Below are 247,726 nucleotides of genomic sequence, written 5' to 3'. Positions count from 1 at the left end.
ATATTTGTTGATATATAGAAAAGCTATATTTTTTGTTGGATTATTACAATCCATAACCGGGCTAGAATTGGGTTTTATTATTATCCTCGTCTATAAAAACTTTGTAATTTTTAAAATAGCCATGGAGTAGTCTTTGTGTCTCTGAACAACTGGTTATCAATATATAGTTTATCGACGACGAGAGCTAATCGTTTCCCTTTGAATCTATTTTCCTTGAAAATTGGATACAGAACTTTACGCTGTTCTGCAATTTCCTTCGGAAACTTGTCATTCATGCCAATTTGGGTCCCAGCAAGTCTTTTACCCAGGCTTTTAACCATTATTTTATCTTTACCTCTGCCCTCTCTGTCCGAAGCGGTGTACACGTTCGAGTTGGATTTTGTCGATAGCTTCGCATGGAATCTGAAGCACTGTAAGGAGGAACTGTCTAACTACAGATTCAGGAACTCTTGGAACTCTTCTTTCTCTTGGATACCTGTAAGTACCAGATTCTCTCTCATGAATCTAGTCAAGTAAGGCTTCTCTCAGAATGGTGTTTTCCTTTTTAAGTTTATTAACTTTGGTTTCAATCTTATTGACTGTCCCTTTTAGCTGGTTTGTGTCTTTCTCCAATGTCGCAGCTTTTTCATCACTCATCTCGAGGCTTGCCTTCAACTCTTTTATATCCTTACTGACTAATTCAATTATACCCAGTTTGTCATTTATTGATTTTAACAGATTGATTTCGATCTTTACCATTCCCGGTGGTATTAAATCGTCTGTGTCTGTAGAAGATTCACGTTTTTGTTTTGAAATAGGTTCCCCTCTCTTACTCCGTCATGTTTGGGTGTTGCTTTTTTTCTAGTTTCTCTAGTCTTATGATTTGTTTTGTGATCCAGATTGAAGGTTATCACCCACCAGATTTTGTAGTTCTAATATTTTGTCTAAATTACCAATATTGAATATTACATTTTTATCTTGAAGTGCTCTACATAACTACATTCAGTCCACCATCTTCCTGCACTGTTTAAAAAAAAAATGGTGGCCCACACTGACATTATTTTACCAGTCTGGCTCTCTCTCTGACACACACACCAAGACCAGAGCTTTAATTTAACTATGAACACATATACAGCAACAACCTGGAGAACAGCTACAGGGGAGAGGAGGTGAAGGAGTTAATTGTAAGCTGGGGATGATTAGGTGACTGTAATGGTATGAGGGCCAGATTGGAAAAGTATCCAGGACACCAGGGTTAACACCCCTACAATAAGTGCCATGGGATCTTCAGTGACCTCAGAGAGTCAGGACACCCCATCTGAAAGACAGCACCCTACACAGGGAATAGTCCCCAATCACAACCCTGGGGTATTGCAATATTTCTTTAGACCAGAAGAAAGGGTGCCTCCTGCTGGCCCGCCAACACCACTTCCAGCAGCATCTGGTCTCCCATCCAGGGACTGACTAGGACAAACCCTGCTCAGCTTCAGAAGCAAGCCAGCAGTGGGATACATGGCTGTGACTGGGTATTGTGTAATAAGCAACCATAATATGAACTCTGATTTAAAAGTATGTAATTGTCGACATGACCACCCACACATACCAGTTGATGTTGTACTCCTCGTTCTGACAAAAGTAAAGAATAATACAATCAACAACTTCTGATATGGGTAGAAAACAGTGGGGGTTGCATGCAACAGACTGTATTCTTCTCCTCAGTATATTCATGTTCATTTGTATTTGTATTTATTATGGATCCCCATTAGCTGCTTCCAAAGCAGCAGCTACTCTTCCTGGGGTCCAGCAAAATTAAAGCAGTTTATACAATTAAAAAACATTACAATACATTCACAGATGTCATAACACACTGTGTTCCCTCAGGCCCCTACTCCACCACTACCACAGTACTAAATCCATGTGTATGTATAGTGCGCGTGTGTGTGCGCGTGTGTGTGCGTGTGTGTGTGTGTGTGTGTGTGTGTGTGTATGCATGTGTCTGTGCCAATGTTTGTGTTGCTTCACAGTTCCCACTGTTCCATAAGGTGTTTTTTTAATCTGTTTTTTAAATCTAATTTTACTGCTTGCGTCAGTTACTTGATGTGGAATAGAGTTCCATGTAGTCATGGCTCTATGTAGTACTGTGTGCGTCCTATAGTCTGTTCTGGACTTGGGGACTGTGAAGAGATCTCTTGTGGCATGTCTTGTGGGGTATGCATGGGTGTCCGAGCTGTGTGCCAGTAGTTTAGACAGACAGCTCGGTGCATTCAACATGTCAATACCTCTCATAAATAAAAGTAGTGATGAAATCAATATCTCCTCCACTTTCAGCAAGGAGAGATTGACATGCATATTATTAATATTAGCTCTCTGTGTACATCCAAAGGCCAGCCGTACTGCCCTATTCTGAGCCAATTGCAAATCCTTTTTGTGGCACCTGACCACACAACTGAAAAGTAGTCAAGGTGCGACAAAACTAGGGCCTGTAGGACCTACCTTGTTGATAGTGTTGTTAAGAAGGCAGAGCTTCGCTTTATTATAGACAGACTTCTCCCCATCTTAGCTACTACTGCATTAATATGTTTTGACCATGACAGTTTACAATCTAGTGTTACTCCAAGCAGTTTAGTCATCTCAAGTTGCTCAATTTCCACATTATTTATTACAAGATTTAGTTGAGGTTTAGGGTTTAGTGAGTGTTTTGTTCAAAATACAATGATTTTAGTTTTAGAAATATTTAGGGCTGACTTATTCCTTGCCACCCACTCTGAAACTAACTGCAGCTCTTTGTTGAGTGTTGCAGTCATTTCAGTCGCTGTAGTAGCTGACGTGTATAATGTTGAGAAACTCTGGCTTTACACGAAGTCAGTGGCATGTCGTTAAAAAAGCAAGGAGCCTAAACAGCTACCAAAGGGGAATTCCTGATACTAACTGGATTATATTTGATCGGCTTCCATTAAAGAACACCCTCTGTGTTCTGCCATAACACATACGTTTTTCCAGCGGCAGACTATGATCAATAATGTCAAAAGCTGCACTGAAGTCTAACAAGACAGCCCCACAATCATTTTATTATCAATTTCTCTCAGCCAATCATTAGTAATTTGTGTAAGTGCTGTGCTTGTTGAGTGTCCTTCCCTATAAGCATGCTGAAATTCTGTTGTCAATTTCTTTACTGTAAAATAGGATTGTATCTGGTCAAACACATTTTTTCCCAGAAGTTTACTAAGGGTTGGTAACAGGCTGATTGGTCGGCTATTTGAGCCAGTACAGGGGGCTTTACTGTTCTTGGGTAGAGGAATGACTTTAGCTTCCCTCCTTGCCTGAAGGCACACGCTCTCTAGTAGGCTTACATTGAAGATGTGGCAAATGGGAGTGGCAATATCGTCTGCTATTATCCTCAGTATTTCTCCATCTAGATTGTCAGACCCTGGTGGCTTGTCATTTTTGATAGACAACAATAAAATGTTCATCTCTTCCACACTTACTTTACGGAATTCCAAAGTACAATTCCTGTCTTTCATAATTTGGTCCGATATACTTGGATGTGTAGCGTCAGTGTTTTGTTGCTGGCATATTATCCCTAAGTTTGCTTATCTTGCCAATGAAAAAGTCATTATAGTAGTTTGCAATATCAGTGGGCTTTGTGATGAATGAGCCATCTGTAACGTTCGTCGAGGATGAGGAATCATCGGACCAAAGCGCAGCGTGGTAAGTGTTCATGTTAATTTATTAAAAACAGAACACTAAACAAAAATAACAAAGAGAATGAAACGAAACGAAACAGTCCTGTCTGGTACAGACAGAAAGACAGAAAACAACTACCCACAAATACAGGTGGGAAAATCAGAGACAACGATAGACAGCTGCCTCTGATTGAGAACCACACCCGGCCAAACACACAGGAATACAAGTCATAGAAAACGGAACATAGAATGCCCACCCAAATCACACCCTGACCAAACCAAAATAGAGACATAAAAAGCTCTCTACGGTCAGGGCGTGACAAACAATATAACATTTTACCTGCACTTGTATGCCAGTGATACTATTGTGTATGCTATTGCCCCCAAGGTTGACTAGGCTCTATCTGAACTACAGTCTGCTTTTATTGTATTACAGAATACAATGAAATTAGTATTGAATGCAGGTAAAACTAAGTACATGTTATTTTGTAATACAATAAAAGCAGACTGTAGTTCAGATAGAGCCTAGTTAACCATGGGGGCAATAGCATACACAACAGTATCATCGGCATACAAGCGCATAAATATAAGCGCATAAAAATAACTGATTTAAGCACATGTACTTTGGATGGTGTCCATATTGATCGTGTCCCTGCTTCAAAATATCTGGGCATCTGTATATATGAAAATCTGTCTTTTAAAAAGCATATTGAGGAGTTAAGAAGCTGAGAATAATAATGGGCTTCTTCTATAGAAATATCGGCTACATGTGTCCTGCATAACTTCATAAGGATGGACACGAGGACCAGGAGGGGATCTGCAGCTTGCCGCCATGTGACAGAGGAGAAGTCTGTTGCTCTGCAGGATGTTTCAAGGATGGGGTCCAACAACGCAGCAAGAGAGGCATTCCGTGTGCGGGAGATCTTCACCTCCTACTTCTTTGAAGAGGGTGCTGTTCACTGGCAACACCATAGACTGCACTATGCACAACCAAAGGAGCCATCCACATTACAATAATATTATTCTTCAATTTAGTTAGCTGTGTCAACTGCAGTTATTCAATTCCCAGTTTCTCCCCTTTGATTTTTCTACTTCTCAGGTGAGGGTAATGTTTAGGTAAGGGTGGGATGTCTGTGCAAAAACAAAACAGGCTATTTTAAGTCACCCATATTGAAAAAATGTAGAACAATTAGACACCCTAAAACCCACACCTACACACTCATGTATCAATCTGATTTGTCACGCCTGCTCCCGCTCCCCCTCTCTGGCGCTCGAGGGCACCAGGCGGCCCATCATTATGCACACCTGTCACCATCGTTACGCGCATCAGCGCTTCATGGGACTCACCTGGACTCTATTACCTTATTGATTGCCTCCCCTATATCTGTCACTTCCTCAGTTTCTTCCCCGTGTCTGCATTAATGTCGTTTTGTTCCCCCTGTCCAGGCGCTGTCCTTGTTTTGTTTCATGTCCGTTATTTATTAAATATTCACACCCTGTACTTGCTTCTCGTCTCCCAGCGTCTGTCCTCACATGATTGATAGATTGTGTTGTGCAGTAAGCAGGCTCAGGTGTATAACTGTGGCTCCTCTACACCTTCAAAGAATAGGCAAGAGGGCCAACCATGGAGAATAGTAAGACACTTAATTATTTCTATAACTACGCTATATTGTTTGTCCTAGTGTGCATGTTTTTTAGTATAAAGTACTCTGCAGCCACTTAGTGTGGCCACCGGGTGAGGCCACACACACAGATTCCTGTTGAACACTGTCTCTTTAACTACCTTATTTTCTCAATAACAATCTCTCTCCTTCACTTCATCCCTCTCTCCCCTTCTCCCTAAATCCTCTAGGTTATATCAGCTGTGTCGGTGAACCCCTCCCGCATCGGAACTGGCTATATAGAGGGCACAGCATGATCAGAGGTGAGAGGTCACTTGGTCGGGTCAACAGGAAGTACTATTAAAGAGATGCTTTACATTGAAATTCAGATAGAGATGTACAGTAGTAGTCCCAGAGTTAATGATCCATGGTCAGTTTCACCTCCTGATGATTATGATGACTGACTGTGTTAGAATTTAAAAAAACACAAGGCTTAAACATGCTCTCATCTGTCTCTCGTCTGCACGTATGTTTTGATGTGAGAGAGGATGCCAACCCCCAGTCCAGTCATCGCCACCTCACCTGCTCTTAAAATAACTTTTGGGCTGACTGGGAGCCCAAGGCTGGTTAGGAGACACCACTAGAGACACTATTATGTAATTGTGATGAACTGAAAGAATATTAGGGTAACACTGTAAATCATTAATCATATGCTGTCTTCCCTGCTCTTCTGTTCTTACCTCTTTCCCTTTCTGTCTTTTACACCTCTCTTACTACCTCTTTCTTCCTGTTTTTATAATGCACACCAGATGTGCATTGAAGTACAGATTGAACTTGTATTTATAATATTAAAATTATAATATGTATAATGCATGTATTATGTATTTATAACACTTGGATAATGAACTTATTTCAATAAAGCGTCTCACATTCTCTACTGCTTGAAATTAAGTCTCTCATTTGATGAAATACTACACTTATCCTGTGTTTATCAGATCAATGCAGATGAAGGAAATTAGATATTGAGATGAACCGGTTTTAGAGTATTTACATGATGCATAGGAAGTGTAGTGTACTGTTTAAAAAAAATACTATATATGCTGCAAAAAATGTGGCAATGAAGTTCATGTCCTGAATACAAAGCGTTATGTTTGGAGCAAACACAACACATCACTGAGTACCACTCTTCAAATGTTCAAGCATGGTGGTGGTTGCATGCGTATACTTGTCATCGGCAAGGACTAGGTGTAACGCGTACGCTAATAATCAGGACGCAAGTATAGGGAGTGAATTTAATAAATAAACGAACATGGAACAAAACAAGAGTAGTGTACAGACATGAAACATATAAACAGAAACAATAACACCTGGGGAACAAAACCAAAGGGAGTGACAGATATATAGGGGAGGTAATCAGGAAGGTGATGGAGTTCAGGTGAGTCTCATGAGCGCAGGTGGCGTAACGATGATGGCAGGTGTGCACAACCAAATTATTGAATAATGAATCATTCCTGAAGGCACCGTATTTAGTTATTAAGAGATCTCTCAATAATCATTCTCATGATAGCATATTGGTTGGTAGTAGTCAGTGACAAATATTAAAGCTAGGCTGGATGGGAGACCAAATTAATAGCTGTAGATAGATCAACTTTCCAGTAGGAAGTTGTGATGGATTTTTTTTGTTTTGTTGTGCTTTTCAAATAACCAATTTCTGTGTTCATGCAAGTGACTGATTGAACGCCTGGGAGACCCACGACCCTGAGATTATGAGTCTCATGCCCCAATCTCATTCTTATCATTGTTGGTGATTATAACATGTATTCTCTCTCTTCCCTGTGATTGGTTATTAGAAAAGCACAAACAGAAACATTTCCATCACAAAATACTGCCCAGACCAATTTTTTCTGATTGTGGATATAATGTTGAAGATCTGACATTGTTTCATAGTTACAAATTCGACATAATCCTGTGGTTAAAATTTCACATTCAAAACAACAGTTGATATTTTTCAAATCCAATGTATTTTCCATGTAGATTCCATGTCACAATACATTGACAAATTACGTTGAAACAACGTTGATTCAACCAGTTTGTGCCCAGTGGGTTGTAAGTCCATAAAACCATTAACACATTGATCACAATGCGGCCTTAAGGGATACTTCAGGATTTTGGCAATGAATCCCTTTATCTACTTCCCCAGAGTCAGATGAACTCGTGGATAACATTTTTATGTCTCTTGTCCAGAATGAAGGAAGTTAGATGCAGTTTCGCCAGCCAATGCTAACTAGCGTTAGCATAATTCATGGCAGTCTATGGGTATCTGCTAGCATTCTAGCAGATATCCATAGACTTCCAGTCATTGAACTAATGCTAGTTAGCAATTGCGCCAGCGCTAGTTAGCCACTTCCTTCAAACCACACGCAGAGACATAGAAATTATTTCCACGACCATGAGTTCATCTGACTCTGGGGAAGTAGATACAGGGCCTCATTGCCAAAATCCCAAAGTATTCCTTTAAAAGCTGTTCATGGCTCCTACCCAAGGCGAACACAACTCAACCCAGAGTTGTAAAGGTACATCTATCACAGATGCAGATTAAAGACCAACTGTAGCAGGGAGAGCTGGAACTGAGATAAAGTTTTGGATCGGGTTTCAGCCTGTGGCACTTTCTAACCGAGGCCCCCATCCAGTACCTGTTAGGACAGGCTCCATCAGTCATGATTTGGCGTTTCAGTCTAGTGATGTGGATTGGTTATGCCTGAAACTAGAAAACATTTATCTACACCACACCAAAGGAACTGTGGGAGAAACCACCAACACTTTCTTGGTCTTTGCCGTCTTGATCTTTTCATTACACTTTTAAATATTTTCATGATTAATTGGAGCTCATAAGTTAAACTTGTGTTGTGAGGCAAGCTGGCATTTGAACATAAAACCCTGGGAGAGTATTTAAGTGTTTAGCCTTGGTCTCAATAATTCAACATCAAAAGACAATAAAGCCAAAGCAAAGACCTTATCCTTTACAAAAGCTGTCAGTGAGTACATCCAAGAGCCATTACACATAACAAGGCAGATCTTTGAATGAACTGGTTATGTAAAGAGAGCTTTATAAATACATTTCATTAATTGACTGAGTTGGACCCGTGTGTGTTTCCCACCACAGGGCTTCGGGGCAGGAAAATTCAAGTCTCTGTTCGAGTGCATTGAGATGCCAGGGGCAACCTCGCCATTTCTAACTAATATTACAACATGATTGTATGGCTACACCAATGAAGCTGAGTTAATACAGTGGCAAGGAAAAGTATGTGAACCCTTTGGAAATACCTGTATTTCTGCATAAATTGGTCATAACACTTGATCTGATCTTCATCTAGGTCACAACAATTGACAAACAGCCTGCTTAAACTAATAACACACAAACAATTATACATTTTCATGTCTTCACTGAACACACCGTGTAAACATTCACAGTGCAGGTTGGAAAAAGTATGTGAACCCTTGGATTTATTAACTGGTTGAACCTCCTTTGGCAGCAATAACCTCAGCCAAACGTTTTCTGTAGTTGCAGATCAGACCTGCACAACGGTCAGGAGGAATTTTGGACCATTCCTCTTTACAAAACTGCTTCAGTTCAGCAATATTCTTGGGATGTCTGGTGTAAACTCCTCTCTTGAGGTCATGCCACAGCATCTCAATCGAGTTGAGGTCAGGACTCTGACTGGGCCACTACAGAAGGCGTATTTTCTTCTGTTGAAGCCATTCTGTTGTTGATTTACTTCTGTGTTTTGGGTCGTTGTTCTGTTGCATCACCCATCTGCTGTTGAGCTTCAATTGGCGGGCAGATAGTCTTACATTCTCCTGCAAAATGTCTTGATAAAACTTAGGGATTCATTTTTCCGTCGATGATAGCAAGCTGTCCAGGCCCTGAGGCAGCAAAGCAGCCCTAAATCATGATGCTCCCTTCCACCATACTTTACAGTTGGGATGAGGTTTGATGTTGGTGTGCTGTGCCTTTTTTTCTACACACATAGTGTTGTGTGTTCCTTCCAAACAACTCAACTGTAGTTTCATCTGTCCTGGAACATCCAGGTGCACATTTGCGGACTTCAGACTTGCAGCAATGTCTTTTTTGGACAGCATGGCTTCTTCAGTGGTGTCCTCCTATGAACACCATTCTTGTTTAGTGTTTTACGTATCATAGACTCGTCAACAGAGATGTTAGCATGTTCCAGAGATTTCTGTAAGGCTTTAGCTGATTTTTCTTAACCTCATTGAGCATTCTGCGCTGTGCTCTTGCAGTCATCTTTGCAGGACGGCCACTCCTAGGGAGAGTAGCAACAGTGCTGAACTTTATCCATTTATGTACAATTTATCTTACCGTGGACTGATGAACATCAAGGCTTTTAGAGATACTTTTGTAACCCTTTCCAGCTTTATGCAAGTCAACAATTCTTAATCTTAGGTCTTCTGAGATCTCTTTTGTTCGAGGCATGGTTCACATCAGGCAGTCCTTCTTTTTGTGAGTGTTTTTTATAGGGCAAGGCAGCTCTAACCAACATCTCCAATCTCGTCTCATTGATTGGACTCCAGGTTAGCTGGCTCCTGACTCCAATTATCTTTTGGAGAAGTTATTAGCCTACTTTTTCCAACCTATACTGAGAATGTTTAAATGATGTATTCAATATAGACAAGACAAATACAATAATTTGTGTGTTATTAGTTTAAGCACACTGTTTGTCTATTGTTGTGACTTAGATGAAGATTGGATCAAATTTGCTGATCAATTTATACAGAAATCCAGGTAATTCCAAAGGGTTCACATACTTTTCTTGCCACTGTATGTTCTACTGCATGTTCTTAGCTTTGCTAAGAGATTTGGCACCTATTTTGAGAAATGTATGGGACAAGTTGTTGAAAGCAATTAAAAAGCAATCTGTGATATTTCTTCATTGTATAATCATTGTGATAACATGCACCAGCTTTCCATCTTTGACCTTTGTAAGGTAAGAACCATAATTCAAAGTTTGGTATTTTTGTCAATTACATAATTGCCAGTGCCAACATGATACTTCTGATAGAAATTATGTATGACTGGAAATGGAATGACCAAGTCTTACAATGAGATTTGTCAGATAAATACTTCATTTTGAAGATGAAGATCATAAAATTGAGACCATAATCAGCACCAGAGGTTTTATTTCAAAATAATTTATTTGCATATAATTGGAATGAAGCCATGTTGATACATCTGTGATGGCACTTAGTTTCATATAGATATCGTTTCTATACAGAAACCATGCATTCTTTTTCAGGACCTGGACAAAAATGGATAAATATATTAGTAAATAAATATATTAGTGACATATCACCATATTGAAATGTTCTATTATATATAAAATACAACACTTTATTTCATTTCTGTTTTTTTCTTTCTCTTTTTGTACACAAAGTATCCAAAATATACTGACAGATCCCTTCAATTTCTATCGGGATTGTGCTCTATTAGAAAAAAGGCAGTTTCAGCTCATTATGCGTTAAAAAACAAAACAATGAACACAAACAAAAAACGACCCTAAAGGGGATAATAAAATCGGCCCAAACATTTCAGAGATGTTTGATTATTTTAAGTTTTATATTTCCTTGTTCTGGTCGTTGGCGTAGTTATAGTGCCTTGATTTACCTTGCTTTCAGTTTTTACTGAAAAATATTGGTTGGTTGTGGATTCCAGTGCTGGTTGGTTGTGATTTAGTCATTTCAGCTAAGGCTAGGGAACTGTAGCCTGGAATCCAGACAGGTTTTGCAATGTTTCACCTTTGTTTCAAGGGAAACAATGGTGAGTGCAGTGTTCAGTCTGGTTTAACCAGGCTATATAGGACTGTTCTCTACACAAATATATATAACAGAAACACAACCTGGAGTATTAGCAAGAGAAGCTGTCTCCAAAAACATTACAAACGAGGTATCGATATATATGGGGCTGTAATCCATGATTTTCCACTGTTTGACTGCATACGATTTCATTTTCAGATTTCTCTTGTTAGGTAAAACACATTTAATTGGGTTTAAGTTTGATGGAGGAGGAATAAAAGGCACAGGTTGAATGCATTCAAAACTGTGTTTCTTTGGTAAAATAACAAGAGCTTTAATGTATTAGGTCATTTGCTGATCTTATATCATAATAAACTTCAACCCATTGACAGGAAGTAGTGAATGCACATCCCACAACTAACTCCTTTGAAAAGTGAATCCAGAAGGCACAATTGGAGTAAATAGCATAGACAGACTTATCTCAATTACAAATTCAGAGTGTTACTAGATCAGACAAGGTTGTTTAAGTGCTTCCAGCTCTTTCGAAAATAGTCTGGGGATCAATAGGTTTATTCAATTAAATACTAAGGCTCCATGTTTACTGTCTGTCTTAATGCAGTCTCCTTTCACATTTTCACTAAGCAATAAAATATATTGGGGGATATAACTACACACATTTCAAGACTTTTCTTTCTTCCAGGGTTTTTAATCTTCTAGGATGTTTCACCAGGCTTCCATTTAAGTTAACTTAAGTTCATAAAAGGCCACAGCTTTGTTAAGTCAATGTTTGGTACACTGTGAAAAAAAAATATATACGCTGATTCAACGTACAATTGTAAGGATACCAGCAGCGATAGGATTGTGAGTTTTCTCCACAAAATTCCACAAATTTTTTGTTGGGAGTTTGCTCAATGCAATTTTGGTTGAGCAAACTCACAATCCTATTGAAGCTGGTTGCCTTATAATTGTACGTTGAATCAATATATTTTTTTACAAGGTAGTGAATAATGTATGTTTCCAAAGTTGAATGAATTATGAATTATCATGACTTTCCTCCAGTTACATAGTAATTATGTACAGTGCATTCGGAAAGTATTCAGACCCCTCATGCCCCTTGTACTATAATAAGCTCTGATACTCATACTATATGTATCCTGTGTCTGCATCTGGGTCTTAGCCTGAGCCCTGGTAATACAAACTGGCCACAGACAAACAGAAAATGCAGGTATAAATACACAGGAGATAATGGGGACAGACGGGAGACACCAGGTGGTGGGGGGTGGGGGGAGACAAGCACAAGACAGGTGAAACAGATCAGGGTGTGACACCTCGAGTCTTCTTGGGTATGACGCTACAAGCTTGGCACACCTGTATTTGGGGAGTTTCTCCCGTTCTTCTCTGCAGATCCTCTCAAGCTCTGTCAAGTTGGATTGGGAGCATCACTGCACAGCTATTTTCAGGTCTCTTCAGAGATATTCGATCGACATTCAGAGACTTGACCCGAAGCCATTCCTGCATTGTCTTGGCTGTGTGCTTAGGGTCATTGTCCTGTTGGAAGGTGAACCTTCGCAAGTCTGAGGTCCTTAGTGCTCTGGAGCAGGTTTTCATCAAGGATCTCTCTGTACTTTGCTCCGACTACTGAGTAGTCTCCCAGTCCCTGCCGCTGAAAAACATCCCACAGCATGATGCTGCCACCACCATGCTTCACCGTAGGGATGGTGCAAGGATTCCTCCAGACGTGACGCCTGGCATTCAGAACAAAGAGTTCAATCTTGATTTGATCAGACCAGAGAAACTTGTTTCTCATGGTCTGAGAATCCTTTAGGTGCCTTTTGGCAAAGTCCAAGCGGGTTGTTGTGCCTTTTATTGAGGAGTGGCTTCCGTCTGGCCACTCTACCATAAAGGCCTGATTGGTGGAGTGCTGCAGGAACTCTGGAGCTCTGTCAGAGTGACCATCGGGTTCTTAGTCACCTCCCTGACCAAGGCCCTTCTCCCCCGATTGCCCAGTTTGGCCAGGAGGCCAGCATTAGGAAGAGCCTTGGTTGTCCTAAACTTCTTCCATTTAAGAATGATGGAGGACTCTGTGGTCTTAGAGGCCTTCAATGCTGCAGACCTTTTTTGGTATCCTTCCCCAGATCTGTGCCTCGACACAGTCCTGTATTGGAGCTCTACAGACAATCCCTTCGACTTCATGGCTTGGTTTTTTGCTCTGACATGCACTGTCAACTGTGGGACCTTATATAGACAGGTGTGTGCCTTTCCAAATCATGTCGAATCAATTGAATTTACCACAGGTGGACTCCATTCAAGTTGTAGAAACATCTCAAGGATGATCAATGGAAACAGGATGCACCTGAGCTCAATTTCGAGTATTTTAATATTTTTATTTAACCTTTATTTAACTAGGCAAGTCAGTTAAGAACTAATTCTAATTTTACAATGACAGCCTACACCGGCCAAACCCGGACGACGCTGGGCCAATTGTGCTCCCCCCTATGAGACTCCCAATCACGGCCGGTTGTGATACAGCCTGAATTCGAACCAGGGTGTCTGTTGTGACTCATCAAGCACAGATGCAGTGCCTTAGACCGCTGTGCCACTCAGGAGCCCCCAGTCTCATAGCAAAGGGTCTGAATACTTACGTAAATTAGGTATTTCTGTTTTATTTTTTATATATTTGCAAAAATTTCTAAACACCTGTGTTCACTTTGTCATTATGGGGTATTGTGTGTAGATTGATGAGGAACAATTGTTATTTAATCCATTTTAGAATAAGGCTGTAACGTAACAAAATGTGGAAAAAGTCTGAATACTTTCCGAATGCACTGTATATACTATTTTGCTGTAATGTTCCAAGATAAGAGCACCCTTACTGAGCTTTAGCTGCTGGTATTTGGGAAATGGAAGGGAGAGAATATCCTTGCAGGTCGACATTGATTGGGTCGTGTACTAGGACATGTGATTAAAGGTCAGGGGTGAAGAGCAGGAGACATGGCGGATGTCCTTCCTGAGCCGAGCAAAGTTTCACTCACACTGTGTGATTTTCTGGAGGCCTACCAGGGTTCAAATAGTATTTGAAATTGTTCACATACTTGGAGCATTTGCATATTTTAGCCTGACTGGAGAACATGCCAGATGGGTGGGGTTTGCACTTTTGGGGTGATTACATTGGTCCCATTGAGCCAGGCAAGCTTAATCAAGCAAAGCTACAGTATTTGAAAGATGGCAAATACAGTTTGAACCCAGGTCTGTCTGGTGGACCCCTCCCTCCTTCACTGGCCACCAAATCAGCACTCAGATCAAACATAATAAGTAACCACTGGCAACATGAGAAATGACATGAGCAAAACTAAAATAGCTCGTAATAATAACACATTTCAGTGAATCTGGTTCAAAATTACAGACTACATTTTTTTACCGAAACACAAAGCAAACAAAATGTGATGGAAGCAGCTGCCATTATTGAATTAACCAACACATGTCCCCATGCTAGCCTCTAGTGACCTCTCAGGATGCACACTTCTTGTAAGGCCGGCTAAGAAAATAACTGTTTTCCCCCAATGGGGCAGGTTGCCCAGAGAGAAGCTTCTAGGCTCTTTTCTGTAGCTCTGAGTACCTTTGCGATACCCACGCCACTGGAACACATTTCTGAATCTGATTTGAGGCAGGCTGGAAAGAGCAAGAAACCTCCAACTGAGCATCTATGGGAGTAATGAGGGAAAATCAAGTATTACTGAGTAGTACCTCATAATATAATCGATTAAGTACTTAACCACTCAAGGAATTAGATATCCAATTTGTCCATGTGATTTCTACTGAGAGAAATAGTAGGGGAGTTTCGTAGTGTGAATCGAGGCTCAAGTCCTGAGCAGTGAGAATTCCTAGCGGTCACTAAGGCAAACTGGGAACTTGTAATATCATGTCGGTATTGAATTCTTCGTGTAATTTACAAAACAAAACAACAACAAGGCAGAAGAGAATAAAACAAATTTCCCCTTTGTGACATACTTAAATTCAACAATGAATATGAGCAATTTCAGGTCTCTACTTGACTTGTGTTTTCATTGATTTGATGGTCAAAAGAAACAAATGTTCAACATAATCACAATCTAACTCATTTTGATCTCTGTTGACAGATATAACTCAGCACTGACTGGGGGATTCTGGGAAGTGTAGTTTGAATGCAGGTATTTCATGTGGAATTATTTGGAAGACTTGAGAAAGATGGCCGCCGATGACGTGTTTGTCCATTCCGGCTCCTAGGTACGTAGCAGCGTGAGTTTGGGGATGCACCTTTCGAGTTAGTTAGTTATCACACACCGGACTCCTCCTCTGATCCTGGAGGGAGAGAAACAGACAATAGGTTTACTTACCTCTCTAACACAGAGAGAGACACTCACATGACACACAGGATGACAGGAAGAATAACACAAATGGGCCTCTTTCTAAATGATCTTTCCTCGATTAATCACATCTTCTCTCCTTGCCTTCTTTCACAAAATGTAATTAAATTAAACTTCCCTCCAATTCGGCTGATTCGCGGTGAGGAGACGCAAAGAATCGCGGAAAGGTGAAGTGACATTGAGCCATAGAATATACTAGCACATTCAAGTTAGAATACGGGAGCAGCTGTTCACATCACATGTAGCTATAATATAAGGACTGATTGAACACCCACCCTGATTGTTGTGTAATGTTTGGCAGTATAAACAAAAGTCTGTGTTGCGGTCGTGCGCTGGGCTGTGGTGACCGTGGTGGCGCCTGCTGCATGGGGGCGGGGGTCTGTCCATAGGGCCCCCCAGCCCTGGCCCCAGCAACTGCGGCTCAGAGTGGGCCTGCTGCACCCGCTTTTGCCACACTACATGGTGGGGCCCTCCACAGCAGGCCCAGTCCTCTAGGCCCCCCATACCCCCAGAGTCCAGAATGAAAGGCACAGGCATGGGCAGGTCAGGCGGGGGGCAGCAGTAGCTGGGGCCCTGGCCGTAGTGAATGTGGATGCTACAGTCGTCCTGCAGTTCCAGGCTCTGGTGGAAGAGCACCGAGGGGCCGTCGAGGACACAGCCGCCGAGCCGGTCTGCCCTCCGGTGGGGGTGGCCTCCATGGCCGTGGTCCTGGTGGCAGCAGGGGGCTGGGGCTGCTAAGGGTGCTGGTGCTACCAGGACAGGAGGAGGGCCTGACGGGGGGCTGAGGCTAAGCTCATGGTCCTGACCCTCTATCCTGTGGCCGTGGGCCTCCCTACTGTCTGTGTGTTCTGCCTTAGGGCACTGACAGGGGCTGTGCTTCAGAGGGCACACTGGGAAGTCCTTGTCCAGAGCCGGGGGAGAACCAGTACCAGAGCCAATAGCAACAGCAGCCCCCTGCTCCTCGTCTGACCCCCTGCCTGGCCCCTGTCCCTGGGCGTGCTCCCGCCCCCCGTCCTCTCCGTAGTGGTGGTGTCTGTGGCGGTGGTAGTGGACGTGGCTAAACACAGCCTGTGGCTGCTCCTCAGGGCTCCCTCGTCCTCTGTCTCTGTTCATCACTGAGTCCAGGGACCTTGGTCTCTGGGCCCCTGCCTCCATGCTGTCCCTGCGGCCTGTCCGTCCCAAACCCGGCCCGTAGTACACAAACGGATCATAGTCACTGCTTAGGGAGCTGCGGAACGTGGACCAGCTACCGTACACACCCTGCAGGGACACGTCGGTACAGTTGAGCACCGAGTCACTGGATGAACCGTGACAGGGGCCAGAGCTGGAGTCACTGGCCGGCCCGTCTGCCAGGTAGCCACTGCGATCTGTCCGGTAGCTCCCCCCAGAGCAGCTGCCTCCCTCGCCCCCCCGGCTATGGGCCCCCCCTTCGGAGGCGCGGGGAGCAAAGGAGGGGATGTGGTGGAGCCTGGAACTGGAGTTGCTGCGCTGGGCGGGGCAGCCGGAGCGGTAGGCGTGGCAGGAGCGGTGGGACCCGGGGCCGTAGTGGGACCCCAGAGGGTGACCTGCCGTCCTACAGCTGCTCCCGGCCTTGTGAGGCCTCCCGGGGCCCTCTGTAGGGTGGATGTATCCACAGCCAGAGCCAAGAGGCCAGCTAGGGAGGAAGCGGAGGGTCTGGGGGTCCAGGGGTGGGGAGCTGCTGTAGTGGCCCAGGGAGGGGTAGGGGCCGGAGGGGCCACGGGGGTAGTGAGGCCTCATGGAGAAGGGGATGGGATGCTGGGGGAAGGCGTGGGGGTAGGGGTGGGTGTGCAGGAAACCCTGGCTGTGCTCGGGGGTCTGCTGCAGTCTGCTCCTCTGGGGCTGACGTGACAGCTCTGTACCTGTGGAGCATAGGAACACACACAGTAAAACAGACTACACACACACAGTTTGTAAAACTGGATTTTTTTGTGGAAAAATGTACTTGTGCTCAAGAGTGGGTAAAGTAGTCTTGTGCTTCCCCCATTCTAAGGCCTGTTGTAGGCGTCCCCTAGTGGTCATGCGATGTCATTACCCATGATGTTGTGCATGCAGAGAGGACAGGTGCGGTGCTGCAGCAACCAGGGGTCCACACACTCCTTATGGAACTCATGAGCACACGAGATGATCCTCAGGTCCTGTCCATCCAGGAACTCCTCCAGACAGATGGCACAGACGGGGCTGGAGTTGGAGCTGCTATTAGACCCCCAGCCCCCACGGTGGCGCTGTGAGCCCCCGCAGCCCTGAGAGCTGTACATTCGCGTCTCCAGACGACTGATGGCTCGCATGGTCTGCTGATGGACTGAGTCCTGTGGTCATAGAGGAAGAGGCCATGTGGGACGGAGGTTAGAGAACTGGACTTCAGAACTGACTGAGATGTCTCAAAGTTCACATTTTGTTCCTCTCTGAGGGTTTTCTGGTGTATGTTCGAGCTGTATATACAGTGGACACTTTCTTTTGTGTTTGGTCGACAGTTAGAGTACAAAACCTGGTTGCATAAAACATCTTAAGTTAATTTCCCCCTTATCTTTTTGCTTAAAGTTTCCCTAACTTTAAGTCAGTTGCACAAAACATATTAAGGTGAATTTTCCCTTTAAATTAAGTGAAAAAGTTAAGGGTGTCCATGCGGTCCCTTAAGTGCTTCATTCAGTATGGATAGCAATGTAAACAGTATTTGTGCAATGCAGTGTCTTAGACCGCTGGGCCACTCGGGAGGCTCTAGTCCTATTCTTTAACTTTGATTCTTGGGTGAGATGGAGAGGTGAATCCAACATGTTGCTTTCCTTAGCCCTGGTTTCAAAAGGAAAACATCCTGTCTTAGACCGCTGGGCCACTCGGGAGGCTCTAGTCCTATTCTTTAACTTTGATTCTTGGGTGAGATGGAGAGGTGAATCCAACATGTTGCTTTCCTCAGCCCTGGTTTCAAAAGGAAAACATCCACCAGCTAGCTACTTAGTTAAACAATGTAAGATGCACAATCCATGGCTACAAAGCTGTTGGCTAGCTATCTAGCTAGCTACTCTAGGTTCACTTGACGTGATAGAAAGTAATAGTTGAGAAAAAAGTAAATAACATAAACGTGTTTATCTTCTGAATCAATTTGATTCACCTGTCTTGAATGTAGAAATTCTATTTTGAGATCTCCCAAAATAAATGCATCTCTTTGATGAGATGTTCAGTCAGTGAATCAGGTCGTCTCCATAGTCACCAGAGACTCTTTCTGCCATATGTTCCTTCAAACTACTGTAAAACCCTTAAATGATGCCCTTACCTAAGGAAAGGTTTGAGGGGCTCTCTGCAACACGCTTAAACAATTTCCTTAGGTAAGGGAAAATGATGCATTAAGGGAAACAGTAAGATGTTTTATGCAACCGGGCCCAGACCTAAACCACTTTAAGATTGCTGTATTTTGCAGAGATAAAGGCTTCAGTATTGAGACTTGTGAAAAGTCTATGTGTTGTTGACTGACTCACCCAGGTTCTGTTGGACTTGCATCGGTACCGGAAGGCAAAGATCAAAACGATGGCCAGAATAGCCAGGACTATAGTGAGCAAGATACCAACATCATAGTGGGGCTGGAAAGAGAGAGAAAGAGTGAGATGTTATTACTATTTCATAGTAGAGATTGGGAGACATGCATTTAGAGCGGCCCTTTGAGGGAATGTAACTAACAACTTCCATTATGTGTCTCTTGATATGCATATATATAATAATAATAATAAATACAATACAAATATATGGCTATATAATAAATAGAAAACATGTATAAAAACATATATCATGTATTTATTATATAATAATAATAATAATATGTGATATTCGGCATGTGTGTATTCTGTTCCTTACCCATTTTGGGTCCTCTTTTTTGATGTCGATGCGGACTCTTGCCTCCTCGTTCTTGTTAACCAGTCCCATCAGCTCTTCAGCATCCTCAGCCTTCACCAGCACCACCGGAAGCGGCAGGGAGTCAGAGTCATGCAGCTACACGTGTGTGTTGGCGGAAGACACACAATGGATAGAGGAGGGGAAGACAGAAAATGAATCATTGATAAATCAGTAACACTAAAACCATTTTGTCTCTCTCGGTCAGGTCAGGCTACGCTACTTTATTGTCCTCTGCTCTCTCAGACGGTCTCCACCATTCCTCACCTCGAGAGCAGCGTCGTTGTCGTCGGTGACATCGAAGATGACAGCCTGAGCACCTCTCTCCAGTGCCAGGCGAGCCTGAGGGAGACGACACAGGAGAGATGACTGTTAACATAACATGTTGTTATAAAGAGGAGAAAGAACAAGAGAGAGCGAGGAGGAAGAGAGAGAAAGGAGAGAAGGTAAAGTGAAAAGCTCACAATTGGATCTCACAACAGAGTGCAAAACAAATCTCCCCTGTATTTCGAAGCAGTGTAGTAATCTTCTACTGTACATGGTTTGCATAGTCAAGACTACATGGCAGTCATACCCCACTGTCTCCAAATGCCAAACAAAGCCAAAGTACAGCCCTTCTTCCTTACACAATCCCGACCTGGCTGGCTCTAGACAACCCACTACACACAGTATTATTGAATGGGAAAAGACTGCAGCCTGCACAGCACAAGCACTATTCTTAATGGAGTACACCTTGCTAGCAACACTGCTTGACAGTGACACACACAATAACATTGTTAAGCCCGGACAGGACAGGAGATGGAGGAGTGAGAGAGATAAGAATCAATGAGAGTTGGAGGGAGAGAGGGATGGACAGAGAACACATGAGAAAGGTGCAGGTGCCTGCAGCAGGGCACGTGGAGGGGGGGGGGGGTAGAGAGAGAGCAATGAGAGGGCAGAGAGGGGCTGTGTTGTGGTAACGTGGGCTGAGGGAGGACTGTAATGCCATCTCCGGTTTCAGACCAAAACATGGCAGCAGAGCAGCAGGGCTGGGGAACCTGGGAGTAGAGAGTAGACTACTGCCCACTAAGCACAAACTGGTTGAGTTGTTGTTTCAACGTAAGCATGTGGCATGGAATCTACGTGGAAAATACATTGGATTTGTAATCACTGTTGTTTTGAGGGTGAGATTTCAACCGCAGGATTATGTCATCGTTGTAACCAATTTTCAACATAGGCAAACCTTGTATCAAATATGTTACATGTGTACCTTTGAACAATGTCAGATCTTCAACGTTATATTCACTATCAGAAGAAAAAATCTGGACAGCACCTCCTACTGGAGAGTTGATGTACAACTATTAATTTAGTCTCCCATCAAGGGTTTTAACCAGACCCAACCCAGATTTTATATTTGTCACTGACTACTCCCGATGTGCTATCGTGAGAATAATTATTGAGAGATCTAAATATATTCACTATTGCCATCGAAGTCAATCCAAAGGGTAGATTTAACAGAGAAAATGAAATGTAACCATACTTTAAAAATCATATTTCATCGATGATAGTATTTAGGCCTATATAGCATTTTCAAAGTCATCAACAGCTATTGTTTCAATTCAACCCACGGTTCAACTAAAAACAGACAATACATTCAAGGACTAGGGTTTCAAGCTTTGGTTGATTTCAAATTTAATCTTCAAGTTAATCAATAATATTTTGGATTCACGTCTCCATCTCAACCAAAAATCTAATTTAAAGAATAGGACTAAATCCAATCAAACTTTATTTAAAGTGCATTTAAAGTTTGATTAGATTAGATTTAGTCTTATTCTTTAAGTTTAGATTTTTGGTTGAGATGGAGACGTGAATCCAACATCTCAGTTATGAATTTGTAGACAAACTGGATATTAAATTGTGTTTGGCTGTCAACGCAACCAAATATCAACATTTGAAGGAGATCTTCTGCTTAGCTAGTTCCATCTGTGTATCTGTTGAGACACTGATTTAGTCTGGCTTTAATTCCAGTTTTTCTACAAATTAGTAATTAGTCATTACTAATTAAAGTCAGCTGCACCAACGTGTTGGAGGAAACACTGTTCGACTGACAACTGAAGTCAGCCTGCAGGCACCCAGCCTGCCACAAGGAGTCACTAGAGCACGATGAGCCACCCCACCCTATGGAAATCCCCATCATGGCTGGTTGTGACACAGTCTGGGATTGAACACAGGTCTGTAGTGACACCTCAAGCACTGCAATGTAGTGCCTTAGACAGCTGCGCCACTCGGAAGGCCCTAGTCTTATTCTTTAACTTTGATTGTTGGGTGAGATAGAGAGGTGAATCCAACATATCAATTATTATTTTGTAGACAAACTTCAATTAAAGCCTGACTAAGTCAGCACAACAGATACACTACCGGTCAAAAGTTTTTCAAGGGTTTTTCTTTATTTTTACTATTTTCTACATTGTAGAATAATAGTGAAGATATCAAAACTATTAAATAACACATATGGAATCATGTAGTAACCAAAGAAGTGTTAAACAAATCAAAATATATATTATTTTTGAGATTCTTCAAATAGCCACCCTTTGCCTTGATGACAGCTTTGCACAATCTTGGCATTCTCTCAACCAGCATCATGAGTAAGTCACCTGGAATGCATTTCAATTAACAGGTGTGCCTTCTTAAAAGTTCAATTGTGGAATTTCTTTCCTTCTTAATGCATTTGAGCCAATCAGTTGTGTTGTGACAAGGTAAGGGGGTATACAGAAGATAGCACTATTTGGTAAAAGACCAAGTCCATATTACGGCAAGCACAGCTCAAATAAGCAAAGAGAAACGATAGTCCATCATTACTTTAAGACATGAAGGACAGTCAATAAGGACAATTTCAAGAACTATGAAAGTTTCTTCAAGTGCAGTCGCAAAAACCATCAAGAGCTATGATGAAACTGGCTCTCATGAGGACCGCCACAGGAATGGAAGACCCAGAGTTACCTCTGCTGCAGAGAATAAGGTCATTAGAGATACCAGCCTCAGAAATTGCAGCCCAAATAAATGCTTCACAGAGTTCAAGTAACAGACACATCTCAACATCAACTGTTCAGAGGAGACTACGTGAATCAGGCCTTCATGGTCGAATTGCCACAAAGAAACCACTACTAAAGGACACCAATAAGAAGAAGAGACTTGCTTGGGCCAAGAAACACGAGCATGGGCATAGTGGAAATTTGTCCTTTGGTCTGGAGTCCAAATTGGAGATTTTTGGTGTCTTTTTGAGACGCGGTGTGGGTGAAAGGATGATCTCTGCATGTGTATTTCCATGTGTATGGAGGAGGAGGTGTTATGGTGTGGGGGTGCTTTGCTGGTGACACTGTCTGTGATTTATTTAGAATTCAAGGCACTGTCGTAACGTTGTATTGATTAATGTGACGACTGCTGCTCATCGAATGATTAACGGTTTATAATTAGGTGATTAAATTAATCGGGTAATTATTAACTCATTAACCTGGGGCACCATGGGAAAATTTTGGCTTTATTGAGTTTTAATTTCCCTAATTAACTCAAAGAATATCAGAATATCAATTTTACAACAGTCGCTAATTAACTTTTACCGCCTCAGAAGCCCGGATCCGGGATCACCCCCCACCCCCCCCACACTGATTAGCATCGCTAGCATAGCGTCACAATTAAATAGTAGCATCTAAATATCATTAAATCACAAGTCCAAGACACCAAATGAAAGATACAGATCTTGTGAATAAAGCCACCATTTCAGATTTTTAAAATGTTTTACAGGGAAGACAAAATATGTAAATCTATTAGCTAACCCCGTTAGCAAAAGACACCACTTTTCTAACTCCATCAGTTTCTTACTCCATCAGGTGCTATCACCAATTCGGCCAAATAAAGATATTGATAGCCACTAACCAAGAAAAAACCTCATCAGATGACAGTCTGATAACATATTTATTGTATAGCATAGGTTTTGTTAGAAAAATGTGCATATTTCAGGTATAAATCATAGTTTGCAATTGCAGCCACCATCACAAATCTCCCCAAAGCGACTAGAATTACTACAGAGAGCAACATGTATGACCAATTTACTCATCATAAAACATTTCTTAAAAATACACAGCTCACAGCATTGGAAAGACACAGATCTTGTGAATTCAGACAATATTTCAGATTTTCAAAGTGTCTTACAGCGAAAACACAATAAATCGTTATATTAGCATACCACATTTGCAAACGTTACCCGAGCATCGATTCAAGGCAAAATGGGCTATAGCGTTATCATCACCAAAATACATTAATTTTTTCACTAACCTTCTCAGAATTCTTCCGATGACACTCCTGTAACATCATATTACACAATCCATATAGAGTTTGATCGAAAATGTGCATATTTAGCGGCACAAATCGTGCTTACACAATGGAAATAGTGTCCAACTACTCAAGCAATCTGCCCGGCGCCATTTTGAAAATACAACTATTTTTATCGAAAACTATTCATAAACTTGACTAAAAAAATACAGGTTGGACATGAAATGAAAGATGCATTAGTTATTAATGCAACCGCTGAGTTAGATTTTTAAAATTAACGTTACTAGACATACAGTGTGCGTTACAGCCAGACTAGTGCCGCAATAATGGCGTCACTAATCGCCATTATTGAGTTTACATTTTTCCACATAAAAACGGAATAACATCATAAATAGCTCTTACTTTTCGACGAGCTTCCATCAGAATCTTGGCCAAGTGGTCCTTTGTCCAAAAGAATCGTTGCTTGGTTGTAAAACGTTGCATTCAACTTCTGATATAGCAGCTAACAATAGCTAACAATAGCTATTTTGCCCCAACGTGTCCAAATCCTCAAGACGCAATACTGAGGAAATTCCGAAAAATAGCAATATACTCGCATAATCTGATATAACTCGGTTTAAAATAGCTTCGTTATGATGTTTCTAACACCTATATCGAATTAAATTACAGACGGATACATCTAACGTTGATAACTGAGCGTTTGAAAATGGCATCCTGAGGTCCCTTTCTGCGTAATGGTCAGCGTCGAAAAGAAGGCTACCCTCACTCCTTGGCCTTTTATAACCTCTGAGAGCTACGTAGCAAGCCCATTCCACTTCTCATTGGTTACTGACATCCAGGGGAAGGCGGGTGCAGTTCATGTCGTTCCATAGGATACACACAGACCTTTAAAACTGATCTGAGACCAGAGCTTCGCTCTCAGACATTCGCAGTACCTGTCATGGATTTCGCTGTAGAAAGAGTTCTGGGTCACCCACAGACATAATTCCAACGGTTTATGAAACTAGAGAGTGTTTTCTATCCAATATAATTAATAATATGCATATTGTACGAGCAAGAATTGAGTACGAGGCAGTTTAATTTGGCAACACCCAGAAAAAATAAATGCTAACTGCTCCCCCTATTGACAAAAGGTTAATCAACTTCCTCTACAGTCTCATTCTGAACGCGCGTAATTCAGGAATCTGCACAAACCCGAGTCTCACTAAATAAGTCCGTACCACACCAATTGAGTTGATTATTTATTTACTAACAAGCTAAAATGACAATATAAGATATACATACACAAACACACAGTCTAGGCTATTGATTAGAACTTAGTACAATGAAACAGGTCCCTAACGGACCAACACAATATGACACGTGTTACACAAAATGGGAATTTCAAAAGAGAGAGAAAGAGAGAGTGCATGAGAGAAAAGCACAAATGGGTACATTTGTCAACTATGCTTATTTTAACCCTAACCTTGCCCTGAACTGCCGCTCTTATGGGTCAGAATATAATGATGTAATTACGTGTTGAAGGTCTCCGATGGGGTGTCTCTTCGTGGACTCTTCGTTCCGACTTCTCTGATGACAGTACGTCTTCGGTTACCGGGTGTAACTCTCTGTTTGTCCTCACGATGTCAGTGTCCTTTCTCTTAGTGGTCTGTTTCCTCGCCCTTGCTCTGAACAGGGGTCTTCGGAGGAGGGCTAATCAGCCCTGTGGATGGTTCCAGCGTGGGAATGAAAGCAGTGTAGACACACGATTCCTTGGAGAGTGGTAACCGGGTGGTCCTGCTTGACTTCACCCTCTTAGACACAGCTACTCATCTGTAGCATAGATTGTAAAAAGGTTCCTTTGTCTTCTTCAACCTCGTGTTGCTTTTGGGTTTTCAACTAACACGAACCTTGGCTGCAGCTCGTGGTCACTTAGTCTGCTATGTTAATTCTTAACTCACATGTTTTATATCCTCGGGTCAGAAATGGGCGTTTCCGCCTTTAGGGCAAGTTCTCTAGGGGTAACTAGTTACGAGGCAAGGTCTGGGTTTTACTCAGATCCAATTTAGACAACTAACTTCACATTTCATCTTTACGAAAACATTCTCTTTGATCTGGACATTTTCCACACAATGTACAGTATGCAAACCTCAAGTACATAGTGTGAAAACTCTTCAAGTTACAATGTTTTCATTACAACGTCGTCATTTCACTTCTAATAACATAACAAAAACAACATAAATTTTCATATTCCATCTATCATCATATTCCATCTATCATTTTGGCTGACGAAACATATTGTCCCCAAGTCCATTTATTGCATGTTACTGTTCAGAGGTAGATTCTCCATAGGCCCATCATACATTCCATCCCTCCATACTGAGAGGACAAAAGGGATTTTGTCTGCTGCCTTAAGATTTACAATGGGCGGGAGGTGTCATAAATAAAAAACACCTCCATACCACTCAATTTCTCCCCCACTGGTGAGTGTGAGAGATATCTCTGTAGGATTATGGTCCACAGTAACCTGACCAGAACTGGCCAGTCATGACATCCCCCTCTGGTGGGTTAAACTTGGAAGGATTCTGCATGTTGCAACCCATCATAAGAATGACGATCGGATCTCCTGGTTTGTGGATCATCGTAGCAGTCCCCCCTGGTGTTTTACCCTGGTAGGATTTCTGAAAGCTGCAGATCACCACCAGAATGGAAATGGGAGGCCCGGCGGTGGCTCTGTGTTCCGGCCCGTTGTCTGGTTGTCCCGGCGTGTAGATCTAGGCAGTAACTTGGGCAGACGTTAATAACTTAATAACGCACAACACTCAGGCAATACATCATTACATTTCTTCCCCAAATGAGCGGCGTTGTGGCTCTAACTGGTGGTTGTATGGGGAACTTGTTTATGGCTCTATCACTTCCTAAGTGTCAAAGAAAAGTAAAAAGAAATGAATAAAAACATAAACAAAAGATATTTCAAATATATCTAACACACCGCAATCATCTAATTTGGACTATGTTCTATATATGTATGTCCAAGGTCTTGGCTAAATGACTCTATCATGGCATTGTCTCTAATGTCATATCTAGGACGATCCTACTTGAAGGTGGGTAGTTAAGGCACTTGGAAAAATGGCACCCTGAAGGTCAAAGCTTATATTGGGGACATTACAGGGCTGACCTAGCGAATTCGGGAGAGGAGGCTGGGGATGCTGTGGATGGACCCCCTGATGGGGTTTCAGGATCTATTGACAAATTTCAGAAAATCGGGATCGCTTCCGTCTCACGGATGATCCTAGTATAAGACCTCATTTGGTCTCCATTGCACGTGTGAGCCTGTGTACGTAGTAGGTACACACGCCAAGGGAAATAAGACTAAGAATCATGGTAACAGTCAGGATACTGTCCGACACCATCCAAGACAGACCAATCTTTTGGCTTGTAGTGAGTCAGGTCAACTAAAAGTGCATCATCCAGTATGCTAAAATCAACAGTCATTGGTCCCTCGTACTGGATTTGGTTTTGAATGGCTTGTGGTAACTCAAGGAAACACGTAGCAAAAGCGTCAGGGGTTTCAATCTCTGTGTCTATCCTGCCGTCGGGAAGTTGGTATAGAGCGAGGTCGTCTATGTGGATAATCACCCCCTCTGGTACCTTAACGAAAACAGTCTGGTTGGGGAGGTTCAATTGGGTGGTTGAGTCATGGCATTCGTAAGTCATAGTGGAGGATGCGAACGGTGTGTTAACCAACCATCGATTCCCTACCACCTCCACTTGTTTTCCTGATAAACTACGACTGGGGGAGTGTACATTTTCACGTGGGTACTGTCGTGCCAAAATCCTACATTTAGAACCATTTTCAATCCATAGATATTCTCCAGTTCAACCTACAGCAGCGTCTGTAAAAATCCCACTTCATTACGATCAATATCAACATGTATTGGGATTGCCGACCCCAGACTATAGGCCAAATGTGACTGTAACGGCCTTATCGTGGTTGTAGTAGCTGAGGTCAATATGTCGTGCACCATTTAGAGGGGCACTAGATATGAGGGGATTCTATTCATGGCCAAGTGGTCCATAGAAGAGCTAACTTCACAGAGAAAATCCCCCAATAACAATCGAACCAATTGGACATGGGCATAGTCATGGTTCATGACCTCTACTAGCTTTCCTACAGACAGGAGGGTTTTGTTCAGGAAATATTCAGGAACTACACACATGTACGCACATACACAAGTGTAAAGCTATCAGCTAGCTGGCAATTAGGCGGCCAGCCAGTGTGTAGCTTATCCCTGCCTCGGTGTCACTAACGCTAGCATACATCTCTAACGGTAAACAAGCCAGGAAACGTAATAGTAGCTAAAATTCCCTTGAAACCCAGTCAAAAGCCACATAACTATTTAACCAAACCCGACTGGACCTCTCTGCGTAAAATAAAAGTATACAGCAAAAATGTAACTACCTGGCATAGTGTGGATGTATAGTAGCTATAGCTACACCCTTGTAAACTTAGCGAGCTGGCTAAATAGCTCAGCCAACATGAGCTATGATCCAACTTTACCTTGCCAGTCATTATCACGCTAGCCATCTAGCCAGCCATCCAGCCAGCCAGCCAGTCGATCATATGTGTAATTTTGTTGTTTTCTCATGTGCTAACAGTTCACTGGCCACTGTATCCAAGTTAAAAAGACAGTTCCTCGTGGTGTAGTAGACGTGAACAAGTCAGGAAGTTCTTTCCTCGTTCTTTCCTCGTGCCATCTTCACAGAGTCAAATGTGCGCTCACCATTCTTGGTTTCGATCCACAAAGTCACTGGGTAGCGAAGGCCGTATGCCAAGCTAGCCTGACGCAGAAGTCTCTTCAGTGGGGAGAAAGCCATCCTCCTCTTGTGTAGTGTGGGAGAAAGATCCGGAAAGATCATGATTCTGGCATCTCCGTACTTGAGCTCTCCCTTTGCCCGAGCAGCAGAGAGGATGCGAACAGTGTCCTGGTACCGTAGAAATGTAATGACAAATGCCCTGGGTGCAACCTGACCAGGCAGCCGCCTCCGTAGGGTGCGATGGGCCCTCTCGATCTCCAGTGGGTGCGCGGGAGGGGGTAGATCCAGAATTTTGGGAATCCATTCCTGTAGAAAGGAGATCGCGTCTCTTCCCTCCACGGCCTCCAGGAAACCTTGAAGTCTCAAATTCGAGCGCCTTTGGAAATGTCCAACTTCTTGTATTTTTGGTCCACTTCCTCGTAGACGTCCAGGATGGCAGCCTGGTGGTCAGCATGGTCTTTTTCTAACTTTGTCACTCGTGCCTTTGTGACTTTCTGGTCTTCGTGGAGTTTATCGACCAGTACATACATTTTGCTGAGGCGTTCAGAAAGTGTCTCTTGGATTTTTGTTATACCCTTGTCCATCTCCATTCTGAACCATGCTGGTGCTTCTTCCGAGCTAGCATCCGCCGAGGCCGGAGAAGGGCTGTCAGAGAGGGGCATTTTTCCAAGCTTCGTCTGAGGCTTTGACATATTGGGCATCTTTTGCTTTGGCGATAAAACATCTATTGTAACTTCCAACTCACTATTAACGCACAGGTAAACCGTGTCAAAATGCCTCAAAATTGTTTGAAAGTTTGAGGACGCTACGCAGACGCGTGTTGTTAGAGCTTCGCCATTGTCGGAAGTCTTATGCAGACTTTTTAACAGCATTGATCACTTGCACTATGTACTTTTAATGTAATCTCAACTGCAATCCAGGTCATTTGGTTGTGCTATTAGATGAAGCACTGTCACGTTCGTCATGAGGAGTAGACCAAGATGCAGCATGGTATGTTTCCATCCTTTATTTTGGAATAGAAAACTTCAAAGAACAAAAACAACAAAACTAACAAACGAAAGGTGAAGCTAGAATAATGCTCACAGGCAACTATACATAGACAAGATCCCACAAAGCACAATGGGAAAATGGCTACCTAAATATGATCCCCAATCAGAGACAACGATAAACAGCTGCCTCTGATTGGGAACCATACTAGGCCAACATAGAAATATAATTCACCTAGATAACCCACCCTTAATCACACCCCGACCTAACCAACATAGAGAATAAAAGCTCTCTATGGTCAGGGCGTGACAAGCACAGTGATAACACATTAAGTTGTTGTATAAATACAAAATATGTAATATTGTATCCCCATTTTAACTTTGTTCTGGTTATAAATGGTTGAAGTGCAGTGATAACACATTCAGATGACAACTAAACCCCCAAATCTGACATTGTTTTAATGTTGGAATTTGGTTACGCTTTTAGATGGTTGAAAGCATCAACTTCTGGCTGTCTTTTTGAGTGGGTGAATAAAGGGTGAAATCTCATTGATCAATGTCTCAACCAAATATTATATTACCCACATTTTCATGTTGAAATGACGTGGCGTGTCCAGTGGGTGGAAACCGGAGGACAGGACATACACTACGGCACAACTGACCCAGCACCTCCTGTATCTTAGAGCCTAACCGATATCTTTTTTGGGGTCCGATACCGATTCCGATTTTTTGTGGGTCAAAACTTTCCGATACCGATATATCTGCCAATATACTGTTTTACAGTGGGGAAATTAAAAGGTGTAATTTTTTCCCAAACAGAATTCTCATAAATTGGGGCGGCAGGTAACCTAGTGGTTAAGTGTTGGACCAGTAACCGAAAGGTCGCTGGTTTGAATTCCCAAGCCGACTTGGTGAAAAGTCTGTCTATGTTCCCTTGAGCAAGGCAATTAACCTTAACCGCTCTGGATAAGAGTGTCTGCTAAATGAATCAACTGTAAAATTGCCATCCAAAAGAGCAATTGTCCAATAACTATGCTTCAAATGTTGATTTCATACATCGTGACAATAATGACATCATGAGAATGGCCACAAGTGTTCAGACAAGCATGAGATTCCCTTTTTTCATCCTATTTATTATCGGCCAATACCGATATAGCGTTAAAAGGCCAATATTGGCCGATAATATTGGTGAACCGATATTTCGGTCGGGCTCTACTGTATCTATCCCTAGCATTTTCCCTTTCTAAAGAGCTTATATGGGCCCTGTCCTGAAAGGTTCTGTGAGGTTTGCGTTATGTTATGTTTACATGCAAATTCTCCAATGTTGGGAAAATATAGCTTCCTGAATATGAATAAGGTGGTGTACTCTACAATAACCAAAGGCATTTTAAGAGTGTCCCTAAATAAATAAGTTAGATCAACCTTTTCATCAATGTCTCAACACATGCTGTGAAGAGGGTGGCGTTCCTGGTTGACTGACTGAATGGCTGCCAATGTCTTTAATGAAGTGGAGCCGCAAGCTGAAACAACTGATCATCCAGGTCAAACACAACACTAAACAATGTCTAGCAGGTTAACATCAGCCCCAGGTGGCAGGGAGCCAAGAGGTAAACACACACACACACGCACACACACACCACAAATCCAGGTGAAGACATCACTCAGCTAAACCATTTATCACAAGTTAATGAAAAAAACACTTAGAGGAACGGCTCCATTGAACTCCGATCACTTTTTAACACTTCAAAAAACCAAAAGGGAAAGTTAATACACGACTAGAAAAAAAGTTAATACATGACTAGAAACACACTCATTTCATTTGACTGTATACACAAACTGTCAAGAGCTAGAGGTGCACCCCTCCTTCCCCTGTTTCCTGAGTGGGTATTGTGAGATGTAAAAGCTGTTGAGTACTGTACAGATGCCGCATCTAAACTTGATCATCCTGTTGTTGCATGGATTTTCCTGCACAGCCGGATATGCAAACTTGAAGCGTATTCAAGGTTTTAAAAGGCTTCTAAAGTTTGTAATTTGTCATTTCAGACTTGATTTGCCCTAACAAAACATTTATCAACCCTTACAAAAAATGTCCATTAATTATAATCCACATAATATTTCACATTTCCTGTTCCTGCAGGACTATTTTTCTGCTGTGAGAAACTAGGTCAAATTATGATATGGCATCTGTCTGTGTGTGTGCGTGCGTGTATTATGAGTGTCGGTGTGGGAAAGTGGGGCATACTGCATATTCTAATGGTCCAGTATTCCTCTACCTCGAGCCACTCAGATGACTAGGGTTGGGATCAAAGTTCACAGTGTCAATGGTCATAAGAAGGTCAGATAGAAAATGAACATGTACATGTATCCCTTTGTTGTAGCGTCCAATGCTCGTCTACTGGCCCAAGTCAACAACCTCCAACCCATAATTTCATTAGGGCTGTAATTGTAGAACGCAGCATGAGACTAAATGGGGCGCAGCAACATGAGTAAGAAGAAGCAGAGCTTCAACATGTGGGAATCTGCTTTACCTGGAGTTCAAGAGTTCTCTACCCAGCATGAAGCACACATGTCTTCTAATCGAGGTAGTAAATAGAGAAAAAACTATACTTGTGGTATGGTACTGAGGACAAACACACACACACAAGCGCACACACACACACAAGCGCACACACACACACACACACACACACACACACACACACACACACACACACACACACACACACACACACACACACACACACACACACACACACACACACACACACACACACACACACACACAGGGACACAGACACACACACACTCTCTCCCTACTAAATACTATTACATGACCTCGACCACAGAGCTGCAAGACTACTCCACTAAAGAACCGCAGTAGCCATTTCAGGAATACATCATAATATTATATTATGTCATTATAGTATCACAATGTGGACCGGTGGCAGTGGTCAAATGCTGGCTAATAATCCCATAGGTTTCTGTGAAGCCACAAAGCCGGAAAGGAAACAAACTCAAATAACAGAAAGAAGTCATGCTATGACATGATTAATTGGAATTATATTAAACATTTTTTATTTTTTTATTTTTTACAATCCCTTTAACAAATGAAAACTAAATGCAGACTTAAACAAGGCAATGAGAGCCAAAATGTATGTGGAAACATTCCTGTTTTGTTATGGTCGGAGGAACAGTACTGTAACAGCCAGCTTTGTGGTTAGCAAACATCCATCCTAGTGATACAACAACATGATAGGACAGATTTGATCGGTAGATAGAAAGCACCTCCACTTGGCGTTTGAGCCAAAAACAAACTCTCCACTTGTGCCATCATGACAGATTTAACTTCATAAAAATGTCATCAATTAAAGTCTGACAAAACCAGAGCTAGCTGTGTCAAAGGTATGATAAACGTATTAATACTGTACTATTCCCACAGAGTACAATTTACATTTTGAGTAGACTTGGGCGGTATACCGTATATACCCTATACCAGGGTATTTGGAAATAGCCACGGGATGGTTTTTCAATACTGCCAATACCGTTTTAACTATTTATTTGACGTTTATCAATACATTTTAATATTTGTAGCTACTTTTTAAGTACACTGAACAAAAATATCAATGCAACATGCAACAATTTAAATTATTTTACTGAGTTACAGTTTACATAGGAAAATCAGTCAATTTAAATAAATAAATGAGGCCCTAATCTATGGATTTCACATGACTGGGAATATAGATATGCATCTGTTGGTCACAGATACCTTAAAAAAAGGTAGGTGCGTGGATCAGAAAACCAGTCAGTATCTGATGTGACCATCATTTGCTTCATGCACCACGACACATCTCCTTCGCATAGAGTTGACCAGGCTGTTGATTGTTGCCTGTGGAATGTTGTCCCATTCCCCTGTAATGGTTGTGCGAAGTTGCTGGATATTGGCGGGAACTGGAACAAGTTGTACACATCAATCCAGAGCATACCGAAATTGCTCTGGTGAGCATGCAGACCATGGAAGATCCTTGCGACATGGGGCCGTGCATTATCATGCTGAAATATGAGGTATTGGCGGCGGATGAATGGCACGACAATGGCCTCAGGATATCGTCACAGTATCTCTGTGCATTCAAATTGCCATCAATAAAATGCAATTGTGTTTGTTGTCTGTAGCTTATGCCTGCCCATACCATAACCCCACCACCACCATGGGGCACTCTGTTCACAACGTTGACATCAGAAAACAGTTGAAACTGTGATTCATCCGTGAAGAGCACACTTCTCCAGCATGCCAGTCGGTTACAACGCCAAACTGGTCAAGGTCAAGACCCTTGTGAGAACAACAACCACGTAGATGAGCTTCCCTGAGACAGTTTATGAAATGATGTGCAGAAATTCGTCAGTTGTGCAAACTCAGTTTCATCAGCTGTCCGAGTGACTGGTCTCCGACAATCCCGCAGGTGAAGAAGCCAGATGTGGACGTCCTGGTCTGGCGTGGTCTGAGGTTGTGAAGCTGGTTGTATGTACTGACAAATTCTATAAAATGTCATTGGAGGCGGCTTATGGTAGAGAAATTAACATTCAGATCTCTGGTAAAAGCTTTGGTGGACATTCCTGCAGTCAGCATGTCAATTGCACGCTCCCTCAGATATTGAGACATCTGTGGCATTGTGTTGTGTGACAAAACTGCACATTTTAGAGTGGCTTTTATTTGTCCCCAGCTCAAGGTGCAGCTATGTAATGATCATGCTGTTTAATAATCAGCTTCTTGGTATGCCATACCTGTCAGGTGTATGGATTATCTTGGCAAAGGAGAAATGCTCACTAACAGGGATATAAACCAATTTGTGCACAACATTTGAGAGAAATAAGCTTTTTGTGCATATGGAACATTTCTGGGATCTTTTATTTCAGGTCATGAAACATGGGACCAATTTACATGTTGCGTTTATATTTGTGTTTCGTTTAAATATCTGCACTCAACTTATGCAATAAGTTAGGAGATAAAGCAGATCGCTTTCTTAATTTCACCTGTCACATTATTTTACATTATGAAGCCTACAGTAGTTCCCCAGAACAGTTGAGGCAGTCACAGAGTCCATCTGTGTATTGACAGGGGTAGCGTTTTATATTCAAAGTCAACAATGTTTTTTGCTTCAATAGCGTGATCAGGGACGTGCAACTATAGTTTTTCTCCACAGAAAATACATTAGTGCCACACATTTGGCATAAATCAGCTTCATTTTATTCAGATGACAACAGAAGTGCAATGCTATTTGGCTGGCAGCCACATAAGTAAATGAGTTTACAATGAAAAAGTATTTTTTGCAAAAACTGTGCATTGCCATCAATGTTTATCATAGAAAGAATGTAGCCAGCTACATTTATTAATGTTTTGTTTAAAGTTAATCTCGCATTTTACCGGAGAAAAGTAGGCTGGCTTCACCGACTGAGAAAGTACCACAGAAAAGCAGCTACACATCCGTCAAAGCTCTATCTAGTGATAGAATGCCCATTTGTGAATTCTCATCCGAGTGGAAAAGTGCAACTGAAGCACAAAATTACTCTGATGCCAAAAATAGATGCCCAATGGGCTTTTTTGCATTTTTTTTTGGTGCCCCCTTGTGTACTAAAGCCAGTAATAACGTAAATCTCGGGCTGAGAGAAGGACTGTATTACGATATGAAAATCTGGATACCACCCAACCCTAATCCAGAGCAACCTACAGGGGCAGCAGGTAGCCTACTGGTTAGAGCATTGGGCCAGTAACCGAAAGGTTGCTGGATCGAATCCCAGAGCTGACAAGGTAAATAAAAAATGTATCTGTTGTTTTGCCCCTGAACAAGGCACTGTTCCCCGGTAGGCTGTCACTGTAAATAAGAGTTTGTTCTTATCTGACGTTCCTACTGTAGTTAAATAAAGGTTACAAATTAAACTAAGTTAGGTAAAAAAAAAAACACATACTGTGCCTTCAGAAAGTATTCACACCCCTTGACTTTTTCCACAGTTTGCTGTGTTACAAAAGTGGGAATAAAATGGATTTAATTGCATTTTTTTTTGTCAACAATCTACACAAAATATACTCTGTAAAGTTAAAGTGGAAGAAAATTATAACATCAATATATCTTGATTAGAAAAGTATTCAACCCCCTGAGTCAATACATGATAGAATCACTTTAGCAGCGATTACAGCTGTGAGTCTTTCTGGGTAAGTCTCTAAGAGCTTTGCACACCTGGATTGTACAATATCTGTACATTATTCAAAAAACTCTGTGAAGTTGGTTGTTGATCATTGCTAGGTAGCCATTGTCAAGTCCTGACATTGATTTTCAAGACAATTTAATTTAGAACTGCAACTAGGCCACTCAGAAACCTTCAATGTCATCTTGGTAAGCTACTCCAGTGTATATTGGCCTGGTGTTTTAGATAAGTGTCCTGCTGAAAGGTAAATTTGTCTACCAGTGTCTGGTGGAAAGCAGACTGAACCAGGTTCTCCTCTAGGATTTTGCCTGTGCTTAGCTCTATTCAGTTTATTTTTATCCTAAAAAACTTCCTAGTCCTTGCTGATGACAAGCATACCCATACCATGATGCAGCCACCACCATGCTTGAAAATATGAAGAATGGTACTCAGTGATGTGTTGTGTTGGATTTGCCCCAAACATAACGCTTTGTATTCAGGACAATTTTTTTTAAATTTGACACATACTGTGTGTAACGGCAGTCTAAGTCGTCCTCCACATCGGACGAGGAGAGGCGAGAAGGATCGGAGGACAAATTTGCAGAGTGGTAAGTTTCCATGGTAATTTAATAGACACGAAAACAATATGCGATACAAAACAACAAACGAACATACCGTAACAGTCCCGTGTGGCGAAACACTAACACAGGAACAAACACCCACAAACCACACCCCGGCTGCCTAAGTATGATTCTCAATCAGGGACAACGATTGACAGCTGCCTCTGATTGAGAATCATACCAGGCCGAACACAAAATACCAACATAGAAAAACACACATAGACAACCCACCCCAACTCACGCCCTGACCATACTAAATAAATACAAAACAAGGGAAAAGGTCAGGAACGTGACACTGTGAAGTGTTACTTTAGTGCGTTATTGCAAACAGGATACAGGATTTGTATTCGGTACAGTCCTCTTTTCTGTCATTTATGTTAGTATTATGAAGTAACTACAATGTTGTTGATCTATCCTCAGTTATATCCTATCATAGCCATTCAACTCTGTAACTGTTTTAAAACACCATTGGCCTCATGATGAAATCCCAGAGCGGTTTCCTTCCTCTCTGGCAACTGAGTTAGGAAGGGCGCCTGTATCTTTGTAGTGACTGGGCATATTGATACACCAATCCAAAGTGTAATTAATAACTGCACCATGCTCAAAGGGATATTCTGTCACACCCTGATCTGTTTCACCTGTGATTGTCTCCACCCTCCTCCTTGTGATTGTCTCCACCCCCCTCCAGGTGTCGCCCATCTTCCCCATTATCCCCTGCCGCCCGATACTGTTGCCCCACCTCTGGTTTACTGACCCCTGCCTGCCTTGACCGGTCTATCGCCTGCCCCTGTTGGAATATTAAACTATTGTCTATTCGACTTGGTCTGCATCTGGGTCTTACCTTCATACCTGATATATTCAATGTTTTATTTTTTAAATATACCCATCTACCAATAGGTGCCCTTCTTTGCGAACCATTGGAAAACCTCCCTGGTCTTTGTGGTTGAATCTGTGCTTGAAATTCACTGCTCGACTGAGGGATCATACAGATAATTATATGTGTGGGGTACAGAGATAGGTTAGTCATTTAAAAAGTATATTAAAAACTATTATTGCACATAGAGTCCATGCAGCATACACTACATGACCAAAAGTATGTGGAAACCTGCTTGTCAAACATCTCATTCCAAAATCATGGGCATTAATATAAAGTTGGTCCACCCTTTGCTACTATAACAGCCTGCATTCTTCTGGGAAGGCTTTCCACTAGATGTTGGAACATTGCAGCGGGGACTTGTTTCCATTCAGCCACAAGAGTATTATTGAGGTCGGGCACTGATGTTGGGCGATTAGGCCTGGCTCGCAGTCAGCTTTCCAATTCATCCCAAAGATGTTCGATGGGGTTGAGGTCGGGGCTCTGTGCAGGACAGTCAAGTTCATCCACACCGATCTCAACAAACCATTTCTGTACGGACCTTGCTTTGTGCACGGGGGCATTGTCAGGCTGAAACAGGAAAGGACCTTCCATAAACTGTTGGGAGCACAGAATCGTCTAGAATGTCATTGTATGCTGTAGAATTAACATTTCCCTTCACTGGAACTTAGGGGCCTAGCCCAAACTGGCAAGAGTGTGCAAAGCTGTCATCAAGGCAAAGGGTGGCTACTTTGAAGTATCTCAAATATAAAATATATTTAGATTTGTTTAACACTTTTTGGGTTACTACATGATTCCATATGTGTTATTTCATAGTTTTGACATCTTCACTATTATTATACAATGTATAAAATAGTACAAATAAAGAAAAACCCTGGAATGAGTAGGTGTGTCCAAACTTTTGACTGGTACTGTATATACTGTATATACAGAATTTACATGAGCTCTCTGCCTAGGCTGCCACTACTGTAGGTGCCATGAAAATTATAGAACCGTGTGTGAGTGTGTGTGTGTCTGTGTCTGTGTGCGTGCGTGTGCGCGTGCGTGTGTGTCGGGCCTTCTCTGTTGGAGTCACTCTGTGTTCTCAATGAATAAACCTCTGATGTTTTCATTTCACACAATTACACACACAGTTACACACGCGCGCACACGCACGCACGCACACAGTTACACAGACAACAGACAGACTATCTGAAGTTTTCCATCGCCTGACAAGATCACTCTGCTTGTTAATTTGTTACACTGAAGTGATTGCTTTTATATGGCGTGTACGTGTGTGTGTGTGTGTGTGTGTTTATGGCACATAGGCCCAAGCCAACTTAATTTCATCCTGTGGCATAGTCCCTTCATCTGCAGCCAGGAGAGGGTAGAGAATGAAGACAAACACACACACACACACACACACACACACACACACACACACACACACACACACACACACACACACACACACACAGCCAGACTGAATCCCACCATATAAAGCAGCGTAGCTCTAAAATGCATTGACATGTAAGATTACAGGATTGGTTTACATCTGCATGAATAGGCAATAGGCAAAGACAGCAGGGAACTCCGCGTGTAAGATCCATCTCACAGTTTGTCCAATTTTCTTAAAATAACGGCTAATAAATTATAACATTCGAAACAAACCGACTTGACAGTACAGTAGTATTATTTTGCTAACCATAATACACTTGCCATGACAACAGAGGGTTTGAGGGAAACTAGAAAAAGAGAAGGAAGAGAGAGAGGAAGAGAGAGAGAAAGAGAGAGACGCTGAAAGCATTCAAATGGGTAATGACAGGGTCCAGTGAGTAGTGAGCTGGGTCTACAGGCCTACAGGTCTGAGTTAGCAGGGTGGAAGTCTCCCTCTCTCTGTCTTCTGTCAGACAGACCAGAGACCAGGTAGGCAGGCAGGCATCTGAAGTGAAACAGTGAAAGTGAAGAGTATAGGCTACACCAGCATTATAAACATGTGGCAGGTGGTTGTTTGGTTTAGAACATTGAAGGAAGTTAACTTCTTCTGGCTGCAAGCCCGACGTCGGTACACTTATGACAACAGCCAGCTCAAGTGCAGGGCGCGAAATTCAAAATATATATTTTTAAAATATTTAACTTTCACACATTAACAAGTCCAATACAGCATATGAAAGGTACACATCTTGTGAATCCAGCCAACATGTCCGATTTTTAAAATGTTTTACAGCGAAAACAGCACGTATATTTATGTTAGCTCACCACCAAATACAAAAAAGGACAGACATTTTTCACAGCACAGGTAGCATGCACAAAGCCAACCTAACTAACCAAGAACCAACCAAACTAACCAAGAAACAACTTCATCAGATGACAGTCTTATAACATGTTATACAATAAATCTATGTTTTGTTCGAAAAATGTGCATATTTCAGGTATAAATCATAGTTTACATTGCAGCTACAATCAGAAATTGCACCGAAAGCAGCCATAATAATTACAGACACCAACGTCAAATACCTAATTACTCATCATAAAACATTTCTGAAAAATACATAGTGTACAGCAAATGAAAGACAGGCATCTTGTGATTCCAGCCAATATTTCCGATTTATTAAGTGTTTTACAGCGAAAACAGAATATAGCGTTATATTAGCTTACCACAATAGCCAGAAACACTTGGGCGCCGACGACTAGTTCACATCTACGACAGATATATGAAATAGCATCATAAAATGTTTCTTACTTTTGCTGATCTTCCATCAGAATGTTGGACAAGGTGTCCTTTGTCCAGAACAATCGTTGTTTGGATTTAGAACGGCAACTTTCCCTCTTGATTTAGCAAGCACACTTGCCAAGTGGCACGGATCTCTCCATCGTCAACAAAGTCAGAGAACGGAACACGGCAACGGAACGGAAAACTCCCGAAAAAATTTCAATAATCTGATTAAACTATATTGAAAAAACATACTTTACGATGATATGGTCACATGTATCAAATAAAATCAAAGCCGGAGATAGTAGTCGCCTATAACGATAGCTAAACAGAAGGCAATCCCACTGTCCACCTCGCGCTCTCGAGAGTACCGGAAATGAGGGACACGTCATACAAAGAGCTTGTATTCCACTTCAGACCAAGATAAACACTAAATTTCTTCTCTCACAGCCTCTTGACATCCAGGGGAAGGTCTATGAAGTGCACGTATACTCTTACGTATCATGCCCATTTATAGGCAGGAAGAAGAACAGAGCCTCGATTTCAGACTTTCCACTTCCTGGTCAGGAAGTTTGTGCCAAATGAGTTCTGTTTGACTCACAGATATAATTCAAACGGTTTTAGAAACTAGAGAGTGTTTTCTATCCAATAGTAATAATAATATGCATATTGTACGAGGCCGTTTGAAATGGGCACCTTTTATCTGGCTACTCAATACTCCCCCTGCAGCCCAAACAGGTTAAAGGTACAATATGTAAGAATTTTTCATTAAAATAACTCTAAATGGTCATAATAAAGTGGCAAGGATCAGAGAGTGTAATGTTATGAAGATTAGATAACTTCAAACCCCAGTGTTGCACCTGTAGCAGCAGCTGAAATATCACTGGGTTCGATTTGCTGGCAAATCTGGCCTGCGCGCTCTGAGAGGGATGCAATACGTAAGAGGCGTGACCATTTATCTCTCTGAGGACACCAACACAAATCAAGTAAACATGGTGGACCTAATGCGAAAGTATTTGCTACCTAGGAGGGATATGCTTTCAACAGCAGACTGACAGCAAAATATCCGCAAAAAAAAGTTGGATGAAAGTTGTGGAAAGACCAGGGTGATCGGACGGAGTGGATAGCAGCTTATTCGGGGATTGAAGGACCGTAATGCCTTCATCTGCAGCCATTTCCCAGGAGAGGTTAAAGTGGAGACAATAACACACACACACACACACACACAGGCAGGCAGACTGAACCCCACCATATAAATCCCACCATATAAAGCAGCGTTGCTCCAAAATGCATTGACTGGTTTAAATTAGCATGAAAGCAATAGGAAAACACTGCAGGTACCTCTGCGTGTAAGATCCATCTGACAGTGTCCAATATTCTTAAAATATCGGCTAATAAATTATAACAGAAACAATGTTATTATGTGTGTATAAAACCGATATGGCAGTACAGTAGAATTATTTTGCTAATCATAATTTGAAGGACCATAATGCACTCAGCTTGTAAACTAAACTCAAAACTTGGCTAACGTTAGCTCTGCTTGAAATCATACTTTCTATCTATCTCACTTGTCATCTAATGTTAATTGTACTATGTTCCAGGAAAGTCATATTTTGATGACTCATTGTAGAAAGATCACAGAGGAAGCTAGCTAACTACCTAACTGAGCTAGCTAGCTACTTTGCACAAGGTGAATTCGCTATTCAGAATCTGTCAATATGATTACAAATCACATCTTCATAGTTCCATTTCGATCCATGCAATGTAGCTAGCTAATTACCAACTGGTTATGTAGGCGTTCATTAGTAAGCATATCAATTGTGACCATCACATTTCATTGTATTTCAATCTTTCGTCTGGAAATGGCAAACCCTGAAATTACTCGTCACAGTCAAGGGATAAGATGTGCTTCGTAACATTCATTACAAGGAAGATATTGACTTCATCTATGATTCAATTAATATTTCACCAAATATGTTTTATCTAATTTCAGTCCAGAAGACCAAGGAAGTGGAGTCTGCTGAGGGGAGGACGGCTCATAATAATGGCTGGAACGGAGCAATGGAATGGCATCAAACACATGGAAACCATGGGTGTTTCTCAAAATGCATACTACCTTGCTCCGAGCTCACAAATTGGAGATTGGAAGGGTCGGAGTCCAGATCAAAGTATGCAAAATGGAGCACGAAGGACACTTTTCTAATCCGTACTTCATTTGTACATATTTTGAAGCATGCATCGATGCAAGCTTCAATGGAAATTATGTAAAGAAGTATGACGTAATCACGTAAAAATGTTGCTACATTTCTTGAAATCAATGGTGGCTATTATTTGAGCTGAAACGAGAGAAAATACACCCTGACATCAAAATGAAATGTTGTCAATTCATATCTCATATGTTGCCTGACTACAATATTATTTCTTGACACGTTAATAAATACAGGCTGTGTTAAATTTGGTATGTTTACCTGCATGTGTACAGTAGATCACAAGCCCATAATAAGTCAATAGGGCTAACTGGCTATCTACTAATACTGTTAGCTAGCCAGATAGCCACGAAGAATTGTTAGCTAGCTACCCACGAATAATTGACATCTATCTTGTATTATATTAGTTTTAGGTCATTTTTGCCTGTTAAACTATCTGGTTGGCTACATTATTACGATTCACATATACCTAGCTGATAGTTATGAAGTAAAACGGTTGCTTTGTGTATACTGTTGACTAACCCCATTTTGTACAAATTTGACTAACCCCATTCCGTACACATTTGCGCATTCAAACGATGCTGCAATGAAAACTAATGGGACTGTAGCGACTGTGTCAAAATCTGGGGTGTGAACTATGTTTCTATTCAAGCATTGATTGACATGGTTTTCGGCCCGATAGTATTGGAGAAAAGTTGAAAAAACGGACCCCTCCGACACTGTATGTTAAATTGTGACGCGTCATGACGTAACGTACAGCACGCATAATGCAACTCATTCTGTCATACAGCCTCTCTCCACCAGGTGTAGCGCTTCTCTCGCAGTTTAAAAATAAGAAAGGGACAGGGACAGGGTAAGGGGGGATACCTAGTCAATTGTACAACTGAATGCATTCATTTTTTGCGTTATCACTGCAAGCCATCATGACTCTCAAAAGCCACGACAGCCGCTGTTTACTTCTGAAGATTACTTTAGCGCCGCCCTAAAAACCAGATTCAAATCGACACAAACCTTCAAATACGTATGTAATGACACATTATCCCTATCACGCAGTAGGTTTTGCTTCCCCACCCATCATTTTTAAAAAGGCCCGACGGAGCTCATTGCCTTCTTTAATCATGCAGAGACAGGCAGCATGAAGGTCTCATCACATTGATTTTACTGGAAAGGGGAGAAATTGTGTTTTACAATGGTATTCATATTACAGTTGACCTGGAAGTATTATGTTTTTGGGCGTTAAAATAAGGTAAATTGTACGTTACAGCGCGAAATACAGAAGTGCGTTAGCTTACAGGATCTTGTTTCGTCTCTAGTGACATTGTTGTCCTGGCTGGAAGACGGTTCAGTGAATGGATAAGTCCAAAGTAAGTCAATAGGGCTAACTGGGTAGCTACCCATGAAAAATGTAAATCTACCTTACATAACACTAGTTTGAGGTCATTTTTGCCTGTTTAACTAGCTGGCTAGCTGGAATATTACAAATCACATAATTAGCTGATATTTTTGGAGTAAAATGTTTGCTTTGTGTATATCTTGGAAGAAGATTCAGTGACTGGGGAGGTAAAGCGTGAGGTAATACAGTAGGGGGTGCTTCTCAAATGTATTGTTTTATGCAGTCTCCACACTCTCGTCCTCACAAGAACGTACCCAAGAGAACGTGGTTGGAGAATGCACTTGGATGAGAGTGTGGAGCACGGCATATTGAGAAACACCCCGTGTGTTTGATGTATTTTTTTATTATTATTTTTTTTTTAAATATAATTTTCTCCCCTTTTCTCCCCAATTGTTCGTGGTATCCAATCGCTAGTAATTACTATCTTGTCTCATCGCTACAACTCCCGTACGGGCTCGGGAGAGACGAAGGTCGAAAGCCACGCGTCCTCCGAAGCACAACCCAACCAAGCCGCACTGCTTCTTAACACAGCGCACCTCCAACCCGGAAGCCAGCCGCACCAATGTGTCGGAGGAAACACTGTGCACCTGGCCCCCTTGGTTAGCGCGCACTGCGCCCGGCCCGCCACAGGAGTCGCTGGAGCGCGATGAGACAAGGACATCCCTACCGGCCAAACCCTCCCTAACCCGGACGACGCTATGCCAATTGTGCGTCGCCCCACGGACCTCCCGGTCGCGGCCGGCTGCGGTGTTTGATGTATTTGATACAATTCCACTCATTCTGCTCCAGCCATTACCACGAGCCCATCCTCCCCAACCTCCTGTGGACAAAGGGTATAGGCATTCAAGAATAAAGAACTGTATGTACATCTCAGACCTCCAAAGAGATATTTTGGGGGAGCAAGGTACATCTGATCAGGGGATGCGAAGAAGAAGCCAAATAACCTAACCTATGTAAAAGACAGGAGAACTAGACACTGCCACATTGTACAACATAAATGTCACTCAGATGATAGGATGGCAAGACTGTAATGTTACTGCTACCACAGGAAATATCTAAATGGTTGGATACTAGGATGTTGAGTTGTGGGTGGTGGGGTTTGATGATCCATTGTTGTGTCTCTGTATACATTTGAATTAGGGTCGATTTCAAGTTTTCATAACAATCGGAAATCGGTAATTTTGGACGCCGATTTTGCCAATCTTTAAAAATGTATTTTTTTTAATTTTTTACACCTTTATTTAACTAGGCAAGTCAGTTAAGAACACATTCTTATTTTCAATGACGGCCTAGGAACGGTGGGTTAACTGCCTTGTTCAGGGGCAGAACGACAGATTTTTACCTTGTCAGCTCAGGGATTCAATCTTGCAACCTTACGGTTAACTAGTCCAACGCTCTAACCACCTGCCTCACGAGGAGCCCGCCTGTTACGCGAATGCAGTAAGAAGCCAAGGTAAGTTGCTAGCTAGCATTAAACTTATCTTATAAAAAACAATCAATCAATCAATTATAATCACTAGTTATGATATGACACATGGTTGATGATATTACTAGTTTATCTAGCGTGTCCTGCGTTGCATATAATCGATGCAGTGCGCATTCGCGAAAAAGGACTGTCGTTGCTCCAACGTGTACCTAACCATAAACATCAATGCCTTTCTTAAAATCAATACACAGAAGTATATATTTTTAAACCTGCAAATTTAGCTAAAAGAAATCCAGGTTAGCAGGCAATATTAACCAGGTGAAATTGTGTCACTTCTCTTGCGTTCATTGCACACAGAGTCAGAGTATATGCAACAGTTTGGGCCGCCTGGCTCATTGCAAACTAATTTGCCAGAACTTTACATAATTATAACATAACATTGAAGGTTGTGCAATGTAACAGGAATATTTAGACTTATGGATGCCACCCGTTAGATAAAATACGTAACGGTTCCGTATTTCACTGAAAGAATAAACATTTTGTTTTTGAGATGATAGTTTCCGGATTCGACCATATTAATGACCTAAGGCTCGTATTTCTGTGTGTTATTATGTTATAATTAAGTCTATGATTTGATAGAGCAGTCTGAGCGATGGTAGGCACCAGCAGGCTCGTAAGCATTCATTCAGACATCACTTTCGTGCGTTTTGCCAGCAGCTCTTCGCAATGCTTCAAGCATTGCGCTGTTTATGATTTCAAGCCTATCAACTCCCGAGATTAGGCTGGTATAACCGATGTGAAATGGCTAGCTAGTTAGCGGGGTGCGCGCTAATAGCGTTTCAAACATCACTCGGTCTGAGACTTGGAGTAGTTGTTCCCCTTGCTCTGCATGGGTAATGCTGCTTCGAGGGTGGCTGTTGTCGATGTGTTCCTGGTTCGAGCCCAGGTAGCAGCGAGGAGAGGGATGGAAGCTATACTGTTACACTGGCAATACTAAAGTGCCTATAAGGACATCCAATAGTCAAAGGTATATGAAATACAAATCGTATAGAGAGAAATAGTTCTATAATTCCTATAATAACTACAACCTAAAACTTCTTACCTGGGAATATTGAAGACTCATGTTAAAAGGAATCACCAGCTTTCATATGTTCTCATGTTCTGAGCAAGGAACTTAAACGTTAGCTTTCTTACATGGCACATATTGTACTTTTACTTTCTTCTCCAACACTTTGTTTTTGCATTATTTAAACCAAATTTAACATGTTTCATTATTTATTTGAGGCTAAATTGATTTTATTTATGTATTATATTAAGTTAAAATAAGTGTTCATTCAGTATTGTTGTAATTGTCATTATTACAAATACATCAAAAAAAAATCGGCCGATTAATCGGTATCGGCTTTTTTGGTCCCCCAATAATCGGTATCGGCGTTGAAAAATCATAATCGGTCGACCTCTAATTTGAATATATTTACAACGTTTTTTTATGCAATACAGGCCTATATGTATAGTAATGAAGTGAACGCTTGTAATTTGCTAAATAGTTTTCATTGCTAAAGTATGAACATTTCTGCTATTAGCTGGTTTCACGTAATATAATATATTTCCATATTTATTTAATGTGTCAAATGCAAGTTGACGTTTGTGCTTTAGTTTAGCCAACATCTGTGTCATGTCAAAATGCACTTCTTGAACCAATGACAGAAACAGCTGATCGAGGCATGGGACAGCCCAGGCTTCTGCAATTGAAATGAGTTTTGACCAAAGCTATAAACTATCTTTGGTTTACTAGCTAATGTGCGTGAGCTGTTGTAAATTTACATTATTGAACTTGTAACGGTCGTCCTCCTCCTCTTCGGAAGAAGAGGAGGAGTAGGGATTGGACAAAAGTGCAGCGTTGTTATATGACATACTGAAGTTTATTAAAGTAAGACGAAACACGAAACACTTTAACAGACTACAAAACAAATAAACGATGTAGACAGACCTGACTTGAGAACTTACAAACTACGAAGAACGCACGAACAGGAACAGACTACATAAACGAAACGACAAACGAAACAGTCCCGTGTGGTGCACATACACAGACACGGAAGACAACCACCCACAAACAAACAGTGTGAACAGCCTACCTTTATATGGTTCTCAATCAGAGGAAACGTCAAACACCTGTCCCTGATTGAGAACCATATAAGGCTAATTACAAACGACCTAAACATAGAAACACATAACATAGAATGCCCACCCCAACTCACGCCCTGACCAACTAAACACATACAAAAACAAGAGAAAACAGGTCAGGAACGTGACAGAACTAAGCATTTAGTTGTGTACTGCAGTGGACGAGGAGCTTGTTGCTTGCGCTATTGTTTACATGACTATATAACTCCATAGCAAAAAATATTCTACTGTAGAAATACATGTTTTTTTTGTCACTGCTATCAATTTGCTCCACGAGAGTCCAAACATTTTCTTTCGTGAACATCAATGGTGAGTTCAATTGTGAGCAGGCACTTCGTCGGACAGGCCGTCAGTCTAGCACGCTCGTAGAGCATGGGGCACGAGATAAATTATGTTCAAGTGCAGGCATACAATTACTCTCACTGCCACTGGCGTCAACGTTGTGCCCAAAACTCTAACACTACAAATTCTACATTTAATAGGCATAACTTCTATAATTAATTCATTCCTGAATTAAATCTTAAGTAGACTCTGTGTATTTGAATTGCAATCCTCATGGTAGTAACAAATTGCAATAACTTTACACTTCGGACTAGAATGAATCTCTCACCTGCTGACGTAATAAGTGTGTGTGTGCACATGTGTGAGTCTCTGTCTGTATTGTGTGTGTGTATGTGTGCGCGAGTGTGTGTGAGTATATACATGCGTACTGTGTGTGTGAGTATAGTGTGTGTGTGTTGCTGTGTGTGAGCACAGGGTGCTTGATGCTTGCCGCTGGCTGTAGGCAGCCGAGCTGGTTGGAGGAGGAAAGGGCGTCGCACCACTTGGTATCCATTACTCACAGGGCTGCTTTGATGTGGGGCTGGGGGGGGAGTGGCATGTCAGGGCAGGTAGATGCTACGCTCTCAGGAGTGCCCCGACTAGCCAAAGGGGATGGGACTGAATCATAGACTGAACCACCTCTTTCAACTCTCTCCTATTCCTACTCCCTAAAACCCCTTCCTCTCTACCCCCGACACACACGCATACCCCCTTCAAACCTCGTTACCCCTCCTCTACCTTCTCTCACCCCCCTCCAACCCCACCAACTAGGGCTGGGAATTGCCAGGGATCTCACAATACTATATTATCACAGAACTTAGGTGCCGATATGATATGTATTGCGATTCTCACGACTCTATATGTATTGCGATTCGATACTGCAATTTTATTTTAATATTCCAAACATATTGTTCGCTATGTCTGCTGCAGAGAGACAAGAGAGAGCATGAGAAAACGAGTTTTGGTTCACTATTTCAAAAGAAGATGTGGATGAACAAGCTATAGGATGAAAAATACCGGAGTTTTGGTGCAGATACCAGCCGACTAGCCCTATCTAACACTACCTACAGTAGCAAAAATAATACAAAATAATAATACTTTTAAAAAAAACATACAAATCGATACTTGGAGTCAAATATCGATATAATATAGTCCAAAAATAATATTTCGATATGTAACTGTATCGATATCCCTCCCCATCACTACCCCCAACCAGGTAGGTGGTCATTGTAAATAATAATTTGTTCTTCTTTCAGCTAGGGGGCAGAATTTTTATGTTTGGAAAAATAACGTTCCCAAGGTAAACGGACTATTTCTCAGATCCAGATGCTAGAATATGCATATAATTGACAGATTAGGATAGAAAACACTCTAAAGTTTCCAAAACTGTCAAAATATTGTCTGTGAGTATAACAGAACTGATTTTGCAGGCAAAAACCTGAGGAAATCCAACCCGGAAGTGCCTTTTATTTGGAAAAATCCCTGTTCCGTTGCCTGCCCCTCCTCCATTTAAAGGGGTATCAACCAGATTCCTTTTCCAATGGCTTCCTCAGGCTGTGACCAGGCTTTAGACATACTTTCAAGCTTTTATTTTGAAAAAATGAGCGAGATGATGTAGCTCGACATTTTCTTTCTCTGTAGTATTGAATAGGTTACCGTCCGGTTGAAATATTATCGATTATGTATGTTAAACACAACCTGAGGATTGATTATAAAAAACGTTTGACATGTTTCTACAAACATTACGGATACTTTTTGGAATTTTCGTCTGCCTTTCAGGACCGGAACGAGCCTGTGGTTTTCTGAACATAACGCGCAAACCAAATGGCGGTTTTTGGTTATAAAACTAATCTTTATCGAACAAAAATAACATTTACTGTGTAACTGGGAGTCTCGTGAGCGCAAACATCCGAAGATTATCAAAGGTAAGCGATTAATTTTATTGCATTTCTGACTTTCGTGACCAAGCTAATTTGAGGCTAGCTGTTCTTACTGTTCTATCTAGTGATTGATAAACTCACAAACGCTTGGATTGCTTTCGCTGTAAAGCATATTTTCAAAATCTGACACGATAGGTGGATTAACAACAAGCTAAACTGTGTTTTGGTATATTTCAAGCTGTGTTTTGGTATATTTGCTTTCGTCGTAAAGCCTTTTTGAAATCTGACACATTGGCAGGATTCACAACAAGTGTAGCTTTAATTTGGTGTATTGCATGTGTGATTTCATGAAGGTAACATTTTTATAGTAATTTATTTGAATTTGGAGCTCTGCATTTTCACTGGATGTTGGCCATGCGGGACGCTAGCGTCCCACATATCCCTGAGAGGTTAATTAACTGAGGAACCACACCTGTGTGGAAGCATTTACTTTTAATATACTTTGAATCCTTCATTTACTAAAGTGTTTCCTTTATTTTGGCAGTTTACTGTAAGTACGTACGTACATATGTATTTATGTATGTAGGTATGTATGCATGTATGGATAGTTATGCCTCTGCTCTCTGCTCTAGTGTTCTACCTACGTGGTCAATGGGAGCATTTCACTCTCTCTCTCTTTCCCTCCCTTTCTCACTACTTATTTGTCCTTCTTTCTTTGATCCCTTCCTCTCTCCCTCTTTCTTTGATCCTTCCCTCTCCTTGGCTGCCTGCCGTTTCTCCCTCTCCTCTCAACACTACAGTCTTTGGCTGTGCTATGGCTGTACAGTGATACAGATTTGAAATGCAAAACACAAGGTGATAGAGAAAGACCATTGTCATCTGATAGTGTATCACTTGTTAAACACATCCCAGATACAGACATTAAATGGCTTGGAAGTGGTATGGCTGGGGGGAGAAGGGGGAGGCTGGAGCTCCAGAATCTCCCATTAGTGTTCAATTGGGTTGAGATCTGGTGACTGACACACACACACACCCTTTAGACCCCCTATGCTCCTTTGAGACCCCTTTTTCAAATACACTGAAATCTCTTCTTCTAGCCATGGTAGCCAAAATAATGGGCAACTGGGCATTTTTATACATTGCCCAAAACATGATGGGATGTTAATAGCTTAATTAACTCAGGAACCACACCTGTGTGGAAGAACCTGATTTCAATATACTTGTATCCCTAATTTACTAAAGCGTTTCCTTTATTTTGGCAGTTACCTGTACGTACACTATGTATGTATGTATGTATGTATGTATGTATGTATGTATGTATGTATGTATGTATGTATGTATGTATGTATGTATGTATGTATGTATGTATGTATGTATGTATGGATGGGAGGTTACTGCTCTAATCTAGCGTTACAGCCCTGGGGTCAATGGGATCATTTCACTCTCTCCCTCTCCCTCCCTCTTTTCCACTCATTCTCTTTCCTTCTGTCTCTGATCCCTTCCTCTCTCTCCCTCTTTGATCCTTCCCTCTCCTTGGCTGCCTGCCGTTTCTCTCTCTCCCTTCAACACTACAGTCTTTGGCTGTGCTATGGCTGTACAGTGACATAGATTTGAAATGCAAAACACAAGGTGACAGAGAAAGGCCATTGTCATCTGATAGCTTATCACTTGTTAAACACATCCCAGATACAGACAGCCATGTGACCTTTCACACGACAGACCACACCAGACACTGACACTGACTGTACCACCTCAGCACAAGCATTAGGCTAATGTACATTCTCCAATAGTGTTCTTATTTTTAGTGCTATTTTTCTACTATACAACTATTACTACAACACGTAATATGCCCAAAGTATTTTGAAAGAAAACAAATCCTGTCTGAATCCTACTTTGGTGTGAGGCTGTGAGTGTCAGTTTAGGGAGAGTAGCCATGCTCCTGATACCTCTCTCTGTTGACTGTTCTAATCTGAGTTGGAACACAAACATGTAACCTCTCTTCATCCTTCCATCTCTCCCATACCTCCTACACAGAGAGATCAGTCTTTTCTCTCTCCTCTCCTTCATACAGGCCGTCCTGTTCCAAACTACTTTCAAATCTCTGCTGTGAAGAAACATAAAATCCCACAGAAGACTTATAAACCCTCTTTATTATTTGAATTGCACTCAATCAAGAGGCTCAGCTGCCAGGACCAGCCTTCGGTTCTCTTTGAGGGGTGAAATACATTTAATTCCAGACACTAGTCTGCTACATTCCTATCAAGCTGATGAAAGGAAAAACAGTGTTTTATTCTCCATGCTGAGAGATGAATCCTTCCTGTGCCCTGATTCTCTGGGAAGTGTACACATTGGATTGGTTTAAGCATGGATTAGACTTGAGGGAGTTTCCACCATATATATCATATCTGTTCTTTCCTTTTCACTCCATAAAGGGAAGTGAACAAGTGCACACTTAGGCCCGAAGGGTAGAGAATTTGGATGAGGTGTAGACAGTGTGCCTCCACCTCAGTCCAAGGCCTGTCGATGAGGCCATGCTGCTGTCTCTCTCCCACCAACCCGATACCCCCTAGCCAGCTATCCTCATCCCCTTCCCTCCCTCTGCCACTACTAGAGCGCCATTCCTGCCCTTTCAAGAGGCAGATAATGTTCTTGTTTTCATAGAGCATCCTGCTATTTAATCATAGCTGTTGGTGAGAGCCTGACTGCCACCTCTCGTCCCCCCTCCACCCCTACCTGTCTCCCTCCCCCCTCCGTCCTAGTGAGAGCCACCCCTCCCTTCTTCTTAGTAAGAGCCTGCCCCCCCTCCTATAATTCACCAATCCCCGATACCCCCTACCCAGCTATCCTCATCCCCTTCCCTCCCTCTGCCACTACTCCTACAGTCCAACACTAACCCCCCTAACCTCTTCCCTACCCTGTAGCTACCCTCATCCCCCTCCCTCTCTCCGTTCCTGTTCTGAGCCCTCCATCTCATTCAACATCTTTTGTAAGCCGCCAGGAATTCACTCTTGGAACAGGCTGTGCTGTGAGCCGTGTCTTTCTGCAGAGCAAACACACATAAAAACCTACACGCCAATGGCAGACAGCCCCAGCAGTGACACTCACACACCCACACGCTCGATATACGAGGCAAGTGAAGAGGGGCAGAGAGGCTGGAAAGCTGTAAAACACCTACGAGGCCATAAGCTTCATGCTATTGTACGAGGGTTAGTAGATAAGTGGAATAACGCCCAACAAATCAACATTAGCGGGGCCAAACAGCATGGAGTTTCACCAACTTCCAGTATTCTACCACTACATTAAAAAAAGCTTCTCTGTGACATCACAGGGTAGGATTAAAAGATTTTCAAAACCAGCAACGAGTCATATCATATTATTTTTATAATTCAATTAAAGGAGCCCCCCACCCTTCCTGAAATTGGGTAATGCATAATCAGTTTTCTTGTCATGTCAGTCATTGCATACCTTATTTAAAACTTGTCAGAAATGTCCAGATCAACTAGCCCACGTCAGCTAACGTTTTTTAGCTAGGTTTTTTAGCTCAGATTTTGTTGTAATGTTTAAGTCATTCACATATCACATGAATACATATTAGACATGGCAAAATGTATAGAATTGCAAGAAAAGTAGCTTTAAAACCGCAAAATGTTCTCTGCACCCAGTGACAAAAGGTGTATAATTGCAGGAAAAAAGCTTTAAACCTGCACATTTTTCTCTCCACCAACAAGAGGGGTGTGAACAGTTTCTGTCATGAACAGTGCTTGTGCCCATAGAAATAGACGTGACGCACAGGGGGGCCGCGGGATGTTCCCCCAATGTGGAAGGGGGGGCCTGACAAAGTTTGAAAACTTTGGTGACCTAAAGGGTGACCTAGAGCAAGGAGACAAGCAGCAGAGCAGATCCAGAATTCTTTCTGAATCACAGAGCAGGGATAACAGCATAGATTGCATTAAGACCTGACTGTTAGTTTGCTCTAACCTCTTAGAGATGCTGCTGAGTGTTTGTTGTTGAGGGGAAGCATTTTAGGGTGACGCAGCTTTTTACTCTACTTTCCACTAGGCGTCCAGTGCTCAACGTGCCCCTGCCCAGGCCTGAGGCTTAATGAAAGAGAGGGAAAGCGAGAGGGAGTGAAATTGAAGGGATAGGAGCACAGGGAAACGGAGGGAAATGTATTTTTTTATGGGAATGTTTCTCTTAATCACATAAAGGCAGCTTAAAAACCTCCATCTGTTTACACAGAGCAGTTCAAAAGAGGCTCCACATGCCTCTGCACACACCCTGCATCTCTCCCTCCCGTGGCCATATAAAAACAACATTCAATGAGAGAGAATCAGGCCGGGCCCTAGAGAGGGATGGAGGAAGAGAAGGGAGAGAGTGACGAGAGGGAGGGAGAACTGAAGGAGAGAAGGAGGGAGGGAGAGAAGGAGGAAGACAAGGAAGGAGGGATAGAGGAGAAGAGGGAGGGAGTGAAGAAAGAAGGGGGAATTGTGGGTGAGAGAGAGAGAGTGAAGGAGGGAGGGAACTAAATAAAAGCGGATAATTGAAAAACACTGGTGGCCTGGGCTGGGCCTGGCTCTCCGACGCGACCTTGGGCAATCTCTCGCCCCTCTGTTTCTGTGTTGTCTGTGTTGTTTGTGTGCGACTGTTACTCTTGCGTGACTGTTACTCTTCCACCACAAAGCTTTGTGTTTGCCTTTTGCAAACGATTGAGGAATGTGTGCTGTAAGGGGGACAGTTTTTATGTTGAGTCCTGAGAGGAGAGGAGCTCAGACAGAGCAGAGCAGAAAGCTTCAGGAACAGAGCCCAGCAGCCTAGCAGATTTTAATGGGAAAGATGTTTCATGTGGTCAACAAAGATCTATGGAGCAAATGCTTTCCCCATTTTCTATGAGACATTCAGACATAAATACACCTGGGGGAAAACAGGGTGGGCAGAGGGATCAAACATGCAGTAGAAGTTAATACTTTGTGGTTAAAACAACAATATTACAGAGCAGTTACGGAAACCGACCTGTGATAAACCGGGTCCCTTTCGTAACACTATTCAATCAAAGTCTGAATCCAAACCCAGAGAACAAACAAGTGTGTAGTTTCGTCTTGTGTTCCATCCGAGGGTCTCTTTCCGAGTCCCAACCTGTCTGTTCCTCTCTCCAATCCAGAGGCCCTAACCCCCTTTATTCACCCTCAGAGGTACTGACTGTACCCCCAGTCCATTGGATAACACCCCCCTTTTTCTCTCAGGCAGGACAAGACCAGGCCTGATCCACACTAGAGACCTGAAAATCTTCAATCTTCAAACAGCATTGGGGGTCAAAGGGCTAATACTGAGTAGTAGTAATAATAATAATAATACAGTGCTTTGCCTTGCACTATAATTAATCTGTGGGATCCAGTCATTTAACATCTTTAACTGAGACGTTTACAGTTAATCTGAAAAAGAGGAGATATGATCATATTTATGATTGAGCTTATGTGTGTAACATCAGATAACACAATGTTCCAGTGTTTGATAGGGCAATGAGAGGATCTGATTGAATGAAGCTAGTTCTCTAGTTCTAGTTTTGGGTTGAATAGTGGGAACCGGGTTACCGAGATTTCCCGCTCAAACCCACTCCCTTTTCCCGGTATAAATAACTGCGAGAAACCAGTCAATTATAACAAATTATTTCGATGAACAGCATGATGTGAAATGGAACTGTTAAATTCTTCGCAATCTGGCTTCTCTATGGGCCACGGCCTACTCTCTGCTATTTGCACGATCAATCATCAACGCTTAGCATGCGGACAGATAGCACATCTCAGTATGGAGCACAGTTCACAATGCATGTATCAGCTCATCATGGTAACTTTCTTTATTGTGAAAGGTAGGACTACATTTATTGCAGAATAGCCTATGCTCAGTAATATAAGGACTAAATGCACGTCCAATTTACACATCTTCATCTGGCTTGCGGGGGTCAATTTATTTTTTGATTGTAAAGATGCATTTTTTAAATTGCAGCTGCAGAGTTTTAAAACAGCCTATCACTCGAATATCGCTGTTTTACATCAGTGCATACATTAGCACTCTCTCACTCTTTCTCTCTCTCCATAAATTCCAATCAAATTGCATCGAAAATAGATAGGCCTAATCCTGTTCAAGATTGAGATATACAGTGCATTCGGAAAGTATTCAGACCCCTTGACTTTTTCCACATTTTGTAACGTTACAGCCTAATTATAAAATTGATCAAATTGTTTTTCCCCCCAACATCAATCAACACACAATACTCCATAATGACAAAGCAAAAACAGGTTTATAGAATATCAGAAATATCACATTTACATATGTTTTCAGACCCTTTACTCAGTACTTTGTTGAAGCATCTTTGGCAGCGATTACAGTTTTGAGTCTTCTTGGGTATGACGCTACAAGCTTGGCACACCTGTATTTGGGGAGTTTCTTCCATTCGTCGCTGCAGATCCTCTCAAGCTCTGTCACGTTGGATGGGAAGCGTTGCTGCACAGCTATTTTCAGGTCTCTCCAGAGATGGTCGATCGGCTTCAAGTCCGGGCTCTGGCTGGGCCACTCAAGGACATTCAGAGACTTTTCCCGAAGCCACTCCTGCGTTGTCTTGGCTGTGTACTTAGGGTTGTTGTCCTGTTGGAAGGTGAACATTCGCCCCAGTCTGAGGTTCTGAGCGCTCTGGAGCAGGTTTTCATTAAGGATCTCTCTGTACTTTTCTCCGTTCATCTTTCCTCCGTTCATCTTTCCGTCGATACTGATTAGTCTCCCAGTCCCTGCAGCTGTAAAACAACACCACAGCATCTTGCTGCCACAGCCATGCTTCACCGTAGGGATGGTGCCAGGTTTCCTCCAGACGTGGCGCTTGGAATTCAGGCCAAAGAGTTCAATCTTGGTTTCATCAGACTAGAGAATCTTGTTTCTCATGTTCTGAGAGTCCTTTAGGTGCCTTTTGGCTCCAAGCGGGCTGTCATGTGCCTTTTAATGAGAAGTAGCTTCCGTCTGAGCACTACCATAAAGGCCTGATTGGTGGAGTGCTGCAGAGATGGTTATCCCCCTGGAAGGTTCTCCCATCTCCACAGACAAACTTTGGAGCTCTTTCAGAGTGACCATCGGGTTCATGGTCACCTCCCAGACCAAGGCCCTTCTCCCCCTATTGGTCGAGCGGCCAGCTCTAGAAAGAGTCTTGGTGCTTCCAAACTTCTTCCATTTAAGAATGATGGAGGACACTGTTCTTGGGGACCTTCAATGCTGCAGAAATGTTTTGGTACCCATCCCTGTCACATCTGCTCTTGCTACACCCTCTGGTGTTCGTCTGGTGTCTTCTTGACCTGCAGTTCTCCCCCTGTACTCTCTCTCTCTCCCTCTCTGTTTGATTGTGTGGTTGGAGACAGGTGTGCTGGAGTCAGAGCAGATCCCTATCAGCTGCAACTCGTTCCATAAATCAAAACCTCTACAAATACTAATTCCTGCCACTTCCACTCTGCCAGATCGTAATCTCTGCTCAGTCAGCTATTATCCTAGCCTTTTGTTCATTATCAAGATCCTGTAGCTCTGCTGTGCTTGTTTCCCTGCCTACACTGTTTTGTCCTCTCATTGCAGTTACCTCTCTGGCTCCTGTCTCCTGTACCACATCTCACCACCCAACCACCTTGCTCTGGATTTCACTCACCACTAACACCTTGGATTCCCCTCAGGACCGGTTTACCCTGTTCAACTCCGTCAACTCCAATCTCACTCTACACTTCGGGGTTTTCTGCAACTCATCTGAGCTACCCCGGTTCTGCACTCCATATCTCTCTGTGTACAATAAACATTTTGGTTCATTCATCCCTGCTTCCGCATCTGAGTCCGCTTTTGGGTTCCCCTGTCTTCGCTCCGCGTAACAATCCCCAGATCTATGCCTAGACACAATCCTGTCTTGCAGCTCTACGGATCATTTCTTCAACCTCATGGCTTGGTTTTTGCTCTGACATGCCCTGTCAACTGTGGGGCCTTGTATAGACAGGTGTGTGCCTTTCCAAATCATGTCAAATCGAATTAATTTACCACAGGTCCACTCCAATGAAGTTGTAGAAACATCTCAAGGATGATCAATGGAAACAGGACGCACCTGGGCTCAATTTCGAGTCTCATAGAAAAGGGTCTGAATACTTATGTAAATAAGGTATTTCTGTTTTTAAAATTTTTATAAATTGGCTAACTTAAAAAAGAAAAGAAAAAAACGATTTTCCCTTTATCATTATTATGTATTATGTGTAGATTGAGGATTTTTAAAAATGTAATCCATTTTAGAATAAGGCTGTGAAATAACAAAATGTGGAAAAAGTCATTCAAGGGTTTTTCTTTATTTTTTTTTACTATTTTTAACATTGTAGAATAATAGTGAAGACATCAAAACTATGAAATAACACATATGGAATCATGTAGTAACCAAAAAAAGGAGCCACCCTTTGCCTTGATGATAGCTTTGTACACGCTTGGCATTCTCTCAACTAGCTTCACAACAGTCTTGAAAGAGTTCCCATATATGCTGAGCACTTGTTGGCTGCTTTTCCTACACTCTGCGGTTCAACTCATCCCCAAACACCTCAACTGGGTGGGGTGATTGTGGAGGCCAGGTCATCTGATGCAGCACTCCATCACTCTCCTTCTTGGTCAAATAGTCCTTACACATCCTGGAGGTGTGTTTTGGGTCATTGTCCTGTTGAAAAACAAATGATTGTCCCACTAAGCGCAAACCAGATGGCGTATCGCTGCAGAATGCAGTAGTAGCCATGCTGGTTAAGTGTACCTTGAGTTATAAATAAATCACTGAAAGTGTCACCAGCAATACACCCCCACACCTCCTCCTCCATGCTTCACGGTGGGAACCACACATGCGGAGATCATCCTTTCACCTACTCTGTGTCTCACAAAGACCCGGCGGTTGGAACCAAAAATCTAAAATTTTAGGACTAATTTTACTGTGGATATAGATGCTTTTGTACCTGTTTTCTCCAGCATCTTCACAAGGGCCTTTGCTGTTGTTCTGGGATTGATTTGCACTTTTCGCACCAAAGTATGTTCATCTCTAGAACGTGTCTCCTTCCTGAACGGTATGACGGCTGCGGGGTCCCATGGTGTTTATACTTGTGTACTATTGTTTGTACAGACGAACGTGGTACCTTCAGGCGTTTGGAAATTGCTCCCAAGGATGAACCAGACTTGTGGAGGTCTAGAAAAAGAAAATCTGACGTCTTGGCTGATTTCTTTTGATTTTCCCATGATGTCAAGCAAACAGTTTGAAGGTAGGCCTTCAAATACATCCACAGGTACACCTCCAATTGACACAAATTATGTCAATTAGCCAATCAGAAGCTTCAAAAGCCATGACATAATTTTCTGGAATTTTCCAAGCTGTTTAAAAGCACAATCAACTTGGTGTGTGTAAACTTCTGACCCACTGGAACTGTGATACAGTGAATTATAAGTGAAATAATCTGTCTGTAAACAATTGTTAAAAAAATTACTTGTGTCATGCACAAAGTAGATGTCTTAACCAACTTGCCAAAACTATAGCTTGTTAACAAGAAATGTGTGGAGTGGTTGAAAAATGAGTTTTAATGACTCCAACCTAAGTGTATGTAAACTTCCGACTTCAACTGTATATATATATACATATATATATATATATATAGTGCTCAGTCTAGCCATGGTGTATGACTTTTGACAGTAAACTGTCTTCAGCAACCTCACCTTGTTAGCTGAGTTTGCCTGTTCCTCACCCTGTTTTATTCATCCTACACAGCTGTTCCTGTTTCAGTTAATGATTGTATTTCAACCTACATATTGAATTGATGATCATTAGCACCTGTTTGGTATAATTGTTTAATCACACACCTGACTATATGCCTACAAAATCCATGACTTTGTGTATGTTTACCTTCAAGAATTGATGCTGTTTTGAAGGCAAAGGGTTGTCACACCAAATATGGATTTGATTTAGATTTCTTAGGTTTCTTCTGTTCACTAACTTTGCATTTAGTTAATTGATAAATATAATCTATTAACATGTCTATTTTTGAAAGCCTTCTTACTTTACAGCATTTTTTCACACTTGCCTAAAACTTTTGCACAATATATATATATAGCCTACTAATTATACAAATGTAAAATAGGCCCTATAATATTTCTAAATGAAAATCAAATTCGCAAGCTTATAATTGTAACTTTGTAGGCTGCATGTCCTGCACCAGTATCACATGTTCTCTACCAGCTTTATGGTTTGAATTAGGTCCGTAATTCCACTCTATATAATACAGTATATTTCAATACAGTACAGTCATACAGTCTACACTCAAAAAGAGCTTGTTTAATTTATTTACCTAAGAGAGCATAACTACATCTATGGGCTTTTATGTTTTTCTGTCGTGTGTAATGTGTGGTAGTCTATATCATAGGCTATGTATTGGATAACGGCATAGTTATTTAGGATTTTTGGGGCATGTGATCATAAAATGGCTTTAATGTAGGGCTCATAAAGTCTTTAAGCTATGGCTCATCAGGCTCAGGTAGCATCAGGCTTGAATTTTAATGCCGATCAAAGCTCTAATCAAATGCAGACATACAGTATTTATATGCTTTATATGCTTTAGAATGACGCTTCCAGTTTTTGACGGGAAATACTGGGTTACCCGGGAGAAAAGTGATTTATTCTCAAGATGGAACATTTGAAATATTTCACCCTATTCTAGTTGTATTTTTACAGAATTGTAGTACTACTCTCAGTATCACTGATAGCAAGCACTGTGTTTCCTACTGACAAGAAAATGGAATCCTCTCATGTTTGATAATGAACCACAAACTGGATCAACAGCACATGAAATGTGCTTGCATGGAAGCTCCTCCACGACTCACCAACTCCAACCCAACCCAATGAGTCTAACCCAGCGTTTCCCAAACTCGGTCCAGGAGCAAGCAGATACAATAAACACGCGAGTGCACGTGGAGCCATTCACGCACACACACATGCACACTGACACGCACGAATAGTGCACGCACACACACATGCGCACACGCAGAAGCACATACACACAGAAAGACACCAAACACCCACAGACTGCTGCTGCTATTCTGGGCTGCACCTCCCGCCCCGTGGCCTTGTAGCCTTCCCACAGTTTGCATATAAAAGTTGTGCGGTGGTGCTGTCAACAAACCCAAATCTGACTGCAGACCAACAGAGCTCCATGCAATTCAGCCACCATAATTACGACAACAATAATAATGTTCTGAAAGAAGAGCAGAAGGACTGTGTGCGCCAAGAGATCTCAGCTCGCCTCTCATGTGGTGTCACAGCAGAGCCAGGACAGATGCCATGGAGAGGGAAGAGAGAGAGAGAGAGAGAGTGAGGAGATGAGAGGGAGGGAGAAAGGGAGAGGATGAGAGGAGAAAGACAAAGTGAGAGAGAAACAAGCTGCCACTCATTTATAGCCAAGAAGAGGGAAAAAGAGAGAACGGGCAATCAAACATAGATCCTTAAAAGCAGACATCTCTTCCTAAGCCTTATGTTCCTAAGAGATCTGAGGGCAAGTTTTGATTTGCCTCATCTTCACATTTGAGCCTGTATTTAGAAAAACACCAGCCAACGGCAGCAGGAGCAGGACAGGATCAGGCCCGGGATTGATTTTATTAGGATCCCCATTAGCTGATGCAATGACGTCAGCTAGTCTTCCTGAGGTTCGAAACATAACGAAAAATACATTACAGGCAAAAAGTCTTTACAATTTACATGTGATAATATTGTATATTTACATTTAAAACTATGTTCAAATAATATTTAAAATCTTTCCAATACTTCTCAATGTCTGGAGCCACAGGTGGGGAAGGGTTTGCACTTTTGGGATGTTTCTATTGGTTACATTGCCACAGGCAAGCTCAACCAAGCACAGATACATGATTTGAAATTATTTCAAATAGTATGTGAACCCAGGTGTGGACAGGACAGATCCCCATAAAGAGAGTACCTGTACGGACCTAACTTTAACTGATGAGCGATCTGGGGGGTTCTGTAGTAAATATGCCCTGTGACAGCCAGAGGGAGAATTATGTAATGTGCACAACTTTAGGGTGGAACATTTCCCATCACTTTGAAGTGGCAGAATGAGTGAGAGAGAGAGACAGACACAGAGAAAGAGAGGGAGAGAGATAGCTAGGTAAAGTAAAAGAGAGGCAGAAAGGGAGGGAGGCCTGAGGAAAAGTGTTGGCAGGAGTCCAGGTTATTAATGTGTCAGTGACAGGTCATAAAAGATCAGAATGGAAAGAGAACCAGAGTGTGAAAAAGGGTGTATGTGTGATTTCTCTCTCTCTATCTCTCTCTTTCTTTGTGTGTGTGTGTGTGTGTACAAGAGAGAGCTGGAGAGAGCAAGAAAGAGGGAGAAAGAGAGACAGACACTCAGAGAGAGAAAAAGGGAGAGTGAGAGAGAGAACCCAGAGCTTCTAATCAGTCAGTCTGTTCATAAAAGGCAGAGATCAGTAGAGTAGCAGTACAAGGCTAGCCTTATTAATTACAGTGTACCGTCCGACTGCAGACTGGAACACACGCGCCCGAGGCAGTCATACACACCAACACATGAATGTTCACACTGACATACAGTACATGCACACACACACCACTGCAAGGGAAGTTGTTTGAACTGAACTGAAACGACCAAAACCATCTGGTTGGATCATATTATATAATATGATCATATCAATGATACACAAAAAACCTACATAGACACCACAATTATGCTAGATAATATAGTAAGTACCCTAGTAATGAAACATTACCTTCTACATTATCTGTCTAAGGTCATCACAGAACTAGCAAATGAAAAACTTTCACCATCCATTTTTTTCACCATCCAAACGAGGCTCTCAAAGAACTTTCTATCATCACTGGTAGCACATGTCTAGGATTGATGACTGCCTGTGGAAGTAGCCTCTCAGCTGATCTCTAGTGAATGAAGTGAATGGCAACAATGCTGCTCCTGAAGGTGACATATGGTTAGCTGTGACCTCTAACCCCTGGGTTAGGGGCTAACCATGGTTTGACCATTAGGGGTGGGGAGAGGGGCTCAGAGAAGCTAGGGCCACCCCAGATAGAGCCTACAGGGGTGGGGGGTCAGAAAAGTTATGACCACACCAGAGCCTACAGCCAAAGGCATTCATGGGGGATTGGAGAAGGGGGGGACTCAGGCTCAATCCGGACACACCAACACCACTGGCTTGCGTGCTTAGCGGTCATCTCCTGTCTGACCCCTTACTGACTCCGCTTGGTATGATCCATCAATTAAGTCTGATGTGATCCACGCAGGGCCAGACTGATTACCAGGATGTGTACTCAGAGCATGCGTTAACCAGCTGGCAAGTGTCTACACTTACATTTTCAACCTGTCCCTGACCCAGCCTATAATACCCACATGTTTCAAGCAGACCACCATAGTCCCTGTGCCCAAGAATGCCAAGGTAACCTGTCTAAATGACTAGCACTCACATCTGTAGCCATGAAATGGGTTGAATGGCTGGTCATGCCTCACATCAACAGCATCATCCAAAACACAGTGGACCCACTCCAATTTGCATAATGCCCCAACAGATCCACAGATGAGAAAATCTATATTGCACTGCCCTCTCCCACTTGGACAAAAGGAACACAATGTGAGAATGCTGTTCATTGACTACAGCTCAGCGTTCAACACCATAGTTCCCTCCAAGCTCATCACTAAGGTAAAACACCTCCCTCTGCAACTAGATCCTGGACTTCCTGACGGGCTGCTCCCAGGTGATGAGGGTAGGCAACAACACATCCGCCATGCTAACCCCCAAAACAGGGGCCCCTCAGGGGTGCGTGCTTAGTCCCCTCCTGTACTCCCTGTTCACCCACGACTGCTTGGCAAAGCATGACTCAAAAAGTCATGAAGAGTGCATGACAACACCTCTTCTCCCTCAGGAGGCTGAAAAGATTTGTCATGGGCCCTCAGATCCTCAAAATCTTCCACAGCTGCACCATTGCGAGCATCTTGACTGGCTGCATTACCGCTTGGTATGGCAACTGCTTGGCATCCGACCGAAAAGGCACTACAGAGGGTAGTGCGTACGGCCCAGTACATCAATGGTGCCGAGCTCCCTGCCATCCAGGACCTCTATACCAGGCGGTGTCAGGATGGCCCTAAAAATCCAGCCACCCAAGTCACAGATGAACCAACAGGACCCTGAACAGTGTGTACCCCCAAGTAATAAGACTGCTAAATAGTTAGGTAAAGAGTTAACCAAATATCTGCATTGACCCTTTTTGCACTAACTTTTTTGACTCATCACATATGCTGCTGCTACTGTTGACTATCTGTCACTTTATTCCTAGTATATGTACATATCTGCCTCAACTACCTCGTACCCCTGCACATAGACTCAGCACTGGTACCCTTGTATATAGCCAAGTTATCATTACTCATTGACTCAGCACTGGTACCCTTGTATATAGCCAAGTTATCATTACTCATTGACTCAGTACTGATACCCTTGTATATAGCTAAATCATTACTCATTGTGTACGTATTATTACCTTCATTATTACATGTTTACTTTTCTATTATTTCTCTATTTTCTTTCTCTCTGCATTGTTGGGAAGGGCCCTTAAGTAAGCATTTCACTGTTAGTCCTCACCTGTTGTTTACGAAGCATATGACAAATATAATTTGATTTGACCTGCCCCACCCCAAAGCACAACCTTAGCATGTGGTAAGCTCACACCAGCCCCAAACACAGTTAACCCCCCCCTTAGACACACCCACAGCCGTCGGTCTGCTCCCCACCCCCTCCCAGTTTACAGTCACTTGCCTCCTATAACCCTCTCCACCCCCCACCCAGCACACAAGAACAGTCCTAATTTCATCTGTCAAACTCAGATAATAAAAGACTGGCGGCGGCTCCAGCTCCCAAACCTAAATGACTCAGAAAGGCAGGCATTCCATCCCACTTGTTTTGAAGTGAGTGTAGTGTGTGTGGGACAAAAGGGAGGAATGCACTTCTTCCATTGAGGAGGGAACCTGAAGTATTCCAGCGCTATTGTTCTGCCTCCTACAATAGCAGAGTACAGAAAGGTGTTCTGGGATAAAAGGCTTCTCCTTTACCTTACTAATCTCCATGTTACATAGTCACTCACTCAGTCCCTGGAGTGGCTAAAGTACTGTACAGTAAGGGAAACTTTGGTACTTTTTAGATACAAGAACATGAAAAACGGTTCGGTATTCACATTTTTGTTGCTCTCGGTACTGGTGTCAAAATGTGTCTCACGTAGTATACTGGTTGAGAGGACCAAGTCCCATTATCGCGTGAGTGCACCGTGCCTTTTGCCTGCTCCACTTACTCATTGCTAGAGCACTGGGAGTCTGGTCTGCAACATGTTAGTTCCCCCACTCATTCTGCACAGAAGTTAACACACTTCAATAATGCAAAACGGCATGTAGAAATGTTAATTACTGTTCACAAAAAACAATGTCCATACAGTGTCCATACACATAACACACACACACACACACGGATGCAGGCATGCACGCACACACACGCGAACACACACACATGAGCGCGAACAGACACACACACACACCTTCCCTCTCGCCCACAGTTATTTATTCCTAGGTTGTATGGACTCTCCCTGTGCCCAGGAGGTGAACTCTTTCTGGGACGATCCCCTCTCTCTTCCCTCCTAGGTTTCTGTTTACACTCCTCTCTCCTAGCATTTCACATCCACACAACAGCAAAAACCTCAGTGAGCCATTTGCCACTAGGCAAATACACATACAGTATGAAGTGACAAGTTGAAGCCTCCTCTTCAAGGTGAAAGAGTCACTGCTCATTTCTATTATTCCAGGTTGTATCCCATTTAAAAAGAAAAGAACAACACCAACTTTTTTGTTGAAAATGTCTAATTAAAGAAAGAAATTAGAGGCCAGGCAGAGAGAGAACTTTGCTTCTTTATTTTCATGGAGCTGGGGTTGGCTGACTGGCTGTGTGCTCTGTGTTTATTCGCCACTTGATGCAGCCTGAGAGCTGAGGACAGAGCAGTAGATCCAACATATCGATGGAGGGAGGGTGAATGGAGGCTAACAAGCTATTGGGATGCAGAGATTAAAGCAGATTTACTCTCTCGTCTCTGGGTGAGCCACAGAGGACCTCTGTATTTCAAAACAAATATATATGGTGCAGAAGTCATTCTTATAGAGACTTTAGCAGTTTGCATAATGTGTGAATATGAAATACACAAAAAATTGACCGTTCAAATCTAGAATCAGTGACTAAGGGTACTGTACGTGTAGTAGAGCCTAAGTTTATGTATTTATTTATATAATTTAGGCTAGTAGTAGGGCCTCAGTGACATCACCCACCACCGCTCTGTCCCCCCTCTAGTAGTATCCGTTGGACCAATCCCACGGGAATGCACTCCCCAGTCTCCGTGGCGACAACAGAAGACTTATCGCCTGGCGCGCCTGGCCTTGGACTTTTAAACACAGCAGATGCTTCACGGTTAGCCTACGACAACTGGCTCCTTTTTCTCAGTGACAAGGAGCTAGCCTAAAGCAGTGACTGAAATGTTGTCTGTGTGTCTGTCTGTTAGAAATAGGTTTGAATAGTATTTTTAATAGTTTCATACTGTGCTTGATTGAGCTTGCTGTTGCAATGGGCCCCAAAGAGCCCCAAAAGTGGAAACCGCGCCCATGTGGCACTCCAGGCAGACTAAAGCAAATGCTCAAGGATTTGAAAGATTTGAAATAGTATTTGAATTCAGGACTGCCGTCTGTTTGTCAGAGCAGAAGAGCCCCTCTTTCTGTATCGCTGATGTCATCTATTCTCTATCTATTCTAGATTGCCCCATCACCCACATCGGTTATTCTATGGTCATCACAGATCTCACACTCGAAAGCTCAGTCCCAAAAACATTCAGTGGAGAGAATCAAAACAAGAGATGCCAGCCGGTTTGATTGCTGTAGGAAAAATGACATAGAGGCTACAGTAGGTAGGTGGAACACTAGGACGAGACTATGCAACAAGTAAGTGGGTGCCGCAAAGTACAACTAACCTGATTTAAACCTAGGCACAGCTTCAGCAACGTATGGTACATCGACAATATGAAATGTAGCTAGTCCATTCCTCGTGGAAATTTAGTACACTGCAAAAAACTGAAAGTGTAGAGTAGTGAAGTGTATTCCAACTGCAGCAGTGAAACGGAAGATCATAGTATTGTAGTGAAGTTTAACCTTTCCATAGAATAGCGCTTGTCAGAGTGTGGAGATCAGAGGTCGGAGTGGAGGTCAGCCCTGACAGAAAAGACGAAGACAGAACCACCACTAGAGAAAGAAAGAGACTGACCTCAGTCACAACACTGAAAGCCACGGCTCGGGGCCCAGGCTAACTCTACTTTGTTCCTTCCTCCACATTGTTTGAATACTTTTTTATTTCTGGCACTGTGGAGTCAGAGAGCTTGCTCTGGAGGAGACTGCTGCTGATGTTGGCAGGGTGTGTGTGTGTGTGTGTGTGTGTGTGTGTGTGTGTGTGTGTGTGTGTGTGTGTGTGTGTGTGTGTGTGTGTGTGTGTGTGTGTGTGTGTGTGTGTGTGTGTGTGTGTGTGTGCTGTGTGAGGTTTGTGTGTATGCGTGTGTGTGTTTGTGTGTGTGGTTTGTGTGTGTGTGTGTGGTGAGTGTGTGGAGTGTGTGCGGTACGTGTGTGTTTGCGGTATGTGTATGGTATGTGGGTGGTATGTATGTGTGTGCGGTATGTCTCTGGTATGTGTGCGTTTGTGTGTGTGTGTGTGTGTATGCTGGTGGTGAAGGGCAGGGAGGGGAGGCCACTACAAAGGTTCCCATTGTTTTCCTTCATCAAAAGCCCTGTGAGCGTCGCCCGCACGTCCCTCATAATATCATCCCATAAACGTAATGGACCGGGAACGATGGAGGCCACTGCATGGATCGGGAAAATACCTCCATTTGGTAAATCCCACCACAACTCTATCCTCCTGATTCCTGCTTACAAGCAAAAATGAAAGCAGGAAGCACCAGTGACTCGGTCTATAAAAAAGTGGTCAGATGAAGCAGATCATCTACAGGACTGTTTTGCTATCACAGACTGGAACATGTTCCGGGATTCTTCCGATGGCATTGAGGAGTACACCACATCAGTCACTGGCTTTATCAATAAGTGCATCGAGGACGTCGTCCCCACAGTGACTGTACGTACATACCCCAACCAGAAGCCATGGATTACAGGCAACATTCGCACTGAGCTAAAGGGTAGAGCTGCCGCTTTCAAGGTGCGTGACTCTAACCCGGAAGCTTACAAGAAATCCTGCTATACCCTGCGACAAACCATCAAACAGGCAAAGCGTCAATACAGGGCTAAGATTGAATCATACTACACCGGCTCCGAACATCATCTTATGTGGCAGGGCTTGCAAACTATTACAGACTGCAAACGGAAGCACAGCCGCGAGCTGCCCAGTGACACGAGCCTACCAGACGAGCTAAATCACTTCTATGCTCGCTTCGAGGCAAGCAACACTGAGGCATGCATGAGAGCATCATCTGTTCCGGATGACTGTGTAATCACGCTCTCCGTGAGTAAGACCTTTAAACAGGTCAACATACACAAGGCTGCGGGGCCAGACGGATTACCAGGACGTGTGCTCCGGGCATGTGCTGACTAACTGGCAGGTGTCTTCACTGACATTTTCAACATGTCCCTGATTGAGTCTGTAATACCAACATGCTTCAAGCAGACCACCATAGTCCCTGTGCCCAAGAACACAAAGGCAACCTGCCTAAATGACTACAGACCCGTAGCACTCACGTCCGTAGCCATGCAGTGCGTTGAAAGGCTGGTAATGGCTCACATCAACACCATTATCCCAGAAACCCTAGACCCACTCCAATTTGCATACCGCCCAAACAGATACATAGATGATGCAATCTCTATTGCACTCCACACTGCCTGGTACGGCAGGCAGTGACGCTCATCCTCCGACAGCAAGGCACTACAGAGGGTAGTGCGTATGGCCCAGTACATCACTGGGGCTAAGCTGCCTGCCATCCAGGACCTCTACACCAGGCGGTGTCAGAGGAAGGCCCTAGAAGACCCCATCCACCCCAGTCATAGACTGTTCATTTTTAGGTTGCAGAGAGGTTCTGAGAACGTTTTACTATGATTCCCTCAAAGTTTTTCTGGGAGGTTTTATTAACGTTCTGAGAACAGAAATTATAGGTTATTTGAAGGTCATAAAATAACATTCTGAGAACATGTTTAAATAAGACTTTTAATAACACTGCTACAGTAGCTTAGTTTGGGTAAACTGTTTTGAACTATAAGCACAGAGGACACATGGAAATTAATTTGCTTAGGTATTAATAATGCAAACACATATTTTTTATGGTGGCACTGCATCAGTGAGATTCAAACCTATAATCCTCTGTGCTTAGAAATAGTCTACTGTGCCAGCAGGATGGAACTAGCATGCAATGTTTTTTTTACGCATACAAAGCTGTTCATTTTAGTCTATTCAAACAGACCCCAATTCAAAGGAAACAAGCACTCATTAAAAGGACATTTCTAAAATGTGCAACTTTATATTCATCATCTCCAGCACCACCCCAACATCAACATATGTGAAGATTGCCTACTACTTGCCTACTACTTGGTTGATGATGTTACTGGAAACACTTATCTTCCTCTATCTTTTTGCTACAAAACATAGAAACGAGCAATTTTCACATATACCATATATACAAAAGTATGGGGACACGCCTTCACGTTTGTAGATTCGGCTATTTCAGCCACACCCGTTGCAGACAGGTGTACACAATCTAGCACACAGCCATGTAATCTCTATAGACAAGCATTGGCAGTAGAATGGCCTTACTGAAGAGCTCAGTGACATTCAAAGTCGCACCGCCATAGGATGCCACCTTTCGAACAAGTTCGTCAAATTTCTGCCCTGCAAGAGCTGCCCCGGTCAACTGTAAGTGTTGTTATTGTGAAGTGGAAACGTCTAGGAGCAACAACGGCTCAGCCGTGAAGCGGTAGGCCACACAAGCACACAGAACGGGACTGTCGAGTGCTGAAGCTTGTAAAAAAAAAAATCGTCTGTTTTCGGTTGCAGCACTCACTACTGAGTTCCAAACTGCCTCTGGAAGCAAAGTCAGCATCGTTCGTCGGGAGCTTCATGAAATGGGTTTTCATGGCCGAGCAGCCGCACACAAACCTAAGATTACAATGCGCAATGCCAAGCGTTGGCTGGAGAGGTGTAAAGCTCACCGCTATTGGACTCTGGAGCAGTGGAAACGCGTTCTCTGGAGTGAGGAATCATGATTCACCATCTGGCAGTCCAAAGCATGCCAGGAGAACACTACCTGCCCGAATGCATAGTGCCAAATGTAAAGTTTGGTGGAGGAGGTATAATGGTCTGGGGCTGTTTTTCATAGTTCGGGCTAGGCCCCTTAGTTCCAGTGAAGGGATATCATAACGCTACAGCATACAATGACATTCTAGATGATTCTGTGCTTCCAACTTTGTGGAAACAGCTTGGGGAAGGCCTTTTCCTGTTTCAGCATGACAATGCCCCTGTGCACAAAGTGAGGTCCATAAAGAAATGGTTTGTTGAGATTGGTGTGGAAGAACTTGACTGGCCTGCATAGAGCCCTGACCTCAACCCCATCGAACACCTTTGGGATGAATTGGAACGCCGACTGTGAGCCAGGTCTAATCACCCAACATCAGTGCCAGACCGTAGTAATGCTCTTGTGGCTGAATGGAATGTTCCAACATCTAGTCTAGTGGAAAGCCTTTCCAGAAAAGTGGAGGCTGTTATAGCACCAAAGGGGGACCAACTCCCTATTAATGTCCATGATTTTGGAATGAGAGGTTCGACGAGCAGGTGTCCACATACTTCAGGTAATGTAATGTATGATGATGTTGGGGTGGTAATGCAGATCAATATGTTTTTTGTTCTTTTAAATGTCCCTTTAAAAGTTCTTCGGGATAGGGGGCAGTATTTTCACGTCCGGATGAAAAGCGTGCCCCAAGTAAACTGCCTGTTACTCAGGCCCAGAAGCTAGGATATGCATATGCATGGTAGTATTGAATAGAAAACACTCTAAAGTTTCTAAAACTGTTAAAACAATGTCTGTGAGTATAACAGAACTGATTTGGCGAGAACTGATTTGGCGAAACCTCGAGCACAATCCATCCAGGGCAAAAAAAGTTTGAGGTCATTGTGTTTTCCAATGCTTTTCTATGGGAAACCTGATTTATTAGGGCCCAGATTGCAGTTCCTATGGCTTCCACTAGATGTCAACAGTCTTTAGAAGTTGTTCAATGTTTTTCTTTTGAGAATTTAAGAAGTAGTCCTATTCTTTCTATGTGTCAATCAGAAGGTCTCTAGTCTTTTGGTGCGCGGAAACAAGAGTGCGCTCTGTGTTGTTTTTCTTTGGTATTGGAAACTGTTTATCCCGTCTTAAATTGTATAGATTATTTACATTTTAGGGTTCCTGAGGTTGGATTAGAAATGTTTGAAATGTTTGGCCCAAGTTACGTAACTTATTAGATACTTTGTAGTCATGTTGGGCGAGTTGGAACCGGTGTATTTCTGAATCAAACGCGCCTAATAAATGGACATTTTGGGGATATAAAGAAGGAATTTATCGAACAAAACGACCATTCATTGTGTCACTGAGACATTTGGGATTGCATAAAGATGAAGATCTTCAAAGGTAAGGCATCGTTATTTCTGACTTTTGTGTCGCACCTGCCATGTTGAAAAAAGATTTTCATGTATGCGGGGCACTGTCCTCAGATAATCGCATGGTGTGCTTTCGCCGTAAAGCCTTTTTGAAATCTGACACAGCGGCTGGATTAACAAGAAGTTAACCTTTATTTTGATGTATTACACTTATATTTTCGTGAATGTTGAATATTTATATTTCTGTAGTTTGAATTTGGCGCTCTGCGATTTCACCGGATGTTGTCAAATCTATTGGAGCGGGATTGGAGCGTTAAGGGATGGCCAGCACACCTGAACACACTTAACAAGATAGAGTATAGAGAGAGATTTATTGACGCTGAGAACAGAATGTACACTGAACAAAAATATAAACGCAAACGCAACAATTACAGTTCATATAAGGAAATCAGTCAATTGAAATAAATTCATTAGGCCCTAATCTATGGATTTCAAATGACTGTCAATACAGAATTGCATTCGTCGGTCACAGATACCTTAAAAAAAAGGTAGGTGCGTGGATCACCATTTGCCTCATGCAGCGAGACCTCCTTCGCATATAGTTGATCAGGCTGTTGATTGTGGCCTGTGGAATGTTGTCCCACTCCTCTTCAATGGCTGTGAGAAGTTGCTTGATATTGGCAGGAACAAGAACACGCTGTCGTACACGTCGATCCAGAGCATCCCAAACAAGCTCAATGGGTGACATGTCTGGTGAGCATGCAAGAACTGGGACATTTTCAGCTTCCAGGAATTATCATGCTGAAACATTGAGGTGATAGCGGCGGATGAATGTCACGACAATGGGCCTCAGGATTTTGTCACAGTATCTCTGTGCATTCAAATTGCCATCGATAAAATGGAATTGTGTTCGTTGTCCGTAGCTTATGCCTGTCCATACCATAGCCCCACCGCCACTATGGGGCACAATGTTCACAACGTTGACGTCAGCAAACCGCTCGCCCACACGACGCCATACATGCTGTCTGCCATCTGCCCGGTGCCGCTGAAACCGGGATTCATCTGTGAAGAGCACACTTCTCCATCGAAGGTGAGCATTTGCCCACTGAGCTCGGATACGACGCCGAACTGCAATCAGGTCAAGACCCTGGTGAGGACGACGAGCACGCAGATGAGCTACCCTGAGACAGTTTCTGACAGTTTGTGCAGAAATTATTTTGTTGTGCAAACCTACAGTTTCATCAGCTGTCCGGGTGGCTGGTCTCAGACTATCCCTCAGGTGTAGAAGCCAGATGTGGAGGTCCTGGGCTGGAGTGGTTACATGTGGTCTGTGGTTGTGAGGCCTGTTGGACGTACTACCAAATTCTCTAAAATGACTTTGGAGGTCGGCTTATGGTAGAGAAATTAACATTCAATTCTCTGGCAACAGCTCTGGTGGACATTTCTGCATTCAGCTTGTCAATTGCACGCTCCCTCAAAACTTGAGTGGCTTTTTATTGTCCCGGCACCAGGTGCACTTGTACAATGATCATGCTGTTTGGTTGACTTGTTGTGCTTAGTAGTTATAGTTGTGCTAGCAAGATAGCTAGCTAGCAGTTCTCAGCTGTTAGCAGTTTCTTACTGGTGATAAAAACAGATGATTGCCATAATTCTTCTGAGTCATTACTGAATTATTTAATGTAACAAATCAAACATTAAAATACAGTTATATAAGGTAAAGTAAAAATCCAAACCAATCTGTGAATGAATACCAGTATATTTTTTACGGTTTACCACCCAGCCCTAACACACGCATACACACGCACACTCACACAAACGCACATTGGGAGAGCAGAAAAGACACCTGAAAGAAAGCCACAGAGACAGAGAGGAGGTTATATATGAATGTTGCAGTTGCCACAGAGAAAGAATGATGGTGATAGGCATTGCCTAGGGTGAAAACTAACGGCTTGAACAGTTCATATCAAACAGCTCCAGGTAAAAGCAGGGAGGGGGCATTAAGGTGGGTTGTCAGTCAGTGTTTAGTGCTTCACTATCCAGTCACTATCAGACAGACTAGTCAGCTAATTAGAGTAGAGTAGATGAATGAACCATAAACTATATTAGTCTGCCTCAAAGAAGTGCCCCCCAGTTTGATATATCGGTTGACATGCCAGGAAAAGGAAAGGAGAAGAAGAGGGGCCACTCTTTACCTTGACCCCTCACTTTCAAAGACATAAAAAGTGAAAAACAGATAGCAAAAAGGCTGACGTGGTTTCCATCTATTCATATAATATGAAAAGCTCATTTGCATGAAAAGCTCTCAAACAAGTTACAAATCTCGGTGGTCAAAAATGTTGTTCTATATTCTTTGTTTTGCAATGCTTCAAAGGAACTGAACGTGCTTAAATGGATTCTGCCCAGAGCTGCAGGGGCCCCGGCGCAGCCAATGGATCAGAGGGACAGAGAGACAGGAATCTGGGGGAGAGCTGAGAGGGAGGCCAGGTGCTGCTCTGGCCTGGGTGCCCCAGAAACAGGGATGGGAAATAGGCCTGGGATGGAAAATGGGAAGGGCTGCCAGTGTGGGTCCACTCACTGTGGGAACACATCTCTGGGTCCAGGGAGAGAGAGATTGAAGACACACAGCATTAAGCTATGCGGCATGTCCTGATATAATCAAATGTGGGTAGTCCCAGACTCAACACTTTTGAGCTGAGTACTGAATATTATTTTATTGTCACTTACAGATCTAGACTAATGGAACTGATTCAGACAGCCACAAAAGACAGACAGCGTTTTGTATTTAAACCCTCAAAGCTTCAGATCGGCCCCTTTCCAGATGTTCTCAAGAGCTTTCTGCTCTTGATTCTTCTCCCCTGAGAAATAAACATTTGACTTCTTTGCTACTGAACGAAAACAGGCCAAGAAGCAAAGCAGGCCACACGTTTCCACTCCAACCCCCGCTCAGAAACCACCAGGCAGGCAGGAACAGCCTGGGGTCAGTGTCACCCTCTGTGTGTATGTGTGTCTGTGTGTGCATTCGGTCTTCAACGAGGTCTGGAGGACCGCACTGACATTGTTTTATATTTCCATGCCATCAAAATATGCAAAAAAATGATCCTCTATCGATCATTTTTGGAATCTTTAATGCTGCCTGACTGTCTAGTGATTATTAGCGAGCTGGAAAGTCTAGAAACGATATGAATGTAGGCCCTTTATTCTACACAGTTTAGATTTGGTTTTAGTCATTTTAAAATGTATTGAGTTCGTTCACCCCCCCCACACCGTATGTTTGACACGACTGGTTTAGACTTTCGGAATATTATCACAGTTTGTCCTATCCAGCCCCACTGTGAGCTAGTTATATTCATTACAAACGGAACTTCCGTCGAATGTTTAGACCACGGCCTACTGGCTGTTTTGTGATATTTGCTGGGAATTCTTTTCAGCCGGAGTTTAGCATTGTTCAGGGGGTAGTTTGAGACTGAGCAGGTGGGTCCTTGCATAGCAGTTCATTCTGGGTAAAAAAGCAGGGCTTTTGCCTATGTCAGTGTCACCCATTTGATGTGGTGAAAAGCTGTGGGGAAATCCTGAACCAGACATTTGCATGAAGAGAACGGTTTACAAATGCAAATGGGGAGAAATCTGCATTTGAGGCTAACATGGATATGAATCTGTGTCAGCAACACCGGCATAGATAGTCTTTAACTATGGGTGTGCAGTTCCAGGAAATTGAGATTGATGGGACACCTAACTCATGCCCCACAGTTCTACAGTAGGCTTACGTACCTCCTACATTCTGGATACATAACGGAAAAAGACAGGGGCAGCCAGACCAGCTGCACAGCCAAATAGCATGTATGCTCTGTGGCTTAAAGTAAAGTATCTCTTTCTCAAAAGGAAGAGATGTTTACTACAGCAGAGCGCCATCCTTAAGAGATAAAGCCTGATCGTAATGAAACATTTGGCATTCTCTCAGCTCAGCACTCGACTTCAAAAGCTCTGCTCAAAATTAATTGTGAAATCCAAGCCACTGAAGAAAAAAAAAGCTTATAGAGGTCATTTGGGGGAAAAGTCACCACAAATCAGGAATCTAGCACATCCCCAGGGTGCACAGTGTCTGTTGCCAGGGATAGGAACCCTCTAGAAAAAAAACAAAATAAAAAAAGACTACAATGAAACCTTATCCCCCAAGGTTTGTAGCTGCTTCACTTTGTTTGCTTAAAGGTCTATTCTGAACGGTGTGTGATGGTGGTGGGTGCAACATGAAGCCTAGCTCTGTGGCCAACCGACCAACGTCCTGTCTGTGTATCTATCTATCTATAGATCTGCCTGCCGGCCAGGCTGCTATAGCAAGGCTGCACTGTAAACAAATGACATCCGACTGGAACATGGGCTATGGCTGCTGGGAGACAGACTACACAAATGTGGGCTAACAAGCAGGCTAATGTATATTATCTATCTATAACATTTCATTTAGATTGTAGGAAAGCATCTTCATGTAAACAAACTGATCATTCTACACAACTACACAGGCAGATGTTGGCTAACACATACTTGTATTCCTGTTTGTTTAGCCAACATATACCTGTCCAAATAAAATTTTATAGATAGATAGATATTATCTATACCTATTGATCGCAGATGTAAACCTAAAACCCCATTAATTCAGCCATGAAGAAGAGAAGTGCTTAGCACCAAACCCCCCCATGTCTTTAAATTCATAACATACCAACATGCAGCAATTTTTTCTTGTCTTTTTTGAGCATAGATTGTGGACTTCAGGAAACAGCAGAGGGAGCACCCCCCTATCCACATCAATGGTACCACAGTGGAGAAGGTGAAAAGCTTCAAGTTTCTCAGTGTACACATCACTGACTATCTGAAATGGTCCACTCACACAGACAGTGTGGTGAAGTAGGTGCAAAGGCGCCTCTTCAACCTCAGGAGGCTGAAGAAATTTGTCTTGGCCCCTAAGAACCTCACAAACTTTTACAGATGAACAAATGAGAGCATCCTGTCGGGCTGTATCACCGCCTGGTACGGCAACTGCACCGCTCGCAACCGTAGGGATCTCTGCCCGACGCGTCTCCTAGAGATGAACGTACTTTGGTGCGAAAAGTGCAAATCAATCCCAGAACAACAGCAAAGGACCTTGTGAAGATGCTGGAGGAAATAGGTACAACAGTATCCATATCCACAGTAAAAAGAGTCCTATATCGACATAACCTGAAAGATTGCTTAGCAAGGAAGAAGCCACTGCTCCAAAACCGCCATTCAAAAGCCAGACTACGGTTTGCAACTGCACATGGGGACAAAGATCGTACTTTTTGGAGAAATGTCCTCTGGTCTGATGAAACAAAAATAGAACTGTTTGGCCATAATGACCATCATTATGTTTGGAGGAAAAAGGGGGAAGCTTGCAAGCCGAAGAACACCATCCCAACTGTGAAGCACGGGGGTGACCAGCATCATGTTGTGGGGGTGCTTTGCCTCAGGAGGGACTGGGGCACATCACAAAATTGATGGCATCATGAGGAAAGAATATTATGTGGATATGTTGAAGCAACATCTCAAGACATCAGTCAGAAAGTTAAAGCTTGGTCGCAAATGGGTCTTCCAAATGAACATTGACCCCAAGCATACATCCAAAGTTCTGGCAAAATGGCTTAAGGACAACAAAGTCAAGGTATTGGAGTGGCCATCATAAAGCCCTGACCTCAATCCTATAGAAAATGTGTGGGCAGAACTGAAAAAGCATGTGCGAGCAATGAGGCCTACAAACCTGACTCAGTTACACCAGCTCTGTCAGGAGGAATGGGCCAAAATTCACCCAACTTATTGTTGGCTACCCGAAACGTTTGACCCAAGTTAAACAATTTAAAGGCAATGCTACCAAATACTAATTGAGTGTATGTAAACTTCTGACCCCTGGGAATGTGATGAAAGAAATAAAAGCTGAAATAATGGCTAGGGTGGGCATTCTAGTTTCTTTATTTCTATGTTTTCTATTTCTTTGTGTTTGGCCGGGTGTGGTTCTCAATCAGAGGCAGCTGTCTATCGTTGTTTCTGATTGAGAACCATACTTAGGTATCCCTTTTTTCCACCTGTCTTTGTGGGAAGTTGACTTTGTTTAGGGCACAATGCCTTTGAGCTTCACGGTTGGTTTTTGTAGTGTTTATTGTTTTGTTCGGTGTCATTTTGATTAAAATAAAATAAAACGTACGCTCACCACGCTGCACCTTGGTCATCTCCTTTCAACAGCCGTGACAAATAAATCATTCTCTACGATTATTCTGACATTTCACATTCTTAAAATAAAGTGGTGATCCTAACTGACCTAAGACAGGGAATTTATACTAGGATTGAATGTCAGGAATTGTGAAAAACTGAGTTTAACCTTTTGTCAATAGGGGGAGCAGTTAGCATTTATTTTTTCTGGGTGTTGCCAAATTAAACTGCCTCGTACTCAATTCTTGCTCGTACAATATGCATATTATTAATTCTATTGGATAGAAAACACTCTCTAGTTTCATAAACCGTTGGAATTATGTCTGTGGGTGACCCAGAACTCTTTCTACAGCGAAATCCATGACAGGTACTGCGAATGTCTGAGAGCGAAGCTCTGGTCTCAGATCAGTTTTAAAGGTCTGTGTGTATCCTATGGAACGACATGAACTGCACCCGCCTTCCCCTGGATGTCAGTAACCAATGAGAAGTGGAATGGGCTTTATACGTAGCTCTCAGAGGTTATAAAAGGCCAAGGAGTGAGGGTAGCCTTCCTTTCGACGCTGACCATTACGCAGAAAGGGACCTCAGGATGCCATTTTCAAACGCTCAGTAATCAACGTTAGATGTATCCGTCTGTAATTTAATTCGATATAGGTGTTAGAAGCATCATAACGAAGCTATTTTAAACCGAGTTATATCAGATTATGCGAGTATATTGCGAGGAATTTCCTCAGTATTGCGTCTTGAGGATTTGGACACGTTGGGGCAAAATAGCTATTGTTAGCTATTGTTAGCTGCTATATCAGAAGTTGAATGCAACGTTTTACAACCAAGCAACGATTCTTTTGGACAAAGGACCACTTGGCCAAGATTCTGATGGAAGCTCGTCGAAAAGTAAGAGCTATTTATGATGTTATTCCGTTTTTATGTGGAAAAATGTAAACTCAATAATGGCGATTAGTGACGCCATTATTGCGGCACTAGTCTGGCTGTAACGCACACTGTATGTCTAGTAACGTTAATTTTAAAAATCTAACTCAGCGGTTGCATTAATAACTAATGCATCTTTCATTTCATGTCCAACCTGTATTTTTTTAGTCAAGTTTATGAATAGTTTTCGATAAAAATAGTTGTATTTTCAAAATGGCGCCGGGCAGATTGCTTGAGTAGTTGAACACTATTTCCATTGTGTAAGCACGATTTGTGCCGCTAAATATGCACATTTTCGATCAAACTCTATATGGATTGTGTAATATGATGTTACAGGAGTGTCATCGGAAGAATTCTGAGAAGGTTAGTGAAAAAATTAATGTATTTTGGTGATGATAACGCTATAGCTAATTTTGCCTTGAATCAATGGTCGGGTAACGTTTGCAAATGTGGTATGCTAATATAACGATTTATTGTGTTTTCGCTGTAAGACACTTTGAAAATCTGAAATATTGTCTGAATTCACAAGATCTGTGTCTATCCATTGCTGTGAGCTGTGTATTTTTAAGAAATGTTTTATGATGAGTAAATTGGTAATACACGTTGCTCTATGTAGTAATTCTAGTCGCTTTGGGGAGATTTGTGATGGTGGCTGCAATTGCAAACTATGATTTATACCTGAAATATGCACATTTTTCTAACAAAACCTATGCTATACAATAAATATGTTATCAGACTGTCATCTGATGAGGTTTTTTCTTGGTTAGTGGCTATCAATATCTTTATTTGGCCGAATTGGTGATAGCACCTGATGGAGTAAGAAACTGATGGAGTTAGAAAAGTGGTGTCTTTTGCTAACGTGGTTAGCTAATAGATTTACATATTTTGTCTTCCCTGTAAAACATTTTAAAAATCTGAAATGGTGGCTTTATTCACAAGATCTGTATCTTTCATTTGGTGTCTTGGACTTGTGATTTAATGATATTTAGATGCTACTATTTAATTGTGACGCTATGCTAGCGATGCTAATCAGTGTGGGGGGGGTGGGGGGTGATCCCGGATCCGGGTTTCTGAGGCAGTAAAAGTTAAATGTATTCGGCTAAGGTGTTTGTAAACTTCCGACTTCAACTCTACATAGACATGGAATAACTGGTCACTTGAATAATGGAACACCAGTCACTGTAATAACGTTTACATACTGCTTTACTCATTTCATATGTATATACTGTATACTATTCTACTGTATTTTAGTCAGTGCCACTCCAGCATTGCTCGTCTTAATATTTATATATTTCTTAATTCCATTCTCTTACTTTTAGATATGTGTGTATTGTTAGATACTACTGCACTGTTGGAGCAAGGAACACAAGCATGTGACCAATACAATTTGATTTGATAACCGCTAGCTTGCTAGTAACTGCTAGCTTGCTAGTAACACATGTAACATGTAACAACAATAGCAACATGGGTAATTAGCGTTATCTGTGTCTATGGCCGTATTTGTATCTGTCCTGGAGAGACGTGGAGCAGCAGGTGTCCTGGCTCAGCACCTGGCCTTACTATCCTGGCCCAGGATCCTGGGTACGACCAGTGACAGCTGTGGCCTCAGTGACTCACATCCAGCGCCAGGAAGCATGGGGCTCTCTGCCACATCCCCCACACCCCCCACACCCCTACCACATCACATCCCTTTACGCTGAGAGATCACAGCCATGGCAGCATAACTTCCTCACAATCACATTCAATGCCAGCCAACATTCTACATTCTACTAACTCAAGACTGGATCCTTAAAGCACCGTGGATCTAAGAGTGGACAGTGCGCCAGAAAAAAAGGCAGGGGAAAAGGTTTAGCACTCCGGCTCTCCTCCATTCAAATGGATAAGGTAATCTTTAACAAGGACAACTGCCTGGTTCCAACCAAGATATGCACAGTAAACAAACAGAAAGAAATAATAAACAACCATTGTATGCTACACAGTAGAGAACATTTCAATGTTGTATGGCACAGAGTTACAGTAGGTTACAGAGCCCCAAGGAATTTTTGGGGAGGGTAGATAGTGATGGGGGAAAGAATCTATGCAGTTACATATCGCGATTTTGTACAAAATGTTTTTTTGCCATCCTATAGCTTGTTCTCCATCTTCATTTTAAATAGTAAGCCAACGTATTCAGCACTTTTATTTCTATGACGATCAAAACAAATTTTCTCATGCTCTCTCATCTCTCTGTAGCAGAGCAAAATGTTTGGAACATCAAATCGGAATAAAATCGCAGTATCGAATCGCAATACATACAGAGTTGTGAAAATTGCATTACATATCATATCGGCACCTAAGTATTGTGATAATATCGTATTGTGAGGTCACAGGCAATTTCCAGCCCGAACAGATACAGTATGATCCGGCAAAGAAAGCCGTTCACTTGGACAAGATACTTCTTCAACTGCTCAACTGTATCATTGCCACCACTCAAACCTCCCATAGCACTTCAAAGGTATGCATGGGTAAAATGGTCTTACCTTGTCGAGCAGGGGCAGACACTGAGGCACCTTGCGCTCCGGGCTTTCCAGCTTGACGATGCTGATGAAGTCAGACTCCTGGCGCTCATCTTCACTGGTGTTGCACAGGGACAGAGGGTGAGACTGGAGAGGAGAGAGAACGAACAAGGATTTAGAACCAAACCAGACATTTAACCAAACCAGAGGGACAGACGGGGAAACAAATCGACTGTGATCTTACCAAGTTGCACATTACAATATGTAACGCAATAGTGGCTCCAAACTCTGTGGTTTCATCACGTCAGTCAGCTTTGCTTTGCTTTGCTGTGACCACCATACATATAGTAGCATAGGCCTATTGATGTATCTTTAAAACATTAGAGTACATTAAGATATCAACAGAGCAAGAGAAGATTAGAATAAGGTGTGCTCATTTAACACAAATCCAGCTCCATGAGTGTGTACTGAATCTACTGCTAGCTGTCCATACTGATGGTGTATGGTTGATATACTGTATGCATTGAACTTCCTAGACAAGTGGGATTAAATGTCATGAATTGTGAAAAACTGTGTTGAAATGTATTTGGCTAAGGTGTGTGTAAACTTCCGACTTCAACTGTATACATACATGTGATAAAGGAAATGCTTTAGTAAATGAGGGATACAAAGAATATTGAAAGCAGGTGCTTCCACTAGAGGTCGACCGATTAATCGGAATGGCCAATTAATTGGGGCCGATTTCAAGTTTTCATAACAATCGGTAATCGGCATTTTTGGACACCGATAATGGCCGATTTACATTGCACTCCACGAGGAGACTGGTTGACTACCTGTAATGCGAGTGCAGCAAGGAGCCAAGGTAAGGTGCTAGCTAGCATTAAACTTATCTTATAATAAACAACCAATCTTAACATAATCACTAGTTAACTACACATGGTTGATGATATTACTAGTTTATCTAGCTTGTATCTAGCAATAATTTAGTTATTATTGCCTGCTAACATGAATTTCTTTTAACTAGGGAAATTGTGTCACTTCTCTCGCGTTCTGTGCAAGAGAGTCGGGTATATGCAGCAGTTTGGGCTGCCTGGCTCATTGCGAACTGTGTGAAGACCATTTCTTCCTAACAAAGACAGCCAACTTCGCCAAACGGGGGATGATTTAACAAAAGCGCATTTGTGAAAAAAGCACAATCATTGCACGAATGTACCTAACCATAAACATCAATGCCTTTCTTAAAATCAATACACAGAAGTATATTTTTTTTAACCTGCATATTTAGTTAAAAGACATTCATGTTAGCAGGCAATATTAAACTAGGGAAATTGTGTCACTTCTCTTGCGGTCATTGCACCCAGAGTCAGGGTATATGCAACAGTTTGGGCCGCCTGGCTCGTTGCGAACTAATTTGCCAGAATTTTACGTAATTATGACATAACATTGAAGGTTGTGCAATGTAACAGCAATATTTAGACTTGTGGATGCCACCTATTAGATGAAATACGGAACGGTTCCGTATTTCACTGAAAGAATAAACGTTTTGTTTTCGAAATGATAGTTTCCGGATTTGACCATATTAATGACCTAAGGCTCGTATTTCTGTGTGTTATTATATTATAATTAAGTCTATGATTTGATAGAGCAGTCTGACTGAGCGGTGGTAGGCAGCAGCAGGCTCGTAAGCATTCATTCAAACAGCACTTTACTGCGTTTGCCAGCAGCTCTTCGCAATGTTTCAAGCATTGCGCTGTTTATGACTTCAGCCTATCAACTCCAGAGATTAGGCTGGCAATACTAAAGTACCTATTAGAACATCCAATAGTCAAAGGTATATGAAATATAAATGGTATACAGAGAAATAGTCCTATAATAACTACAACCTAAAACGTCTTACCTGGGAACATTGAAGACTCATGAGAAAAGGAACCACCAGCTTTCATATGTTTTCATGTTCTGAGCAAGGAACTTAAACGTTAGCTTTTTTACATGGTACATATTGCACTTTAACTTTCTTCTCCAACACTTTGTTTTTGCATTATTTAAACCAAATTGAACATGTTTCATTATTTATTTGAGACTACATTTATTTTATTTATGTATTATAATAAGTTAAAATAAAAGTGTTCATTGTTCATTCAGTATTGTTGTAATTGTCATTATTACAAATATATATATATATAAATCAGCTGATTAATCAGTATCGGCTTTTTTTCGTCCTCCAAAAATCGGTATCGGCGTTGAAAAATCATAATCGGTCGACCTCTAGCTTCTACACAGGTGTGGCTCCTGAGTTAATTAAGCAATTTACATCCCATCATGCTTAGGGTCAAGTATAGAAATGGCTGGTATTATTTTGGCTAACATGGCTAGAAGAAGAGATCTCCATGACTTTGAAAGAGGGGTCTCAAAGGAGCATAGGGGGTTTAAAAACTGTGTGTGTGTCAGTCACCAGATCTCAACCCAATTGAACACTTATGGGAGATTCTGGAGCGGCACCTGAGACAGCATTTTCCACCAACATCAACAAAACACCAAATTATAGAATTTCTCGAGGAAGAATGGTGTTGCATCCCTCCAATTGGATTCCAGATTGTAGAATCTATGCCAAGGCGCATCGAAGCTGTTCTGGCAGCTCGTGGTGGCCCAACGCCCTATTAAGACACTTTGGTGTTGTTTCCTTTATTTTGGCAGTTACCTGTATCTATATAACTGAATAGTGACACAACGAAAATAAAGCTTTTCTTTCAAATAAATCAAATCAAAAAGACAACACCTCTGTCACACTTAGAGAATAAAATATCAAATCTTCATGTTACTGCCTAAGAATACCCCTTAAGCCATGGCATATTCAATATATACCCCATCCCCAGCCCTTATTGCATAAATAGAAGAGAACATTCGTAACACAATCAACTCCATAGATAAATGGCGAGAGAGAGGGAGATGTTCAGTTTAGCCCATCCCCTCATCACATTAATTTAAAGCTAGGAGGGAAACAGGAGCTAGTCTCTGGCTGGAACATTTGATCCCATCTGAAAGGGAGGGGATAGATAGCTGCTGAAAAGCTGTATTTAAGAGCTCAAGGAGATAGCAGCCAAGTTAGTGACACAAACTGCTGGAGTCAGTCGCACACCACGACACACACGACAACCTGGCCGGGATAGACTAGGCATCATTGATAGGCAACACATCTACACAACACTACACACCATGACCCTCAATCAGGGTATCGATGCATGAGAGAAACCAAGAAGATAGGCAATGCCTCCTACAGCACAACACTACACATGGGTGACTTGCATCGAAACCCAACGATGAATTGCATTGAATTCAGCATGTTGAGTAAAATTACATTTGAACATACTCAACCGGCTGTTACCGCTGTTGGTCTTTTTGTTGGTAGGAATGAGAGACAATATAGCCACAGGAAAGTAGAATTAAATCACCTAATCAAAGTGCTGGCATGCGCAGACCATGTAAACACGTGCAGGAGCTCGGCAGGTATGCATGTGTGGCGTGCATGTATTTTCATCTTGTGTGCATGCTTCAGGTGATAGAAATCTTAACGCACTACCAGCGCTTTGAAAAGTTGATGTAATTATACTTTCCTGTGGATATATTGTGTCGCATTCCTATCTGCAAAGGGACCAACCGCATGGGCAACAGACAAAGTAAGTTTGTAACATATTCTACATTCTGGCTTTTAGAGGTCATGAGAGGAAACTTTCCTCATTCAAACGCTCATTTCTGCACGACGTAGAATTCAATCCAATTCAACATTGGGTTTCCAGGAAAATGGGTGACCAGTGCGTTTGTCATTCCGAGAGGAAAATGCCTTCGTGTGACATTAACAACAAGGGCAGAGATGTATGGCTGTCTGTCAGTGTAAATCACTCAGCCAGACCCTGCCAGCACCCACTCTCTCCCCCACCCCACCCCATCCGCTGGTTCCTTCATGTGGCTGTGGGCTCACTGGGCTGAGGTCATGGGACCATGGGACTCCCCCTGATCTGATCTCACCCTGGCCCCAACGAAAATCCCCAAATTAAAAAGACCCAGGGGTGACATCAACAGCTGGCACGGACCCTGAGAAGGGATAAGGGGCCTGACGTCATGAGTCACGCACGGCTATAGCGTGTCAGAGGAAAGGAGAGAGGGAGGGAGGGAAAGAGAGGAGAAAGTGAGAGGGAGTGAGAACAAGAATGAGAATAAGAGAAGAGAGAGGGAGAAAAACATCCAAAGTCAACCACCTCACGCATGGGTGGAGCCCTAGTTTATGACCACTATACACGTGCAACAACTGATTGATATACAACTATGGACATCAGAGCATTGGCAACGTAACTAAAACTACAACACCATTGATCATTACAGAGTGACTTGTACACTAGCGAGCCAAGAAGTCTGTCTGCACCAGATCAGGGTTAGACTAATCTAAACAACGGATCTGTCACAAACGGCAACCTATTAAGTAGTACACTACTTTTGATCAGGGGTCTGGTCAAAAATAGTGCACCATATAGGGGACGCAGCTAACATCTGGCCTTCAGATGCAGATGCAGCTGGGTCGTCCCCAAAACACAACAATAACAGAAGCTAAATCAGAGAGAACATTGTAAACTGGATGTGAACTATGTATTTACAGAGACGGACAGGGGGAGATGTTATTGTAAACAGAGGACAGTGTGAAGTCACAGCTACAGCTGGAGACACATACTGTACACACACACGCACACACCCATATGCCGGGCCAAATCTGCCCCCTAAAATACCTTGCTCGACATGCTCTAGCTGTGTGTCTCCCATACGACAGATGGACAGAGGTTGCTACTGTAATGAAGGACCAGTCTGAGTAGCGAGGAGGAAGCTTGAATGCCTGTCCTGTCCTGTCCCTGCCTTGCCCTGAGACATGGCGTTATTCCTATGGCGCCATAGGATTCTACAACCCATAGGAATCTCTAGTCTAGAGCCATGTCTGAGGGCAAGGCCCAGCCTTGCCACGCTAGACTACATTATGGAGCCTGGCAGCTGCTTTCCCTATCCACGTTTACTAGGCCCAAATTAGAGACCCACAGCGGAACTTGGTCCTTTAACAAAGAAAAAGGAAGTAAAAAATAAAAAGATAATGACAACTACTACTCCGCCATCACCACACCCTGACATAGGTTTAGAGGAAACGCCTGGAAATAATATCCTTATTCAGGGTTTTAGCTTTTAATCAGGTTTCACTATCTCTTTTTATTGTATAGCCTATACCAATAGTCCCCAACCTTTTCTTAGTCAAGATCACTTTCTGAGTCAAAATGTAAGTCGAGATCTGCCGCTCAGTAATAGATAACATGTTTTGTTTTACTGGACTGATGGCCTGCATCTGAAGGTATGTCTGAGGGGAGGGAGGGAGCAGCAGAGCGCCTCTCACTGAAAAAAGGGGACACAGTCTTCCAGCTGATGGTGAAACTTAAGTCGCACCAATGCATGTTGTTACTCCTATGACCAGAGAAAGTGAAATATTCCTTGATATTAAAAAACACACAAGCCGCAAAAAATACCTATGCAAGCTTATTGAAACACTATGCTATACTCATTAATTGCAGCTGCAGTGCTGGTTGGTTGTAGAGTGAGTGGAAGTAGCAAACGAGCATTTTATGACTTAAAAAACTGTTGAACAAAGTGTTGATAGTGCTGAATAACAACTTAAACATGAACTTACTAATAAAACAGCAGCTATTCGTTGAGTCTCTAGTCATGGTTTTAAATGTTTTGAAATCTCACATTATCAACTTTGCTGTGCGCTCGAGGCTTCTTTTTACAGTCTACGATCACGATCGACCGGTTGGTGACCACTGGCCTATACCATACGATCATGTTACACACTTGTATATGTTCACATGCAACACAACACCTAGCGTTGTGGAATTACTGATATAAAACTACTGATATCAAAATCTGTCAATAATGGGAGGAGAAAATATTTAACTTTCCTTGTACTGTATCCAATACTTGCTAACTTTGCAAATTCAGTATCTAATCTTCGCCCCCATTGAACATTCTACACTGAACAAAAATAGAAACGCAAAATGTTTATTATTTTTAATTCACCTTTATTTAACCAGGTAGGCCAGTTGAGAACAAGTTCTCATTTACAACTGGTAACCTGGCCAAGATAAAGCAAAGCAGTGCGACAAAAACAACAACACAGAGTTACACATAAACAAACATACAGTCAATAACACAATATAAAAATCTATGTACAGTGTGTGCAAATGTAGAAGAGTATGGAGGTAAGGCAATAAATAGGCCATAGAGGAGAAATAATTACAATTTGGTATTAACACTGGAGTGATAGATGTGCAGATGATGATGTGCAAGTACAGATACTGGGGTGCAAAAGAGCAAGAGGATAAGTATCAATATGGGGATGAGGTTGTAGGGTGTGCTATTTACAGATTGGCTGTGTACAGGTACAGTGATCGGTAAGCTGCTCTGACAGCTGATGCTTAAAGTTAGAGAGGGAGATATAAGACTCCAGCTTCAGTGATTTTTGCAATTCGTTCCAGTCATTGGCAGCAGAGAACTGGAAGGAAAGGCGGCCAAAGGAAGTGTTGGCTTTGGGGATGACCGAAGAAATATACCTGCTGGAGCGCGTGCTACGGGTGGGTGTTGCTATGGTGACCAGTGAGCTGAGATAAGGCGGGGCTTTACCTATAGACTTGTAGATGACCTGGAGCCAGTGGATTTGGCGGGGTAGGGGTAGCCAGGTGGAAAGCTTGGCCAGCCGTAGAAAAATGCTTATTGAAATTATCGATTATCATAGATTTATCAGTGGTGACAGTGTTTCCTAGCCTCCTAGTGCAGTGGGCAGCTGGGAGGAGGTGCTCTTATTCTCCATGGACTTTACAGTGTCCCAAAACTTTTTGGAATTAGTGCTACAGGGTGCAAATTTCTGTTTGAAAAAGCTAGCCTTAGCTTTCCTAACTGACTGAGTATTTTGGTTCCTTCCCTGAAAAGTAGCATATGTAAAGTGTTGGTCCCATGTTTCATGAGCTGAAATAAAAGATACCAGAAATGTTCCATATGTCACCCATTGAGCATGTTTGGAATGCTCTGGATTGACATGTACGACAGCGTGTTCCAGTTCCCGCCAAAGTCCAGCAACTTCGCACAGCCATTGAAGAGGAGTGGGACAACACTCCACAGGCCACAATAAACAGCCTGATCAACTCTATGCAAAGATCTGTCGCACTGCATGAGGCAAATGGTGGTCACAGCTAGAGGTCGATTAATTAGGGCCGATTTCAAGTTTTCATAACAATCGGAAATCGGCAATTTATTTTTTACACCTTTATTTAACTTGGCAAGTCAGTTAAGAACACATTCTTATTTTCAATGACGGCCTAGGAACGGTGGGTTAACTGCCTTGTTCAGGGGCAGAACGACAGATTTTTACCTTGTCAGCTCAGGGATTCAATCTTGCAACCTTACGGTTAACTAGTCCAACGCTCTAACCACCTGCCTCACGAGGAGCCCGCCTGTTACGCGAATGCAGTAAGAAGCCAAGGTAAGTTGCTAGCTAGCATTAAACTTATCTTATAAAAAACAATCAATCAATCATAATCACTAGTTATAACTACACATGGTTGATGATATTACTAGTTTATCTAGCGTGTCCTGCGTTGCATAAAATCGATGCAGTGCGCATTCGCGAAAAAGGACTGTCGTTGCTCCAACGTGTACCTAACCATAAACATCAATGCCTTTCTTAAAATCAATACACAGAAGTATATATTTTTAAACCTGCAAATTTAGCTAAAAGAAATCCAGGTTAGCAGGCAATATTAACCAGGTGAAATTGTGTCACTTCTCTTGCGTTCATTGCACGCAGAGTCAGAGTATATGCAACAGTTTGGGCAGCCTGGCTCATTGCAAACTAATTTGCCAGAATTGTATGTAATTATGACATAACATTGAAGGTTGTGCAAAGTAAAAGGAATATTTAGACTTATGGATGCCACCCATTAGATAAAATACGGAAATGTTCCATATTTCACTGAAAGAATAAAAGTTTTGTTTTCTAAATTATAGTTTCCGGATTCGACCATATTAATGACCTAAGGATGGTATTTCTGTGTGTTATTATGTTATAATTAAGTCTATGATTTGATAGAGCAGTCTGAGCGATGGTAGGCACCAGCAGGCTCGTAAGCATTCATTCAAACAGCACTTTCGTGCGTTTTGCCAGCAGCTCTTCGCAATGCTTCAAGCATTGCGCTGTTTATGACTTCAAGCCTATCAACTCCCGAGATTAGGCTGGTGTAACTGATGTGAAATGGCTAGCTAGTTAGCGGAGTGCGCGCTAATAGCGTTTCAAACGTCACTCGCTCTGAGACTTGGAGTAGTTGTTCCCCTTGCTCTGCATGGGTAACGCTGCTTCGAGGGTGGCTGTTGTCGATGTGTTCCTGGTTCGAGCCCAGGTAGCGGCGAGGAGAGGGATGGAAGCTATACTGTTACACTGGCAATACTAAAGTGCCTATAAGAACATCCAATAGTCAAAGGTATATGAAATACAAATCGTATAGAGAGAAATAGTCCTATAATTCCTCTAATAACTACAACCTAAAACTTCTTACCTGGGAATATTGAAGACTCATGTTAAAAGGAACCACCAGCTTTCATATGTTCTCATGTTCTGAGCAAGGAACTTAAACGTTAGCTTTCTTACATGGCACATATTGCACTTTTACTTTCTTCTCCAACACTTTGTTTTTGCATTATTTAAACCAAATTGAACTTGTTTCATTATTTATTTGAGGCTAAATTGATAATATTGATGTATTATATTAAGTTAAAATAAATGTTCATTCATTATTGTTGTAATTGTCATTATTACAAATAAATGTAAAAAAATCGGCTGATTAATCGGTATCGTCTTTTTTTGGTCCTCCAATAATCGGTATCGGCGTTGAAAAATCATAATCGTTTGACCTCTAGTCACAGCAGATGCTGGCTAGTTTTCTATTCCACGCCCTTACAGATACCTTAATGATTATCTGTATTCCCAGTCATGCGAAATCCATAGATTAAGACCTACTGAATATATTTACATTTACTGATTTCCTTATTTGAACTGTACCTCAGTAAAATCTTTGAAATTGTTGTACGTTGCGTTTGTAACGCTCGTCTTCCTCCTCGTCTGAAGAGGAGCAAGGATCGGACCAAAACGCAGCGTGGGTTGAATACATAATAATTTTAATAATAATAACGAAGACGAAAAAACACTTAAACAAACTACAAAATAATAAACGACGTTAACAGACCTGAACTTGAGAACACATAAAACATAAACGCACGAACAGGAACAAACGAACGAACGAAACGAAACAGTACCGTGTGGTGAACAAACACAGACACAGCAACAATCACCCACAAACAAACAGTGTGAACAGCCTACCTAAATATGGTTCTCAATCAGAGGAAACGTAAAACACCTGCCCCTGATTGAGAACCATATCAGGCTAATTGAACATGAACCCAACATAGAAACACATAACATAGAATGCCCACCCAGCTCACGTCCTGACCAACTAAACAAAGACAAAACAAAGGAAATAAGGTCAGGAACGTGACAGCGTTTATATTTTTGTTCAGTATAAAATGCTGTTGTTTGTGACAGTGTCTATGTTTTGCATTGCTTACAAGAATATGCATTATCTTCTTTTTTAGATACGCCCACACTTCACTTACAATCAACCGAATGTGAACATTGTCCAGATGCCACTATTTGTACCTTTGTCCGGTTAGCAGCAGTCTGGCGCTGGGCTATAAACAGCATCAAACATAGACACAGACAGACACACTGAAATGTCTTCATTTGGTTTTGTACGGGCCTGAGAAAAAGGGGGCCTGGGAACCAAAATCACTGAGTCTCCATTTCAAAGGGACTAGAAACCGCAGGGCGCACACACATTTCCTTGCTCTGTTAACAATGGTCACTCCTCCTCCTCCTCTTCTCTGTCTACTCCTTTTCTCCTCCATCTATATCTGTTTAAAAAGCTGGGGGAGAGAGATCTCATCCTCCTTCTTCTCTCCACTCCTTTGTAGCCACGATTAAAGACATTCCTATCCAGCTCAATCAAAGTCTGACTGTCTCAAAATACTCCAAGGCAAGAATCTAACAGCCTCAAAAACAAACAGACCATCAGAAAAAATGTGAAAATAAATAGTAGCTGTGGTGAGAAGTCAATAATTTCTTTCCCCCTCTTTGCCCTGTGGGTCTTCTTTTTTCATGTGCCAATAAGCGGCAGCTCTGCGACAGAAGCGTTCTACTTGGTCATCTGCTGCCAGGCAGGAAGGAGCTGAGCCTAGCCACTTATGTTAGGGTGAGTTAGAGGAGAGAAGAGAGGGGGAAACAAAATAAGACATCTTGGGGAAATTTTAAGAGAGTGGGGACCGTTAAAGAGGGGGAACCAGGCAGGAAGGAGTTGAGCCAGCTACTTATTTCAGGGTGAGACAGGAGAGAAGGGGAACCAAAAAGAGACAAAAAGTAGGGGCATTAGAGAAGAGAGTATGGCAGAACCAAAAAGTCAAAAAATGCAACTAAGAGTTAGAAGAGAGAAAGAGCTTGCACCTCTCATCGACAGCCTCTACACTTCAATTTCCATCCATTGACTCAACAAAGCTCAGGGCTTTTAAAGGCCGATCCGCCTACACGATTGATGAAATACCACACAATAATATTAAAAGTCAGAAGTAAAATCAATCAATTCAGTTGAAGATCAAATAAATATCTCAACGTGTCTATTCTATCATGTAAATGTAGGGTGTGGGTGAGGAGGGGTGAGATAGGGGAGGAGAAGGGAGTAAGGCTTTTCAAAAGAGTTCAACCCGAGGCCAGTTAAGCCTGCCAAGCTAGTGTACGTCAACAAATAATTATATTAACCCAGGCCCCAGCTAACACACACACATACTCTCATCCTCCTCCTCTCCCTCCAGCACCACCAAAATATGAAAATATGTGGTTGCCTACCTGGTCTCCGTTCTGACCCTCAGATTTCCAGTAGAGCGTGTGTGTGTGTGTGTGTGTGTGTGTGTGTGTGTGTGTGTGTGTGTGTGTGTGTGTGTGTGTGTGTGTGTGTGTGCGCACGATGTGTACAAAACAATAGGAACACCTGCTCTTTCCATGACATAGACTGACCAGGTGAAAGCTATGATCCCTTATTGATGTCACCTGTTAAATCCAATTCAATCAGTGTAGAAGTACCTTTGAAGAGGTTATGGTAGTAAGTGCCAGGCGCACCGGTTTGTGTGTATCAAGAACTGTAATGCTGCTGGGTTTTTCATGCTCAACAGTTTCACGTGTGTATAAAGAATGGTCCACCACCCAAAGGACATCCAGCCAACTCGACGCAACTGTGGGAAAAATTGGAGTGAAAATGGGCAAGCATCCCTGTGGAATGCTTTTGACACCTTGTAGAGTCAATGCCCTGACGAATTGAGGTTGTTCTAAGGGGAAAAGGTGGGTGCAACTCAATATTAGGAAGATGTTCCTAATGTTTTGTACACTCAGTGTATGTGTGTTTGGTGTGTGTGTCTGTGCGCATGCATGTGTCTGTGTGTGTGTCAGCCGGTCAGCTGAATGCCTGTGCTGCTGCTTCACAGCTGGCCTCCAGCATCAGAGAGAAACTCCGACTCTGTGAGCCTGATCCAAACTGCTCTGGCTAGCTCAGCCAGGTCGCTCAAGATCCAATTTGAAAGCCCACGTCCGTCCAGGTACCCAGGACATCGGGAGATGCATTCAAAACCATCCATTAGGTGCAACTGTGAGTGCTATTACCATCAAGTAGGCTTGGGTTTTGATAGGGCATTGTGGACGGAGATGGCGGATTGGCGTAAACCGCAAGCTCCAGCTCCGAGGGTCACGTGTTCAAGCCCAGTGAGGCACTCGTTTTTTTTTCAATTTAGTTTTAACCCTATCATAAAAGTTAACTCTTAACTTAACCATTCATAATGAATGACTAAACTTAATGAGCAGCAGCTGCAGCAGGAAGACCAACCCAGGGTGTCCAAAACATCTCGAAATGTGATGTGGAGCAACTTCGAAATTTGACCTTTTGACAAACGTGGACAAATATCAGAATCTGAAGTCAAATTTGTCAAACCATGAGATTTTTTTTGCCTGGCTGGCTGGCTGCAAGGGCAGACTGGGAATCACTCCACTCTACCATCAAACAGACACCTGGCCCAACACACACACACACACACACACACACACACACACACACACACACACACACACACACACACACACACACACACACACACACACACACACACACACACACACACACACACACACACACACACACACACACACAAAGACCGGAGACTGGATTAAAGGGTCAGGATCTTCCAAAAGGACTGGAGAAAGTGGAAGGAGAGGAAAGCAGAGTCAAGAAGAGAGGAGTAACGTTGGGGAGTTTCAGCAGAGGGTCTGTGGTTTAGCCAGTCTAGAGTCTCTCCCCACCCCCGAGCCTGGTTCTCAGGACCAACATGTCTGTCTCATGTTCTCCAGATCAGGGAGTCAGTACGAGTCTGAGGTAATTAGACACGTTCAAACAGCAACACTTCCTCTGAATCACGTGAACTTCCTGTCCCCATCAGAGATTTGTGTGAACAACAGACGGACGGTTCCTGGGGAAAAGCTGAGTTAGCCTGCTGCACACCCGCCCGCTTGTTTGATACAGATACTGTCATTATCCTGGGTATTAGAGATTGAGAGTGAGTGTGTGTGTGTGTATATGGATGTCTGTGATTGTGCGAGGGAGTGTGTCTTATGTTTGTGTGTGTGTTTGTGTTTTCCGCTTGTCTATGCAAGTGTGTGTGTGAGACAAGAAACAGTGTGTGCGTGTGTGAGCATGTGTGTGTTTCCCTCTAGATGCCCAACTTAGGGAAGGTTGAGAAGTAACCCAACAACGTGCTGTGTGGAGGAGTGAAGGAGTGCAGCTCAACCTCAGGGTTAGGGCAGGGGGACACAAAGGGGTGGGGAACGACCCCTTTCCAAGGGACCAATAATCGCCCAGGACAGCCCCCCCCCACACACACACCTGGGAAAACTCAATCCCAATTCTCAATTCCACTATTATGGATTATAAGACTATAACTCCAAATATTTTATTAAATTAAAACAATTATATTTCATGATCCATAACCAGCCCCTGCCTGGTAATAAACGATTGCTGTAACCTTGCCTCCAACCAAAACATTCTCCCTGGGTTTGCAATGCAGTGCACACAGTACGATGGTTCAGTCCAATCATATACTGAACAAAAATATAAACGTAATATGTAAAGTCCCCTGCTTCATTAGCTGAAATAAAATATCCCAGAAATGTTCCATACGCACAAAAAGCTTATTTTGCACAAATTCTGTTCACAGACTTGTTTACATCCTTTCCCAAGATAATCCATCCACCTGAAAGGTGGTGTGGCATATCAAGAAGGTAATTAAACAGCATGATCTTTACACAGGTGCACCTTGTGCTGGGGACAATAAAAGGCCACAGATGTCTCAAGTTTTGAGGGAGTGATCAATTGGCATGCTGACTGCAGGAATGTCCACCAGAGCTGTTGCCAAATAATTTAATGTTAATTTTTCTACCATAAGCCGCCTTCAATGTTATTTTAGAGAATTTGGCAGTATCTCCAACCGGCCTCACAATGTAAGAAGGGCTCTATAAATACATTTGATTTGATTTGATCTTTGATGGCCACTGGCACGCTGGAGAAGTGTGCTCTTCACGGATGAATCCCGGTTTCAACTGTCCCGGGCAGATGGCAGACAGCCTGTATGGCGTCATGTGGGCGAGCGGTTTGTTGATGTCAACGTTGTGAACATTGTGCCCCATGGTGGCGGTGGGGTTATGGTACGGACAGGCATAAGCTACGGACAATGAACACAATTGCATTTTATTGATGGCAATTTGAATGAAGAGATCCTGAGGCTCATTGTCGTGCCATTAATCCGCCGCCATCACCTCATGTTTCAGCATGATAATGCAAGGCCCCATGTCACCAGGATCTGTACACAATTCCTTGAAGCTGAACATTTCTTAGTTCTTCCATGGCCTGCATACTCACCAGACATGTCACTCATTGAGCATGTTTGGGATGCTATGGATCAACGTGTACAACAGCGTGTTCCAGTTTCCCCCAATATCCAGCAACTTCACACAGCCATTGAAGAGAAGTGGGACAACATTCCACAGGCCACAATCAACAGTCTGATCAACTCTATTTGAAGGAGATGTGTCGCGCTGCATGAGGCAAATGGTGGTCACACCAGATACTGACTGGTTTTCTGATCCACGCCCCTACCTATCTTTTTTTAAGGTATTGTATCTGTGACCAAAAAGATGCATATTTGTTTTCCCAATCATATGAAAACCATAGATTAGGGCCTAATGCATTTATTTAAATTCATTTCATTTCATTACAGTACAACGGTTTGATTTGTTTGATCTTAGCACTTTTTTTTCTTTTTCTTTTTTCTTAGCTAGCTACATAGCCGTCTTTGTATCAAAGATAATTGTGTAGTTTAGATTATTAGCGAATTATCGAATCTTCTAACGTTGTCAACACTGCTAGCTAGCCAGCTAGCCAACTTCTACCGAAACATTAGAACGGAACGATTTGATTAGTGTAGTGTTAGCTAGCTACATAGTTGTCTTTGCTGTCTTTGTATCTAAGATAATTGTGTAGTTTAGAGTAATTATCTAGCCAGTTATCGAGGTTACCTAGCCAGCTCCACTTTCAAACAAAGTCAGCTAGCCAGCTATTTTCACCGTCCTAACGTTGTCAACACTGCTAGCTAGCCAGCTAGCCAACTTCTACCGAAACATTAGAACGGAACGATTTGATAAGTGTAGTGTTAGCTAGCTACATAGTTGTCTTTGCTGTCTTTGTATCTAAGATAATTGTGTAGTTTAGAGTAATTATCTAGCCAGTTATCGAGGTTACCTAGCCAGTTATCGAGGCTACCTAGCCAGCAACACTTTCAAACAAAGTCAACAACGCAGCCACTGCTAGCTAGCCTACTTCACCAGCCAGCAGTACTGTATCATTTTTAATCATTTTAGTCAATAAGATTTTTGCAACGTAAGCTTAACTTTCTGAACATTCGAGACGTGTAGTCCACTTGTCATTCCAATCTCCTTTGCATTAGCGTAGCCTCTTCTGTAGCCTGTCAACTATGTGTCTGTCTATCCCTGTTCTCTCCTCTCTGCACAGACCATACAAACGCTTCACACCGCGTGGCCGCTGCCACTCTAACCTGGTGGTCCCAGCGCGCACGACCCACGTGGAGTTCCAGGTCTCCGGCAGCCTCTGGAACTGCCGATCTGCGGCCAACAAGGCAGAGTTCATCCCAGCCTATGCTTCCCTCCAGTCCCTCGACTTCTTGGCACTGACGGAAACATGGATTACCACAGATAACACTGCTACTCCTACTGCTCTCTCCTCGTCTGCCCACGTGTTCTCGCACACCCCGAGAGCTTCTGGTCAGCGGGGTGGTGGCACTGGGATCCTCATCTCTCCCAAGTGGACATTCTCTCTTTCTCCCCTGACCCATCTGTCTATCGCCTCCTTTGAATTCCATGCTGTCACAGTTACCAGCCCTTTCAAGCTTAACATCCTTATCATTTATCGCCCTCCAGGTTCCCTTGGAGAGTTCATCAATGAGCTTGATGCCTTGATAAGTTCCTTTCCTGAGGATGGCTCACCTCTCATAGTTCTGGGTGACTTTAACCTCCCCACGTCTACCTTTGACTCATTCCTCTCTGCCTCCTTCTTTCCACTCCTCTCCTCTTTTGACCTCACCCTCTCACCTTCCCCCCCTACTCACAAGGCAGGCAATACGCTTGACCTCATCTTTACTAGATGCTGTTCTTCCACTAATCTCATTGCAACTCCCCTCCAAGTCTCCGACCACTACCTTGTATCCTTTTCCCTCTCGCTCTCATCCAACACTTCCCACTCTGCCCCTACTCGGATGGTATCGCGCCGTCCCAACCTTCGCTCTCTCTCCCCCGCTACTCTCTCCTCTTCCATCCTATCATCTCTTCCCTCTGCTCAAACCTTCTCCAACCTATCTCCTGATTCTGCCTCCTCAACCCTCCTCTCCTCCCTTTCTGCATCCTTTGACTCTCTATGTCCCCTATCCTCCAGGCCGGCTCGGTCCTCCCCTCCTGCTCCGTGGCTCGACGACTCATTGCGAGCTCACAGAACAGGGCTCCGGGCAGCCGAGCGGAAATGGAGGAGAACTCGCCTCCCTGCGGACCTGGCATCCTTTCACTCCCTCCTCTCTACATTTTCCTCTTCTGTCTCTGCTGCTAAAGCCACTTTCTACCACTCTAAATTCCAAGCATCTGCCTCTAACCCTAGGAAGCTCTTTGCCACCTTCTCCTCCCTCCTGAATCCTCCCCCCCCCCCCCCTCCTCCCTCTCTGCGGATGACTTCGTCAACCATTTTGAAAAGAAGGTCGACGACATCCGATCCTCGTTTGCTAAGTCAAACGACACCGCTGGTTCTGCTCACACTGCCCTACCCTGTGCTTTGACCTCTTTCTCCCCTCTCTCCCCAGATGAAATCTCGCGTCTTGTGACGGCCGGCCGCCCAACAACCTGCCCGCTTGACCCTATCCCCTCCTCTCTTCTCCAGACCATTTCCGGAGACCTTCTCCCTTACCTCACCTCGCTCATCAACTCATCCTTGACCGCTGGCTACGTCCCTTCCGTCTTCAAGAGAGCGAGAGTTGCACCCCTTCTGAAAAAACCTACACTCGATCCCTCCGATGTCAACAACTACAGACCAGTATCCCTTCTTTCTTTTCTCTCCAAAACTCTTGAACGTGCCGTCCTTGGCCAGCTCTCCTGCTATCTCTCTCAGAATGACCTTCTTGATCCAAATCAGTCAGGTTTCAAGACTAGTCATTCAACTGAGACTGCTCTTCTCTGTGTCACGGAGGCGCTCCGCACTGCTAAAGCTAACTCTCTCTCCTCTGCTCTCATCCTTCTAGACCTATCGGCTGCCTTTGATACTGTGAACCATCAGATCCTCCTCTCCACCCTCTCCGAGTTGGGCATCTCCGGCGCGGCCCACGCTTGGATTGCGTCCTACCTGACAGGTCGCTCCTACCAGGTGGCGTGGCGAGAATCTGTCTCCGCACCACGTGCTCTCACCACTGGTGTCCCCCAGGGCTCTGTTCTAGGCCCTCTTCTATTCTCGCTATACACCAAGTCACTTGGCTCTGTCATATCCTCACATGGTCTCTCCTACCATTGCTATGCAGACGACACACAATTAATCTTCTCCTTTCCCCCTTCTGATAACCAGGTGGCGAATCGCATCTCTGCATGTCTGGCAGACATATCAGTGTGGATGACGGATCACCACCTCAAGCTGAACCTCGGCAAGACGGAGCTGCTCTTCCTCCCGGGGAAGGACTGCCCGTTCCATGATCTTGCCATCACGGTTGACAACTCCATTGTGTCCTCCTCCCAGAGCGCTAAGAACCTTGGCGTGATCCTGGACAACACCCTGTCGTTCTCAACTAACATCAAGGCGGTGGCCCGTTCCTGTAGGTTCATGCTCTACAACATTCGCAGAGTACGACCCTGCCTCACACAGGAAGCGGCGCAGGTCCTAATCCAGGCACTTGTCATCTCCCGTCTGGATTACTGCAACTCGCTGTTGGCTGGGCTCCCTGCCTGTGCCATTAAACCCCTACAACTCATCCAGAACGCCGCAGCCCGTCTGGTGTTCAACCTTCCCAAGTTCTCTCACGTCACCCCGCTCCTCCGCTCTCTCCACTGGCTTCCAGTTGAAGCTCGCATCCGCTACAAGACCATGGTGCTTGCCTACGGAGCTGTGAGGGGAACGGCACCTCCGTACCTTCAGGCTCTGATCAGGCCCTACACCCAAACAAGGGCACTGCGTTCATCCACCTCTGGCCTGCTCGCCTCCCTACCTCTGAGGAAGTACAGTTCCCGCTCAGCCCAGTCAAAACTGTTCGCTGCTCTGGCACCCCAATGGTGGAACAAACTCCCTCACGACGCCAGGTCAGCGGAGTCAATCACCACCTTCCGGAGACACCTGAAACCCCACCTCTTTAAGGAATACCTAGGATAGGATAAAGTAATCCTTCTAACCCCCCCCCCCCCCCTTAAAAGATTTAGATGCACTATTGTAAAGTGGTTGTTCCACTGGATATCATAAGGTGTATGCACCAATTTGTAAGTCGCTCTGGAAAAGAGCGTCTGCTAAATGACTTAAATGTAATGTAAATGTAAATTGACTGATTTCCTTATATGACCTGCAAAATCTCAGAAATTGTTGCATGTTGTGTTTATATTTTTGTTCAGTGCAGATAGATTACAGACTGAGACCAGGGACTCCTGATTGAGGAAAACTTTACTTTTCTTTTTCTGAGTTCTACAGAAGCATCTGGAAAGTTGGTATTGACTTTCAACTCACAGCCCCTTTTCTCTCCTTCCAAATACTTCAGGAAAAGGAAGCATTACCGCTTCAGCCCTGTCAAAACAAGAGGCCTGGCTGGCCTGCGTACATATGTGTCAGATTTCCCCCTGGCTTTATTGACACTGTCAGTCCCAGATCCAGTAACGCTCACCACAGAGAAGGACTCGGGGGAAAACAGATCCCATAATGAGGACAAAATAATTATCCCCGGCCAGCCAGCCAGCCCAGACCCAAATCTGGGAGGGTGCTTTCTTAAAGTATGAGCTCTACCAATCCTGACCCGAATCATGACTCCTTTCACAATGAGCGACGGCCGGCCCGTCAGACTGTCTCTCCTCACTTAGAAGGGGATTAGCATTAGAGGAAGAAGGAGGGTCAAGGAATGAAAGCAAACACAGGGAACTTGAAGGTTAATTATCATTAGTGATGGGAGAAAAAATCTATTCAGGCACATATCACAATATTATTTGCACTATATTATATTGATACTTGACCTCAAGTATTGATTTGTAAAAAATAAATGAAAATGTTTTATTGTTATTGTTTTTGCTAGGTAGCGTTATCTAGTGCTAGTCGGCTGTACCTGAGCCAAAACTCCGGTATTTTTCATTCTCCATCTTCTTTTTAAATAGTGAGTCAACATGTTCTCAGCACTTTTATTCCCATGACAAATCTAAACAAATTTTCTCATGTTCTCTTTTGTCTGTCTGCAGCAGACATATAGTGTGCAATATATTTGGAACATAACATTTGAATAAAATTGCAGTATCGAATTGCAATACATATAGAATCGTGATAATTACAATACATATCGTATTGGCACCTAAGTATCGTGATAATATTGTATTGTGAGGTCTCTGGCAATTCCCACCCCAATTCCCTGGCAATTGACAGACTGAGTGGCAAAGGTTAGGTCACCAATAATGAGTGTGATGTTCTGAGACAATTGTCTCTTATTGAAATTAAAACACACATAGCCCTACTACCTGTGGCTTGCATCTGTGTGCACGGTGTGTGTATTTCACACATGACGGAGTGACACTACAGCCTCTTTAAGGCCTAAGCACCCCAGCCAGCAATGAGCACGCTTGAATAAATGGGGTGTCAGACAGTGCAGTTACACAGAGTTGCCAGCAGGGTGTGCAGTGTTACATCCAGCCTCACAGCACTAAAAGGGAGAAAAGCATTACCACTGACCTTAGGTGCCACTGACCTGCCTGAGTCCCCAGCTAAAAGTGTGACACAACACACACACACGGACACCATACACACACACACACTCACTACACACACACACCTACCTACCTCTGTCTGTCTGTCCCCTAGCTCCAACATTAATACTTCATTCTTTCCTCAGATCTCTCATCTATGATGTGTGTCAATCAATCAGCCTTGAGATACAAATAGCAGGAAGTGATAGAGTTGAAAGGTCACAAGGATTTACCGTATTGTACAATTTGAGTACAATAAGAGCATTCTGAGAGGATTTCATACTGTGCCTTCGGAAAGTATTCAGACACATTCCTTGAATTTTTTCACATTTTGTTACATTATGGCCTTATTCTAAAATGTATTAAATAGTTTTTTTCCCTCATTAATCTACACACAATACCCAATAATGACAAAGCAAAAACATTTTATTTTTTACATTTTTTTAAGTACATAAGTATTCAGACCATTTACTCAATACTTTGTTGAAGCACCTTTGGCAACGATTACAGTATCGAGTCTTCTTGGGTATGATGCTACAAGCTTGGCACACCTGTATTTCTCCCATTCTTCTCTGCAGATCCTCTCAAGCTGTCAGGTTGGATTGGGAGCGTTGCTGCACAGCTATTTTAAAGGTCTCTCCAGAGATGTTAGATTGGGTTCAAGTCCGGGCTCTGGCTAGGCCACTCATGGACATTCAGAGACTTGTCCTGAATGTCTGTTGTCTTGGTTGTGTGCTTAGGATCATTGTCCTGTTGGAAGGTGAACCTTCACCCCAGTCTGAGGTCCTGTGCACTCTGGAGCAAGATTTCATCAAGGATCTCTATGTATTTTGCTCCATTCATCTTTGCCTCAATCCTGACTAGTCTCCCAGTCCCTGCCGCTGAAAAACATCCCCATAGCATGATGTTGCCACCACCATGCTTCACCGTAGGGATGGTGCCATGTTTCCTCCAGACGTGACACTTGGCATTCAGGCCAAAATAGTTAATTCATTGTTACATCAGACCAGAGAATCTTGTTTTTCATTGTCTGAGAGTCTTTAGGTGCCTTTTGACAAACTCCAAGCGGGCTGTCGTGTGCCTTTTACTGAGGAGTGGCTTACGTCTGGCCACTCTACCATAAAGGCCTGATTGGTGTAGTGCTGCAGAGATGGTTGTCCTTCTGGAAGGTTCTCCTATCTCCACAGAGGAACTCTGGAACTCTGTCAGATTTACCATCGGGTTCTTGGTCACCTCTCTGACCAATTAGTAATTTTTGTACCCATTCCCAGATCTGTGCATCGACACAATCCTGTCTTGGATCTCTACGGACAATTCCTTCGACCTCATGGCTTGATTTTTGCTCCGACATGCACTGTCAACTGTGGGGCTTTATATAGACAGGTGTCCTTTTCCAAATCCTGAATCATGAATTTACCACAGGTGGACTCCAATCAAGTTGTAGAAACAGCTCAAGGATGATTAATAGAAACAGGATGCACCTGAGCTCAATTTCGTCTCTCACAGCAAAGGGTCTGAATACTTATGTAAATAAGATATTTATGTTTTTTAATACATTTGAAAACATTTCTAAAAACTGTTTTCGCTTTGTCATTATGGGGTATTGTGTGTAGATTGCTGAGAAAAAAAAATATTTCATCCATTTTAGAATACGGCTGTAACGTAACAAAATGTGGAAAAAGTCAAGGGGTCTGAATACTTTCAGAATGCACTGTATGAGACACACACACACACTGCTTCTTCTAACAATGAAGTAAAAGATGAATGACACAGCAAAATGGCAATGTTCCATTTCTATAGGCTCTTTGTGTCCAGTGTCACAATGCTTTCAATACAAGCCACAAGTGGGTCAGTAACATGCGTATCGCCATGGAGATGGCTTGGAGACAGTGACCTTTGCCCTCCCCTCCTTAGTTCTTCACAGGTTTAGTATCTCTGCCACACACACACAGACTAGAACACACACACACTCTAGAACACACTGGACTAGAACCCACTATCGCCACTCTATCACCCCCAGGCCCACACTATCCATGTCAAACTTCTAGGTCAGGGATCATCAAATAAATTCAGCCACAGGCCAATTTGTTTCTTGAGCGGATGGTCACAGGGCGGGAACATAATTACAAATAATTTGTAGACTGCAAATTGACCGCAAGTAACCCAAACAGATATAACATCGGACTAAAACATAATTTCAAACGTTGCTTACATTTGTATACAATCACATACATCTCTCTATTATGTGTGGGAATACTTTGGAACAGATTTCCAAAATTTAAATTACTTGTTTATACAGTTTTCTATGTCCAACAATGAAAAAAATATATATATTTTTTTATTCTCAAAAAACTTCATGAAATCACCCGCGGGCCAAAATTGTTCAAGGGCCGCCTGTTGGGGAACTATGCACCTATACGCTAGTAGTAGCTGTGACAGTCAATCACTGTCAGTAGTATAGCAGCAGTAGTAGTTGTAGATATAAACTACCGTTCAAAAGTTTGGGGTCACTTAGAAATGTCCTTGTTTTTGAAAGTAAAGCAATATTTTTGTCCATTAAAATAAAATAAAAATTATCAGAAATACAGTGTAGACATTGTTAATGTTGTAAATTACTAATGTAGCTGGAAACGGCTGATTTTTAATGGAATATCTACATAGGCGTACAGAGGCCCATTATCAGCAACCATCACTCCTGTGTTCCAATGGCACGTTGTGTTAGCTAATCCAAGTTTATCATTTTAAATGGCTAATTGATCATTAGAAAACCCTTTTGCAATTATGTTAGCACAGCTGCAAACTGTTGTCCTGATTAAAGAAGCAATAAAACTGGCCTTCTTTAGACTAGTTGAGTATCTGGAGCATCAGCATTTGTGGGTTCGATTACAGTCTCAAAATGGCCAGAAACAAAGACCTTTCTTCTGAAACTCGTCAGTCTATTATTGTTCTGAGAAATCAAAGCTAGTCCATGCGAGAAATTGTCAAGAAACGGAAGATCTCGTACAACGCTGTGTACTACTCCCTTCACAGAACAGCGCAAACCATCTCTAACCAGAATAGAAAGAATAGTGGGAGACCCCGGTGCACAACTGAGCAAGATGACAAGTACATTAGTGTCTAGTTTGAGAAACAGACGCCTTACAAGTCCTCAACTGGCAGCTTCATTAAATAGTACCCGCAAAACGCCAGTCTCAACTAGAGGTCAACCGATTAATCGGAATGGCCGATTAATTAGGGCCGATTTCAAGTTTTCATAACAATCAGAAATCGGTAATTTTGGACGCCGATTTTTTTTCTTTCTTTTTTTACACCTTTATTTAACTAGGCAAGTCAGTTAAGAACACATTCTTATTTTCAATGACGGCCTAGGAACGGTGGGTTAACTGCCTTGTTCAGGAGCAGAACGACAGATTTTTACCTTGTCAGCTCAGGGATTCAATCTTGCAACCTTACAGTTAACTAGTCCAACGCTGTCACGTTCCTGACCTGTTTTCTGTTGTTTTGTATGTGTTTAGTTGGTCAGGACGTGAGCTGGGTGGGAATTCTATGTTGTGTGTCTAGTTTGTCTGTTTCTATGTCCAGCCTAATATGGTTCTCAATCAGAGGCAGATGGTAATCGTTGTCCCTGATTGAGAATCATATATAGGAGGCTTGTTTTGTGTTGGGATTTTGTGGGTGTTTGTTTCCTGTCTCTGTGATTGTCTGCACCAGATAGGTCTGTGTCAGTTTTTGCACATTTGTTATTTTGTATTGTTGTTTGTAGTGTTTTACTGTTTCTTTATTAAACATGTTTAACACTAGCCGCGCTGCACTTTGGTCCTCTCCTTCACCCCTGGAAGAAAACCGTTACAGAAACACCCACCAAACCCGGACCAAGCAGCGTGGCAACGGGCAGCAGCAACAGCAGCAGCAGTACAAGGAGGAATGGACATGGGAGGAGATTCTGGACGGAGAAGGACCCTGGGCAGAGCCAGAGGAGTGTCGCCGTCCCAAAGCGGAGCTGGAGGCATCAAAAGCGGAGAGGCGGCATTATGAGGCGCTTGCAAGGCAGAGTGGCTGGAAACCCGAGAGGCTCACCCAAAAATTTCTTGGGGGGGGGCTAAAGGGGAGTGTGGCGAAGCCGGGTTGGATACCTGAGCCAACTCCCCGGGCTTACCGTGGAGTGAGAGGGCGTCGTACTGGTCAGACACCGTGTTATGCGGTAAAGCGCACGGTGTCCCCAGTACGCGTGCTTAGCCCAGTGCGGGCTATTCCACCTTGCCGCACTGGGAGGGCTAGGTTGGGCATCGAGCCGGATGTCATGAAGCCGGCCCAACGTATCTGGCCTCCAGTACGTCTCCTCGGGCCGGCGTACATGGCACCAGCCTTACAGGTGGTGTCCCCGGTTCGCCTGCATAGCCCAGTGCGGGTTATTCCACCTCGCCGCACTGGCAGGGCTACGGGGACCATTCAACCTGGTAGGGTTGGAGAGGCTCGGTGCTCAAGAGCGCGTGTCCTCCTTCACGGTCTGGTATATCCGGCGCCACCTTCCCGCCCCAGACCAGTACCACCAGTGCCTACACCACGCACCAGGCTTCCAGTGCATCTCCAGAGCCCTGTTCCTCCTCCCCGCACTCGCCCTGAGGTGCGTGCCCTCAGCCCGGTACCTCCAGTTCCGGCACCACGCATCAGGCCTATAGTGCGTCTCAGCCGGCCAGAGTCTGCCGTCTGCCCAGCGGTGCCTGAACTGCCCGTCTGCCCAGCGGCGCCTGAACTGCCCGTCTGCCCAACGCCGTCTGAACTGTCCGTCTGCCCAGCGGTGCCTGAACTGCCCGTCTGCCCAGCGGCGCCTGAACTGCCCGTCTGCCCAACGCCGTCTGAACTGTCCGTCTGCCCAGCGGCGCCTGAACTGCCCGTCTGGCTGGCGAGAGAGACGCCAGCCAGTCAGGAGCTGCCAGAGACGCCAGCCAGTCAGGAGCTGCCAGAGACGCCAGCCAGTCAGGAGCTGCCAGAGACGCCAGCCAGTCAGGAGCTGCCAGAGCTGCCCTACAGTCATGAGCTGCCCTACAGTCATGAGCTGCCCTACAGTCATGAGCTGCCCTACAGTCATGAGCTGCCCTCCAGTCCGGAGCGGTCACCCAGTCCGGAGCTGCCATTCAGTCCGGAGCTGCCATTCAGTCCGGAGCTGCCATTCAGTCCGGAGCTGCCACTCAGTCCGGAGCTGCCATTCAGTCCGGAGCTGCCACTCAGTCCGGAGCTGCCACTCAGTCCGGAGCTGCCACTCAGTCCGGAGCTGCCACTCAGTCCGGAGCTGCCACTCAGTCCGGAGCTGCCACTCAGTCCGGAGCTGCCATTAGTCCGGAGTTGCCCCTCTGTCCTGAGCTACCTCTCTGTCCTGAGCTACCTCTCTGTCCTGAGCTACCTCTCTGTCCTGAGCTACCTCTCTGTCCTGAGCTACCTCTCTGTCCTGAGCTACCTCCTAAATCATGTGGGGGCCTTGGGGAGGATTCTTAGGCCAAGGTCGTGGGCGAGGGTCGCCACTCAAAGGACGGTAAGGAGGGGGACAAAGACAGTGGTGGAGTGGTGTCCTCGTCCTGCGCCGGAGCCGCCACCGCGGACAGATGCCCACCCAGACCCTCCCCTTGAGTTTTAGGGGTGCGCCCGGAGTTCGCACCTTGAGGGGGGGGTTCTGTCACGTTCCTGACCTGTTTTCTGTTGTTTTGTATGTGTTTAGTTGGTCAGGACGTGAGCTGGGTGGGAATTCTATGTTGTGTGTCTAGTTTGTCTGTTTCTATGTCCAGCCAAATATGGTTCTCAATCAGAGGCAGATGGTAATCGTTGTCCCTGATTGAGAATCATATATAGGAGGCTTGTTTTGTGTTGGGATTTTGTGGGTGTTTGTTTCCTGTCTCTGTGATTGTCTTCACCAGATAGGTCTGTGTCGGTTTTTGCACATTTGTTATTTTGTATTGTTGTTTGTAGTGTTTTACTGTTTCTTTATTAAACATGTTTAACACTAGCCGCGCTGCACTTTGGTCCTCTCCTTCACCCCTGGAAGAAAACCGTTACAAACGCTCTAACCACCTGCCTCACGAGGAGCCCGCCTGTTACGCGAATGCAGTAAGAAGCCAAGGTAAGTTGCTAGCTAGCATTAAACTTATCTTATAAAAAACAATCAATCAATCAATCATAATCACTAGTTATAACTACACATGGTTGATGATATTACTAGTTTATCTAGCGTGTCCTGCGTTGCATATAATCGATGCAGTGCGCATTTGCGAAAAAGGACTGTCGTTGCTCCAACGTGTACCTAACCATAAACATCAATGCCTTTCTTAAAATCAATACACAGAAGTATATATTTTTAAACCTGCATATTTAGCTAAAAGAAATCCAGGTTAGCAGGCAATAATAACCAGGTGAAATTGTGTCACTTCTCTTGCATTCATTGCACGCAGAGTCAGGGTATATGCAAAAGTTTGGGCCGCCTGGCTCATTGCGAACTAATTTGCCAGAATTTTACGTAATTATAACACAACATTGAAGGTTGTGCAATATAACAGGAATATTTAGACTTATGGATGCCACCCGTTAGATAAAATACGTAACGGTTCCGTATTTCACTGAAAGAATAAACGTTTTGTTTTTGAGATGATAGTTTCCGGATTCGACCAAATTAATGACCTACGGCTCGTATTTCTGTGTGTTATTATGTTATAATTAAGTCTATGATTTGATAGAGCAGTCTGACTGAGCGATGGTAGAAACCAGCGGGCTCGTAAGCATTCATTCAAACAGCACTTTCGTGCATTTTGCCAGCAGCTCTTCACAACGCTTCAAGCATTGTTTATGACTTCAAGCCTGTCAACTCCCGAGATTAGGCTGGTGTAACCGATGTGAAATGGCTAGCTAGTTAGCGGGCTGCGCGCTAATAGCATTTCAAACGTCACTCGCTCTGAGACTTGGAGTAGTTGTTCCCCTTGCTCTGCATGGGTAACGCTGCTTCGAGGGTGGCTGTTGTCGATGTGTTCCTGGTTCGAGCCCAGGTAGCGGCGAGGAGAGGGATGGAAGCTATACTATTACAATGGCAATACTAAAGTGCCTATAAAAACATCCAATAGTCAAAGGTACAGTGGGGAGAACAAGTATTTCATACACTGCCGATTTTGCAGGTTTTCCTACTTACAAAGCATGTAGATCTGTAATTTTTATCATAGGTACAGTTCAACTGTGAGAGACGGAATCTAAAACAAAAATCCAGAAAATCACATTGTATGATTTTTAAGTAATTAATTAGCATTTTATTGCATGACATAAGTATTTGATACATCAGAAAAGCAGAACTTAATATTTGGTACAGAAACCTTTGTTTGCAATTACAGAGACCATACATTTCCTGTAATTCTTGACCAGGTTTGCACACACTGCAGCAGGGATTTTGGACCACTCCTCCATACAGACCATCTCCAGATCCTTCAGGTTTCGGGGCTGTCGCTGGGCAATACGGACTTTCAGCTCCCTCCAAAGATTTTCTATTGGGTTCAGGTCTGGAGACTGGCTAGGCCACTCCAGGACCTTGAGATGCTTCTTACAGAGCCACTCCTTAGTTGCCCTGGCTGTGTGTTTCGGGTTGTTGTCATGCTGGAAGACCCAGCCACGACCCATCTTCAATGCACTTACTGAGGGAAGGAGGTTGTTGGCCAAGATCTTGCGATACATGGCCCCATCCATCCTCCCCTCAATACGGAGCAGTCGTCTTGTCCCCTTTGCAGAAAGCATCCACAAAGAACGATGTTTCCACCTCCATGCTTCACGGTTGGGATGGTGTTCTTGGGGTTGTACTCATCCTTCTTCATCCTCCAAACACGGCGAGTGGAGTTTAGACCAAAAAGCTCTATTTTTGTCTCATCAGACCACATGACCTTCTCCCATTCCTCCTCTGGATCATCCAGATGGTCATTGGCAAACTTCAGACGGGCCTGGACATGCGCTGACTTGAGCAGGGGGATCTTGCGTGCGCTGCAGGATTTTAATCCATGACGGCGTAGTGTGTTGCTAATGGTTGTCTTTGAGACTGTGGTCCCAGCTCTCTTCAGGTCATTGACCAGGTCCTGCCGTGTAGTTCTGGGCTGATCCCTCACCTTCCTCATGATCATTGATGCCCCACGAGGTGAGATCTTGCATGGAGCCCCAGACCGAGGGGGATTGACCGTCATCTTGAACTTCTTCCATTTTCTAATAATTGCGCCAACAGTTGTTGCCTTCTCACCAAGCTGCTTGCCTATTGTCCTGTAGCCCATCCCAGCCTTGTGCAGGTCTACAATTTTATCCCTGATGTCCTTACACAGTTCTCTGGTCTTGGCCATTGTGGAGAGGTTGGAGTCTGTTTGATTGAGTGTGTGGACAGGTGTCTTTTATACAGGTAACGAGTTCAAACAGGTGCAGTTAATACAGGTAATGAGTGGAGAACAGGAGGGCTTCTTAAAGAAAAACTAACAGGTCTGTTAGAGCCGGAATTCTTACTGGTTGGTAGGTGATCAAATACTTATGTCATGCAATAAAATGCAAATTAATTACTTAAAAATCATACAATGTGATTTTCAGGATTTTTGTTTTAGATTCCGTCTCTCACAGTTGAAGTGTACCTATGATAAAAATTACAGACCTCTACATGCTTTGTAAGTAGGAAAACCTGCAAAATCGGCAGTGTATCAAATACTTGTTCTCCCCACTGTATATGAAATACAAATCGTATAGAGAGAAATAGTCCTATAATTCTTATAATAACTACAACCTAAAACTTCTTACCTGGGAATATTGAAGACTCATGTTAAAAGAAACCACCAGCTTTCATATGTTCTCATGTTCTGAGCAAGGAACTTAAATGTTAGCTTTCTTACATGGCACATATTGCACTTTTACTTTCTTCTCCAACACTTTGTTTTTGCATTATTTAAACCAAATTGAACATGTTTCATTATTTATTTGAGGCTAAATTGATTTTGTTGATGTATTATATTAAGTGAAAATAAGTGTTCATTCAGTATTGTTGTAATTGTCATTATTACAAATACATTTTTAAAAAATCGGCCGATTAATTTTTTGGTCCTCCAATAATCGGTATCGGTATCGGCGTTGAAAAATCATAATCGGTCGACCTCTAGTCTCAACATCAACTGTGAAGAGGCGACTCCGGGAAGCTGGTCTTTTACGGCAGAGTTGCAAAGAAAAAGCCATATCTCAGACTGGCTAATAAAAAGAAAAGATTAAGATGGGCAAAATAACACAGACACTGGACAGAGAAAATCTGAGCATCCTGGAAATCGCCTCTTCACTGTTGACGTGTAACGGTTTCTCTCCTCCTCTTCATCTGAAGAGGAGGAGTAGGGATCAGACCAAAATGCAGCGTGTTGTGAAGACATGATGAATATTTATTAAAGCAAAGACGAACACGAAAAAACACTTGGAAAATTACAAAACGACGTAGACAGACCTGAACATGTGAACTTACATAAACATGAAGAACGCACGAACAGGAACAGACTAACCAAACGAACGAAAACGAAACAGTCCCGTGTGGTGCGACAGACACAGACACAGGAACAATCACCCACAAACAAACAGTGAGAACAGCCTACCTTAATATGGTTCTCAATCAGAGGAAACGTCAAACACCTGCCTCTAATTGAGAACCATATAAGCAACACATTTAACCCAACATAGAAACACATAACATAGAATGCCCACCCCAACTCACGCCCTGACCAACTAAACACATACAAAAACAAGGAAAACAGGTCAGGAACGTGACAGAACCCCCCCCCCCTCAAGGTGCGAACTCCGGGCGCACCACCTAAAGTCTAGGGGAGGGTCTGGGTGGGCATCTGTCCACGGTGGCGGCTCCGGCTCCGGACGTGGTCCCCACCCCACCATAGTCAAACCCCGCTTCCGTAGCCTCCTCCAAATGGCCACCCTCCAAATTAACCCCACTGGATTAAGGGGCAGCACCGGACTAAGGGGCAACACCGGAATGAGGGGCAGCTCCGGACTGAGGGGCAGCTCCGGACTGAGGGGCAGCTCCGGACTGAGGGGCAGCTCCAGACTGAGGGGCAGCTCCGGACTGAGGGGCTGCTCCGGACTGAGGGGCTGCTCATGGCTGGCTGACGGCTCTGGCTGCTCATGGCTGGCTGGCAGCTCTGGCTGCTCATGGCTGGCTGGCGGCTCTGGCTGCTCATGGCTGGCTGGCGGCTCTGGCTGCTCATGGCTGGCTGGCGGCTCTGGCTGCTCCTGTCTGGCGGAAGGCTCTGGCTGCTCCTGTCTGGCGGAAGGCTCTAGCGGCTCCTGTCTGGCGGAAGGCTCTAGCGGCTCCTGTCTGGCGGAAGGCTCTAGCGGCTCCTGTCTGGCGGAAGGCTCTAGCGGCTCCTGTCTGGCGGACGGCTCTAGCGGCTCCTGTCTGGCAGACGGCTCTGAAGGCTCAGGACAGACGGGCGGCTTTGAAGGCTCAGTACAGACGGGCGGCTTTGAAGGCTCAGGACAGACGGGCAGTTCAGGCGGCGCTTGGCAGACGGACAGGTCAGACAGCGTTGGGCAGACGGGCTGGGCAGACGGCAGACTCTGGCCGGCTGAGGCGCACTGTAGGCCTGGTGCGTGGTGCCAGAAGTGGAGGTACCGGGCTAAGGACACGCACCTTCAGGCTAGTGCGGGGAGCAGCAACAGGACGCACAGGACTCTGGAGGCGCACAGGAGGCTTGGTGCATGGTACCGGAACTGGAGGTACTGGGCTGGAGACACGCACCACAGGGCTAGTGCGTGGAGGAGGAACAGGGCTCTGGAGACGCACAGGAGGCTTGGTGTGTGGTGCCGGAACTGGTGGTACCGGGCTGAAGACACGCACCATAGGGCTAGTGCGTGGAGGAGGAACAGGGCTCTGGAGACGCACAGGAAGCCTGGTGCGTGGTGTAGGCACTGGTGGTACTGGGCTGGGGCGGGGAGGTGGCGCCGGATATACCGGACCATGCAGGCGTACTGGCTCCCTTGAGCACTGAGCCTGCCCAACCTTACCTGGTTGTATGCTCCCCGTAGCCCGACCAGTGCGGGGAGGTGGAATAACCCGCACTGGTCTATGTAGGCGAACCGGGGACACCATGCGTAAGGCTGGTGCCATGTATGCCGGCCCGAGGAGACGCACTGGAGGCCAGATGCGTTGGGCCGGCTTCATGACATCCGGCTCAATACTCAATCTAGCCCTGCCAGTGCGGGGAGGTGGAATAACCCGCACCGGGCTATGCACACGTACAGGAGACACCGTGCGCTCTACCGCATAACACGGTGTCTGCCCGTACTCTCGCTCTCCACGGTAAGATCGGGAAGTTGGCGCAGGTCTCCTACCTGACTTCGCCACACTACCCTTTAGCCCCCTCCCAAGACATTTTTGGGCTTGACTAACAGGCTTCCTACCGCGTCGTCGTGCTGCCTCCATTCGCCGGTATCCCTCCTCACACTGCGCCAGAGAATCCCAGGCGGGCTTTGGCACTCTCCTTGGGTCGATCGCCCACCTGTCGATCTCCTCCCACGTAGTGTAGCCCAGATCCTTCTCCTGCTTCCGGGCTAGCTCCTCAAAACGCTGCCTCTCTGCTTTCGCTGCCTCCAGCTCAGCTTTAGGTCGGCAATATTCTCCTGGCTGTGCCCATGGACCTTTACCGTCCAATATTTCCTCCCATGTCCAGAAATCCTGCGATCGCTTTTGCTTTCTCCCACGCCGCTTGGTCCTTGGTTGGTGGGTGATTCTGTAATGGTTTCTCTCCTCCTCTTCGTCTGAAGAGGAGTAGTAGGGATCAGACCAAAATGCAGCGTGTTGTGAAGACATGATGAATATTTATTAAAGCAAAGACGAACACGAAAAAACACTTGGAAAATTACAAAACAACAAAACGACGTAGACAGACCTGAACATGTGAACTTACATAAACACGAAGAACACACGAACAAGAACAGACTAACCAAACGAACGAAAATGAAACAGTCCCGTGTGGTGCGACAGACACAGACACAGGAACAATCACCCACAAACAAACAGTGAGAACAGCCTACCTTAATATGGTTCTCAATCAGAGGAAACGTCAAACACCTGCCTCTAATTGAGAACCATATCAGGCAACACATTTAACCCAACATAGAAACACATAACATAGAATGCCCACCCCAACTCACGCCCTGACTAAACACATACAAAAACAAGGAAAACAGGTCAGGAACGTGACATGACGTTGAGACTGGTGTTTGGTGTCGTGTGGGTGAGTGATTTGCTGATGTCAATGTTGTGAACAGAGTGCCCCATGGTGGCGGTGGGGTTATGGTATGGGCAGGCATAAGCTACGGACAACAAACACAACTGCATTTCATCGATGTCAATTTGAATGCACTGAGATACCGTGACGAGATCCTGAGGCTTATTGTCGTGCCATTCATCCGCCGCCATCACCTCATGTTTCAGCATGATAATGCACTGCCCCATGTCGCAAAGATCTGTATACAATTCCTGGAAGCTGAAAATGTCTTCCATGGCCTGCATACTCACCAGACATGTCACCCGTGTACGACAGTTTGTTCCAGTTCCCCCCAATAAGCAACTTCGCACAGCAATTGAAGAGGAGTGGGACAACATTCCACAGGCCACAATCAACAGCCTGATCAACTCTACTCGAAGGAGATGTGTCGCGCTGCATGAAGCAAATGGTGATCACATCAGATACTGACTGGTTTTCTGATCCACGCCCCTACCTTTTTTTTAAGGTATCTGTGACCAACAGATGCATATCTGCATTCCTAGTTATGTGAAATCCATAGATTCGGGCCTAATTCATTTATTTCAATTGACTGATTTCCTTATATGAACTGTAACTCAGTAAAATCATTGAAATTGTTGCATGTTACGTTTATATTTTTGTTCAGTGTAATATAGTAGTAGACAGGGTCCTCCAAAGTGAGATTACTGGGGGATATAGGGAATAAGCAAGCCTTCTCTACATCATATGATTCGTCTAACAAACGCAAGTTGGAAGAAAGTGGAGGGAGAGAATTAGCCTAGGAGGAGGCATGGCGAGGGAGAGAGGCATATGGAATACTTTGCTGGGATGGGTGGATCTGAGGACCGTGCCGGGCCGAGCCGAGCCGTCGTCTGTAACCAGCCTTGCCTTTGGACCTGCTCTCTCTCTCTCTTCTGTTCATCTCCAGCTCTGTGCCACCTCCTCCTCCTCCTCCTCTCCTCTAAAAAAGCCCTAACCACCCGGCCACATCGCATCAGACAGACGCCCATGTGCCAAAGCACCACTATGAGCTGTAGTGTACTGCACCAGTCACCACTTTCTAGGCTGGAAGCTGGAGAGGGACCATACATACACTAATGTTTCTTATTCTTTTTAATATCAGGGACCGACAAGCTGTGTTCTTTCCTCCTTGGGGGGACATGGATACTGCGACATTTTGTGAATTAAGCCCTTTTTTCTACTTACCGAGAGTCAGATGAACTCATGATACCTTTTTTACTTCTCTGTGTGCAGTTTGAAGGTAGTTGAAGCTAGTTGATGGAGCCATTGCTAACTAAAGTTAGCGCAATGACTAGAAGTCTACAGGATCAACTAGCATGCTATACTAGCATATCCCTTTAAACTAACACTGTAGAACTGACTAAATTAGTGCCAGTTAACCATCTCAGGGCCCGGTGTCGGTCAACGGGGGAAGTGGAGAAGCACTGCCATACATTATGCCCTTATGGGAAATCCATAGGAATTAAATCACTTTTTGACAGCAGCTGTTTAATTTAAATAAAACCTTCCATACATGTTTGCCCATGGAAGAAGTGGTCAGAAAGTGACTTTTTGGACCTGAATTCCAAAACATTCAGGAGATAGAGATGCTCAAAGTTGACCCTTTTTGCATACCCCACCATACCATGAAACATACCAGTGTCTTCATCACTGTAAAATATAAACGGTTGAGTGAAAACTCCCATTTTTTCATATTTGCATATGTCGTAGCATACAGTATGTGCCCGCCTTCGGTTGAGACACAACATGCTCTTGAATATAGGGTGGGTGTCAATTCAATCATAGAAATAGAGTTCATAGAATGGACATATCCTTTCAGACCACAGCAATTTAACTGGTCCACAGCAATTTAACTGGTACACAGCAATTTAACTGGTACACCATTGAAATGTAAATGAATGTAAATTACAATTTTTACTTCTAATTACTACCACAAAGATGGCCGCTGGTCCACCCACCATCGAATGTCAACATAAATGGTCATGAATATTCTAGTATCTATATTTCTAAGATTTCAATAGGTTTTCTATAGTATAATTTAAAACAACAGATATTCCCATTCAAGGCAACATTCTCGGATGTGTCGACCTCCAACCATCTTTGTGGTACCATTTGAAATTAAACATTTCTATTTTATTCCAATTATAGTACATTTATCAGCCAAAACATGACACCCACCCTCTATTCAAGAGCATGTTGTGTCTCATCCGATGGCGGGCACAACACAAAAACCTCAGATGATGTAAAATAGGGTCTAAGTTATAACAATTAATATACAAATATGAAGAAAAAAAATTAGATCATTGACATTTAATGTAAAAAATTATAATATATATATTTTTTTTATTCATAATTGTAAAACAGTTTGGCAACCCTGCTTTGTAAGCTTTAAAATTATATCAATCTCAATTGTTTTCTTTTCTGTATTGGTATGGTGGGGTATGCAAAATAGGTCAACCTTGAGCACCTTAATCTCTTGAATGTTTTGGCATTAATGTCCAAAAAGTCCCTGTCTGAGCACTTCTACAATGAGCAAATATGTATGGAAGGCTTTGTTCAAATCAAAAGGGGTGCCGTCAAAAAGTGATTGAATTCAAATGAATTTACCCCTTAGCAACTCTTCTAGGTCCTGTGTTGTTGTTTGGGTCATTATGGTTGAAGTCAGGACTCTCGTCTACTCTCTACTGTTAAGTAGAGTACAGAGTAGCTATAGGCCCTCCTGTGTCGCTCAGTTGGTAAGAGTGTGGCACTAACAACGCCAGGGTTGTGGGTTCTATTCCCGCTGGAGCCACAAATGTACAATATGCACTCACTGTACTTTAAGTCGCTTTGAATTTTAAAAAAAACTCTAGTCTACTAAATGGTATATTATTAGTACACAACCTGGGCTGTTGGCTAACCAAGGCTACTGTGAAGAGTCAGTCAGCCTAAATAAAACCCCCGCATAAAAATAAAAGCCTGCGCCCATATAAAGACACACACAGGCTGGCAGATGACACCAAGAGAGAGCAGGGTTGGTTTTAGTACGCTCGCCTTTAACGAGAGACAGGTGCGTTTTTTACACACATCCACATAAAATAAAAAATGATGGGCTGTCGGGCGTGTTTTTAATATCCTCCTTTCATTTGCAGATGAAGCACTTTCACAATACCCCCCCCCCCCCCCCCCCCCCACACACACACACACACACACACACACCCTCTCTCACACACACCCCCACACACACCCCCACCCTCACACACACACACACACACACTCACACTCACACTCACACTCACACTCACACTCTCACACACACACACACACACACACACACACACACACACACACACACACACACACACACACACACACACACACACACACACACACACACACACTCTCTCTCTCTATACAGTGCTTGTGTGTAAGGACCTTGTGGAATTTCTCTTTTCTCTTCACAAGGGCAGTACAAAAGGCTGGAAACTCAGCACCTGAGACGGAAAATAAGCTTGCACGCACTCACGCACGCACACAAACACACGTTCTCTTACACACTCTCTCACACACACACACACACACACACACACACACACACACACACACACACACACACACACACACACACACACACACACACACACACACAGACACACACACAGACACACACACAAATGTTCACACCCACGTGCATGCACACACCCAGAGAGCAGGTAGGGAGTAAAGGCAAGGTGCAAAACAGCCAGTTACCCCACAATACACCAGCTTTATGTTAATCCACCATAGGAGGGGAAGTGGGTGTAATGTAGAATATCATTCCTTATGCAATTCTCTCTTCATATCTCCTGTCTTCCAGCCAGCCTCCAGCACATCCCAGATGCACCACAGCAGGTCAGGTCAAGGGCTTTAGATGGCAGTTACTGAGACTGTGTGTGTGTGTGTGTGTGTGTGTGTGTGTGTGTGTGTGTGTGTGTGTGTGTGTGTGTGTGTGTGTGTGTGTGTGTGTGTGTGTGTGTGTGTGTGTGCGCATATTGCGTGTGTGTGTGCGCATGCGTGTGTGTATATGAAGGTGATTAGAATTCAGATGATGGTTACTGAGACTGTTTTGGGAGCCTAATGTAATGTAGTGGAATGCTACAGTGCCTGTAGTGACTAACACCTTCGGAGACCGCAAGGAGATCAGGTTTCTACTGGATAGCCAGCTAAACTCACACATACCGACACACACACAACCACACTACTCAGCTTTTACAGTCTCCAATAAAGACACAAAAATGCAATCTGGATTATATCAATACCAACACTTTCAGATGTCCATTGATAGGTCAGATTCTGTCTGCCTGCAACATAGCGGTACTACAGTGACATTGAGTATGTACTGTATGTGGCATTATCATTAGCTAGCAGTTCTTCCATTGGAAATCCCCTCCCTCTATGGGTTACTGAAACATGTTTTGAGTAATTGAAGAGGATGGAGGAACTTGTGGAAGAAAAACACATCAAACTAGACCCAAACGCTGACGTCTTCCTGCACAAAAACACTCTCTCTCGCTCTCTCTCTCTCTTCCTCTCTTTCTCTCTCTACCCCCTCTCTCTCTCTCTCTCTCCATGTGACTCAGGACCTCTCCATCCTTCCATCCATTCCGCTGCTCCAAAGTGGAACCCATAATCAGTCCTCTGCAGTCTTTGTAGGAAAGACGGAGTCATGAAGAAACATAGGCCAATTAAAAGAAGACAAATGAAATCCCTCGGTTGTTATTGTTGTTCTTGCTGCATGTGAATATGGCCGGGACACAAACAACAGCCTTGACAACGCTGGAGTAAATACACATAAACGAGCTGGGTTCGCTGTGATGTGGTGACGACTCTTATAACAGCTTGTAATTGGGAGGAGTAATTGTTATTTACACCGCGTTATTTCACTTTCCCTTTAGAAAGCAGGGAGGTAAAGCTTACTGTGATTGATGACAAGTGAGAATACATTGAGAAATCCTCTACACCACTTTCAGAATAAGAGTAAACAAGGTGTAGGCTGTAATGTGAGGTACACTCTAAGAAAAAAAGGGTTCCAAAAGGGTTCTTAACGGGATAGGGTAGGCATAGGGTTCTACCAAGAATCGTTTTGATCAGAAAAACCCTTTCTTCCAGAAAGGGTTCTTTGATGATTCTTTGGAAGGCAAGAAGGGTTCTACATAGAACCATATATAATATTTCCCAGCATGCTCTATTGCAGGGAGATTTTCAGAATTGTTTGTTTTATGTGTAATATCTGTGTTTTTGCATTGATTGGTTGATTTTTATGCTACACAAATATACATCTGTTGGATTTAATGCACCCATTACTGAGATGCTTGTTCCAGTTTAGATGATTGTTGGTAGTCTCAGTATTCAATCTTCCCTACCCTGGCAGTCATTCTGAATGAAGTTTGTGGGTGATAAAAAATGGCACATCTTGGATATCCTAACTCTGGCTGGATTCCAATAGGAATTACACATCATTTTGCAAGCCAGTGTAATGTGACTTGCAGGCCTGATGTGGCCTGTAAACCAGGAGATTCATAACACCACTGTGTTAGGGTATAACTAGGCCCTTAAATAATGGCCTAGGCTGGTTTAACCATTCAATGAGAGTTCTAGGAAAGACCCCTTCATAGATGTTTCTAGGAAAAAACTTTAGAAGAAAAAATGGTTATTGGTAGAACCCTTTATAGAAGGTTATAGGCAGAACCCTTCAGAGGGTTCTAGGTAGAACCATATATAGGGGGTTCTTTGAAGAATCCTACTGTACATAGAGGGTTCTAGATAGAACCCCCCACCCACCTCAGAAGGCTCTTGTGGTGCCCTGATGCACGAGACCCTCTCCCCCACCTCTCTCCCTGGGTCACCTTGTTGAGAGTGGTGCATGTGCTCCGTGCTCCTCTAATTCTGGCCTCGTCTCGCTTTAATGGCGGCGAAGGAGGTTGGGAGAGGGGAGGAGGGGTGGAACAGAGGAGTGTAGTAGGGGTTGGGGGGGTTAACGTCGCTGAGCCCTTCGGCACTCGGCCAGGAGCATGGAGCTCCTCTTGGTATGCCATGGAAAAATGAGAGGCAGGAATGCAGACTCCACTGAGCAGTGTAAACAGCCCTGGTCGGGAGAATGCTGCCACGCTACTTTGAAGTCACTGATCCCCCCCCCCTCCCTTTCTCCTCCCTCCGTTCCTCCACCCTCCTCCTCCTCTCCTTATCGCCCCGCGATCAGCCCAGATAGCAGGACAAAAAGAGTTGAAGACAACGAGGGAAAGGCAGCAACAAAACTGAAACCCTGTTGTATTACAGTTGCTTCAAGCTAGTTAGCTGAACAGATCAGGGAAGAGAAAAAAGTAAGCTCCCAAAAAAACGTAAACAGTGTCTGATGATATATCTCATGCGGGTATGCACAGCAAATATTACCCCGCACAGTGCCACGTCCTCAGTACGGTACTGTAGCAAGCACACACACGCACTCTCACTCACGCAAACACACACACACACACACACACACACACACACACACACACACACACACACACACACACACACACACACACACACACACACACACACACACACACACACACACACACACACACACACAAGTTCACACCTGCTCTCCCTCTACACCAAGGCTTCCAGCCCATTGATGACAGCGGACCCATATAGAAAAATTTATTTAACTTAAACTAAATGTATTTCAAATACATGTACATACACTTGAATCATTGCTAAAATACATTTAAAATGTATTCCAGAAATGCTCAAATGCATGTAATGCCTGACAATTCAGGAAATGCTTTGGTTATGGTGAGTAAAAAAAAATGTTGATCTCACCTAATTTAACATTATATCAAATGTTCAACTTCATAAAAAACACATTTTCCCATCTCAAGAAGTTAAATATCTATTTTTAAATACTATAGTAAGTACCTCTCTTCAGCTTATGTGAAAGACACGGAGTCTTTCATGTCACTACACTACGTGATCGATAATGTATCATGTTTTTAGTCATTTTTGTAGTACTAGTGATTTTGGTGTGTCAAGCGCAATAAAAATGCATTTTGGCAAAATATATTATTGCTGCTGCAGCCTATTAGAGGATCTGGATGCGTGGCTTGATGGAGGCGTGGCTCTCTTTGGGCCACCCATGGGAGAAAGTGTAATGCCAGTTCAGTTGTTATGTTGCACTGTACTCTGTTAATGATGGTTGAGCTTGTTCTGTTCTGTAGTGTTAATGAGACTGACATAAGTGATACTAAAGAGCTCCATTGTTAAGACATTCATCGTTTCATTACAATATGGTTTGGACAAATTTTTATATTTGCCATACTTTTTAATGTAAACATATATTTCTTACAAATACAAACAAGACATTTCCAAATACATTTTAAAATGTATTCAAAAATACATTGTTCATTGTATTTCAGAATGTATTTTGAAATACATTTTCCAATGCGTTTAACATACACTGAGTGTACAAAACATTAAGAACACCTGCTCTTTTCATAGCACAGACCAGGGGTGTCTAACTCATTCCACGGAGGACCGAGTGTCTGCGGGTTGTTGGTTTTTGCTTTAAATGAAGACCTAGACAACCAGGTGAGGGGAGCTCCTTAATAATTAGTGACCTTAATTCATCATTCAGTTCCTTAACAATTAGTGACCACCATTAATCAATCAAGTACAAGGGTGGAGAGAAAACCCGTAGACACTCGGCCCTCCGTGGAATGAGTTTGACACGTGACATAGATTGACCAGGTGAGACCAGTTGAAAGCTAAGATCCCGGATTGATGCCACTTGTTAAATCCACTTCAATCTGTGTAGATGAAGGGAGGAGACAGGTTAAAGAAGGATTTTTAAGCGTTGAGACAATTGAGACATGGATTGTGTATGTGTGCTATTCAGAGGGTGAATGGGCAAGACAAACAATTTAAGTTCCTTTGAACGGGGTATAGTAGTAGGTGCCAGGCACACCGGCTTGAGTGTGTCAAGAACAATTTCCTGTGTTTATCAAGAATGGTCCATCACCCAAAGGACATCAAGTTCCTAATGTTTGGTATACCCAGTTTATATTGTGATATACATTTTACATACTGTACATTAATATACACATTCTAAATACATTACGTAATATATGTTGGAAAGTATTTAAAATGTTTTTTATATCGTTTTTTTAAAGACATTATTTGACCAATTTTAAATATTTCACATGTATCCTAAAGAATGTAGCTAAGCATGAATAGAATGTGTTGAATTTTTCTGTATGGAGATTTATGAGGCCAGTCATCTGAAGGCGTCTGTATGCTTCCCATCTGAAATCGTTCGGAACAGTCATTTTGTGATGTTTTTGTTCATTTTGGTCTACGGCAAGGTTTTTTCCCGTTGTTCGTGCACACACATTTTTTTCTAGAGGCAAGCCAAATTTCGGTAAGCGAAGTCTACGCCCCTTCGTCGGTCATTGGTCAACATTAGGGATTCTTCAATTAAGTGTTTGTTGTCCTTCAACAATAGACAACTTGTTTTCATGCACATTTTTTCTCTTGAGAAATATACTTCATCTTAGTTAGATGTAAAAATGTGCGACTAATGTATACTATATAAGATGGATAAACAGCACTATTGACATTTTTTGCTTGTTTTTCAAGCAAAGGTCTTTTAAGGGAGTATGCGAGCACACTTGTTCGGTTCACCTAGCCCGAGTTTGGGTAGGCGCCAGCCGAACCGAAGCATGCGAAGCCTTAACTCCCACTCCCTCTCCATTCCCACCCCGCTCTCCAGAACCCTCTCCCCCTCCTCAGATGTGTTTCAATATGGGATTTCAACATCTTTGTTGGGCGCAGGGCAGTGATATCAGGGTAAGAATGTGTCCAGTGTAGACAGTAGACAGGCAGGCACCAGAGCCTCTAGCTGCCCTAATGTCTGAGACAGCCAGCCCAGTGGGTGGAGGGAGGGAGGGATACACTGGAAGTGGTGGGCAGTTAGGTAAACACACACAGTTTTTGTTTGTGTGTGTATGTGTGTGTGTGTGTGTGTGTGCATGTGTGTGTGTTCCCTGACTATCCGTTTGTCTGTGTTAGGTGAGTATCTATGTGTGTGTGTGTGTGTGTGTGTGTGTGTGTGTGTGTGTTTGTGTGTGTGCATCTATATACTGTATATGTACGATAACAACAGACCCAGTCATAAATCATAAGCTATTCTCCCAGTCATAGACAGTCTAATTGAGTCAGAGATTAAAGTATCCAACACCCAGACCTGCTAATCGACTCAAAAACTATTATTATCTCTCATTACTGAAGGCTTTGAGACTGGAGATGGAAGCAACAAAAACTCCTCTGATTACTGCTGCTCTACTAGTCATCTTATCATCTGCCTAGTGCAAGCAAATTCTTCCTCTCTAATCAAGGGCTGATTTAGATCTGGGACAACAGGAGGGTGCAATTAATGATCAGGTAGAACAGAAAACCAGAAGTACTCCAGATCTCCAGGCTGGGATTTGAATCCCCTGGCCTAGTGTCTACACAGACCATATCACAGACCAATTCAGATACATAGAAAGCCCTCTCTACTGTATACATACATCACACCTTCCCTGGTACAGTACAGTACACACAGTGTACACAATTGAGCTGAGGCTGCAGGAGATTTTGACACCGTTTCCATTTTTACAGGCCAGTGCCACTTCAGGAGGAAGAGAATTCTGGCGTCTTTGAACGTCAGCAGAGGGTCTCAGCTTGGATGAATTGAATAAATACACACACACACACACACACACACACGCACACACGCACACGCACACACACACACACACACACACACACACACACACACACACACACACACACACACTGCAGTAGCCTTCATACTGACTGACTGCCTGTGTGTCTGTCTGACTCCTCTCTGGGCGCCAGTGGAAAAGCCCATTTAAGAGGACAAGGGAATGCAGACGACTGGCTCCAAAATATCCTCAGAAACTGCACAAAAGAGCAAAATGGCCGTTTGGTAAATGACATTTATTTCGACATCATTCCTCAATAAAATATATTTTTGACATAATTACAGAAGGGAAAACATCTTCCAGGCAGGCCTTCGCACTCGGCCTCTTTCTGCCTCAGACAACAAAACACAGGGCGCCGTTGTACCACAAGACAGCCCAATATTTTCTGTCATATTTTAGAGGATTTGAACTTGAAAAGTTTCTCAGTCTGTTGTTTCCTTCGACTCAACAACGTCAAGCAGCATTTGGGTTGTGATGTGAACGACGGAACGATGAAAGCTGGGAAGGGCAGAGAACACAGGATACATCCTAAATGGCACCCTATTTCTTATTTTGTGCACTACTTTACCACCTATGGCCCCTTGTCAAAAGTAGTTAAAAAAAAGAGGGAATAGGGGGCCATTGGGGACAAAGCCACATCCAGACGTTGAACAGAGAGCCAGTGAGCCCGTTCATCCCAATTGCTCTTTCACTGTGATATCATGGTTCTTGTTTTTAATTGGTACCCATGATGCATAAAGACTAGAGCAGGGTTCTCTGAGCTGGTCTGTTAGCCGGGGCACTCTGGTGCCCAACAGATAAATCTCTCTACCAGTGGAACAGACTTTATTATATAACATGACTGGTAGTCTATGATGCTAGTCTATGATTTAAAGTAGATGACTGGAGATAGCAAGAACAGGCAGGCACCACTCCACTCCACTTTGACTGAGATTATAGGGCCTAGCTCCAGTCTGGAGCAGTGTTTCCCAACCCTCTCCTTAAGTACCCCCAGCCGTTCAACTTATTTCATGTAGGCCTATTCCATTACTAGCACACCTGATTCAATTAGTCAACTAATCACCAAGGCAAGTCCGTCATTAGTTGAATCAAGCTAGTTCGGCTGCTCTGGAGTACCACTAACAACAACTCCAGCAGCTCAGGTACTTCAGGTATGCTGCCGTGAACTTTAAAACTCTAAAGCTGGCCAGTGATGGTCTGGGAATGTTTTTCAGGAGATTCCTGGCAGGGAAGGAAAGCAGCTTCTCAGATACACTCAGACACTGTCCATGTTTTGAGCTTATTTTTTTCCTTCTTCTGTCGTTCGCTGGCAGCATTTCACCGTAAACTGAGATTGTGTATGCTCGTTTGCAATCTCCTCTCTCCTCAAAGAAAAAAACAACAATGCTACGACGCTGGCAGAAAGTTAGCCTCTCTCTATCTCCAACCCCCCCTTTCTGGATTCTGACAGATGACTAAACCAGGGACAGTTCCAATTCCAGGGGGCTCCTTAAATAATTTCCTGCTGGCATATATATTTCAATCTCTGCTCTTCAAAGGGTCAGTCCTCCTCTCCTCTCTCCCTCATCCATTGCCACATTCCCTTTCTCCTCTCCTTTCTTCCTTGTCCACATTCCCTCTCCCTGTCCTCGCCTCGTCTTCAGGGTCAGATTTATTGTTTTCTAATATTGCAGCTCCTCTCAAGCCTGGCCCACTGACTCTCACAGGCCATCACTCAGTCACTCAGTCACTCAGTCACTCAGTCACTCAGTCACTCAGTCACTCAGTCAGACAGACAGACAGACAGACAGACAGACAGACAGACAGACAGAGTTGGCACGTCCTCAATGGCACATATCTCCCCTGTCTACCCTTCCGTTGCTAACGCACATAAACAGCAGGCTACAGCTGCTAGCCTAGCACTGTTGCATTCAGTTCAGGCTCACGGATACTTAGTCACATTGCACAGACTGTCAACAGATTGTTCAGTTGACCTGTAGATGATTGAGGCCCCTGTGGAAGTGTACTCCTGTGTACTCACTCATATTGTAGGCTTGGGAAATTGAATAATATTGAGATTAAAATGCTCCAAATGTAGCGGATGTCTTGATTTACATAAAATAAAAATGTCCCTTTTAATGAGAGAGGTTGAAACATTTTCCTCAATGAGCTCATGCGTTCTTATTTTGAATACAATGGAATTCAAACCGCCATTCATTCATCCGATCTCAGGGCAGATCCATAGGTCTGAGACCCCACTAGTAGAGAGAAGAGTCTCATTCATAGAGACACAGCTCAGGCCATTCTGATCCTGACAATAGAGAGCTGCTCCTCTCCTCCTGCAACCTGATCTAGTCTCAGTCCTTTCCCTGTCACTCAACAGCCTCACATTAACCTCTTACACTTCCTCTGTCTTCCTCCTGTGGCATGGCATTTTCATCTAGCCCTCAGTGCAGTGGGACTGTGTGTGTGTGTGTGTGTGTGTGTGTGTGTGTGTGTGTGTGTGTGTGTGTGTGTGTGTGTGTGTGTGTGTGTGTGTGTGTGTGTGTGTGTGTGTGTGTGTGTGAAGGTGTGTGAACAGGGGGGAGGACGTGTGTGTGTGTGTGTGTGTGTGTGTGTGTGTGTGTGTGTGTGTGTGTGTGTGTGTGTGTGTGTGTGTGTGTGTGTGTGTGTGTGTGTGTGTGTGTGTGTGTGTGTGTGTGTGTGTGTGTGCATGTCCGAGGCCAGGACAATAGGGGGCGACCTCTTAAGAGCTCTCTGAAAGGCGACTCCTGACTGACGAGTTTACAGGAGAGAGAGAGAGAGAGAGAGAGAGAGAGAGAGAGAGAGAGAGAGAGAGAGAGAGAGAGAGAGAGAGAGACAGAGACAGAGACAGAGACAGAGACAGAGACAGAGACAGAGACAGAGACAGAGAGACAGAGAGACAGAGAGACAGAGAGACAGAGAGACAGAGAGAGAGAGAGAGAGAGAGAGACCTTCCATAACAACACAGGGCCCCAGGACAGAAACATAATTAGACACAGCCAGATCATGAGAAAAAATATATATACATTTGACACATTGGGAAGAAGTAGCCCTTTCCTGCAGTCAAATGACCTAGTGGCCTCATGGGTGAAATATTATTCATAATTTCATAATTAATAAACATGAATAAAAAATACAAATCTGGTGTTTTGGCTACCATGACGAGAAGAAAAGATCTCCGTGACTTTGAAAGAGGGGTTGTGTGAGTGGGTGTGGGTGTGTGTGTGTGTGCCTCTGTCTCAGTCACCAGATATCAACCAAATTGAACACTTATGGAAGATTCTGGAGTGACGCCTGAGACAGTGTTTTCCACCACCACCACCAAATTATGGAATTTCTTGTGGAAGAATAATGTCAGATCCCTCCTATAGAGTTCCAGACACTTGTAGAATCTATGCCAAGGTGTATTTTAAGCTGTTCTGGCATCTCTGGCGGCTCGTGGTGGCCCGACGCCCTATTAAGACACTTTATGTTGTTGTTTCCTTTATATCGCCAGTTACCTGTATGTTTCCCATGCCAAAAAAGCCACATTTAATTGAATTGAGAGAGAGAGGGGTGCAAAAGCAAAACATTTGCCTACATTGATACAGATGTAGGATCTTAATTTGAGCCAAAATAATCCTGCAGCAACAGGAAATGTGAATTATTATGAATTATTATGTGGATTATAATTATAATTCATCTTTGTAGGGGTTGATACATTTTTTGTAATGGAAAATCAAGTCTGAAGTTACTATTATTTTTAAACCTCAAACTACACATTTAAAATGTTCTGCATTTCAGGAAAGTTATCCTACAACAGGTTGATCAAATTAAGATCCTACATCTGTATTTTAATTCTTATAGGGGGGCCTGATTTGTTATTGGGGGTTCCCAGGCAGCCCCTCCTAACCCCTCCCCCTCTGTATTTCAAACCATGCATTTGGTCTCCAATGAGGACCACCATCTTAAGAGACAGTGCTACTCTAAAGGCAGAAAGAAGCTCTGTAGAGAGGTGACAACATCAATGGAGTCAGCTATATAATAACATATCCGTAATAGCTTTTCTTGACGCAGTGGGTGGGTTAGTCAGGGGGTTGCTTTATGACATTTTTCCTTATAAAGTGGAGTCCGTATAAAGTGGAACCAGACATTCCTGATCCATTTTTAACATTGGAGCCTTTGTAGACAAACCAACACATCGCCTGGGTCAAGTGCACACACACCTGCAACGGAGAGTAAAAAAAACCCACTAAACTCTCAGATCAATCCAAATTCCCAGTCAACCACAGTAAATAACCACAGAAATGATACTCCTAGTCCTGGCAGTGAAACAATAACGAAGGATAGAGGGAAAACACAACATTCTTTTAGTCTGTCCATTCAAGCTGTTGCCACGTGGGTGGGCCACAAGTCAGACCCAGCCTCACAGCCAGCCAGTGCTATGTGGCACAGATGTAGCCTGGTCCCAGATCTTTTTGTGCCGTCTTGTCAAGACCAAGGCAATACAAACAGAGCTGGGACCAGGCTAGCACATGGATAGGCTAGTAAGGCCACTACTCCGACACAGGCCACAGTAATGACTTGCCCTGTGTCAGGACTGTTACTATCACGATAGCAGCACAACCACCCATGGCTCAAACGTCCTAACCTTTCAGACCAGTCATCAACTAGTAATAGTCCCGTCTCCATTCAGGCCTGCTTATCATGACAGTGTAAGACTAGAATAACACAGCCTAGAACTTTGTGAACAGACAAGACACAGCATCAACATGAGATGCTTTACTTAAACACACTCAAACCATAACTCCCCTTAGCCAGTTATGACAAGATGTGTGACGTACACTACATGGCCAAAAGTATGTGTGTATTAGTGTATTAGTCTATTTCAGCCACACCCGTTGCACCATCATAGGATGCCATTTTTCCAACAAGTCAGTTCGTCAAATTTCTGCCCCTCTGGATTTGGCGGATGCCAGGAGAACGCGACCTGCCCCAATGCATAGTGCCCACTGTAAAGTTTGGTGGAGGAGGAATAATGGTCTGGGCTGTTTTTCATGGTTTGGGCTAGGCCTCTTAGTTCCAGTGAAAGGAAATCTTAACGCTACAGCATACAATAACATTCCAGACAATTCTGTGCTTCCAACTTTGTGACAACAGTTTGGGGAAGGCCCTTTCCTGTTTCAACATAACAATGCCCCCGTACACAAAGCGAGGTCCATACAGAAATGGTTTGTCGAGATCGGTGTGGAAGAACTTGACTGGCCTGCACAGAGCCCTGACCTCAACTCCATCAAACACCTTCGGGATGAAATTGGAACTGCGAGCCAGGCCTAATCGCCCAATATCAGTGCCCGACCTTACTAATGCTCTTGTGGCTGAATGGAAGCAAGTCCCCACAGCAATGTTACAATATCTAGTGGAAAGGTGTCCACATACATTTGTGGCGTTGAGAGGTAAAATTGATGTCTCTTAATGATCAAATGTAAGGAAGATTTATAATACTGCTGTGAGAGGTCATTTCACCTACTCATAGGCAGCGTGTGAGTTTCAAGTATGGGAAGCTTTTCACCATGAAAAATAATGCATTTATCATTGCATTTGCAGACTAATGTAAAATAGCCTCCTATTCCTAATGTGATGAGTAGATTGGATAGTCATAAATTAGGATTGTAACATGACTCACTCACTGTTCGCAATTTTTTTTAGGAGGATCGGGGAAAATGTGACTTTTATAAACACTTTTCTTGCAATTCTACGAGAGTTTACATGACTTCAGACATATTAGCAGAATCCTAATCTTTAACAAAAATTACAGGTTAGCCTACTCTGCTGACAAAACAATAAAAATGACCTTGTCTTGAATGCATGAATCAGGCCTTCATGGTCGAAATGCTGCAAATAAACCACTACTAAAGGACACCAATAAGAAAAAGGGACTTGCTTATGCCAAGAAACATGAGCAATGGACATTAGACCGGTGAAAATCTGTCCTTTGGACTGATGAGTCCAAATTTGAGATTTTTGGTTCCAACCGCCGTGTCTTTGTGACACGCAGAGTAGTGAATGGATGATCTCAGCATGTGTGGTTCCCACTGTGAAGCATGGAGGAGGATGTGTGATGGTGTGGGGTGCTTTGCTGGTGACACTGTCAGTGATTTATTTAGAAATCAAGGCACACTTAACCAGTATGGCTACCACAGAATTCTGCAGCGATGCGTCATCCCGCTTGGTTTGCGAGTTGCACATTTGGGGAATATTCAGAGGTGGAAACTTTCCATGGGAATTAACAGGAATATATGGGAATTAACAGGAATATATATATATTACCATATGCAAATGAATATTAATACCATTTAAATGTAGATGTTTTTGAATTGGATATACAGTTGAAGTCGGAAGTTTACATACACTTAGGTTGGAGTCATTAAAACTCGTTTTTCAACCACTCCACAAATTTCTTGTTAACAAACTATAGTTTTGGCAAGTCGGTTAGGACATCTACTTTGTGCATGACACAAGTAATTTTTCCAGCAAATGTTTACAGACAGATTATTTCACTTATAATTCACTGTATCACAATTCCAGTGGGTCAGAAGTTTAAATACACTAAGTTGACTGTGCCTTTAAACAGCTTGGAAAATTCCAGAAAATAATGTCATGGCTTTAGAAGCTTCTGATAGGCTAATTGACATAATTTGTGTCAATTTGAGGTGTACCTGTGGATGTATTTCAAGGCCTACCTTCAAACTCAGTGCCTCTTTGCTTGACATCATGGGAAAATCAAAAGAAATCAGCCAAGACCTAGGAAAAAAATTGTAGACCTCCACAAGTCTGATTCATCCTTTTTCCAAACGCCTGAAGGTACCACGTTCATCTGTACAAACAATAGTACGCAAGTATAAACACCATGGGACCACGCAACCGTCATACCCCTCAGGAAGAAGACGCGTTCTGTCCCCTAGAGATTAACATACTTTGGTGCGAAAGATGCAAATCAATCCCAGAACAACAGCAAAGGACCTTGTGAAGATGCTGGAGGAAACAGTTACAAACGTATCTATATCCACAGAAAAAGCCCCTGCTCCAAAAATGCCATAGAAAAAGCCAGACTACGGTTTGCAACTGCACATGGGGACAAAGATCGTACTTTTTGGAGAAATGTCCTCTGGTCTAATGAAACAAAAATAGAACTGTTTGGCCATAATGACCATCATTATGTTTGGAGTTAAAAGGGGGAGGCTTGCAGGCCGAAGAACCCCCTCCCAACTGTGAAGCACGGGGGTGGCAGCATCATGTTGTGGGGGTGCTGCAGGAGGGACTGGTGAACTTCACAAAATAGATGGTAACATGAGGAAGGAAAATTACATGGATATATTGAAGCAACATCTCAAGACATCAGTCAGGATGTTAAAGCTTGGTCGCAAATGGGTCTTCCAAATGGACAATGACCCCAAGCATACTTCCAAAGTTGTGGCAAAATGGCTTAAGGACAACAAAGTCAAGGTATTGGAGTGGCCATCACAAAGCCCTGACCTCAATCCTATAGAAAATTTGTGGGCAGAACTGAAAAAGCGTGTGCGAGAAAGGAGGCCTACCAACCTGACTCAGTTACACCAGCTCTGTCAGGAGGAATGGGCCAAAATTCACCCAACTTATTGTGGGAAGCTTGTGGAAGGCTAGCCGAAACATTTGACCCAAGTTAAACAATTTAAAGGCAATGCTACCAAATACTAATTGAGTGTATGTAAACTTCTGACCCACTGGGAATGTGATGAAAGAAATACAAGCTGAAATAAATCATTCTCTCTGCTATTATTCTGACATTTCACATTCTTAAAATAAAGTGGTGATCCTAACTGACCTAAGACAGGGAATATTTACTAGGATTAAATGTCAGGAATTGTGAAAAACCGAGTTTAAATGTATTTGGCTAAGGGGTATGTAAACTTCCGACTTCAACTGTATTTACATTATATAAATATCATATAAATATCACAGAAACATAAATATTTTACCTTATCATAAGTAGACATAATTGCAAATGATTCAATCCTTCCAATAGAAATTTTAAAAACTATTTAGTTACGAATTGAACTTTAATTAAATGAGTTGACTCTTCACATGGGATGATTTCACTGAACCAGAAAATAAAAGGAATATTGAATGATCCCCAATGATCCATCGCACCTCCCAAAAATGTTTTCAACATACACCTGTAAAATGATAGTCTAGAAACTAAAGCTTTGGTTTCTTCCTGTCAGGCTTCCATGTCTTCTCCCTGGACCTCCTCAATGTCCACCTCTTGAACATCCGACTCTGAGGCCTCATCTTCACTGTCACTTTCCAACCTTGTTGAGGATGGCTTGTTGTCAGGCTCAAAAAGCCTCAAATTTGCCCAGATGGCAAATTTGATTGCCCATTTTTTCGGTTACATTCTTATTTTAAAATTGATTTTTAAAAATTTAAAAACTCTCCTCAATCTACACACAATACCCCATAATGAAAAAGCAAAAATGAGTTTTTCAAAATTGTTGCTCATTTATTAAAGAAAAAAACCTGAAAGATCATATTTACATAAGCATTCAGACCCTTTACTCAGTACTTTGTTGAAGCACCTTTGACAGCGATTACAGCCTCGAGTCTTCTTGGTAAGACGCAACAATCATGGCACACCTGTAATTGGGGAGTTTCCCATTCCTCTCTGCAGATCCTCTCAAGCTCTGTCAGGTTGGATGGGGAGCGTTGCCACACAGCTATTTTCAGGTCTCTCCAGAGATGTTCAATCAGGTTCAAGTCCGGGCTCTGGCTGGGCCACTCAAGAACATGCAGAGACTTGTCCCGAAGTCACTCCTGCATTGTCTTGGTTGTGTGCTATGGTCGTTGTCCTGTTGGAAGGTGAACTTTCGCCCCAGTCTAAGGTCCTGAGCGCTCTGGAGCAGGTTTTCGTCAAGGACCTCTCTGTACTTTGCTCTGTTCATCTTTGCCTCAATCCTGACTAGTCTCCCAGTTCCTGCCGCTGAAAAACATGCCCACAGCATGATGCTGCCACCAACATGCTTCACAGTAGGGATGGTGCCAGGTTTCCTCCAGACGTGACGCTTGGCATTCAGGCCAAAGCGTTTAATCTTGGTTTCATCAGACCAGAGAATCTTGTTTTATCATGGTCTGAGAGTCTTTAGGTGCCTTTTGGCAAACTCCAAGCGGGCTGTCATGCTTTTCCTGAGGAGTGGCTTCCATCTGGCCACTCTGCCATAAAGTCCTAATTGGTGTAGTGCTGCAGAGATGGATGTCTTTCTGGAAGGTTCTCCCATCTCCACAGAGGATCTGGGGAGCTCTATCAGAGTGACCATCGCTTTCTTGGTCACCTCCCTGACCAAGGCCCTTCTCCCCCGATTGCTCAGTTTGGCCGGGCGGCAAGCTCCAGGAAGAGTCTTGGTGGTTACAAACATCTTCCATTTAAGAATGATGGAGGCCACTGTGTTCTTGGGGACCTTCAATGCTGCAGAAATGTTTTGGTACCCTTCCCCAGATCTGTGCCTCAACACAATCCTGTCTCGGAGCTCTACGGACAATTCCTTCGACCTCATGGCTTGGTGTTTGCTCTGAAATGCACTGTCAACTGTTGGACCTTATATAGACAGTTGTGTGCCTTTCCAAATCCTGTCCAACAATTGAATGTACCACAGGTGGACTCCAATCAAGTTGTAGAAACATATCAAGGATGATCAATGGAAACAGGATGCACCTGAGCTAAATTTCGAGGTTCACAGCATAAGGTCTGAATACTTATATAAATAAGGTATTTATGTTTTTTGTTTTTTACACATTTGCCAAAATGTCTAAAAATCTGTATTCGCTTTGTCATTATGGGGTATTGTGTGTAGATTGCTGAGGATATTGTTTTATTTAAACCATTCAAGAATAAGGCTGTAACGTAACAAAATGTGAAAAAAGTCAAGGGGTCTGAATACTTTCCGAAGGCACTGTATATGTGTTATGCACATCACTTGTTAAGGCAAGAACAACATGGCACCTCACTGCAGCCTATGGCTGTTTCTCTAGTATAGTCCACGAGGCCTGCTCATAATGGATGTAATTTGAGGTTGGACTCCTTATGTGTAATAATAACTGACGAGTAGGTCGTTAGTTCATACAGTCCAATTCCTCCATGACAGCCTTCATAATTAGTTAGGCAGGCAGGGCCGCTCCTCAACTTCAAACACAACTCCCTTCAGTAGTGTAAAACCAACAACTCATTAAATGCCTTTAGAATGAACCTTAACATAAAGAGACATAAAGTTGAGTCATCTTCCTGGAACTCCAACTGCCAGTCTGCCATCCCAGTGACAAGGGAAAAGTCGTCTGCCCTCTGTGTCATACTGAACGGTATGTGGAACAGTGGTGTCACACACACACACTGGTATATCTCTCTCTCTCTCTCTCTCTCTCTCTCTCTCTCTCTCTCTCTCTCTCTCTGTCTCTCTGTCTGTCTGTCTGTCTGTCTGTCTGTCTGTCTGTCTGTCTGTCTGTCTGTCTGTCTGTCTGTCTGTCTGTCTGTCTGTCTGTCTGTCTGTCTGTCTGTCTGTCTGTCTGTCTGTCTGTGGTTCTTGGCAAGAGGTTAGACTTAAGATTGTATTGAGCTGTCTTTCTCTGCATTCATGAACCACACTAGTAGTAGACATTGGGGTATCAAAATAATAAATAATGTTCCATAGTGAGTATACCCAACTTTCAACATGTACATCTTACACCACCCACACACACTAGTGGCTAGCAGGCTACATGAGACATTTCCTGGAAGAGCAGTGGTGATGACGCTCGACTGCATAGCAGAGCAGAGCAGCAACCCCCACAGTGACAATATTACTCAGCATTAATTAGCCTGGGGCAGCCTTTAATGTGGCGGCCATCTTGAAATCACAATGTAACTGGTCGGTTGGTTCCTCCCTGTGAAGTGGGCAACTCACATTGACTCAGCACAGAGTGATTATACTGCCTCCACGAGGTAAGCTGACTCAACTCAGTCAGTCCTCCTATGATCGCCTATGGGCCCTGGTCAAAAGTAGTGCACTATTTAGTGAATAGGGTGCCATTTGGGATGCAACTAAGAAAAGCAGGGGGCCGAGGAGTGGTTCCCTCAGGAACACCATCACATACGGCCCAGGATATGGGTCGTTCTCCTCCACTTTCATAGCGACTCCTCCTTTCTCTAACAACGATGAACACTGAGCTCTGATGTACAGATCACAAGAGAGAAAATGACAGTTTGACCAATGAACAGACATCTCACTATCTGGTGTGAGGAGGAGCAATTTAAAGCCCAGAAGCCAACATCTGTATAGGTGGAGAGAACTACACTAGATCTCACATCAACATGGACTGGAACAATAAGGAAAGGTATTCACTGACAATGCATAACTCAGATAGTCTGAAATAATGTACATCTACTTTTCTATGGTGTGCTCTGGCAAAGGGATCAGAAACTTCATATCAGAATTTGGCACCACATGAGAAGAATTGTGGTACAGGTGCTTTATCTCGATTCAGAGCTAGGCGTTGTGTTTGTGTCTACTTGGAACCACAGCTGCTGGCTGGCTAGACAGAGTTCCCTATTGGTGGTTTACTCAAGACTTCCTAGAACACGCACACACAAGCGCAAAACACGAGCGCACACACACACTCACTAACACACACCTGCATATTTGGTTTGAATATGACTGATGTTTGTGTTGACTGCTCTAGAGTGAGTCCATGTTTGTCCCATTAGTAGGAAGCCCTGAGAGAGACAAGGATAGCGTCCCATATGGCACCCTACTCCCTACATAGTACACTACTTTTGACCAGAGCCCTATAGGGAATAAATAGTGTGCCATTTGGAACGCATCCGAGGAGAGACGAAGAGGAGAGGCAGATCTAATAAGGAGACGTGACTGTCGCCCCGGAGGAGAGATGAATGCGGTGGTATGGGAGACCACGGGGAAGAAGGCGGGGGGGAGGGAGAGAGGGAGGGGAGGGCTGTGTCTCGACATGCAGCCCCTCTGGGGAGAGTGGCAAGGACGTCCAAAGAACTTCCTCCTTCCCCTGACATCTACAGAACATGTTGTAAAGGTAGAGATAGATAGACTGGGAGGGGAGAACTTCATACAGACAAACATTCATCTCTATCATCTTTAAAGCTTATTGATGACACACCTTCAGGCCCTGCAGTTTAAATATTAGTGGATGAAAGTTCACTTGAACTAACTCTAACTCAAAGGCTAGACTGCCAATTTAACTGTTAGGATTTATCTATGAAGCACACGTTTGAATTTGTGTCTGTGAGAGAGAGTAGGCATGTGTGAAAACTAAATAAAAATTATGTATTTGTGTGACAGAGAGAGAGAGAGACAGCCTTGGAGCAAACTGCCAAACAACAAACCACCGCTCACTCCCTCAGCCAAGCGACCAGGGCATGTGGCTTTTGACACAAACACAAAGTGAGAATCTAGACATTATCTCCACAGTAAAGAAATCCCTTCGGGGAAAAAATGAGAAATATTTGACAAAGGGCGAATTCTGTGGAAATAAACGTCTAATCTCTAAGGGATTATAAAACCAACTGGCATGCGAAGCCCGTATCGTTTGAGAAGGAAGTAGAGCCGGCTCAGGGTGTTTTCCACATTACATGCAGCCCAATATCAAAGGAGATAGAAATTCCAGCTGCACCCTGCCGCTCTGCACTGCTACACACAACGCTCATCTGGAGGAGTCATCCTAATCTTGTAACAGTGATCCCGCTACTACTGACCCACGGATACACACCGTTCACATATACGGATACACACACACGGATGCACAGTACACACCGTACACACACAGGTTGATTCAAATAAACATACACTCGCACACACAACAGTTTCCTTTTAATAGGAATAAGTCTGACAGATGAGGAGTTTCCTACAACACATTCAACAACAACATATAAGCAACATGTACACACAAACAGGTCCAGCTCAAAGCTTAAAAAAATATATTTTGTTTCATTAGTCCAATGTTGATAGAGTCCCAAATTATTTTGCATCTCAGCAATCAACTTTTCAAGATATATAACTTTCAAAATACAGAAATACAGCCAATATGATGGATGTGGCCCAAAGCACATCAAGACTGGTCGGTCTCCAAGGCTTTAAAGATCGATCGTCAAACATTTCTGTAAAAAGCCCCAAAAAGCCCAATGATAAACCCGTGTGTTCTTATTTTTTAATAGTTTCGCACTGTTTGCAGTAGGTACACTTGATTCAGCTGCCCTGCGTGCCGGGTAGTCAAAGTGTTCCCACCTACCCGGCCCGGAGACCAAATCAAGTGTACCTATAGGCCTACCACTGGCCAATCAGATACAGTGCCCTCCATAATTACTGAGACAGTGAAGCATTTTTTCATCTTTTGGTTCTATACTGCAAAAGTTTGGATTTGAAATCAAACAACAATTTCAGGGTATTTTCATCCCTATCCGGTGAAACGTTTCGAAATTACAGCCTTTTTGTACATACTCTCTACATTTTAGGGAACCAAAAGTATTGGGTAAAATTCACGTATATGTGTATTAAAGTAGCAAAAAGTTAAGTATTTGGTCCCATATTCATAGCACGCAATGCCTACATCAAGTTTGTGACTCTACAAAGTTGTTGGATGTATTTGCATTTTTTGGGGGGGGGGTTGTGTTTCAGATTATTTTGTGCCCAATAGAAATTAATGGCAAATAATGTATTGTGTCATTTTGGAGTCACTTTTATTGTAAAGAAGAATATAATATGTTTCTAAACACTTCTACATGAATGGTGATGCTACCATGATTATGGATAATACTAAATGAATCGTAAATAATGATGAGTGAGACGCACAAATATTATACACCCCCAAAAAATGCTAACCTCCCCTGTTATTGTAATGGTGACAGGTTAGTAGGGTTGGGCGGTATTACCGGCAGTATACACAAGGGGCGCTATTTCAAACAAACAAACAAAAAGTTTTTGGTTTGTTTGTTTGGGCACAAAACTATTTAGGCAACAGGGATCTTGATCCAGGAAGGGATTGAATGTCTCTGCTGTAACCAAGAAGCTTGATGTTGACATCTAGCCACTTAGCTAGCTAGTTAGCAAACCACATGCATAGCTGGAGCCCTGAGCTGGATATCATTTATTTGACACATCTTTGATTTAGTATAGTTATAGATAACTTATAGTTATAAGCAGTGGCGTTGCACGCATCCCAGCTGTCCCAGCAAAGCGGTATTGAAAATCATACCGTCGGTATTTTGAAATATCCCGGTATAAACAGTATATCGCCCAAGCGTAGAGGTTAGCATGTCTTGGGGGTCTGATACTTGTGTGTCTGTAACTTTCTCACTCATCATTATTCACTATTCATTCAGGATTATTCGTAATCATGGTAGCATCCACATTAATGCCGAAGTGTTTAGAAACATATTCTATTACTACTCAGCCTGCATTTTGAGGGATCTTGCCTCAGAAAAGGTTGGTGACCACTGGTGTAGATCTACTCAAAGGCACACTGTCTTGCTGAGAGAAGCTGAGAGAGAGAGGGAGGGAGAGAGAGAGAGAGAGAGAGAAGAGAGGGGGTTACAGGTGTGCAGGGAAACATGCATGCCAGCCTTGGAGACCCCATGCAGGCAGGTAGCAGGAGAGACACTGAAGACCATGGTAGAGGTAGAGCTAAAAAATAGTATACTCCATAACCTAACAAGGAGGCCAACTACCCAAACTACTACCTAACTACCTGGCCTCAAACATGCACTGCTGATCAGCCACAGGCTACAGAGCAAAGGGCACGGAGGGGGCGTACAGGAAAGAGTCTCCATTCCCACTCAGAGCAGTCACCCTAGTCAATCAACAAACCAATTTACACCCCCCAAAACACGTGCACACACACACACCAAAACAATCAGTCTTATCCTGTGTAGAGCCGAGACACATTGTTTGGACTAAACACTAAACCATGATTTTTTGAGAATGGCTTCCTCCCTTCGAAACAGCCTGATGTCAATAATACAAGGTGTATGTTATGCTTAGGCAGCATACTTGACTTGATAGAGCTGAGAGAGACGATCTTTAGTGAATGTCTAATCTTTGTGTTTAGGAAGTGGTAAATCAGGCTGATTATGAGCATGAGAATGACGTGTCAAGGTGATTGTTGGGTTTTAATGGCGGTCATGTTTGTTATCTGTCCCAGAGAGGTCCATAAACGTCCGGGGTAAAATACAAGCAATGCTTTTAATCACAAAGGTAAACAATAATGCCTTTTCTAAACAGCCATATCTCAAAGCTTACAATTGGCCTTTTGTCTTTTTATCAACTGGCTTAACCTCTGTAATGTCTGTGTGTCAGTTACTGTGGTTGTTGTTGGCCATCTAGGAATACAGAAATCAGACTGTTCACAGAGAGGGGGCACCAGAGATCTCTGTCTCACACATACAGACACATATAAACCCCGGGGCTAGTGTTTAGTTGGCCAACACATGCCTCTCTGTGTGTAGGCTACTATACAGATACATTACAGCAGAGTTTAGCTAGAACAGAGGAGATAGAATAGTAATCTGAGGGGTGGGTGAATGGAGAAATGCATAACACTCTGCACATGGAGGTTTTGACCAGTCCTGTTAGAGTAAGCAAAGATGCCGTTTGGCAACTGCCCAAAAAAGATTTTTGAATTTGTCATGCATAAATTGAATAATTGATTTCCTAAATTGAATTTCTATTTCATGATTTTAAACTGAATTGAATGAATATTGAATATTGTATTCCGTTTGAAAATTCTATTTTACTTTAATTGAATACCAAAATTGAATATTTATATATGCAGTTTCAATATAGGAGATATTGCATTCATTGTCTGTGTATCAAGTTCACAAACTATAATTTCAGGTTTATCAAAGCTTCATATCTTCAGATTTAGTTTTCACATTGAGATTCAAAACCAGTGACAACATCCTAGTACTTTGCCCACCAGGAGAGGTAGAGGAGAACAGATGGAATCAAACACTCTCTGTGGTAAACCGAAGCTTCTGGCGGTTTCTGAAGCCAATGACAAGCTCAACGTCAGCAAGACAAGGAAGCTGATTGTGGACTACAGGAAATGGAGGGCCGGGCACTCCCCCACTCACATCGAAAGGGCTGTAGAGGAGTCGGTCAAGAGCTTCAAGTTTCTCGGTGTCCACATCACTAAGGATCTATCACGGTCCAAACACACCAATACAGTCTTCCCCTTTGGGAGGCTGAAAGGATTTGGCATGGACCCTCCGATCCTCAAGGAGTTCTGCAGCTGCACCATTGAAAGAATCTTGACTGGTTGCATTACTGCTTGGTATGTCAACTGCTTGGCATCCGACCGCAAAGCACTACAGAGGGTAGTGCGGACGGCCCAGTACATCACTGGGGCCGAGCTCCCTGCCATCCAGGACCTCTATGCCAGGTGGTGTCAGAGGATGGCCCTAAAAATTGTCGAAGACTCCAGCCACCCAAGTCATGGACTGTTCTCTCTGCTACCGCACGGCAAGCAGTACCGATGCACCAAGTCTGGAACCAACAGGACCCTGAACAGCTTCTATCCCCAAAATATAAGACTGCTAAATAGTTAACCAAATAGCCAGACTATCTGAATTGACCCTATTTGCACAAACTTTTTGACTCATCACATAATCTGCTGTTACTGTTTACTATTTGTCACTTTATTCCTAGTTATACAGTATGTACATATCTATCTCAATTACCTCGTACCCCTAAACATCACCTCGTATTTCTGATTACTTTTATAATAATACATTTCTATTATGCCTCCATTGTCTTTCTCTCTGCATGGTTGGGAAGAGCCCATGAGCATTTCACTGTCAGTCCACACCTGTTGTTCACAAAGCATGTGACGAATAACATTGGATTTTATGTGGTATGTTGAATTTGGTTGTAGCATTTGAACTGTTTTGGCTATAAGCTGTTATGACCCCATTCCTGAAAGCTAAGACTCTCTGGAACATTCTGTCCCCCCTATGATGATCGCAGGCCGGCAGGACACGTTAGAAGGGAGTGTGACAAAAAACGCAATTTGGTTCCCATTAGAATATAGTTGAATAGCCCTCCCTATTTAATCTTACTCTTGTGGCTGACTGTGTTCGAACCAGATCTCCTGCATGTCACAAGACTTTGTTAGTCCGCTTAGCCAAAGCGTATAGGGATCAGATCAGGAAGTTAATGTAAAGGACGACACGCTGCTTGCTTAACATGTACCGCTTCCCTCTGATTCAGCTCAGACTCAAACTCAGGACTTCTGTCTTGCAAACACGTGACCACCCTCCTGAAGCGTTTCAACCCAACGTGCTATTAAAAAGGGCCTTCTTCAATTGCGTAAGGGGCGAAACTTCAGGCTGATGAGTGAGTTTAACAGATCCCCATCTGCTACGTTGTATACACCTCCCAAACTCATTCCACAGCGACCCCAGTGGTTGAACCAGCGCAACTGTAGATCTGAGTCCAGTGGCACCATTGAAAAGGATGTCCCGCTACCTGCTTAGCGAGTACAACTTACCCCTGATTCAGCTCATACGGAGACTTGAACACAGGACTTCTGCTTCCAAAACACACGTGACCGCCCTCCTGAAGCATTCCAACCAATCTTGCTATTAAAAAGGGCCTTATTCAATTGCACGAGAGAGACACTTAAGGCAGAGGAGTGAGTTTCACAGATCCCCATCTGCCACACTAATACAAATCTTCAAGATCCAGCAAGGTTACTCATCAAAAGAGTGTGTTGATGGTCCATGCTTATGTGATGTGCAACCTTGCCTGAGACCTGAAGAAATTTGTTAGTTTGACATGTGTTAGCTTCAAGTCTCTGGCAAGGGTAGTCATTATAAGGGTAACGTGACTGACTGGGTTAAGACTGTTAGCCTGCTGAGCTAAAGCCTAGGCATTGGTCCTATGACTCGGATGGGTCTCTTCAAGAAGGAGGTCAAAGGGGGGTGAAGTGTAACAGGTGGTTTGGTAGGGCTGGGAATTGTCAGGGACCTCACGATTCGATATTATCACGATACTGTTCTCCTCTATTTTTCCTGGATAGCAAAGTACCAGGATGATGACTGGTTTTTGAAAAAGTTGAATATGTGAAACTTTGATACACTTGAAATTACAATTTTTAAACTTGATAAACACACAATGAATGTAATATCTACCATATTGAAATTATTGAAAATTCCATTTCAAATCATGAAATACTGTACAAGTTACATTTAGGAATTCAATGATTCAATTTCTGCACTACAAATTAAAAAATATTACATTCAACTTCAATATCTTAATACAAATTCAAAATTAAATTATCTGTTGGTCCTGATTATAAAATGACTTATTAATTGAAACGCTAGTTGCTACTTTACTATTAACAGTATTTAGCATGGTCCAGTCACAGTTCAAAAACAAAATGCTATGCTGTAATTCTCTAGGCTGTAAGTCAGTCAGTCAGCCACAGGTTATTCACAAGGCCTATGAAATCCAGGCATTTCTGGAAGGGAAAAAGTCAGGTTAAAGATTAATTCTTTATTGGAGCACACAGAACACATTACTGTCAATGCTCGCATGGAAATGAGCCACTGGCCGACCAACACTTTCCTTCTCTCTCTCTCTCTATCTCTATCCTTCTTCTTCATACTTTCCACCTCTTTCCTTCCTCCTCACACCTTCCATCTCTCTTTCTCCCCCTCACACCTTTCAACTCTCTCCCTTCCTCCATCTCTCCCCTTCAGTCTCCTTTATGACAGCAATATTAGTAGAAAGCACCTTGTAGGTTCAGTGTGTAACTTGGCATTCCTACTGTGTTTGGAGAGACCTCACTGCTTTTGGACCAGGGCCTTATTTGCTGGGGAGTTCATGAAATATAAAAGGTTGCCGACTGCAGAGTGAGGGAGGAAAAAGAAAAAAGAATAAAGCTTTCACATAAAAGGGATAAGAGATGTGGATTACTGATAAGAGACAAAGGACTGTACGTGCAGAAACGCGCCAAGAGCAGAGAGATGGAGGACTGAGATAACAAACACACACACACACACACACACTGAGGGTGGCAGAACAGTGGGGTCTGGAGAGAGGGGGGAATAGAGGGAGAGAGAGAGAGAGAGAGAGAGAGAGAGAGAGAGAGAGAGAGAGAGAGAGAGAGAGAGAGAGAGAGAGAGGAGTGAGAGAGAGATAGAGAGAGAGAGGGATACAGAAAGAGGGAAATAGTGAGTGTGTGTGTGAGACAGGGAAGGAAAAAGGGAATTATAAAGGGCCCAGGCTGTCCCCTCTTTGCACCTGTGAGTAATCATCAGTCTGTCAGTCTGTTGGTGCATTGGTTGGTTGGTTCAGCAGGCAGGCAGGGACGTCGTCTATAGGCATCACTTCCTCTCAATAGACCAGATGAATACATAATCTGTCTTCATTCATCCTCCTCTTTTATTATGAACCCTGTCCCCTTTGACTGCTCCTGTACTGAGCTCCCAGTCGCATGGAAAGCACCCGGACATGACACATAACACAAGTCAAACAAAAGCCTGGAGAATAAGACAGAGGTACAGTACCCACCACACCGGAAACAATACTGTACTTGAGACTATACAGACACTTAGCCAAAAGCATAGGACTTCGTGATGTGATGTTTACACACATATTCGATTATACAAAGCTTTAGAAATGTATTAGAAATGTCCTGCTATAGAGACACAATAATAACATAGAAGAACACTTTGTCCATTTTCTTTTAAGATCAGGGGGATTTCTATGACCCTTTGAGGACTGACTGTCTGTCTGGCATGTCACAGTGGTGATGATGGATGAGCCAGTCCTGTTCAGCATCTATCATAGTCCAAAACTTGGACGCATACGCACAGCAGTGTTCTAGAATATTGGACTGTTGGCTTTCAAACTTTTTTAATTCTCAGCACAGCTCAAGCAATTTCTCCAACTGTCAGCTCATTGAAGTGAATAGAGGACGTGTACCGGAGCTGCGTTGGTTGGGAATTGTGGGGAGGTGTGCGTTCGGGCTGTGCCCCCCACACGGATGGTGGTGTAGAGGAGTAGAGGAGAGGCCTAGGGGCCTCCTGACCAGGAGATGGGCCATGGGGATAAGGGCCTCATGTTTTGACAGTGGTAAAAGGAGAGGGGCTGTCTGAGCGACAGGGAGGGGGCTGTAGGTAGGGGCTCCACATCTATCCTAAAGAGGTATAGGGAAGCCATGCAGATCTCCAGTATGTGGCACACAATGGACCAAGATGCGAAAGAAAGTTAAATTGTCCACTGATATCAACGAAGCTCAAATTAAAGATGTCAATAATACTATACTAACTGCTAACTGTCAGATCAGTCTTTTCAAAGATGCATGACTATAAACCAACAAACAATGAACAGTCTACCTCATTTGCCTCTATTTTGTCTTGCAGTCCACAGATTACTTTGTAGCTGGGTTATGAAACCAAAGCAGTGTGTTAGAGCCGGAAGATACCCAGCCTCAGCAAGCTGTCCTATGTTCATCAGCCCACATCAAGCAGCACATCCAGACCGTGCAGCGTGTAGCGCAACCCGGCCAGCCTGTCCTGACTTCTCCTCCTACACCACCTCCCTCTCTCTCTCTCTCTCTTCTCCTCCTGTTTAAAAAGAAGTGGAGTGGGGCTGATGGCAGGCGCCGGGCCAAATACGCCGGATAGTTTCATCCACAGCTGCAAGCAGGCGGTAGACCCCAGAAACAATGGCCTTCTCTTATTAAAGCTTTCCCCACCGACTCCCTCACACAGAGAGAGAGAGGGGTAGAGTGATGATGAAAAAGAAAAACAACAGAAAGAAAGAAGGAAAGAAGGAGAAGAAGAAAATAAAAATGTCCTTAAGACCTGGCTACTTTTCGCAAGATGTGTTCCCCCCCCCCCCCTAGAAATGTACAACAGATTTTTGCGGCGACTGTTCTTCGACAGCAAAAACAACTTTGTTCCAATGGTGGACCATGTTTTAGTGGTGACGCCGAAGCAAAACCAGAACCAAGGTAGGCCAAGGTTGTGGGTCCAATTCCCCCAGACATATGCACTCACTGTACTCTAGGTGACTTTGAAGAAAAGTGTCTGGCATATGTGTATATCATATAATAATATGAACCTTTGACAACGTTTATCAGCAGGGATAGAGAGTGTCTGGTCAAGGATGGGAAGAGTGCAGTAGCTTAGTTAAACCGGGCTGAATGGTGACCAACCACGATGAACACAGTGTTGAGTCTGGTTGAACCAGGCTAGCAGAATACAGCAGGTGTGTTCTCCTCGTCACAGCTCTGCTCTGCCAGGCTCTGCTGTAAGTGAGTTCATAAAGGCAATGGAAGCGTGTGATCAGATAATATCAGATATTATCAGATGGTATCAGAGAGAGCTGTGGCCCCGGGCCAAGCAGAGCAAAGCAGTGGAGAGGAAGCCTCCAGCCTCCCTCCCACTCGACACAGAAATAAAACAATGATCAAAGGGTCCCCGTCTGCCACCATAAGAAATAACACAATAGTAGCCACCACTGCGACAGACAGAGCAAGCCAGTTAACTAATGCATGTACATGACTTGTGAGAAAACAAAACGCTAACTCCAATATTAACTCAGACAGGCTTGATGGGTGTTTCACATCAGGAAAAATTGGAAATGAAATGAAGTACTTGAAGTGAACACAAATAAAGGCTTTATAATAGCACTCAATCAGTTAAAGCAAGTGTATGTTTTGGAACTGTTATTGCATGTATTATTACATTTAAACAGTGCTTTTTATTCTCATACCCTATTCATTTCCCCAGGACATACTTAGATGGAGCTGTGTTGGACAGGATATCATGGTCTATAATGTTATAACAGGCTTTGAGGATGCTGCCTGGAACCAGTCGTGAAGAATCTCTCCCAGTTGGCGACGCTGTGAGACTGAACATATAGACCGCCTACATAAGCCATAATTTACTTCAAGGAGTCCTCTAAGGTTGGAACTTCAACTAAATAGTGGCCAGTCGCATCCCGTGTTTTTTCTGGGACTACTGCAACATTAAAGGGCATCGCTCTCTATTTCGGTCATATGGTTAAAATGTACAAATTTGGGTCTTTACCACCGAGTCGAGCGGCCTAGGCCCCCCCGCCTAGGGCCCTCAGTCAGTTCTAGGCTGTGTCCCAAATGGTACCCAGGAATAAGGGGGGAGGGGGTGCACTATGAAGGGAACAGTGTTCCATTTGTGATGCAGCCTTTCTCTCTCCAACAGTGGGGAAATAACTTGGTGCTGCACCCGGGTAACCTGACGCCTGCTGATAATGGCATTTCATGCTTTCACAGAAGCGGCCTGGCTCTCTCTGTGTGAGGGGTGGGAGGGGTCCGGGGTGTGGGATGGGGGGACGAGGGGGGACGTGACGGTTGGCGCACATTGGCAGTGTGGAGTGGATAACGGAAGTTTGGGCGGCAAGGCAAGGCCTGCATAAGGGCGGCAGGGGGTGGAGGAGGGCGAGGGGCAGGCAGGATGGAGGGAAGAACAGCTGGTCTTTCATTGACAGGCTTTGAATGCTGGCAGTTAAGATTTAACTGCAGGGAGGGAGGGTGGAAAAAAAATCACACAATTCCCATTGACATTGTTCCAGCGGGAGTCAACTGTGCTTAGAAAAGAAAACGTGAGGAAGTTCCGGTTGGGCAACGTAAGAAGACATGTTTGAGAGAGGCTCCCATTTAAACTTTTATTTTAAAGTTTTTACACGCCAAATGTAGTTTTCCTATTGATATACTGTTTGGTTATATTCTTCAAAATGTAGTGGTGCCATGGTCAAGACCAACCCAAGAAGAACAGATACGACCAACGCATCCACGAAGGCCGACTCAACTGTTCGAGCACTGAAAACGACTGCCGCGGCTAGCCCTGCAGCTGCAGAGACTTTGTCTATTACCACGCTTCTAGCTGAGCTAGCTAAATATTGAAGTAGCCTAAAAGAAGATATGGCTGCTCTCATTAGCACCTCGCTGGCACATCTCCAAACTTCCATTGATGCTTTTCGGGAAACATTTCGGCTAGAAAACCGGTGACGTCGACCGCCGAACGCCGCCCGAACAAGGAGAGGGACCAACTTTGGCGGAAGTCGTGACAGGGTGGTTGTGGTCCTTGATGATCTTTTTGGCCTTCCTGTGACATCGGGTGCTGTAGGTGTCCTGGACGACACGTAGTTTTCCCCAGGTAATGTGTTGGGCAGACCGCACCAACCTCTGGAGAGCTCTGCGGTTGCGGGCGGTGCAGTTGCCGTACCAGGCGGTGATACAGCCCGACAGGACGCTCTGAATTGTGCATCTGTAAAAGTTTGTGAGGATTTTCGGTGCCAAGCCTAATTTCTTCATCCTCCTGAGGTTGAAGAGGTGCTGTTGCGCCTTCTTCACCAAACTGTCTGTGTGGGTGGACCATTTCAGTTTGTCAGTGATGTCACCTGGATGGCAGGTGCATCAAAGTGGGACCGAGAGGTTGAAAAACAGCTTCTATCTCAAGGCCGTCAGACTGTTAAACAGCCATCACTAGCGCCTTTGAGGCTGCTGCTGTATATATATAGACTTGAAATCACTGTCTACTTTAATAATGGAACACTAGTCACTTTAATGTTTACATATTTTTCATTACTCATCTCAATTGCCAGGTCTTCGAACTCCTCCCTGTAGGTTCTCATCATTGTCGGTGATCAAGCCTACCCCCGTTGTGTCGTCAGAAAAATGAATGATGGTGTTGGAGTCGTGTGTCAGCATGGCGGATGTGTTGTTGCCTACCTTCACCACCTGGGGGCGATCATCATGAAGTCCAGAGTCCAGTTGCAGAGGGAAGTGTTTTAATCCCAGGGTACTTAGCTTAGTGATGACCTTGGAGTGCACAATGGTGTTGAACGCTGACTTGTAGTCAATGAACAGCATTCTCACGTAGGTGTTCCTTTTGTCCAGGTGGGAAAGGGCAGTATGGACTGCAATAGAGATTGTGTCATCTGTGGATCTGTTGGGGTATATGCGAATTGGAGTTGGTCCAGCGTCTGGGATGATGGTATTGATGTGAGCCATGACCAGCCTTACTAAGCATTTCATGGCTACAGATGTGAGTGCTACGGGTCGATAGTCATTTAGACAGGTTACCTTGGCGTTCTTGGGCACAGGGACTATGGTGATCTGCTTGAAACATGTACACTACCAGTCGAAAGTTTTAGAACACCTACTCATTCTTTATTTTTTACTATTTTCTACATTGTAGAATAATAGTGAAAACATCAAAACTATGAAATAACACATATGGAATCATGTAGTAACCAAAAAAAAAACAAATCAAAATATATTTTAAATTTGAGATTCTTCAAAGTAGCCACTCTTTGCCTTGATGACAGCTTTGCACACTCTTGGCATTCTCTCAACCAGCTTCATGAGCTAGTCACCTGGAATGCATTTCAATTAACAGGTGTGCCTTCTTAAAAGTTAATTTGTGGAATTTCGTTCCTTCTTAATGCGTTTGATTTAATCAGTTATGTTGTGACAAGGTACAGAAGATAGCACTATTTGGTAAAATACCAAGTCCATATTATGGCAAGAACAGCTCAAATAAGCAAAGACAAACGGCAGTCCATCATTACTGTAAGACATGAAGGTCTTAAATACGGAAAATCTCAAAAACTTTGAAAGTTTCTTCAAGTGCAGTCGCAAAAACCATTAAGCGTTATGATGATCCTGGCTCTCATGAGGACCTCAACAGGAATGGAAGACCCAGAGTTACCTCTGCCGCAGAGGATAAGTTTATTAGAGTTAACTGCACCTCAGATATTTCAGCCCAAATAAATGCTTCACAGAGTTCAAGTAACAGACACATCTCAACATCAACTGTTCAGAGGAGACTGTGTGAATCAGGCCTTCATGGTCGAATTGCTGCAAAGAAACCACTACTAAAGGACACCAATAAGAAGAAGAGGTTTGCTTGGGCCAAGAAACACGAGCAAATGACATTAGACCGGTGAAAATGTGTCCTTTGGTCTGGAGTCCAAATTGGAGATTTTTGGTTCCAACCGCAGTGTCTTTATGTGTGGGTGAACGGATGATCTCCACATGTGTATTTCCCACCATAAAGCATGGAGGAGGAGGTGTTATGGTGTGGGGGTGCTTTGCTGGTGACACTGTCTGTGATTTATTCAGCGATACGCCATTCCATCTGGTTCGGGCTTAGCAGGACTATCATTTGTTTTTCAACAGGACAATGACCCAACACACCTCCAGGCTGTGTAAGGGCTATTTGACCAAGAAGGAGAGTGATGGAGTGCTGCATCAGATTACCTGGCCTCCACAATCCCCCGACCTCAACCAAATTGAGATGGTTTGGGATGACTCGGACCGCAGAGTGAAGGAAAAGCAGCCAACAAGTGCTCAGCATATGTGGGAACTCATTCAAAACTGTTGGGAAAACAAGCTGGTTGAGAGAATACCAAGAGTGTGCAAAGCTGTCATCAAGGCAAAAGGTGGCTATTTAGTTCAGTTACCTTTGCTTTCTTGGGTACAGGAACAATGGTGGACATCTTAAAGCAAGTGGGGACAGCAGGCTGGGATAGGGAGAGATTGAATATGTCCGTAAACACTCCAGCCAGCTGGTCTGTGCATGCTCTGAGGACGTGGCTAGGGATGCTGTCTGGGCCGGCAGCCTTCCAAGGGTTAACACGCTTAAATGTCTTACTCACGTCGGCCACGGAGAAGGAGAGCCCACAGTCCTTGGTAGCGGGCCACGTTGGTGGCAGTGTGTTATCCTCAAAGCGGACGAAGAAGGTGTTTAGCATGTCTGGAAGCAAGACATTGGTGTCCGCGACATGGCTGGTTTTCCCTTTGTATTCCATGATTGTCTGTAGACCCTGCCACATACATCTCGTGTCTGAGCTGTTGAATTGCGACTCCACTTTGTCTCTGTACTGACGTTTTGCCTGTTTGATTGCCTTATGGAGGGAATAACTACAATGTATGTATTCGGACGTAGTGGTCTCGGCTTGAGAGGGAATATACACGGCTGTGACTATAACCGAAGAGAATTCCCTTGGGAGGTACTACGGTTGGCATTTGCTTGTGATGTATTCTAGGTCGGTGAACAAAAGGACTTGAGTCCAATCACACCATGAGTAGTTAATCATGAAACATACACCCCGGTGGCAGTGTGTTATCCTCAAAGCGGACGAAGAAGGTGTTTAGCATGTCTGGAAGCAAGACATTGGTGTCCGCGACATGGCTGGTTTTCCCTTTGTATTCCATGATTGTCTGTAGACCCTGCCACATACATCTCGTGTCTGAGCTGTTGAATTGCGACTCCACTTTGTCTCTGTACTGACGTTTTGCCTGTTTGATTGCCTTATGGAGGGAATAACTACAATGTATGTATTCGGACGTAGTGGTCTCGGCTTGAGAGGGAATATACACGGCTGTGACTATAACCGAAGAGAATTCCCTTGGGAGGTACTACGGTTGGCATTTGCTTGTGATGTATTCTAGGTCGGTGAACAAAAGGACTTGAGTCCAATCACACCATGAGTAGTTAATCATGAAACATACACCCCTGCCTTTCTTCTTCCCAGAGAGTTTTTTATTCCTGTCTGTGCGATGTACTGAGAACCCAGCTGGGTGTATGGACGGGGACAGTATATCCTGAGAGAGCCATATTTCCGTGAAACAGAGTGTGTTACAATCCCTGACGTCTCTCTGGAAGGAGATCCTCGCCCTGAGCTCATATTTATTATCCAGAGACTGAACATTAGCGAGTAATATACTCGGAAGACATTTGATTGACAACCCACCATTATCATATTGGAGGAAGAAATACAGAAATAAGTAAATTTATTAATATATAAATGAATAAAATGAATTAAACTTTGAATAATTAGATAATAGATAGATCAATTATTAAATACATAGATATGTAGAAAACAGTTATTTATTTTAGTCAGTATTTTTATATTTCCTTACTCATTTATATAATTATGTATGGATTTATTTATTCATTTATTTATCAATTTATGTGTGCATTTATTTTTTTATGTATTTCTAATTATGTCAGGTTTGATCCTCCATAGGGGGAGGGGTTTAGTGTGTGTGTGTATATGGGAAGCTGCATACAGCACAGGGGAAACACTCTTTTCACGCCACTTCGATATCAAAATGACTTTTTCACAGCAGGTTAGGAGAATTAACGTAGCATGTTAGGAGACTGAGGTTAAGGTTAGGAAAAGGGTTACAGTTAGCCAAAATGCTCTCCTAACCTGCTAAGAAAATCAGTTACATGCTGTCCTGACAACCAGCATGCCCCCCACAGAACTAGGCCACCCAGCTCCCAGCTAAGACATTAACATGCTGATTGTTGCGTTACACAAAGACCTCTCTCCATTGGACTATCAGTGGTAGTGCTGTGCAGGTCGGTCCGCTTTGATGATGGCCGCTGCGTGTGTTTAACAGGTTTGGGATGCAGCCAAAGTACACAGCAGCCTTTCGTAACAGTTAACAGAGTGGGAAAACAGTGGAAGGTAGGCAGTGGTGTGGAGACGAGAGGAGATAGGTCAGGGAACTGCATTACACACAGCCTCTCTTTCTGTCTGTCTGTCTGTCTGTCTCTCTCTCTCTCTCTCTCTCTCTCTCTCTCTCTCTCTCTCTCTCCCTCTCAGCCACTAGTCAACCGGCCTCCAGCCCTGCTATATGCATGAATGTACTGTATAGGGTGTGCAGTTTTCCCCACACTCTCCTGCTACAGTGCACCAGCCTCACTGTTCCGCTCGCTTCCCCCACCTTAACCCCGCACCGGGGCCAACAAGGAATGACATCACCATGTATGGGCTCAGCATATATACACACACACAACACACCACCACCATCCCCCAAGGACACCGGATCTCACAATACTGCCTTGCAACTGCAAGCATGAGACACAGCGCTGCAAACCTCATTCACTCCACTCCAGCTGAAACACCTCAAATCAACACTGCTGATTCACCAACCAACAGAGATAGTGCACCAAACAAAAACAATACACAACAAAACTCTATGGATTATCTCATTTTTCCATCCCAGTTTTTTAAGCTTGAACTCTCAGGCATGAAATCTGCTCTCTCCTCTCCTCCTCTCCTATGTCACTCAGTCAGTTTTAAACCTTGAACTCTCAGGCATGAAATCTGCTCTCTCCTCTCCTCCCATGTCACACAGTCAGTCTTCTGCTCCCCTGTCCTCTCCTTGGCTGCTTGGCAGAATAGAATGCCCTCTCTGATCAAAGGGATCCAGGCAGGTTACAACTAAGAAATGCACCTATCAGCACTGTTTGTTTACGCTGCATTGTCATGACAATATCAGATAACAGATCTAAAAATAAAAGGGGGTAAAGAGGTGGGTATAATGTGGCAGAGTGGCATGCACGTCACACTGACTGACTCTGTATGGCGGAGGGAGGAAACTCTAGAAGATACTGTAAAAAGTAAATGCCTTCGTCTTACATCGCTATTGGATACAATCACAGGGCAAAAACAACACAACCCTGGTGAACTGAACTGCATAGTTTCTATGTATATTTACTGTAGTAGTTACACTCCCATTGACAGTGAATGAAGGAACATTTCAATGTTTCATTCCTATTGATATAACACAGTTATCATGCAGCAGGTACATAAAATAACCTTATACAAAGAGTAACAAAACTTGAACTTGAAAAAAAATATTAATTCATGAAGATAGATGTGTAAATTATCTGTAACGGGGTAAGGGGCTGTCACTGTCAGTTGTCACTCAGAGAGAGTGAGACAGACATGCAGATTAAAGCGGACAGATTTCAATGGAGGGTAATACAAAGCCCCGAGCCTTGCAAAGCTGAACAGAGCAGAGCCTCAAATCAAATCAAAGTGTATTGGTCGTGTACACAGTTTAGCAGATGTTATAGCAGGTGCAGAGAAATGCTTATGTTACGTGCTCCTAACAATGCAGTAAAATGTCAAACAAGTATACAGATAATCCTTAAAAAATAAATCAAGAAATGTCGGAACGAATCCAATTAACAACCCAAATAGCACTGTAACAGTAATTCAAATGCAATCTATACGTTTATACACCAGATGACCAAGATATACTAAGAATGAGATACAGCAGTAGATATAGAGTGAGCTATGTCAAGAATCCAATATATAAATAAATATGTGGTGAGTATAAACAGTGTAACTAAAATGCAATGTACAGTAGTAGAAATTTTAGCATGTGCTATGTTGAGAATACAGTATTTAAATACACCGTACAAAACCCCATGGCAAAATGGATAGAATTGCAGGAAATTAGCTTCCGGACCAGAGTCAGGAATATAAATATACATGTATGATGTGTGTAGACAGTATGGACAGTATGTGAATAGAAAAGGTGTGTATATCAGTAGTTATATAGGATGAGCCATGACTAAAATACAGTATATACTGTACATATAAAGTGGGTAAAACAGTATGTAAATATAATTTTAAATGACCAGTGTTCAATGACTCTACAGTGGTCCTCAATTAAAAGTTTAGAGCTTATGCCGCGACCGTTTGTGGTAGATGGTGGCAGATTGTGGTAAATTGCATCATTCTGTCATTGCGCCACACTATCACAAGGGGGAGATAGAACGCTGATTATGGTTTGGTTTATCTCCATCTAAAAACAGAAAGAAATCATTCTAAATAACAAACTGGCTTCATTTACCACAGTGTGAAAGACTGATAGCCCCTCTATATAGAGTTTCTGACACACAGAGTCCTTCTCTGCTGTTGTGAAGAAGAAAGTGAATGAAAGAGTGAGGATAGGGAGGGGAAAAAAGTTGCCCATATTTTCAAGACCTGAGCTACTTCATTTATTTCTGAAATGTAGTAGTTTATTTAGGCAACTTAATATATTAATTTAGACTTGGTACATTTAGCAGGCTATTTTGCAGCATAAAGCTATGTTTGTCAGCATAAAGCTGAGTGACTCACTCTTTCGTGGCTTTGGATCAAAATAAATAAGTACCAACATTCTTTCTGATAGTCTTTAAAAAATAAATATTTTGACCAAGTTGTATGTGCATAGGACAGCAGTCTCTAAGGTGCAGGGTAGAGTACCGTGTGGTAGCCGGCTAATGACAGTGTAAAGTTCACGGCAGTGTACTGGGCGGAGGCCGGCTAGTGGAGACGGTTTAACAGTCTGGTGGCCTGGAGATTTAAGCTGTTTATCAGTCTCTTGGTCACAACTTTGATGCACCTGTACAGTCTCTACCTTCTAGTGGTCCTTTGTAGCTCAGTTGGTAGAGCATGTCACTTATAACGCAGGTTATTTGGTGGCATATATTAGATGGTAGCGGGTTGAACAGGCTGTGGCTCGGGTGGCTAAGGTCCTTGATGATCATCTTGGCCTTCCTGTGACACCGGGTACTGTAGTTGTCCTGGAGGGCAGGCAATCTGCCCGATGATGCGTTCGGCCCTCTGGAGAGCCGTGCGGTGCAATTGCCGTTCCATGTGGTAATACAACCCAACAGGATGCTCTCGGTGGTGCATCTGTAGAAGTTCGTGAGGGTCTAGGGGCCAAGCCAAATTTATTCAGCCTCCTAAGGAGGCTGTGCTCAGCGCAATGGCGATTACGTCGACCGTGGATCTGTTGAGCCTGGCTGTAACCTTAAAATAGCCAACTGGAATTGAGAACCTGTCATCTATTTACATTAGATAAGTCCTCCAGATCAGAATTTGAACAACGAGCAATGCAATGTTTCCAAGTTTCTCAAACGGTGGATATGGTAGAGATGAAAAAGACTATGGAGGGAATTAACGATAATGTACAGTAAATTAATGCAATCCATTTGGGATAGAGCCTCGCTAATGTATAGTACAATACAGTCCAAACCAATATTAGTGCAGTATAACAGAGCACAGATTCATCACCACAGACCCAAAGAGAAGTCTATTAAAAACACTGTGGTTATTTGCTCTGCTTTGATAAATATGAGTGAAACAGCTTTTTGACCTCAGCTGCTATTAGCCACACTGCACACACTCTTGTGTGATAGGCCTATGTTGGATATGCTTTCATATGATAGGCCTGCTGAAACCACCGCCCACTCAAACCCTAGGATGCACAAGACTAGAGGGAGGGAGGTATTGAGAGATGAAGGGCGGTATTGAGAGGGAGGAGGGAGGGAGCATGATGCAAAACACAAAAGTGTGTCAAATGTGTCCCGTCTTCCAGAAAGCAATGGTACCAGAGCAAGCCCAACGAGGGATGAGGTAAAACGGGGGTTGTGTTTGGAGCTTAGGTGGAACGCACCTTCCCTGTAGTACAGTACAGTAGCTACACTAGAGACAATGAGTGATCTCCCTAAATGTATCACCCTGAAAAATGATTAACAAGAGAAGGGCAGGCCGTGGTGTTAGCTGTTGCCTAAACAGTGGTCTGTATTACATACAAGTAATTGCCAAAATAAAGGAAAAACCAAGATAAAATGTCTTAATAGGGCGTGGGCCACCACAAGCCAGAACAGCTTCAATGCACCTTGGCATAGAATTTATGAGTGCCTGGAACTCTATTGGAGGGATGTGACACCATTCTTCCACGAGAAATTACATAATTTCATGTTTTGTTGATGGTAGTGGAAAACGCTGTCTCAGGCACCACTTCAGAATCTCCTATTAGTGTTCAATTGGATTGAGATCTGGTAACTGAGACGGCCATGTGTCACACCCTGGCCTTAGTTATCTTTGTTTTCATTATTATTTTCGTTAGGTCAGGGTGTGACATGGGGAAGTTTGTGTGTTTTTGTATTGTCTAGGGTGTTGTATGGTTTAGGGGGTTAAATAGAGTAGATGGGTTAGTGTTCAGTGTAGGTGTCTAGGAAAGTCTATGGTTGCCTGAATTGGTTCTCAATCAGAGACAGCTGGTTATTGTTGTCTCTGATTGGGAGCCATATTTAAGGCAGCCATAGGCTTTAGCTGTTTGTGGGTAATTGTCTATGTGTAGTGTTTGTGTCAGCACTATTTGTCTGTATAGCTTCACGGTCGTCAGTTTGTTATTTTGTTAGTTTGCGTATAGTTGTTCGTTTCTTGTTGTTTCTCTCTTCTGAAATAAAAGAAGATGTATTTTGCACACGCTGCGCCTTGGTCCAATCTCTCACAGGAAGACGATCGTGACAGAATTACCCACCAATCTAGGACCAAGCGGCGTGTCAAGCGGCAACAGGACCCACCTACACAGGATTCATGGACATGGGAGGAGATATTGGATGGAAAGGGACCTTGGGCACAACCGGGAGAATATCGCCTCCCTCGTGAAGAGCTGGAGGCAGCTAAAGCCGAGAGGAGGCGATATGAGGAGGCAGCACGGAAGCAAGGCTGGAAGCCCGTGAGTACAACCCAAAAATTTCTTGGGGGGGGGCCTTAAAGGGAGTGTGGCGAAGTCAGGTAGGAGACCTGCGCCTACTCCCTGTACTTACCGTGGAGAGTGAGAGTACGGGCAGACACCGTGTTACGCAGTAGAGCGCATGGTGTCTCCTGTACGCGTGCATAGCCCGGTTCGGTACATTCCAGCTCCACGTATCTGCCGGGCTAGATTGAGCGTTGAGCCGGATGTCATGAAGCCGGCCCAACGCATCTGGTCACCAGTGCGTCTCCTCGGGCCGGCTTACATGGCACCAGCCTTACGCATGGTGTCCCCGGTTTGCCTACATAGCCCGGTGCGGGTTATTCTACCTCCCCGCACTGGTCGGGCGACGGGGAGCATACAACCAGGTAAGGTTGGGCAGGCTCAGTGCTCAAGGGAGCCAGTACGCCTGCACGGTCCGGTATTTCCGGCGCCACCTCCCCGCCCCAACCCAGTACCACCAGTGCCTCCTCCACGCACTAGCCCTATGGTGCGTGTCTCCAGCCTTTTACCACCAGTGCCTACACCACGCACCAAGCCTCCTGTGTGTCCCCAGAGTCCTGTGCGTCCTGTTGCTGCTCCCCGCACTAGCCCTGAGATGCGTGTCCTCAGCCCGGTACCTCCAGTTCCGGCACCACGCACCAGGCCTACAGTGCGTCTCAGCCGGCCAGAGTCTGCCGTCTGCCCAACGGCGCCTGAACTGCCCGTCTGCCCAACGGCGCCTGAACTGCCCGTCTGCCCAACGGCGCCTGAACTGCCCGTCTGCCCAACGGCGCCTGAACTGCCCGTCTGCCCAACGGCGCCTGAACTGCCCGTCTGCCCAACGGCGCCTGAACTGCCCGTCTGCCCAACGCCGTCTGAACTGTCCGTCTGCCAAGCGCCGCATGAACTGCCCGTCTGTACTGAGTATTCAAAGCCGCCCGTCTGTACTGAGCCTGCAAAGCCGCCCGTCTGCCATGAGCCTGCAAAGCCGCCCGTCTGCCATGAGCCTTCAGAGCCGTCCGCCAGACAGGAGCCGCTAGAGCCTTCCGCCAGACAGGATCAGCCAAAGCCTTCCGCCAGACAGGATCAGCCAGAGCCTTCCGCCAGACAGGATCAGCCAGAGCCTTCCGCCAGACAGGATCAGCCAGAGCCTTCCGCCAGACAGGATCAGCCAGAGCCTTCCGCCAGCCATGAGCAGCCAGAGCCTTCCGCCAACCATGAGCAGCCAGATCCGTCAGCCAGCCATGAGCAGCCAGATCCGTCAGCCAGCCATGAGCAGCCAGATCCGTCAGCCAGCCATGAGCAGCCAGATCCGTCAGCCAGCCATGAGCAGCCAGATCCGTCAGCCAGCCATGAGCAGCCAGATCCGTCAGCCAGCCATGAGCAGCCAGATCCGTCAGCCAGCCATGAGCAGCCAGATCCGTCAGCCAGCCATGAGCCGTCCAGCCAGGATCCGCCAGAGCCGTCCAGCCAGGATCCGCCAGAGCCGTCATCCAGCCAGGATCCGCCAGAGCCAGCCAGCCAGGATCCGCCAGCCAGCCAGGATCCGCCAGAGCCAGCCAGCCAGGATCCGCCATCCAGCCAGGATCCGTCCCTCAGTCCGGAGCTGCAGTCCCTCAGTCCGGAGCTGCCCCTTATCCTGGTGCTGCCCCTTATCCTGGTGCTGCCCCTTATCCTGGTGCTGCCCCTTATCCTGGTGCTGCCCCTTATCCTGTTGCTGCCCCTTATCCTGGTGCTGCCCCTTAGTCCGGTGCTGCCCCTTAGTCCGGTGCTGCCCCTTAATCCAGTGGGGTTAATGTGGAGGGTGGCCATTTGGAGGAGGCTACGAAAGCGGGTAGTGACTATGGTGGGGTGGGGACCACGACCAGTGCCAGAGCCGCCACCGTGGACAGACGCCCACCCAGACCCTCCCCTAGACTTTATGCTGGTGCGCCCGGAGTTCGCACCTTAAGGGGGGGGTTATGTCACACCCTGGCCTTAGTTATCTTTGTTTTCATTATTATTTTAGTTAGGTCAGGGTGTGACATGGGGAAGTTTGTGTGTTTTTGTATTGTCTAGGGTGTTGTATGGTTTAGGGGGTTAAATAGAGTAGATGGGTTAGTGTTCAGTGTAGGTGTCTAGGAAAGTCTATGGTTGCCTGAATTGGTTCTCAATCAGAGACAGCTGGTTATTGTTGTCTCTGATTGGGAGCCATATTTAAGGCAGCCATAGGCTTTAGCTGTTTGTGGGTAATTGTCTATGTGTAGTGTTTGTGTCAGCACTATTTGTCTGTATAGCTTCACGGTCGTCAGTTTGTTATTTTGTTAGTTTGCGTATAGTTGTTCGTTTCTTGTTTCTCTCTTCTGAAATAAAAGAAGATGTATTTTGCACACGCTGCGCCTTGGTCCAATCTCTCACAGGAAGACGATCGTGACACCATGGCATATGGTTTACATAATAATTACATAATTCGTGCCCTGTGGATGGGGGCATTGTCATCCTATGGGGGCATAGCCATGGTAGCTAAAATAATGGCCTGCCCAGCATTCTTATACATGACCCTAAGCATGATGAGATGTTAATTGCTCAATTAACTCAGGAACCACACCTGAGTGGAAGCACCTGCTTTCAATATACTTTGTATCCCTCATTTACTCAAGTGTTTCCATTATTTGGGCAGTTACTTGTACCTCTGAAGAATTGAGGAGTGAGTGGGGGAAACACTAACTCATGGCTAGGGTTGCCTCCCTTGTCATTCTAAACCATGGCCCTGCAATACTATAACCACAAACAAGGCAGGCCTGACATTTCACCCTAGCCCACTATTTATTTTCCGACAGACTTTATTACCTGTTGTCTCTGTCTATGTCTCTACTCTCTGGCCAGCCAGGGAGGATTAGCATATGTTCCAAATGGCACCCTATTCCCTATATAGTGCACTACTTTTGACCAATACTGAACTACATAGGGAAGAGGGTGCCATTTGGGACTAAGACTTGGTTCTTCCTTCTATTCCCTTTGATTTCACAGTAGATCGAGTCCCATTAAAAAGGTGTCAATTGCCTAACCGGGTCAATGATTGCTGGGGCCAGTGGATGAACTTTGAACCTGTGAGGCAAAAGCTCTCTGCTCTCCCTCTGCTGCACTGGAAGGAGGGGGGACGGGGAGGGGGGAGGGTATGGGGGCATGGTGGGGGGTTAACTCGTTTACGATACGCTCCATAAAGCTTCCTGAAAGGTTGGAGAGGCTGAATAAGCAGGAAACTATACTGTTGTGTGTGTGTGTGTGCGCGTGCGTACGTGCGAGGGTGTATGTGAGGGTGTATGTTTGAGAGTGGGTGTTTGTGTATGTGTCTGTGTGGACACTATCTCTGGACCCACTGGCTGCTCCAGTTATTTGTGAACCTGACCAGTCTCACCTATGAAGATCAAATATGAGGTGGTATTTAATACACGATACTGGAAGACTTGTAATGTAATCGCAAGGTATAGTGAAATTCTTATGCTCCAAGCTCCAACAGTGCAGGTCAAAAAAAGAGAAGTGAATAAGAATAAATTAAAAATAAAAAAAATTATATATACACGTATGTGGAGGCTACTCAGAGGAGGAAGGGGAGGACCATCCTCCTCAGTGAATTTATATCCTTTTTAGATAAAACTATACTAAATATATTCATGTCACCAAATAATTGATTAAAACGGTCTAAGTAGCCTCAACAGCACTCTGTAGGGTAGCACCATGGTGTAGCCGGAGGACAGCCAGCTTCTGTCCTCCTCTGGGTACATTGGCTTCAATACAAAACCTAGGAGGCTCATGGTTCTCACCTCCTTCCATAGACGTACACAGTAATTATGACAACTTCCGGAGGATGTCCTCCAACCTATCAGAGCTCTTGCAGCATGAACTGACATGTTGTCCACCCAATCAAAGGATCAGGGGATGAATCTAGTACTGAAAGCATAAGCTACAGCTAGCTAGCACGGCAGTGCATAAAATATGGTGAGTAGTTGCCTTAAAGAGAAAGACAATAGTTGAACAGTTTTAAACAAATTAATTTCTTCAAAGATGAAGGAGAAGCAAGAGAGACATTGTCAATTTTTTCACTTTCAGTTTCACTTACTTAGCTAGCAAATGCAGCTAGCTAGTTTAGCCTACTCAAAAAGCTAAATAGCTAAATATCCTAGCTAAATATCCTGCTCAAATAGAGGGATGCTATGTTAGCTAGCTGGCTATGACTATCCAACACAACACTGGAACTCTTCCAAGTCAAGGTAAGCTTTTGGTTCTACTCATTTATTGGGGCCTGCCGGTGTAACTGCTAAACTGCTTACTGACTATACATTGTAAAGTTACTGCATGATTGTAGCGGATTTACTAACGCGTTAGTTCAATTAGCCATGTTGACTATGACGTTACTTTAGCTAATATGGTGACAACGATGTAAGCTGTGTGAATCAGTTATGTTATGATTTGGCTTGGAAAGGTTTTTCCGCCTGGTCACATACAGCTGATGTGTTGTGCATTGAAGTCCACACAGGAAGGGAAAAGGTGGGAGGAGGAGAGCACATAGATGCGAGAAGTAATAAAACATGGCTGCTATGAATGTGAATTGTGTTTATGTGTGACCAGAGGTGTATTCATTCCGCCAATTCTGTTGAAAATAATTTCTTAAACGGAACGAAACGTCGATATACATACCTGAATTTGTCCAATAGAAATTCTTGTTTGCAAATGATTACACCCTAGATCAGGCAAGAGAATGCAAGGCAGTACTGAATCTCAACCCCATCGAACACCTTTGGGATGAATTGAAACGCCAACTGAGAGCCAGGCCTAATCGCCCAACATCAGTGCACGACCTCACTAATGCTCTTAAGGCTGAATGGAAGCAAGTCCCTCCAACTTCTAGTGGAAAGCCTTCCCGGAAAAGTGGAGGCTGATATAGCAGCAAAGGGGCGATCAACACCATATTAATGCCCATGATTTGGATTGAGATGTTCGACATACCTTTGTCCATGTAGTGTATTTACAGCTGTAACAATGATACATGTCCATTGTGGGGTGGGAGTAGAATATCCATAGGGGGAGCAGCAAAAAACTGTCAGACTGGCCAATAGCTTCTACCCTCAGACCACCAGGCTGCTGAATAGACACTAGGCCGCAAGCTACCTGGCCAGATCCACTTTCACTTGCCTGAAAGCTGGTGAAAGTGACCCAAAAGGAAATCATTATTGGAGACAACAAAAGCGCTGAACCCTTTTGCAGGCAGGCGTGGAGGGTCCCCTCCAAAGGTCGCTGGTTTACCCCATCTCCCTTCCGTCCCCTCGGCTCCACTCAGGTCATTGCAATTATGCATATGTGTGTATGGGGTTTTCCACTTTCTCTCACACTCACAGACTCTGCCAGATCAAGTCTTCCCAAGTGTCCATGATTGTCCCCAAATTAGTGTTATAACCAACCCAACAACACTGTGCTGAATCAGAATCACTGTGTCTGTCCTCAGGGGCTGAGACACCAGGCACCACTAAATGAACCAACTCATTATCAAAGTCTTCTGCCACTGCTGGGTTTCTACTTACCACCCTGTAACAAAAGCCTCATGCAACCAACACTGGCTACTTTATGCTCATTATATAACCAACAACAAAGTCACCCAAGTCACAACAACCAAGCCTGAATTAAAACTCTGTATGGAATAGAGGTCGACCGATTATGATTTTTCAACGCCGATACCGATTATTGGAGGACCAAAAAAAGCCGATACCGATTAATCGGCCGATTTTATTTATTTATTTGTAATAATGACAATTACAACAATACTGAATGAACACTTATTTTAACTTAATATAATACATCAATAAAATAAATTTAGCCTCAAATAAATAATGAAACATGTTCAATTTGGTTAAAATAATGCAAAAACAAAGTGTTGGAGAAGAAAGTAAAAGTGCAATATGTGCTATGTAAAAAAGCTAACGTTTAAGTTCCTTGCTCAGAACATGAGAACATATGAAAGCTGGTGGTTCCTTTTAACATGAGTCTTCAATATTCCCAGGTAAGAAGTTTTAGGTTGTAGTTATTATAAGAATTATAGGACTATTTCTCTCTATACGATTTGTATTTCATATACCTTTGACTATTGGATGTTCTTATAGGCACTTTAGTATTGCCATTGTAACAGTATAGCTTCCATCCCTCTCCTCGCTCCTACCTGGGCTCGAACCAGGAACACATCGACAACAGCCACCCTCGAAGCAGCGTTACCCATGCAGAGCAAGGGGAACAACTACTCCAAGTCTCAGATCGAGTGACGTTTGAAACGCTATTAGCGCGCACCCCGCTAACTAGCTAGCCATTTCACATCGGTTACACCAGCCTAATCTCGGGAGTTGATAGGCTTGAAGTCATAAACAGTGCAATAGCTGCTGGCAAACGCACGAAAGTGCTGTTTGAATGAATGCTTACAAGCCTGCTGCTGCCTACCATCGCTCAGTCAGACTGCTCTATCAAATCATAGACTTAATTATAACATAATAACACACAGAAATACGAGCCTTTGGTCATTAAAATGGTCAAATCCGGAAACTATAATTTCGAAAACAAAACGTTTATTCTTTCAGTGAAATACGGAACCGTTCCGCATCCCTAAGTCTAAATATTGCTGTTACATTGCACAACCTTCAATGTTATGTCATAATTATGTACAATTCTGGCAAATTAATTACGGCCTTTGTTAGGAATAAATGGATTTCACACAGTTTGCAATGAGCCAGGCGGCCAAAACTGCTGCATATACCCTGACTGTTGCACGGAACGCAAGAGAAGTTACACAATTTCCCTAATTATAAGAAATTCATGTTAGCAGGCAATATTAACTAAATATGCAGGTTTAAAAATATATACTTGTGTATTGATTTTAAAGAAAGGCATTGATGTTTATGGTTAGGTACATTGGTGCAACGACAGTGCTTTTTTCGCAAATGCGCTTGTTAAATCATCACCGTTTGTCGAAGTAGGCGCATCGATTATATGCAACGCAGGACACGCTAGATAAACTAGTAATATCATCAACCATGTGTAGTTAACTAGTGATTATGTTAAGATTGATTGTTTTTATAAGATAAGTTTAATGCTAGCTAGCAACTTACCTTGGCTTCTTGCTGCCCTCGCATAACAGGTAGTCAGCCTGCCACGCAGGCTCCTCGTGGAGTGCAATGTAAGGCAGGTGGTTAGAGCATTGGACTAGTAACCGGAAGATTGCAAAAACGAATCCCCGAGCTGACAAGGTAAAAATCTGTCTTTCTGCCCCTGAACAAGGCAGTTAACCCACCGTTACTAGGCCGTCATTGAACATAAGAATGTGTTCTTAACTGACTTTCCTAGTTAAATAAAGGTGTAAAAAAATATATAAATAATTGGCAAGTCGGTGTCCAAAAATACCGATTACCGATTGTTATGAAAACTTGAAATCGGCCCTAATTAATCGGCCATTCCGATTAATTGGTCGACCTCTAGTATGGAATATACACCTAAAGGCACAGAACATACGACTGGTAATTTCATCGCCATCTCTGCCTCGTATTGTACATCTAGCATCTGTACCTGTTTTGTAACTTTCTGATCTAACCACATGCGATAAGTGGGGACACACACATACTCTCAGAATGACAGACAGAAAGACACCCAGAATACATGCCCTGTGTTTGTTGACAAATCTTTAGCCTATCCATGTCTAGTGTAGTATAGTAACAAAGTAGGCCCCCTCACCAAAATCAGATCAGAGCCCGTATCCACAAACCATCTTAAAGTAAGAGTGCTGATCTAGAATCTGTCTGTATAATCTTATTATGATCTAAAAGTCTAAAATGATCCTAGATCAGCACTCCCACTCTGAGACGATTTGTGAATACGGGCCCAGATCCACTTCCTGTCCCCGTGACTTCCACGGTGCACCTCTCCACACCAGCCAGACAGTAGCATTGTTCCATGTCCCTAGGGGTTAGAGGAACAGAACAGTCAGCAGCTCGCAGCTCTTTTATTTTGACTTACAGTATTTAGCATTGGCTCTGTGTGTGTGAATCATGTATTCAGGTCACTGGATGAAATAGATAGGCTCTGCCATGTCTGCCCTTCCTCCTTCCTTTTTTTAATCACCCTATTTTTTTTATTTTCCTCCTGCTGGCATAAAAGGAAAGGCAGAGCGGTGATGAAAGGGCAGTGAGGTAACAGCCACTAAATTGATTCCGATTGGCAGCGATAAGGGATCCAATGAGAAGGTCCAGTTTCCACACCCTGGTCTGAGTGGAACAGCCAGCGCAGCACCCCAACTTCCTGCTAGGGAAAGGAAGTCAGAGTGCCGTGCCCTGGCTGGGACTCAAAGAGGTTGTGGAGGGCATGGGGTGGAAGTCGTGGGTGAGGGTCTCTCTACTGTAACTACAGTATAGGTCTGGCTCTGGAGAACACACAGGACCATGGTGGTTCTCCAACATCACACACAGCAGCTAATTGGAATTAGAAAAACATTATTGTCCACGCAATGTGGAAATTTGTCAAATTAGCTAGAGCTATGCTACATAGCTGCACTTCAGACGACCGCTATGTTATGTTCATTGTTCATATACCAGTTAGATAGAATCATACCATCCTCCTCAGTTCCATACACCAACACAACCACAGCTTGAATTGATATAACATTAAAGTGAGAGCAAAGTTAACTGTGTCATAAAATGAAATGACGGCTGCCTACAAACAAGCAGCTAGAATCCACCTGAAGGTAACCTTGTATAGCAGAATCTATCAAACTCCCCCTTAATGTAATTATTTAATAGCCCCAGAACTGTACATCATCATCACTCAGCTAGAGTGAAGGTGATCTGCTTTAGTTTTCAGACCTGGTGGCACCACACAGTAAATATGGAAAGGGAAATAAAGCCTTGTTGAAGCAAAGAAAATAAGAAGGAATGCATCCATTTACCAATTAACCCTGGTAATGTAGGAAATATGAGGGTGGGCAAACACACACACAAACGCACACACACACACACACTCGCAGGCAAACACACACACACACACACACACACACGCATACACACACAGGCTCTTTGATCAAGCAGCAGTTAATAATGAAGAGGGAGTGAGTGAGGGGAGTGGGTGAGGCACATACAATGGCCAGGTTAGTGAATGTATGTGTGGTAAAGACAGAGAAGGGGAGAGAGAGAATGAGAAGAGGAAAGAGAGAGGTAGTGAGATGAGAGATAAGTAAGCAGTAAGGAGATAACAGAGAGATGGCGAGAGAGGTTCTGCTGTGCTGTGGTGCTGTCCATAGTGACTGAGCCAAGCAGAACCAACCCAGCTGTCTTGTCTGTCTGTCTGTGGGTTGTTGGAAGGACTCCAGCCTCATAGTCCATGGGCCAGAGGGCTACATTTGATGATGGTGATTTTTATTAAGGTCCATGTCTGTGGGTATATTTTGGTATGATAACCACTTATCGGAGGTAGCTAAATGTGGTTATCACGGCATTATATTTTATGACCCCTATGTGGTCAGTTGGTTCAATAGGATTGAGGGTATGAAATGTAATTTAGCATTATCAGGGAACAATCATCTAATACTAAGGTAATTTATATATTATTAACTTCCTAATACAACACAAATTAAGGTAGGAAACAACTGGATTGATAATGACATCTCTAGGGGCCCACCTTGGGGGTTCAAATGTCATATACAGTATGTATGAATTTTGGGGTACATCGAGACAGAATGGGCAGCATTGGGATGCACTCTACACTGTAAAATCATGAACATGACACGTTTATAACCTAAATGTCAGTGTTTAAAACTAAAACATTAGGCATTTAGAATGCAAGATTAAACATGCTTTTTTAAATCTAAACTAATACAATTTGTAAGGGTTTGGACTTATTGCACCCATTACTGCAACAGTTGAACCAGTTTAAATGGTTTAGGTAGTCTTGACTGTCCTTTACCATAGCAGTCATTCTGAGTGCAGGTTGTGGGGGATAAAATATTCCAATTGTTGGATAGCTTCCTTCTGGATGGATTCCGCTAGAAATTACTAACCACTTCAGAAACCAGTGCATTGTGACTTGCAGGTCTGATGTGACCCAAGAACCAGAATTCTCAGACCAGAATTTGGAGGATAAGTAATCCATAACTAAAGGCCTTATGAACTGTATAGTTTGTGGTCATAAAGGGTTTACTTTTAATTGAAACACATTCACTTAAGCAGTCACTTGGTGAATGCTTCAGGAATAGAAATGATTGAATACAACAACCATGTCTCTCTGTCATTAACAAACACAGTCATGGGTAGGTCTCTCACATCCACTCGAAAGGCATGCTGGGAAATATGCAAATATGGCCTTACAACCTACAGTACCATAGAAGATAACTACACCAATTTTCACACAGAACAAGGAAACCCATTTTTGATAAAACATTTTTTTTTGCTATATAGAGTCATCATACATTTTGTCTATAATCAGTCCCAGCAGCCTATTTTCAAGATGGCCACCATTCAAGTCAACGGGGAGAAACTGCATTGGCTTTGCATAGCTGAATAAATAAATGCGGCTAAAACCATATGAATTTCACATGTGTTCATGTGTTTCACGTAATCTTTTGTGAAGTGAATGTGATAACGAGTAACGATAACATGGCTATATACACGGGGTACCAGTACTGAGTCAATGTGCAGGGGTACATGGTAATTGAGGTAGATACAGTATGTACTTATAGGTAGGGATAAAGTGAGTAGGCAACATGATAGATAATAAACAGTAGCAGCAGTGTATGTGATGAGTCAAAAGAGTTAGTGCAAAAAGTGTTAATGCAATTATTCTGGGTAGCTATTAGTACACTATTTAACTAACTATATAGCAGTCTTATGGCATGGGGGTAGAAGCTGTTCAGGGTGCTGTGAGTTCCAGACTTGGTGCATCGGTAATGCTTGCCGTGCGGTAGCAGAGAGGTAGCAGAGAAAACAGTCAATGAAAACAGTCTATAGACTATTTTTTGGGCCTTCCTCTGGTAGAGATCTGGTATAGAGGTAATGGTTGGCAGGGAGCTCAGCCCCAGTGATGTTCTGGGCCATACGCACTACCATCTGTAGCGCCCTGCGGTCGGATGCCAAGCAGTTGCCATAACAAGCGGTGATGCAGCCAGTCAAGATGCTCGCAATGGTGCAGCTGTAGAACTTTTGAGGATCTGAGGAGCATATGCCAAATCTTTACAGCCTACTGAGGAGGATGAGCCAGTGTCTTGCCTTCTTCACAACTGTGTTTGTGTGTGTGGACCATGATAATTCCTTATGTAACGGATGTGAAATGGCTAGCTAGTTAGCGGGTACGCGCTAGTAGCGTTTCAATCAGTTACGTCACTTACTCTGAAACCTATTAGTAGTGTTGCCCCTTGCTCTGCAAGGGCCGCGGCTTTTGTGGAGCGATGGGTAACGACGCTTCGTGGGTGTCAGTTGTTGATGTGTGCAGAGGGTCCCTGGTTCGCGCCCGTGTCGGGGCGAGGGGACGACGTAAAGTTATACTGTTACATTGATGCTGTTGACCCGGATCACTGGTTGCTGCGGAAAAGGAGGAGGTTGAAAGGGGGGTGAGTGTAACGGATGTGAAATGGCTAGCTAGTTAGCGGGTACGCGCTAGTAGCGTTTCAATCAGTTACGTCACTTACTCTGAAACCTATTAGTAGTGTTGCCCCTTGCTCTGCAAGGGCCGCGGCTTTTGTGGAGCGATGGGTAACGACGCTTCGTGGGTGTCAGTTGTTGATGTGTGCAGAGGGTCCCTGGTTCGCGCCCGTGTCGGGGCGAGGGGGCGGTTTAAAGTTATACTGTTACACTTAGTGATGTGGACACTGAGGAACTTGAAGCTCTCGACCCGCTCCATTAAAATCCTTTCGATGTGACGTGAAATAAATGTGACAACATAGGGATGCAAATTTCAACATGTGATACCATGAAACTACACCTGTGACAACATTTGAATGTTTTTCACATATAAAACTACAAATTTGATTTTCACGTGAAATTTTCCTACATGTGGAACTGCAAATTAGATTTTTACATGCAATTCCACATGTGAGAGTTAGGTGTTCACATGTGAAACTGCAAATGTGTTCTCCTGAAATGTGTAAACTTGGTGTTAACATTTGAACTTTAAATGTAATACATGTGAGCGTATGGTTTCATGGTTCGACCTCACATATGTCTCTTTTGTTTTCACGTGTGAATATTTCAGCTCAACATGTGAAAACAGCTGTTTTACATGTGAAAACAGCTGTTTTACATGTGAAAACACGATTTCAAATTTCACATGTTTTTTTGTAAGTGTAGTAATGATATTTTATCAGAGTTTTAACGTTTGAAGCCCAAAGTGTAGGAAAACAGGTGAACTCAGTCATTAACACAGACATGGTGGCATATCCGGACGATCGGAATACAGTGAGCCAAGAGGTTGTGAGTTCAAATCCCAGGTGAGGACATGTTGAGCAATAATTCCTGCATAAATAATCATGTGTGTCAAATATGTAAGTTGAAAACACTGTGACTATTTCATGGCATTCCAGGGAAATCCTAACCCCCCAAAAATCCTTGCACTGCATCACATGTGAAAATTTGAATCAAGGTGTGAAAGGTTGTGATTACGTGGAATATCATCACATGTGATTTTCCATATCATGTGTTTATTCTGTAAGAGTAATGGCTTAAAATGTGTGGTACAATGAGGACAACACAAAATGATTGCCCACATATGTCAGTTACATGTATTTAGCAGAATAGTGGGGAAAATCTGCCAGAAAAGCTGTCCAAATTGCTGAGTTTTGTAGTGGTTTCAAATATATTACATTAAAACACTTAGAAAATGTTTTAGAAGCCTTCACTGATGTCTATTGATTCAAATGATATGCAATATGATTCTGTAAATTGTATTAACATCTAGAAATGTGAAACCTGCTCTGTACATTGCACTCTATATGACCCATAGGAATGCATTATGTCTAGCAAAGAGGTACAGGGAACCCATTTCACAAAATGCCTTCATAATGAGTGCACCAAACTTTACATAAAGCTAGGAAAAGTCTAAACAATTATGTTTTGCCTTTGCAGTTTAACCATAGGGTACACATTATCCAATATGTCCGTCAACAGGCTCCATTGGTTTAATTTGGATTGGTCTGTCATTGCCACAATTCTTTCAATAATAGGTGGAATATGCCTAGGCTAATACAAAAATTATTATAGGTATGCAGATATCACAACCAATTTAGCCATGTTTGCAAAATATATAATCTGTAAAATATTAGCAAATTTGTTAACAAAATATGCCAACACGCTATATTTGTGTAAATTATTTTGGTCAGTATTTGCATCCCTAATTTCTATATATTTTTTTTAAACAATTCTAATATATCTTATAATGGTATACAATATTATGCCTTATTGTTAAATATAAATCTGTCTTGAATCCTGTCATATATACATTCCAACATAACATTCTAACAAACCGACAATTTACATAGCTGGTTAAGTATTAAAGCCTTAATAGATGGTGTCTAGTTACACTATTTATGAAATAATTGCATATTGTAGTATAGGGCCTACTGAAATATGTGTTGGTTAGTTTGCTGAGGTTTGTCGGGAGCATCAGCAATAGACCAACTGCTAAAAGGCTGGATTTTTTCTAATCACCAATTGCATAATTTCAATTCAATTTGATAAACAGCCACTGAACTAATGGCTACAAAATTAATAGGTAACATATTTAATTTAATTAATTAATTAAATAAACAAATAAGGTTGAAGGTTAGAGAACATCATTTTAAGATGTTCAGGGACAGAAGAGCTTATAATCAACATGTCACGCCCTGACCTTGGAGAGCCTTTTTATGTCTCTATTTTGGTTTGGTCAGGGTGTGATTTGGGGTGGGCATTCTATGTTTTTGTTTTCTATGATTTTGTATTTCTATGTTTTGGCCGGGTATCGTTGTCTCTGATTGGGAACCATACTTAGGTAGCCCTTTTCCCTCATTTCAGTGTGGGAAGTTGACTTTGTTTATGGCGCTTTACCTTTAGCTTCACGGTTTGTTTTGTAGTGTTTATTGTTTTGTTCGGCATCTTTTCATAATAATAAAGAAAATGTACGCTTACAATGCTGCACCTTGGTCCTCTTCCTTCAACAGCTGTGACACAACAACGTTCCTTTTTAGAGATAATTTGTGTTTGCATAAATCTTTGAGTTAGCTTGCTGGGACAAGACAACAAATGGCAGATCTAGCCTTTCATCTTAGTATGCAGAGTATTGCTATACAACAGACTATTACAAGTGGCAACTATCAAAACAATACTCTACCAGATTTCGATCTCTTGGACTTGTATTGTTTCCCAGTATGACCAATTTCCCTAAAACAATGCAATTAAAATGTAGTTCTGCTATTTGTAACATTGTTTCAATGATGTCTAGGTCTAGGTAAATCGTTAGATCCCATGGTTTTTAAGATGAGATCCACCCAATAGAACGTTCCATTGTTGTTTGATATTCATTTTCAATGAGCAGGTGAACATTCCAACTGTTCTCAACATTCTTTTATCAGCCTGCAAACATTCTATTGCATAGACTCCCATACAACAATATATATAAAGGTGTGAATAAACATAGAAAGCTACATTTGGAGAGGATATTATTTATCAATTTGATCAGGCTTGTGGGGAACTATTTATTCCATCAAACTTTTACCACCCCAAAGTGTAAATGGGAAGCTGCATACAGCACATGGGAAACACTCGTTTCACGCCACTTCGATACTTTTTCGTAGCAGGTTAGGAAAATTAACGTAGCAGGTTAGGAGACTTAGGTTAAGGTTAGTGAAAATGTTCTTCTGACCTGCTACAAAAATCAGTTACATGCTGTCCTGAGAACCAGGCCTGTGCTGCGCCCCCCACAGAACTAGGCCACGCAGCTCCCAGCTAAGAAATGAATGCTGATTGTTGCGTTCCGCAAAGACCTCTCTCCATTAGTGGTAGTGCTGTGCAGGTCGGTCCGCTTTGATGATGGCCCGCCAGTCGATGCGTGTGTCTAACAGTTTTGGGATGCAGCCAAAGTACACAGCAGCCTTTCGTAACAGTTAACAGAGTGGGCAAACAGTGGAAGGAAGGCAACGGTGTGGAGAGGAGAGGTAGGTAGGTCAGGGAACTGCATTACACACAGCTTCTCTCTCTCTCTGTCCGTCTCTCTCTCTCCCTCTCTAGTTTGGATGTAGTGAACTACTTTTTCAAAGTAGTAGTTAAGTAAACTATGTTTTTCTAAAAGGTAGCTTCAGTGTAGCATAACTTCTTCCAGTGTAAAGTAATTGGTAGCTTGGTAAACTATATTTTCTGTGTGACAGTCTCACACCATCATACCACAGCACAGCACCATGCCCTCATCAAAGGGCTGCATAAGAATACTGTCTATTTGAGCATCTAATAAATGTTTCATTGCCCCATATCTTGAAAATTAAAAAATGACACATCTGTCAGTCTGTTTTTATCATGGGGGACCGTAAGACTTGTCATCTTTAAAAGTGGCCATTTTGTGGGTTTCGGGATAGGAAGGCATTATCTTCCAGAGACATCAGGACAGACACAGAGGATTTGTCCCAAATGGCACTACATTCCCTATGGGCCCTGGCCAAAAGTAATGCACTATAAAAGGTAAAAGGGTGCCATCTGGGGAACAGGCAGTGAAGTATGAGAAGTATGAAAACCGCTGAAAGTACCATTACGCATCCATTACAGATTACTTGAGTATCAGCCCTGGCTGTGAATACATTGATGTGTGGAAACATTAAATTCTCTTTGGGAAGGGAGTACACATTCCTCTCATGTCCAAACACACGTGTGTCTGTGAATGTGCGTAAAATAGAAGGAATGTGAAACTGGGTCCTGAGCGAATTCAATACTAATTGAGCCCCTGTATTAATGCAGATGTTATTATCTTAATATCAAATCATTTCTGGGTAACAATTAAGTACCTTACTGTGATTAACTTAAATGAAAATGGTAAAAAATAAACAAAAATAGCTTCTTAGAAAATAGATATTTCTCAAGCAAGAATTTTGCAACGACTGTCGGAGTGGTCTGAGTGGGGAGGGAAAAACTAAGTAGAGGTTTGGAACTCTCTTTCTCATTGGTCTATTAACTAATTTACCGCATGGTGATGTCACAAGGCAGGCCAAAACTCCATCCCACCAAAACAGGCTGAAATTTCCTGGCGGTCTTTTCAAACAGCTCTTACACTAAAAGGGCATTATCATAATTTTCACAATTTCACAGTATTACTTAAACCTCATAATGTAAATACAGTTTAAGTCAGAAGTTTACATACACCTCAGCCAAATACATTCAAACTCAGTTTTTCACAATTCCAGACATTTAATCCTAGTAAAAATTCCCTGTCTTAGGTCAGTTAGAATCACCACTTTATTTTAAGAATGTGAAATGTCAGAATAATAGTAGAGAGAATGATTTATTTCAGCTTTTATTTCTTTCATCACATTCCCAGTGGGTCAGAAGTTTACATACACTCAATTAGTATTTGGTAGCATTGCCTTTAAATTGTTTAACTTGGGTCAAAAGTTTCAGGTAGCCTTCCACAAGCTTCCCACAATAAGTTGGATGAATTTTGGCCCATTCCTCCTGACAGAGCTGGTGTAACTGAGTCAGGTGTGTAGGCCTCCTTGCTCACACACGCTTTTTCAGTTCTGCCCACAGATTTTCTATAGGATTGAGGTCAGGGCTTTGTGATGGCCACTCCTTGACATTGTTGTCCTTAAGCCATTTTGCCACAACTTTGGAAGTATGCTTGGGGTCATTGTCCATTTGAAAGACCCATTTAACTTCCTGACTGATGTCTTGAGATGTTGCTTCAATATATCCACATAATTTTCTTTACGGTTGGGATGGTGTTGCATGGTGTTGCAAACCGTAGTCTGGATTTTTTATGGCGGTTTTGGAGAAGTGGCTTCTTCCTTGCTGAGTGGCCTTTCAGGTTATGTCGATATAGGACTCGTTTTACTGTGGATATAGATACTTGTGTACCTGTTTCCTCCAGCGTCTTCACAAGGTCCTCTGCTGTTGTTCTGGGATTGATTTGCACTTTCGCACCAAAGTACGTTCATCTCTAGGAGACAGAACGTTTCTCCTTCCTGAGCGGTATGACGGCTGCCTGGTCCCATGGTGTTCATACTTGCGTACTATTGTTTGTACAGATGAACGTGGTACCTTCAGGCGTTTGTAAATTGCTCCCAAGGATGAACCAGACTTGCGGAGGTCTAAAAAAAAATGCTGAGGTCTTGGCTGATTTCTTTTGATTTTCACATGATGTCAAGCAAAGAGGCACTGAGTTTGAAGGTAGACCTTGAAATACATCCACAGGTACACCTCCAATTGACTCAAATGATGTCAATTAGACTATCAGAAGCTTCTAAAGCAATTACATAATTTTCTGGAATTTTACAAGCAGTTTAAAGGCACAGTCAACTTAGTGTATGTAAACTTCTGACCCACTGGAATTGTGATACAGTGAATTATAAGTGAAATAATCTGTCTGTAAACAATTGTTGGAAAAACTACTTGTGTCATGCACAAAGTGTCCTAACCGACTTGCCAAAACTATAGTTTGTTAACAAGAAATTTGTGGAGTAGTTGTGGAGAGTTTTAGTGACTCCAACCTAAGTGTATATAAACTTCCGACTTCAACTGTAGATATAAAATACAGAAAAATCTAGTTTTTGACTGCAGTGGGTCTTTAAGCATTCATCAGGCCATCTCAATCACCACATACTATGAGCATGTTCATCATCACCTGGCAGTCAGCATCATCATTGTCATCATCATCATCATCACCTACATCTTCCAACACGCACAGTGTGCATCTGAAATTGCCCCCTATTCACTTTATAGTGCACTACTTTTGACCAGAGCCCACAGGGACTAGTGTACTTTATAGGCAATAAGGTGCCATTTGGGACACACTCACAGTTTGTATTACAAAACCACTACAACTGGAGGACAGAAAAACAAAGCTGTAAAAGCCTGAATGGAAATGATCAAATGAATGCTGTGCTGACTACCACAGAGTAAAATGGTATTACTAAAAGCCTTGAGATGAATGAGAGCTTATCTGGGACTGGTGTGATCAATTCTCAGTGCTGCTTGACCATGTAATGACTAATTTCAGCATAGAACATCAACGTCACAGCTTCAAACGTTGCTTTAACCACCAAAGAGGCATCTTCTCAGTTCATTATTTAGGCTACGACAAGGAGAAGTGTCTTTCCACAGCAACACACACAGACTATCAAATCATTTAGACCAGTGGTTCGCAAACGGTGGTGCGAGAGGGGTAGTGCATCATCAATTTTCCTCTTGTCATTGCATACCTTAGAGAGCTATTTATAACTTTTCAGAACTGTCTAGATCAACTGGGGGGGTGGGGGGGGGGGGGGGGGGGGGGGGTGGGGGGGGGGGCAGATGTTCCCCAATGCTGGAAGGGGGGCCTGTGTGAAAACGTTTGGAAACCCCTGATTTAGACTATGGTCTAAATTACATCAATTGGCATTGCTGTGGGAGTAATGGTGTGTGTGAGTGTGTGACTTTGTATGGTCTGAATTAACATCAACTGCCATTACAGTGGAATTAGCGGTGTTTGTGTGGGTGCGCGTGTGTCGGTTGCCTGGTGGTGTTGGTGGGGGGTTGATAAAGTGGCACTGCATGCTGCCACCACCGTCGCCTGTCCCAGACAGTCCAAGGACTCAAGAGGGCAGACCAGATGTGTCATCAGCCCAAACTAAACCAGACAACCTGGGACTCTAATCTTGGAGCAGGCAGACCAAACAGCCTAGTTAGCCTTGACAACTGAGCTACATCTAAAGTATCCCAAGAACACAGTGGGTTCCATTATTCTTAAATGGAAGATGTTTGGAACTACCAAGACTCTGAGCAATCTGGGGAGAAAGGGCCTTGGTCAGGGAGGTAACCAAGAACATGATGGTCACTCTGACAGAGCTCTAGAGTTCCTCTGTGGAGATGGGAGAACCTTCCAGAAGAACAATGATCTTTGCAGCACTACATCATTTTTTTATTTGATATAAATTAGCAAAAACTCATAAAAAACTGTTTTTGCTTTGACATTATGGGGTATTGTGTGTAGATGAATGACAGATAAAAAAAACAATTTAATCAATTGTAGAATAAGGCTGTAACGTAACAAAATGTGGAAAAAGTCAAGGGTTCTGAATTGTTTCCGAAGGCACTGCATAAGATATGTTGAATTTTGGGTGTAGTTAGCCTTTAATGCAATGTACACCAGCCAGAGACTGTTGGTTGTTTGGTTAGAGGCATTTATGTAGCACTGATGTGATTGCAGAGTTTGCAAAACAAATGGCCACTGGACTGATGTAAAATAATCACGATATCATTCTGGCAGGTAGGCAAATGGCACATGGCAGGTAGGCCATGTTGATAGTTAACATTTTTTAAGCTTCACAAAGTGTAATTACACATACACAACACACATACAGAGGCAATCCTGTGCCGTTTCAGAAAGTTTCAGAAAAAAATATGACTCACTGATGCGTTTTGTTCATGTCATGATTAAGTTCAATACATTTAATTGATTTCCTACTAAGTTCAATAAATCATTTATATAGTTTGAATTCCATTTAAATGTCTGGACTCTGTGATTTATAAGGCTCTAATTTAGCAGCGGTGCAAAAATGTAATAAATAATCATGTAGATGTATAGATGTATGCCCCAGGAAGACTGCCATCCTATAGCTTGTTCTCCATCTTCTTTTTAAATACTGAGCCAACATGATTTCAGCACTTTCTCAGCACTTACATTTTCTCATTCTCTTTCTTGTCTCTCTGCAGCAGACGTATAGTTAGTGAGCAATATGTTTGGAACATCAAATTGTAATAAAAACGCAGTATCGAATAGCAATACATATAGAATTGTGAGAATCGCAACACACATCGTATCGACACCTAAGTATCGTGATAATATCATATCATGGGGTCCCTGGAAATTCCCAGCCCTGGTACACATCACAGCAGACTGCTGTGTGAGAGAGAAAAAGAGAGAGAGATGGAGAAAGAGGAGAGAGAGAGGAGAGAGAGAGAGGAGAGACCGAGTAAGAGAAAGAAAGCGGGTGGAATGAAAGAGAAAGAGAAAGAGGAAAGCACGAGAGAGGGAGTGAGAGAGAGACTCATGAAAGAGTGAGAGTGACTGGTGAGAGTATGTCCCCTGGTCTAGAGAGTAGATGAGTCCATGAGGGCCCAGCAGAGAGGATAGGCTAGAGGGCAGGGACAGCAGGCAGGCAAGGTTAGGCCCCAAGCCACCCATCAGGCCCTGGGAGAGACATGGAGAGGAGAAGCTGACTGGGCTGGGACCTCCCGCTGGCCTCTAATAGCCCATATGACAAGAGGATGCACCACATCACTCAGATAACCTTAGAGCATATCACACACACTCTCGCTCTCTCCCTCAGGTCGCTAAATATCCTACACAGCCAATCACCGAATAATGCTTTTGGTAACGGTCAGAAAAATTTTGCGTCAATCCACGGAGGCAAAAATGACATTGTTGAAGTTTAATTCAATAAGACAAAAGCTGGAAAAGGAGAGTTGAAAATAAAGAGAAAGGAGGGACAGAAAATGTATGTTTGGAAAAGATTTGGTGAAGTGGTAAAAGAGGATGATTGCAGTGAGAGTGACTGTTATGACGTGTGATGATTGTGAGGCTCTATACAAATTCGACAGTCACAAGACAGGACTTCAAATAGGCCTATGGCATGTCAAGGGAACTGTAGCCTACTGAAATCTGGACATTGACTAACCTACTGTTTTTTGGAAAACTCCAAAGTCCTGTGATAATATTAGTCTTGTGCGAATCGACATCCCTGTTTTGAGAGAAATGTCTGTTTGACAGGTGTTGCTCGCGGTTTGAGAAAGAAAACAATAACTGTTTTGATAAATTGAACGAAGTGCTGCGCATACCCTATATATGAAGGGTCTACATGTATCGACTTTGAATTCACAGTGAATGCTTTTGTTTATATGTTTTTTGCGAATTAATTGAACATCGCCAAATGCATCACCAAAAAATATTGAGCCTATTTAATGCAACTCTTGCTGTTAATAAATCGCAAAGCATCATACAACTGAGCTAAACGTTTGAACAAGTTCACTTTCTCATCCATCTCATCCACAGTGGGAGTTTGAATGAGAGACCATTACTACTCTGGCCAACACCAGACAGCATCTCTCACCAGAAACATTCACAGCTCCTTCAGACGATGACACTGCAAATTAAACGCTACTCGCTTCACTTTGCAACTTGCAACTAACTGTCTTATCCTTGGAAGTGGCAGGGCGTAAGTGTTATTTTTTCCTCCAAATGAAACGGCATTTGTTTAAGTGTAAGCAAAGAAACTGTCATGGTAACTAATCTTCACAGCGAAATACTGTTTTGACGAACCAACTGCACCTTTTCAGGGGCTTCTAGTAAACGGGCAGGTGTTGGGGCTGTGTGTGTGTGTGTGTGTGTGTGTGTGTGTGTGTGTGTGTGTGTGTGTGTGTGTGTGTGTGTGTGTGTGTGTGTGTGTGTGTGTGTGTGTGTGTGTGTGTGTGTGTGTGTGTGTGTGTGTGTGTGTGTGTGTGTATGTTTGTGTATGTGACTGTGTGTCACGAAGCCTTTGATTTGTTAAGCAGGGCAGGATATTTGAGCAGGGCAGGCCTAGGGTAAGTTAAGCACAATCATAGAGCCAGAGTTACACTAAACGCTTTCTGAGAATAAGGAAACAAAAAGGTCAGAAACAGGACATGCTATTTCTGCTGGATGTTTGGAGGAGGTGACCATGTGACTGTGGAGACATAAAGCATTTTCTGTCAGCTTTGGTATTTGCCTGGATCGGGGGTTACAATATGGTTTTTGTTGCCATGGCCGCTCGCTCCCAGATCTAAGTCACTTTGATCCTGCGGTTAATAGAGTTTGGTAAACGATCACAGAGTGCAGGGGCCAAGGCTACAGTCTCCTTCATAGTTCATACACAACCTCTCACATAGACACACACACACACACACAAATGGGAGCTGTGTTTAATTCTACTGACCCAGACATGGGGTTTAGGCTGTAAATTGAGTTAGTCTGATTCCAATTTGAATGTGTGACTTATCTAACTCTCACTGAGATTCAGAGATTGATATGGATTTTTATTAAAAAAGCCACTTACACTGAGAGAGACAGAAAATGTGAGAATGACTGAATGAGAGACACAGAAAGAGAGAGAGAGAGGCGGAGGGAGGGGACGGAGAGACAATGAGAAGACAGAGGGAGTGAGTTTGTCAGAGAGCATTATGTGTGGTATGGTAATGACTCTTTTCCTCCGCTCTCTTAGCAAACCAAGTACTTCCTGCTAGGGATGTGACAAATGGAAACATTTTCTTAACATTGAAACGGCAATTTCTTTATCAATTTTCTGTTAAAATTGTTTTTAAAAAATCATAAAATTCCACGTTAATTCACAATCACACTCTCCAGCAGAGAGAAAAAAGGTGATCATTTATGCTGTTGGTCTCTTGGTTTTCACAACAGTGGCGCGTGTAGCTTGTTGTTGTTGTCGTCCAATCACAAGTCATTAAACCGGCTCTAGGCTACAGTCACAGAGGCTAATCAATGGAAGATGGAATTAAAATGACAGAACTAAAAGTTAATTGAGAAGGACTGGCTGCGTACGACACCAAGAGCCAACAGGTAGGCTGCTAATTTATAATCTGAATGGAGTTGTTGTTATTTACTGTAGGATTTGGAAGGGAAGAAAGCACACAGTTCAAGTTATGTAGTCTCAATTAGCTTAGCTAACTAGCTTTTCTCGGTTTGATGCAGTCAAGTCAGGTACTATGTGGTTTATAAAGCTAGATAGCTACTCTACTGGTGCCAGAATTTGACTGTATATAATTTCAAATGTACCCTATTCATCTATGGCAGGGTTTCCTAACTGGGGGCCCCCCGGACGAATTTGGCCCGTGGGTGGTTGTATTTGGCCCCCAAAGCTTTCTGAGCGGAATGTAAAAACACCAGGAAGTGATTTAATAAAAAAAGATTTAAAAAAATAAAAGTATTCTCACACATAGAGAGACACGTGATCATATACAAATGTAAGCAAGGTTAAAAATTATAATGTTTTATTCAAACATTATATCTGTTTGGGCAGTCAATTTGCAGTCTACAAATTATTCGTAATTATGTTCCGGCCACCCAACCATCCGCTCAAGAATAAAATAGTCCCGCAGCTGAATCTAGTTGATGATCAATGATCTATGGCAAAGATACTTATATGTTTCCCATTTCATCTGTGTCTGGTGTTAGCTAGTTACTGGCTAGCTAGTTCTTCAGCCAGCATGGATTAATAGGGGGGTAAGGGTCATTCAAAACCCAGACACAGTTGTCAAGTCAACACATTTGTCAGTGCTTCTGTGAACATCACGAGAGACATGCCAAATGGTAAATGTGTAAAAAAATTACTATAACATTGATGCATTTTCAATGTTGTTTGAGTTGCTTTGAACTACATTGCCATACAGTACATAACACTATGACACAATATTAGGACTGGGATGGTCATGGAATTTTGGATGATGGTAATTGTCCAGACAAATGACTGAAGTATAGAATAGCATATGTTCTCCTTTCCTCTGCTCGTGACTGCATGTGTTGCCATAGAAATATAATGAATAATGAATAATGAAGGCATCGCATAATGGGTGGACTGGCGGCCATTGCGAGTGTACCCATAATAGCGAAGCTAGGTCGAAAATATACAGGTTAAGACAACGTCGTCACAAATCTGGGACAAGCGCCGTTGCTAACTACCAGTACCGTTGCTAACTAGCGTAGCTGGTCCCATTGTTGCAAAGAGTTATGGGATATTAGAATCCCGTTGTCTTAACCTGTATTTGTTCAACCTACAAGCAAAGCAGGAAGTAAACGCAGGAAATGTACCCATCAATCTGTGATGTGATTGTTGATTCAACTCAACTGACATTACAAAAATACATTCCATTGCATGAGCCACATCAGTTAACATCATTTGAATGAACCTTCTACATTACCATATAAATTATTGCATCGTAATACCAGGCAGCCATTGCGAGTGTGCCCATGAGTTTACCAGTCAAATTAGCAAGATTAAGTAGTGTTGCACGGTATACCGAAACTTCTGTATTTTTTCGATACTAGAACATGAAAAACGGTTTGATACTAGAATTTGTTTTACTTTCGGTACATCTGTCAAATGTGTCTCACGGAACAACTCTGTCTATCAGCGCAGCTGATTTCCCCCTTATAGTGCGAAAGCACTGGGCCTGCTCCACTTAGCCTCCACTGGGAGTCTGGGCTGCATCATGTTAGCTCCCCACTCATGCTGCACAAAAGTTAACACAATCGAATAATGCGACACAGCATGTAGAAATGTTGAAACTGTTAATTATTGTTCGCAAAACAATGTCCATACAGGCTAGAACCCGTTACAATGCAAAAAGATACCAGTAGCTTCCAGCTTTGTAGGCTAACTTTTCTTGCTAGTTTACAGCTGAAGCTATCATCAATTCACTACCCTGGTACTTTGTTTGTGATAATATGCAAACCATAACACAAAATATGCTGATTTCATAGCGGATTGTCACGAAAACTTTATTAATTCACTTAATCATTCTCACTCTCACGTCTCTCCCAAAGATGATCTATTGTCTCAGTGAACTGACTCTGGGCCGCCCCCCTCTTGTCATGGGAATGACGTCATTACTGGTTAGAGACAGAGTGCACTTTTAAAAAATAAGCTACTTCTATGCAAATGTTGTTAATCAGTACAATAAAATAAGTCCCAAATGGAAGGGAAACAGATTGTTTGTCATCTATAGCCCCATGAAATCAGCCAAAACAAGGTTGATAGCGCAATGCATGCACACACTCCTATTGAATATGCATTCACCTGTATTTTATTTACCCAGTTTATCAATAGATTTACCATTCAAATAAATTATTACTATTATGTTAAGTAGTTAAAATGGTAAAAACAAAGTCAAATTGATTGTATGATTGATTCATTAATGCATAAGCCTACATGGCTGCCTCTGAAAAATGTTTACATAAAAAATGTAATCCTATTGAACTCAAAAGATGCCCAACGATTGAACAGACCAGAAGCTGAGATGATCTAAATGGATCAAGTGCCATACTGTGACTCTGGTTAATACAGATGAAGTCGGAAGTTTACATACACCTTAGCCAAATACATTTAAACTCTATTTTTCACAATTCCTGACATGTAATCCTAGTAAACATTCCCTGACTTAGGTCAGTTAGGATCACCACTTTATTTAAAGAATGTGAAATGTCAGAATAATAGTAGGGAGAATGATTTATTTCAGATTTTATTTCTTTCATCACATTCCCAGTGGGTCAGAAGTTTACATACACTCAATTAGTATTTGGTAGCATTGCCTTTAAACTGTTTAACTTGGGTCAAACGTTTCGGGTTGCCTTCCACAAGCTTCCCACAATAAGTTGGGTGAATTTTGGCCCATTCCTCCTGACAGAGCTGGTGTAACTGAGTCAGGTTTGTAGGCCTCCTTGCTCGCACACTCTTTTTCAGTTCTTTTCAGTTATACTTGCGTACTATTGTTTGTTCAGATGAACGTGGTACCTTCAGGCATTTGGAAATTGCTCCCAAGGATGAACCAGACTTGTGGCGGGCTACAATTTTTTTTCTGCTGCCTTTTGATTTTCCCATGATGTCAAGCAAAGACGCACTGAGTTTGAAGGTAGGCCCTGAAATACATCCACAGGTACATCTCCAATTGACTCAAATGATGTCAATTAGCCTATCAGAAGCATCTAAAGCCATGACATCATTTTCTGGAATTTTCCAAACTGTTTAAAGGCAGAAGTCAATTTAGTGTATGTACACTTCTGACCCACTAGAATTGTGATACAGTGAATTATAAGTGAAATAATATGTCTGTAAAACAATTGTTGGAAAAACTACTTGTGTCATGCACAAAGTAGATGTCCTAACCGACTTGCCAAAACTATAGTTTGTTAACAAGAAATTTGTGGAGTGGTTGAAAAATGAGTTTTAGTGACTCCAACCTGAGTATATGTAAACTTCCGACTTCAACTGTATGCCTTTTTTTTTTTTACAGTGGTATCATTTTGGTATCGTTTTGTTTTTGAGTATTGTGATGGTATCGAGAATCATGATACTAAACCTGATGTCGGTACCGTGACAACACTAGTTAGAGATTCCAAGCCCTTTCTATTCATCATTTGCTACAACACCTTGCTAGTTTCAGCAAGGGGCACCTACGCAACACTGACATCTGTTACGAATACCTCCTTTGAAATGACAAGACCCATAATCCACCAAGGTCTGTCTGACTCACTCTGACCAACTATTTGACCCCGTGACCTTGGGATAATTGAATTCCACTGACCCGACTCCAACCTGACCTGTTTCTCAACATCACAGCTTTCCCTCCATGGAGTGTGTGTGTGTGAGTGTGTTCAGTAGTACTCAGGCAGTGAGGTGAGTGTCTCACCACACACACACGCAATAGCACAACATAAGGAGATCAGCCTACACAACAGACTACAGTCACTGACTGGTCCTTTAGTGAGTGGAGTGATTACCTAAAGATTTTTTTGAGCCATGAAAAACAACATATGTTGCTCAGAAATAATGAATGGCAGGTGACCGTTCCGCTAACCTACCCACGGAAGTGTTATCTAAGCTGTCTATAGAGTGTGTGTGTGTGCGTCTCTCTGTGTACGTGTCGCTGTGTGTGTGTGTCTCTGTGTGAGTTTTTGTGTAAGTGTATGTTTTTGGTTTTACTGTCCTTGTGGGGACCAGAAGTCCTCACAAGGATAGTAAAACAAGAATTCTGACATTTCGCTGGTCCCCACAAGGATTAGGGGTTAGATTTAGGGTTAGAATTAGGGTTAGGTTTAGGAGTTAAGGTCAGGTTAAGGGTTATGGAAAATATGATTTTGAATGGGAATCAATTGTTTGGTCCCCACAGGACAGTAAAACATACGTGTGTGTGTGTGTGAGTGTGAGGATGAATCTCAAATCACATGCTTCCCCTTTCCCTCACCCATTGGCCTTCCATTTGCACATTCCCGTGCGCCTCAAAATTAAATGGTTAACTGTTACTGAGGTTTATATCTTGCAAAAAGACAAGGGGAATGGTTCATTTGAATTTAATGCTTGTTTTATTATTTCATTGTAAAATGAGTGTGTCCCGTCGTTGATGGGTTTATTGATGCCCTCGCCACTCTCTGGAAGTCACCCTCGGCCCTCCATGCGAGTTGGTAGGGGCGAGGGGCTGATTTGGGATTCACCCTGAGTGTGTGTGCCCAGTGCAACAGATGGTCTCTTTCCCAGTCTGTCTACACACACAGGCTCCAGGTGAGGATCATTCAGGAACCACCCCCTCTCTCGCGCTGCATTGCAACAAAACAGTGAGAGGAGGGAGCGAGAGAGAGAGAGGAGAAAGGGAAGGAGGGGGCCCCAGTTCAAAACAGGTTACAGGCTAGCTAGCCAACCCTCCAAAACTAACTTGGCATGTAGACTGTTTGTGTAGATAAACTAACGGGTGATAAGGGTGCGGGAGGGCAGGTCACCCTTTAATCTGAGCGGGCTGATTTGGTAAGGCTGTGTGTGTTTCAGCGTGTGTGCATCTCCCACTTCCTCCCTCCCTCTCTCTCGCTCTCCCTCCCTCCCCCTCTGGCTCACCCCATCTGTGGGCCGGTTCAAGGATAAGGCCAATAGTAATGCCTTTAACATATTGAGTGCTGTGTGTGTGCTGTGTGTGTGGAGTCCAGGCACCACTTGGCCCGCAGCCTGACAGGAGGGCTCCTGAATGGACTTTCATAGTAGATGAGTGTGAGTGAGTGAGTGTGCAAATATATGTAACAAAGAGAGTACTTTTGTAAGAGACAGTGTGTGTATGAGCAGTTGTGTGCGTGTGTGTGTGTGTGTGTGTGTGTGTGTGTGTGTGTGTGTGTGTGTGTGTGTGTGTGTGTGTGTGTGTGTGTGTGTGTGTGTGTGTGTGTGTGTGTGTGTGTGTGTCTGTGTGTGTGCTTGTGTACAGGACAGTCAGGAAGAGTGATGGAAGCCTTCAGTGTTTTTTGCATTGGGAGAGGCATGAAAAATGGGGGGGAAATGTGTTTTATAACATGGGCCTGGCAGACGCAAACACATTCAGGAATTCCAGGCCGGGTGGGGGGGGGGGGGGGGGGGGGGTGGGGGGGTGCAGTGGGATTATTTAAGATACTCTTTGAAGTGGTAGGGTTTCAGAAATTTCCGGAAGATGGGCAGGGACTCTGCTGTCCTAGCTTCAGGGGGAAGCTGATTCCACCATTGGAAGGACAGAGAAGAGCTTTGACTGGGCTTAGCCTAGCAACATTTTAGCTTGAGAAATTGCTCATCGCTAAGGAGCTATTTTTGTTCATTTTGACCATTTTAATTGAAAACAATCACAGTAAGTTACTTAATTGTTACCCAGAAATGATTTGGTAGATAAAAACTGCTGCATTGGAGATTTGCCATGTTTCCCCCTTGTCTGTTCCTTTTGCCAGTGACCTGAGAAACTTCTCAACAGTACAGCCAGCCCCAGTGGAACGGGGACGAGACAGGACTCACTATCCCCTTTTTTCCTGTCTATGCTGCTACTTGCAATCCGGATATTTTGTCAGATCCATTTCGGGATAACACATTAAGGGAAGGGTGAGAGTCAGAGAGCCTGTCTATTTATCTGAAATGATTGTCTGATAATGTTGAGACCATGACTGAGCAGAGAGAGCTCAGTCAGGTCAGATAGAAAGATAGTAGGACTGTCAGGAGTAGAGGGAGAAAGAGATACAAGTCAGCCAGCAGTCAGGGATAGAGAGAGATAGCTAAAGCGTTAGTCCGGGAAGGCAAGGGCATCAGATGCCCTGGGAGACAGACAGGATAAAGGAGCAGGGTCATCGTCTTGTTATCAGACTGCAGTAAAGGGTGGGACACAGTCTGACTCAATCTGTTCTTTACTACACAAATCAGCTACTTTGACCAATTTGCCAACAACTTAGACAAAAAGTTAGAGGATATGACCTCTTGGTCTACTTCCCTGTTATTCAAATCTGAAATTGCAACAGAATTATCTGGTACCAATCAAACATTACAGTTGTTTTTGTAACCACATCAAAAACATTTTCTGTAACTTGTCATGAACAACTGACATTTTGACCACTTTTCCTGCAAGTTAAACAAAAAGTTAGAGGGTATGACAACTTCGTCTACTTCTCTGCTATTTAAATAGGAAGTCGGAACAAAAATATCTGTTACCAATCCAGATGAAGATGTTTTAGTGAGCGCATTAAAAACATTTTTTTTTATCCCCAAACAACTGACCTTTTGCAGCACTTTAGACAAAAACATAGAGGAGTGGTCACCAACTGGTCGATCTTCAAGGTATTCCCAGTCGATCATCAAACATTTATGTAAAAACGCCAACGATAAAGGCTTGCTCTCCTTTTTCATTACTATTCGATGTGCTGTTGGAGGTAGGTGCACTTGATTCAGAAGCCCTGAGCACTAGGGAAAGGGAAATGAGGTATGCAAAGTGTTCCCATTTTGAACCATTTCATTTTTCTGAAAAGACATACTCCACCTACCCGGTGGACCTGAAGATCTGTTGCTAAACCGAGTGCACCAACTGCAGTGGCCAATCTGATAGCTCAAATCACCGTGCCTACAAGTTTAATACTAGCCTACATGAGATTTCATAACTTTTAAAATCATGACCAGAGACTGTCAAAGAATAGTCAAAGAATACGGCAAAGAGCTGCTGTTTTTATGAGTGAGTTCAAGTTGAATGTTTTATTCAGCACTGTCACTGTTTTTATTCAACACTATTACAAAACACCTTCTCCCTAGTCGCGCTGCACCTACAATGAATGAGTAGCCAAGTGTATCGATAGACCTGTGTTTTTATTATTATTAGCAGCTTGTCATGATTATTTTAATATCGAGGACTATTTGAATTTCTCTGGTCATAGGAACAACATGAATTGCGCCATCAGTCTCAGTCTGGCTATTCTCACCGGAAGAAAGGAAAGAGAGAGCAGGGTCAGCGAGATACTGACCCTCTGTTGCTCTCTCTCTGTTCTGTGTAGCGCTGTATTTTTTGAGGCGTCATTACGTCATCTACTTACGTTATATAGGTATGCAAGTCAGCTTTGACATCGGTTTTGCACATCGCAGTTAAACTAGACATCGGGCCGATGTTGGCATTTGTATCTAATATCATCCGTTTCCAATATGCTTACCGATATATTGTGCATCCCTAATTTTTACAGTTTAAAGATAACTTCTAAATACGAGGTTCACCAGTATTCACCGAGGTACTCATCTCTCGTTTCATGATGGGCATGGACACATAGCCTACATCATGGAGGGGGTTTAACACACGTCCAAAATGGGACCTGCATGACTAAAGTAATGGGCCTGACTACAATGCACACAGTTGAAGTCGGAAGTTTACATACACTTACGTTGGAGTCATTAAAACTTGTTAACCACTCCACAAACTTCTTGTGAACAAACTATAGTTTTGGCAAGTTGGTTAGGACATCTACTTTGTGCGTGACAAGTAATATTTCAAAAAATTGTTTACAGACAGATTATTTCACTTATAACTCACTGTATCACAATTCCAGTGGGTCAGAAGTTTACATACACTAAGTTGACTGTACCTTTAAACAGCTTGGAAAATTCCAGAAAAGTATGTCACGGCTTTAGAAGCTTCTGATAGGCTAATTGACATCATTTGAGTCAATTGGAGGTGTACCTGTGGATGTATTTCAAGGCCTAACTTCAAACTCAGTGCCTCTTTGCTTGACATCATGGGAAAATCAAAAGAAATCAGCCAAGACCTCAGAGACAAATAGTTGACTTCCACAAGTCTTGCACATCCTTGTGAGCAATTTCCAAACACCTGAAGGTACCACGTTCATCTGTACAAACAATAGTACGCAAGTATAAACACCATGGGACCAGTCAGCTGTCATACCGCTCAGGAAAGAGACGCGTTCTGTCTCCTAGAGATGAACGTACTTTGGTGCGAAAAGTGCAAATCAATCCCAGAACAACAGCACAGGACCTTGTGAAGATGCTGTAGGAAGCAGGTAAAAAGTATCTATATCCACAGTAAAACAAGTCCTATATCAACATAACCTGAACGGCCGCTCAGCAAGGATGAAGCCACTGCTCCAAAAACGCCATTCAAAAGCCAGACTACGGTTTGCAACTGCACATGGGGAAAAATATGGTACTTTTTGGAGAAATGTCCTCTGGTCTGATGAAACAAAAATAGAACTGTTTGGCCATAATGACCATCATTATGTTTGGAGGAAAAAGGGGGCTGCTTGCAAGCCGAAGAACACCATCCCAACTGTGAAGCACGGGGGTGGCCAGCATCATGTTGTGGGGGTACTTTGCCTCAGGAGGGACTGGTGCACTTCACAAAATAGATGACATCATGAGGGGGAAAAATTATTATTAAATTATATATTGAAGCAACATCTCAAGACATCAGTCAGGAAGATAAAGCTTGGTCACAAATGGGTCTTCCAAATTGACAATGACCCCAAGCATACTTCCAAACTTGTGGCAAAATGGCTTGAGGACAACAATGTCAAGGTATTGCAGTGGCCATCACAAAGCCCTGACCTCAATCCTATAGAAAATTTGTGGGCAGAACTGAAAAAGCGTGTGCGAGCAAGGAGGCCTACAAACCTGACTCAGTTACACCAGCTCGGCCAAAATTCACCCAACTTATTGTGGCAAGCTTGTGGAAGGCTACCCGAAACGTTTGACCCAAGTTTAAGAATTTAAAGCAATGCTACCAAATACTAATTGAGTGTATGTAAACTTCTGACCATCTGGGAATGTGATGAAAGAAATAAAAGCTGAAATAAATAATTCTCTCTGCTATTATTATGACATTTCACATTCTTAAAATAAAGTAGTGATCCTAACTGACCCAAGACAGGGAATTTTTACTATGATTAAATGTCAGAATTTAAATGTATTTGGCTAATGTGTATGTAAACTTCAAACTTCAACTGTAAGACAGGTCATTTTGCCGAACCTGGCGTTACGGCTGGAAAATGCCAGTGCGCCAATTTTTACATGACGAAATTACAAACTAACTAAACTAACACCAGATGAAACTAAAGCCCTATATGTTCCTGAGTGGCAGAGTTACAGTTTTGACTTAAATCTGCTTGGAAATATATGGCTAGATTTGAAAATGGCTGTCTAGTAATGATCAACAACCAACTTGACCGAGTTTTAAGAATTTTTTAAAGAATAATGTGCAAATATTGCACAATCCAGGTGTGCAATGCTCTTAGAGACTTAACCAGAAAGACTCATAACTGTAATCGCTGCCAAAGGTAAATTAGATATTTCTGTATTTCATTTTCAATCAATTAGCAAAAATGTCTAAAAACATGTTTTCACTTTGTCATTATTGGATATTTTGTATAGATGGGTGAATTTTTTTATTTATTTCATCCATTTTGAATTCAGGCTGTAACACAACAAAATATGGAATAAGTCAAGAGGTATGAATATTTTCTGAAGGCACGGTAGATACGTATCAAATTGTCTTGAAAGGGAAAGATGTACATCCCTGCTACAAGTGTAATAGAATGCATTATAAACAAATGATACACAATTTGCTTCAAAGAAAGCGATATGTCAACATTACTCATTAGATAGATGACAACAAAAGGCTGTGCACACCATAGAAATAGAAATACTAGAACGGATAAAGTTCTGAGATCATTTAATGGATGTCTGTGCTAGTAATTCTATTTCTATGGTGTGCACAGTGACTGCACACACATTCAGAGGGCAGTCAGTGAGGCGGTGAGCCTAAAGCCAGAAGATAGAACAGCTCATCCCACCAGGGCAGCATAGTGAGGAGATGAGGAGCCCTGGAGAGCTGTTATCACATCCAGGGAGATAGGAAAGGAGAGGGAGGAAATACGGACAGGAAATCCATGAGGCGGGGAAAGGAGGGGAGCTGGGTGTGTATCGGAAGTGCAGAGTAAACAGACTCCTTTTTTAATCATCCCAGCTCATGTTTTTTTAACTGAACACACACTTTGATCTTCTTCTCCCTCAGCCCCCCCCCCCCTTCCCCCTCCTCCTCTCATCCCCAGCCTACTAACTATCAACCTGACAGGCCAAGCCTCTCTCTCTCTGGGCTAGGTGAGCCTGCCTGCCTGCTGGCCACAGAGAGAGATAGTGGTCTACACTGGGACTCCTCTGGTCTGAGGGGAGAGGTGGCTGAGAAACAGGGCCTCCCCAGGGGTCGTCAGGCTAGGGAGGAAGGGATGAAAAGCCTGCTTGCCATACAGTGGTGCAGAGTTAACAAGTATGCACTGTCTAGTGCCCTGCCTGCCCCAATTATACCTGATGTTTTTGTGGGCCCTCACAACGGTCAATCTGACCTTTCACTGGGACAAAGCCCTCGACAGACAGAAGAGAGAGTAAAGAAGAATTCTAAAGGGACTTAGTGGAAAAAATAGCCCTTTTAAAACCATTTAGCTTATTTTAATTGGACAGAGAGCCCATCAGAGGATTAACTTCAAAAGGAGGTGCGGCAGGCGTAACCTCCTCCTCTTCCTCCTTTCCACTGGGCCCAGAGGACAGCTGGATTTCATTTCAAGTTCAAAGTTATCCCAGAAACCTTTTCACTTCTTCTTCTTCTCCTCCACAGGCTGGCCCTCCATAGCCACTCGACTGGCGTTGTAGCGGGAAAGGCAGAGAGAGGGAGTCAAAATTCCTGACCGCTCGGAGTCGTCCAAACATACAGTACAGGCCTGAGCCAAGCCAGGCCAGCCAGCCAGCCAGCCAATGTAGGCTATGTGTGTGTCCTGAGGACATCCTACCAGAGAGATTAGACCGTTGGATATTAGTTCTGAGGGGGGAATGTGGCAACAGTCCCCTGACCTGAATACACTGAGGGATATGAATGAGATAAGAATAGCAAACAGCATGTTAGAGAGTCCTTTATGTGGCTGTGTTTGTTTATTACCAACAAGTGTTGGCTTGGCACATTCTATTTCAGCTGAGTGTACAAAACATTAGGAACATCTTCCTAATATTGAGTTGCACCCCCTTTTTTCAGCCTCAATTCATTGGGGCATGGACTCTACAATGTGTCAAAAGCGTTCCACAGGGATGCTGGCCCATGTTGACTCCAATTCTTCCCACAGTTGTGTCAAGTTGGCTGGATGTCCGTTGGGTGGTGGACCATTCTTGACACACACAGGAAACTGTTGAGCGTGAAAAACCCAGTAGCGTTGCAGTTCTTGACACAAACAGATGAGTCTGGCACCCACTACCATACCCTGTTCAAAGGCCTTAAATCCTATTCACACATACATAATCCATGTCTTAATTGTCTGAAGACTTAAAAATCCTTATTTAACCGGTCTCCTCTCCTTCACTTACATTGATTGAAGTGGATTTAGCAGGTGACATCAATAAGGGATCACAGCTTTCACCTGGATTCACCTGGTCAGTCTGTCATGTAAAAAGCAGGTGTTCCTAATGTTCTGTATACTCAGTGTATATCAGGGAAAATAAAAGCACCCACATCCCCCACTGCTCACATTGATCAAATATTATATGACAGGCATTTAATACCAACAATGATTTCTCTGTATTGTCGAACAGTAAATCATAACATTCTAAACACTGTATTCTATATAATGACAAAGAACGGAAAATATAAACTCAATATGAGGGGCTGAGGTGGGGGTGGCAGGTAGCCTAGTGGTTAGAGCGTTGGACTAGTAACCAATAGGTTGCAAGATCAAATCCCCGAGCTGACAAGGTAAAAATCTGTCGTTCTGCCCCTGAACAAGGCAGTTAACCCACTGTTCCTAGGCCGTCATTGAAAATAAGAATTTGTTCTTAACTGACTTGCCTAGTTAAATAAAGGTTAAAAAAATAATAAAAATATCCGTGGGAAAAAACCCAAAGGTTGTGGTGCTTGATAATTCATCAAATAAAACTTTTCATTTTTCCTCATGCCAGATCTTGTTTTTCTTCTGTGATCAAATAGAGAGCGAGAGAGAGCGAGAACCTGTGGCCCAGAGAAACAACATGCTTAAGAAGATCAAACGTGGCCAGAGAGGTGTAATTACTGTGGGTTATGAAAACTGGCTGTCATGCTCCACCACGGTTGAGAGAGTCAAATTCAGAGTAGCCTGAGGAGCTACAAGTCAAGCACGCCTGAGTGATGACAAAAAAAGAGAAGGATACAGAGAAAGACAGATCTATCTAGTGCTGCTGGATACTGGACAGGTGAGTTAGGCTAAAGCTAAGACCGTGTTTCTCTCTTAGAAGACTCAGCGCTGTTGCACTCTACTCAGCCCTGAAGTACTTTAATGTAAACACAAACACCTTTGATAAACCAGTTATATGTGTAGCCTATTCATTGAATCCAAGCCATTAATGGTATTATAATTCATATCTCTATAGGTAGTGCCTTTAGCAGTCTAAGACAAAACAAATACACACGTCACGAACTTTGTGGAATCTGGAATGTGTGTTGGCGTTTTTGTGAAAAAGAGAGAAAGGGACAGACACAACCTCTTCCTTTCTAACCTCCTTTCACCAACCCCCCCCCCAACAATCTCCTCTTTCCCTGGATGGAAGACAGGAACATAAAGCTGCGAACATAAAGCAGCGCTCAGAGGCAATAGAGGCCTGTTTGAACAGGTCTACTACCCTGCACTGCAACAAAGACACATCATCGCACAGGGTGAGGCTGAAACGGAACCCTATTTCCTATATGGTCAAAATATGTACACCAAATAGGGAATAGGGTGCCATTTCGTACTAGGGCTGGGAATTGCCAGGGACATCTCGATATAATATTATCACAATACTTAGGTGTCGATACGATATGTATTGTGATTCTCACGATTCTATACGTATTATGATTCGATACTGTGATTTTATTGCGAACCGAAGGTTCCAAAAATATTGCTTACCATATGTCTGCTGCAGAGGGACAAGAGAGAGCCATGAGAAAATTTGTTTATCAGTCATGTAAATAAAAGTGAAGAAAACGAATTGTCTCCCTATTTAAGAAGCTGTAAAGGAAAAATACTGGAGTTTCGGTGCAGGTACAGCAAACTAGCGCAAAAATAATATTGCGATATTATCAAAACGATACGATACACACTCAAAAATAATATCCAAATAGGTACACTACCGTTCAAAAGTTTGGGGTCACTTAGAAATGTCCTTGTTTATGAAAAAAAAGCAAAAAATGTTGTCCATTAAAATAACATCAAATTGATCAGAAATACAGTGTAGACATTGTTAATGTTGTAAATTACTATTGTAGCTGGAAACGGCTGATTTTTTATGGAATATCTACATAGGCGTACAGAGGCCCATTATCAGCAACCATTCCTCCTGTGTTCCAATGGCACGTTGTGTTAGCTAATCCAAGTTTAGCATTTTAAAAGGCTAATTGATGCAGTTATGTTAACACAGCTGGAAACTGTTGTGCTGATAGAAGGAATAAAACTGGCCTTCTTTAGACTAGTTGAGTATCTGGAGCATCAGCATTTGTGGGTTTGATTACAGGCTCAAAATGGCCAGAAAGAAGACGCTTTGTTCTGGAACTCGTCAGTCTATTATTGTTCTAAGAAATGAAGGCTAATCCATGCGAGACATTGCCAAGAAACCGAAGATCTTGTACAACTCTGTATACTACTCCCTTCACAAAACAGAGCAAACTGGCTCTAACCAGAATAGAAAGAGGAGTGGGAGGCCCCGGTGCACAACTGAGCAAGAGGACAAGTACATTAGAGTGTCTAGTTTGGGGAAACAGACACCTCACAAATCCTCAACTGGCGGCTTCACTAAAATAGTACCCGCAAAACACCAGTCTCAACGTCAACAGTGAAGAGGCAACTCCGGGATGCTGGCCTTCTAGGCAGAGATGCAAAGAAAAAGCTATATCTCAGACTGGCCACCAAAAAGAAAAGATTAAGATAGGCAAAAGAACACAGACACTGGAAAGAGGAACTCTGCCTAGAAGGCGAGCATCCCGGAGTCGCCTCTTCACTATTGACGTTGATACTGGTGTTTTGCGGGTACTATTTAATGAAGCTGCCAGTTGAGGGAAAAAAAATTAAAAAACAATTATAATAAGCGATCAAAGTTCATTCGTGTTGCCTCTTCATTAATTATCCTTCCCCCACAAAAACAATTATTTGAAAAAGTAATTTTCAGCACGTGCCTGATATTCTAAGAGATGATTTGAGGTGGACCAGCCCAGGCTTATGTATTGAGCGACATTGTAACCTACAGTTGAAGTCGGAGGTTTACATACACTTAAGTTGGTGTCACGCCCTGACTTTAGTTATATTTGTTTTCTTTCTTTTTTGGTTAGGTCAGGGTGTGACAAGGGTGGTTTGTTTAGTTTTTGTATTGTCTAGGGGTTTTTGTCTTGTCTAGGGGTTTTGTTTGTCTATGGGGATTTGGTATGGTTGTAGGTTTATGGTGGCCTGAATTGGTTCCCAATCAGAGACAGCTGTTTCTCGATGTCTCTGATTGGGGAGCCTATTTAGGTTGCCATTTTCCATGTTGGTTTTGTGGGTAGTTGTTTTCTGTTTTTGTGTCTGCACCAGACATAACTGTTTCGTTTTCGTTCTCCTGTTTGTTGTTTTTGTTCAACTAGATTTTTTGGATTAAATCATGAACACTTTAAACGCTGCACCTTGGTCCACTCTTCCTTCAGCCCACGAGAAACGTGACAGTTGGAGTCATTAAAACTAATTTTTCAACCACTCCACAAATTTCTTGTTAACAGTAGGTCAGAAGTTTACATACATTAAGTTGACTGTAACTTTAAACAGCTCCTGAAAATTCCAGAAGATGATGTCATGGCTTTAGAAGCTTCTGATAGGCTAATTGACCTCATTTGAGTCAATTGGAGGTGTACCTGTGGATATATTTCAAGGCCTACCTTCAAACTCCGTGCCTCTTTGCTTGACATCATGAGAAAATCAAAAGAAATCAGCCACGACCTCAGAAAAAAATGTGTGAACCTCCACAAGTCTGGTTCATCCTTGGGAGCAATTTCCAAACGCCTGAAGGTACCAAACAATAGTATGCAAGTATAAACACCATGGGACCACGCAGCTGTCATACCGCTCAGGAAGGAGACGTGTTCTGTCTCCTAGAGATGAACGTACTTTGGTGAGAAAAGTGCAAATCAATCCCAGAACAACAGCAAAGAACCTTGTGAAGATACTGGAGGAAACAGGTTCAAAATTATCTACATTCACTGTAAAATTACTCCTATATCGACAAAGACCGTACTTTTTGGAGAAATGTCCTCTGGTCTGATGAAACAAAAATATAACTATTTGGCCATAATGACCATCATTATGTTTGGAGGAAAAAGGGGGAGGCTTGCAAGCCGAAGACACCATCCCAACCGGGAAGCACAGGGGTGGCAGCATCATGTTGTGGGGGTGCTTTGCTGCAGGAGGGACTGGTGCACTTCACAAAATAGATGGCATCATGACGAAAGAAAATGATGTGGATATATTGAAGCAACATCTCAAGACATCAGTCAGGAAGTTAAAGCTTGGTCACAAATGGGTCTTCCAAATGGACAATGACCTCAAGCATACTTCCAAAGTTGTAGCAAAATGGCTTTAGGACAACAAAGTCAAGGTATTGGAGTAGCCATCACAAAGCCCTGACCTCAAACCTATAGAAAATTTGTGGGCAGAACTGAAAAAGCATGTGCGAGCAAGGAGGCATACAAACCTGACTCAGTTACACCAGCTCTGTCAGGAGGAATGGGCCAAAAATCACCCAACTTATTGTGGGAAGCTTATGGAAGGCTACCCGAAACGTTTGACCAAAGTTAAACAATTTAAAGGCAATGCTACCAAATACTAATTGAGTGTATGTAAACATCTGACCCACTGGGAATGTGATGAAAGAAATAAAATCTGAAATAAATCATTCTTTTAAATATTTTTTTTGTAATAATGACAATTACAACAATACTGAATGAACACTTATTTTAACTTAATATAATACATCAATAAAATAAATTTAGCCTCAAATAAATACTGAAACATGTTCAATTTGGTTTAAATAATGCAAAAACAAAGTGTTGGAGAAGAAAGTAAAAGTGCAATATGTGCTATGTAAAAAAGCTAACGTTTAAGTTCCTTGCTCAGAACATGAGAACATATGAAAGCTGGTGGTTCCTTTTAACATGAGTCTTCAATATTCCCAGGTAAGAAGTTTTAGGTTGTAGTTATTATAGGACTATTTCTCTCTATACGATTTGTATTTCATATACCTTTGACTATTGGATGTCCTTATAGGCACTTTAGTATTGCCAGGTTAACAGTATAGCTTCCGTTCCTCTCTTCGCTCCTACCTGGGCTCGAACCAGGAACACATCGACAACAGCCACCCTCGAAGCAGCGTTACCCATGCAGAGCAAGGGGAACAACCACTCCTAGTCTCAGCGCGAGTGACGTTTGAAACGCTATTAGCGCGCACCCCGCTAACTAGCTAGCCATTTCACATCGGTTACACCAGCCTAATCTCGGGAGTTGATAGGCTTGAAGTCATAAACAGCGCAATGCTTGAATAATTGCGAAGAGCTGCTGGCAAACGCACGAAAGTGCTGTTTGAATGAATGCTTATGAGCCTGCTGCTGCCTACCATCGCTCAGTCAGACTGCTCTATCAAATAGCAAATCATAGACTTAATTATAACATAATAACACACAGAAATACGAGCCTTTGGTCATTTATATGGTCGAATCCGGAAACTATCATTTCGAAAACAAAACGTTTATTCTTTCAGTGAAATACGGAACCGTTCCGTATTTTATCTAACGGGTGGCATCCCTAAGTCTAAATATTGCTGTTACATTGCACAACCTTCAATGTTGTGTCATAATTATGTACCATTCTGGCAAATTAATTACGGCCTTTGTTAGGAATAAATGGACTTCACACAGTTCGCAATGAGCCAGGCGCTCAAAACTGCTGCATATACCCTGACTCTGCTTGCACCGAACGCAAGAGAAGTGACACAATTTCCCTAGTTATAAGAAATTCATGTTAGCAGGGGATATTAACTAAATATGCAGGTTTAAAAATATATACTTGTGTATTGATTTTAAAGAAAGGCATTGATGTTTATGGTTAGGTACATTGGTGCAACGACAGTGCTTTTTTCACAAATGCACTTGTTAAATCATCACCCGTTTGTCGAAGTAGGCTGTGATTTGATGAGAAATTAACAGGCACCGCATCGATTATATGCAACGCAGGACACGCTAGATAAACTAGTAATATCATCAACCATGTGTAGTTAACTAGTGATTATGTTAAGATTGATTGTTTTTTATAAGATAAGTTTAATGCTAGCTAGCAACTTACCTTGGCTTCTTGCTGCCCTCGCGTAACAGGTAGTCAGCCTGCCACGCAGGCTCCTCGTGGAGTGCAATGTAAGGCAGGTGGTTAGAGCGTTGGACTAGTAACCGGAAGGTTGCAAAAACGAATCCCCGAGCTGACAAGGTAAAAATCTGTCGTTCTGCCCCTGAACAAGGCAGTTAACCCACCGTTCCTAGGCCGTCATTGAAAATAAGAATGTGTTCTTAACTGACTTGCCTAGTTAAATAAAGGTGTAAAAATAATAATAATAATAATAATAATAATAATAAAAATAATAAAAATCGGCCAATCGGTGTCCAAAAATACTGATTACCGATTGTTATGAAAACTTTAAATCGGCCCTAATTAATCGGTCGACCTCTACTAAGGGGGTAAAACGCACTCGGGGGCGTGAAAACCACCTAAGTGATGCTATGGTTCTGTTATTTTTCTTGATTTTTGAGTTTGTTACAATGCGTTGGAATATTATTTTTCCCCACTGAAGGCCTAGGTCCAGTAGCCACGGTTTGCTACTGCTTTAGACACATTTTCATAATGCATTGTAGTCAATGGCAAGTGATGACAGCTAAATGTGTCTACCAATTTTCTCTATAATTAAACAAAATATCAAACAACAGTTGGGGGACAAACTACAAGCGAAAAAAGAGTAAAAATTACATTAGCTAGCGCTAGCCAGCTATACCTGTGCCAAAACTCTGGTAATTCTCCTTTTCTAGCTTGTTCTCATCTTCTTTTTAAATGGTGAAACATGTTTTCAGCACATTCATTTTTCATGGCTCGGTCTTGTCCCTCTGCAGCAGAAATGGTGAGCAATATGTTTGGAACATGGAATCGCAATAAAATGGCAGTATCGAATCGCAATACATATAAAATCGTGAGAATCACAATACATATCGTATTGGTGATACTATCCTAGCGTTAGGTCCATGGCAATTCCAAGACCTAGTGGTGTTGGGATTTCTTCTCTTCTGAAGGAAAAATAAACAGGGATCTTATCATCTCTGGATTAGAACTGTCACTGTCCCTAGGTAACCGAACTGAGCTGAGTGAACAACAGCAGTTAGAAGGGAACCAGTATGAAGCCTAAATATGCATCACTTCACGCCATCAGGGAAATACTGTAATGTCAGCAATCACCTTCACCTCCACAACCCTGGTCCACCAATACTCAGAACGCAGCCTAAATAGCACCTTATTCGCTGAGTTAAGCTCACGTAAATGGAACGTAATTCCCTTTTGATGCACTTTTCTCTCTAAGTATATTCTAACCTTGAACTTAAGCATGAGAATAGCATGCTATTCACCCGCTATTCGTTGGGTGTCGAGATGAAAGAAATGAAGGTGTGGCGGAGATGTGTCTACAGATACTCCTTATTCTGATTCCACCACCATTACGAGCGATGAAACAATGAATAAGATCGAGCAACATGTCGGTTCTAAGTGGAACAACATCTAATTTATTTTTCCCCCTATAAATAACACCATTCTCCATGCACTGTAATTTACAAATTGATAAGATCTATTGATAAGAAGTAAATGAGGAAGCCATTTGGATAAGGGGATTGTAAATATAAATGACAATTGTTTTAGATCTATTTTACCTTTTACACATACACACACACACACACAATAATGATCACTGGAAACCAGTCATATAGCAGCAAACTGAAGCATATCAACATATCACCTTTTCCACAGGGAAGTTTTTGAAATCCTGGTCTTATAACTTGGGATGAAATTTGGGGACCCAAGCTATAGGCTTCTGAAAATGACAGTATATCGCCAAACCTACAGAGTTAAACTACCGAGTTAGTGACAAGAGTTAGTTTCCTAACATTTTGCATCATTCCATTACATCGTTAGTTTACATTTCTTCCTGGTTGAATTAAATGTTTTCAGCGTGAGCAAAGGAACCACGCCTGCAAAGCCCATTACTCAGGTGCATAAGGTAAGTCTGAATACAAACTACTGAATCGGCTCTGTATACTTAACTATGGGCCCTGGTTAAAAGTTGTGCACTATATAGTGAATAGGATGCCATTTGGGATGCAGCCTCAGTAAAACAGTAATCTAGGAATCACTTTCTGACAGACAGACCTAGGTCTACATCTCAGTGTTGTTTTCAAACTGTAATCCACTCCTCCTTCAAGGTCAGGTCAAATGTTATCACTCATATCTAAGGTGATATATCAAAGAAGCACTCAGCGCAAAGGAAAGGAAAGGCTTCATTGCCTCAATGTAAATGAACAAAGACCCGGAAAGCTGACTTATGCCTTTGATCTTTTCAGCAGCACTGCTATGCAATACACCTCTAAAAAAAAATAACATCACACACACGCAAGCACACACACACGTGCACACACTTCGACGTACTGAGTATATATTTTATATTAAATGAATCTAGTGTCATCATTTTCACCGCTATGTCTAATATTGTACATTCCCTGTGGAAAAGGCTGTGTAGGCTAATTCATTATCAATTATGGACATCTGCAGCATCTGGTTCTTCATTCAAAATGCCTCATGCACCTGGTGAGTGAGGACAGACAAGACCCTATGTATCTCATATCTGTCGCCCCCCTTTCTTCTCAGACTGGAAATAAATTGACTTAGCCTTGCTTTAGTTCCCCAACAACTTTAATCCATGCATGCATCCAAACTATGCACCACAGAGAGCGCAGGAACTGGCCTGGCTTGCAGAATAGGAACATTTACAGTATAGCCCACATGTATGCCTATGCGTTTAGCATTTGAATTATGCATTGTGTACAGTAAGGGCATGAGCAAGCTAAAACATTTTTTTAAACAATGCAGCTTTTGATCTCAACTGTTGAACTTGCATGGAATGCATTGTTTGGTATTTAATCACACTGTTCAGTAAAAAAAAACATTAAAAAAGGGAGTTTTTTGGCAACTTCTGGGCATGGCTGTCCCTAATAATTTAGGTTCTACAAATCCATCAGCTTGATAAAAGGTTTGGGTGGAGAAGTTGGCACTCTCACCCCTAACCAGTATTTTATTGGCAGGCAGGAAGAAGACAAATGGGAATAAGATAAAATTAAAACAAACGGAGCTCTATAAATATATATGTCAACACTGTTGTTAATGAGGAATGTTGATATAGATGTCCTATTCAATTCTAATTCCTAATTATATGGTTGACACAGACAGCATGCATGAAACAGAGTGACAACGAGGGGTTATATGCCTAGCAGCTCAATAACCTATTACATTATAGTGACTGAGATCAACAACAAGATGACAAAAAAGTTGGCCTGAGATTTAAGACTGCCATGGGGGTTTTGTGGTTTAGGATATGGGACAGTGTTAACATCAGAGTTTGCCAAGGTGAATCTGCCAAGGTGAAGAGTCAGGGTGGCAAGAATGGTAAAACCAAATCTTGTCAAAACAAGCCATAACCATCAGATCAGACAGAACTGATGCCTAAAGTGGTCCTCTGGAGGATGTTGTTTCACAATGTGACATACTGTACCAAGCAATGCATAAAAATCTGAAACAATACTCCACAGTCCAATGGACTACCAGGCCAGCCTATATCACAAGATGTCTCCATGGACTGAATTCATGTGACATAATTGATTAAAGATGCATGGGATATTTTAAGCCAATAACCACTCTTTGCTAAACTTATTGCCAAAGAGTTATTGAAAGCTAACCAAGAAAATATAGCCAGTATGCACTTGACTTGCATTGCACATGATCAGGTGGACCTGGAAACCTATATGACCGTGACACATACCTGCATGAGCTTCCCCTCTGCAGAGCCGGCGCTCCCTCCGACGAACAGCCCTTCCAGAGTGATGGGCTTCCCCGTGGGCTCGTGTCTCAGCAGTGTCACCTTGATGACAGCCCTGGGGGCCGAGCGCTGTGTCTCTACGGCCGCCGCCAGCTCCAGGCCCGTCTGACCGAACACCACCTGCAGGGCCGCTATGAGCAGCCACGGCCAGAGCCCGGCCAATCGCCGCTGGGGAACGGTCATTGGATCGGCTGCAGCGGCGGGCTCCGGCCGCACATCGTGGACTTCAAAGCTGGCAACAACCGGAGTTGATTCAGGACAATAAATATATGGCCCAGCAACGGTCCTCCTCTTTGTGGGTTCTAAAATGTAAAAACTCGTGAAACCTATTCGAAAAACAGGGTTAAATCCAACGTTTTAAGGCTCACTGACTGCCATGTTGTCTTTGTGGATGCATGTCTTGTGGATTTCTGATTAATTCTTACCCCGCTTTAAAAGTTTGTTCCAGTTGAAAAAGGTTATTGATTTCACTCTTCACATACAACACGAGCTCCAGTCCTTACACGAGATAAACAGTAGCCCAGTTCTCATTTTCAACGTGCAGGTTGAAGTTGTCAGTCGGTTCAGTCCGGACACTTCCAAAACACCGGCTCTTGTAATATTCAACCACTGGCAATATTTTAAAAAACCTTTTGCAACAATGTTGATAATTAATTATGTGACCAACCCACTATAAACATGCTACAGTTACGTCTGGTTTAAAAAATGTATCCAATTTAGCGGTATTCCATGTCACATTTCCAGAGCAAGGAAAAAAATGGTAAAATCTCGCTGACTGACTCCAGATGCAACAAGTATCTCAAAAGCAATTCCCCCTACTATTCTTTACGCTAGATGTGTGAATGTAGGCTATCCCCACCGCACTGTATCCCTATAGGTTTCAAACGAATGGCAAGGTTTGTTGAACTTCAGAAACCGAGATGAACAAAGTCAAATTGATGTTGATAAGACTGATTCCAAGATGACAGTCGACCATACAGTAAACAACGACGGAAATGCTATAGTAACTTTCATAAGCTCTGTAGCGACTAAATATCGACAAAAATGCCACCATAGAGTTGACAACGGAGCATTCCGGACTTTTGACATGTTTAACTAGCTAATCCAATGGAACCGTTGAAATTATTTACATAGCATGTTATAACTAGTTAATTAATTAGCAGTAGAAATCACGTGTCATTTCTGCAGCCGACGCATTCACATGTCTATCGCCCGCTTAAGTTGTTACGCATCTAAAACCAGTTTGCTTCCTGCCACCTTCCAAAAAAGTTGTCTCTTTTCCCGAGTACCACGTCTGAAATTTATAACAATTCTGAAACGAAATACTTCCCGCGGTTGCCGAAAAAATATATATACGCTAAACTCCAGTAATTTACTGAAGATACTGAAAATGTAGAACAAATGTAGAATCGAAGGAACGCAAGTCGTTAAAACACTGTTATTGGTCTTCATAAAGAACATTGAAAAGTTGGAAAAAGACACTGTACATTAAGCGAAGTCCCGAAGCCTGCCTCTCGTAGTCTCCCTCCCCTGGGCTTTCATTGATCGTCTACCTGCTGACTGCCTGTTACCGAGGGTGGAGCACGAGCTACACAGTGACACCACAGACTAAAGACGACACCGGGCGGCCTCCAGCGGACAACCCTGGTAACAGCCAAGCGCCACTTTTTGACCTCGTTTAGATCGAAGATTCTGGAATGTAGACAATCCACCTTTGAGGGCCCCATATAAAGAACTACATGATGCAATAAATGAAATGCAAATATCCAATTAATTATATCACATTTTAATCATAATAATGATAGATATTTTTTTTTTAATCACTCAAGGTTAAAATAGATTTGTTCCGTTTTTGCATTTCAAAATTATGTAAAAATGTCACTTTTTGGTGTCAAACTAAAACAAATGAGGAATAAACATTACGGTTACTTGTGCTTTAACTAAAAACAAAAAAAGACAAATAAGTCTTGGTATGTATGGCCGCAGGAAGATTATCAAAATGATTGGATCCCATAGTGTATATTCTGCCCTTGAATTGCGTTCCCATGCAAAACTAGACAGATAGCTAACAACTAAGTCTTCAATAAAACTCCCAAGGCGTGACTTTTCTTGAATTAATATATTGAAAACGTTTATGTTGTGAAACTGCAAAATACAGAAAAGAATATACTTTAGTATTCAGTTCACACCGACATACTGTAGCTGTACATTATACATTTGAAGTTGCATAAATACAAAGCACGTGCTAAGGTACCATGCATCTGGCATGATGACAGCTAATTGTTACTCCTATGGTAATTGGCTAACTCCTTTAATTACTCTAATAATGTACAACCATCTCTGTAGAATAGCAAAGCATATTACACTAGAAACAGTAACAAAACTACAGTATAGTATATTTTACAATTCTTTTGCATGACACACGAGCAAAGTAATACAGCTGATGGCATACATGAAAGGCATTGCAATTTGTGTGAGTAAATGCAACCAACCAACATTGATATGTAAGCAACTCTATCAATAACAATATTATCACCACTAGCTAAATGCTTGAATCGAACTTACAAACACATATTTTCCGAGGCTGAAGCGTGACAAGAAATAACTACACTGAAAGACCTGCACCGTAGCGTTGTTTTTAGCTACTTCTATGCGTGCAGAACGAATTCTCTACTTCCTGTTTGCGTACAGTCTTTCTAAGTACCAGAAAGCTCCACTTGGGGGTGAATAACACCATGGAACACGATAAAAATCAATTTTAACCATTGTAATAAAATAATCTGTTACCTTCTAACAGGATGGCAGCACAGTGTATGTAAAAAAAAAAAAATACAATTTTATACTAACGTAATAGAATTGCTCAGAGAAAGAGATTGTTTAACAAGAAATTACTTTTTTTTAAACTCCCCTTGCGAGGATAATGACACAGCCTTTTTCTAAGATGTTCTATGAGATTGGAGAACACATTGGGAGGGATCTTAAACCATTCCTCAATACAGAATCCATTCCTCAATACAGAATCTTTCCAGGCCCTTGATATCCTTTGTCTGTGCTCATGGACTGCCCTCTTCAATTCAAACCACAGATTTTCAAATGGGGTTCAATTCTGGAGACTGAGACTGCCACTGCAAACTGTTGATTTTGTGGCCAATTAACCATTTCTTTGTGGATTTTGGATGACGGATATGGGGATTCCCTTGTCTGTGTAGATGGTCGTAGGGGAGGGGGCATCCCCATGACCCATGATACAGCCGTGGGGTGGGATGGGGGTCCGATCATACTCCTTCATGGTCTGGGTTCTGCTTTGGTTGTACGGTTGGTAAGGAGATGGTCGGTGTACCTGTCGAACAAACATGTAACCTGTGGAAACATCGAATTATAGCAAGGCTGAGAAATTATGGCACAAATAAGAATGTTCTTTGAGTTATTGGCAATTAAATTACTGTAGTTACTTGTTTCGGTTTAAATACAGGGTATAGACATGATTGACAAATTGACAAACAATCTCTACTTTGACCTCCTCCTCACCACCATCATCACTATTGGCCATGAGTCGCCGGAAACTTTTGGGGGACCGACAGTTCACTTCTTGGGCAGCTTCCATCTTCGCCTTGTTTTTGCTTGTCAGCCTCTTTGTCACGCCCTGACCTTAGAGATCCTTATTATTCTCTATGTTTGGTTAGGTCAGGGTGTGACTCGGGTGGGAAAGTCTATGTTTTCTATTTCTTTGTTTTTGGCCGAGTGTGGTTCCCAATCAGAGGCAGCTGTCTATCGTTGTCTCTGATTGGGGATCATATATAAGTTGTCATTTTCCTTTTGGGTTTTGTGGGATCTTGTTTTCTGTTTAGTGTCTGTGCCTGACAGAACTGTTCGCGTTAATTTTTTGTTATTTTGTTTTGGTGTCATCAATAAAAAGACAATGTACGCCTACCACGCTGCGCCTTGGTCCACTCTTCCTTCTACAAACGAGAGCCGTTACACTCTTTAGATTCACCAGCAGTTCGGATGGATCTTGTTTGAAGTTGGGATTGTGGAAGTGGTGTTGTATCCTGTCCGTCGAGCAATCATTATTTTCCCGAGCCCCTGGGGCCATGGGTCATCTTCCTGAACAGATAAAGATTCAGCTGGCGGGTTAAACTTGTAAAGTTGGTCATTTTGAAACAGTCGATGGTGTCGACATTTGCTTCTGAGGTGACAGCAGCTCTGCTTTAAACACCACAGGGATCCCAACATATCGATAGATTTTTGGGGGTTATTCACCTGGCAGTTTTGGGGTTATTCACCAGGCAGTTTCGTAGGGAAGTTGTTGTGATTGATGGGGATGGTGAGGAGTGCTTCTTCGAGCTCCATATTTTCGGCTGTTTGAGAATCCAAAAACAAACAAAATCAGAGTGACAACTTATCAAGTGCATATTGATAGCTAATGAAAGTAGTTAGCTTTGTAGCCCTTTCCTGCAGTCAATGACCATAAGCGCCTTATTTGGACTCATGGGTGGAATGTTATCATAATAATGTTTTTTTTTATTTTACGATGAAAATCCAGAAATTCTAGCTATGTCAAACAGTGTTGTTACATTTCAGTCTCCTGTGATGTATATAAAGTGTAATATTTCGATGTAAACTCAAAATTTAAATAGTGGAATGGGTGGTGTTTTTTTTAGGGAGGGCTAATAGTTGGCAGGGCAATTTTTCTTTTCCCCAATTTGTAATACCGTATCAAAGAATTGAATGTAGGTACGCTGTGAATGGCCTCACACACCAGTGCAGTAGGTGGTGGTGTACACACCTAAAAGTTGGTTGCGATCCGCCAACCAAATCCCAAAGAAGATCCCAAAGAAGAAGAAGCAGCGACTTGAAGGCGACTTTATAAGAAACATTACCTTTGATCACATGACTTTTATGCAGTCGACATGTAGTCGCAAGTTGGACAATTTTTATAACCTATTTCAACACACATTGAAAGGCGTTGACCAACTATTGTCACCGTCTTGACAAAAGTGATTCGCTTGAACGTGCCAATTGGTTCCAGAACGATTAGGTAATGCGCCTGCATGCTGCCTGCCTCACCTGTGGCAACTTTAGAGATCCCTGTTTTTCTACAGTCAAGACTACAATAGCCACAACAAGGCTGTTGATAACCAAAGCAACCATTAATGCAGTTGTTTAACATAGCAGTCAAGCTAGTTCCTGAAGTCTCAAAATAATTACGTTTTTCAATTTCTACATCAAATGGAGCACACTGTGTTAATAACATGTATTCAATCATATTGAATACATGTTATTATCATATTAAATAATAATGAAATACTCACCCAAGTATATACCTGGATGCATGTATCAACATTGGGCTAATGGCTAAGCTAATTTGGCTTCAACTTGAGCACATAGCACATGGTAACGGCCTGCAATTTTATTAAACAGTAACATGCAAAACATGAAAAACTGAACAGCCAGAGGGATTACACATAGAAATAAGGGAGAGGAAAAAATGTATAATAATAATAATAACACAAATCCACAGTATATCAAATAAAATACAGACATGTAGCGAATACATTTTTGTTACATTTAGTTTTGCATATGTTGTACTGATTTCAAATAGTTTTCCAAATCAGATTTTAAAAAATGTAAAAAAACAGGGCTTTTCTTCATACATTTTAATTTGTGTATGAAAAATGTTCCAAATAAAATAAAGAGATTTATGACATACTGACATTCAATTGTGGAATCAGTGTAGTAAAATAATAAATAATGTCAAACTTAGATATTTCAATGGTTGTATGCATTTTGTTGCCAAGTTATAGTTTCACATCAGTCCAGAACACCTCACTAAGTAAACAATTACGAAATAAGTGTTCAATAGATTCAGTTTCTGGTTCACAAAAACTGTATTCACTGTTAATATCAGGTATATAGTGCATTCAGAAAGTATAGAGACCCCTTGACTTTTTCCACATTTTGTTATGTTACAGCCTTATTCTAAGACTGAGGGGGAAAAACGACTTAATCATCGATCTACACACATAATGACAAAGCAAAATCAGTTTTATTTTTTTTTATTTTGCAAATGTATTATAAATAAAAAACTGAAATATCACATTTGCATAAGAATTCAGACCCTTTACTCAGTACTTTGTTGAAGCACCTTTGGAAGCGGTTACAGCCGTAATATTTTTTGGGTATGACGCTACAAGCTGGCACACCTGTATTTGTAGAGTTTCTTCCATTCTTCGCTGCAGATCCTCACAGCTCTGTGTCACGTTCCTGACCTTATTTCCTTTGTTTAGTCTTTATTTAGTTGGTCAGGACGTGAGCTGGGTGGGTATTTTCTATGTTGTCTGTTTCTATGTGGGGTTTCTTGTTTGGCCTGATATGGTTCTCAATCAGAGGCAGGTGTTAGTCATTGTCTCTGATTGGGAACCATATTTAGGTAGCCTGTTTTGTGTTGGGTTTTGTGGGTGATTGTTCCTGTTTGTGTGTTCCTGGTTTTTCTATGTTCACTAGTTCGGGACTGTAGCTTCGTTGGTTTTCGTCTGTTTATTGTTTTGTTCATTGTTGAAGAGTATTCTAATAAATATGGATACGTACCACGCTGCGCCTTGGTCCTCCTCTCCTTCCACCGACGAGCGCCATTACACTCTGTCAGGTTGGATGGGGAGCATCACTGCACAGCTATTTTCAGGTCTCTCCAGAGATGTTTGATCGGGTTCAAGTCCGGGCTCTGACTGGGCCACTCAAGGACTTTCAGAGATTGTCCCGAAACCACTCCTGTGTTGTCTTTGCTGTGTGCTTAGGCTCGTTGTCCTGTTGGTAGGTGAACCTTTGCCCCAGTCTGAGGTCCTGAGCGCTCTGGAGCACGTTTTCATCAAGGATCTCTCTGTACTTTGCTCCATTCATCTTTGCCTCGATCCTGACTAGTCTCCCAGTCCCTGCCACTGAAAAACATCCCCTCAGCATGATGCTGCCACCACCATCCTTCACCGTAGGGATGGTGCCAGGTTTCCTCCAGACGTGACGCTTGGCATTCAGGCCAAAGAGTTCAATCCTTGGTTTCCTCAGACCAGAGAATCTTGTTTCTTATGTTCTGAGATTCTTTAGGTGCCTTTTGGCAAAGTCCAAGCGGGCTGTCATGTGCCTTTTACTGAGGAGTGGCTTCCATCGGGCCACTCTACTACAAAGGCCTGATTGATGGAGTACTGCAGAGATGTTTGTCTTTCTGGAAGGTTCTTCCATCTCCACAGAGGAACTCTAGAGCTCTGTCAGAGTGACCATCTGTCACGCCCTGACCATAGTTTGCTTTGTATGTTTCTATGTTTTGTTTGGTCAGGGTGTGATCTGAGTGGGCATTCTATGTTGAATGTCTAGTTTGTCTATTTCTATGTGTTTGGCCTGATATGGTTCTCAATCAGAGGCAGGTGTCAGTCGTTGTCTCTGATTGGGAGCCATATTTAGGTAGCCTGTTTTGTATTGTGGGTTGTGGGTGATTGTTCCTGTTATGGTGTTCCTGTGTTTACTATATGGGACTGTTTCGTCTTCGTTCATTTGTCGGTTTATTGTTTTTGTTCGTTGTTTCAAGTATCCGTATTAAAATGGATAATCATCACGCTGCATTTTGGTCCTCCTCTCTTTCGCCCGACGAAGACCGTTACACCATCAGGTTCTTTGTCACCTCCCTGACCAAGGCCCTTCTCCCCCGAGGCCACTGTGTTCTTGAGGACCTTCATTGCTGCAGAACGTTTTTGTTACCCTTCCCCAGATCTGTGCCTCGACACAATCCTGTCTCGGAGCTCTACGGACAATTGCTTCGACCTCATGGCTTGGTTTTTTCTCTGGCATGAACTGTCAACTGTGGTCAAGGATGATCAATGGAAACAGGATGCACCTGAACTAAATTTTGAGTCTCATAGCAAAGTGTCACGCCCTGACTATAGAGAGCTTTTATTCTCTATGTTGGTTAGGTCGGGGTGTGATTTAGGGTGGGTCATCTAGGCGTTTATAATTCGATATTGGCCTGTTATGGTTCCCAATCAGAGGCAGCTGTTTATCGTTGTCTCTGATTGGGGATCATATTTAGGCAGCCATTTCCCATTTGTGCTTTGTGGAATCTTGTCTATGGATAGTTGCATGTCAGCACTATGATTAGCTTCACGTTCCGTTTGGTATTTTGTTGTTTTTGTTCAGTGTTCATTTAATAAAGGAAAATGTTCGCCTACCACGCTGCACCTTGGTCCATTCATAATGACGAACGTGACACAAAGGGTCTAAATACTTACGTAAATAAGGTATTTCAGTTGTTATTTTTAATACATTTGCTAAAATTTCTAAAAACCTGTTTTCACTTTGTCATTATAATGTATTATAGGTATGTAAGGGAACTCCCCCCTCAATTGTACAAAATAACATGGCAACTTATTGGCACCGAGCGGACCATATACACAATGGGATTGTGTGGGATTTCACATTACATCCGGCGCTGTTTCGTCCAAAGTTGATGGCAAATGCCATATTGCAAATGAGCTGTGTAACACTCCAAAATTCCTATAGTGGGCGAGTTTTTTCTATCTAAATTTTTCATAGGCCTTTTGTAACGCAAGTCAAGACCCCAGAGCCAAATTTTGAAATTTTGAAAGTTTTGGCAAAAACTTATCACCCCCTTAAAAAAGTGCTTTCTGGACCGTTTTTCGAAATATTTTCGATTTTTATGTCAATTACACATGTGTAAGAACTGTATGAAAATACTTTTGTCAAATTTTATTAACATAATTTTTTGGACATTTTTATTTGGACTTAAGGAATTTGTTTTGTGCATTTGGAATGTGATATCATAGGAAGTCAAAAGTCAAAAGTCAAAAATGTCAAAAATTTGGAAAAAAACGTATAACCTCCTTTAAAAAAGTTCTTTCTGGACCGTTTTTTGAAATTCTTTCGATTTTTAGGTCAATTACACATGTATAAGAACTGTATGAAGATACTTTAGTCACATTTTATTATCATAATTTTTTTGAAATGTTTACTTGTACTTAAGGAATATGTTTTGTGCATTTGCAATCTGATTTAATATGAAGTCAAAAATGTGAATAAATTAGAAAAAACTTATCAACCCCTTTAAAAAAGTGCTTTTTGGATTTCATAGTCGAAAATAACATTTTGTTTTTAAAAGGCCAAAATGAAGCATTTAAAACCGTTTTGAAAAATGACGCCTGGTAACCCAAAACATGAAACATAGAATATTTTTTGACTTTTTTTGGAAACCTCCTTAAATCACTCAGGCCGGACCCCCATTGACACGAGAAGAAAAAACAAAACAAAAATTCCAGAAGAAAAAACAGAATATTTTCTGACTTTTTTTGAAAACCTCCATAAATCACTCAGGCCAGCACACATTGATTTTTGGCCGAAGAATAGTGCTCCCAGAGCGGGTATGGAAGTCTGGATGCCCCCTAAAAGCAATTTCAACCATGGCACCTGGTAACCCAAAAAAAATACCAGGTGCACGAAAAGTTTGGAAAAACTCCATAAATACTCAGGCCATTGACTCGAGAAGAAAAAACATAAAATATTTTCCATGAAAAAAAACATAGGATATTTTCTGACTTTTTATTTTTCTGACTCCATCCTTGCTGTGTGTGTCTGTGTGTGTGTGTGTGAGCTTTTCTTTGACATCTGTTTAGAGAAATGACTGATTTACAGTTCATGAAGGTTGCCTAATCACATACTTAAAGTTTTGGAAAGATCTGACTTTTTTAACCCTTTGAAACAGCACCTATGACCCCATTTTAAGGCACTTCCGGTTGTCACAGGAAGCTATAAGTAAATACCTATCCTGATCGTGGTATGCTTTTACAGAATCCTGAGTTTTAAGTCTATACGTTAAGAACTGACTAATTTACACAGGGTTGAATGCACTATAAATCACAAACTGCTGGTTGGGTATGGCAAAACACTTTTAGGGTGATTTTGTCACTTCCGGTTGCTCCAGGAAGCTTAGAATCAACACAGGTAGACCTCATAGTGGCTTGATGGATTGTCATTGAAGACAGGTTCATAAGACATTCATAACCCACATAGGGTTTATTTAAAGAATGCACGTTACATTTGCATATGATTCAACAGTGAAAAACAACACATCATATTGCAAACATAACACACTGTTGAATCATATTGCAAACACACACTGTTATATTTGCAATATGATGTGTTGAATCATATTGCAAACATAACACACAGTGTTACATTTGTAATATGATGTGTTGAATCATATTGCAAACATAACACACAGTGTTACATTTGCAATATGATGTGTTGAATCATATTGCAAATGTAACGTGCATTCTTTAAATACTTTAGAAATACAAAATTGAACGTCCTGATGACCTCAGGATGGCCGGGCAGTGTTAGTGGTTCCTCTCCATCGCTCGTTGCGTGGAAATTTCATCATGTCGATTTTGGTGATGGTACCCCCCCGTTGAAACATATTGCAAATGCACAAAAGTCAACTAGCAAGTCAGTGTCCATCAGTCAATTGGATATTGTCAGACACCAAACTGATACCATCTGACACTAAACTCACTTTTTCCAACTCCTTTAGAAGCCAACTATAACATATTTCAGAGCAGGCCCAAAATTCACAGCGCCTTCCATTTAAACCATAATAAAACAAATAATACGTAGTTATGTTCTAGCTGTGGGTCCAGTTCTCACATTATGTTTAGCCCTATGTGAGGCGACCTCGAATCCCAAGTTTCGGCTCGATAGGTCATTCGGTGCCCGAGCAATACCTTAATTGGTGCTGAAAATCCACTTTTTTCATTGCCTTGCTACGGGGTCCTTGAATGAGCAATCAAACAGGCTCGTTGGGGTCTGACTCTATGGGCCGAGCCGGTTTCAATGCACCTAGTCTTGAGACTCTGGGACTTTTCTAAATGTTGTCAGTTTCGTTGAGCTGAAAATGAATTGAAAACATAGCAAATACACGAGGCTGTTTATCGGTCTGAGAACCTTCTAGAGCCACATAACTCACCGTGCACAATCAACCTGAGGTCTAGAACAGGTTTCCAAAGTTTCAGAACTCTAGGTCTGACGGTTCTTTAAAAGTTGGAACAAAAGTAACTACCACAGGCACTGTCTGCCTCTTAGCCCCTCAGTGTGTCCCTCCATCATTTCTGTTTGGGTGTGTAAATTTTTCTTTGAAATCTGATGGGACTAATGACTGATTTACAGTTCAGGAGGGTTGCCTAATCACAAATATGAAGTTTTGGAAAGATTTGACATTTTTAACCCTTCAAAACAGCCCATTTGACACCAATTATGGCACTTCCGGTTGGCACAGGAAGCTGTAAGTAAACACATATACTCACTGGAGTATGCTGTTAGAGAATCCTGAGTTTTAAGTCTATATGTTAAAAATTGACTGATTTACATAGGGCTGAATGCACTATTTCTCTCAAACTGCAGGTTGGATATTGCAAACACTTTTAGGGTGATTTTAACCACTTCCGGTTGCTCCAGGAAGCTTAGAATCGACACAGGTAGACCTCATGGTGGCCTGATGGACTGACATCAAAGACAGGTTCATAAGACATTCATAACCCACATAGGCTTTAGGTTGAATTTAGAGGTGCAGTCAATGTATTCCAATGGGGAGACATTTCATTGTAAACTATTTGATGTAAACACCTTCTTTTAACTGTTAAGGGTTAATGCCACAAGGTCAAGGTTAGGCTTGCACAGATCGGGAGGACCTTAAGAACATTCCTGAGGTGAAATTGTGTTTCTAACCTTAACGGTTCTCTCTCTGTGTCCCAAAAGCAAATAAAATTGACATTGAGGTCAAAGGGTCATTTGGGTCCGTTCTCTTGTAACGGTCGCTGCGCTCAGACCGAGCGAGCTACGGTCAAGCGGGGCATCCCGTTGAACTCGGCACGGCCTGGAGAATATGGTGATGTCATTTTAGTGGTGATTTCAGAATGCTATTTTGGTGCATTCATGGAAGGCGCTGTGAATTTCAGGCCTGCTCTGAAATATGTGATAGTTGGCTTCTAAAGGAGTTGTAAAAAGTGAGTTTGGAGTCAGATGGTATCAGTTTGGTGTCTGAAAATATCCAATTGACTGATGGACACTTGCTAGTTGACTTTTGTTGACACTTGCTAGTTGACTTGCTAGTTGACTTTTGTACATTTGCAATATGTTTCAACGCGGGGGTACCATGAGGAAAAAGCGACACGATGAAATTTCACGCAACGAGCGATGGAGAGGAACCACTATCACTGCCCGGCCATCCTGAGGTCATCAGGACGTTGACTTTTGTATTTCTAAGGTATTTAAAGAATGCACGTTACATTTGCAATATGATTCAACATCACATCATATTGCAAATGTAACGTGCATTTGCAATATGATGTGATGTTGAATCATATTGCAAATGTAACGTACATTCTCTTAAATACTTTAGAAATGCAAAAGTCAACGGTCTGATGACCTCAGGATGGCCGGGCAGTGATAGTGGTTCCTCTCCATCGCTCGTTTCGTGAAATTTCAGCATGTCGCTTTTTCCTCATGGTACCTCCCCGTTGAAACATATTGCAAATGTACAAAAGTCAACGAGCAAGTCAGTGTCCATCAGTCAAATAGATATTTTCAGACACCAAACTGATACCATCTGACTCCAAACTCACTTTTTCCAACTCCTTTAGATGCCAACTATAACATATTTCAGAGCAGGCCCAAAATTCACAGCGCCTTCTATTTAAACCATAATAAAACAAATAATACGTAGTTATGTTCTAGCTGCGGGTCCAGTTCACACATTATGTTTAGCCCTATGTGAAGCGACCTCGAATCCCAAGTTTCGGCTCGATAGGTCATTCGGTGCCCGAGAAAACCCTAATTGGTGCTGAAATTCCACTTTTTTCATTGCCTTGCTACGGGGTCCTTGAATGAGCAATCAAACATGCTCGTTGGGGTCTGTCTCTATGGGCCGAGCCGGTTTCAACGCACCTAGTCTTGAGACTCTGGGACTTTTCTAAAGGTCGTCCGTTTCGTTGAGGTCAAAATGAATTGAAAACATGGCAAATACACGAGGCTTTTTATCGATCCGAGAACCTTCTAGAGCCATATAATTCACCGTGCACAATCGACCTGAGGTCTAGAACAGGTTTGTAAATTTTCAGAACTCTAGGTCTGACGGTTCTTTAAAAGTTGGAACAAAAGTAACTACTGCAGGCACTGTCTGCCTCTTAGCCCCTCAGTGTGTCCCTCCATCATTTCTGTGTCGGTGTGTATTTTTTATTTTTGAAATCTGATGGGATGAAGGACTGATTTACAGTTCATGAGGGTTGTCTATTCACATATATGAAGTTTTGGAAAGATTTGACATTTTTAACCCTTCGAAACAGCCCATTTGACACCAGTTATGGCACTTCCGGTTGTCACAGGAAGCTATAAATAAACACATATCATCACTGGAGTAGGCTGTTACAGAATCCTGAGTTTTAAGTCTGTATGTTAAAAATTGACTGATTTACATAGGGCTGAATGCACTATTTCTCTCAAACTGCAGGTTGGCTATGGCAAACACTTTTAGGGTGATTTAACCACTTCCGGTTGCTCCAGGAAGCTTAGAATCGACACAGGTAGACCTCATGGTGGCCTGATGGACTGACATCAAAGACAGGTTCATAAGACATTCATAACCCACATAGGCTTCAGGTTGAATTGAGAGGTGCAGTCAATGTATTCCTATGGGGCGACATGTCATTGTAAATTGTTTGATGTAAACACCAGCTTTTAACTGTTAAGGGTTAATGCCACAAGGTCAAGGTTAGGCTTGCACAGATCGGGAGGACCTTAAGAACATTCCTGAGGTGAAATTGTGCTTCTAACCTTAACGGTTCTCTCTCTGTCTCCCAAAAGCAAATAAAATTGACATGAGGTCAAAAGGTCATTTGGGTCCATTTTCTTGTAACGGTCGCTGCGCTCAGACCGAGCAAGCTACGGTCAAGCGGGGCATCTCGTTGAACTCGGCACGGCCTGGAGATAATAGTCATGCCATTGCAGGCTTTGTGTGTCTTTAAGCACCGTACTTTTTCACTCCATCCTTCCTTTTTGTGTGTGTGTGTTTGTGTGAGAGAGCTTTTCTTTGACATCTGTTGGGAAAAATGACTGATTACACTTCATGAGGGTTGTCTAATCACACAAGTGAAGTTTTGAAAAGATCTGACCTTTATTACCCTTCAAACCTGACCCTATGCACCATTTTAAGGTACTTCCAGTTGACATAGGAAGCTGAACGTGAACACATACCCTCCTTGGGGTAGGCTCTTATTTAATATTGAGTTTTAAGTCTTTATGTTAAGAACTGACTTATTAACAGAGGGTTAAATGAGTGTGTGTTACTTCATAAAATCACATAAAATCACAGAATTCTCGCAGAGCTTCGAGACCCACTTTAAAAATGTTCGTGTGAACAAACTGCAACTGGATCTGTGAATTTTTTGAAAAAAAAATTCCTCTTCGTGAACATCACCAAATGGACAATGTACGATTTCTCTTAAATTACGATAGATAAACGGCTGGTTCTTTTTTTCCTGACACCGTATGCTTATGTACTTTGACGTGAAGCGGTCAAATTGCACCCTACTTTGCGTTTTTGACCTTTAATCCCAGAAAAATGGCCATAACTCAAAAAGCGCAGAGGCCTCGACGCCATCTTGTTCGGGGCCAACTTCCCTTTACTCCAAACCTACGCTCGCCGAGTTTCGGCTTCGAAATATTTTCCGTTTAGGAGAAAAGGCCGCGCTCGTTTGCCCCGTGTTCGTGCGCCTGCAATATGATTTATTTGCCCCCTTGTGGGAATTTTCGAGAATGCGGAGTCCAAGTCAAAAATTTGTTATTTTTATAAAACGGTGACCGAACGTCCGAGACGATTTCTTCGATGACTTCCTGAAAGAGCTCCCCCCCGCCCTCGGCCCGACGCCGTCCGCGATTTTCCGAGACGAAGTCGGACGTCTAGTAAGGGACCGTACATTCGCAATGGGAGAATCTTCACCGATCATATGGCTCCCGTCTCACACTTCCCTTAAGGTATGTTATCTGGAGGGGAAAATAATTGTATTTTAATTTTATAATAAGGCTGTAATGTAACAAAATGTGGAAAAAGTCAAGAGGTCTGAATATTTTCTTAAATCACCGTATATTTAGAAGCTATCAAGCTATTACATGGGTAGAATTTACTTTATTGGTCACCATAAATTTGTTTGGATTGAGCCAAGCACGATGCCTATTTACATCAAACGATGAAGCCCAACAAAATATAGCAGAAGGAATAGAATTCCTGTAGAAAATATCCCACTAGGTATAGCTTTTATAACAGTGTCATATGCCTTGCTTGAAACCTCAAAGTTGTATCTTTCCATAAATTCTCTCATCCTAAATAGATTCCAAATAATACTAACTAATTGGCTGACAAGGACAATGTTTTTTGAGGACCAATTACGGTAAAATAACATCTTGTTTCTATGTAATATCGACCCATTATTCCATATAAAACATTAATGGGGTGAAAAGTTGTTTATACAGCAAAGCCCAGCACATTAAAGTCTGCTTGTGAAAAGCCGCTAATATCACAGGAAGTTTACCCGAGTGGCGCAGCGGTCTAATGCACTGCATCTCAGTGCAAGAGGCATCACTACAATACCAGGTTCGAATCCAGGCTGTATCACATCTGGCCGTTTTTGGGAGTCCCATAGGGCGGCGCACAATTGGCACAGTGCCCAATGTGTTCTTAACTGACTTGCCTGGTTATATATATAATAATTATAAGGACATTGTAGTAAAAAATGAAGCCCTCTGAGCTTCTGAAGAACAAAATGAGGATTTTTGAAGTACCTTTTAACCCAGTTGACTTTTGATATCTAATTAAAGAGAGTGAAGTCTAAGACATTTAGACCACCATCACAAACCCTGTTGGTGAGAACATATTTTTATCTTATGTGGCTTGTTTTTCCATATGAAGTTGTACAATAGCCTAACGTACAGCAAGTGGATTTGGGAATGTCAATAGATGAAAAAAGATAGGATGCACAAGATAGCGGCAGGTAGCCAAGTGGTTAGAGCATTGGACTAGTTACCGGAAGGTTGCCAGATCAAATCCCTGAGCTGACAAGGTAAAAGTCTGTCGTTTTGCCCCTGAACAAGGCAGTTAACCCACTGTTCCTTGGCCGTCATTGAAAATAAGAATTTGTTCTTAACTGACTTGCCTAGTAAAATAAATAGCCCCTCAGCTTTGGATAAAAGCACCCTCCCTTGAAGACTTAAATCCTTCCCTAACCATGAGGATAACTTATTTTTGATCGATTCAGTTACAGGATTCAAATTAATCAAATGCCTTCAAATTGACCTTGATAAACTAAATGAGCATAAGGTTTGCGATACTAACAAAATAAAAAAGGTGAGATTAGACAACCTTATCGTATTCCTTTGTAAAATGTTAAACCTTGAGGATGTTCCATGACAGAGTTTGATACAGCTATTGCCACCATGTTCTAATAGCATCAACAACAACATTTCCAAACTTCAAATCCTTAAGACAATCAAAGATAAAATAGAGACTTACGGTTACATAGGCTTTCTGAAAATCCCAAATTAAGATAACAGGGAAGTCCTCTGATAGATCACAATACTCAACCAAATCTAACACCAGCCTCAGATTATAAAATATATGGCGCCCTTTCATAAACCCTGATTGACATTCATCAATCAGATCATTCAAGCGTGACTTTAACCTTTCCGCAAAGGTTGAGGATATAATTTTGTAATCGTTATTTAGGAATGTGATTGGACACCAATTATCAATAATTAAGAGATCCTTGTGTGGTTTAGGTACTGTACAAGAGTAATAACCCCTTGCTTCAGAGAGGCAGGTAGTTATCCCTTCTTTATAGTCTCCTTAAAGGTTTCAAGTAAAAAATGTACTATTTCTTCAGAGAAGGTTTTGTAAAATTCAGAGATGAATCCATCACAACTTGGAGATTTGTTATATTTTAATTGAGCAAACCCAACAGACCGATTGAATTCTTCACTAAGCAAGTTCATTCTGTGGTAAACTGTGGGGTGTTGGGTTGAGCATGCAGAGATTAACACAAAGACAGTGAGGTTCTAGTCAGAAACACAACTTTACTAGGCAACAAAATAAACATAACAAAATAACTCTTCCATAAATACGTCTACTTGGGTCATCAGAGGACATCAGAGGGGTGCCCAGCCTGTGTACTCCCAGCAGAGGGAGCCAACGTCGCAGCACATACCTCCCCTCTATCACCAACCCCCGGGGTAGACCCCTTAGCACATTCCTCACCATCTGTCACCTACAGAGATGGGACTCCAAGCTGTCATTGCACGATTATTACATCCAAATAAGCAGCAGCGTACTCACAGTGCAGGCGCAGGATGTGATCTATGAAATTCCTGAAAGGTCACTGGGGCCCCGTGGAGCCCAAAAGGAAGAACCCGGTAGTGGTATAGTCCCCCGGAGTGCCTCTGATCTAGGTCCAGCAGTGGACGTCGTCATTGGTTTGGGTTGCCCTCCTGTTTCACGGCCTCAGCTGGTTCCGTCCGGGCCCCCTTCAGCCCCTCACCTCTCTCTGTGCTTTTCTTCCCCCTCCTCGTGTCCACTCTCTCCGCCCGGGCCCCTTTCAGCAGGTCCTGGGTGTTCTGGTGGGTTTCTACCACGGTCAGCAATTCCTCCAGGCTCTAGGGGTTCTGCATGCTTCCTCATCTCGCATGGGAGGGCCCGAATGTACTGATCCAGGATGACCTTATTGATTATCGGGAGGGACGGTACGTCAGTCAGTAGCCAGCCCTTGGTCAGGCGCATCAGGTCGTTCATCTGAGCGCAGGGGGAGATGGTGGACCAGTTGGGCACAGCGTGCGAGGCTGTATCCATAACAGCTCAGGAGCTCACGTTTGAGTCCCTCATAATTCGCTGCCTGGTCGGCGTTCAAGTCGAAGTGGGACTTCTGGGCCTTCCCAGAGAGATAGGGTGCCAAAAGGCTGGCCCACTTGGGCTTGGGCCATCCTTCCCTCTGCGCAGTCCTCTCGAAGGTGCACAAATACATCGCCACGTCATCTTCCTCCATTAACTTGACCAGGAACTGATTCGGGCTAGACTCCTGAGCCATCCCACCCTTCAACTGGGCTACTTCCGCTACCAGTCTGAGGTGTTGTTAGCGCTGCTCGTCTAGCGCTTGCTCCTGGAGAGCCTGTTGCTTCTGCTGGCTGAGGATAAACTGAGCCACTAGTTCCTCCATGGTAATCTCCGTACTCTCGAACCTATGGCACCCAAAGTTACTGAGGTGCCCTTATTCTCCACCATATGTGGTAAACCGTGGGGTGTTGGGTTGAGCGTGCATTGAGACAGGGACAGATTAACATAGAAACAGGGATGTTGTAGTCAGAAAACACGACTTTACTAGGCAACAAAATAAACATAACAAAATAACTTAGGTTTGGCTCGGTCCTTCTTCTCAGATTCTGTCTCTCTGTCTTCCCTTACAGTGTGCCACAGTGCTCAATTTATGTGGCCTGCACGGCTGGTTGGCACTCTCCCCTAATTACCTCTACTTGGCCCATCAGAGTCGGGGTACCCAGCCCGTGTACTCCCAGCAGAAGGAGACAACGTTGCGGCACGTACCTCCCCTCTATCACCAACCCTTGGGATAGACCTCCCAGGATACCACAATTCTCTATAAAATCAAGGAGATCCTTAGAGTCACTAAAACTGTTATCTAAGGACTAAAGATTCTCATAAAACTTAGTGCTAAAGTCTGATAACAACTCTCTATCCTTAGAGGTTACCCCATTAATCTTAAATTTTCAAAGTGTGTTGATTTCCCCTCTCCTCTTTTCCAAATTAAAAAAGTATCTACTGTTCTTTTCGCCTTTTTCAAGCCATTGTTTTCTGGATTTTATGAAGGCTCCTCTAGCTTTCTCATTAAGATCAAGATGCTCAATCTCTGTGATGTCAGCAATTTTCTTAGAGAGCACAACTACCTCACATCTCCTTCTTAAAGCAAGCCGTTTCCCATAAGTAATACAGGCTGAAAGGATTTTACATTTCAGCAGTTCCCAATATTTCCCATATTCTGCTTAGAGGTAGCTAAATTCCAGTAAACAGAAATTAGATTCTTCTTAATAGGGGGGCGCTGTTTTCACTTTGGAAAAAATCGTGCCCAAATTAAACGGCCTCGTACTCTGTTCAATATGCATATTATTATTACTATTGGATAGAAAACACTCTGAAGTTTCTAAAACTGTTTGAATTATATCTGTGAGTAAAACAGAACTCATGTGGCAGCAAACTTCCATACAGGAAGTGAAAATTCTGAAAATGAGGCTCTGTGTCAGGGCCTGCCTATTCAACTGGCTTTTATTTATGGATCTGTATGCACTTCATATGCCTTCCACTAGATGTCAACAGGCAGTAGAAGGTTGAATGGGGTGTCTAGCTTGATGTGAGGCCGAATAAGAGCTTTTAGAGTGACAGGTCCGCTCTTTTCTCAGTTTTCAACTACGCGCCAGGAAACCTCACATTGTCTTCTGAAAAGCGTTCGGTATACACGACGAATTGCTCCGGCTCTGATTTTATTGGATACATATGAGAAGAACATCATAAAGTAGGATTTTCAACCGAGTTTGACCAGTTTATTCGACGTTTATTGGGAATTTTGGAATTTTTCGTTCCAGGCGCCAAGAGTTGATGGGCATGTTCGCGCCACAATGTTAGCCAAAGTTGCTAATTCGACAGAAGAAATGGACATTCTAAAACCAAACAACGATTTATTCTGTAACTAGGACTCCTTGCACAACATTCTGATGGAAGATCAACAAAGGTAAGAGAATATTTATGATGTTATTTCGTATTTTTGTGGTAAATGTTGGCTCCAACAAGGCGGAGAATATGTGAGCGCTGTCTCACAATACTGCATGCTGTATGTTGTACTAAAGTTATTTTTAAAAATCTAACACAGCGGTTGCATTAAGAACCAGTGTATCTTTCATTTGCAATACAACAAGTATTTTTATGTAAAGTTTATGATGAGTTCTTTGGTTAGATTAGGTGACTGTCCAAAATATCTCCGGACATTTTGGCGTATTGTGGCTACGTATTCACAATGTAAAACCAGGATTTGTACCTCTAAATATGCACATTTTCGACCAAAACATAAATGTATTGTATAACATGATGTTATAAGACTGTCATCTGATGAAGTTGTCCAAAGGTTAGTGATTAATTTTATCTCTATTTCTGGGTTTTGTGAAAGCTATTTTTGGCGGTGAATAAATGGCGTTGTGTGTTTGGCTATTGTGGTGAGCTAATAGAAATACATATTGTGTTTTCGCTGTAAAACATTTTAAAAATCGGAAATGATGGCTGGATTCACAAGATGTTTATCTTTCATTTGCTGTATTGGACTTGTGATTTCATGAAATTATATTATATTATATCCCTGTCCCGTTAGGCTAGGCTATGCTAGTCAACTTTTTTGATGAGGAGGATCCCGGATCCGGGAGGGAGACTCGTTAGAGGTTAATCACATTTTTTAAATCATCATGCAATAACAATGAGTTATTTAATTTCCAATAACCACCAGAGTATTTATTATCATCATTACTGCACATTCTTACAGTCAGCCATATGACTTTATGATCCGTCAGGACTGCAGGCACTATTTTTACCTCTAGTGTGGGCTCAAAAAATGGGAAACGAACCAAAGTTGTGTTGGAGAACAAAATGAAGAGCTCAGCTGGAGTCCCCATTTATCTTGTAGGAGTGCATTTTTTTGAGGATGAGCAACTGGATGAAATACCAAACTTGAGAAACCTGTTTCAGATATCCAAACTGGTGGAAGAGGTGGTGGGGTAAAGTAAAGGCTGTGAGGATCACGAGAAGTGGGCTTCTGTCCGAGGAACAGAAGGAACGTGTGGCGAGTCTCACCCATTTCGATAAATATGCCATGTTGTGCGTTGCTCTTCAGAGCAGGGCACCTGTAAAAGGGGTAATATCTGGCGTCTTGTGGGACGTCAATGTTGAACAAATTAAGAATATCCTTGGAGTGGTTTATGTACGTCGGATTAATTGTGTGGTGATTGGAGTAAAAGTAAAGAGTCTGTCTGTTCTACTGTTTTTGATATGGAATCCCTCCCTGCCTGGGTGAAGTTAGTGTATGTGAATCATCATGTCCGAGCGTTCGTCCCAAGATAGATGCAGTGTAATCTTAGTATGGCTTTTGGACATGTGTCAAGTGTCTGTAATACAGAGAAGCTAAGATGTGGAAGTTGTACAAAAAGAAGATCATGTTGAAAAGGAAGATCATGTTGAAGTGTTGCAATTGTGGTGGGAACCAAGAAGCTACATCTTTGAAATGTCCGAAGAGGGCGAAAGAGAATGAGGTTGCCTGAGTCAGGGCAGTCCAGAGAATTTCATATGTAGAGGCTGGCAAAAGGGTTAAGGGAACGAATGGTCCTCCTGAAGACTCCACGGTGTTGGATAGGCTGCAGAGTTGGCCTCTCACCAGCAGGATCCAGATATGTGTAATCATTCAATCCATCTTTCTCTTGTCCCTACACAGACTATTGACCAGTTTGAATATGATGGCTGTGACAACTGTGAGTCGTACCTTCAGATGAAGGGGAATCGAGAGATGGTATATGAGTGTACAAGTTCCTCGTTTGATGGGTAAGCTCTCTACTTGTAATTGATTACTTTTCGGAGATGGACAGTTCTGGACAGTGAGTGTGTGTTAAACTGTTTTGTCTCTGTTTACAGGGTGATAGCCCAGATGAGTCCAGAGGACAGCTGGGTGGCCAAGTGGCAGAGAATCAGTACGTTTGTTGTCACGGTTATTCCTGTTGGACTATGACTTTCTTTCAAACGTCACCTTGAAGTTTCATTTCATTCTGTTGTAGTGCTATTATGTTAGTTTTCACTTTTTCTTGTTCAGGTAACTTCAAGCCAGGTGTCTATGCTGTGACGGTGACAGGGCGGTTACCTCCAGGAATGTCACGTTCAAAGGCAGTTAATTGTATATTCTCAATACTCGACCAGGGCTCTAAAGTGCAACCATTTTGGTTGCATATGCTCCTAGATACACTACATAACCAAATGTATGTGGACACCTACTCATCAAACATTCCAAAATCATGGACATTAATATGGAGTTGGTTCCCCCCTTTGCTGCTATAACAGCCTCCACTCTTCTGGGAAGGCTTTCCACTAGATGTTGAAACGTTGCTGTGGTGACTTGCTTCCATTCAGCCACAAGAGCATTAGTGAGGTTGGGCGATTAGGCCTGGCTCGCAGTCAGCGTTCCAATTCATCCCAAAGATTTTCAATGGGGTTGAGGTCAGGGCACTGGCCATGCTTGTAAAGTTCTTCAACACCAATCTCCACAAACTATTTCTGTATGGAGCTTGCTTTGGGCCTTCCCTGAAATGTTGCCAGAACAGAATAGTCTAAATTGTCATTGCATGCTATAGCGTTAAGATTTCCATTCACTGGAACTAAGACCGAACCATGAAAAACAGCCCCAGACCATTATGCCTCCACCACCAAACTTTACAGTTGGCGGATGCCAGGAGGACACTACCTGCCCCATGGAGAAAGTAGAGTCCTCCTGGCAACCCATATTTGTCTGTTGGACTGCCAGATGGTGAAGCATGATTCATCACTCGAGAGCGCATTTCAACTGCTCGAGAGTCCAATGGCAGCGAGATTTACACAGCTCCAGCCGACGCTTGGCATTGCGCATGGTGATCTTAGGCTTGTGTGCGGCTGCTCATTTCATGAAGCTCTCATCGAACAGTTCTTGTTCTGACGTTGCTTCCAGAGGCAGTTTGGAACTAAGTAGTGAGTGTTGCAACCGAGGGCAGATGATTTTTATGTGCTTCAGCACTCGGCGGCCCTGTTCTGTGAGCTTGTGTCGCCTACCACTTTGCGGCTGAGCTGTTGTTGCTCCTAGACGTTTCCACTCCACAATAACAGCACTTATAGTTGACCGGGGTAGCTCTAGCAGGGCTGACATTTTACAAACTGACTTGTTGGAAAGGTGGCATCCTATGACAGTGCTACGTTGAAGGTCGCTGAGAGCTTCAGTAAGGCTATTCTACTGCCAACGTTTCTATAGAGATTGCATGGCTGTGTGCTTGATTTTATACACCTGTCAGCAACGGGTGTGGCTGAAATAGCCAAATCCACTAATTTGAAGGGGTGTCCACATACTTTTGTATATATAGTGTATTTTGTTGTGCGACCTGACATTTTAAGTTGGGAGCACCAGTGCAACCAGGAAAAAATCACCCAGATAATAATTGTGGAAATGATGGGCTTCACTGTGCAGTTGTTTCCCAGTGCCCTAGAGAAAAAAGCAAGCGCAGATTTGTTCAATCCAAAGCTTAGCTACATGTAAAGAATATTAAAGAATGCATCAGTGATTTGTATTTCTTGCAACTTTCTGAAGACGTAAAGGCATGGGAATGCATCAGTCATCCACTTTGTTTTGTCAATTAGCGATGCCAAAACATTTATTTCCCATAAAACTGTCCAAATTAAATGTTAACTGCAAAGTAGGCTTACCTGGCAGAATAGTATCATATCATGATTTTTATCAATCAGGTGGTCTTTTGTTTAGCAAACTCTGCTATTGTGCATGCAGTATCCAGACAAATTTAATTAAAGGGCAACTTGTTTTTCTTCCCCAGATCTCAAAAGGAATTCCTGATGTGGTTTAAGCATTTTTGTTGACTTAGAACATCCAATTTAGTAGTTTTTCTATTAAAAGTGTGATTTTTAAAGAGAAAACCTGAAAAAATGTGGTGGAACCCGAAACCTGAAAAAACAACCAAGAACTTTATTATGGCTGGTAAGGATTCTAAGTGTTTGGTAGATTTTACTCACCTGCCACAGTGACTGGTGGACCAAAAACGTAGTTTTTAGGCCCTGTTCATAAACCATGTCACGGGTCATTCCAAAACCACATGCAGGCATTTGTTACCTCTTTGTTCAGTCATGCTAGCTTGCTAAAGTAACTGCCGCTATAGCTCAGGCTGAGATATGGGTGAATCTATATTGGTGCCCAGGCTTGATTTTAGGTGGAAGAGCCTCATCAACCTTCTTCTATTGATTTTCATTTCCATACATATAAAGGATGAGGCTATTGAGTGGCAATGCAGACTTAAGAGTCTACATTGGAAAGTTGAAATCCCCTGCATGTTAGCTAGTGGGACAACCCCCTTTTGGATCTTTACATGTTTAATTTTGGGGTTTAGTATAGTTCGAGTTCAGGGTTCATATCGTTTGTTTATGCTCGGTGAGATAGAAGAGAGTTCAACACATGGAAAAAGGTACCACCCCACTTTTACAGTAGGATTCAGTCTGGATATTGAATGGTCAAGGTGCAATGGCAGGTAACAGACATTAGAGGGAGCCATAACCCCATTAAAAGGAAGAAGGTATTGTCTTTTTTGAAAAAAGAAAATATTGATATTGCCCTGTTGCAAGAAACTCATTTGGATGATAAAGGAGCATCTGAAATTACAACAGGGGGGGTTTGGTCAAGTGTTTTTCTCATCATTTACATCCAGAAGTAGAGGTGTAGCAATTCTTGTGAAAAAGAACTTACCACTTAAGGTCTTGAATTGTGTGAAAGATAAATTTGGTAGCTTTGTTATAATTAATGGTACTTTACAAGGGCAGAACATCTCCATAATGAATATTTACTTCCCCCCTGCCCACCCCCCTGATTTCCTCACTAAGGTATTTCTAGACTTTTCAGAATTAAACTCAGACACTGCAGTGGTTGGAGGAGATTTTAATTGTTTGTTGAACCCCCTTATTGATAAGTTTCCCAGCGGTATAGCTTCACTCTCTCCTCGAGCTAAGTCACTTAAAGCTATTTGTGATGATCTGGGGTATGCTGATGTTTGGAGAACCTTTCATCCCTCCAACAGAGAGTTCACTTTTTTCTCTGCACCTCATGGATGTCAGACTAGAATAGATTACTTTTTTATGCCCAGGACGTCTTTGCAGTCTGTTTTATCCGCTAGGATAGGAAGCATAGTCATATCTGATCATGCAGAGGTGATCCTGGACATAAAACTCAACGGGGCATTCAATCTGTCAAGACATTGGAGGTTGAATACAACCATCCTTAAAGACCATACATTCACATCATATTTTATTACAGAGTTTAAAGCATTTTTCTCTATTAACGCTCAATCAACAGATAACCCCTCACTCCTTTGGGAAACCTGTAAAGCGTACGCCTGGGGTCTGAATTAGGAACTAAAGAGAAGGACTATATTAAAACTCCCACTCCTGCCCTATTAAAGGAAATATCAGTTCTTAGATCAACGTTGGACTCTCTCCTAACACAGGACGCTGAAAAGAAAATTAGATTAGTCAGGCAAAAGCTATATGAACATGGCGATAAGCCAGGAAAGCTAAAAAGAGAGCTGACTCACAGTCAATTGCTACTATTACTGATTCTGATGGCAATCATTTATATGAAAATAAATTGATAAATGACTCATTTAAGAAATGTTATGCAAATCTTTATGCCTCAGAACTGCCAAATGATGCACCCAAATTAATGGAGAACTTATTTTCTAAGATTGAGCTCCCTACTATCTCCGAAGAACAGAGGTCTCTCCTTAATGCCCCTATTACCGAGGAAGAGATCATGTTCGCAATTAAGAATCTGCAAAATGGTAAGGCCCCAGGACCAGACGGGTTTTGTAGTGAGTTCTATAAAGAGTTCCATGGCCTGATCCTTGAGCCATTGCGTGATATGTTTAACCACTCATTTTCAAATGACCAGCTCCCTCAAACGCTGAGAGAAGCCAACATATCACTTATTCTCAAAAAGGGAAAATGTCCAGAGTCTTGTTCCTCGTACAGACCAATTTCCCTTCTGAATGTGGATAGAAAATTGCCTTCTAAAATTCTAGCCACAAGATTAGAGGACTCACTGCCACTAATTGTGAAAGGAGACCAAACTGGCTTCATTAGTCATGCAACAATGTCAGGCGGCTTCTTAATGTAATTCAAGCCTACCAACAAAGTGCTAGGGATGGTCTTGTGCTCTCCCTAGATGCTGAGAAAGCATTTGATCGTGTGGAGTGGTCTTACCTATTCTTTGCTCTAAATAAATTTGGTCTAGGGGACAACTTTATAAAATGGGTGAAAGTTTTATATGATGATCCTCAGGCTGCTGTCCTTACTAATGGGCTAAGGTCAAATAGCTTCTCTATATACAGAGGTACCAGACAGGGCTGTCCTTTGTCCCCTCTCCTATTTGCACTCGTTATGGAACCACTGGCCGAGGCCATCAGGGTAACGCCTGCTATACGGGGGCTGCTCATTGGTGATGTTCACCATAAAATAAGCTTGTATGCTGATGATGTCCTGATATTCATCTCTAGTCCCGAGACTTCAACTACATCTCTTATTAATATTATTGAATTATTCAGCGAATTCTCAGGCTACAAGATTAACTTAACTAAATCAGAGGCTATGCCACTTGGTAACCTTCACTCTGTACCTAATACTTCTCCCCCCTTCCCTTTTAAATAGTCTCCCTCAGGTTTTACGTATCTGGGTATATTTGTAACTCCTAAATTCCAGCAAATGTACAAAGCCAATTTTGTTCCCTTGTTTGATACAATAAGACAGGATCTGGAGCGCTGGAACTCTCTCCCGATTTCTTGGTTGGGTAGAATAGAATCCCTCTTGAAAATGAACATTTTACCTAGACTACTTTACCCAATCCAAATGATCCCAGTATTACTCTCCAATAAGGTAATAAAGGATATAAATGGATGGCTAAGTTCCTTTATATGGAGTAAACGCAAGCCAAGACTTAAGATGGCAATATTGCAGCTGCCAAGTTCTATGGGGGGCTTGGATCTGCCCAATATCAGGTTCTATCAGTGGTGTGCCCACCTATGTTATATTTCTGATTGGATCACAAACGATGACTCCTCTATTTGGTTAGACATTGAGACTTCTCTTTCAAAATACCCCTTACAGGATCTTTATTTTTCAGAAGTTTCAAGTCTATAGAAGATCACTGCAATAATCCTATTACACTTAACACACTCGAAGTATGGAGGTCAGTTCAGCGCTTCCTGGGAAGGTCCAAACTAACCTCTGCTCTTACCCCAATTCTTAACAACCCAGATTTTGGTCCAGGATTGCTGGATGCTGGCTTTAACTTTTGGCTTAATAAGGGCATACGCAGACTAAATGACTTATTTGCTGATAAGATTTTATTGTCATTTGAGCAGATGGTGGAGAAATATTGACTCCCAAAGCAGGACTTTTTCCGCTTCCTACAAGTAAGACATTATATTGTGAAGAGCACCACCTTAATTGGTAACCCTGATATGTCTGTCATTGAAAGAATGCTTTATTTTCCACAAAGGAAAATGTCTGTAAGTCTGTTTTATGATGCTTTAAGGTCCTTTTCTGCTGTCGACACACAGAGGGTGAAACAAGTGTGGGAGAAAGAATTGTCTTTTACTATTGACGAAGAGATGTGGGAGGACATTTGGAGATATGCAAAAACAATATCTATATGTAATCGTACTAGAGCAATCCAATTAAGAATAATACACAGATTGCATATATCCCCAAATCGCAGACATGCTTTTAGCCCCTCTTCCTCTTCTCCTCAGTGTCTTAAATGCAAAACTGATACAGGCACCCTAACACATTGTTTATGGTCATGTACCAAAATACAAAGATACTGGTCTGGTGTTCTGCAAGAAATTGAAAAGATCCTAGGGGTTGATCTAGAATTGGATCCAGTTTCTTTACTGTTGGGTCTCCCTAGTAGGCATGTTACTTCTGTGGGTAAGAGGAGGCTTTACAACATCCTTACCTTTGCAGCGAGGAAAAACATCCTTTTAAAGTGAATTAGTGATAAGGTTCCTTCTATTAAAGATTGGCATAAGATACTATTTGAATGGGTGCCTCTGGAATATCTGACATGTACATTGCATTCTAAAACAGATCAGTTCTACAAAGTATGGGAACCCTATCTAAATTACCTAGAACCTGAGGTATCAGCTATTATGCTGCAAGGATTCTCTTAGAGTGGTGGTGATCTATGTATTTCAGAATTACACTGTACGTTCCATGTGTGGAACCTAACTTCTTAGTTTAAACTGAGCTTTTTTGTTTAATTTCTGTTTGTAAGTTTGTTTAAAATGTATGTATTGAGAGACGCAATGATGGGGATGGGGTGAGAGAAGCGGGGAGAGGAAAATGGTGTGCGTGGGTGTGTATGTATGTATGTATGTATGTATGTATGTATGTATATATATATATATATATAGGCGCAGGTATGTGTAAGTGAGTGCTATTTTTTTTTGGCGAAATTGTGAAATTCCAATAAAAACACTGTTTAAAAAAATAAATAATAATGTCTACATATCTTGCATTACCCATCTCATATGTATATACTGTATCCTATACTATTCTACTGTATCTTATTTTGATGCCGCTCTGATATTGCTTGTCCATATATTTTTATATTCTTAATTCCATTCCTTTACTAGATTTATGTGTACTGGGTATATGTTTGTTAGATATTACTTGTTAGATATTACTGCGCTGTCGGAGCTAAAAGCACAAGCATTTCGCTACACCCGCAATAACATCTGCTAAACATGTCTATGTGACCAATAAAATTTGATTTGATATGCACTATACACACACCCATACACATGGGTTATGTATTGTAGATATGTGGTAGTGGTGGAGTAGGGGCCTGAGGGCACACAGTGTGTTGTGAAATCTGTGAATGTATTGTAATGTTTTTAAAATTGTATAACTGCCTTAATTTAGCTGGACCCCAGGAAGAGTAGCTGCTGCCTTGCCAGCAGCTAATGGGGATCCATAATAAATACAAATACAAATACATTCATAGTACTGCAGTAGATATACCAAGAGCCTTATGAAACCATTTTAAAGATGGAATAGCAATACAAAATGAACAAGGGCTAGTTTATGCTGGCTAAGGTGTTTGAGTGTAATCATGTTGGCCATATTGGATTCAGAATCAAATTGATTCACACCAACAGTCCTTATAGGCATGAGTGTTGTACACAACAATGCTTCTCATTTACAAAATTCAGTTTTTATGGCAGCCGTATTTGATTTTGTACGCCATACTGGATTTGAGACAGAAATATAAAGATCTGTGAATGCCCCTTTGATTTAATTGTACGACTAAGCAGAGCTGCCAACTCTTATGTATTGGCCATGAGAAACACGTATTTGACCCTCTTCTCACGGCACACCTCATATCTAACGCAATGAAAAGTACTAGGGTACTCTGGATAAGAGCGTCTGCTAAATGACTTAAATGTAATGTAAATGTACTACATTTATTTGGCTAATTAGTCCATTGTATAGTCAGCGTGTTAACTTTCCAACTGTGCTCCAAATCGTTTTGAAATCGTAGCATCTGCGCCTACAATTTAACATCACGAGCGGAACCTCTATAATTGTCCTGTCTTGCTTTTTATACACTCAGTGGAGGTTCTCTCTCTCCATTCACCGCTGCAATCTTGTGTGGCGTATCTTTAAAACATGCACCCAATCCCCTTGATCCCTTACATAACTAGACCAATCATATGCTTCAATGTGGTTCACAGTGTTAGAACCTCCCCTGAGTGTATAAAATTGTAAAAAGAGTAGCACGGTAGCGCTGTTTTATGAACAATGTTGTCAAGGAAATTTGGTGTGGTACACCGTGGGGTGTTGGGTTGAGCGTGCTGAGATCGACACAGAGACAGGGGGGTTTTAGTCCGCAAAAACAACTGTATTAATTAAGACAGAAAATAAACATAACAAAGAAAATCACTTAGGTTTGGCTTGGTCCTTCTTCTCTACTGTGGCTTGGTGTCGGTCTCTCCCCGTTCTCTCTCGCGGTGTGCCAACGTGCTCCATTTATTTGGTCTCCACGGCTGGTTGGCACTTTCCCCTAATTACCTCCACTTAGAGCGGTCCGTGTCGGGGTGCCCAGCTCCCGTATTCCCAGTAGAGGGAGCCAACGTCGCCTCCTGGGATAACACATAGGTTGCTGTTACTCCCATCCCTATTGCAGAACGCAGCCTTTTGACAGCATGTACTAAAGTCATTGTAATCCACACTTGCATTAGTCCCCTCGTTTGAGGATTGACATTTAGGCTGTGACAACGAAAAGGCAGCAGACAGACCTACAGTATGTTTTATCAGGGAACTTTGGTAGAGTACACTGATTTGTAACTATGAAAATAATTTTGTCAAACAGATTGTGAATCCACAAGTTTAAGTTTGCTTCTAGAGGGGGGATAATAAATAGAACAGTTTTTTTGTCAGGGTGTAGGGGCAGATTTATGTAATCTTGTCTTCAGGAGATTTTATTATCTATTTACTTTATTTACCTGATCAATGGAACAATTCTCATTCTTCACAATAGGCTAAAATATAAGGTAATTAGTGTACTTGTCAGCAAGACATTACCATTATTCCTCACGCTTATTTTATTATTCCACTTCTTTCCAATTTTGCCAGTAATCACATATTTAAAAATATGATATGCCTATGAGGCTATGTATTTCTTTTGCAGCCATTCGTGGACAGTTTTTAATAAGTCATACAAATAAGCATTGGATATTACATGCTCCAGGCCTGAAATATAATGTTTGACAATTTTCATCTCCACAAAGTAACAAAGTCGTCCAATTTTGGGTGTTCATTTAATGTTCAAAGCATCCTGAATACTTATACTTTTTTAATTGTCCACCTTAGTCAAAACCCTAAGCCATGTCAAAATACATAGAATTGCAATAAATGAGCTTTAAAATAGTTCAATTTCCCCCATCTAGGGGTTGTGCCAGGGGGCAATGAAACTCAGATAGCAAATCTCAGTCCAAGCTTTTTTCTAAAGTTGGCAGCCTTGAGACTAGGGGCTAAATATACAAAATCCTTTAAGGAACCTTGAGCCCCAAAAAGGTCATTAGACGTCTGAGCTCACTTGTTTTCCTTAGAGCCAATTACATTAGCCACAACATCAAATGTGCATCTCTATGTATTTTTGTCAGGCAGGAACATACAGCACTGAATGAAAACAAATTTGACTTGGAAAGTTGTCTATTGAACAGCTGCCAAAAAGTTAAGTTTACATTCATCATAAATATTCATAGTTGATATTTCTGCCTATTGCATCTGTGTGTTTACAAGTCTATATTTCCAAAATGCTTTAATATGTCCTAATGTTGTTTGCTAACTTGCAATATTGGGTTACATGAGTTTATGTGCCCCAACCCCCCTCCAGCCAGGCATTATTCTGCCCTGTTTAAGTTAAGGGGGTGTGTCACAATATCTATCAATATAACCACTTTTGCAGTAAAATATTATCAATTTCATATATGGGAGACCTTAGAGATATGTGTTTTGTCATACCTCAGGTAGAGGTATCTCAAAGATCTTTGGGCCTTTATCTGCTTGGAAGTGCAAGGAGGCAATTTCATAAAGGGGGGAAAAAGGTAGTGGTTGAGGTGGAGTGTAGCAGATGCATTTTTTGCCAGAAGAACCACATACCCTCCGTCAGACCACTGTGTCACGTTTGATTGAACACCCGCACCCCTTGCCCTCCTCTACACATGACAAACGCCTCCAATGACATCCGACACCATGGTCGTATGCTTGGGTACATACCTTCCTAGCATATATCCACCCACGGGTGCCTTTTGTGTCTTATGAACAATGAAAATAACTGCTTCCGTCAAGTTTATAGTTGAGACTGTTAGACAACAAATTTTGCCCAATGTAGGCTATGATCAATTTGATACAAGGTGTGGGGGGGGGGTTTACAGAGTGTGCAAGATTTCTGAATTTCATCATCATGTATGATCTTCTTTTGGTGGCTCTGTAAATGCTTAACCCACGGTCAAGCAGAATAGTTTTCTTACCATAGAAATAGAATCTAGATATTTCTATAGTTCTTACACACACCACCACAACCCCACAGACCCACTCTGTGGTGACGAGACTCTCTTCATTCCCACGCTGCGAAAGAAGACAGGGTAAAAATGAGACCCGTAAGAACACAGCATAATATCCTATTTTTGAGAATGTCAATGTTAGAGGTACAGTATCTGCAATAAAAATGACATCTGCAGTTGTTTTTGGAACAATATGAAGTGTAAAAAAGTACTTGGACAACAAATCTTTACCATATATTCAACTTGAAAGATAGTGAAAAATAGGTTAACGATGTATATATCAGCTCCTACATCTTTCTACTCAATAGACCACAGATTCCCTTTGCTAGCTGAATCTATGAGAGCTGTCTCAAATTTGTGGCCTGCTGAAAATGCAAAAGTATCTCAGACACTTCATTGAGAAGTGGGGAGTATATGCTTTTTGCAGATGAGGCCTCTATTTAACATGAGATATTCTGTTATGACATGTTTCCATTCATATGCTCCATTTAGCACTACTGAGTGTTTACCTCAGTTTAAACTGATGAAAATGTTATCATCTCATATATCAATATACGTTTCCTATCTTGAAATGTTACTCCATATGGATATAATATGAAGCAGTGATACTAGATTTTGTGTTTCATTCTCTTCCCAAACAATATTGATATTCTTGGGGTATCTTTAAGTTCTTCATGGGGTGTCATGTGTTGGTTTGGTTGTCACATGGCCTCATTCCACTCATCATGCAATCAGGTTACCACTGGTAGCTACTATTTGACTTGGCCTACCTGACAAAATCCCCTTTTTATTTGAAGAAAACAATATTTGAAGTAAATTCAGACGACTTGAAAAAGCAGCAGTTACGGAACACATAATTACAAAGTTCCCAGAACAACAATCAGTGATTAGGGACGGTTGCTAGTAAAATTAAAGAGATGTGTATGATCAATCCTGAGTGTTCGTCAGCCCGCCTTATGGTTTCACTTCAGCTTCCTCTGTGGTGAGGGAAGGGGGTAGGCAGCTGAGGCCTCTGATAGCTTCTAGGTGAGTAGGACTATACTGTACACTAAATGTATCACTATGGAGCCAATTACTTCACAGCCCTATCCCAGCTAACAATTTTAGGGAGAGAGAACGTTTTTGTAATGTTACCCATAAAGTTTCCTTACTGTTTGATTTTCCAGTTTTTCATTAGTTAGGGGAACATTCTATGTAATTTAACATAAACCTTCAGAGAACCTTTTTAGCATGTTTTTGTGCCTAAGTTAGGATAACTTTCCCTAAATATCAAATAGATCTTATCTAGAACATGTACACAATGTCCTCATAGTATATAACATTAATGTTCAGTTTTCTGAGGGTTAGGATAATATTCCATCAATGTCCCACCAAACATACACAGGACATGGTTGCCATGTTCTCACAATTTAGATATTAACAGTAAACAGTAAAAATCATGTTTTTCATCAAATGTGATGATATTTGGATGGAACCAGTTCAACGTAAGGGTGCCCTAAGTATAAAAATGGCTGTAGATGGTACATTGATCAAGTTTGATAAAAAAGTTACTGGTCCCCTCCCCCCCTTTTTTTATTTTTATTTAATTAGGCAAGTCAGTTAAGAACAAATTCTTATTTTCAATGACAGCCTAGGAACAGTGGGTTAACTGCCTTGTTCAGGGGCAGAACGACAGATTTTTGCCTTGTCAGCAACCTTTCGGTTACTAGTCCAACGCTCTAACCACTAGGCCACCCTGCCACCCCCCGTGTCAAACACTTGGATTCAGGAGGCAGGCATTACTAAGGATTTACTTCCAGCTTTATGCAACGTCACATAAAGCCGGACATGTAAAACACCAATGGTAGCGTCTTATTATTTTAACTCATTTTAATATGTACCACCTTAAAACCATCATCATATGTGCGCCTATGCCTTGCTTTATCTTTGTTTACAAACGGTAAACTAGCTACCCAGCTAACAATTCTAGGGAGAGAGACCATTTTTGGAATGTTACCTGTAATGTTCCCCTAATTTTGGAGTGTCCAGTTTTCCATTAGTTAGGGGAACATTCTATCTATGTTAGCAAAAACCTTCTGAGAACCTTTTTAGCATGTGTTTGGTGCTAAAGTTAGGATAACATTCCCTTAATTTCAAACAGAAGTTATCTAGAATGTGGTAACAATGTTCTCAGAATATGCAACATTAATGTTCTAGTTGCATTTTATAGGACGTTGCAAGAACATTCACGTGTCCAGTTTTCTGAGGGTTAGTTACATAAACCATGTAGAATTAACTTGTGTCTCTGATTAGGAATCACATCAGCTCTTGTCATTGCATTTCTATCTGTAATATTCCATCATCGTTCCACTAAACATACACAGAACATGGTTGCCATGATTTCAGAATATACAATATTAATGTTCTAGACACCTTCCATGAGAACGTTCCTGTTCATGAAACAATGTAGAACAAATATGTCTCTGATTAGTAATCACATCAGCTCTCGTCATTGCATTTCTATCTGTAACTGTCATGGGTGCTCCCTCTCCTGCCTCTAGGTCTCCAGGCTGCTCGTTATGGCGCACACATGTCACCATCGTTACGAGCACCTGCGCATCAACCAGACTCACCTGGACTCCATCACCTCCCTGATTACCTTCCCTATATATGTCACTCCCTTTGGTTCCTTCCCCAGGCGTTATTGTTTATGTTCCTGTGTCAGTTCTGTGCGTTGGTCGTGTTTCTTATTTTGTATTATGTTGTGTTTATTTATTAAAACACTCACTCCCTGAAATTGCTTCCCGACTCTCAGAGCACATCGTTACAGTAACAGTCCTAATGTATTGCTGAAACATGGCCCAAGTGGTAGCGTTACTTCTGATAGAAACATACCCAGAACATGGTTGTCATATTCTCAGAATATCAGATACAGTGCCTTGCAAAAGTATTCATCCCCCTTGGCGTTTTTCATATTTTGTTGCCTTACAACCTGGAATTTAAATTGATTTTTATTTGGATTTCATGTAATGGACATACACAAAATAGTCAAAATTGGTTTAGTGAAATTAAAATAATTACTTGTTTCAAAAAATTCAAAAGACATTTAAATGGAAAAGTGGTGTGTGCATATGTATTCACCCCCTTTGCTATGAAGGCCCTAAATAAGATCTGGTGCAACCAATTACCTTCAGAAGTCACATCATTAGTTAAATAAAGTCCACCTGTGTGCCATCTGTGTCACATGATCTGTCACATTATCTCTCTCTGAAAGGCCCCAGAGTCTGCAACACCACTGAGCAGGGGCACCACCAAGCACGCGGCACCATGAAGACCAAAGAGCTCTCCAACCAGGTCAGGGACAAAGTTGTGTAGAAGTACAGATCAGGGTTGGGTTATAAAAGAATATTGGAAATTTTGATCCCACAAGACACCATTAAATCCATTATTAAAAAATGGAAAAAATATGTCACCACAACAAACCTGCCAAGAGAGGGCTGCCCACCAAAACTCACGGACCAGGCAAGGAGGGCATTAATCAGAGAGGCAACAAAGAGACCAAAGATAACCCTGAAGGAGATGGAAGTATCTGTCCATAGGACCACTTTAAGCCGTACACTCCACAGAGCTGGGCTTTACAGAAGAGTGTCCAGAAAAAAGCCATTGCTTTAAGAGAAAAATAAGCAAACACGTTTGGTGTTCACCAAAAGGCATGTGGGAGACTCCCCAAACATATGGAAGAAGGTACTCTGGTCAGATGAGACTAAAATTGAGCTTTTTTGGCCATCAATGAAAATGTTATGTCTGGCACAAACCCAACACCTCTCATCATCCCGAGAACACCATCCCCACAGTGAAGCATGGTGGTGGCAACATCATGCTGTGGGGATGTTTTCCATAGGCAGGGACTGGGAAACTGGTCAGAATTGAAGGAATGATGGATGGCGCTAAATACAGGGAAATTCTTGAGGGAAACCTGTTTCAGTCTTCCAGAGATTTGAGACTGGGACGGAGGTTCACCTTCCAGCAGGACAATGACCCTAAGCATACTGCTAAAGCAACACTCGAGTGGTTTAAGGGGAAACATTTAAATGTCTTGGAATGGCCTAGTCAAAGCCCAAACCTCAATCCAATTGAGAATCTGTGGTATGACTTAAAGATTGCTGTACACCAGTGCAACCCATCCAACTTGAAGGAGCTGGATCAGTTTTGCCTTGAAGAATGGGCAAACATCCCAGTGGCTAGACGTGCCAAGCTTATAGAGACATACCCCAAGAGACTTTCAGCTATAATTGCTGCAAAAGGTGGCTCTACAAAGTATTGACTTTGGGGGGCTGAATAGTTCTGCACCCTCAAGTTTTTTGTCTTATTTCTTATTTATCACAATAAAACATGTTTTGCATCTCAAAGTGGTAGGCATGTTGTGTAAATCAAATGATACAATCCCCCCAAAAATCTATTTGAATTCCAGGTTGTAAGTCAACAAAATAGGAAAAATACCAAGGGGGGTGAATATTTACAGTAGCATGTCTGTACTTTCTCACATTTGCCGATTAAGCAATGATCCATCTCCAAGTTTTAATGTGGAAAAACAGACAAATTGCAACAGAATCACTTGTAAGTGAATGGTATATATATATGGCATGTGGTGTGGATTTCGAGATGATGGAGAGATACTCAGCTATATATCTCTAAGCTATACATTTCTAAGCTCTCCTGTTTGGCAAAAATTCTAGAGTCATTGGTGAATAGGCAACTACAATCTTTTTTAACTGTTAACAATACTCTTTCTAGCAATCAATCTGGCTTCAGACCTAAACACAGTACCACTAAGGCCACTGTATGTGTTGTAAATTATATTACTAATGCCCTAGATAATAGAAAGTACTGTGCCGCCTTGTTCATAGATTTGTCTGAAGCTTTGACACTGTAGACCATGCGATACTTTTGGGTAAGCTGTTGTTAATAGGACTGGCCTGTCGTTGGTTTCCTGACTATCTAAAGGATAGAAGTCAGGCTGTTAGAGTCGACGGCATCAAGTCGGAGCCATTGAGGTTGGTTAAAGGGGTCCTACAAGGTTATATACTTGGTTCATTACTGTTCACTCTCTACATAAGTAATATCAGTGATGAGATAAGAATGTGTCAAATTCATTATATGCTGATGACACTGTCATGTACTCTATTGCTTCAACGGCTGACCAAGCATTATCACAATTGGAGACAGATTTTAAGATATTATAAGGGTGTTTTTTACAGCTGAAACTTATTTTAAATGCTAAGAAAACACATTTTCTGATTTTTAATAGGTTCAAAAAGTTAGTTGAAAATACACTTGCACTTACGAGCTCAGATGGCTCTCGAATTAATCAGGTCTCTGCATATAAATACTTAGGGATATGGTTGGATGATAAACTGTCTTTTAAAATGCATGTTGACAAACTTTGTAAACGGCTAAAAATCAAGCTAGGCTTCCTCTATAGAAACAGGACATGTTTGTCCTCTACAAATAGAAGACAAATTGTGCAAGCTACTTTCATGTCTGTTATAGATTATGGGAATATTATCTACATGCATGCTACAGCATCCACACTTAAATCGCTGGATGCTACTTATCATTGCGCACTTAGGTTTATTACGGGTGCTAGCTACAGAACTCACCACTGTGTTTTATATCAAAATGTGGGTTGGGCTTCGCTGTCCATGAGACGAGAACAACATGCTCTCGTGTTTGTCTATAAAGCACTTCTGAATAAACTACCTTCTTATTTATCATCACTCATCAACATTAGAATTAGAATTCCTAAAACCAGGTCTCAATCATGGATTACACTTGAGGCCCATGCGATTTCCACAGAGTTGGGTATGGCTGCCTTTTCCTGTTACACTCCTTGCCTATGGAATAGCCTGCAGACTAAACTTAAACTTGAGACTCTTGTCCCCATTTCCCATTTTAAACATTTATTGGAGGATTTTTATTTTTGTATTGCTTGTAACTGCTTCGGGTAATGCACGTTATTGTGCTGTTAGGGGAATAACCTGTGTGAACATTTTTTTGTGTTATCTGTGATCGTTTTGTTTGTCTTGTGTAGTTTCTTAATCATTGTACCTAAACTGTATATGTAAAAATGTATACGCAGGGCCCAGCTGTAAAAGGAACCTTGGTCTCAGTCTGTGTTCCTTGTTGAAATAAAGGTAGAATAATATAATTAATAAATAGGTAGTGGAAATGTGGTCATAATTCGTGCTCAAGGGGTAATCCTACAGTTTCCCATCTTTCAATGAGAAACTCATTTTTATTAGATCTGTTAAGTGTGTTGTAACTGTTGCCAAGTAATGACATTAAAATATATTGCTAAGAATGTGACAATAGGGTGACTCTCCTAGCGGGTCTCAAACACAGACCACCAGCACCAATGACGAAAGTCCTAACCACTGTCCCAATAAGGGATATCTCGAAGGTATGCGCTTAATGGGCCAGTATAGTTATGTCCTGTCCAGAACAAATCCTAACCCCTCCTCCCTAGGCACTTGTGTCGATCTGAAACTACTTGATAGGTATAAGCAATAGGGTGCTCTTTGAAGTAAATCTCAGCTCTGTTAAAAGTAAACTAAGGGAAGTATTTTATTGATCATAGTGATTCAGGAGTATCATTAAAACAAGTTAATATGCCCCACCATCATTAGATGACTATACAAAAGACCTTAAATTGCTGAAATAGTAAATAAAATCAATGATAAGAGAATAGTAAGATTAACTGAAAATTTACACAGACATGGTTGATTAGCAGGAAGATTGGAGTAATGTGCACCAAGAGGTTGTGAGTTCAAATCCCAGGTGAGAACATGAATAATAACTATTGAACATGCACAATGTAATTATGTATGTCAAAGTGTGACAAATATGTAAGTAAAATAAACACTATCTTAAAAGCATTGTGTGTGAGCATTCTGAACCTTGCCAACAGAAAAAGAGCTGTGAATGGATCAGTGGTTCACCAATCAGGGCCTCGATTGGCTTGGCAACAAGATGTGATGTGTAATGGGCTTTTAGGGGGGCAAATGTTTTTTGCAACGTTCCCATGAAATGTTTCTAGAACATGAATATCTTCTTTTATGAGAACATGGCAACCATGTTCTGTGTATGTTTGGTGGGACGTTGATGGAATATTCTCCTAACCCTCCTAAGACTTTTAAGAGAATGTTCTCTAAAGTTGTGGGAACATTTGTTGTTAGCTGGGATGTCACTACATGTGTAGTATGTAAGATGATATATCTTTTTTTATACTTCTATCACATTTTGCATGGTTCTTCTGATTACATACTAGATGTATAGTTTAGGGCATTCTGAGTCATTTCACGAAAGCTGGTGGGTGAAAACAAAAAAACGTGAACCAGCTATCAGCGTCTCAGTACAGAAACCCTTGTCAACCGCAGGCCAGGCCAGGGTAGGCAGGCGCTGTCGGGAAGGCTCATTCTGTTGTCAGCTCCGCCTATGTGGTCATGCCACCAACCCCTGCAGAAGAGATCATCAGACTCCGCCTCCATCTGCAAACGATAGCGCATCCTCTTTTGTCTACAGCTCACACGGACACACAGGCCTACAAGGTCTCATTGGTGGCTGAGGCTGCTATGAATGGTTTTGCCCTTATTTGGACATGTATACGCTTCTATCAGTATCTTGAAGGGGAATGTCTCAATTCAATCCATTGTTGGATTGTGTCTTTTTTATGTCTAGCTGAGGTTGTAACTTCTGGGTTATCTATCAAACTCATCTTATGGTATGAACACCTAATGAAAAAGTGAAGAAACAAGCTGGAAGATATTTCAATAGAGGCTCGGACATGATTTATGTCTGGGCCAAAGCTGTTATTGTACCCTCACTACTTAGGCTTACGGTTAACTTGGCAGCAAGAAGGGAGGGTCGATATTAAAGAAGGCGATAAAGGCAGCAAGGGCGATTCTGAACATTACAACAGCAGGACGCACGTGCACGTACATGCGCTGTTGCTCGTGACTCTGTTTCATAAGGGCTGATGAAACTTCCTCTTTTTAGCAGTATTCAGAACAGCTACAGAACTGAGAGAATGGGGGTTCTACTAAGTAAATGGAGGATATAATATCTTACCTAAACCTTTTTGCTAGGAAATAAACTTCTAAACTAAATTTTACTTGAAACGAAACTTCAGATGAGTCAGGTTAGCCATGGCTTGGACGTATAGACAGACAGACAGTGGTTGGAGGATTGGAGGGCAGAAGTGGGGCAGCAGGGCTATCCAGTGGCAGGGTGGTTTGGTGTCGACACATGACTAAATGAAACTGGGGTTACATCCCAAATGGCACCCTATTCCCTATATAGTGCACAACTTTTGATCAGAGCCTATGGGTCAAAGTCAAAAGTTGTGCACTACATAGACAATACGGTGTCAATTGAGGCACATCGTGTGAGAGGACCAGGGAGAGCAGGGGCAGGGAGGCATGGAGGGGAAATGGCTGCCGGCCCAGATAAGGTCTATCTCGCCTTGTGTTCATCAAACAGACAGGCACTGATCACTTCCCTTCTGGCACTCACACAGACGCCTCACAACTGGCAGCCAGGGTCCTTGTTATAGTACCCATACCATACACATACATATATGGTCTATATCCCGACTGACACATATGACCTCCATTTCACAACATATTTGCCATTGTCAAATAAAAACGGATTGATACAAAGTTCTAGGTTTTCCGTGTCTGATGTACAGTCTGTATTTGTTTGTCATTATATGATATTGATCTTCCATGAATTATTAATCCGTTGGACATCTGGTTAATTCTAAAACATTACTTGACATAAAAAATGATTGTGGCTGAAGATTAAAACAGATATTCTCATCGCACGATCTCAGTGTTCTTGAAACCGATCAATGTGCTGTAGGCAGGTCAGTCTGGCATGTAAGCAGCACAAGAGAGACTAGTTTTCAGAAAGGCCGTTGTTTTTTCTTTCAGCAGCACAAGGGAACTATAGCTGTGTTCGAGTACTCATCCTAATCGCACTAACCATACTATTTGTGACGGAAATTGAGTATGTAGTATGCTTATTGGTCATAGTATGGATATACAGTGGGCTCCAAAATTACTGGCACCCCTGACTGGCAATGCACAAACAATACTTAAAAGAATATACAATATAATTATAGAGAAACTCAAAATACCAACATGTGAGAAATACTGTACTTTATTAATGTTTCAATGGAACCCACCAAAATCATACAATTATTTAATACAAAATACATTTCACCAAAATCAAGGTTTCATAATTATTGGCACTCCTCATTTAGTACTTAATGCCACCACCTCTGGCAGGGATAACAGCATGGTCTTTTCCTGTATTGTTTGACAAGGTTAAGGAACACATTTGGAGGGATTTTGGACCATTCCTCTCTGCAGATCCTTTCAAGATCCTTCACATTCTTGGGTTTGCGCTTATCAACTGCCCTCTTCAACTCAGCCCACAGGTTTTCGATTGGATTGAGGACCGGTGACTGAGATGGCCATGGCAGAACATTGATTTTGTTGTCACAGAACGATTTCTGTGTGGATCTTGAGGTCTGTTTTGGGTCAATGTCTTATTGGAAAGTCCACATACGGCCAAGTCCCAGCCTTCTGGCAGAGGCAACCAGATTGTCAGCCAAAATTGCCTGATACTTGGTGGAATTCATTATGCCATCAATCTTAACCAGTGCCTCTGGACCTCTGGAATTAAAACAGCCCCAAAACATCACTGACCCACCACCATATTTCTCCGTGGGTATGAGGTGCCTCTCCTTGTATGCATCTCTGTTTCGACGCCAAACATGTCGATGCTATATCTGACCAAAACATTCAATTTTGGTCTCATCTGACCAAAGCACCTTCTTCCAATCATAATTTAAATGATGTTTGGCAAACTCCAAGCGCTTGAGTCTGTGTCTTGGGGTCATTAAGGGCTTTCTTCTGGCAACCCTTCCAAAGAGCCTGTGGTTGTGGAGGTGGTGTCTGATGGTGCTTTTTAAAACCTGGTGACCTTAAGACGCCACCAAGGCCTACAATTCTTTCAGTGATTCTTGGGAATTTTGTTGCTTCTCTCACGATCCTCCTCCCTATCCTGGGGGGCAAAATGCATTTGCGTCCTCTACCCGTGAGGATTTCAACTGTTCCATATCTTTCTAATTTTTTTATAATTGCCCTGACAGTGCTCAGTCATATATTCAATCGTTTGTGGATCTTCTTGTAGCCATTACCAGATTTATGAAGGTCTACAACCATCTGCCCCTTTTGAACTGCCAGTTCTTTTCTTTTCTTCATGGTGTTGGATGACAAAGGGATATTGCATGCGTGTTACCTCATTTTTATACCCTAGTGAAAAAAGAAGTGATGTAATGGCTCAATATACAGTAGTTCCTTAACACTTAGATAAACTTAAATAAATGGAATATAATTCCTGGTTTAATTTTGGTAGATGTTATTTACAATAATATTTAAGGGTGCCAATAATTGTGAAACCTTGATTTGGAGGACAATGATTTTTATTTAAATCAATAAATGATTTTGGTGGGTTCCATTGAAACATTAATAAAGTACAGTATTTTTCACATGTTGGTATTTTGAGTTTATCTCTATAATTATATTGTTTATATTTTTTTAAGTATTGTTTGTGCATTGCCAGTCAGGGGTTCCAGTAATTTTCGAGCCCACTGTAGGTAGTATGCAAAAAGTTCCCGGATGATGTACTACATTCGCCAAAATACGAAGTTTACAAGCAGTGGACACAATTTCTGTGCTTTTAAGGGCCCATAATGCAATTCTACAGAAAATGGGCTTGGCTTCACAATGTTTTATGATTTGAAGAAAATGGCGGAAAATATGCATTTGAAGTTCATCAAGAGCGTTTACATATTCATTGCTTTATCTAATTATGACAAATGTTAAGAAAATGTTAGCAATGTAATAAAGTAATGACATTCCAAATAAGTTACGCTACACATTATGTTGGCTGACAATTCTTTGGCTATGCTATCCTCATGAACCACACAGTATATCATTACAGCAGTAGCCAGCTACCTCACGTTGGTTGGCTACTAATACATTGAACTTGCCAGTATATTAACTATATGCTATCTCACTAACTATCCAACGTTTATTGACTTGATTATTCACGCCATTCTTAGCTAAGTGGTATAGTTGCTGTGCGTTCTCAATGGACATAAATTCACTCTGGCTATCTACTCTGATTTCAGAGCACTCTCGTCTGAGTGTGCCAGAGCGCAGATTAAATGATGAATTTACGAATGCTCAACACCTGTTGAATATGACCAATATGTCCGGTGTTCGGCAAAAAAGCGTAATTAAATTGTTTCCAGCAGCACAGTTACAGTCACCAACGCTCTGGATAACATGATAACAGCCTAACCAGCTCTGCTAGGGCGAGTAAAATTATCAGAGTGAGGTGGTCTCTCATTTGTGGCTGGAGGTGGCTAGCCAGTTTGCTTATGTGCTTGACTGCCGTTGTGATGGTCAGAATGCTCGGATCAACCCTACTCCTTGGCCAGAGCGTCCAGTGTGCGCTCTGAACACTCCGAGAGGGAAACGCTCTGAATTTAAGAATGGACATCTGACAACACTCTGAATTTATGAACTCCCAGAGCGCACTCTGGCACTCCAGATTGAATTTACAAACACACCCGAAGTCATAAAATGTCTATCTAGTCATTTGTTATGCTAACCAGCTAGCAAGAGTTGGCATAGCAACAGCATCAACTTGCGATAGACAGATGTAGCGCTGGTATGCTCAACTGAAAGGATACCGTTTGTTTACAGTATACTAAAATTAACTAATAGTATATAGCATGTAGTATATACTCATTAAGTATGTAGTATACAGTATGTTAGTATGGGTATTTGAACATAGCTCATGTCAACCGCTTTATGATTTTCCGTGTCACTACGACAACGCCACCTTTTTGGATAACTTGCCAGACTCCTTTCATCCTCTTATCCTATTACATGTATAGTGGGTGCCAAAATAATTGGGTCCCTTGATAAAGATGAGCAAAAAGACTGTATAAAATAAATAATATTCTAAGCTATATCGTATGCTCAAACTTTTTTAACATTACATTATTTTATACTAATACAATTGCTCAGAGAAAGAGTTTTTGTTTAACAAGTAATAATGTTATTTTATTTTTAAGATAGGGGTCAAAATTATTGTAAAAATAACGACACTGACTCTATTTCTGAAATGTTTTATGAGATGGGAGAACACATTGGGAGGGATTTGTAATTGTATTTATTATGGATCCCCATTAGCTGCTGCCAAAGTGGCAGCTACTCTTCCTGGGGTCCAAAAAAATTAAGGCAGTTTATACAATTTTAAAAACATTACAATACATTCACAGATTTCACAACACACTGTGTGCCCTCAGGCCCCTACTCCACCACTACCACATATCTACAGTACTAAATCCATGTGTACAGTGGCTTGCGAAAGTATTTTCCCCCTTGGCATTTTTTCTATTTTGTTGCCTTACAACCTGGAATTAAAATAGATTTTTATTTGGATTTCATGTAATGGACATACACAAAATAGTCCAAATTGGTGAAGTGAAATAAAAAAAATTACTTGTGCCAAAAAATTCTAAAGAATACAAAACGGTGGTGCATGCATATGTATTCACCCCCTTTGCTATGAAGCCCCCAAATAAGACCTGGTTCAAACAATTACCTTCAAAAGTCACATAATTAGTTAAATAAAGTCCACCTGTGTGCAATCTAAGTGTCACATGATCTGTCACATTATCTCAGTGTATATATACACCTGTTCTGAAAGACCCCAGAGTCTGCAACACCACTGAGCAAGGCATTATAGTGTGTATAGTGCGTATGTTATTGTGTGTGTGTGTGTGTGTGTGTGTGTGTGTGTGTGTGTGTGTGTGTGTGTGTGTGTGTGTGTGTGTGTGTGTGTGTGTGTGTGTGTGTGTGTGTGTGTGTGTGTGTGTGTGTGTGTGTATGCATGTGGCTGTGCCAATGTTTGTGTTGCTTCACAGTCCCTGCTGTTCTATAAGGTGTTTTTTTATCTGGTTTTAAATCTAAATTTACTGCTTGTGTCAGTTACTTGATGTGGAATAGAGTTCCATGTAGTCATGGCTCTATGTAGTACTGTGTGCCTCCCATAGTCTGTTCTGTTCTGGACATGGGGACTGTGAAGAGACCTCTTGTGGCATGTCTTGTGGGGTATGCATGGGTGTCCGAGCTGTGTGCCAGTAATTTAGACAGACAGCTCGGTGCATTCATTCAATGTCAATACCTATCATAAATAAAAGTAGTGATGAAGTCAATCTCTCCTCCACTTTCTGCCAGGAGAGATTGACATGCATATTATTAATATTAGCTCTCTATGTACATCCAAGGGCCAGCTATGCAGCCCTGTTTTGAGCCAATTGCAATTTTCTTAAGTCCTTTTTTGTGGCACTTGACCACACAACTGAACAGTAGTCAAGTTGCAACTCGGGCCTGTAGGGCCTGCCTTGTTGATAGTGTTGTTAAGAAGGCAGACCATTGCTTTATTATAGACAGACTTCTCCCCAACGGCAGCTACTACTGCATCAATATGTTTTGACCTTGACAGTTTACAATCTAGGGTTACTCCAAGCAGTTTAGTCATCTCAACTTGCTCAATTAACACATGGTTCTGGATCATAGGTGTTTTTGATATTGTTAAATTCTGAGTTTCTGTTTTAGCCATTTATCAGTTTACCATTTTTCTTGGAACCTAAGGGTTAACTTGTGTTTGATCATGTTCACCTTGCATCTTAACTCCTTAAAGTTGAGGTTTAGTTGAGGTTTAGAGTTTAGTGAGTGTTTTGTTCCAAATACAATGCTTTTAGTTTTAGAAATATTTAGGTCTAACTTATTCCTTGCCACCCACTTTGAAACTAACTGTAGCTCTTTGATGAGTGTTGCAGTAATTTCAGTCGCTGTAGTAGCTGACGTGTATAGAGTTGAGTCATCTGCATACATAGACACTCTGGCTTTACTCAAAGTCAGTGGCATGTTGTTTGTAAAAAAAAAAGCAAGGGGCCTAAACAGCTACCCTGGGGAATTCCTGATTCAAACTGGATTATAATTGAGAGGCTTTCATTAAAGAACACCCTTTGTGTTCTGTAAGACAAGTAACTCTTTATCCACATTATAGCAGGTGGTGTAAAGCCATGACACATATGTTTTTCCAGCAGCAGACTATGATCGATAATGTCAAAAGCTGCATTGAAGTCTAAAAAGAGCCCCCACAATCATTATACCATCAATTTCTCTCAGCCAATCATCAGTCATTTGTGTAAGTGCTGTGCTTGTTGAGTGTCCTTCCCTGTAAGCATGCTGAAATTCTGTTGTCAATTTGTTTACTGTGAAATAGCATTGTGTCTGGTCAAACACAACTTTTACAGAAGTTTACTAAGGGTTGGTAACAGGCTGATTGGTCGGCTATTGAGCCAGTAAAGGGGGCTTTACTATTCTTGGGTAGCGGAATGACTAGCTTCCCTCCAGGCCTGAGGGCACACGCTCTCTAGTAGGCTTAAATTGAAGATGTGGCAAATAGGAGTGGCAATATTGTCTGCTATTATCCTCAGTAATTTTCCATCCAGATTGTCAGACCCTGGTGGCTTGTCATTGTTGGTAGACAACTATCTTTTTTTCATCTCTTCCACACTGACTTTACGGAATTCTAAAGTAAAATTCTTGTCTTTCATAATTTGGTCCGGTATACTTGGATGTGTAGTGTCAGCGTTTGTTGCTGGCATGTCATTCCTAAGTTTGCTTGCAGTTGAAGTCGGAAGTTTGCATACACCTTAGCCAAATACATTTAAACTCAGTTTTTCACAATTTCCGACATTTAATCCTAGTAAAAAGTCCCTGTCTTAGGTCAGTTAGGATCACCACTTCATTTTAAGAATGTGAAATGTCAGAATAAGAGTAGAGAGAATGATTTATTTCAGCTTTTATTTCTTTCATCACATTCCCAGTGGGTCAGAAGTTTACATACACTCAATTAGTATTTGGTAGCATTGCTTTTAAATTGTTTAACTTGGGTCAAACGTTTTGGGTAGCCTTCCACAAGCTTCCCACAATAAGTTGGGTGAATTTTGGCCCATTCCTCCTGACAGAGCTAGTGTAACTGAGTCAGGTTTGTAGGCCACCTTGCTCGCACACTCTTTTTCAGTTGTGCCCACAAATGTTCTATGGGATTGAGGTCAGGGATTTGTGATGGCCACTCCAATACCTTGACCTGTCCTTAAGCCATTTTGCCACAACTGTGGAAGTATGCTTGGGTCATTGTCCATTTGGAAGACCCATTTGTGACCAAGCTTTAACTTCCTGACTGATGTCTTGAGATGTTGCTTCAATATATCCACATACTTTTTTCCTCATGATGCCATCTGTTTTGTGAAGTGCACCAGTTCCTCCTGCAGCAAAACACCCCCACAACATGATGCTGCCACCCCCATGCTTCACGGTGGGGATGGTGTTCTTCGGCTTGCAAGCTTCCCCCTTTTTCCTCCAAACATAAGGATGGTCATTATGGCCAAACAGTTCAATTTTTGTTTCATCAGACCAGAGGACATTTCTCCAAAAAGTACGATCTTTGTCCCCATGTGCAGTTGCAAACCGTAGTCTGTTTTTTTAATAGCGGTTTTGGAGCAGTGGCTTCTTCCTTGCTGAGCAGCCTTTCAGGTTATGGCGATATAGGACTCGTTTTACTGTGGATATAGATACTTTTGTACCTGTTTCCTCCAGCATCTTCACAAGGTCCTTTGCTGTTGTTCTGGGATTGATTTGCACTTTTCGCACCAAAGTACGTTCATCTCTAGGAGACAGAACGCGTCTCCTTCTTGAGCGGTATGACGGCTGCATGGTCCCATGGTATACTTGCGTACTATTGTTTGTTCAGATGAACGTGGAACCTTCAGGCGTTTTCAAATTGCTCCCAATGATGAACCAGACTTGTGGAGGTCTACAATTTTGGCTGATTTCTTTTGATTTTCCCATGATATCAAGCAAAGAGGCACTGAGTTTGAAGGTAGGCTTTGAAATACATCCACAGCATGCACAAAGTAGATATCCTAACCAACTTGCCAAAGCTATAGTTTGTTAATTAACAAGACATTTGTGGAGTGGTTGAAAAACAAGTTATAATGACTCCAACCTAAGTGTATGTTAACTTCCGACTTCAACTGTATCTTGCCAATGAAAAAAAAATCTTAGGCCATTCCCCCTTACAGAATCTTTCCAGATCCTTGATATCCTTCGCCTGCGCTTTTGGACTGCCCAATTCAATTAAAATCATAGGTTTTCAGTGGTGTTCCATTCCGGAAAATGTTGATTTTGTTTTCAATTATGCATTTTTTT

The 247,726-nt window shown here is 42.6% G+C and overlaps 2 protein-coding genes across 2 annotated transcripts; one reads left to right on the top strand and one right to left on the bottom strand.

The window, feature by feature from the left end:
• Positions 1–13,819: 13,819 nt before the first annotated feature.
• LOC120032693 (E3 ubiquitin-protein ligase RNF43-like) lies at positions 13,820–200,806 on the bottom strand. Its single transcript, XM_038978891.1, has 9 exons — positions 199,697–200,806; positions 199,215–199,573; positions 80,646–80,768; positions 19,642–19,716; positions 19,339–19,473; positions 18,966–19,067; positions 17,528–17,801; positions 15,750–17,354; positions 13,820–15,409 (listed from the first exon to the last, which is right to left on the bottom strand). The coding sequence occupies exons 2-9, from the start codon at positions 199,452–199,454 to the stop codon at positions 15,384–15,386; spliced, it is 2,580 nt and encodes an 859-aa protein (XP_038834819.1). The 5' UTR covers positions 199,455–199,573; positions 199,697–200,806; the 3' UTR covers positions 13,820–15,383.
• Positions 200,807–217,600: 16,794 nt separating this feature from the next.
• LOC120043922 (transcription elongation factor SPT4-like) lies at positions 217,601–229,466 on the top strand. The gene is made up of 6 exons (XM_038988523.1): positions 217,601–217,621; positions 217,824–217,955; positions 220,898–221,004; positions 221,095–221,150; positions 221,270–221,327; positions 229,439–229,466. The coding sequence occupies exons 1-6, from the start codon at positions 217,601–217,603 to the stop codon at positions 229,464–229,466; spliced, it is 402 nt and encodes a 133-aa protein (XP_038844451.1).
• The last annotated feature ends 18,260 nt before the right edge of the window (positions 229,467–247,726 follow it).

The sequence above is a fragment of the Salvelinus namaycush genome, chromosome 3, assembly GCF_016432855.1.
Source record: "Salvelinus namaycush isolate Seneca chromosome 3, SaNama_1.0, whole genome shotgun sequence".
NCBI lineage: Eukaryota > Metazoa > Chordata > Actinopteri > Salmoniformes > Salmonidae > Salvelinus > Salvelinus namaycush.
Note: the sequence above shows the minus strand (reverse complement) of the source record. Positions and strands in the feature narration are given on the sequence as shown.

What these genes read in the sequence shown, in the direction of transcription:
- LOC120032693 (XM_038978891.1), bottom strand. Translation starts at nt 199,454, where the DNA reads ATGACCGTTCCCCAGCGGCGATTGGCCGGGCTCTGGCCGTGGCTGCTC. An exon ending in AAAAAGAGGACCCAAAATGG is followed by an intron (nt 19,068 to 19,338) that starts GTAAGGAACAGA and finishes CTCTCTTTCCAG; the next exon opens with CCCCACTATGATGTTGGTAT. An exon ending in AACATTACACAACAATCAGG is followed by an intron (nt 15,410 to 15,749) that starts GTGGGTGTTCAA and finishes CTCTCCCTCCAG; the next exon opens with GATCAGAGGAGGAGTCCGGT.
- LOC120043922 (XM_038988523.1), top strand. Translation starts at nt 217,601, where the DNA reads ATGGCACCCAAAGTTACTGAG. An exon ending in TGGCACCCAAAGTTACTGAG is followed by an intron (nt 217,622 to 217,823) that starts GTGCCCTTATTC and finishes CTTCCCTTACAG; the next exon opens with TGTGCCACAGTGCTCAATTT. An exon ending in GGCCAAGTGGCAGAGAATCA is followed by an intron (nt 221,151 to 221,269) that starts GTACGTTTGTTG and finishes TTTCTTGTTCAG; the next exon opens with GTAACTTCAAGCCAGGTGTC.